Source organism: Barbus barbus (genome assembly GCF_936440315.1).
Source record: "Barbus barbus genome assembly, chromosome: 8".
NCBI lineage: Eukaryota > Metazoa > Chordata > Actinopteri > Cypriniformes > Cyprinidae > Barbus > Barbus barbus.
Genome location: NC_136736.1, coordinates 30,515,296 through 30,803,653, shown reverse-complemented (window position 1 = coordinate 30,803,653; position 288,358 = coordinate 30,515,296). Strand labels below are relative to the sequence as shown.

Genomic DNA, 288,358 nt, shown 5'->3' with positions numbered 1-288,358 from the left:
ATCACTGACTCCTGGGGGTAAGCAGTTAAACATCACATTTTCATTTCTGGGTGAACTATCGCTTTAATAACACACCGTTCATCAGTATTCCAGAGGACCAAGTTACCACTTTACTTGAGGGGTCACACACGATGAGGTAATGAGAAATTAATGCTTAGTTTATGATGACTACTCTATTTGTCAACAGAATTCACATACTCTGTGCTGTGATTGGCCAGTGTTGGGGGTCTGTCCATTTACCTGCTATGAAGAAGACATAAACGTGCTTGATAACTCACATCATAATTAATGAAAAACATTAGTTCTCACATTAATTACTGTTACTGATATACTGTTCTAACCTGTATGCATGCATGAGGTAATGTGGATTTTTTTTATATTCCTTTAATAATTCAAGTAGTCTCACTTGTACTAAATAATACTTCTTTGAATCATGTACCTTATAAGCATAGCTTTATCCATAATGGATATTAAAAATCTTGTTTTCTGTGAAAAAGAAAACGTCATAATCATGCATAATAACCTATTAATCATGTTGATGTACTCATCTTAGTGAATGTCTTAAGGTGTTTTTTTTATCTATGACGTCATGAATAAAAGACTTTGAACTCATGCTAGTTCCTGATAATTGAGATATTAATGGATTAAGTAATTCATAATTCTCCATTAATTTATGCATTCATTCAAGGTAATTTATGTACCCCTACTGTAAAGTGTTCCCCAAACTTGCATCATTTACACAATATTCTAATTTAAGCAATCAAAAGCAATCTAAACTGAATTTTAAACATTTATGGCACTCATTTTGGTTTCAAAAGTATATATACATACAGTACTGTGCAAAAGTCTTAGGCCACTAGTATTTTCACCAACATAAAAAAAGAAAGTTATTTCGGTTATTTCTATCTTTTGCGGTAGCGAAATATCAGTTTACATTTACAAATATTATTTTTGTCATTAATTGTAATAATTCAGTGAGATTATTGTCTGCACAAGGAGTCTGATAACAGCCAGTGCTCCACACAGCGATCTGATCATCATCAGTCTGTCTGGAATGACTTGAAGTAACAGAACAAACTGAGACAGACTAAATCCAGAAGAACTGTGGCAACATCTCCAAGATGAAGAAGAAAACCTACCTGCAAAGCTACAGTACTGTTCAACGTTTTAGGCACTCATGTAAAAATGCTGTAAAATGAGGATGCTTTCAAATTAATGCCATAAATAGATTTAATTTATCAATTAACTTCTATTAACTAACTCAAATAAATATTTGGTATTACAGCTTTTGGTAAAACAGCTTCTGTTCTGAGGTACACTTGCCCATAGTTGTTCAGGTAGCTTTTTTTTTTTTTCGTGAAAATACTAGTGGCCTAAGACTTTTGCACAGTACTGTATGTGGGTTTGAAGTTAAAGTTTTAGTCTTGTCATACCTTGAGATGGGCCTCCTAAGGCAGGGTCAATATCTGTGAATAGAAAAATAAAATACTATAACAAACAGCAGCAGTGCTTGCTCAATATGAATTATGCTTCTGTAACATCTCTGAACTACTGTATAATATTTTGGTGCATCATATGGTGCACTTCTTACACTGACTTTACTGATTTGATGTTTGTATGTTTATGTGCTTTTACCTGTTTCTGTTTGTGTCTGTGGATGCACCTCCTCAGCATCACTGTCTTCACTATGTTCCGAATCAGAAAAGTCTAACTTGTCTAAAAAAAAATTTGAGTATCAAGTAAGCTTAACATTGCTAACGTTAGAGTAAAAATAGAAGACAAAGTGATAACTAATATTTGGTGAACATTACATTGTTAAGATCTATGGTCTGTATGTTAGGGATTGTCTTTAGGATATGAATATACTTACAGTAAACTTCAAAATGTCATTTGTAACAACTTTAGTAGCATTACCTTCAATTTCAATTTCTTCTAGGGTTTTGCCCTGGAGATTTGAAAGAGAGTCTTTCTCCATAGCGAGGAGTAACTTTGATATCTTGGCCAGCTGGGTTGTAGCCTCTGGAAGTCGATAGTATTCTCTGTGCACACGAATATCGTGGCCCAAGAAGTCCGCAACTTGGTCCAACTCGTGGTTTTTCAGGTTAAGCACCTGCGACAAAGTTGCCACATGTTTGCGCAGTTGGGTCGACCGGAGGAGTTCCGGGTTTTGTGCACCACACTCGCGTGCATAGATCCTCAGACAGTCTTGTCCTCTATAAAAACTCAAACAGCTTGGTCGAGCAAACAGGAATTGGTTATCTTCAGGGACTCCACACTCCCTTCTTCTGCTTATGAGGAGCTTTAAGGCATCAACCATGTCTGGCGACAGCAAAACTGCCACTTTTCGCCCTCTTTTACCCCTAATTTCGACCCGACTGAAATGTGTACAAAGTTTTTGTTCAAACTTTGTTAGCCCAACAGCAACATCTTTGTGTAGGGGAGCTGTGTCCCTCTCTATAAAACCTTTGAGTTGCATTTTTGCAACCTCTCCTCCACGTCGCCGGTTGAACAGTATTATTTTTGCAAGAGTTGCTTTGCATAGGTCGCCATAGACTTGTGCTGATGGCATCTGTTTCACGTTCTCAGAGGCTAAATCAACAACCTTTTCAAGATGCTGGTGAAGACGTTGTACATCCTCTGTGAAAGGGAGGGTAGATGGCTTGTTAAAGCGCCCCTCATTCAAGGTGGTCAAAGCTGTGTGGGAAACGAGTTCAGACCACTTTGCATTATACAGTTTTTTGAATGCTTGGGTTGAGTTTATCCCTTCATCATCTTCTGCCATTAGAGCTCTGCAATGTACAATGTCACATATCTTATTCAGTGAATGGCCCAACTTAAGGGCAAGGCTTGGAGTCTGGAATGAGTGTTTTCCATCATCAAACCCAGATACCCACTTGACAGCCTGGATAACCACATTGAAATTTGCAGGTCTTACAGCATCTTCAAGAGTCTGTACAGAAAATTCCTTTCTCAGAATCAGCAGAAGTCTTCCAACTTCCCGGAGCTTCTGTCGAATATAGTCATATTTGGTGGGATCCTGCCCATGTTTATTGTAAAATGACTGGGCCAGCTGAAGGATACAGAAGTCACTCCGCACAGCAGCAGAGATCTCATCATCTTTCATCACAGTCAACAGCTTCCAAACACCTTGTGATATTTGTTGGCAGAGGGCTACATTAGACATTGTTGCTAGAGACAAGACCCTAGTTCTTCCTGGCACTGCCTGATCTTCCACTGGTTTGGAAAGACAATTTCGAACGTGTCTCCAGAGATCTCTTCGGAGAAACATTGCATGGCAATACATACAATGCACATAATCTTTTGAATCATATCTTTTCTTTGGCTTACGTCTGAGTTTTAACAATCCAGTCCCATTCGCTAAAACATCTGCATTGTGTTCATAGTTTCCTTTGTTCCGCAGTTTGTTCAGAAGTTTTTGACGTTCTTTGGAATGTTTTGGTAGAGCCAAAGCCCGAGCAACATCGACATTTGAATTCTCATGGACTTTTAAGTGCCGTGTAAATTTTGACTGTGGTTTTCCACAAATGTAGCAGTAATTCTTCTTGTTTATTGAAGAGGATATACTTGAAGATTGTAAAGATGGATCTTCCCCTGTGCCTGTGATATCCTCAACAGTGTTTTCAGTATTTGCAACGCTTGCATCGCTGTGAACTTCCGATATTTGTACTTGTTTGACTTTCCTACAAGGCATTTCAAGCTGTGCTGTGCAGACTGGAACTTTTGGGAGTGAATCTTTACCTATGACGCTTTCTTGGCATGGTCTGCCATTTTGAATTTCTGCAGAAGATTTGATGCAGAACACTTCAGTATTTTTATTCTTTAAGAGTATTTCTGGAGACGCTATGCTTACGTCTGAACTTTCTGAGACAGAATTAGGTACATAGTCCTGATCGGACATGTTCTCACTGGAAAATTCTGCTTCGGAATCCTGAAATAGTAAACATATATTTTTGTACATACTCAGAAAGTTTCATTGTAAGGAAGAAAATTGCTGAAAATTAAAACATATCTGACTATTCAATAAATCATACTTACGGATGTTGAGGGGTCAGGTTTGGGCTTCACATTTTTCTCATAGCAAGTTTTATGCCAGAAGCGGGAACAAACTAGATTGAGCATATAATAAAAAAGGTTGGTTTCATTTGATTAAAATGTGATTCAAGAAAAGATGCTTTAAAAAGTGATAGGTAAAACAGTGAGAGATGATCAGTGTGGTTGAAAGTGTGGCTATAAGATGGAAGAGAACAGAGATAGGAGAAGACTAATACAAATATGAATAGATTACACAATTACACAGATAGACTGAGAAAGAAAGAAAGAAAGAAAGAAAGAAAGGTCAGCTTTTTCAAGCTAATTTAAAGATACATTTAGAATGTCAAGATTACACAGTTTTAGGGTTTCAATGGTAAAACATTTTTAAAAATATTAAAATTTTCAGAACAAAATACTTACCCTTACATCTCACACCAGCCCACTTAAAAGCGGAATAAGGACCACTACAGCAATCACATTTATTCAAGCTTGATACTACTGAGGAAATTATGTCATGTTTACAGTTCTGTTGGAAAAAAGTTATAATTGATTAGCAGAGATTAGAGAGTATTACTATGGTTAGGTATTAAAGGCACCATAGAATGCATTGATACAATATTTTAAATTGGTCTCTGATATCTACATAAAAGGTATGTGGCTTAGGTAAGGGCAAAAATGATCCAGAAACAGTTTTACCTGTCCATATTATTCAACTATGCCAAGGTAAATTTCAAGGTTTTTCATTCTATGGCACCTTTAAGACATAGGGCTAAGGTTTAAATAAGTTATTTTAATTTCACTAATAACAAAATGTATATCACAAATGTATTGCACTGTACTGAATAGTATGACAAAAGCAGTAAGTATGGGGACATACGACACACAAACCATGATGCAGTTTGACAAAACACACACTGAACTTCTACCCATCCCCCACAACATGACAAAAGCAGTAAGTATGGGGACATATGACATATGATACACATGCTAGCTCAGAATGAACCATCATCCATACAATTGTAACTTAAACAATTCCTATGACTGATGATACATGGGGCAACTTTTTGAGCAATGTTGCAGGGCAACTTAGGTTAATGTTGGCATCAATGGGCAACCAGATGAGAAACAGGGCCCATGACTGATTTAAAGTATCCAGATAAAAATTTGTTACCCATTCTCAGTGGGGAAAGTGCCCAAGCAACATTGCTCAAAACAATTGCCTGACAAAATTACTCAAAATGTTGTCCTGTGTATCATCAGCCTATCACTATCCTTCAATTCTTTACGTTTGATTGTAATTAAAAATCAATGTTGTTGCCAACTAAAGAACATTTAGGAAATAAATGCCTATTAAATGCTCATCTTTAATGGAAAGTACATTACCTGTTGAGCGTTGTCATGACATGTCAGCTGAGAATCAGACATTGTTGAGATCTGAAAAGGTTTGATTACTGAACATTAATTTTGGATAACACGGCAGTACATGGTGATGCTTTGAGTATCCAAAACAACTGATGTGAAAATGACATAATACAAGTGAATTCATAGATCAAACAATCAGGGTATGAGAGAAATCATTGCAGCACACAGTCCTAATTGTCTGTAATGTTAAGGTAATGATTCTACATCATCTTACCAAAGTTAAAGGATTAGTTCACTTTTAAAAAAACTTTTGCTGATAATTTACTCACCCCCATGTCATCCAAGATCTCCATGTCTTTCTTTCTTCAGTCGAAAAGCGAAACGATCGTTCATTTAAAAAATAAATAAAAAAGTTTAAGTTTTATAAGCACAAATGCTCGCCTTGCTCTGTTCTGTGATGCACGTTCGTGACGTCACGTAATACGCAATGACGTTGAAAAGTTCACGGTTGACTTAGGCGGAAGTACCGAAATGTATGTTTGTGCGTATCCTGGGTGTTTTAATATTAAAAAGCCTACTGACTCGGTACTTCCGCCTAAGTCAACCGTGACCTTTTCAACGTAATTGCGTATTACGTGACGTCACGAACGCGCATCACAGAACAGAGCAAGGCGAGCATTTGTGCTTTTAAAACTTAAACTTTTTTAGTTATTTTTTAAATGACCGATCGTTTCGCTAGATAAGACTCTTATTCATCGTCTGGTATCGTTTAAAGCCCTTTGAAGCTGCACTGAAACTGTCATTTGGACCTTGAACCGTTTGGGTCCCAATGAAGTCCATTTTATGGAGAAATGTTTTCATCAAAAACCTTAATTTCTTTTCGACTGAAGAAAGAAAGACATGGACATCTTGGATGACATGGGGGTGAGTAAATTATCAGCAAAAGTTTTTTTAAAAGTGAACTAATCCTTTAATGGAGATTTAACTACCTGTTGAGCATTACAAACACACACTTACCTCCTCTGACCCATCTCCTGTTGCACTGCTGACCAAAGCATGCACCTGTTGTTCGGCCTCAGAACAAACCTGTAAAATATGAAAGATTTTTGTAAGCAGATTGACAAGAGGTCAGCTATACTATAGTATAAGACACTTTTATGGAAATTTTAAAGAAATCAATACAGTTTATAAGGATTTTGCTAGGGATGCACCGATACCACTTTTTCCAGTACTCGCCCGATACCTTAATTTTTGGTACTTGCCGATACAGAGTACCGATACCGATATTTTTATTGTATTTGTAAAATTTTTTAATATTGGGTAAAGAAAACAAAGGAGTATTAAAATGTTAGTTGGTTAACTTCATTTATCAAATAGATACAGTCAAACCAAAATTTATTCAGACACCTTCAACATTTCTCACATTTTATTCGCTAGTTTAGAAAATGCTAATAAAATATTACAAGAACTCCAAGTTAAACTGTGTCAGAACAAATTTAGCTTGATAATATCTTTCTATCAATCAATCAAAATTATTCAGACAGCTGTTGGTATAACAATATTTACACAACTTTATACTTTGTCGGGCCACCCTTAGCCTTAATGGCAGCCTGTAGTCTCCGGGGCATGCTGTCAACCAGCTTCATGAAAGCCTGAATTTACATTTTTTCCATTATTTGGTCTGAATAATTTTTGGTCTCACTTTTGTATCAATTTTACTGGTAGTCCACTGTATGAAGATTTTTTGGGTATAATTTGTCACGGTTTACTTTATTTTGCTATCCTCAGTTACTTAAATTAACTATAGTGTCCTGCACCCACTAGTAAAAACAAAACAAAAAAAAAATATATATATATCTGGTCTCTGAATAATTATTGGTTTGACTGTATATCCTTCGGTTATTTTTCACACTTAATTATGCCCATTATAATGTAATTTACAATTTGTTGTTACTTTCACTGTTAATTTTTTATTTATTTGCTCTATGGTACATCATCTTAAATAGCATTAGAGCTGCTCCATTGCAGCGGCTCAGTGCTGTAACCACGCGTTTTGCTGTAATTATGCAGGGAACCACTCGTTATAAATCATGTAATATTTTCAGATATAGAAGAATTTTTTTTTTCATCTGAAACATGCTGCGATTTAGATTTCAAAGCCACTCATATAATGCAGAAACCTGCATGAAGCAAGGAAAACACGCACAGCGCGCGCACTTATGTGTACCGGAGCAGATGACAGGGACAAGTACAGAACAGCCTAGCGCATTGAACACAGGCTGATAGTTTCACTTGTGTTTCACTCGTGTTCAGTGCTTAAGTTTAAAAATAAATGATGTTTAAAGTGAATGAATGCCCCTATATGTTTTCATATATTTACGATTTAGTTTTAATTTAAATGATGTGCGCTGAGCGAACATCAATAAAGATCACACCACGGAAGTGCGCTCTCTCTCTATCTCTCTCTCCCTACTGTTGAGTAACTTGTGCATTGTTTTACTTACTCGTTTTTGACATTTCAGACCGAAGTACAAACTTTCCAGTGATATCTGTGAGAAAGGGATATTCACTCGACAAGCTCGCGCATCTGCGCCGCCGAGCGCTGGATCCACTCCGCGTGTTTTGCTTATCAGCTTGCTCACATCAGCTATACAGGCATTAATGCTGAATGTTTAACATTATATTCATTGCATATACATGTTTAGACATCCTTAATCTCTAATAACTACATTCTGCTGTCTGTTTTTCTGTTGTTGGTGTTTCTTTGTCTGAATATGGCACTCGTGCGTGGTATCGGCGTTTCGTATCGGGGTATTTTAACGAGTACATGAGCTCAGTATCGGCCCGATACCCAATACCAGTATCGGTATCGGTGCATCCCTAGATTTTGCATCATCTTACCAAAGTTAATGGAGATTTAACTACCTGTTGAGCATTACAAACACACACTTACCTCCTCTGACCCATCTCCTGTTGCACTGCTGACCAAAGCATGCACCTGTTGTTCGGCCTCAGAACAAACCTGTAAAATATGAAAGATTTTTGTAAGCAGATTGACAAGAGATCTTACCAAAGTTAATGGAGATTTAACTACCTGTTGAGCATTACAAACACACACTTACCTCCTCTGACCTATCTCCTGTTGCACTGCTGACCAAAGCATGCACCTGTTGTTCGGCCTCAGAACAAACCTGTAAAATATGAAAGATTTTTGTAAGCAGATTGACAAGAGATCTTACCAAAGTTAATGGAGATTTAACTACCTGTTGAGCATTACAAACACACACTTACCTCCTCTGACCCATCTCCTGTTGCACTGCTGACCAAAGCATGCACCTGTTGTTCGGCCTCAGAACAAACCTGTAAAATATGAAAGATTTTTGTAAGCAGATTGACAAGAGATCTTACCAAAGTTAATGGAGATTTAACTACCTGTTGAGCATTACAAACACACACTTACCTCCTCTGACCCATCTCCTGTTGCACTGCTGACCAAAGCATGCACCTGTTGTTCGGCCTCAGAACAAACCTGTAAAATATGAAAGATTTTTGTAAGCAGATTGACAAGAGATCTTACCAAAGTTAATGGAGATTTAACTACCTGTTGAGCATTACAAACACACACTTACCTCCTCTGACCTATCTCCTGTTGCACTGCTGACCAAAGCATGCACCTGTTGTTCGGCCTCAGAACAAACCTGTAAAATATGAAAGATTTTTGTAAGCAGATTGACAAGAGATCTTACCAAAGTTAATGGAGATTTAACTACCTGTTGAGCATTACAAACACACACTTACCTCCTCTGACCTATCTCCTGTTGCACTGCTGACCAAAGCATGCACCTGTTGTTCGGCCTCAGAACAAACCTGTAAAATATGAAAGATTTTTGTAAGCAGATTGACAAGAGATCTTACCAAAGTTAATGGAGATTTAACTACCTGTTGAGCATTACAAACACACACTTACCTCCTCTGACCCATCTCCTGTTGCACTGCTGACCAAAGCATGCACCTGTTGTTCGGCCTCAGAACAAACCTGTAAAATATGAAAGATTTTTGTAAGCAGATTGACAAGAGATCTTACCAAAGTTAATGGAGATTTAACTACCTGTTGAGCATTACAAACACACACTTACCTCCTCTGACCCATCTCCTGCTGCACTGCTGACCAAAGCATGCACCTGTTGTTCGGCCTCAGAACACTGTGTGGATTCAAAATCAAGTACTAACACTTCTCCACATGGTTGAAAAATTGTTTTAACTGTAAACTGTGTCTTTAAATTAGAATAAAAGGATTATTTCAATCTGTTAATACCTTGCTTCTCCATGGCCAGTCAGAATCTCCATAGTTATACGTAATCTCTTCCCCAGGACTTATGTCCTTTACTGCAAATAAGCACAGATGGGGCTTTCCGTCCACTCTGATTGTTTTCATTTTGCTGTTGGGGTTCACATGATCATCATTGACGATTCTCCCTAAAGAACCGTCTTCTCTGGCAGCATCAACCCTGAAGCAGCAAGAACACAGTGCTAACTCCAAGGTGTAATATTGACTGAATCATTCAATTGGAAAGTTTCACAGAATAATAATAATAATAAAAAAGTTAATTCTAGTTTACCACTACTGCATCAGGAAATGCAAAGTTTGTATATCTGGGTGACCCACAACTTTGTACATTTGAAAGACATTGTAAATTAAGTACAGCAGTATACATACCACAACTGTTTTCCATCACAACGAAATTCAAATAAAAAAACTTCAAGTGCAGCGTGGTATACTCTGTGCCTTCTTGCATATTCTTGTTTAGTTATGACTTCCCCTCGATATTCGATAAGAAAATCTCCTTTTTGAAAGTGGCGACAGCTGAACACTCCTCGACCTAGCCAAGAGCAGATCAGTCAGGGTTAAAAAGTTTAAACAATACTTAAAACATAGACACTTGTGTTACTCACCTTTAAATGAATTTATGTATTTTATTTCAAATCCATCCTTATCTTTGAGCATGGATGCAAAACATGCAGCTTCATCCTTTGGTTTTAGTTTGGCCCTCTGGGACCTTGTTGCTGCCATTTCCTGCAAAATCCAGATGATATCCAGTCACTTTACGAAATGATATTATAAAATTATTAGATTATGTAATTGTTTTTTTAGACATCACTGACCTAATCAACTATGAGTTTATACTTTTATTTGCTGTAGAGGGCTTAAATATAAGCAATAGGGATCATTCTGGGCTACTTGCAGGTCAGTAGATAGCACCAGTGAAACAGGAAAAACATCTAAAACCTTCCCATTTGGTTTAGTATTTTTAACAATCTGAAACATGCTGCTTTTCTCCTTCTCATTGTTACTGTCACTAAAGAGAAACATTATGATTATGGCTATAAGACTTTATATACAGTATATGAAACCTCTATAGTAAACTAGAGTAATAATCCTAGATACAATAGTGTTTTTTTATTTATTTACCATAGTAAAAATTAAAGAATACTATGGTTTATTAGTTCACTAATATTACAGGATACTGAAGTGCATTAACAAAGTGTAGTAATCATTATAACATACTGCAGTAAACTTCAATTTACTACATCAAATACTACAATATTATTCCATGTGGCCTTTCATACATTAACATTAACCCCATTAGCACAACACTGAACTGCCCAGAGAGCTAAATATGATCTCAATCTGGCATCATGAGTTATTTAACCCTTGGCTATTAACTTACATAACACAAGCGGTTTAGTTATTGCTTATCTTTATTTGTCAGACTAGTAACTTAAGTTAATTGTTAATTGCTTAACGCTAGTTATAATTTGTGAGGAAACGCTAGATAAAAGCTTACAAACGTGACCAAAGCTAGCCTGATTAACTGCTTTATAACGTTAACTAATATAATATAATGTTTTATGGTTTATTGAGTTGTATCATCAGTCTTACCTTAAGTGTCTTCAGAGTGGCCTGCTCATTATCTCAGCCGGAAATGACTCGGTCGGAGGTGGGGGAGGGTAGAAAAATGATTCCAGTGATTTTGCTTCTCTGTGTTTTTATTTTTATAGTTGTGGTGTGGACTTTGTTATTCCTTTATATTTAGAACGATTTTACAAACATATCTTTATCGTCCTTTGTGTGAATAGGCTAAAACACAGTGGTTAGACAAAACCCGAATTTACGAGGACTCACCTTTCAGCCAATCAAAACCCGCGATTCCATACACACTTATGAATATTAATAAGGAGGTGCAGTACCAAGACCCATCTGCAGGGGCGCAGTCCCGATACACACGCTTAACACAAAGTCCGATGATTGTGAACTAGAAGGACTTTTGGAGAAAATTTGAATTTGAACTCCTCCTACATGTAGAAACACTTCTACGTTGTCTGAATTATGAGGACACTGGCTCTGTCCTCATAATCCAAAATGTCCACCTAGTGTTGCGTGTATTCATATGAAATGTCCTCGTAAATCACAAAAACCAACACACACACACACACACACACACACACACACACACACACAAGTTTTCTTAAATGTTGTTTTAGTTGACTATAATCCTGTCTTGGTAACTAGCCGAAATAAAGTGAGTTTAAATAAGTGTTTTATTTTTTTCAGTTAAAGTGTATTTTACTTTATTTTTATGGTTTTAGTTTATAAGTTTAATTTTAGTTTTAGTTAACTAGAATTTATAAGTATATACGGCAAATTTTTGTTTCATACATTTAAAAAAACTGTTGTGAGATCATACTACTCATCGTTGTTGTACAGCTAAAAAAGTTGGCAGAGAACTGTCACAAACTTCTGTAGCGCAAGGATTTGTAGGCAATATTAACCCAAAATCATGCATGGATGCACACTTTTCAAACCCATTGGAAATGATATACCATCGAGGCACCTTTGGCACTCTTTTCATCATACTATGATTTGAGACACACTAATCCTAATCTCACATGCTATTTAGGATGAATAATATGCAAATTGAGATGTTGCCAAGGCTAGAGGCTCTGCATACTGACAAACTTTCTATCACTCAGCTCTTCTCAGGCAGCCCAATCACGGCGTGTGTTTACTTAATTGGAAGGCGCTGAAGGATGAAAAGACACTTCTGGTGGTGAACCAGGCACAGCATGTCAGAGAGACATGCAAGCTGCAATATGACACTAAAGGTAAGCCAATGCTGAATAAACTTTCTTTGACCAGAAATAAGACTTTATAAGGCAGTTAATTGTATCATATTAAACATCACTGGACGGTGCTGGCTGATGTTAAAGGAATAGTTCACACAAAAATGAAAATTGTGTGATTATTTACTCATGCTCATGCTGTTCTAAACATGTATGACTTTCTTACTTCCACAGACTACAAAAGGAAAGGTGTTTTTTAATGTTTATTAACATGCAGTTACAGTAAATGGAGCTTTATAAAACGATTCAAAAGCAACATAAAATAAATGCCCCATGTAGTATATTCCAAGCCTTTTAAAGCTGTGCAATAACTGTGAGAAACAGACTAAAATTAAAATTATTCACCTAAAAACTTGATTATCTGATCCTAAGCGGAGTAGCAATGACCAGTTTTTGAACTAAGAGTTCTCAAAACAATTTGTTCACAAAATGAGTGGATTCAATTCTCAGTTTCAAATGATTCTTTTGAGTTGAATCTTTTCAATGAATTTGTTGATTTGATTGACACAATGATTTGTTTACTAACTGGATGGATTCAGTACTTTTTGTGAACTTACTGATTCTTTTGAATCAGATCTTTTTAATGAATTAGTTGATTCAGTTCACAAAATGATTTTCACAAATTGGATTGAGCACTCAGGTTTAACTCACTGATTCTTAAGAGCTTGATCTTTTCAGTTAATCGGTTGATTCTGTACACATAATTAAAAAAAAAATACATATACACAAATTGGACTGATTCAGTGTTTAGGTTTACCTCACTGATTCGTTTAAATTGGATCTTTTCAAGGAATCGATTCATTTGATTTTTTTTTTTCACAAATGGGATAAATCAAAGACTCTGGTTCAACTCACTGATTCTTTACAGTTGGATATTTTCAGTGAATCAGATGATTGTATTCAGAAAATGATTTGCTTACACATTGGACTGGTCCAGTTCAGGTTCAACTTACTTGTTTAAATATTCTGCTCATAACTAAAGGGAAATTATTATCAGTGAGTGATGAATGACTTATCTTAAGGTGCTGTTATATATACAGATGCTCTGCAAAATTATGTGGGCAAATTTAATTGGTTTTACTAGGAATCCTTGCGATTGAGAGTCTTGCACGGGTGAAAAGTTCGCTATGCAGATTTTGCTCATGTTCAAGTTGGTCACATGAATTCATCGTGCTGGCCAATAGCAAGCTGCATGGTTTGAAAGTGACTTCTTCATACATTGCTGCACTATTGACAATAGATAATTGATCATATTTGCCTGCAAAAGTTAACCTAAATTGCACAAATGTGACCACACCTTTAGTCTGTTCATCAGAAAAACCTATAATATTAGAAGAGTGGAAATATAGCACATGGACTACATTTATGATGCTCTTATTGTTTTTATTTTTTTTGAGCTTATAAGGTTTGCTTCATAAAAGTTGTAAATGTATGGCAGAGAGTAATTTGTGCAGTAAGAATTTCTCCTTTTGTGTCCCACAGAAGATAGAAAGTCATATAGGTTTGGAATGACACGAGGGTTAGTAAATGATGACATAATCTAGATTTTTGGATGAACTATCCCTTTAAATGCTTTCTAAATGCCACTAACGTCATGCTTATTTTTGCTCTTTTTTAATATCCTCCCTCTTTTTTAATCAAACCCTGATTTGAGATTATAGACTCATCACTTGTCACTATTAAAATGTTGATTTGGCTTTTGCTCGGCATGATGCAGATATGACTGTGTGATGATGTTTTTCCAGCAAAACAATAACATCAATATGACCAGCCAGGCTAACTGCGCTGATCTAATCAGTCTCACGATCTGTTTTCTTCCGGTAGTGTCATTCAGAAGCAGACTCGGTTTACTCAAATAAGCTCCAAAACACCTCAGCTCAGATATTAATCCCTCCACATGTTCAAACAGAAGGAGGCAGAGAAGGAGGGAGGAAGACAGAAAATGAGAGAGATAAAGGTAAACAGAGGAGACGCAGATGAAGAAGAAAGAAAATGAGAGAATGATACACATCAGATGAGTCAGAGAGGGTTTTTATAGGCTAAATGTTTAAAAGTTCTACAAAACAACCTTAAAAACAATAAATTAATGGTTCTACATTTGGCAGAGTTTATTTTTAAAAATCATTGCACCACACATTTCTATGGTGTTGCTGTGACAGGTGGTGACACCAAATGCAAGTATTTACTATTTTTCATGAAAATAATTCAGAACCTCTTTCTCATTATTTTTTACGCCATGATATATTGCTTTTTTATATTATCTGTATTTTATTTATAATTATATGATCAAAAATGTCTATTAATTATAATAAATATTACAAAATTGATCAATTACAAAATAATAAATTATTACAATTTAAAGTAGCTATTTTCTATTTAAATATATTTTAACAAATTATTTCTAGTAATGATTTCTAAAGCATCATTACTCCAGTTTTCAGTGTCACATGATCAGTCAGAAATATGCGGATTTGCTGCTCAATTTATTATCAATGTTGAAAATAGTTGTTGCATAAAATTTAGCATTATATTTTTGTGATATATACACACACACACACAGTGGGAAAAAAAATATTTGATCTCTTTTGTACGTTTGCCCACCGACAAAGAAATGATCAGTCTATAATTTTAATGTTAGGTTTATTTGAACAGTGAGAGACTGAATAACAAAAAAAAAAAATCTAGAAAAACGCATTTCAAAAAAGTTATAAATTGATTTGCATTTAAAGTATTTGACTCCTTTGCAAAACATGGCTTAATACTTGGTGGCAAAACCCTTGTTGGCAATCACAGAGGTCAGACGTTTCTTGTAGTTGGCCACCAGGTTTGCACACATCTCAGGAGGGATTTTGTCCCACTCCTCTTTGCAGATCCTCTCCAAGTCATTAAGGTTTCAAGGCTGACGTTTGGCAACTCAAACCTTCTGCTCCCGAAGGTTTTCTATGGGATTAAGGTCTGGAGACTGGCTAGACCACTCCAGGACCTTAATGTGCTTCTTCTTGAGCCACTCCTTTGTTGCCTTGGCCGTGTGTTTTGGGTCATTGTCATGCTGGAATACCCATCCACGAACCATTTTCTATGTCCTGGCTGGCTTCAATGCCCTGGCCCTGACGGTACATGGCCCCGTCCATCGTCCCTTTGATGTGGTGCAGTTGTCCTGTCCCCTTAGCAGAAAAACACCCCCAAAGCATAATGTTTCCACCTCCATGTTTGACAGTGGGGATGGTGTTCTTGGGGTCATAGGCAGCATTCCTCCTCCTCCAAACACGGCGAGTTGAGTTGATGCCAAAGAGCTTGATTTTGGCCTCATCTGACCACAACACTTTCATCCAGTTCTCCTCTGAATCATTGGCAAACTTCAGATGGGCCTGTACATGTGCTTTCTTGAGCAGGGGACCTTGCTGGTGCTGCAGGATTTCAGTCCTTCACGGTGCAGTGTGTTACCAATTGTTTTCTTGGTGACTATGCTCCCCGCTGCCTTGAGATCATTGACAAGATCCTCCCGTGTAGTTCTGGGCTGATTCCTCACCGTTCTCATGTTCATTGAAACTCCACGAGGTGAGATCTTGCATGGAGCCCCAGGCCGAGGGAGATTGACAGTTATTTTGTGTTTCTTCCATTTGCGAATAATCGCACCAGCTGTTGTCTCCTTCTCACCAAGCTGCTTGGCGATGGTCTTGTAGCCCATTCCTGCCTTGTGTAGGTCTACAATCTTGTCCCTGACATCCTTGGGCAGCTCTTTGGTCAGTATATATATATATATATACTATATATACAGGTCCTTTTCAAAAAATTAGCATATTGTGATAAAGTTCATTATTTTCTGTAATGTACTGATAAACATTAGACTTTCATATATTTTAGATTCATTACAACACAACTGAAGTAGTTCAAGCCTTTTATTGTTTTAATATTGATGATTTTGGCATACAGCTCATGAAAACCCAAAATTCCTATCTCAAAAAATTAGCATATCATGAAAAGGTTCTCTAAACGAGCTATTAACCTAATCATCTGAATCAACTAATTAACTCTAAACACCTGCAAAAGATTCCTGAGGCTTTTAAAAACTCCCAGCCTGGTTCATTACTCAAAACCGCAATCATGGGTAAGACTGCCGACCTGACTGCTGTCCAGAAGGCCATCATTGACACCCTCAAGCAAGAGGGTAAGACACAGAAAGAAATTTCTGAACGAATAGGCTGTTCCCAGAGTGCTGTATCAAGGCACCTCAGTGGGAAGTCTGTGGGAAGGAAAAAGTGTGGCAGAAAACGCAGCACAACGAGAAGAGGTGACCGGACCCTGAGGAAGATTGTGGAGAAGGACCGATTCCAGACCTTGGGGGATCTGCGGAAGCAGTGGACTGAGTCTGGAGTAGAAACATCCAGAGCCACTGTGTACAGGCGTGTGCAGGAAATGGGCTACAGGTGCCGCATTCCCCAGGTCAAGCCACTTTTGAACCAGAAACAGCGGCAGAAGCGCCTGACCTGGGCTACAGAGAAGCAGCACTGGACTGTTGCTCAGTGGTCCAAAGTACTTTTTTCGGATGAAAGCAAATTTTGCATGTCATTCGGAAATCAAGGTGCCAGAGTCTGGAGGAAGACTGGGGAGAGGGAAATGCCAAAATGCCTGAAGTCCAGTGTCAAGTACCCACAGTCAGTGATGCTGGTGTTGGTCCACTGTGTTTTATCAAGGGCAGGGTCAATGCAGCTAGCTATCAGGAGATTTTGGAGCACTTCATGCTTCCATCTGCTGAAAAGCTTTATGGATATGATGATTTCATTTTTCAGCACGACCTGGCACCTGCTCACAGTGCCAAAACCACTGGTAAATGGTTTACTGACCATGGTATTACTGTGCTCAATTGGCCTGCCAACTCTCCTGACCTGAACCCCATAGAGAATCTGTGGGATATTGTGAAGAGAAAGTTGAGAGACGCAAGACCCAACACTCTGGATGAGCTTAAGGCCGCTATCGAAGCATCCTGGGCCTCCATAACACCTCAGCAGTGCCACAGGCTGATTGCCTCCATGCCACGCCGCATTGAAGCAGTCATTTCTGCAAAAGGATTCCCGACCAAGTATTGAGTGCATAACTGAACATAATTATTTGAAGGTTGACTTTTGTTGTATTAAAAACACTTTTCTTTTATTGGTTGGATGAAATATGCTAATTTTTTGAGATAGGAATTTTGGGTTTTCATGAGCTGTATGCCAAAATCATCAATATTAAAACAATAAAAGGCTTGAACTACTTCAGTTGTGTTGTAATGAATCTAAAATATATGAAAGTCTAATGTTTATCAGTACATTACAGAAAATAATGAACTTTATCACAATATGCTAATTTTTTGAAAAGGACCTGTATATATATATATATATATATATATATATATATATATATATATATATATATATATATATATATATATATATATATATATATTCAGAATAATTTGATGAATAGAAAGATTTTTGCATAATATACTAAAACAATCTAATATAGTTTATGGAAGGCTTCATTATACGTCATTTTGTATCACTTCCACCAGAATGTGCTGCACTGTGAACAGTTGTTTTGCATCATAGCTGTTACTACATTGTGTGTTTTCGTAAGCACTTAGAATGACTTAGAAAACAAGACGATGAGGGTATGTGAGAGATGAGCTGAGAGCGAGCAGTGTGTGCTTGAGCAGCTGGACTCACGAGTGCTTGTCACCTGAGCTGTATGTGTCGTCCTCTCAGCCCCAGCAGCTCTAATTGATGATGCGGCGTCTCAGTCATGCTCTCCGGCCAATCTGCCACCTCACAGATGGCTCTGTTTGGGCCACATGTGAGAGCCGCTCACTCAATATTTGCTTCTAAAGAAGGTGCTGGCTTATTTTAATAACGCTCCGTGTTTGGTCGGCATGAATTAGATACACATGAGATGTACATACAGGTGGCTTGCTTTGCCTGAGCCCCTTTTCAGCACCCTGTCAGATCGGTTTTAGACAACTGTCATGAATCTGATGTTATACAGACATGTGGCATTGGTTGGACTCGTAAATACTATCATATACCGTATGTAATCATGCTTATGCTACACCTATATGTCCTACGTCATATGCTGGAACGCCACTCTTGTGAACGTATGACAGTTATCAGAAGCTATAGATTACAGTTTATAATGGTTTAAATATGGACATTTTTCTTACACAAACGCATTGCTCTGCTTCAGAAGGCCTTTATTAACCCCCAGAGCTGTGTGGAGTAATTTTTATGATGAATGGATTAATTTTCTTGGGCTTCTAAATGTTGACCCCCCATTCAAAGCTTGGAAGATCCAGGAATTTTATTGCATTCTTCTGAAAGAAGAATGTCATATACACCTAGGATGGCTTGAGGGTGAGTAAATCATGGGACAATTTACATTTTTGGGTGAACTAGGCTATCCCTTTTTTTTTTTTTTTTTTATAAAATTTGCATTCGCACTATAGCTGTTGAAATTTAATTTTAATTCATGCTACATACATATGTACACACACACACACACACACACACACATGTTGGTTTTTGTGGTTTATGGGGACTCTCCATAGGCGTAATGGTTTTTATACTGAACAAACTGTGTGTGCTATTGCCCTACACCAACCCTACACCTAAACTTAGCCCTCACAGGAGACTTTGTGCATTTTTAGACTTTCAAAAAAACACCATTTAGTATGTTTTTTAAGCCTTTTGAATTACGGGGACATAGGCAGTGTCCTCATAAACCACCTTCATATTGTAATACCTCTGTCATACCCATGTCATTATACAAATTTGTGTCCTCATAAACCACATAAAAATGCAAACATATATAAGAGTTTGGTTCCAAAATATATGTTTTTGTTATATAGCCTATAGTGTATAGCACTAGTCAACTAAATGAATATAACATGGCAAAGACTGATTGAATGTATTTTAGTCCAGTGCTTGTATATAAGATTAGAGGCTGTTATATGTGGATCAACTTACTTTGTTGTGCATTTTCAATATTTTCAATATGAAAAAATAACTTTTTTATATTGATTTAGTGCATTTTGAAGAACAAAAAACATGTCATGGATTTATTTCATTTTGGGAAAAAAAGATGAGTTTTTATAATAAATCTGAAAATCAAAATCTGGATTTGAATTTTTAATGTTATTATAACCGAAATAGGCTATGTGAAAGTTTGAAACAGAAAATAGTGGTTTTCATCTTGCCACTATCCAAGGTAAAGAAAACACATTTTTACTCAAATTAATTAAAATGGATTTATAGCTGTCATATCGTCCCTTTCTCTTCTTATACTCGCTGTAATGCTCAGCTTCTTGTTGCTTTAATAATTGCATATTGGTTTGAATACACCAATCAATTCTAGCAATTAGTATATTCCCATTCATATTTACATTTGTTAGCACACCAGGGTGACTAGGATCATGAAATTGTCCAGCCATGACTTCCTGTTCCACAGGATTATAAATATGAGGGACACAAAGGCCAAATTTCCTTAATCATCCATCACAAGGAGTAAAACCTAAGAATATAATTCTGATGTGCAGAACAAGATTGTTGAGCTTCACAAAGTAGAAAGTGGCTGTAAGAAAAGAGTTCAAGTTTATTTGTATAGCGCTTTTTACGATACAAATCGTTGCAAAGCAACTCTACATGAAATTAAGTTTCCACAATATATTTATATAATATATAATATTAATAATAATAGATGTTAATCCAGTGACAGAAACAGAGAAACAAATAGAGACATAATTGGCGTAGCTGCGGTTCCATCTAAGCAAAAATGATTTGTTCAACCCAAGCTAAAGAATAATAATAATGTACATTTGATCAGATATAACTGCAGTACAAGATTATAAGATGCATTATGTGAATGCTTGGCTGAAGATATGTGTCTTTAATCTAGATTTAAACAGAGAGAGTGTGTCTGAACCCTGAACGTTATCAGGAAGGCTATTCCAGAGTTTGGGAGCCAAATGTGATAAAGCTCTACCTCCTTTAGTGGACTTTGCTATCCTAGGTACTACCAAAAGTCCAGAGTTTTGTGACCTTAGGGAGCGGGTTGGATTGTAGCGTGGTAGAAGACAAGTTAGGTACGCAGGAGCTAAAACATTTAGGGCCTTATAGGCAAGTAATGATATTTTGTAAATGATACGGAACTGAATAGGTAGCCAGTGCAGAGACTGTAAAATTGGGGTAATATGATCATATTTTCTTGACCTGGTAAGAACTCTAGCCGCTGCATTTTGGACTATCTGTAGCTTGTTTATTGAAGATGCAGGACAACCACCTAGCAGTGCATTACAATAGTCCAGTCTAGAGGTCATGAAAGCATGAACTAGCTTTTCTGCATCAGAAACAGGTAGCATGTTTCGTAGCTTGTCAAAAAATGCTGAAAGAATTGAAAGAATTGAAAGATTGAAAGAATGCTGTTTTTGTAACATGGGAAATATGATTTTCAAAGGACAAGTTGCTGTCTAATATAACACCTAACAGTACATCCGTCTAGTTGCAAATTGTAATCCAAGAGATTCTGTGTACTGTTTTTTGGTCCAATAAGTAATTTCTCTGTCTCATCTGAATTTAATAGGAGGACATCAAAATATACAAAAATAGGTCACTGGGCACAAAATGAATCTTTTACCATGGCTGTCCCTGTCCTCTGACCTGAACCCTACAGAAAGTGAGTGAGCTGAACTGAAGAGAAGAAGTACTAACATGGAGCTGTGAATCTGAAGGATCTGGAGAGATTCTGGATGAAGAAAATGGTCTCTGATCTCTTATCAGATGTTCTCCAAACTCTTCAGGCATTATAGGAGAAAACTCAAAGCTGTTACCCTGGGAAAAGGACGTTGCAATAATTGGGTGCCAATAATTGTGGCCAACATGAACTAGAGAATGCATTTATTTCACAATGAGATTTTCCCCCCACTTTCAATTGTTTTATTTCAATTATGTTGATTATGGTTGGAATTTTGTGAATTTTGTGAAAGAAAGATAAAAAGGATAAACAATGCAGATTTATTTTCACAGCCGCCTTTGCTCATATTTACCAAGGATGCCAATATTAGTGGAGGGCACTGTATATATATATATATAAAGAAAAACTTTACTTCCTTTGTACTGCATTTTTTAATACTTGTATTTTGACATGATTTTTTTTTTCCATTTAAGTGCTAACCTATAAAGTTTGTTAGATTTATGCTTAGAAGAAGAAAAACCGAGTAAGAAACATACACTTTGTTTAAAATGATAGTTCACCCAGAAATAAAAATTCTGTCATAATTTACTCATTTTATTCTAAATTTTGAAGAATGTTGGTAACCAAACAGATATGGACTCCTTTTGGCTTCCATAGTATGGAAAAAACACTATGGAAATCAATGGGGACCATCAATCGACCTGGTTACACACATTCAAAACATCATCTTTTAAGTTGAATAGGATGGATAGATGGATAATGCTTTTGTTGGTTTCGGTCATGGGTCATTTCATAACAAACAGGTGTCTGGATCAGAGCATGTTTGCTGTTGTGATGTTCTCATAAAAACCTGATTAACAGCTAGTAATCAAGTTAACACCTGCCTCCTACCTGCACACAATCCAGCCCATGGCGCAGGGCTCAAAGCAAGCAATATGACTAATTAATTTGAAGAAGTCAATTGTATTTATGAAATGAACACTACAGTCGCCACATTCAATCAAACACTGGTAGATCTCAATAAAACTGACCTGATATCACTAACAGTTTCAGATTCATATTACTCTTCTTCCCTCTGAATGCTCTCTCTCTCATTCAGCATGCACTGCAAGAGCTGGATCACATCTGATGTGCCTTTAATAGAGAATGATCTTACCACAGTTAGACAGCAGTCTCTGCTTAAGTAAACAGCATGTGAAAGGTATTACGTTAAAGGTATCACATTGAGTTCTCTGGCTTGTCTGAATAAGGAAAAGGTTTTTGCATTTTGTTTACCCTTCTAAACACTGAAATAATTTTACGAGATGTTGTAGACCAACCTCGACGGAGCCATAGACCTGTAACCTTTCAGATGGCAGCAAAATACTTTAAGCCTTATTCTAAAAGGTTTTCTGTGTGTGTGGTGTAGGGTTTAGCAGTGCCCTTAATTTTCTTAGGGGGCGTTGTTTGGGGCAGTAGCATTCTTGTACAGTAGTAAGGTTTCCTAAAAAAACACGAGGGAGATTGTTGAGCTGGTAGAGCCCACAGGATCTGGAGGGAAGGGAAAGAGAGATTTTTATATTTGCCTGTGCTAAACTCCTGGCCATAAATCCAAGGCCTGAAACAATCTAAATACTTCAAAACTGTATTCTTAAATAAATTTTAATTAGATTTTAATTTTAATTACGTTTTCCAGGTAAAAAATATCAGAAATTCCATAATATATATATATAAAAGATACATTTACTTGAGATAAAAAGCTAAATATATGATATGAGGACTTGTTTTCTTAGATTGAAACTAGTTGTGTATTACGCAATTGTTAACAACCATTGTGCTATTTTAGTATTAAATGCTATTATTATATATATTTTTTACATTTTACTTTTTAAAAAATTTGTGCTTTTGTCATTTTTATTGTATTTTTTTCTTTATATACTTCAATATTGCTTTAATTTATATTTATTTCAGTTTTAGTCATTTCAATGCTTCCACTTATCTCAGTAGTTGCCAAGTGTTGTAAGTTATTTTTATTTTTTAAAATGTATAATTTCTTTTAATTCATCATTGTTTCAGTTACCTGAAAACAACTTTTTATAGTTTTAGTTAACAATAACAACACTGGTAGGTGGTTGCCAGGGCCTTGCTATATGGTTGCTAAGGTATTCTGGCTAGTTGCTCAGTGGTTAAGTCTGTTTTTTTTTTTTTTTTTTTTTCTGTTTTGTCATATAAAAATGACAGCACAGCTCTTCTCAACAAGCTGCAGAGTTTTGAAATTTCGATTTGCATTGCTTGCCAAATTTTAATACTTAAGGTTATAGATTTGAACAAACCCCTTACCCCAAGCACAAACAACAGCAAGCCAGCAACACTAAATATATTAAACTATAATGATAAAGCATTGGACAATTAAGCTCTTTATATTCAGGCAGTACATGTTGGCTTGGCATACTTCCTGTTAGCTGCAGGATATGTAAAAACAGTCCTTCTAATCTGGGTCTGTGAGCGTCTACAGTGTTTTTTTTTCTTACTTATCCTGGATTTCCCAGAATATTTAATGAGAACGGTGAGGCAATCTGGCGAGACTTGAGTCTACTGTCCATGTTAAAGACAAGTCTGCTGATTTGTGCCTAAGGGGACATTTTACACCAAAACAGCTCAGCCCCTCTGCTGGGTGAAGGCCACTTGAGACAGACAGCGAGGGGGGACGGCGGGAAAAGAGAGAAAGAGAGACAAAAATATGACTGAATTAAAACTATAACCATAAAGAATTGATGTTCTAAAGCCTGGTTAGAGACAGTCTGATGTGAGATTGTTACATTTTCTGATGAAAATGTGTGTGGTGCTCGCCCATGCAGAAGTCGCCACTATGATGCTAAGATGTGTGGGTGGTTGTCAGGGCATTGTTATGCAGTTGCTAAGTTGCTATCCAGTTGTTGTGCTGATTATTTAGACGTTGATATGTGCCTTGGAAAGGTGCTCTGGATGGTTACATAATAAGAAACTCGAGTAAGGTTGCACCATTCATAAGTTCTTGCACTAGATGCTAAGTGACTATTAGTTAGTTTGGAAATAACACTGTACTTAAATTGGTTAAAACTGTTCATTCTTACGGCAGGATTTAAAAAGCGTTTTTTTAAGCTCTCAGTAATATGTACAGTATATGCTGCAAAAATATCTCAATAAAAATATTACCTCTGCCAGCTGACACATTCCAAACATTATTGCATTACTAATTATTTTGACTTTTTTTTTTTACTTTCTTAATATGACATCTCACTGTTATTGATTTGATAAGCTGCTATAAAATTGTAAACAGATGTATTAAGAAAATGAATAATAAATTATATTTTAATAATAAATATTCAAGAACTGTATACTGCAAGAGCAAGAAAGTAATACTAACTGGAAAATATGACTTTATTGATTGATTGATTTTGTTGGCATGAACAAATATCGTACCTGTAAATAAGTATAAATTTCAACATCTTTGTATGTCTAAAAGTCTGCTATTAAATATGAGCTGCTAATGTAATCCAGCTGTTGGTTAGATGCTTCCTTAATGCTTTCCTTTATACGTAGGGTTATATTTCAGCTAATGATGCAAGGTTTAAATTTTAGTAGTGGCTAACCCAAGCACTAAGTAACTTATGCATTGCTGATGCAACTGCTCTCTTGATATAGCTACTTAATATCAAATGAAGATCCACCACTATGATTTTTCCTTTTAGTCAAGAGTCTTTTAAAAAATATTTTTGTAGTTGTACTGTTTTAAATTCTCTTAGGAAATGATTATATTACTAAACAAACGCTGTCAAAAATGTTTTTAACAGAGTGAAACCTGAATCCATTTTAGACATCTAAAGTAAATTTTCAATTGATCTTTTATAGTATTTCAACTTGTTGCTCCCCATTAAAATAGTCAGAGAAGTTGGCCTGGCTTCTCTTGATGTGGCTTAAATATATACAGTCATGGCCAAAAATATCGGCACCCTTGGTAAATATGATCAAAGAAGGCTGTGAAAATTAATCTGCATTGTTAATCCTTTTGATCTTTATTTAAAAAATTCACAAAAATCTAACCTTTGTTTGGATAATAAGAATATAAAATGGGGGAAATATCATTATAAACGCAACACTTTTGTTTTTGCCCCCATTTTTTCCATGAGCTGAACTCAAAGATCTAAGACTTTTTCTAAGGCCCATTTCTCTCAAATATTGTTCACAAATCAGTCTAAATATGTGTTAGTGAGCACTTCTCCTTTGCCAAAATAATCCATCCACCTCACAGGTGTGGCATATCAAGGTGCTGATTAGATAGCATGATTATTGCACAGGTAATAATCCAACAGCCACAATAAAAGGCCACAATAAAATGTGCAGTTTTACTTTATTGGGGGGTTGGGGTCCGAAAACCAGTCAGTTTCTGGTGTGACCACCATTTGCCTCACGCAGTGCAACACATCTGAGCAGGTTGTTGATTGTGGACTGTAGAATGTTGGTCCACTCCTCTTCAATTTGGACCTCTTCAAGTCGTGGATGAATGGCACAACAATGGGCCTCAGGATCTCGTCACGGTATCTGTGCATTCAAAATGCCATCAATAAAATGCAGCTGTGTTCGTTGTCCATAACATACGCCTGCCCATACCATAATGCCACTGCCACCATGGATCCACAACGTTGACATCAGCAAACCGCTCACCCACACGACGCCATACACGCTGTCTGCCACCTGCCCTGTACAGTGAAAACCAGGATTCATCCGTGAAGAGAACACCTCTCCAAAGTGCCAGATGCCATCGAATGTGAGCATTTGCCCACTCAAGTCGGTTATGATGACGAACTGCAGTCAGGTCGAGACCCCGATGAGGACGACGAGCATGCCTGAGACGGTTTCTGACAGTTTGTGCAGAAATTCTTTGGTTATGCAAACCGATTGTTGCAGCAGCAGTCCGGGTGGCTGGTCTCAGACGATCTTGGAGGTGAAGATGCTGGATGTGGAGGTCCTGGGCTGGTGTGGTTACACGTGGTCTGCGGTTGTGAAGCCGGTTGGATGTACTGCCAATGTCTCTGAAAAGCCTTTGGAGAAGGCTTATGGTAGAGAAATGAACATTCATTTCACAGGCAACAGCTCTGGTGGACATTCCTGCAGTCAGCATGCCAATTGCACGCTCCCTCAAAACTGGCGACATCTGTGTCATTGTGCTGTGTGATAAAACTGCACATTTTTAGAGTGGCCTTTTATTGTGGCCAGCCTAAGGCACACCTGTGCAATAATCATGCTGTCTAATCAGCATCTTGATATGCCACACCTGTGAGGTGGATGGATTATTTTGGCAAAGGAGAAGTGCTCACTAACACAGATTATAAGAATATAAAATGGGGGAAATTTGTCAGCATTGTTCACAGATTTGTGAACAATATTTCAGAGAAATAGGCCTTTCGTGTACATAGAAAAAGTCTTAGATCTTTGAGTTCAGCTCATGGAAAGTGGGGGCAAAAACAAAAGTGTTGCGTTTATAATTTTGTTCAGTGTAAATGTTTTTCTCTAATACACATTGAACACAATTAACGGCACCCTTTTAGTCAATACTTTTTGAAACCTCCATTTGAAAGTTTAACAGCTCTTAATTTTCTCCTATAATGCCTGATGAGGTTAGAGAACACCTGACAAGAGATCAGAGACCATTCCTTCATCCAGAATCACTCCAGATCCTTTAGATTCCCAGCTCCATGTTGGTGCTTCTTCTCTTCAGTTCACCTCACTCATTTTCTACAGGGTTCAGGTCAGAGGACTGGAATGGCCATATCAGAAGCTTGGTTTTGTGCTCAGTGACCCATTTTGTGTTGTTTTTGAGGTTTGTGTTTGGATTATTGTACGGTTGGAAGATCCAAACATGGCCCAATATAAGATTTCTAACAGAGTCAGTCGCTTGTTGATTTTTTTTTTATCTGTTGGTATTTGATAGAATCCATGATGCCATGTGTCTAAACAAGATGTCCAGGACCTCCAGCAGAAATATAGGCCCACAACATCAAAAATTCAGCAGTATATTTCATTGTACACATGGGGTACTTTTTATCCCTGTGTTCACCAAACCCATGAGTGTTTGCTGCTTGTTGTGTCTGATAACTGAATATGCTAGAGATTGTTTTTGGATGGGCTAGGACAATTTTTCTTGAAACCCTCCCAAACAACATGTGGTGATTTAGGTGCTGTTTGACAATTTTTTTAAAGGTTTTCTGACCCCGAGGCTCAACTATTTTCTGCAATTCTCCAGCTGTGGTCCTTGGAGAGTCTTTAGCCACTCAAACTCTCCTTCTCACCGTGCATAAGGATGATATAGACACATGTCCTCTTCCAGGCAGTTTCATAACATTTCTGTTGATTGGAAATTCTTAATGATTGCCCTGATGGTAGAAATGAGAATTTTCACTGCTCTAGCTATTTTCTTAAAGCCACTTCACTAATTTGTGAAGCTCAATTATCTTTTGCTGCACATCAGAAATATATTATTAGTTTTTTCTCATTGTGATGGATGATTAAGGGAATTTGGGCTTTGTTTTCCCTCCTATTTATATTTCTGTGAAACAGGAAGCCATGGCTGGATAATTTAATGTTCATAATCACCCTGGAGTGCTCAAAATTGTGAATATGAATGGAAATATACTTCAGAGATATTTTACTCATTAGAATTTCTAGGGGTGCCAATAATTGTGTCGAACGTGTATTTGAGAAAAACATTTATTTCATAATGATATTTCCCCCCATTTTAAATTCTTATTATCCGATGAAAAGTTAGATTTTTTTGAATTTTTAAAATAAAAGATCAAAAGGATTAACAATGCAGATTAATTTTCACAGCCGCCTTTGTTCATATTTACCAAGGGTGCCGATATTTTTGGCCATGACTGTAGGTATTATCTGTCTGTTTATCATTAAAAGGATGAAAAAGTTTGATTGCTTCAAAAAGAAGTAGTGAGCAATCCACATTATTTAAGGCAACATGCTGAATGATTTACAAGCAAAATTGAATTCTTGTGGTCAGAGGTTTGTTTAGATCACTAATCCCAAGTATGAGAATTAGAAATAGTGATCCTGCCTGAGCACACAAAATATAATCGCACAAAGAGACCAAAGCTGCTTGGTCCCTCGCTCACAGGAAATGCTGTAGACATGGGGGCTGGGGTGGCAAGGGATCCTGGGATAGCTTGAGGACTGGAGACATCTTGTGTCTGGCTTCCAGCTCCAATACACACACCAGAGAGAGGGCTTAACCTCCTGCTGAGCTCCGCTGCCTCACATCCCACTCCAACACACACATGCAACTTCCACCCACATATGCTGGCAAACATCCTCAGCACATGCACAAACCCCCCTCCCACACAAACGTTCCTTCCTAAACAGCACATGCTAACACACAAACACGCTCACCGTCCCACCAGGAAGAGAGGAGACATGTGAATTATTTATCTCTGCTTCCCTAGTTTTCCAGAGTGGAACCTGCCAGAAGGTGCCCTGAACTACCGAGACCTTTAAACCCACTCCACAGAGACGAGTGGATTAGCCAGCTGTGAGTCATAACTGACAGCTGTCAGTCATTGAGTGCTCATTTAAATATGCAACAGTTCAGAACTCATCCTTATGTCTGGGCTTTATGTTTAGCTTTTTGAAATGGACAGTATTGGCCAAAGATCTCAGCAGGATCCAGATACTGATTTTGTTTGTGACTGTGTTTTAACATTTCTGCTATTATTTACTCACTCCTTGTGTGATTCTAAACCTGTGCCTTTCTTCCTTTTAATGCAAATAGGGAATTTGGAAACATGTAGGTTATTTTGTGTTGTAAGATGCCCCCATTGATTGAGCACATTGATTGGCCACGCTCAGTCACATCTCAATGCATTTATTGAGTGGTAATGCCATTATTCATCTTGTCTTTTCATCTGAACATCAACATTTGTGAGATTTATTCTGTCTGAACAGCTTATAAGTTAAAGGAATGGTTCACCCCAAAATGTTGTCATCATTTACTCACCCTCATGTCCTTCCAAATCTGTATGAGTTTCTTTCTTATGTTGAACGCAAAAAAAGATATTTTGAATAATTTTGAAGTACCATACAATGGTCCCCATTGACTTCCATAGCAGAGAAAGAAATACTATGGAAGGCAATGGGGACCAACAACTGTTTGATTACCAGCATTCTTCAAAATATCTTATTTTATGTGCAACATAAGAAAGAAACTCAGGTTGCATGTTTGGAACAACACAAAGGTGAGTACATTTTTGTTTTGGGGTGAAGTGTTCCTTTAATTGTAAATTATTTAAATAATTAAATGGTGTAATTCACATACATCTGTTGTTATGTAATTTGTTGTTTGAATAAATTGCCAAAATATATACATTTTGCTTGATAATGCAACATATATACAATTGTTTTATTTCTAATTTTATATTTTTAATATGATTTAAATATAAGAAAATAATGAAATATTATATATATAATATATATATATATATATATATATATATATATAGCAGAGTATGTAATATATAGTATGTAATATATATATATATATATATATATATTACTCTGCTATTCAAAAGCTGAGTGATTTTAAAGAAGTTAATATTATTATCTCATATAATGTATTTATATTTAATTGAGCAAAAGTCACAAAGACCTTCACATTGTTACAAAAAATTCTATTTCAAATAAATACTGTTCTTTTCAACTTTATCAGTTAATCTTTAAAAAAACAACAACCAAAAAAAAAATGGGTTTCGACAAACATATTAAGCAGCACAACTGTTTTCAATTTTGATACAACTGAAAAAAGCACCAAAAGAATCATGTGATACTGACGCTGAAGTGTTTATAATAATAATTTCACAATACTATTTTACTGTATTTTTGATCAAATTAATGCAGCCTTGGTGAGCATAAGGAACTTTAATAAATCCCAAACCGATTTTGTCATAGAGCAAATAAAGTAGCAAATAGTTCTATTTATTACCCCTAATATACTGGATGATGCATTCCACTCAGCTACTAACTGTAGAACTTGCATAAGTTGTACAGATGGAGCTTTTGTATTTTGAAGCTTGAAAATTCTCAATACAGTTCTTATTCATTGTAACTGCCTAGACAAGAGCGACCAGTTGAATTCAGACTTTCTCTTTTTGTGTTCCACAGAAGAAAGTCAAACAAGCTTGAAAAGACATAAGAGCGAGTAGATAAGCACAGAATGGTGGACTATTCCTTTAATAATAAAATATGAAGTGTTAGTGATGGATCTGTGTAGTCTGTGTTCTGATGGCTGGTATCACAGCTTTGCAGGAGCGGGAAAAACCGCAAGTTTGATGCGTAGGAGTGAACTGGCCTTCTCTCACTTTCTTCCACTGATTACCCCTGCACTCCAACTCCCTGATACATCCATCTTAAGTCTTCTGCGCTGTCACAAGGCACGCACACACACACACACACACACACAGCATAAAGCACAGAACAAATGCACACACCAGCTCTGCAGCAAAACCTGTGAGCTTTCTTTCAACATTGGCAGCTGCCTTGTAAGGAAATGTTCCTCATAAGTGATCAGCATGAACCCTGTGAACTTGAATTGATTTCAGTAGAGTTTGAGGTTATCGTGTTGCTAAGCTAATGACACAATACTCCATTAAGGATAAAAACACATGCACATCGTTCAAACGTTTGGAGTTGGTAAGATTTTATAAAATTATATTTATACATTTTATAAAAACGCTGTAACAATTGTAATATTATTTATAATATTTTTTATTACAATTTATGAATGACTGTTTTCTATTTGAATATATTTTCAAATTTAATTTATTGCTGTGACGCACAGCTGAATTTTCAGCATCATTACTCCAGTCTTCAGTGTCACATCCTTCAGAAATCATTCTAATATACTGATTTGCTGCTCAAGAAACATGTTATATTACTTGCTGTGGATATTTCTCTCAACTTATCTGCCATCTTATCTCTGAACTTGAAGGTATAATTCAATTATAATAATAATTATGCAGATTTTTGAAAAAGCCTTTGCATTTGAAGTGCACCTATGTTTCCATCCACATATTTTTATGCAAATTTCACTGCACAGCATCTGTTGGTTTAGTCATTCTGAAATGTCAAAAAGCCAAAGTTTGTCATCACAGTGGTTTGGTATACCGTATTGACCCGAATATAAGACAATGTTTTCTTCTTGGAAATGCATCTGAAAAAACACGGTCGTCTTATATTCAGGGTCTAGACTTTGACAAGTCAATAATAAAACAATAGGTGGCACCAAACACGCATAAAACGAGTGTGCCATGAAACATGTAGGGTGCTTCTCAAATGGAAGGTTGCATCCTACCGAGGCTTCAGTCCTTCAGAGTCTTGTAGACTAGAGTCCTCCTCAGCATAAACGCTAGAATAAGACGGTCTAGTAAGTGCGCATGGCTACGTCACATAATTCCCACCCTCACCGTCACGACACAAAAATATTAATAAAACTTAGTTTTGGGAAAATACTTTGTATTACAAATCTTTATATTAGTTGGCTTTCCATTAATGCAATACAGTGAATCACAGCTGTCTACAGTCTCCCCGTGGCTTTGGCAGTTGTAGCGTTTGAGTACTTACACCAAAACAAAAAATAACATCTATGCTTTCATGTCCGAAAACATTCTTTTTGTCTAACATTTCATAATAAATTCAGACAAGCTCATTAATGACTCGTTTTTCGTGAAATGGAATGGGTAGAAAGGATTGTGGGTGATTGAAGGTCGGGGAGGATACATCCCACGCATCCTTCAAATTCAGCTGAATGAAGGACGCGAAACGAAAGCTGCTTTCCAAGGATCCTTCCGATTGAGATGGCCTTCAGCGACGTGGCAGCCGAGAAATGCAGCCTTCGTAGGATGCAGCCTTCCGTTTGAGAAACACCTACCATGTGTGTTGTAAAGATTGCGAGTGAAAACAAAAGAAAAAGAAAAGCTTGCAGCGACGTGAGTCGTGACTGTCATGTTAGCCTGATGGGACCAAACTTCCTCTGTAAGTGATTTTAAAACATAAGACAGTACCTAGGCTAAGATGAGTAGGCTAATATGAGATGGATAGCCTAAATGTTATATAATTCAGATGGGCTACCTGTTATTTTTATGGTATATCAAAAAGTGTATATTTTTAAATGTCATTAATGTCAGGTACATTTTACCAGTATTTACCATACTTTCAAAACAAAAATTAAAATAGGAAAATATGCCATATGAAAATAATTTAAGATAAAACGTGTTTTACAGAGAAAAAAAACAAAAACGAAAAAACAAGATTTGGTTTTCAAAAAGCCTTTTTCCAAAAGGTACATCTGGAAAAGGGGGTCGTCTTATATTCGGGTCAATATGGTAATTACCTCCCAGAGCCTTCTCACATGACTGTGTTCCCAAAGATCAGGAATATGCCTGTGAACACAAGATAACGTGACAGCATTTATTGCATTCATTATATACATAAAAAAAGCGCTACAGTGACTTCCAGTTTTCTGACTGATATTTGGTGCCAGTCTACCAGGAATTTTTTATTTTTTTTTCTTTTGAACTGATGGAAACAGTGCTGTATTCACAAATATTTTATGCAGTTATTCCATTCATTACTTTGGATGGAAACATAGCTCATGATGGCTTAAAATGCTGCCCAGGTAGGCATCTCGCAAGGTTTTGGAACAGAGCTGCAGTCAAAAACACAGGCTATAACAGCACTACACCAACTGCATCACAAACACAGCCCTGTTATAGCTAAAGAATGAAAAGTTTACGCACATAGACTCTCAGACTCACAGATGGTTAGTACAGTATGCCACATTGCACCCTGTGTGTATTGTCACACTAGAGCTCTGTTTCTCAGCCTCGGCTGCTTCTGAAGCAAGAAGAGTAAGAAGTGTTTCCTGTGGAGAAGGGTAGTGAGGTTGAGAGCGGGCGTCTGTGCAGGGCCGTAGGATCAAGCAGATACTGGACTGGACCTTGAGACATACAGCAGCCCTCTAAAACACGGTTTACATACCTTACACACCCTGTGCTGAACTCACAGCCACAACAGAATGTCTGCAGAATCAGCTTTGACCACCTACAGAGGGATCAGCACTAAAGGTGTGTTAGGAATTTCATGCTACAATATTTCTTATACTATTTCTGCATTGTGTGCACGATTATATAATTTTGTTCTGTGATGCCCCAATAAATTTGGCAAAATGTGCAGTACACTGTAAAAAAAAAAAAAAAAAAAAAAAAAAAAAAAAGTTGAGCCAACTTAAAATTTTAAGGCAACCAGCTTCAGCAGATTTTTGAGTTTTCTCAACTTATTTTTAGGAAATTTCTCAACTTTTTGTTGTTTAAACTTAAAACAAGAAGTTGAGAAAACTCAATTTTTTTTTACAGTGTATGCAACCACAAAACTGTGCATTAAATATTCTATCCCACAATGCAGTGCACTGGAAATACACCTGCAAAAAAAATTAAATATGAAAAATTCCTTCGTACTAAAACATTACAGTGTACCCTGTTTTATGTGTGTGTGCTTTATGTGTGTAGGGAACTGCTGTTTCGTAGAATAATGTCTTCTGTTTCAATTACTGTCCTGCACTAATTAGGATCAATGCATGTAAATTGGGCCACTTTTTCTGAAAAAAAGGTCCAATACAATACATGAAATGACCTAGACATTTTTATTCAGATTAAAATGCAAAACAACCATATACTGTGTATACTAAACAATATAACTAGATAGCGTCGCTGAATTAAACATGTAGAGGTCACGTTACAATAATAGGATACTACAGTTTAAACTGTTTATCATTACATACTGCATATTCTTTCACTATGGAAGCACTTTGTTGGCCAAATTCAATTTTAAATGTAATATGTAGAATGCCAGTGTAGTATGTAAACAGGCGAAGCAGAATAGGAAATGGCAAATGCAAATGAGATTATGGAATTGAATTGTCATGTTACATTGGAAGTTGCTCATATGAATGTAGGAAATAAATATCTATTAAAATACAGGAATACATTGCCGTTATTGTATATTACAATTTCATTTGTTAGTGTTAATTTGAGTGTTGGAGTGTTAATTTCTCTAAAACATCTTGCTGGCCCTAATAGTAAATAAATAGTAGAATAGTAAGACAATTGTATCAGTGTACAGTATAATTTGTTTATGTTCCGTTTTATTACAGATAATCTCAAAATGGCCAAATATTGTCTCTATCAGTCTGGACAATATGTCATCCTATCACTACATACACATGTAGTTGGTGCAAAATTCTGTAAATGTTTTGGTAAAAATTTGAAAATCATTTACTCAAGTCATGTTGTTCCAAACACACTTCTGCAGAACGCTAAAGAATTCGGAAGAATTTTGGAGTCCAAACAACACTGGCACCAACTGACTGTCATTTTATGGATTAAAAAAACAGACATGGAGTATCTTCCATGTTCCACAGAAGAAATAAGGCTTGGAACAACATGACGGTGGGTAAATTATGATGACAGAATTGATATGTTTGTGTGAACTATTCCTTTAAGTGTCCACAGATAGAAGCAACATCAGAATTGCACATTTACGGCCAGCCTTAAAAACCAACCAAACTCCTCCATCAGTTTTTCAAAGCTCTTATACTTATACACAGCCCTATTTAACCTGCAATGTGTAGAAAGTCTGAAATGCTTCCCATTTGAGTATCGATTGTGCCTTGAGCCTGCCCACATTAGATCCGTGAATCGGTCCTGCAGGAAACAGCGCTGTCCACGGGGGTTATCGCTTTGACTAAAGCAGGCAGCAGAGGTCAGCACCCATTGACAGCACTGTCACAGTGTAGCTTGCTTTCTGCTGTTGGGGATCAGAAGCAAGCGGTCAATAAATCCGAAAGGACTGCGGTCTGCAAGCTTTAGAACGCTGCATTCACCAGACAACAGATCTGAAAGACAACAGCAATTATTCCTATCAAACCTTGGAAGGTTATTTGACGCAGCGTCAAAGCATGTGGCGCTCAGATGGGAAGTGAGCTGAGAGCGGCTTTGTCTTTATGGCTGTTTGTCAAAACCATAATCAAAATGGCATGACATCCATGATCTATTTTGGGACGGCCATGTGTCTGGTCGACCTAAAAGGAAATTCCCACTGGAAAATATTTATTGAGAGGTTGCTCTTTCATCGCTCAGGAGATGTACTGCAAGTAAGACTATAGAGGTAAAAATTTTATGTTAACAGCATAGCTCAAATTATTTGATTTAGGAAGAATTCAGTAAATTTAATGAGACATACTTGAGTACATCTTGAAACGTTTGCCCACATCTCATCTTCTAAATAGAAATGGATAGGAAATGGAGACTTTTTTGGAGATTTATACTAAAGTTCAAAAGTTTGGGATTAGTAAGATACTTTTTAAATAAATTCATATTTTCAGCAAGGACACATTAAATCAAAAGTGACAGTAAAGATATTTATGATGATAAAAAGATATTTTTTATTTCAAATAAATGCTGTTCTTTTGAACTTTCAAAGAATCCTGATAAAAAATGTATTATATTTCCATAAAATATTAAGCATTATGATATAATATTTTAACATTGAGAATAATAAAAAATGTTTCTTAATCAGCAACGTGACACTGCAACTGGAGTAATGATGCTGAAAATTCAGCTTTGCATCACAGGAAGAAATGACATTTTACAACATATTTAATGAAAAACACTTATTTTTAAATTATAATAATATTTCACAATATTACTGACCATTTTTGACCAAATAAATTCAGCCTTGATGAGCATAAGAGACTTCTTTCTAATTTTGCTGTTCATTTTAATCGCATGTCAACAATTCTTTGCTTATTTTTATTTCAAGAGAAACCCGAGACAACGTAAATCCTTAAATGAAAACCCAATTAAACCTCCTGAGCTATGAAATAGCATCTGCTGAGCTTTTGGGTTAATCTTTACACATCTGAGCACAGTTTGAGGCCTCAGATCTCTTCTGAATTATTAGGAGATAGACGCAATATTTCTAGGAATCTTTTTCTCAGGAGAACATCTGAGAAACCTGTGATTAGTCAAAAGTCTACTTTTGCTCTCTATTTAATCTTTTACATCTAAGAGAAGCAATTGAGATATTTAAAAGAGCTGCTTCAATCATTATATTCATGACTGAACTATGAACTCTGATGAAACAGCCTTTGTTTTTCATACTGAAACTAATATCCGCGTAGTCTCGTGTCTTTGTTCGACTCTATGATGTCTGCACCAGCATCACCCTGGGAACAATAGTCAGTAAAGCCATCAAAGAGTTTGTGGGGTTAAGCGCCCGGCTGGCATTATCCACACTAAGGATGCTAATGCCATTGAAATAGCCAGATCCATGAATGTAAGTCTGGATTACTGGCTAAAAGGATCAAATCCCTGTCAGCCCTAATCGAGGATGATTTCTACTGATGAGCATGGAGGAACTTAGAGCTCAGCGGAAGAAAATGCATTGAAATTGACACTTAACCTGCGGATGCCACTTAGCAGGCTTAGTGATGGAGATAACAATCTCTCTCTCTCTCTGTGTGTGTGTGTGTGTGTGTGTGTTTACACTAATGGAATAAAACACTTCTGTACTTCCCGTCATGATCTGCTTGTTTACCAAAACATTGAAGATTATGGTTCAATTACCTTAAACTTACATAATATCATCATGGTACAGTGATGCGTCAGATGTTCCTTTGAAATATGCCACTGAAAAGGTATTTAGGTGTACCCTTACAAAAGCCATGGTATTAACATTTTTTACATTTATTTTAGTACTTATACTATTATAGAATTTTCTTTCAATGTTTTAATTATCTTTTATTTTTATATATTCAGTTTTTTATTTTAGTGCAAGTTTTAATAATTTTAGTACTTCAGCTTATTTCTTTTAGGGTTATTTTAGTATTATTTATATAGGCTATTGTTGTAGTTTTTTTCATTTTCTATATTTACATTTTATTATAAGTTTTAGTAATTTTTTTATTTTATTTTTATTATTTAAATATTTGTATTTCTTTTTAAATAATTTTAATTTAATTTATTTTATTATTTTGAATTAGCTTTTCAGTTTTATTGGTTATTTGTATTATTATTTTTTTAATATTCTATTTATCTTTAATTTACTTCAGTTTTTGTTGTAGTCATTTTAGCACTTCATGTTATATTATTTTATATTATATTTGTTTATTTCATTTAGTTGCCCAGGCAGCATTTCTAATTTTACATTGCATTTTTTTTTTCACTTTGTTTTAGTTAACCAAAACCAACACTGCATGGTAATAGTATGGTACTTCCTTGAGCTGACAACACTTTGCTGTCTACAGTAAATAGCAATATATGATGCTTATAATTCTATAAAGCCGCATATTTCTCCAGCAGAGACATCATGTGTCCAGTGCAAACTGCACTGTCTTCTATCATTTGAAAATGGCTTCTGTGATGAATTGTGTAGAAACATGAATTTAAATTTATAGCATTTTTCTTTCAGCAGGCTTTGACGGGCTACCATAACCACCCTAGATACCAATATTCAGAATACTGGACGAGTTTCAATGGCTGATTCATAAATCCACCCTCCCCAGTCCTTAATATGCGGTTACATCCATGCTTTGACATGACAGTATTGCCTACACGCGGCAGCTCACTTTGCTGTACTGTGCAGCACTTCTTTTTTCAAAGATAAGTGAAAATGCTTGAGACTAGGAGCAATGCAATATGACAGATGTCTGTCAAAGAAATAACTTGTGACATGTGGTAGAGCTGAGTCATTTACAACGCCGCCTCACTCACTCACCTTTCAGTTCTCAAAGTCAGGCGTCTGTAGGTTGCTTGAAGAGAAAGATGAAAATGAGAAGACACCCCCTCCTATGCCAGTATTACCATATATAAAGCGTTCTTGGTCTTTGCGGGTGGCATATGCAAATGGATGCCGTATGCACATGGTCAAATGGGTTGGCGGTTATCAAGCTCACTAATACAAGTGGTTCATTTAGAAATGCAATTACATAGGTGCATGAAAGCATATCTTGTACATAGGTCTGGAATAGAGTTCTTATTCCCTGTGCTTTGAAGCAGGTAATTTCCTGACTGGCGGTGGGGTTATGGTTTTCTTCAAGGGTTTGTGGCACTGTCCAAAGTCATTGAGTGTCGAAATAGAGTATTCTCAGCTCTGAAAAAGACATTCTCTCTGTTTGGTTATCTATCCCAACAGACCTTCACCTCACTGACCGGGCTGGAGGGTATCTGAACTATTGATGTCTTTTCTAGGATGTTCCTACTTTAAAGGAATAGTTCACCCAAAAATGAAAATTTGCTGAAAATGTACTTACCCTCATGCCATCGAAGATGTAGATGCTTTTCTTCATTGGAACAGATTTGGAAAAAATTTGCATTACATCACTTGCTCACCAATGGATCCTCTGCAGTGAATGGGTGCCGTCAGAATGAGAGTCCAAACAGCTGTAAGAATAATCCACAAGTAACAGTCCATCAATTAAGATCTTCTATCCATAATATTGCTTTCTTCAGTGAAAAAGTCGTCTCGTCTGAATCAGGAGAGAAATATGCACAGATCAAGCACTGTTTACAAGTGAAAACAAAACAGAACTAAACAAATGTGTCGGTGGATTTTGATGTGAGAGAACAAAAGGCAGTGGCCTCTTTATTACTAAAGGAAGCGTTATTATGGATAACAGACTTGTATTTTGGCCAGAAGTCACATTTTAGTGTTAATACACCTTAATGAAGGATTTGTTTATTACAAATAAATGAAGCTTTTCACTTCACAAGATGTTAATTGATGAATTGGAGTAGTGTGTATTATGTGTGGATTATTGTGATGTTTTTTTCAACTGTCTGGACTCTCATTCTGATGGCACCCATTCACTGCAGAGGTTCCAGTGGTGAGTGGGTGATGTAATGCTACATTTCTCCAATTTTTTTTTTTTTTTTTTTTTGATGAAGAAACAAACTAATCTACATCTTGGATGGCCTGAGGGGTGAGTACATTGTTTTCAGTAAATTTAAAATTTTCAATAATATGTCTGAAATTCTTATATTCACAAACTGTGACAGGGTTAACACAGTGTAATGTTTCAGGGTTAGCAATGATAAATTACTTTTGGTAAACGTAACAACATATTTTGTATCAGGTGTAATAGTTTGAGAAACAGCTACTGAAAAGCTCATTTGCTGATCGTAAATCTAAATATAAGGGGAACGATATTGTCTGTTTCAGTTATCGCCCTTGACCTGAGGTAACCTCTTTCTTTTAGGTGCAAAAGCATCATTTCCTTTGAATGACCCTGACTTGTTTGATTTTCTTACATTTTAGAAAAGAAAAAAGAAAAGAAAAAACATCTGACACAACGTTGCTTAAATAAAACATAATTGAGAACCCCATTAAGTCTCCAAAGATATAAAAGAGCAACATCTGAGCAATAAAATGTTCCTCTGGCAAAATTTATCTCTGTTGTCATAAAGTAATAAGCTAAAATGTGCAAGTTTTGACTGAATATCTGGCGCTGCAGATAGCGAACTGCCTTTATCTGCTCCTGAATCTGTCAAATAGAGATTCCAGTTGTTTCTGAGAGCAGAGAGGAGCGTAGTGAGTCTTGCTCCCTTTCTGCCCACTCACAGTCCAAGGTGACAAGCCAATATCCTCCTCCTCAGACGGCCCTCTTCCCTGACCTAGATTTCTCACAAAGCTCTAGGAAAGCCCACATACATGTTCACATGCTATCCCTTGTTCTCCTTTCGTATGTTCCGCTCTATATTCTTGTGACATCCACGCACTCGTGCATACTCACAATGATTTCCTTACATTGTCAGAAAAATACTCTTACATAAGCGAGAATGCAAGCGAACGCATCTGCGCACACACATATACCTTTAAATTCCTTCTCAGTACTGGCAGGGAAAGTCTCCTTGAATTATAATATTCCCATTTGAGAGGAGACCGTCTACCGGTGGAGGAGGAGGGTGACATATATGGAGTGCGTGTAGACGACAGTCTGTTAAATATTCATGATTGTGCACTTGCGGCTTGACATGTGTACGGCAGATGCTCGCCGTGAGTATGTGTGTGTGGGTATTCACGTATGGGCGGGGTGTGTGTGTGTGTGTTTCTTGTAGGTAAGGAAAGGCTATGGTTGCATTGGGTTGGTATGTGTGTGTGTGTGTGTGTTTGTTGTGCATCTGTGCGGAAGCCGAATAGATTTTGGCTGGTACACCTGTTTGTCTTGATGGTACACATTAGGGGAAAATGAAGGGGTTGGAAGGTACAAAATGGATCTGGGTAATGCATGCGCTCTTTACTCGAGCAACATAATGGAAAAGTGTATTTATCACACTGTGACTCCAGCCAAAAGTTTGGAAACAAGACTAAATTTGGCCGATAGGAAAAGTGCCTGTTGTTTTCATGTTTGTGATTTGGGTTATGGTGAATTATTTTTAAAAGGTTTAAAGCAACGGTGCATGTTTATGTATTTATTTTTATTTTATTTATTCTATCTATTAGGGACAAAAGCATCGTGGAAGCTGTTCAGAGCGCTGTATCTCAGTAACTGAGATTTTGAGAAAAATGTCCAACTGCATAAATGCTTGTTTTTTTTTAAAGAATTGTTATGTTGTGTGTGGGTTTTAATTCTGTCCTCCTCTCCTAATATTGCAACACAAAACCTTTCTGGCATACATTTAGAGAGTTGTCAACTGCATAATTAAGGTCCATTTTGCCTGACTGGGTTTAACTCTTAAAAAAAATTCAAGACAATTTTTCATAGATGTAAGGCTGGGGCATTTTGTCACATTTTGTATGTCTTTCAGTTGTTTTACTCTTTAAATTGATTGAAAATGCCAGTAAATAACCTATACTTAATTATTATAATAACCTATAATAATTTTAAATAAATACATGCATGTAGATATGTGTATATTATATTCGCATAAAATAAAACATATTTTAGAGCTTGACAAAACTAGAAAATTGTACTTATTAATATATAAAATGACCATGGAGTTGTAAGATTTGATTTAATTTATATGACTTTCAGGTCTAGAAATCCCAGTTTTATAATTCTTTAAAGAAAAGAAAGAAAGAGAGAAAGAAAGAAAGAAAGAAACAAAAAAATTTGAGGGGATAGATTACATTCTTAAAATTGTTTTGGATATTTTAATGCTTGTTTTATCTTATTTTAAATCAGAGGTTTATTTTAAATCCTTAGAGGTTTGCTGAAGCCCTTTAATGGGCCCCGGCCCCCTGGGTGAGAACCACTGCTTTAGATTTCATATTTTAAAATGTATATTATTTTTAAATCGGTGTCAATATACACAGTAGGTTTGACAGTATGCCCCACTATAGTATTATGTGTGTTAAGTGAAGTGCATGCTTTTTGTATCAATAGCTTTTTTATTGTGTGAATTGGCCTTTAAAAATTAATCTGTCCTGAGAAATATCCACTATAGTAAAAGTGGGACAACAATCCTGTGTCTCTCTTATAGGTAATATAGCCATTGCAGTTTAATTTGATGCTTATTTCCAAACTTCTGACTTTAGTAGGCTGTGGTGCCACAGTAATCCATCATCAAGACTGTAAATCAAACCCTGAAGAGTGTTATTGATTCACATCAAACATAACTCTGCAAATACTTCACGGTACATTTGCACAGAGCCACACCATTCTTTTATGCCGGGGGGGGGGGGGGCCCTGCCCCTTTGAGGTCCTACGGTAAAGTGCCCTTGCGTTCCGGTGCCCCCGTCTGTGATTTCTGCAGAGCCTGATTATGTTTTGTGCTAATACTGTCAAAACACGCAAGGTTTATGTATAGACTCAGTTGGTTATGTCTAAAATGAAAGTAAACAGCTGAGAGAAACGGATGCGTGCCTGTATATTTGATGGGAGCAGGTATTAAAGGGACAGTACTAAACATGCTGCCGACTGTAATTAAAGGGATAGTTCACCCTAACATTTTATTTCTGTCATTATTTACTCGCTCACATGTTGTCCCAAACCTGTTTTAATTTCATTCTTGTGCTGAACACAAAAGAAGATATTTTGGAGAATCTGGGTAACCAAACAGTTGCTGGTCCACATTGACTTTGATAGTAGGAAAAAATACTATGGAAGTAACTGTGGACCAGCAACTGTTTGGTTTTACACGTTCTTCAATAGAAAATTATGTTTAGCAGAAGAATGAAACTCATTGAGGTTTAAAACAACTTTTGAATGAGCAAATGATGGTATAAAAATAACACAATTTTTTATTTTTGGGTGAATTATTCCTTTAATGTTAATAAAACACCAAACACAAAGAGAAAAATCACTCACTCTTGACTGAAAAACTTTAATACAGTAGCTTTAATAAGAATCGGTCTATATAGTGTTTTATTTTTATATTTGTTCATTCAATTTCTTGAATGCTCCTGCTAAATATACCTATTGTAGCCTACCTGAAAATAAAACACTTTATTTTATTTGTATATTGTGTGTATTTGTAATGTATCTTTGTTCTCAAAGATAAAATAATGACAAAAGATTTTTATCTTCACCCACTTTGGCCTAAATATCGACCATCCTGTTTTATATTTTGTTACCTTAAAAGGCTGTCTTTATAATAGGGAAATTAGTTTGGCTGTAATGCTCAAACAAGTTGCAAAATAGAAAAACCAACATGATAAAGAATCGTGATAAAACCGTGAATCGTGATATTTATGAAAAAAAATTGTGACATGATATTTTTGCCATATGGCCACCCCTATAGCCGAGGGGGACCAAACCCATCACTCAGCCCAATCCATCCACAACCAACCCCCCACCCCCCGGGTCTGCGATTTTGCCTTTGTAACACCATTTCGCCCCTGCCCCTCCGGAGGCCTGTGCATGCCACTGTTTACTGTCATTCCAGAGAATCACAAATTACTAATCAACTCCTGTTCCACTACTGATGAGTTTATATTTGTCTGCTTTATTCAACTGTAGATTGCTTATAATTGTAGAAGTCCTTGCAGAGGCACATTTCAGTCTGGAGGAGGTCGAGGAACAGTGTGTGAACTCCTTAAAAATTGCCAAGCGCTGCTCCATGCAGAGTCTCTTGCTTCAGTATGTCCTTGAGAACAATTCTTAACAGTTCTCAATCTTATTTGAGTAAGTGATGGAAGGCTGTTTGGAGTAGGTACTGCACCTACTGTACCTGTCTCAGAAAAAAGATACAAAACTATCACTGAGGTGGCACCCTAAAGCATAAAGGTACATCTTTGTACCTTATTTACCACTAAAGGGTACATATTATTCCTATAAAATAACATATTAATACTTCCCAGAATGCATTGCAGGCACAGTGAAGAAATGATTCCAAATAGAGAAAATGTTTTGAAAAATTCTATAAATATTTCCAGTAAATGAACTACACTACCATTCAAAATGTTGTATTATATATATTGCCATGATGGCTAAATTCACTTTAAAAGTGAAGAGAAAAAATTAACAAACATATAGCTAGATGTGCATTCCTCAAAATAAATGCCAGTGCTTATACAGCAGAAAAGTGAGTATATTTGGGTTAAAAAGTCACAAACTCAAATATAGATTGCTATTTCAACAAAAACATATCGTTCTGCATTAGTCACACATTTCCTGTATGCAAGCAGAATTGTACAAATGCATATTAAGGGGTTAATATGTAGCATATACTTAAATGGTGTAAATAAGGTACAAAAGAGCATGCTTACCGGTTTATATTTATCTGAATATCAAAATGATGTACTAAAATGTGCGACATACATGCAAACTGTGTGGAATACTGTCTCCCATAATGCAATGCACTTGACTTGACCTGCCGTTTCCAATATGCCAAATTATCTAAAGGCAACATCATCGACAACTTTTCATCTTTTTCACTAATTATTTGTTTAGAGAGCCAAAAGACATTTGTATGCAAAGTTAGATGCTACTTTCACAGATTTTTATGCAATCTAATGAGGTCACAATGTCACAAGCTTATGTTTGAAATGCTCATTATTGCATCATACATGCCATTTCGCATGCAATAAGAAAATAAAAAAACAAATTAGTATATATATTGCAAACTATACCATAAATAGGATGTTAATATTCCATAACAATCACTTAATTCATAAATGACGTAACTCGCAAGTTTAATAAAGGCCTATCTTGATTCAATATGCAAATATTACAGAGATATAATTTCTGGCAGTCAGATTTTAAATGGTAAACATTTTGACAGTGTAGATTTTTTTATTTCATCTTAAATGTCAGCATAATAGAGTGTACCAAATTTGAACACACAAATAATATAATGAATAAAAATATTTAACTTAAATACCAGTTATATATACATATACAGTATATGGCCTATATAAAAATAAATATATAAAAATATAATACAGTATATGGCCTATATAAAAATAAATATATAAAAATATAAAAATAAATTCCCTATGAGATAATAATCTTGAAAAAAACAGACTGAATCCATGCCCTCCAGCTGGTGGTTTATAACTGGTTAACCATCGAAACCATCTAATGACCATAAACGACCAGCCTGAACTAACTAGAAACCAGCTAACTACCACATGAAGCTGGTTTAGTCAAAGAAGCATCACAAAGGTTATTCTCACACCTCAACTAACAGCCTGATGGCCCAGACTTCACCTCAAACACTTGGACACAACAATGACTCCTTGTTTCCCTATTGTGTCACCTCAGGGCTGTTATTCTTCATGTTCTGATAAGACTCGGTCATATTGACCCCCAGCGACTGCACGTGTGTGATATTGCTCTCTGCTGGTGGTGAAGTGCCCCGCTGATACAGGCTCATCACATCCCTTTCAAAGCCCTGAGCATAAGACATGTTCTAATGAGACTGTAATTGCTTGTGTGCATTTGCGGGCCAAAATATAAAAATAAGCCTCATTCATATTTACACAAGGGTACAAAGAGACAATACCACCACTGCTTTACAAAACCTGATGAGCCGCTGTGCTGCATTCTGAGGAAGCATCCTAACTAGCAATAAACCGATATGAAAATTATGGTTGGTATGATAAACCAATAAATATTGTCATGTTATCTCTGATAACCCAAAAAAATATAACCACTATTACCATGAAAATGTCCAACAATAAAACTGCTAAAAAAAAGTGCAGTGAGGTGTTGCGTCCGCCGCTACATTCACACTGTTTTGGAAGCCTTAAAAACTCCACAGCTATAAATATAGAGTGTATAGTTCAGGTTCCTTCAGACAGCGGGACCATTATTAGCATTATATGAACACCGGTAGCTCTGCAAGCGAGCGCCGCAAAAAACTCAATGGAGGAGAATGAATGTGCTGCTTTGTCTGTGTAATGATGTCCCTGTGCTCGCCTCCACCTGTTCGGCTTCACCTTATATCGCCGTGCGATTGTGTGCAAGAGAGAAAGACAGGTGTAAGAAGAGAGATCGCGGTAGACTAAAAGCTAATGATACCGTCAGCAGCCCTCGACTCTTTGAAGAATCTCCCAGCACTATGTGCTAGTGAAGTCGACAAACACTCCTTCACTGTCAGCTCTCAAATTCACAAGGAAAGCTTGTTTCCTCCAGTCAACACAAATCTCAAAAAGCCCTTTTGTGTCTGTCAGTCTCCAACACTTTCATTTTGACAGGTAAACACAAGAAAAGGTAATCGACTCATGCTTGGGGGATACAAAAAGGAAATACCAGATCAGGTTTGCGTGGACGCTAGTGTGTACATTTGGGATATTTTCCCTATCCCATTATTGCATTTTGTTTAATCTGGTGTATTTAAACCGCCATCTTATTGTGCCTTTGAGGAAAACTCAATTTAGGAAAATAACAGCAGCATAACGGAGGGGAGTATTCAAAATCCTAAATTGCCAATATGAATTTTTAAATTGCTGGAAAATATTGCACTGCAAAAATACACTTCTTAAAACCTGTTCTTAATTTTTATCTAATTTTCCAATTTGTTTCTCAAAATCATTAAAACAAAATAAGTGGTATTCCATAACTACTTATTATCCATAATTAAGATTTGTTTTCAAGTGTTTTTTGTTTGCTCAGGCAGATTTTTTTCCCCACTTAAGTATAAACAAGTAAAACTAATAAGAAAAGCTATGCTGGTTGTCATGGCAGTAGGACCGGAGATATCTCCCAATCTCCTGAATCTTCCGCTCAGTCTGGCCGTTAGTCTGGGGGTGATACCCTGAGGAGAGACTGACGGTGACATCGAGGAGTTTGAAGAAAGTCTTCCAGACACGGGAGACAAACTGTGGCCCATGGTCGGAGACGACATCTTCGGGGAAGCTGAAGGTGCGGAAGACATTGTGGAAGAGGGCCTCTGCCGTTTCGAGAGCTGTGGGTAAACCCCGGAGGGGAATTAATTTTGCAGGCTTTGGAGAATCTGCCAACTGCAACGAGTATGCAGGTATAACCTTCTGACTTGGGGAGATCTGTGACGAAGTCGATTCTGACGTGGGACCAGGGGCGACGTGGAATGGGTAATGGGACTAATTTTCCGGCGGGTAAGTGATGTGGGGTCTTGGAGATGGCGCAGACTGAGCATCCACGAACGTACTGGGAGACATCCCGGGCCATACTGGGCCACCAGTACCGAGCTTGGAGGAGCGAGAGAGTACGCTGGCTGCATGGGTGTTCAGAGCCTGGGGAAGCATGCAGGGAGCCCAGAAGGGAAGTCCTCAAGGAAGCGGGCATGTAAATTTTGCCTTCTGGGCCTCTAAGCGGAGCGGGTTTTGTTGACAGAGACGATGTGGATCTGTTCCACAGGGCCAGGGCCCACCGGATGGGACTCACAAGGACGGCTGGAGGGAATATGGGTTCAGGTATGGAGGGTTTATCGGGGGCATGGATACGTGAGAGGGAATCTGCCTTGACATTCTTATCTCCGGGTCGATACGTGATGGAAAACTGGAATCGGGTGAAGAAGAGGGCCCAGCTAGCCTGCCGGGGGTTTAACCTCTTAGCACTTTGGAGATAATCCAGGTTTTTGTGGTCAGTGATGACCGTAAAGGGGTGTTGAGCTCCCTCCAGCCAGTGTCTCCATTCCTTCAGCACCAGTTTAATGGCGAGCAGCTCCCGATTTCCAATATCGTAGTTCCGCTCCGCTGGGGAAAGCTTCCTGGAGAAGTAAGCGCAAGTGTGGAGTCGGGGAGGCTCTCCGTGCTATTGAGACAGCACCGCTCCCACGCCGGTGGTGGAGGCATCCACTTCCACTATGAATAGGAGTTGGGGTTCGGGATGTGAGAGAATGGGAGCAGTGCAGCCATTGTGAAGCCTCCTGGAGCTTCTTGTAGGCGGCTCGAGCTTTGGAGTTCCAGGAAAGAGACTTGGGTTTCTGACGGAGCATAGAAGTAAGGAAGGCTGAGAGGAGACTGAAGTTCAGAATGAACCTCCGGTAGAAATTTGCGAAGCCGAGGGATTGTTGGAGTTCCTTTATTGACTGAGGCTGGGGCCAGTCCCGGATGGCTTGGACCTTCCCCTGGTCCATCTGGATCTCATCCGCACTGAGGATGTGGCCGAGGAACTGGACCGTGGGGCGGTGGAAATCACACTTCTCGAGCTTCAGGTAGAGGTGGTGTTTCTTGAGTTGGCCTAGGACCTGCGTCACGTGATGGCAATGTTCGGCCAGGTTCCGGGAGTAGATCACGATATCGTCTATGTACACTATGACAAACCGGTGGAGGAACTCCTGGAACACCTCGTTCATAAACCCCTGGAAGACGGATGGGGAGTTGGAAAGGCCATACGGCATTACCCGATATTCATAGTGGCCTGAGGGGGTAATGAACGCCGTCTTCCACTCGTCATCCCCGGATACGAATGAGGTTATAGGCACGCCGCAGGTCCAGCTTCGAGAAGATGCGGGCCCCACAGAGTTCCTCTAGGGCAGCTGGGACCAGGGGAAGAGGATAAGAGAGCTTGACAGTGTGATCTTTGAGGGTCCGGTAGTCGATGCAGCGCCACAAGCCTCCGTCCTTCTTGCCCACGAAGAAGAAGCTCGAGGCCGCCGGAGAGGTGGAAGGATGAATGAACTGTTGTTGGAGAGCCTCCTTGATGTAATCCTCCATCGCCTTGCGCTCCGGGATGGACAGGGGGTATACTCGACCCTTGGGGAGTATAGGTCCAAGTAGCAGGTCAATGGCACAATCCCATGGCTGGTGCGGTGGTAACTTCGTGGCTGCCTGTTTGCTGAACACATCCTGAAACGCCATGTAGTCAGATGGGATCGTCGGAACCTCACGAGGTTCGGGGCTCTCCACTAGGGTGAAATGAACTTGAAGCTTCGGGTTACTAACCAGGGGTGCAGAGACGTTGGAGAGATCTCGCTGGTATCCCATCTGATTTCGGGGGAATGTTGAGATAGCCAGGGGCATCCCAGGATGATATCGACGGTGGGTCCCTCCAGTTCCAGAAAGGAAATTCTCTCCTGATGAAGACAGCCTACTTGCAGAGTGATCGGCAGAGACTGGAACTTGATGTGCCCACGTCCGAGCGGTTTTCCCTGTATGGTCTCGATCTTCAGCTCGGCCTGTCTCTGGCGGGGTAAATCAAGCTGTTTTAGGAGGGCTTGTGAGATGAAATTGCCTGAGGATCCCGAGTCCACAAGGGCAGGTACTGAAATTAAATGACGTGGGGTGAGCAGTTGTACCGTTAGCAGTGGTAGGGTAGAGATAGCAGGCTCCAGTTGGAGGGTACTCACCGCTGGGCCTGGGGGACGAGAGGTGCACACCCGATTGAAGTGCCCCGGAACTCCGCAGTAGAGGCACAGCCCCGTGGCAAGACGTCGAGCACGCTCAGTGTGTGGGAGGCGATTAGTATCCATTTGCATAGGTTCTGGTACCGGAGGACAGGCAGCTGGTGAGGACGGAGAATGAGCGGTTATGTCCGGCTGACAAGCCGTGAGACGTTGGGAGATCTTAACGGCCTTCTGCATAAAGCTCTCCAGATCGACAGTGTCATCATAGATTACCATCTGGGTTCTGATCTGTGGATCCAAGCCCTCACAGTAAGCAGTGAGTAGCGCTGTCTCGTTCCATCCACACGAGGCCGCCAGAGTCCAGAAGTGACGGAGGCGGATGAGTTGGTCAGCAAGGGAGAGCAAGCCGGTGGATAAGCCAAAGACCTCCTTGAAGTGGGAAGAAAAAGCATCGAAAGAGTTAATTATAGTGGGCTATGAGTTCCAGATGGCTCGTGCCCAGAGCAATGGCCGTCCGGTTAGCAAGGAGATCAAGAAAGCAACTTTAGCCCATTCGCTGGAAAACTTATGGGATTGCATCTCTATGTAGAGTGAAACTTGGAGTAAAAAAACGCTACATTCAACCGTCTGTTCTGGTCTGGTCTTTTTGTAAGCAGATAGACACAGGACTCAGAGGTCAGTGCAATACAATCAACAGGTTTATTGAGTAGTAGCAGAGGGAAATGAGATGAGCAGAATGTCCAGGTAAGCAGGGGGGAATGGGAATGTCTCTAGGGGCTTATGTGAGTGTGAATGTTCTTTTTCCAGGGGATCCGGAGGTAACAGCGGAGCGTGGAGACGGTGGAGAACTGGGATGGGAACACTGGAGCAACTGGTAAGTAGACAAAAGGTAAGTTGGTCAGGTTAGTCAACATAGAATGTTTGAGACCAGACAGTGAGTGAACAGGAGGAGTGCAGGGATATAGTGCTGCTGATTAGTGCTGACAGGTGGCGGTGATCAGAAATCAGGGGATTGGGATCTGGTGAGTGTCGTTGGTGGAGACTGCAGTGACTGTGGTGACTCTTTCACACAAACAGTTTTGGTTCCCATTGACTTCCATTGTATATTTTGATACAATGGAAGTCAATCAGAGCTGAACATTTTGGTTACTAGAATTCTTCAAAATATCTTATTTTGTATTCCATTGAAGAAAAAAAGTCATACAGGTTTGGAACAATTTGAGGGTGGGAAAATTATGACTGTATTTTCATTTTTTGGCAAACAATTCTTTTCTGCATGGCTATTACAAAGAGCAAAACAGAAGTGAATGTTATGTGAACTTAATTTGCAAAATCTCAAAGCAAATTTTAGTTCTTTATTTTCACATTATTTCATGTTTGGTTGTTTGTGTAAATAGCGTCAATCACTCATGCATGTCTAGTGATAATTGCTCAGATGTTCATGCTACAGTACAATGTAACACATTTGACAAATTTTCTATGATTGCATGCTATATATTCAATCATCATACCACCCAGGACTATGCCAGCGTAAATGATGAACAGTATTGTCATTCTCATCAAACCTCACCTGGGTCATGCAGGTCACATTATATTGAAAGCTCGTTTTATTGCACAGTATCCCGCCATTATATTAGATGTTCCGCAGTGTGTTGAGACTCTCAAACCTGTAATTGCATTTTGACTAGTCCCACTGGCTGAAACCCAGCATCCGAGCTTTAGAATAATTGACTGGTTGTAATGGAGACGAATAAAACATCAGGAGTACGAAGGCAGCCGGTGCATGTGAAGAAGAAAAAAAAAGCTGTTGGGTGTTTTGCTGTCAAAAAATCAAGTTGGTTTGCTCGCACCTCAAATGTATCTTCGTCTTGAGGGAGACTTGTAGACTAAAATCTGATTAGTTGTGTTTGTGTTTATGTGAAATGATTGCCTTGAATGTTTGCTTTATCGCAGAATTATTTTCTCAATGCAACACATCTCGCAATATAAAGATCCCAGAGGACAATTTTATTGTTCAATTGCTGATTGTTTAAAGCTCTGGAGAGTTAATGGAGATTTCAGTTTTTTCATTTTTATGTATAAACTTTGTCTCAGGTGTTTCTCCTAAAATTCATTAGGAGAAATAAAAATAGTCACAAATAGTCCCTGTTGTCCTCTGACATCAAAATCCACTGAAATATTAGTATAAAACTGTCGTGGACTATGCATATTTCTCTCCTGATTCAGACAAGATTACTTTTTTCACTAAAGGAAGCAATATTATGCATAGGACATTTTAGCCAGACGCAAAGGTAAAAATTTTTAAATATCTTAAAGATAAATTTATTACAAAAAGACAGTTTTTCACTTCACAGGATATTAATAGACGGACTGTGATCATGTGCATTACTTGTGGATTATTGAAATGTTTTTATCAGCTGTTTGGCACCCATTCACTGCAGAGGATCTATTGATGAGTGACGTAATGCTACCTTTCTCCAACTCTGTTCCAATGAGGAACAAGCTCATCTACATCTGGGATGGCCTGAGGGTAAGTAAATTTCAGCACATTTTCATTCTTGGGTGAACTGTTCCTTTAAGAAGATGAATTTTTTTTTTTAATAGGTTATATTTTGAAATATGCTGTAATGCAAAACAGAACAAGTCAGTGTTGCGCCAGCTGAAGTCATTGTTTATTTTCTGAAAACAGCAAGGGTCAGCTCTAGAGCAAAGGCTTGTTTTACTCAAAATCTCAAAGCAAACTGTAATTCAAAAAGCAGTGACATTAGAGCAAAGACAGAAGGATGGCAATAAAAGAATTTTCAAGATCAAAGACACTTGAACAATGGACGCAGAATAATGACAATAGTTTTCGAAACATAAAGCATGCTGAATTCTACAAATCGGAAAAAATATGCATTGCAATTAACAGTGCTTGCATTTTAATGCCTTGAATTTCCAGGGCTTGCATTTTTAGGTCCTGAAATTTAACATAGTTGTTTATTTAAACTGTGAATATTTCAGTTCAAAAGAGCTCATTCAGAGCTTTCATTTGATATATATATATATATATATATATATATATATATATATATATATATATATATATATATATCAATACAGGGTCACATATCTCTATATCACTCTATATCCCATATCTCTATATCACTCTATATCACATATCTCTATATCACTCTATCACATATCACTATACAGGGTCACATATCTCAATTTCACCAAAAATGTCACTTACGCCTTCTGGTTTTCACCCCTCGATATGTGGATCAAGTCATTCATTTACAAAAACTGATTTGCAGAAATGGATCAAGCGTTAAGTAGACGTTTTGATTATCGGGACCAGTATATGCATCTCGTGTTGATCATCGGTTATCGGTTCTGCACAGATTTTGCTAATCTCAAACAAGCCTATTAAAAGACCAAACTCAGATCTTATTGATGATGCAAACAGATGAGGATATGAACGCAAGTTACGGAACATGCAAAACTGCACGTTAAACACTTAACATGGTTTGTTGCCTCAGTGATAATGAATGATTAAATTCAGAATCTAATTAATAAAATATATTACTGTATATTATTTACATTTAAGCAGATGAGCCCAGAATATGAGCCCACAACCAACAAGTTTCACCAAACCATTTTTTCTCCAATAGAAAACCAAGCGCGGTAGTTTTAGGTTTGATATTCGCTGCATATTCGCCTAGGCTGCTTTAGGGACCATCTGCAAATTTACCTCACAGTACAAAACAAAGTAATAATTTATCAAATTATTTCCATTTAATTATTAAAATTCCAATATTTTTTTTTAAATAAATTAAAAAAAAAAACTATTGTCATTATTCTGCTTCCATATTGAACCCAGAACATTCTCCTCAATTAACTTATAGGGAATTATGCACAAATATTATGTGAAGCATAGCCTATGCAGGGAAATACTGACATAAGATTTCCTTTCCAGTTGCTTGAATATAAAACGCTGGGTTAAAATTCAAAGTTAAATAGCCATCTGGTGGGAGATTTGTGGTGAAGAGCAAACGCTCACTATGTCAGGAGAAGCAAAGTTAACAGAAGCCAGAGGCAATGTCCAAGTTTCCACACTGCAGCTGTTTTCTTGGCATTACAGATATTTCTTAAGACTGTGGGGGATGCTGATGTATGTGAGATCAAGGACATGTTTTTGCAAGATGTTTCTTGAATATTATTGTATTCCTACGTTTAAGGAACAGTGCTTGTTTGCACTGAAAAAAGAAAATCATCTGCGTTTAGCACAACACGAGGATGAGCAAATAATGACAGCATCGTCACGTCATCATAAACTGATAAATATCAAATATTTATGTTTTTCTCTTCATAATGACTGCAACACTTCTATTCAGCTGCAGCTCATTTTCACCTTTTTACCTCATTTCATTCTTTCTCTGCCTCGTTTCGCTCTCCGGTTTTCTCTTTCTTGTCTATTTCTGAGCTTAAGGGCCTGTAGCTCTGCTCGTCTCTGCTTTTGTTAATCAGCATAACCTTTCTGTGTGCTTTGTCGGTGACACACAGGCTGGCATAAAAAGGATGGTTCTCAGCATCTGCGCCGGCTTCGCGCTTTCTCTCTCAGCGCCTTTCGATTTCCATCGCAGGAAAAAGGCAGCTCTGTAGATAGCGGACGCTTCTGTTTGAAGTCTGTCATCGGCGAAGAAGAGGAAAAGGGATTTGTGGATGAGGAACCCCATCTTTCATCCCACGATGCCTTGCCCTGAGGGGGGTTATCCTAATTAAAGCACAGGCATGCTGGTATAGGATGGCACAGAGGCGCGTCTAACTGTGGGTATTCGGCCCTGGTTGAAACTGGCACCGGCGGAGGAAAGACTCTCTGGCTGGTGGACTTCAAGATTGCTTTCTCTTTGCTCTTGTTTGAGGTTTTGATCTATATGGATTGTAAGGTATCATGGCCTCATGGTCGGCTATATGCTGCAGGGTTGATATCCTGAATCTGTGGTTTAATTGCCCAACTTCTGCCAAGAAACTAGGAGGGGAGCATTCACACCGCATCCTAAAGCGATCGCTGTTCACTGCCATCTTGAAGCGTGTCTCTAATTGCATGTGAGGCTCCCTTGTGTAAACCCTACAGAGAGAACTAGGAGAAACTCCAAAAGTCAAAGTGTAGGAGGCTTTGAATGGGATCTCTTGGAAACTTTGTTCCTCAAAAAAGACTGCTTTTTAGATAACCCTCAAAAAGGTTACATTATATGTAGATGAAAAGCCAAGCAGCATTACTGTAATTTGAAGACCAAATGGGCAGTCGTGGCCCAATGGAGTCGGACTTGTAACCCAAAGGTCACGGGTTCGAGTCTCAGGTCCGGCAGGGATTGAAGGTGGGGGGAGTAACACGACTGAGGTGAGACTCTTGAGCAAGGCACCGAACCCCTAACTGCTCCCTGGCCGCCGCAGCATTGGCTGCCCACTGCTCCGTGTGTGTGTGTGTGTGTGTGTGTGTTTGTTTGTTCACTTCTCACTGCTGTGTGTGTGCACTTAGGATGGGTTAAATGCAGAGCACAAATTCCGAGTATGGGTCACCATACTTGGCCACACGTCACGTCCTTTCCTTCCTTTTAATTCAGTAGGTTAAATTGATCAGTATTTCTTATAAATAGGTTGCTCAAAACCCCTAACCCTGAAGGTCATTGCACACTGAGTCCGAAATTTTTTGCGTGTGTTTTTCCGTTTTTTTTTCGTATTTCTCATCCTTTCCGATCAAAATGCATGCTACGGTGCGAAAACACAGAAAATCGAACCTGATCCGAATTATTTTATAACGGATGAAAGTTTTGGAGGCAGTGTGTAAACGTGATTGACACAACGTGAGGTCGTATTTATTTTTTAACATGCAAAAATTTCAGATGAAAATTTCAGACTCAGTGTGCAATGACCTTAAGAATGAAACTTTTAGCTTGTAACTAAATAAATAAAATGATTCCAGAGTTGCTGTTTTGTAGTTGTTTATATAACTACATTATTGTTTAAAACATTTTTTATGTTTATGACTTTAATGTCTCTTATGCTCACTGACGCTGCATTTATTTAATCAAAAACAGAAAAAAAATGGAATATTGTGAAATGGTATTGCAATTTAAAATAATGATTTTCTATTTGAATACATTTTAAAATGTAATTTATTCCTGTGATGCAAAGCTGAATTTTTAGCTTCATTACTCCAGTCTTCAGTGTCACATGATCCTTCAGAAATCATTCTGATATGGTGATTTGCTACTCGATAAACATTTATTATTATTAGCAATGTTGAAAACATTGATGATTACTAATTTTGAAAGCCTGATACTTTTTTCATGATTAATTGATGAATAGGAGGTTCAAAAGAAAATCATTTATTTGAAATAGAAATCTTTTGTAAAATTAATAAAGTTTTTACTGCCACATTTGATAAATTTGATAAGTCTTTAGTGCATAAAATGATTAATTTAATAAAAAATCTTACTGAGCCCAAACTTTTGAATAGTAATGTATATTATAAGATGATTACTTATTGTGTATTTGTGCAGTTGCTGCCCATGTGGAGTGTTCCAGATCAATCACTTGGTTTCTTGACAGTTACGATGCTGTCTATGTGGGCAGCTAAAATGTTCATGAGCAAGATGAAATTCTGATATGATTTTAACAATCTCTCAAATTTCACACAAAACGCCTTTAAAACGGCCACCACATTCCACAAAACCAGCCAGGAGAAGGAAATCGAACCTAAAGCGTCTTAAAAGGACAACATCCCAGAGGTGCTGATGCCATTTGCACTACAATTGTCAACTATATATTTCCTTTCCTGCCGTTTTTCATTCTGTTTTTATGTCTGCTTCTGTGATAAACATGTCCAGTTTCGATCTGGTGTGACAGTGTAATTGAGCGAGTCGCAATTCTCTCGGCGGGTTGACCGTCAGAAGGCATCTTGGTCATTCTCTTGCTCTGTTGTAAATCCCAGCGCGGCCTTGATTCGCTAAACCTGTCTTCCAGCCTATTTTTGCCTCACCTTGTGTTTATTTTCCTCATAGCGCTTGGCAGATTTATCCGCATTCTTCTCTGTGTTTTAAATGCAGCGAGCGGCTTATGTCATAACCTGCACGACTGGCTGTACCTTGCGTGAATTGTAACGCTTTTCGGTTTATGTCTCTCTTTCCATTCTCTTTATTTCCTGCCTCCATCTTTATAGCTGAGATGCGCAACCTTGGCTTTAGGATGGATGGTCATGAAAATGAGGCCAGAGAGAGACAAACAGAAATGACACTGTAAAATCATTTTTAGATCAAACAAATAATACTGTGAACTTTATTTTTGGAATTAAAAAATATCAATTACAGCACCTTTAACAACACCTTCATTACATGTTTAGGAGAGAAAATGTATGGAAGCTTATTTCTGCCAATGAAGAAAAATACAGAAAATGCAATCAGGACTTTATATCACAATTTGGACTTTTTCCCCTCAGAATTCTGAGTTTACATCTCACAATTAATAACTTGTAATTGTGAGATGTAAACTCATAATTTAGAGAAAAAAGCCTGGATTGTGAGTTTTTATTTTGCAATCACACGTTTACATATCGTAATCCTGAATTTTGACTTTACATATCACAATTAATAACTCAAAAGACAAGTCAGAGTTTTACATTCATAATTTGGACTTTTTTCTCCGAAATTTGAGTTTGCAACTCATAATTAATAACTTGCAATTTAAAAAGTCTAAAAAAGTCTATAAACTCACAATTGCGATTAAAAGGTCAGACTCAGAATTGTGGGGTTTTAACTGAGAATTGTGAGTTAACATCTTACAATTATCCACCCCCACCTCAAATTGAGATCAGATTTTTTTTTTTTCCATAATTTCCAGAGTTTACATCTTGCATTTCTGATTATTTTTTCAGAGTGCTGAGTTTACATCTTATCATTTTATATGATTTTTTTTCTCCATAATTCTGAGTTTACATCTTGCAATTCTGATTTTTTTTCTCAGAATTTTGAATTTACATCTCGCAATTCAGACCTTTTTTTTTTTTTTTACAGAATTCTGAGTTTACATCTTATCATTTTATATAATTTTTTCTCCATAATTCTGAGTTTACATCTTGCAATTCTGATATTTTATTTTTTACAGAATTCTGAGTTTACATCTCACAATTACCTTTATTTTAGCAATATTTTATTCCATGGTGGAAATAAGCTTCCATCATGTGATCTTTTAAAAATGTGATCTTTAAAGCCATAAAAGTGAAAAGTTCGACCAGGGTGAGGACATTGTGGTCGCACTGAGGCTGGAATATTTAAGCGAGATGTGCAGAGAGAGAGACAGATAATGGGGAGAGAGACAGACACATTGAATACAAGTTTCATCGGCTGCTTAAGAGCTAAAACATGTCAAAAAATAAAGCGTCAGACTTAAAAGATCTGCGTAATTAATAAGACTATGTAATGAAAACCAATAAAGTTCACCACGGGATGTCACAACTTTGCATGCATTCAGACAAACTCATTCAAATGTGAATTTGCTTTTGATTTAGCGATTGTTTTGATGCTGTTATTCTCTTTGTCTTTTTTGATAACAGACAGATCTGTCTCTCTTTATGCGAGCCGCCCACTCATGCAGCAAGTGTCATCTGTATGTGTGGCATATTAAAGGCCTGTGGGAACTCATTAGGGTGACAGACGCAGGGCTTACTCTCCCTCCCTTGGATTGCCATGTTTGTGCCATGACGGGTTCAGAAAGTGCAGCGAGGGCAGAAGTGGTGTGCGGTGGGTATCCGTGTTTTAAATTCATGTTCCAGTTGCATTTGATGTTGATGTTGAAAGGTGTTTTGTTTCTTCAACTATGGGCACTTTTGACCCTGAAAATAAACTCTCTTAAAACAGTCTTTTTACACTTTCATGAGTTCATAGTGCAATTTCCAAATCTCAAATGACTGTTTGATATCTTTCTGTGGTGGAAATCACATTTTTTAGGATAAAATTGCTATTTTTTGGCTTAGTTTATGTATTCTAAACACATAAATATAAATAATGTTTTCAGTATCTTTACATTTTACATTTACAAGTGGTATTTGCCTTGGTTTTTGACTTTGAGCATGCTGTGTTATATTTCTCTAACTTTTCACTGAAAGTATTGAATGCTTGTTAAACAAGTTCACTAACTGCTGAGAAAACATTATTAGGGGAACAGTTGCTGCTTGTCATGAAAATGGCATAAACACTCTCAACATTTTTGGAAATTCAAACCATTTCCATAAGATCAGTATTAAAATGGTTTATGTTCATTTCATTCTTTTAAAAGTAGTATTTTATTTTAATTAATTAATTTGATTAATCTAATTTGATATAATACATTTATATAAAATTAATATAAAGTAATATTTGAAACATTTTAATAATGATTCTTTTTTTCTTATGTTAAGATTAAAGGTCTGGATCTGGGACAAGGGACAATAAAATTGGCAAAAGACAGAAAAGAAAGAAAGGAAAGAAAGAAAGAAAGAAAGAAAGAAAGAAAGAAAGAAAGAAAGAAAGAAAGAAAGAAGTCCCAGGGGCATAGAAGTTGAAAGCCAAAAAATACCTTAATTTGAAATAATTTTTATTTGCAGAACCTTATTGTAAAGTGTTACCGATTCATTTCTTTCTTTAAATGTTTATTTTTGTCTCTATTTATTAGTTAATAGTTACATTAATAGACCTTTTCACACCATTAATCAACAAATCCTCTGTAAATTAAATGCCTAAATTACTGTAATTGTGACGGACATGGAAATGCACCTTTAATTTGAATTTGAATACGTGAATTTGATTTTGTATATTGTGAAATTTGAATATTGAATTGGAATATTGTGTTCTTTTTCAGGAGCTGATTCTTCTGAGCTGAATCATAACTTAAAACCGTTTTGAGTTATTTCAAGTTGTAATTCAAGTTGTAATTATCCAAAAATAATTTGAAAGTGGCCAAAAATGAAGACATCCATGTAGGTGAGTTGCTTATGAAATAGTTTTTTTTTACTTCCACCATCATTTACTGTAGGTCAGTTTTCGGACCATTTGCGAACATAGATGGACATTATTGGATTGACAGGTTTATATCTCCAATCATAAGGTCACAGAAGCACTGTTTCTCTCACCATGATTTAAGAGACGAGTGTCTCCCTCTGAAACCCTTTCCACTGATGTTGCTGTTTGGCAGTGTTACTTATATCTCATATTTCATTATATATTTTTTCTGCTCTATGCATTATTTCGAGGAGACACTGCCTCCCTTGCCTCCTTGGAGAAAACGTCTCTGGAGTGCATGGGTTTTTTTTTTTTTTTTGTGAGCGTTTGTGAGTGTGTGCTGTGTATAAGGGATTTTCCTTTGTCCTTGGGGAGCAGGTGACTCATAAGTTTAACAGATGTCATAATCGCACACCCAAACACACCGAAGCAGAGGTGTGAGAGAGTATCACATGACTGAATACAGATCGAGCCCGTCATGTGTGGTCGGGTCAAATATGTGGTTGCTAAGCAGCTAACCCAGTTGCTTGGGTGATGTGTACACATGATAATAAAGCCCCCTGAGTTAATGTGCTTGTATTGTTTGTTTGGGATGAACATGTGAGTAATGAAGACATTGTACTGATAGTATCATCATCATTTTGGTTTCTGTCAACAAGCACGGGTCCTGCCAGAGCAAGACTTTTAATCATCCATGACATGCAATCTGTAGAGCTGCTTTTTTCAGGCCTTGTTGTCAACAGAGTGGTTGTTATGTCAGTCTTGAGGTCAATAGGTTTTAAGCATGATGAGGGATTTCTTTAAGGCAGTACAGTTTCGTTTGAAGGAGAAGTGTTGCTTTAGTGGACAAATAGTTTTTAAAAAATGGTTTTCTAAACACATCTACCATTGGTCAGACAGATAGACGGTCACACCCCAAACTCACGCCATTGGTCAATGTTTTTGCTTCATTCTAAAATAAACATAGAAATGTTTTGATAGCACAGCAGAGCAAATCAGCCTAAGAATTATGAATGTGCAACCTAAGAATTATGAATCTATCCGTCCACCCATCCTTCCTTAAAAAATAAAGGTGCTTAAAGGGTTAGTTCACCCAAAAATGCAAAAATCCTGTCATTAATTACTCACCCTCATACATATCTCATACATAAACAACGTATCCATGTACATACATTGCATGCGTTGTTGTGTATGTGATATTCTCCAAAATGGCACTATAGGGTGATGTGGAGGAGAGGAAATGTTGAATAGTCGTTATTTTTGTTTTCTTTGCACTCAAAAAGTATTCTCATTGGTTTGTAAAATTATGGTTGAACCACTGATGTCACATAGATTATTTTTATGAATTTCTGAGCCTTGATCGTACAAGGATCCTTGCTGTCTATGGGGGGTCAGAGAGCTCTTGGATTTCATAAAAAATATCTTAATTTGTATTCCGAAGATGAACAAAGTTCTTACAGATTTGGAATGACATGAGGGTGAGTAATTAATGACACAATTTTAATTTTTGGGTGAATTATCCTTTTAAAAGGTTCTTCACAGCGATGCCATAGAAGAACCATTTTTGGTTCCACAAAGAACCATTTGAATTATACATTTAATTATACATTTTCACATATTCTACATCCATAATCCTACCCGATACCTTAATTGATCAATTACTTACTATTAATAAGCAGCAAATTAGGAGTTTATTGAGGCAAAAGTCTTACTTAATGGTTTGTTACTGACGAGAATTTGACCTTAAAATAAAGTGTGAACAGTTTAATAAGTTTTATATCTGACATTTATATGAGCTCAACTTTATTCATTGTTTTCTTATCCTCTTTGTAATTTTATTTTTTAGGTCCATTAATATAGCGTCAGAGTAACTGTTTCTTGGTAAGAATAACTTTGTTCTTGGTAGTGTATTTAATTTTAGTTAGTCTGTTATATACAGTATGGTGCTTCCAGATCTGAGTGTGTGTGTTATGAATTCATAAAGGTCATATTTATTGCTCTGCTTTTAAAGCAGTTAGATGCTTCTGTACTGGTTAAGAGTTTATTGGCATGGAAACAGTAAAACAGGAGAATTTTCAGATTTTTTCCCCCTTGGAGACAACTTTTCAAACTCATTCATAACCAATTTAAAATTCATTATAATTCCAACATGTATGCAAATTAGAGGACTTAAACTTGGTGATAATACCTTTGCAGAAAATAATGCATAGCTATTATACAAACCAGCATGTCTGCAGGATTTAATTAGCTGACAAGTAAACAACAAGCATGTTTAAGAATATGAATTAAACATTGCCAGTGTTTACCGTACGCTAAACTACATTTTCTCAAGATTGATTCAAGTGAATCATAATTTGCTTGATTGTTTTTGCTGGATGTGCAAATGTTTTCTCCTTTACACTTCGACAATGCAGATTCCTTTAGAATTTGGAATTAATAAATATCACCATTTAATTTGTTTCCCTCTTCCAATTTTCCCTAGACAAATTGTCGATTCAACCCTGCGCAGTAATCAGCCACAACACAGAGATGGCTTCCCAGCGAATCAAGGCACTTGACATTCACATCTGCAGAGGTCTCATTATCCAGACGGCATCGTCTTGCCCGTATCCGTCTCTTCTGAATGCATTTTGGCTTTTACAGCCTTCTCACTTCCTGCTCCATTATCTGCGTTATCTTCCTCTCCCTCTCCCTGTCGCTGTGAGGTAAATGCGGAATGTCACACTCCATATTCCGGATGTGCCGTGATTAATTCCCCAGAGTTTCTCTCGGCCAGTTTACTAGCGGCCAGCCTGTGGTTGTCGGACGCTCCTTTGTCTCCTCCAATTCCCATTACGCTTTGCTGGCACTGACCTAATTTCCTCGCCACCCGCTCGGCTTCCAACTCGGAGCCCACCGCTGTCACCGGCTGAACTGCCCCACAGGGACCCATTCACAAACTGATGGGCAGTTTTATAGCCCAGCGTTTTATAGCAATTTTTTCTATTCCGAATTGTTTCAGTCAGCTAGCTCGGCTCATATTTCGCTTTTAACCCCCAGGGTGCAGCAGTGCAGGGAGTTCGAGAATCAAACGAATCTTGCCGTATTTACCGCCTCCATAAAAAATACGCTGCAGCAGTTTGTCAACTTTGCACCCGCAGAGGCATTTGTGGCGCACCGACCGAGGCCATAATCTCCTAAAGATGTGAAGTGATTAGTTTGGAAATAACACTGCTGCTTCAGGGACTCTAGTTTTATGGGCCGAAGCTCCAACAGACGTATGGAAATACAACTTCTGAGACGATTTTCTTGAGGTGGTCTCTCCGCTCCCATTTTCAATCTGATAAATGTCTGTTCATGCCAAGCATATTCTAGTCGCGAGTCACTTGTGTGTTGTTGCGCTGCTAGCATTACCATCCTCGTCCAAGCATAACTTTCCTGGCAGTGCTACCGAATAGGGCTTTGAAAAGCTTCTATTCAGCACGCGGAAGGTTCTTTCAGCCCTTGTTTCAATAGATCGGTTACCCACGCAAGCCGCGACCTCCATTCAGGTTCTACTTATTCACGGATTATCTGCTCTGCTCTCTGTTTCTTTTCACTCCATCACCTATCTTCGGACTTAATAGAAAATCTGTCCGTTCTGGCGGCCTCTATTAGCATGAAACATGCCCATTCAGCTTTTGCTTTTGACCGGGCCCTGATGCTAATAGGTCCACGGGAGTTCCCGGGGAAACTCGTGGCAGGGGGATCCCGAGGGTGCGGCCTCTATCGCCTCGACGTATCTTAATGCACGTCTTCCAGAACAAATTGGCCTGTTTACTTAAGAATTGGCAGTTGCCCATGAATATTTGATAGCGAGTGACTGTTGACGGCCGCGTACAATGAGTCCCTTATCTTATTTAGCCAGCCTGGCATGCTCACGCCTCCCAACACATCCCCTGAGAGACGGACGCCGCTGAAAGGGTTTGCAATCCAATACGGCAGCTGCACACCAAAGCCAGCGGTTATCATTGAGAACGCAGGGCCGTCTAAGCCTTCCCCCCTTTCCCCAACCGTCGGGTATACAGGATATTAGCTAGAACCTCTCATATCACCTTTGCCGCAACTGCTAATAATACAGCAGGCTGGAAATCAATGAAGCTGCCCTAGATTTCGGTTCGCTGCTCTCCATAAAGGGATCTAGAGGGCAGCGAGGTTTTCGTTTTCTCTCTTTTCTCTTATAGGGGAAGAAAAATGGGTGACCCGGACTCGGAGATCATTTCTCCCACTCTGAAAGTGCTAGCCGCTCTCTCCAGGGAGGTGAGTGTTTCGCTGGGGTTTATACTGCGCTATGACAGTGGCTGTCTCTCTTCATTAGATCACAGGCCTTCGCTCCCTCAGATGGTAATTCAGCAGCTGAATTGTGCTGAGTGCACAGAGGAGGGTTCTGGGTGGGCTGATAAAGATGAGAACAGAGCGAGAGAGATGCGATGAGATCGGGTTACGCTCTCTAGGCCAATGGTGGGCAACATCATCCGTGAAGGACTCCTGAGGCTCTGTGTTTTCACTCTAAATGCACCTGCCTCAACAATTGGGAAGCTCAGTTTAATGACAGCAGATGAGCTAAATATGAGCTAAAAATACAATACGACTGGAAGTTAATTAAGTGGCACACAGAAGTAGTTTATAGGAAAATGCAGTTACTATGCTAACAATGAAGCTGAGAAAAAATATTCAAAGTGTTTTTATTGTGTTTTGATTGGTTGCTTTTTATTTTTTTCAGTAGTGTTTCCTAAGAGCCAAAGCGTAGTTGAGTCAAACTCATTTGTCATAGAATTATGTGATAACTATGACAATAACTAACATTTATTAAAAAAATAGGATGTTTTCATTTTCATGCCGACTTATCTGCTCATTGTTATTTATTGATCAGATCTTTCATCAGCTTATCAACATGCTTCTATTCAGAGCTGAATAGAGAGTTACAAGTAAGTAGAAAGTCATTTAGCCATGGTTTTGTCCAAAGCTGCTTAAAGTGCTCATGTTACCTGGACAATCCCATCGGAAAAAAACCTGGGGTTAAGTGACTGACTTAAGGCCTCAATGGTGATGGGTCATGGGTTACTCCTTATACAGGGCTTGAACCGGCAACAACAACAACAAAATGTTTTACATTGGGAGATTAAATGCTGAAATTAAGGTTTCTTATGCATTTGTATACAGTACACACACATATATGTGTGTGTCTAGTCATATTACTTGCAATATGACAGTATAACAATCTGTGTCATAACATTTCATTACTGTTTGGTTATTCAGACTAATATAATCAGCAGCGTGTCTACTATAGATGGTTTAATAAAATAAAAAAAGACCAGACCAATCACAATTCAGTATGAAAATATTACAGTGACATCATTCCAGCATTTTGAATGCTAAGCACACCCGAGTTGATGTATATTTCTCTCATTGAGGTAATAGCAAACTTTAGCTCTTTATTTCCACCCTGTTCATTTTCTTGCCATTGTGCCAATAATCCAGTTAATAATTAATAAAGTTTTAGTGCCTGAGCTTGGCCAGCCTTTCTTTAAAAATACATCCTTAAATGAAAACACAAGTAAGTTACAGAGTTCACAAAGGTACTTTTGATTCTACACTGTTTTAAAATGCAGACTCCTACTAAAATGTAAATGGATGTAGTTAGTAAAAAGAATAGGATACTTGCTTTCTTTCACTTCTGCAAATCTCCTTGTGCTGAATACTAAAGAGCTGTGTTTTGTGAGTGAACATTAGGTCATCAGGTTAAAGTGACACCGGTGCCATCTCTTTCAACAGCTCATTGTCTTAAATCTCTGTTATTGGCTTACGACATAGAGCGGCCAAGGCCAAAACTGAATATGAGGGCTGATTAAAGTGGAGTCAACTATTTTCCATCCCTTTTTATAACACTTTTCCGAGTACTTCAGATAGACTTCATGACGACTGCTGAAATATTTAGACACATGCTCTTCAGATCTCACTGTTCTACTCATTGAATAGAAGCTCATCTGATGCCAGTATCGATCCACATGCTTTCTTTACACAGTCATCTGCTTTTCATCTCAATGCTTATGTGCTTAGAGAAACCTTCCTTTTTAAACTCTCAGTTATACAAGGTTATTTAATCAGATAATGGCAGTTTGTTGTACAAAGCCTTCTACTATTTTTTTTTTATAGACCCCTTATGCGTGTTTTATTTGCTGTGATGTCAGATTTGACATTTGCTGATATAAATTAGACCACTGTTTCCTCACTGTTTTTGAAGGGACACACAGAATCATTAGTATAAGGCTCAAAATTAAACCAGAGATCAGGTTCATACTGGATTTAGCATCATGTTCCACTTGTCATCTACACAAATGAACTTTTTTCTCTCCCTAAAAAGTAACTGAATGTGTTAAGCTGGAGAAAAAATGGTAAAAGTAAAAAAATTAGGTTTAGGTAAAACCCCAATGGATCCCAATGGTCCCAAGTTTCCTGTAAGGGGTAGGTTTAGGTGTAGGGTGATATAAAAAACCCTTTATACAGTCGAAAAACCATTACACTTATGGAATGTCTCCATAAAACATGGAAACCCAACGTGTTTGTGTGTTTGTAAGACAGAATTCGGAGATGAAAGGTCTGAGTTACCCATTTTTATTTTTTTATCCTGTGACAGAAACAAACTTCTACACTTTTGCTCACCAAGGCTGTGTACTGTAAAAATACAGTAACGACAGTAATATTGTGAAAACATTAAAACATTTAAATGTTCTATTTCAAACAAAAATGCTGTTTTCTGAAATTTATTTGTCGAAGAATCCATCAAAATATTAAGCAGCAAAAACATTGATTGTAATAAAAAACATTCTTAATAACCATTATTAAGCGCCACTAATAATTGTCAATAATTGAGCAGGAAATCAGCATATTAGAATGATTTCTGAAGGATCATGTGACACTAAAGACTGTAATCACGGGAATAAATGATATGAAAATTCAAAGCTGCAGTAATACATTATTATTATTATTTATTTCGATTAGACTGTATTTTTGATCATCATTGGTGAGCATAAGAGACTAAAAAACTCAAAGTCTTCCAAACTTAAAAATATTCCAAACTTTTGACTGGTATTATAAGACCAAGAACATATATTGAGAAAATAGTTTGTGCCACTTTTGATTTCAGGTTTACTTTAAATGAAAAATTTCTTAGTGCACCTTTAAACTGTCAGCAGCTCAACTGAACAGGATGAATAATGAGTGGATTTCATCCTGACATTGGCTAATGATCTGAAGATGATCTGCATTCAATAGGTCAGACAGGTGGATCTTTCTCCACACTGACAGTTCTTCATGATGCATTAGTCCTTAAGCACACATAATACTGAAGGTCTACAGATTTCCAATGGCTGATTTCACTCTACAGGCCAGGAAAGATTCTAGATTCTCAAACCTCTGCAAACCTTGGTTGTTTTAAAAAACATTAGTCTTACAATGACAGACTAGAAGGGGCACTTTGACTGACTTGCAAAACAAAATAAAAGTATATATTTTATATAAAAAAATATATATATATATATATATATATATATATATACTGTATACTGTATATATAGACACACACACACAAACCTAGGGCAGGTAAATCAGAAATTGATTATACCACAAAACTAATAAAAATATAAAAATTGCAACATTTCTGTAAAGAATAGTTGACCACAAAAGAAAAACAGTTTACCTTCATCTCATTTTAAACATTTACTTTCTTTTGTGGGAAAATAAAGTAGAATTTTTCAAAAGTGTAGTGCTCATTCTCTTTAATGCGTTTAGATATATTATGCTTCAAAAGCTTAAAATGTATATGTATGTGTGTGTGTGTGTGTGTGTGTGTGTGCATGTTTATGAGGACACAAATTTGTATAATGACATGGGTATGACAGAGGTATTACAATATGAAGGTGGTTTATGAGGACACTGCCTATGTCCCCGTAATTCAAAAGGCTTAAAAAACATACTAAATGGTGTTTTTTTGAAAATCTAAAAATGCACAAAGTCTCCTGTGAGGGCTAAGTTTAGGTGTAGGGTTGGTGTAGGGCAATAGCACACACAGTTTGTTCAGTATAAAAACCATTACGCCTATGGAGAGTCCCCATAAACCACAAAAACCAACATGTGTGTGTGTGTGTGTGTGTGTGTGTGTGTGTGCGTGTGTGTGTGAAGATACATGATACACCACTGTGAACAGAGTTAGTGAGAAATCCGGAGCAGGCTGATTTCTGAACGAATCATTCAGAGTTGTTTTGAGTTCTAAATCATTAGATTCATTGAAAAGATCCAATTCACGAGAATGATTTAGCAAAAATCATGAATCAGACATCAATACTTCTTTCACGAACTCCCATTAGCATGCCAAAGAAAGCAGCCTGATATGATTGCAATATTCAATGCAAACTGAAACATACAAATCATTTAAGGGAAACAGCAATACTTCACTTGTTGAAATCTGCTTCTGTCCCTCTCCTCGTTTCAGGATTCTAATGCAGTTATTGCTCACGTCATCTATGTCCAGTGTCAACAACATCCCTCTATCTCTCTCTTTTCCACTGCTTCAGAGAACCCTTCCCTGACCCTGCCTGTAATTGAATTAAAACCACATTAAACAGAATGAATAGGCCGGGATTTAATTAGCCGCTGACGAAGGACACAGGGTTCCTGAGACACGTGTTCTCTGTTTAACTCCTGCGCTGCAGGCTTCAGAGGAGCCACATGGACAGACCATGAGAAGTTCTCTCTGCTCCAGTTTAATCAATGCTTTTGTAATCAAGGCCAAGTGTGACTTCTGCTATTGCATGCGAATATTGCCTTGAAAACCACTGATAGCTGAGGAATACTCTTAGTTATAGTATTACATTACAGCTATGTATAAAATGATTATGTATATCATCTGTCTACTTGGGTATAATGCTAAAAATAATGTGACATAAATGGCAGTTTTTATTCATTCAGTTAGTCTAAGCTGGTCGACTAGCGATCATGTTCCAAAAACCAGCTTGAAAACCTTTTTGTTGCTGGTCCAGGTTGGTCTATCAGCTAATAACCAGCTTAGACCAGCTTCCGGCATGAACTGAATTTTCTTAGTGGGTTTTGTATATTTAGTACCTATAAAATCATGCATAATCATAATGCTCTGTTGTTATTCGGTCATGTTTTCTTATGTGGCAAATAAATTTGCTGCTGTCACTCTCAGAGTTTATATGCTAGTGTTGACATTTTATATCAGTACTGAATGTTGATATTGCTATCTGTGCGTCCCGTGTGAACATGTTTGATAGAGATCATAAACTCTATTTAGAGAGAGTCAGTTTGGCTTTGTTGTTGTTTGCTTTTAAGTGTGATGTGTCGGGAAAAAACTCCCACAAATCCCGGCGAGAGCTAAATGCAAAACAAACAATGAAAAGAGAAGCAACAGACCATTAACTTTTTTTGCCTTGTTGTGACATAGTGCACAGAAATATTGGGCTATAAGAAAGCAAACAAGGATATAAAGCTATTACTGGACGAGATTAATTGATCTCAAATCCTATAATGGTTTAATTGACTGGAAAATAGCAGATGGTTTGATAGCTGCATCGTAAAAGAAGCTTGTCAGCAGAGCCTTAATAGCCTCTCTGTCCAATTTCAAATATTTCGCCACACATTTTATTTCCGCCGTCCAGCTCTACCGTTCTCTGCCTTTTAAAGAGAAAAGAAAACAATGTTATAATTTCACTACACACAACTTGTGAGTGGTTGCTAGGGCATTTCTGGGTGGTTTCTAGGGTGGTTATTAAGTATTATGATGTTTAATGTTGCTGTACAATATATAGTGTTCTGAGTGGTTACTGAAGTGTAGTCCCTATCAGAATACTGTTATTACATCATCAGTTATTATTAGTACTGTAAAATCATAATTGATGTATATCTTGTACATCAAACAGTGTAAGAAGCTTTCAGAAGAGTTAAGTCATTTGTTTAAATATTTTAGTGAAAAGCCTTGGCATTTATTTGTAAAGTTGCTGGTTATTGTAGTCATCTTAGTATCAATTTTCCAGTCGTATGCAAATCTAATCAATATATAATAAATCCTAGAGTGTTTAACCATATTGGAAATGCTGAAATGGGGGTCTATACAACATGAGAAGTTTAAACAAAGGAAAAACGTCTTAGTCCTAACTACACTCCACAAAGGCAAATGTGCCCTAGCAAATGAACAAACACCCACGCATCAACATGTGCTAAGCACCTGCAGCATCCTGGCCTCTGTTGCACTGAAAAAAAAAAAAATGGGCTGAGCCATCGTTTTTTGTTTTTAAGTGCTGGTGGGTGTGTGTGCAAAGGAGGAAGTAGGGTGGATGCAATGTGGCAGCCATTAAAAATTAATTCAGGCCCCTGAGGTCCCTGACCACCCATCAATCTCTCAATGACCATGGCTGCATCTTACTCTGTGACAGATGCCCTGGAAATGGACAGGTTGCATGTGACTTGAATAATCGCCGGGAAAACTGGAGCACGATCAGAATGTGGAAGAGAGGAGAGGAGTCTGTCTCGGTTAATCCTGAAGAATGGCCGGTAAAGCAGTGGAGGAACATGTCTCGAGTGAGTCTAGACTGGATGTAGCAAACGCTGAGCGGATAGAGCTATAGTTGATGAGTGTGCATCTGTCACAGTTTTCTGAAAGGCTTTTGTATTGCTAATGCGAAAAAAGAGAGTGTTCGTAAGCAGATCTCATGGCAACAGTTGCTTGAACAGAATGCCTTTGCCAAAGTGCAAAAGCATGTGTGGATGTCTCACAAGACAAGCTTAAAGAGATACTTCACCCAAAACTACAAATGTCTAGTAGATGTCTAGTAGAATGTTCAGGCTGTTCCTTTCCATTCATTTAAAGTGGTTGATGACTGGAAATCATATTTATCATCATCAACTTGTATCAAGTTGTGTAAATGTTCTCAGAGAAAAAATGTGGGATGTGGGAGATAAGGCTCTTAAAGGGTTAAATCTACCTATTATTAGGGTTAAATCTGTCATTATTTACTATTATTCCTTAAAGTTAGTGCTTTATCTAAATCCTAAAATGAAGATTTTAAATCTCTGCCCCTCTCAGCCAATCAGTGCATTATTAAAATCGTTAGCCCTTTAAGAGCACTATCACTTTTTTTTTTCTCAGAGAGTGTGTGCCATAAACTGTACATAAAATTTATTTGTTTGTTTGTTTATTTATTCATTATTTATTCATTTAAGCTTTGTTATTACTGACTGGATTTGTATGTGGCAAAGTATGATCAAAGAGACACATTTGAATATTTAAAATAATAATAATAATAGTTTTTATTATTATTATTATTATTGCATGTAAATATTATCAATAATGCACTATTGTAAAAAATATTTAATATATAATTTTTATATAATATATATATATTTTAAATATTTAATAAATAATATTTTTTATTTTGTAATACTAATGTAATAATACAAATGTTTTTGCATAGTTTTCCATATTTAGTCTTATTTGAGTGGCATTTGGGGTGCTTCTTCAAAGAAAATAGTCATAAATGAAATCATTAATGCCATGGAATATTTTTATTGCATTAGAAACAGAAATTATTAATTCCCATCCCTAGAAAAGGCAGAAATCTTCAATCATTATTCACTCAAATATTTGTCTTCCTCCCTACCTAATTATCATTCATTTTTAAGTGAACTATCCCTTCCAATTCAATCTTTCAAGTGTGTGTTTTAGTTATGCTTAGTCAAATTGGTTTTGAGTAAGCTAACTTTATAATGCCACAGCTGCTTTTGGACTTGACTCTATTTATCCTGTCACGTTCAGTGTCTTTTGTACATAGGAGTCCTCACACCTCTCACCGCACAGCAATAACTCCCTCAGGCAAACTCTGTGCACACTGTAAGTCTGAAACCTCCATTCACTCTGGGTCTCCATTTTCCTCCAGTTGCAGGTTATGTAATGGAGGAGCGGTCGTCATGGCAACCCCTCCACTCCGGTGCCCGGCGGATGGTTTGATGAGCTGCCAGCAGTAGGGTCACAACTAATGGCATTCCAGCTGTCTGCCATCAGCTATCTGCACCTCGCGTGTTCCATCAGCACTGATCCAGGACCAGACTGCAAATTCCAAACCCCTTAACAAGATCATACTCCTAGATGGAACAGAATTCTGCTCTCAGATCAACATGCTCTCCTGATTTGACCAAAATAAGAGGCTGTTAAAGATTCGACTGGAGGAAGCCCCCACCTCCACCGGGGATTTACCCAGATGCTTATTAAAGAGTTTGAAGAAAGCAAAGGCAGGAAATACCCATAGGAAATCAAAAAGGAGGTATTTTGTAATGTTCTACACCAGTGGTTCTCAACTCAGCGCTGCACATCTCTCCCTTATCTGACAGGACAAGTTCAATTCATGCATTTATTTGGTAATGAGTTTATGATTAAAATCAGGTGTCTAAATATGGAAACCATACAAAATGTGCAGTTTAGATACTTTTTAGACACTTTTACTGATATAGTCTGCTTTTCAGATGTTTTATCCTATGAAAAAGAAATGTATAATCTCACATGTCTCCTTAATGAGATTTCCTGTTTTTTAGATGTTTCTCCTAGTGTCATGTTTCTCCTCCTTACTGACATTTTCGCATAAACATTTGCTTCTCAAAAGTTTCTCCTATGCAAAAGACCCTCATAATCGCATGTGTGACACCTTACTGAGATCTTCTGCTTCTAAAATGTTTCAAAAGAACCTCATAATCTCACATGTGTCTCCTTACTGAGATCTTCTGCTTCTCAGTTGTTTCTTGTATGTAAAAGAGCTTAATAATCTCACATGTTTCTATTCTAGAGTTTAAAAGGATAACTCAACAGCCTCATGAATTGTGCTCAGTTTTCCCAACCCACAAGAAATGTTTTATTTCATTTTAGTATACATAACTTTGTCTCAGATGTTTTTCTCTAAAATCCTACGAGAACCATAGCTTTCATCTAGTTTCTGACTTATGATCTTGGAAAATATCTTTACAATGAGAAGATTCCAAACTTTACAATTAAAATCTCAATATAAACTCAACCATTTCTTACCAAGTTCATCTCCATGATCAGATGATCTCAGCTTTAACTGCAGACATTAAATGTCTTTATTATCCATTTTTTAACACATTAACACATAGAAACGTTATGCTTCTCAAATATTTCTCCTGACCCAAGATTTATTTTCTGGAGTTTCACAAGAGTCTCAACAATGTCTTAAACTATGCTAACATTTTCCAATCAAAAGTCAAAAATCTCAATATGAACTCTATGGTACTTGTAAGGAATTGAGCCAATGCTCATATTAAAATTAAATTATCTTCTGGGTTGGGAAACCTGAGCATAATTAATGACAATCTTTTTAAAGGAGACAAATGTAAGATTACGGGTGTATTTTTCTTTGGTTAGGAAATATTGATGATCAATAGGGCTGATGTATGTTGGAAGAGTGGAAAAAAATCAATGAAATTAGTAATGCTATTTTGATTAAATTCCAAAAGCAGGAATTCGACCATGTCACTTAAAGAGGCATGTCAAGGACATCATGTCTGCATCTACAGTCATTCATAATGCAGAGCATGGAGGTGGAAAGCTTTCAAGGAGGTATGAGTGTTTTTCTAGGTTGCAAAACTAACTCAAAATGTATCCCTTGCTCAATAAATCCATTTGCCTTTCTCTTTGTAGCACGAGTGATCAAAGGTTTTCATTAAGGAAGTGATGACAAAGGAGCACAGGCACAGGTCAGTGCTTTTGAAAAATATATGTTTAACCTCGTTACCATCACCATGGTTGTGAATGCATTAAACATTAGGCCTGATTTATTAGGCACCTGCTTCTGCTGAAGGGAAAGATCCGCCCCCTCCACACACGACCAGAATGAACTGAAAAGAATGAGCTCAAATCAATGCAAAATCAATTTATCTTATTTCACACAAGGCTACCTCTTAGGGATTAGATGCAAGAAATTAAATTGATCAACATTAGCAAAAGGAAACTAGTTTTTATGACACAATGCTTTCAAATAATGAGACCTTAAAAAGATGACACTGAAAATGTATTCATAATACAGCTGGTGCATGTTTAAGAATGCCATTGTAAGATTATGATGTTACAGATGAGCAAAATTCACAATTGAAGAATAGGCTCCCTTGAAGTTCGTCAGTGCGAATTTGAATAGAATTGGCCACACTTCACAGAATGTGAAGAATTTGAACGGAATCTGAAATGACAGGAGTAGGAAATTATTCGAAGATATTTTGATTTAAAGAAATTCACCATAATCACAGAATTTAGGTGATCTGTTTAAGTTTTCCTCTTTATAAACTCTTTCTCATGTTGTTAGACTGAAGATGGTGAGGTTAAATATATATTTTATTCAAGTTATAGAAGAAATTTCACTCTTAACGCCATACTGTTTTGTAAAAAGTATGACATATCATATAATTTATGGTAAAAAATACATATATTATAGCAGGACACATCACATGTGCTTTTACAGTAAACTGTAAAATTACAGTGAATAATAAATAAGAGTAAATTGCAAAAATATATATAAATATTAAGTATAAATATATTAAATATAAGTAAGGTACATTACGACGGGTTGGATGGTTTGTAGACCGTTGCTAGGGTGTTGCTTGGTGATTGTTTTTAATAAAAAATATATTTATAAATGTTTATAATAAATAAAAATACAGCTGGTGAAAAGCAGTAAAATTATATTCTCATTATGATTATATTTAATTTATTTATTTCTGTGATTACTTATGCACATTAGGGTGTCGTATGTTACATTCTATGTTCATAAAATGTTTATTGCATGATTTTGTCGTCGATTTTTCCTGATAAAGTGATGTGTTTGTATGTATTCATTATTGTTCATGGTCATATATTCACTGTTGATTCATCATGTGGAATTCTAGTTTACCACCTGCATTATAATGGTTCTTGTCAGTATATTTTAATGTTACAAAGCAGATTTTAGTTAAGTTAGTTGCCATATTAACATTATATTATTAACATTAAATTAATGGCATTTTTCTTTAGGCCTACACCAGCTTTGCATATAATTGCTCTGTAATGCCATTGTCCAAGCTAGTGGTCATCCGTTTAAAAGTGTCCAAAATTTGTTTAGATTCTGTCAATCAAAGTCTCAGTATGATTGAATAAAAATTCAGGCTTCTCAATCAAGGAATGACGAACAAAGATCTCTCTTTCCCCCATTCCTCAGTGACTTTGATATATGCCTTTGCCACTGAATCTCATCTAATTGTCATTATGGGGTGTTGGGCAGTAATTAAAAGGGGGCTTAAATGTAGCAGCACACTATTTTCCTTAGCCAAACACGCACACACATACGTCTCTAGAGTCAGTCATACTAACAAGGTCAGATTTAGGGGTCGGTCAGATGCTGGGCTTTGAGGTGACGGTAAATGAGAATCAGGAGGAATTTGCAGCATTGCTTAAATCAGAACATAATGGTTTGGATGACATCAGAGAGACGGGCATTGACAAAACCACATTAATCAAAGCAACCACATCTGCACTCTAATCGTTATCCTCATTTACCTGCAAATGGCTGATTCAGGATTTAAACAAATTTTAATCGCATTTCGCTTGAATCAATTGCGTTTAAAGAGATGATGAGTAATTTGTTTAATAATCTAGCTGTAGTTGGTTATTACGAAGTTAAACTACCCAACACAAACATGCAACAGAATCCCCTTCTCTCTCTTTTTATCCTCTCATGGGTTTTGCGGATGGATGCTTGAATAAAAAAAGCAATGTTAGCATCTTCTGAGTGTGTGTTGTTCTCATGTTATACAGTGCATTTGGATTTTTAATAATGGTACAGTACTTTTTCCTGGTATTTAGGCTTGATGTTCAGAGTAGACCAAAATAATCAGCACTTTAATTCTCTTAAACTCAAAGACGTAGATTACTATTCTTTATAATATCATTTTTTGTGTTCAACAGTAGAAAGAAATTCATACATATTTGGAACAACATGAGGGTGAGTAAATTATGACATAATTTTCATTTTTAGGTAAACTATATTCCATACTGTATGTCATAAGAAATATTCTTCTAACCGATTGTTCTGTTTTTAATGTATTGCTTTGTGAGCCTTCTAGATGGTTTCTAGCAGGATAGTTGTTAAAATGAGTACAGTAGAGACACTTTCTGCTTTTTTCATCACTACACAAAAACTAGATGCTGAAATGAAGTGATTTTTCGCATGATATTTCTTTTACTTGTGTACTAAAATATCATAAATTGATAATAGCCATAATAGTTTCGATTTTCTACAATTAGTTCATACAGTGGCATGCGAAAGTTTGGGAACCCCTTGCAGAATCTGTGAAAATGTGGATAATTTTACCAAAATAAGAGAGATCATACAAAATGCATGTTATTTTTTATTTAGCGCTGTCCTGAATAAGATATTTTCCATAAAAGATGTTTACATATAGTCCACAAGACAAAAAAAAATAGCTGAAATTATTAAAATAACGACATTCAAAAGTTTGGGAACCCTTGGGGGGGGGGGGGGGGGGAACTTTTGAACAGGATGAAGATGTCCAAATTTTTCTTATTTTGTTGAAATATCATATTTTTCCATTTAGTACTGCCCTTCTGACGCGACAGAAGATACTTGCATGTTTCCTGGAAGACAAATGAAGTACAATTTACCTTGATCTTCAAATTCAAAAGTTTTCACCCCCGGCTCTTATTGCATCGTGTTTCCTTCAGGAGCATCAGTGAATGTTTGAACCTTTTTTAATTGTTGTGTTTGAGTCCCTCAATCATCCTCAGCGTGAAAAGGTGGATCTCAAAATCATACAGTTACTGCTGGAAAGGGTTCAAATATGCAAAAGATGCTGGAAAACTGAAGATTATGATCTCTCTTATTTTGGTAAAATTATCCACATTTTCACAGATTCTGCAAGGGGTTCCCAAACTTTCGATCCCCACTGTAAACATCGGGTGCATTTTTGTCTCAACTGTACCCATATGGTGAACAGTTGAAACAGTATCATGGTACAGTTGCTCAGAAGCTGGCTAACCATTTATTGCAAATGTAATAAATTACAAAATTACAGTTTTAAATAATTACAGTTTAAAAATACATTTATTTATTTGCTTTATTTAATTCAGATTCAGTTAAACAAAATATTAACAATATTTAACACTACAAAATATGGCAAACTGTACAAATGTTAACATAACAGTAAAAATAACAGTATACATGCCTGTATATTCTATAACCCTAGCCCTAAACCTACACATCACTCGGATCTTTCTGCATTTTTACATTTTTAATCATTCTGTATGATTTATAAGCTTGTTTCATCATGGAGACCTAAACAATATTCCCATAAGGTTAGAATTTACTGGTAATACTGTACTTGTGGACATTTGGTCCCCATAATGTATGTAATACCAGTACACAAACACACACAGCCTCTGTATGCATTTTATTTTCTATGATTGAACCATTACTATATACAGTACATAGCAATATATAAAGGGTGTCTCAACTGTACCCACTTTACCACTGTGATCTGTGATCTGTGAGGGGTTTCACAACAACAGAAAAATTCTTACAGAAACTCCGGTAGTAACCGGTCATCCACTTCCAGTTCTTTCAACCGGACAGCCAGTAAGGGGTCTTTTACCGGAGAAGGATTAACAGGATCCATGCGAGCCGCATCTTTGGAGTTGAATTCTGCCTCCGCAGTTTCCAAATCGTCAGATAGCGAAGTTATTGCAACACCTGTAACCACACTCTCACCAGGCAAAATGTTGTGTTTTGTCATGCTACTATCACTTATTTAGGCAAAGAAGTTGGTCATGGTGCTGTTCGCCCTGTGGAAGCCAAAGTGCAGGCCATTGTTGACTTTCCTGTGCCTAAAAGCAAAAGAGATCTTAGACGATTTCTTGGGATGACCGGTTACTACCGGAGTTTCTGTAAGAATTTTTCTGTTGTTGTGAAACCCCTCACAGATCTCCTTCGCAAAGATATCAATTTCAAGTGGAATGATAACTGTCAGTGTGCATTTAATTCTTTGAAGAGTCTGTTATGCAGTTCTCCTGTTCTAGCTGCTCCTGACTTCAGTCGGCCTTTCAAGCTTGAAGTGGATGCCAGTGGAAATGGGGCGGGTGCTGTCCTATTACAAGAAGATGACCAAGGAATCGACCATCCCGTATGTTACTACTCAAAAAAATTTAATCGTCATCAAGTAAACTATAGTACTATTGAAAAGGAAGCCCTGGCTCTTTTATTGGCTCTACAGCATTTTGAAGTCTATATTGGTTCTAGTCCACAACCCATTGATGTATACACTGACCATAATCCCCTCGTTTTTCTCCAAAGAATGTGTAACAAAAACCAGAGACTCATGCGTTGGGCCCTCGTCTGTCAGAGCTTTAATTTGCAAATCCATTACAAGAAGGGTGCTGACAACGTGATAGCAGATTCTCTGTCTAGGTGTTAATTGTAAACTATGTAAAACATGTTTACTCTTATGTGTGGGGGTGTTACGACCCTATGGTTTTGCTGTGTTTTGGTCTGTTGGTTTGTGTGTGTCTGCCCAGGTTGCTGCTGATTGGTTCCTGCAGACTCATTGATGTCGTCCTCTGATTGGTCTTCTCTCCCTTTTAAACAGGATGACAGCATTTCCTTTGGAAGGGGGGGGAGGCCATTTTGTAAACTATGCTGTCGCTGGTTGACTCTGTTTGTATGCCTAGAGATATTGTTTGTGAGCGAGATTGTTTGGATATTAGTTGGTTGTATAACACTACTCCTGACCCTTGCCTGTTGTGTTATTCTGATCTTGAATTATCCCTTTGAACTTGATGTCTCTCTGTAAATATTTATTGTAAATACTGTAAATAGCTAATGATTGGGAAAGTAAGGAGTCAGACGCCATCTTTTGTTTTTGTAACGTTTGGATTTTTGTTTTGGATTAGGCAGTTAGGTTAGAGAATTGTATTTTTGTTTCTTTATTTTGGTAGGGAATTTAGGGGGTCTAATATTTAGAATGTTTTGTTAATTATTTTGGCACTGTCGGCTCCTGAAAGTGAACTCCCAAATAAAAACTCAAAAGAAGTTGACTGTTCACACTCGTTTTCTTTCCATGTTGTGCTCTACCCCTAGACGGGGCGTAACATGGAAAAGACCTTGCATGGCACAATGTCATAAAATGTATATTTTTAGAGCACAAAGTAATGTTTGCAATTATATATGTTAAGCTTAACAACCATAAAAGATTAATAAGCTATTCATTGTGGAAGGGACATGGTGAAATGAAAATCTCACCTTGGAAAAAAAACTTTTGCCGACATCTTCAGAGTGGAAAGACGCACACATTTCAAATTTCCCACGATCAAAGAGAACACTATTACACATGTGTGGAGCAAAAATCACGGCTCGGGGTTCTTGCGTATGCAAGTTATTTAAGGTGTTTTAACTGTACACACGTCTCAAATGTACTCAGTCTACCCTACTGAGTATTTTTTTTTTACATGCTTGGTGATTGCTTGAGCATTTAGGGTGGATGATGTACATCTATAGTTCAGTATTCTACCTGTTTTAATATCTGCCAGATGAATATCATAATTCTGATTTCTTAGATAAGTAATAGCACACCTCTTCTCAACGAGTTTCATGATTTGGCAAATCATTTATGTCTGTAGTGGGTTGCGTTGCGGACCAAACATTTTGTTCAAATCACTAACCCCAAGCATCTAGTGAGAGCATGTTCATTAGAAAAACGTTTTCCTCTTCTCGCTCTATTGACTTTTTAGAGCGTGTATGTACAGATATGAATGTTCTTGTAGCAATAACCAGAGGAACATCAGGATATTGGCCATTAGTTTTGATGTTAATGTATTCATAAAACTGGCCTTTGAGAAAGTTATTTGGAAGATAGATCTTTATGCTCACAAAACTGAAGTCTTTTGTTATAAAAGTTATCGTTCTGTTTCAATGTTCACAATAATGACGTTGATCTTTCTGAAGAGTAGCATCGTTCAGGAATGCATAAAAAGCAATGAACAAAAACAGGCAAAGTTTTCTTTTTACAGGCAAGGTTTATAAGTAAAATTGTTTTGTGTGGTGATGCTAAAGTTGTTGTCTAACCGCTTTTGGATTTCAGCTTGAAAGAATCTGGTATCTTTACACAAGATCCGATGACTCACGCATTTCTAAAACTTACAAAGGAGAAGAATGCTTTGTCATTTGAAGGCCTGTGAGCCTACGTTTATGAGTAAAAGGGTTTAATAAAAGTATATACAGTAATAAAGTGTGTTAATGTGTTTGTAACGTCATACTGCTCAAGCTGGAATGAAACATAACCTACGCATCCGACACGAAAGCCTTACAGTTACCAATGCACCCCATTCTTCTATGTTTTTTCTTTCAAACAACCTTAATGGATAAGGTAGTTATTTTTGTGTAATTATTCCAAATATTATGATCCACAAATAAATGTAAAGAGATTAACCCAAAATAAACATATTCACCAAAAAAAAATCTGATTAGTAACTTACAACGTTTTATTAAATTCATGTTAAATACAAAGGCAGTCATAAAATATTTTAAGGCATGTGGTTCTTAAGTAAAAAGTCTAATTTTATGCGTAGTTAATGGGTCATTCTACAGAAATGTCCACTTTTGGTATGGCAAAATGTCTTAAAATATATTTATTTTTCTAATATTTAAACTTAGACCACATTATTATTACCTTTTGACTTTAAGAATATAGATAAATGACAGATTATTTGAATCATTTTTAATTTTTTTAATTTTTTGTGCATTTATTTACCCATAAGGAAGGTGACACATGTGATGGTAATTAAAAAAAAACAAATTCTTCATAGATCTTCGGGAAAGAGGAAGAAGGAAATCAAGTGATGTCATAACTGTGATTTTTATTTCAAAATAAACTATTTTTGTTAAAAAGGTAACACCAGTGGCACAACTCCAGGGGATCACTACTTTCATTATTTTATAATATTTATTCACCATTTAGTTTTTTTATGTCATTTACATCATATATTTGATAGTTATAAATACATTATTGTATTTTAAATGGTAGAAAACCCTGTTTTGGACCTCAAAATAAAGCACTTTTTCTCTGTACATGGCTGTGGGGACGAGCAGTTTTGTGGTGCTTGGAATTCTATATAATTCATTAAAAGCAAACATTGCAATATTGATGGCTCAAGAAGGTGTAACTGTTCAAAGAACATATTGTTCCATTTTAAATCGTAAACCTATATAGTGTTTTTCAAGTGAAATATTTCTGTAAAGGCTAGGGACAGAAAAATTGACATTTCCATAGAATGACCCTAATAGAAAATTAGGCTAATTTGCCCATCGCCTGTTATAGATTAACTTACATGATATATAAAGGTGCAAAATGCATTTACTTACAGTTTAATTACTGGGAATATTTTGAATAGCTTAAAAAAGGAAAAAAATAAGTAAAACATAAGCCTACTGCTGTGTCAACCCCCATCCCCCCGACTGTGCCCCCTTAAGAATAATAAGTGCATGACGTCCTTGGTTGAAGGACAAACATTTTCCCATGATTCCTCACACAAATTTGTCAAGTTGACCTACAGAATGTGTCTTGGTTTGAAAGTTACTGCTGTGTTTTGGCCACAGAATAAAATATTAAAACGGTATAATTGCGACAATTACTTTTTCTCGCAATTGAGAGTTTATTCCACACTTTTTTCTACAGAATTGTATCTCAAAATTCTTAGAAACTCTTAGAAATTCTCAAAATTGTGATGAAAAAAGTCTGAATCGTGAGATGAAAACTCTGACTGTGTGATATAAACTCAGAATAGCGAACAAAAAAGTGAGATGAAGAGTCAATGGACCTTAGTCAGGGTAGCGCCATATTTAATTTTTGACATGAATGAAAACAAGGCTGTGACCGAGAGAAGTAGGCCTACAGTGTGTTTAATGGAATGAACTTTTAAGAATATACCGATTCTTCAGCTGATGAAACATCTTTCAGAATAACTTTATGTAGACAAAAACGCTATAAGTATAGATTTGAAAGTTGTGAGTTGTGAAAATGACATGATCCAGGACCTTTATAATGCATGCCACTGACTGTAAGTCTATCCATCACAGTTTCATTCTTCATCATTAAATTCAATATGTTGTCTAGACAGAAATAATTTTATTCCATGGTGGAAATAAGCTTCCATATCTCTGTGTGAGTCACTGAAACGGACCGTCTTTTCCAACATTAGTTTAGAATTTCTGTCCAAAAATAGATAAAGTGCATCTTCTTTTTGGGTATGCTGTCTGTGTGTGTTTCTGTCTGACAGGTGAAGCGGTGGACGCAAAGACTGATGTGATCAGCAGTGATTGATTTTATCTGCAGGGCTGTGCAGTGCTGAGGTCCACGGGTCCAGGCCTCTCTGCCCTGACACCTATAAACCCATCCAAACACAGGCTGGTCTGATTGATTCGTGTATGGACCAGACGTGTGACCAATGAATAATTAAAACCCTTAAACCCGTGCGGCTTAGGGAATTGGCTGCCCGATGACCAGCTTTCTGACTTATTGATGGTCTAGCAGCTGTCACATCAAGAGCGCAGGTGATTTGACAGCCAAACACAAGTCAGCAGAGGCTTAGTAAGTAGGCGGAGCTGATAATATTATTCAGCCAATCAGCGTGCGTGAAATGTAATATAGTACAACCATTGTTGCCCTGGACAGATTGTTTGTGACACTCACGATTTGTTGAGGGATTCTCTCTCTCTCTCTCTCTCTCTCTCTCTCTCTTTCTCTTTAGAAGGACAGTTATATTAAATCTGAAGAGTCAAAATACATTTATTGCAACAAATAATCATGATAAATATTATATTAAATTAAGGTTGCTGTATTGTGCTTTCATATTTGATGAGGGTTCAAATAAAACACCAAACAGAGAAGCATTTGTTTGGTTTTGGTTAATATCATTAAAACTGAAAACAACATAATCTGAAATGGCAGTCTGTGTATGTGTTAAAAAGCACAAAGCATGAAAATGTATTAATTAGTGCTCCATTGCCAGTAGATGAACATGTTCTGCTGTCTTTTAGCGCCCCCTGCTGCTCATTGTGTATTCTTGATGAGAAGCACAGGCTTGCTGTCTCACTTTTTACTGCAATAAATATTTCCCATCTTAGATTTGTTTTTCTTTGCAAAACAGAGTCTTGAGCATTCCTGCATTCATTGCAGGAAAAACGTTAGGCCTACTATGTTTTAAGAAGAAGCTTTCGTAAAATACACAAATAAACCAATAGTGTTGAACATGAGCAGGTTCATCTCGGCTTTTACTAAGTTATAAACAATATGACAATTAGAAACGTTCAGAGACACATGTGAGCACATTTGATATTCACTCACAGGTATGTGATGTAAACAGGATTTAGGCTTAGTTATAATGTTATAAAGTTTGGACTGAACTGATACTGAATGATATTATATTGAATGCAATTTGTTAACTACAATTTATTTGATTGTAAAGCAAATATATCTACAGCTGTGAAATCCTGTATGACTCGCAGAAATTAGGCTATATGAGAAAGTGGAACTAATGCAGGCCTAACTGTGAAATACATAAAAATACATTTACATTAAAGGGATCATTCACCCAAAAATGAAAAGTCTGTCATCATTTACTCACCCTCAAGTAGTTCCAAACCTGTATGAATGTCTTTGTTCTGCTGAACACAAAGGAAGATATTTTGAAGAAAGTTTGTAACGAGGCTGTTTTGGGGCACCATTGATTTCCATAGAAGGAATATATATATATATATATATATATATATATATATATATATATATATATATATATATATACTATGGAAGTCAATGGTGCCCCAGAACTGCTCTGTTTCCCTGCTCTGTTATTCTTCAGAATATCTTCCTTTGTGTTCAGCAGAACAAAGACATTCATACAGGTTTGGAACTACTTGAGGGTGAGTAAATGATGACAGACTTTTCATTTTTGGGTGAATGATCCCTTTAACAAGTAAACATTAGGTTTTCATATTTTATGAATTATTATGGTAACACTTTACAAAGTTTCATTAGTCAACATTGGTTAATGCATTAGCAATGAGCAATACTTTGCTACAGTATTTATTAATCATTGTTGCCATTAGCGAATAAAAATACAACTGTTCATTATTATATGTTCATAAATAATTTTAACAGATACAATTTTGTATTTTAATAATGTATTAGTAAATGTTGTAATGAACAGATGTCAGTACGTTAACTAAGGTAACTAACTAAGAATGTTAACAAATGGAACCTTATTGTAAAATGTAATATTATTATTATTAATAATAATAATAATAAATCAAATAATTTGGCATGCATGTAAACATTGGATAGCTTTATTGTTTTTTTTTTTAGATTAAAAAAAATACTTATTTAGTTTCACATTTTTTTTTTTTTTTTATATGTAATGTAATGTGATGTAATGTAAAAGAGGAAGAGTCATGGCAGAATCTTCTAAACCAGCATCACCAAAACCACACAGGACCAAGTATGGAGGGACCTGCAGGTCAGTAAACCAAAGACTGAATTAATGAGTGAAATAATGACAAAATATAATATTAATAATAATGGTCATTATTATTATTATTGTAGGGTTATTGATGTTGTTGTTGCGTTGATGTGTGGTCTTGTCATGTAGCCTACAGTAAAATGAACAATCCAGAACTGAAGGTGATGCATTTTCATAATTGTTCTACTTTCTAGACTTTGCATCCTCTAGTGGTCCTCTGGCTGAGCTTCCCTGATCTCATCCGCTCCATTGAGAGAAGTAGGACTGAACCACTGAAAAGGCATCTCTGTGCAGCCCTCCACACACCAAGAACTGCTCTGAGATCAGTATGAACACTGATGTGAGTGGAGATTCTGAGGAGAGCGTTGACTCAGCTGCAGGAAACTCTAGATGGCAAACTCAATCAAATTAAGTAAGTGATAATATACCATCTCATCTCCTATTTCTGGCTTGCTGGTCATTAACTGGTCTAGAATTATTGCCGAATACTGGAATCAGTGCAAAAAAAAAAAAAAAATATATATTTCAGTTGTTCTATGACAACATACAGTAAATGTACACAGTATAAAAAATGATCATAATTTTAATGGTAAAATAAATAAAAACGCTATGGTAAAAGCCTGTTAATTAATTCAGTAAGTTCTCTTACTACAACTGTAATAAAACTATTTAATTTAATTTTACTGCAAAGTGAAAAAGAATGTCATCTCATTATTTACAGTGAAAAATGTAATTTGTCATTTCCAGAATTCCCTGTGGGATACTTCACATTTGATGCTTTTTCACTGAAATAACGGCTTCTTCATATTCATCCTTTTCAGTTATGTGTATTAGAGTTTTATGATACATCATGTCAGTCAGTCAGTCAGTAAGATATACCTATATGATGTAGATGTAGTGTTTATCTAGACAGGGGCAGTTCTTTGTTTCTTTTGATGAGATTCCACAATTTACATTTATTAAAATATTGCTGAAATGATGGTTATCTACAATCGAGTGCACTATTGTGGATGAAGAGGATTCAATCATTTTAAGGATTAAAGTGGCTTGATAATTTATACATAAGTTGTTTTATTTTTTTATTATAATATTTTAAAGAAAGTATTTTCTTCATAAGCTTAGTTTGTTTTTTTATCGATTACATTAGTAGACATTAAATATAATTGTCACATACTTCAATTACAATTGTACAGTCTGGGTGTTATTTTATTTAAATATAATTCTTTGTGAATTTCCAGTTATCCAGTAATTTTATGTGAATGTATTATATGTTTAAGGCTAAATAGTTTTTGAATATTGGCATTGTATTGTAACATAAAAGGTTGTGATTGTTAATTAAATATTTATTTTAAAAAATCAATTAATATGACTAAGGATAAGATTTAAAAAATGAGTAATTTATTTCGTTGAAGCCACTGAAACAAACAAATGAACAAATAAAAGTATATAAGATTGTCCTGGAAGTACAGAGGTAAAAGTCAAACACAGTAAAGGTGATTGTGTTAATGAATAACTCCAGGGGCAGGCTAGTCTCATGTTGGTCGGTTACTTTTGACTAAAAGCAGCTCTAGAAGAGGTAAATGGCTCAGAGGCATTTTGAGGGAAAAAGACATGCTGAATCTTACCAGCGGTACCGGGTGTCTCCTCCTCAAGAGCTCATAGATGAAGTGCTGAAATTCCTTCGAAAAAGAGTATGTGAGATGTGTGCTTGGAAAAACTTTTGTCAGAATGACTCAGCAGTTTATGTATATACAGCAGTGTTTCATTTGTCTTTACTGAAGCTAAACTTGAAAAAAGGAAAACAAGGTGTATCATTGTTCAGCTTGTGAAACACCGACCCTGTTATATAGATCTGATTTAGATTCATATCTCATTTGTCAGTATATGCAAAAGAACAGCAGATAGTCGGTATGAATAAGTGACTTATTGCTTTAGAACTTTTGTGAACTAATAAAACCTTAAATCTTCCACATTCAAGGATTTAATGAAACATAAAATAAATAATAAATAAAACTTCAGTCGCCTTCAGGTCTGAAACCTGCATTATTATTATTATTTTCAGAACACACAATGACAGATTTTTTCCCATTGTATGACAACAAATGTTGACAGACAATACATATTGATATTACAAAACAAAATTATTTTGGTATTTTTGGAGCATAACACTAATGTATTGCATGGAAAAGAGCAGCCTGGGCTTCTTTTGTTTTATGTTAAAAAGACAGAAAATAATATGAATTAGAACAACATGAGGGTGAATAAATGATGACAGAATTCAGTTCCCTTCTAAGTTTTCAAATTCTGTGCTGAAGTCATCTTTTTAAAACAAACCAGCTTAACTCTGTTTTGCCTGTCTGAACAGATCCAGGGCTATCTTGATCTGGCAGTGGATGTGGGCTGTGGATCAGGACAGGGCACTGAGCTACTCGCCCCTCACTGTCTCACGGTGGTTGGGATAGATGTCAGTCCTGCTCAACTGGAGATAGCTAGTGCCAAAGAGCATGCACCAAATGTGTGTTACAGGTAACGACATAAACACAGATAACAATATATAAACCTGAAGAATAAATCTTTATTTTATTATCCTTTAAAAAAGTGCTTTGGCAGTAGGCTACCATTCAACCCAACATAAAAAAAAAATATATATATATATCTATAGTATTTATTATTATGTGATGCTATGTATATTAATATATTTTATGTATGAGTATTCATTTATTTTTGTATTATTTTTAAATCTTATATTTTTTATACAATTGTTTTTATACACTTTAAAAATATATATTTTTCTTAATTTTTTTTGTTCTTTTTTTTACACTTATACTGCCACTATTTATAACTCTGTTTATCCCGCTCCATTAGACAGAGCCCTGCAGAGGAGTTGCCCTTTGAGGACGATGTGGTTGACTTGGTTACATCCATGACAGCCGCTCACTGGTTTGACCATCCGCGCTTCCTGCGGGAGGTAGACAGGATTCTGAGGCCCGGAGGCTGCCTTGCTCTGCTCAGCTACACCATGGATTTTGAGCTGGAGTATGGAGAAAGCACCTCCAAACTCAATGAAATCTGTCAAGAGGTTAAATAAACCAACACAATGTTTTATGGGTTGTTGTCCAGGAAACCTGTATTATAAATTTTTGATATGAGACAACCCGTGTGTGACCTGCTGCTTTATTATAATCGAATATCCTTACACTAGGGATCTTCAGTGTAAATTGTAGCTTTTGATTCACAGTTCTATGCAGCCCTGCACCCTTTTCGGAAAGCTTATATAGGATCCAGTTCCCTAGAGGTCTACAAGAAGATCTATGACTGTGTGTCATACGATGATAAAGAATGGTAAGTGTGAGTGTTATTACATGCTTTTATTGCATAGTACCTTTGCAATAATCCTGTAAAATAGTGTTTTTTTTTGCCTAAGGTAAAAAAAAAAAATTAAATATTAAGAATACAGCATAATATTAATATTATAAATACTTAAAGACTCAATTTTCGTCATGCAAAAATAATATTTTATAGATTGACACTTGAATTCCTGTATTTGTTTTCAGGCATGAATGTCTGAGGTGTCTGATGATGTTACGCCACTGTCAGGGTTTATTGGCTTGGTTGAAACCTTCGCTACCTATCAAAGTTTCATGGAGAAAGATCCTGTTGAGGCTAAGAGACTGTCTCAGACCATCACAGACCGGTAAAACAGACAGTCTCCGCTCATAAATCAAAAATCATGCTCTAAAACAAGCAGTAGCTAGTGGATTTGCTCCAGTGTAATGCATTAAATTAAATCAAATCAACATACTAAAATAGATTATCAAGAGTGGTGTAATAATCTAAATAATCAAGTCAACACATTATCATTTTTTAATTCACATATTTAAGAAATTTTAATATATAATATTTATAAAACAGCATACTGTAATTAATATTTTTTATTAAATTATATTTTATTATTTTATTTGTATTATTCTACATTATTATAATTTTTTTCAAGTTGTTGGAAGCGATGTGAGCCTCATCGACTGACACAGAAGTAACAGTGATAGTGAAATATTTCTATTTATTAGCCTCCAAACCACAGAAATCCTAAAATATTTCAAATTGTTCAAACCCTCTCTGTTTAAAACGTGTCTCAATATTTATAAAAACAATAAAGCATTTGTGCACGATTAAATAAAATAAAATAAAAATAGATATAGTGCTATTATTTCATGTTGCTTTGCAAAAAAAGGGCGGAAGTCATCTTTGTGGCGTTTGATTCCATACGGACTTCTTATTGGATGAACGGAGCAACTTCCGGCTTCTAAACCGCTCAAACTGCGGAAATTATTAAACTCAGCGGAACTAATCCACTCAATTTTATTTCTTTTAGCGACATTTAGCGTCTTTTATTTAGAAGTTATTTGGGGGGGAAATTCAGTTTGAGTAAGTTCTCCTGATTATGGTGTAAAAGGGGCAGTTTGACAGCGGCAGGTAAGTTAAGTGTAATATCCATCGCAGCCGAGTTATTTGATATTTTTAGAGTTGTATTAAAACTTACATGTTTAACTCTTATGTTTCACCATATAACAAGATATTAATCTCAGTTTCGATATGAATAATGCACTGTGCAGTGGGACTCAAGGTGTAACTTAGCTGCTAATGAACATGCTAGCACAATAACGGCTCAAACCAAACCGCTAACTGATGTTTACGAAAGTTTGTATTATTTTATTTCATAACATCTGTGTCTGATGCGCTCATTATAGTCTCTACAATATAGAAATGGGTTAAGAGTTTTAATATTCCCGGACAGAAAGTGCTGTAGAGGTACCAGGCTATAGTAACAGATGGTAATACCATGGTACTTTGATTTATGTAGTTGTACGGACAGATTACCCTATTCCTGTACCATGGTATTTACATGGCTTTCCAAGGCACTTAAAAGAATACCATTGACACAGTACATGCCCTTGTACACGTCCACAAAATATTGGTGTTTGTATTTCATGTTAGTGACATGCTATTACCGTGAAACCCAAAACATGGTAATACCATGGTACTTGATTCTCCCACATTAGAGCTGTTGGTCCTTTGTGTGCAGTTTCAGTTTTATACATAATGGGAATGTAGTAAAATTGTCATTTTGTTGTTGTTTAAGTAATGTAGTTCTATGTAATGGTCAGTCCATACAAAATAACAGTCTTATGCTTTATTTGAACTCCAATGTGGTTTGCAATTTGTATATAAGCAGCCTGTTCTATATCAATTGCAGTAATTGCTATTGATGACATACAGTTTACATGATCTTTGCAAACTCAGTTACTTATAATAATGCATTACAGTAACTGCTTGTTTCAGAAAACAAAAACATGTGAAACTGAATAAATTATAATTGATGTACACACCTTAGCTGTTCACTCCTATTATTGTTCATACATAGCTTGTTAAATTGTGAGTTTCTACAAAGTATTCTTGCTGTATTCCAAACAGATAATACAAAATATTATTCTGAAAAGTTGATGCCTACTTTATGATACGACAACAGGGAATTAAAGCTTCAATAAACAGAAATGAAGTCAGATGATGTGGATTAAATTAATATACAAAGTTATTTGAATGAATGCGTTAACCAGTGTTATTTTAGCATTAATGAGATATTATACTTTTTGTTAAAAGGTTGAATTAGTTTTTATTTATATATTTTACATTATTTTAAAGTTTTATTATTTTTTGTTTATGTTTATAGTTTTTATTCATTTCTTATTTCAGTTTTAGCTATTTCAGTACATCAGTTTAAACTAAATTAAAATAAGTAATGTCTTATTGGCAGCTAGTTGAAATAAAATAGGTTCAGTTTAATTTTTAATTTTTATTGAGTTAGCATTTACTTTATTTCAAGTACAATGACCCTGGTGTTCCCCATCTTTGGGTGTTTGTGTTTCTTACAGGTGTGTGAGAGTGTGTATGTTGGTCTGCTGGCATGCTGACGTTAGCCACTAAGCTGAAGAGGGAGGAGGGTGTGAGGGCCGGCCGGAACCCTGCAGGCTCCAACGATGCCTCTCATAGAGTGTCCATCAGAGATCGACTGCTCATCAAAGGTACCAGTCATTGATCAAACACTCCTCCTGTCTGCTGGGATCATGACACTGGAGCAGTGGTTCATGACCAGTTATTCAGTCTGTTCTGATAGGGGCATGGATGGTTTATGTGACATGATTTTATCCACAAAAAAAAAGTTTGACGTGGTCGCATTTGTACGAGTGCCTGGTCTGCGCTGCTCCAAAGCGTCTGCTTCATACAGCGCGCGTTGCAGAGCCACGGCACATTATAGCAGGAGTCAGATTTCACTGATCACGTGAAGAGAGGTGCTTTCAGCGCGAGCGCTTCGTGGGTAGAGCCTGGTTTATACTCGCCACGTCAGCACGAGCGTGAAGGTGCGCATCGTGGACGGAGCGCAGCGGAGGATTTTGTTTTCAAACTAAAGTAAAAGACCGCTTCTTAAACCAGATAATGTGAACATGCTGGTGTTCTTGTAGAAAATACATGCAAGTCCTGTCAGCAACAGCCAGTTTAGTTTTACTTTTCTTTTTGTTTTCGTTTTGAGAAGCTTGTTATCTTTGCTGTTTACCTCACGTTACGCTATGGAGGCTTTCCTTAATTAAAAAAAAATATATATTTATATTTATTTGCTTCTTCAGAGTTTGCTAAACATTCTGTAATATACTCGGTATATAAGACAGCATGTGATGTGTCCTATGCCATGCCTTGTCTTATTCGTTTTTGTTAATAAATGTTATGTAAGCTAGTTTGTCATTGTCAACGTACTGTTTTATTGTTGTTGTGCTTTTTAATTAAGAATAACAATGAATCCATCTTTTGTTTTAGTCTTAAAAAGTGAAAGGTGTATAGATATAAGCAAAACAGACAATTATCTTTTCTTGTAAAATGTGACGCCAAGATCGCGAATTTGAAAGTGAAAGCGCACAAAAAAAGGAATTCCTGTTCACAAAATTGAAATCACAAATAATACCGACCGATGGAAAAAGAATGGGTTGAATGTTGAACACTTTCGTTACCATATAACTATAAACTATGATAAACGTTCATCAGCATGCATCGATTAATCAAATGTTGTAGCAAAAACAAAAAACAAATTGCAACCAAATTATGTGCTCGTGCGACCAACTGAGAAAGTTAATCGCAAAAGTGAGATCAGTGGGAAGAATGAGTCTAGAGCCCTGCATGAAAGACTGCTAATTCTCAAAATATTTTTTGTTATGATGACTGAAAGGAGGAAAAAACCAAAGTGAAGTATGGACTTACTTCACGCAGTCATTTATTTACTTTATAACAGTAAATAAATATCGGTTCTGCATATCGGTTATCGGGCACACAAACATGCAAATAATTGGTATCGTATCGGTTATAAAAAAATCCATATCGGTCGATCACTATTCATGACTAGTACAGTTAAGTTCGCTTGTGCATTTGCAGTCTTTTGTGCAATTGTAGGTTGTAATATTGTGTTTATTTTATGCATATATATCTGATTTATCTCATAGGCCTATATAATTTGTTTGGTTAAGCTAATAGAGCGTTAATAGATCGCGTCTGTGATCATCTTTAGTTCAGTGCATGCAGCTCAAACAGCAACGCACAACATTAATAACTATATGACTGGGACTGTCATATATACAATATTATAATGAGAACACTATTATTAAAAAACGTGAATTCTTTGGTTTAATTTGTCGTGTTTCAGTGCGTTGTTGCAGGAAGAGCACATCCACAACAGAAGTTACACATTCTGGTTAGCACAACTTCAGTTGACTTGTGCGTTTGCGTCGTTTTGTACACACAAGTTGTAATATTGTTTATGTTGTATAAATAGCTGATTAATTTCATATATGTTGCGTTTCCTTGAGTTAAATAAGCTGCCAGCAAAGCGCTTCAGTTTAAACTCGGTGTTCATTCAGCTCTTAAGTTTCAGCGCACGCAGCTCGAACAGCAATGCACAACATTAATAACAATGATTGGGACTATCATATATAGAATATAAAAAAAAAAAAAAAAATATATATTTATATCATAATGAGAACACTATTATAATAAAACGTTGTGAATTCTTTGGTTTAATTTGGCGTGTTTCAGCGCGTTGTTGCACAAAGAGCCAAGAGCGCCGTGTCACATCTTATTAGGGCGTAACTTTTTTTTTTTTCATTTGTGTCTTTTTGTGCATATATAAGTTATAATATTATGTTTGTTGTATAAATAATAAGCGCTTAAGTTTACCGGTGTTCATTCAGCTCTTCAGCAGCACTAAAACTGCATGCTGTTGTTTGAAACAGTGGTATTAATTTAACATACTACTTTTTCAAAATCATTGATATATGAATAATAATAACCACCACTTTTATTTTTATCTTATTATTTTCATCAATAATATGGTTTAAGTAAAATCATTTAATTGTCGGTGCAGAGGCTATTCCATTTAATTTGTCCATGGCACATTATTATTATTATTATTATTTTTTTTTTACATGTAACGTTAAGTAATGTTGTCAGTGACTTATTTAAGCATTGTTTTATTTATTTGTAAGGCTGCTTTATGTTTGATTTATGTTGAAGTGTTTAATGGCTTTTAATGGTGAGACTTTTTTTTGTAATCAGGCTCTCCAAAATTATATCACAAATTGGATTTAGATTTATCGGCTTTCATGTATAAAGAATTAGCGGTTATCGTATCGGCCCAAAATGTTCATATCGGCGCATCCCTACTATCGTTTTATCAGTCTATTTTATCTGTCTGTCTATTGATCGATCGTACATTCGTTTGTACTATCTGTCGTTCTATCGGTCGTTCTATCCTTCGTTCTATCTATCTATCGTTCGTTCTATCATTCTATCTATCGTTCTATCTGTCTGTCTGTCTATTGATCGATCGTTTGTACTATCTATCTGTCTGTCTATTGATTGGTCGTTCGTTCTATCCATCTATCCGTCTATCTTATCTATCTATCTATCTATTGTTCGTTCGTTCGTTCGTTCTGTCATCTATCCGTCTAATCTATCTATCTATCTATCTATTGTTCGTTCGTTCGTTCGTTCGTTCTGTCATCTATCTGTCGTTCTATCGTTCGGTCTATCATTCTCTGTCAGTCTATCTATCTGTTTATCATTCTATCGTTCTGTCATTCTATCGTTCATTCTATTGTTCGTTCTATCTATCTATCTGTCTGTCTATCTATCTATCGTTCGTTCTATCTATCATTCATTCGTTCTATCTCTCATTCAGTCTATCTATCTGTCTATCACTCTATCTATCTATCTATCGTTCTATCATTCTATCTGTCTGTCTGTCTATCGTTCTATCATTCTTTCTATCGTTCGTTCTGTTATTCTATTTATCTATCTATTGCTCTATCTATCGTTCTGTGTGTCTATCATGACTCAATACATTGTAACTGGATCATTAATTACACTGTGCCAGACTCTTTTGAATGAGTAGGGTCAGTCTGAATCTGGAGAGCGTGATGAGTTGAGTTGAGTTGTGTTTTGAGGTGACTGTCTGAAAGGAGTTGTGGTGCCAGTAAACTGGTGTAAGGCGATGTGATGCAGGCCAGATCAGGAGAGCAGTAGACTCTATTTATAACAGACCGAGAGGAGGAGTCTGTATGCCATTACCAGCAGATTAAAAAGCACTTCCCATCCACAGTCAAACACTCAGGCTATTTTCTGAACCAGTGAGGCCATTGGATCCGCCCCAACTCAACATTTAGAGATGGTATTGTGAGAATGCAGGTGGCCATATATAGCTAGATAGAGCTGTGTCTTGTATCTGCGTTTCATAGACCATAATTCCAATAATAACAAATTCAGAGAAGAATAAATGAGTATATCATTCTAAAAAAAAGCTGTTCATGTGCTGCTTAGTAAAAGCTGGTTCTATAAGTGTCTTTGTTGCCCATCAGTACTAAACAACACTCATGCTTTGATCTGTTCACAGAGGTTCCAGAACTTGAGGTTAACCTTCCAAGTGAGTAAATTCAGGCTTTTTTTTTATGCACAATATATTGATATTTTAAATTTACTTTAATGAATTTATATTAAATCTATGAATTATTATTGATTAAAGGACAGTAAAAATCTAAATGAGTAAAGACTGTATACGTATCTATACATTTATTGTTTTAACCTTTAACATTTGCTGTCATTTGTCTTTAAAAAGCAATAATATAATAAATTTAAACAATAATAAAAAAAGTGTACATTTTCACACTGTACATTAGTGTTGTGATTATCTAAATTCACTTAAAATTATTGGTTTTAATTTTTAGTGATTAATTTTTATGTTCTTTTGTCAACATGAAAATAATTATTGGCTTATCAGTATTGATGTTATACAGATGTTAATTTCTTTTTTTTCCCCTTTATTCTAAACGTTTCTGCAGATACCTGTAAAATAACGTTTCCTGATGAAAACAAACTCTGTCACTTCCAGTTGGCCATTTCACCAGGTAATTCTGGCCTCTTTTCTGAAAGATTAAATTGTAAGCATCCATTAAATGTAGATGCTGAACAGTGTAAAAGAGTTTACCTGACCTATTCATACCCAATATAAGGCCTATACGTACAGATCACAAGTATTTAAAATAAAGCATTGTATGTCCTTCACATTCACATAAACCAATAAGATATTATCTTTTGGGTTATGTTTCCTGAACCAGCAGAGGGAACAAACAAAAATAATTTGGAATTTTCATATCATATTGTTTTTTTACATTGTTATTTGTGCAAATAGTCTTTTTTTTTTCATTGCAAGTATGTCAAATGTTATCTATTTTGCAAGTGAAAATATAACCTTACATTTCTGCAAAACACCTCATCAGATGAAGGCTATTACCTTGGTGGAAAGTTTCAGTTTGAGATTGAAGTTCCCGAAGCCTATAATATGGTGGTAAGTGTCTGTGACATATCATGAAGTAATGTGGTTATGCCACACTTATTCACTCGCAGTGCTGCGATGATTTTATTAGTCCATTTGTAAGCGGGCCAGTTAAATAGATGTTTGCGGGCATTACTGATGCTCTGCAGTGTCTGAATTCAATAAAACAGCTGCCTGAATGTGCCCACACAAATGCACACATGTATAACACAACCCATCCTTGACCTCAGAGCACCTGTAATAACCCAGTGAAGGCTGTGCAGAGATCCAGACATGGGCCCTCAACCCTGGCATCCAAGTTTAGAGCAAAATCATGAAATAGGCAAAGGGCAATAAGCATAGCATTTATACAGTGATTATATAGCTTAAATAAGTGAGTAGAAGTAATTTAAATGAAACCTACAATTCATCTTACAGACTATTTCTATTGTAATTTGATGGCGCTTTTAGTCTTGCTCATTTTTGTTTTACGTGTACAAGAGCTTGGACAGTCTGCAAAATATCTTTTTTTTGTTCCATTGAAGTGATTAAAATCATAAAATTTTAGAATGACATTAACTTTACAGCTATAAACTACACACAAATTCAAACGGACTGTAAGACAACTACTTTCCTTTCTGCTTTCCACAGCCTCCCAAAGTCAAGTGCTTGACTCGGATATGGCATCCAAACATTGCAGAAACTGGGGAGATCTGTCTGAGGTATGTATCTGTATTTGTCGTTCATTCACATTTTAATGCATTAGACTCCAGATTGTTTTGATTATTTTGATTATAGTATTTGTGTTCTTTAAATGATATTGTATTCATGTTAAAACCTCTCCTATTTCTTGCAAGTTTATTGCGAGAGCATTCAATTGATGGTACTGGATGGGCACCCACTCGTACTCTAAAGGTAATTTGTGTTTTTGTAATACATCTTGGAAAAATTCATTACAGTGTTTACTAGGCAGAACTGTATTGAAATGCCTCATTTTCTTTTCTTTTCCTTTTTCTTTTATATGCCCTTAAATAACTATACCTTTTTAAATATTTGGGTTAACAGCTTTTTAAACCATCATTTTAATTTTTGATGTTTTTTCCAGCATTGTTTCATATTTTCTTTAGAAAATGCAAAATATAACCAGTATTTATAAATATTTAATTTCGATTGATTTATTACAAAAAAAAGTTATGTTTTTTTGTATGTGTGTTTGGGGCCATTCACGCAGAGCTCATTTTTGCATTACACTACCCTGATTTTTCATAGTTTTTCTATGTAAATGTGCTAGACCAATATCTTGAGGACTATGCTTATGTCTCTCATCTTTTGCAGAGTCTTGTGCATGACACAGCATTCAAAAAACTGCGGTGCTCAAGTTAAATGTAATGGCTAATCTGTATTTTTCCACCCATTTTTTTGTCTCTAGGATGTAGTATGGGGATTGAATTCACTCTTCACTGTAAGAACACATGGAACATTTTTTTTAATGTTAAAATCGTCTTCCTTGAGTGGGAAGACCAACATATGTGTTGTTTCTTTCACAGGATCTTCTTAACTTTGATGACCCTCTGAATATAGATGCAGCAGAACATCATTTACGGGACAAGGTAAAGCACCAGCACACATCTAAACATGTTGACAAGCAACCCGTTTTTTTGGGAATGTATTGGTTAAAGAAAAACCTAAATATGATCATCCTGATATTACTATTTTGTTGCCAATATACATATTTAATAAATGCTCAATATATCGCCCAGCCCTATGTGCAGAGCATTTGCAGGTATGTGTTTCATCCAAACCCATCAATTTCCTTAATGCTTCCTGTTTTAGGAGGATTTCAGGAACAAAGTTCAGGACTTCATCAAAAACTATGCAAGATGATGTCTCTGTTGAGCCACACTCACATGCATGTGACTCTGCAGATGTACGTCGATCCAGACTGCAACAGAGACAAAATCTCAAACTATTAAAACATACTTGGGAAATAAGAAAGTTAAAATGTGCAATGAATGACGCCGCGTGTCCCGCATCAAGATTTGGGAGGGGGAGGGGGGGGCTTACTGTTTATTTCCGATGGCCTTTTTTTGTTTTTTGAAGCAGACACTCAAACCCCCCCCCCACCCCCACCCACACACACACACACACACACACACACAAAAAAAGAAAAAGTACAAAGATGGTGATTGTGAAAAATGAGGATGTATAACCTCTCTGATGTCACCACCTATGCTAGTGCCTCTGTGTTTTTTGCCACAAATAATTGGACACATGTTGTAAGCCAACTTCTGCAGCCTGCTTCTTTTCAAGACTTGACAACCTAAAAACACTGAGATTCATTTGTTCATAAGTGATGTCATAGAAATCCCAAAGTTCCATTGGTTCATTTGCTCTGGGGGAGGAATCCACCAATGAGGAATCGCAAAAACATACCACTGATGTTCCGCAGAATACGTCTGTGGGTTTCTGAGTGGATTTTGTAAAGCCATTTCTTGTTACTCAGCACCTGCCTTCATGTAAAATCACTGCAGTTATCAGACTACTCCGTATCACATGTGCACACGCGCTAATATCAAAATATCTGTGGGTGCCTCTGAATGAGTTATGAAACTGTTTCAGTTCAAATATGTGAGGTGTTTGCGGGTGAATCTCACGATGGTCTGGGTCACATTTTTATGGAAGCCAGTTTACACCATGAAATAAAAGTAAAAAATATAATTGTGGTCTTTTATATAACAATTCTGACTTGATTTGCAAAAAAATAAACTCAGGATTGCGAGAAAGTCAGAATTCTGAGCGAGAAAAGTCAGAGTTCTGTATTACTTTGTCGTAATTCCAAGTTTATATCTTGCAATTTTGACTTTTTTTCCCCCGAATTCTGTTTACATTTCACAGTTCTATTTATTTATTCATTTTTTGCCACAGAATAAAAAAAAAAAAAAAAAAGGTAATCACAAGTGAGTTTTATATCTCATAATTTGGACACTTGTTCTCAAAATTGAGTTTATCTCGCAATTCTAAGAAAAAAAGTCAGAATTACGAGGTTAAAAACATAAGAACGTAATATTTGTTAGATAAAATTGTGAGGAAAAAAAGTAAGAAAGTCACAATGTCCTTATTATTCTTATTATTTTAATCCCGTGGCGGAAATGAGCTTTCTTATATTTTACCCAAACATCAAAGGGTAAAAACAAGAAACTATTCTGCATATAACGAAGATGTGCTGATAAAGATTTTGGGTTGAGACATTATTTTTATGATAAATTAAGCATGTTTTCCCCACATTTAAACAATATATATTTTTTCCTGCATTGGGGCAGTGAGTATTGTGTCAAAACTATGCTTAATTATCATCAAATAATACAAAAAAGCAAAATATTATTTTGTTACTTTTAATGTTTGGGTGAAATATGATCCGAACATGTTCAGGACTCGTTTTGTGAGATTCACTCTTGCTCTCGTATGCATTTTTGTCAGTGTATACACGTTCAGCTTTACCGATGTGTGCATGTACACAAGAATGCTTGTATGCTTGTACTGTGTTTGTGTGAAAGTGTGTGTGTGTGTGTGTGTGTTTGAGCGGGAGAGATTGGGATTTTAATACATGTCTGATTTGGTAGCATGCACTGGGCTACTGAACTGCTCAGCCATAAAGCCTGTTCAATTAGTGAGGATTTACTTTATTTAAATTGATTTATTTTTCTCCTTAGAGGTGTATATCCATTTGTAAAGTATATTAAAGAAGAATTCTACCACTAAGTAAAGATTTTGAATAATTTGTGCTTAAAATTTTACAGTTTGCTTTTATATATATATATATTTTTTAAAGAGCTTATCATTGACTTTGTCTTAGTCTATTGAGTTGCCTACCTAGATAGCATTTTTAGGCATTGTAAAATGTGAATTTGCACTAAAGTGCTGTCTAGGTTGGTCTGGAAAGAGCAGAGTGAGTGGAAAAGCAACCCGGTCTCATCCCAAGTCGTCACATATTGACGCTTTGGTTTTGGCGTCGCTTTTTGACGCTCAAGGTACCCCTTTAGCGTCACTTTTCGGAAAAGAGTATGAAATGTGAAGCTTTGACTCTGTATGTGTCTGTTACTGTTGGCTGGGTCTGAACTCGGTGAGCTTCCTATGGAAACACATTTTTGGGAATTATATAACTTGAATTTGTCTGTTATCTTGGTAGGGAGCTCACTGTGGCTCTGTTTGGAAAGAAATACTCACATACTGGCTAATTAGAGATATTTGGGAGTCTTTTATCATTGGCTGGTTCTCAAAACATAATGAGCTTCCTATAAAGATGTCATTTGTGGACATAATTCAATGCAAATTCACCTATGATGCTCAAACTGCTGTCTAGGCTTGCAGCTCACTAAAGACTGGAATACACTGCATGACTTTTGTCCAGATTTGCAGTTTGGAGAAGTTGACGCTGGTTGCCAGATGTCAGAAACTGTCTGCAGATCAGAGTTGACAGATTCCACAGAAAATCATAATGGGCACAGACTCTTAACTTTGATTTTATCCAATTTTAGGACACATTGTTTTCATTTGTCATGCATTTCCTAGCAACAAGGCACATTTTTGTGTGAGTTTGTGTTTGGAGGAAAATCTGAAAGTTTTTCCTCTTTAACCATTTACAAAGTCAGCAAGTTTATGATGCCCAGTGTTCAAAATCTATTCAGATTTTAAAAGTTGTATGGATCCAGTTTTAAGGCTGTTTGAATACCAATGCACTGCATGCTGTGCAGTATACACTGAATGACTCATTTTACAAAATAGTTTTCTTTTTAATCTACAAATTATGCATATAAATTTTTGTAATCAGTAGTGTTACTGATTACATCCATAGTATGCTACATTACAGTGCATATTCATTTAATCTTAGTATCTATTAATAATTGCAGAAACAACAATACTTTTAAAGTCTAATTTTGTGTAAAATGTTGTAACATTGTAGTCTAATAATATTCTAATGATGATAATATAATCTTATTGTGTATGGTACACTAACACTGGAAATGTTATGTCAATCACATTACATTACTGTAGTAGCTGCCTTGGTTGTTTTCTGTACATTTCGGTATGCAGTGCATACAAAACAAATAGCATACTATGCACAGTAGGTATACAATATAAGGTGATTACAGGTATATTGCAATCCAGAGTTCTCCCTTCTGCAGATTTAGTAGGAATAGTATGCTATTCCAAACGATTACGGTTTTGGGCACAGCCATTGTTTTTATATTTGCACCAGATGGCGCTATTGTTTCAAAAATGGTTTTGCATATTTTTGTCTGGCTTGTACATATGTAGAACATACTGAAGGAAAACTTACAAATGTTAAAATATACATCACACATCTCTATTTTAAAGCTCAAATGGATACGATACACCTCAAGCCTTTTGGGAATGTGGAAATAGCACGGCACTTAATGATTAGTGTATTCTTATACCATGATATTTATATGATTCTTCATGAAATAGCAGGTTGTTATTGTGCTTGTTCAAGAAACATTGTGTTACCGTGCCGGGTACCAAGTTTAAAAAGCATTAAGACTTACAAAGTTGGTGCAATTGCAGTTATGCAATTCTGTAGTATAAATGTTAAATTCCTACATAATAACAGTTCTGTGTTTGGGGGCGTGTTTTACCTTAATTAAGGCACTCTTCTATCCAATCAGTGCTTAGATGGGCGGTGTTCAAGCGCTCAAGGCGCGCGCCCGGCCGCGGAGACGGTAACTCGGTCCGGAATTCAGCACAGAGTGATGACAGTCCCAACGCAGTCACATTTAGACAAGGAATAACTCACTTGCAGCTCTGTCATTTAACCAACTGATCCAGTTTTACTTGCAAACATAAATCCAGGCGCAAGTTCAGACCATGCGCTCTATGTGAACAGCTGCGCAAATACGCACAGGCTGAAAGACATTTGACAGCTCACCAACGGGACACTGGAGTGGACATGTGAAGAAATGGATATGCAGCCTCTTCATATGATCAAAATGCGATCTGACATCATCATCGTCCTCATCCTCACTGCTGTGATTGTTCCCCTGTGCACCTCGCAGTCAGGTGAGCGTCCAACTCCCGTGCGTAAAAGTGCTTATCCGTCCTTCATATCAGTTTTGTTGGATAGCTTTGTGTTCTGGTATAGCATTTAATGTGTGAAAACATATCATGCATTCAACATTTTCTTACCTGTGAAGTCGCAGTGATCGTGTATTCTCCCTCAGGCAGCGCAAATACTTCTGTGCCAAACTCCAAGTGGCCAAATGACATCCATGCGCAATTTGTAATGTAATTCAGTTTTATGTGTGTGTTTAATGACCATTAGATGTCAATAAGATGCCAAAACATTCGTCAGAGATCTATCATTAGGGGAAACTGACATCAGAAATCCATTAGTGATTATAAATCGCTGTTTGCACCGCCATTGCGCGTTTGCGCATGCTGTTACGTGCGGATATGTACGGATATGTCTCAGTCCGTCTCTTTTGAAACGATCTTGTTTCTTGATTGATTCTTGTTTTTTGAAGTGTGAATGAGCAGCTTAAGTTATTTCGTTTCATCTCCACACGATGGTGGCAGTCAACCGAGAAACATCAGGGCAGCTGAAGCGCAGAGCCGTGCGTTTTTACGCGTCTTCATGATTTGTAATGACTGCGGAAGCGCTCTGAACCTTTCAGAATTAACTCATTATGTATTCATAGAACATTTCACGCTCTGTTTTTTAAGAACATCCCACATTATTATTATTGATACTAATGTAAATATGTTCTTACTATTCTGGCTATTTAATAAGTTTAATATATATTTAAAACAATTGTATATATTTTCATAAGTCAATTCTAGCTATCTAATGATTTATTATGAAATCTAATTATTTTTCATGCAAGCTTGAGCTGATTTGTCTGATTTGTTATTCAGATATGTTGCTTTTTTAGTTTCAGCTCTTTTGGAGTAAATCTGCTTTACTGCTGGATTAATAATGGAATAATGATCTAATGGAAATGATATTAGACAGTCTATTGGCTGCCTCTGCTCAAGGTTACTGCACCTGCAAAATATCAGGACATTGAATATTTATAAGCTAATTTAAGTGTTGTTCTGAACAATTTGAGCTATGCTTACTGTAGTGCATACTCTTTTTATTAACACTCTGCTGTGGTTTGAGCTCATTTCCAAAAGTTGTGCATGTAAATTTGTTCTACATTAATTTTTCATTGTTTTATAGGCCTGGTTTTGTGGAAAACCAAATTTGAAAGCGTGTCCTTTAAATGCTTCTCATTTATGCATCAGCTCACACCTCTGTCGAGAACCATATGGCACCGCATTTGACCCAGGCTTCCATCTGACATTTAAATTTGATAGAAAATTACTGCTGGTCGACCTGAGAATATGATCAAATTATTAATCATCTTCAACCCAAATTAAGTTTGGTTGGAGAGTTCATGCGAGCTGAGGGAGTGAGAATATTTCCTGTTAATTAAAGTCGTCATTGCTCTGATGTCTAGATGTGAACTTTCTGCAGAACAGAAGTTTCTTTCTTAGTAGAATATCCCAATATTAAGACAATTGTTATTTATAACAGCCGATAACATGGATCACTGCCATTGACCTAATCATTATCTTTACTAATGCAGTCGTTTTTCACTTATCTGGTGTTTTGATTACAGGTATCAGGATGTTTATACACTGCTACTCTTAATGTATGAACATTTGTATTGGAAGGCACAGTTTACTCACCCCTATGTTGCTCAAAACCTGTGTGACTTTGTTTCTGTCTTTGGTGGAACACTCAAGAAGATGTTTGGGACTGACGGCCTCAGTCACTTTTGCATCTGTAAATTTGATCGAATGGACCGAATGCAGTATTCAATACAAGCTAAGCTCTGTTACTGCAACCAATATATTCGACATGTTACTAAATTTATTAAAACAAGCAAAAACTGTCTGTGTGGCAAGATGTTCTGGAGAGTTTAAAAGCAAAAATGTGAAGCGCAAGCGTTTTTATCATTTTTTCCATTGAAAGGGTGTAGATGTGTAGTATTGGAGTTGTAAATCAAATTTCTAGTTGGATAAACAATTTGTGTGGACTTTTCCTGATGTAAGAAGTTCTGTTGGGTTTGTAAGTGATTTTTTTTTCACACTAGTTTTGTTACATACTGCATACTGCCATTCAAAATTTTGTGGTCGGAAAGATTTTTAATGTTTTTCAAGTCTCTTATGCTCACCAATGCAGCATTTATTTGACCAAAATACAGTCAAATTGTGAAATATCAATACAATTTTAAATAGCTTTTGTCTTCTATTTGAGTATATTTGAAAATGTAGTATATTTCTGTGATCACAAAGTTGAATTTTCAGCATCCATTACTCAAGTCTTCAGCGTCTCATTTATCATCAGTGTTATGTGCTGCTTAATATTTCTGTGAAAACCAAGATGCATTTTTTTCAGTACTCTTTAATGAATGGAAAATTCCAAAGTACAGCATTTATTTGAAATTGTAATCTTTTGAAACATCATAAGTGGCTTTACTGTTGTTTTTGTTCAGTTTAATGCATCCTGGCTGAATAAGATCAAACTTATAGTGTAGAATGTCAAGTCTTGTGGCTGTGCCTTCAAAACAAAGTGTTTTTAATGTTTCTCTGTGCACTGCATTGCCTTCGACATTTAAAGTGCATTACTGAAGATGACTTTTTTTTTTCTTTCCTCATTTTCTTGCATGAGCAACAAAGATGATTCACTGTTTTCTGTATCTACTGTTAGAGTATTTGTATCTTTTTTCATCAGTATTTGACTGTGGTGCCGTTTTGGCCCTTGACCCATGTGTGCAAAACAGCAAAAAACTTCTTTCTCTATTCAATTGAGCTCATGCTGAGCTCAGTCTCTCCGCCAAAGCAAACGGTTGACTTCTTTTTTCAGCATCCTCTTATTGTCCCTGGTGCTTAAGAGGGAATGACATCTTCAATTTCCCGATTCTCGGTACGAAGTAAACCAATAAAGCCTGTTGTAATCCACAGACTCCCGCTTTTTTAAGAATGGCAGAAAGGCAAAAAAGTGGAGAGGATTTTCTTTTCAGTGGCTGTAGGGTTTGTTTCTCTTCCACTTGTAATTCCTCTCAGAAAACAAATGCCTGCGGGCCTCTTTCTGTAGGGCAGGGCTGCCAATACCCCCCTCTTCACTCTACGAGTCTTTCAGGCTCGCTTTCACCCTCCCTATTCGTTTCTCTTTCAGCATCTTCTGGCTCTGTGCCCTCACAGTCAGCTGTAATGCTAGTCTTCTCCTCATCCTGTGTGTGATGCAGCCCTGCATTTCTTATTGAGCTTTCGCTGCGAGCACGCGATTGGTGGTTTATGCAGGTGTTTAAGCCCAATAAGCGGGTTCATCATTGTCTTTCCGGCCATCAAGCATTAGAAAGACACTTAGGAATTTTTAAACAGAGATAAAGTGTGTCCCGTAATGCCTCTGCAATAACTGACATCTTTTGCTAAAGAATTACTGAGAAGTGTGATACTGTAGTTTGCTTATACAGTGTTAACATGCAACTGTGACAGGCGACTGTGACCGTAAAACTGTAACTTTTATGTTTTCAGAGCAAAATGTGAGCTTTTGTGCAGTTTTGTGTTGTGGGTGGTTGCCAAATCATTGCTGTGAGGTTGCTGGGGTGCTGTAAGTGGTTGTAAGCATATTATAGATGGTTGCTAAGGTGTTGTGAGAGGCTTCTAGGGTGTTTCTTCTTCTTCTTTTGCCTAAACTTAAAAGAGCTTTTAACATTGCAAATTTTAGGGTTGGTACAGTTTTTATTGTTTTTGAAAGAAGTCTCTTATGCTCACCAAGGCTGTCTTTATTTAACCAAAACTGCAATAAAAATAGCAATATTCAGAAATATTATTTGAATTCAAAATAAATGTTTTCTGTAATGTTTCTATATATATGTATAATAAATATACACAGAAAAAGGAAAGGATGTGATGTGTGGCCAAGTATGGTGAACCATACTCGGAATTTGTGCTCTGCATTTAAAGGGATAGTTCACCCAAAAATGAAAATTTGATGTTTATATGTTTAACCCCAGGGCATCCAAGATGTAGGTGAATTTGTTTCTTCAGTAGAACACAAACAAAGATTTTTAACTCAAACCATTGCGGTCTGTCGGTTATTTAATGGCAGTCAATGGGACCCACGGCTTTGAGAGTCAAAAAAACATACACAGACAAAACCAAATTAAACCCTGCGGCTCGTGATGATACATTGAGGTCACGAAACGATCGATCTGTGCAAGAAACTGAACAGTATTTATATAAATTTTTTACCACCACAACGTCCAACTGTCCTGAGCGCGTTCACAACAGCCGGTGCACACACATACAGCATATATACATACACACACACATATATATATATATATATATATAACAAAACTCCCTGTTGAAGAATTGCAATAAACATGTATTTTCATTTGCATATTTGTGCAGCTACAGCTGAATGTGTTTTATAATCAATAGAGAACGCAACAGATTTTATGTTGATATTTATTTTTAATAAATGCATTACTAGAAAAAAATGCAGTGCTTCATTTTGCAGTAAAGGCGAACTGTTTGGTTAAGATAATTTTGTGTTTGGATGGCTGTGCTAATTGTTTTGAGAATAAGTACATATCAAATTGACTAAGGAAAAATGTTATATATTTTCAAATATAATTTATACGTGTGATGCAATGCTGAATTTTCACTCCAGTCTTCAGTGTGACATGATCCTTCAGAAATCATTCTAAAATGCTGATTTGCTGTAAAAGAAACATTTCTTATTATTATCAGTGTTGAAAACAGTTGTGCTGCTTAATTTTTTGTGGAAACCATGATATATTTAACCCTGGCTTGTCCTGGTTTAAGCTGGTCTCCAAACCAGACCAACAAACAGATCTGTCTGACCAGGCTTTAAGATCAGCAAAATTAATGTATAATGGTTAGGTCGTAGGTTTTATTTAGATTCAAAACACTAATGAGTAAAGCTAAGGAAATCATCACTAATTCATGAGCATGTTTGAATCATGAGAGACAGCAGTGGTGTGTAAATAATGAAAGAAACATATGGTGAGGTGAGCGTAAACCATATTGCTATCCCAGTTAGCCAAGTTGGTTAATTTTATTCAGAGTTTGTGTGTGTGTGTGTGTGTGTGTTTGTGTTTCAATGTTTATGGACTTGGTTTGGTCTGTCATGTAGGTAAGGTTGTTGCTACCTTGACCTTGACTCCTTGTTTCTTCAAAACCATGAGACATTACGTCTGGGCTTTATGTTCTCAGCGGAGGGCTGGCATACATCTCCACTGATCCATCACTCGTTCCAGCAGTAAACATCGCACTCTAATTCAAGATGAGCGTGACTGTAATTTAAAGCGACAGCGTCTTAGCTGAGAACAATAAAGCAAGACAAAAGCAGACGTCTGTAATTTTAATTTGATAAGCAGGCGATCGCGGTGAGAGATGATCTGTTCTGGTTATGTTCCACAGATAATTATTAGGCTCAAGTCATCAATTAAAAGTTTTCTAAGAGCCTGTCATGCTATGTCTGACTTTGTGGAATTATTTTAAAATGACTAATAATGATAATCCATTCAGAAGTTTGGGTTGGTGAGATTTTTAAAAATGTTCTTACAAGTCTCTTAAGCTCACCAAGGCTGCATTTATTTGATTAAAATACAGTTAAAACATTAATATTGTTAAATATTATTACAATTTAAAATGATTTCTATTTTAATATTTTTTTTGACGAAAAGCTGAATTTTCAGCATCATTAATCCAGTCTTTAGTGTCACATGATCCTTCAGAAATCTTTCTAATATACTGATTTGCTGCTTAAGAAACATTTTTAAATGTTATCAATGTTGAAAACAGTTGTGCTGCTTAATATTTTTTCAGGATTTTTTAAATAGAAAATTCAAAAGAACAGCATTTTACTTAAATAACTTTTTTTATTCTTTGTCACCTTTTGATTCATTTAATGCATCCTTGCCGAATAAAAGTTTCAGTTTACTTCCAAAAAACTCTGCTATGTTCAGTCAGCCATAGCAGCCCTCATGATTTTAAACATATTTTTCAAAAGTAAAAATGTCTGCCTAAAAATTGGAGTGCACTATAAAACTTTTGTTGTGTTGTATCATACATGTTAGCATGCTTGCAAATGATGTGCTGCATTACAGTATGTATATTAGCAGTTAGCATATTAAACTCATGTTTGAAAGGCATTGTAATGTTTGACTACCGTCGTGAGACGTTTCAGTCATGCAACGAGAAAGCAGCGCTAGAGCGACGTTTCCATTGTGAGAATGGCTGGGTAATGCATATTCCCACACACTGAACTCTCTCTCTCACACACAGCTGAAGGAATCAAAGGTTTGTCGCAGCTGTGTTGTGGCTTTGCAGGTTGTCTGAGCTCATGGATTCCCCAGGCAAAGATCCTCAATAAAGACATCCTGCCTCAAACTTTTGGCAGAGTCGCAATAGAAAGCCTTTTATTATAGCATCTGTCCATAGGTGCATTCAGTGTGTTGGCTGAAACCCATCATCAAGTCTCAGCTGGGTGACAGTGCTCTCTGCATCTCATTCAGTGACACTGAGAATTGGTCCTCTTCTTCTGTTCACTGTCAGTCTCAACATATTTTAAGGGCTGGAAACATGATACAGTCTTTTTCTTATGCTGGAAATGACTAAATCAGACAGAAAAGACATTCGCTAGATTATTGCTAAAACCTTGCATACACTGTAAAAAAAAATCTGCTGCAGCTGGTTGCCTTAAAATTTTAAGTTGGCTCAACTTTTTTTTTTTTTTACAGTGTGTGTATAGCGCACCAGTGACCACCCACATCAGCTTTGTTTCAACTGGTATTTTTCTCCATAAGGATTTAAAAATAGTTTGGTAAAGATTTCTAAGCATTTAACTTAAATAACCAGGTAGGAATAAACTATTCTTTCTATAAAGCATTGCAATTGACATAATTGACTGACAAATGTTGGTACAATATAAAACGACTGACTGGGATTTATCATTCATTTACATGTGAGCAGCTCATGATCCAGGTTTTCAGCACCTCACTGCTCAACAGAAATTACATCACTGCAAGTCCTGTAACTTTCAGTCATTTCAAATGTGCAAAAAGAAAGAAAAATGCCAGTGGTTTTCTGCCAATATAAAGTTCTACAGTTGAAGCAGAGAAATTTAGACAGCTATAAATATATTTTAATTTTGTTGTTCTAAAATTAATTGTTGTTATTATTATTATTTTAATTAATAGTTATTAATTTAATAGGAAAATTAATTTTCTTTACAGCACAGTACACTCTCAGAAATAAAGGTACAAAAGCTGTCACTGGGGTGGTACCTTTTCAAAAGGTACGATTTTGTACCTAGTAAGTTCAAATATGTACTAATATGCAACTTTAAGGTACCAAAATGGACCTTTTAGGTACAAACATGTACCTTTTGAAAAGGTACCGCCCCAGTGACAGCTTTCTGAGAGTGTAGTAGTATTGCTACAGTAATATACACTCACCTAAAGGATTATTAGGAACACCATACTAATACTGTGTTTGACCCCCTTTCGCCTTCAGAACTGCCTTAATTCTACGTGGCATTGATTCAACAAGGTGCTGAAAGCATTCTTTAGAAATGTTGGCCCATATTGATAGGATAGCATCTTGCAGTTGATGGAGATTTGTGGGATGCACATCCAGGGCACGAAGCTCTCGTTCCACCACATCCCAAAGATGCTCTATTGGGTTGAGATCTGGTGACTGTGGGGGGCATTTTAGTACAGTGAACTCATTGTCATGTTCAAGAAACCAATTTGAAATGATTCGAGCTTCGTGACATGGTGCATTATCCTGCTGGAAGTAGCCATCAGAGGATGGGTACATGGTGGTCATAAAGGGATGGACATGGTCAGAAACAATGCTCAGGTAAGCCGTGGCATTTAAACGATGCCCAATTGGCACTAAGGGGCCTAAAGTGTGCCAAGAAAACATCCCCCACACCATTACACCACCACCACCAGCCTGCACAGTGGTAACAAGGCATGATGGAGCCATGTTCTCATTCTGTTTACACCAAATTCTGACTCTACCATCTGAATGTCTCAACAGAAATCGAGACTCATCAGACCAGGCAACAGTTTTCCAGTCTTCAACCATCCAATTTTGGTGAGCTCGTGCAAATTGTAGCCTCTTCTTCCTATTTGTAGTGGAGATGAGTGGTACCCGGTGGGGTCTTCTGCTGTTGTAGCCCATCCGCCTCAAGGTTGTGCGTGTTGTGGCTTCACAAATGCTTTGCTGCATACCTCGGTTGTAACAAGTGGTTATTTCAGTCAAAGTTGCTCTTCTATCAGCTTGAATCAGTCGGCCCATTCTCCTCTGACCTCTAGCATCAACAAGGCATTTTCGCCCACAGGACTGCCGCATACTGGATGTTTTTCCCTTTTCACACCATTCTTTGTAAACCCTAGAAATGGTTGTGTGTGAAAATCCCAGTAACTGAGCAGATTGTGAAATACTCAGACCGGCCCGTCTGGCACCAACAACCATGCCACGCTCAAAATTGCTTAAATCATCTTTCTTTCCCATTCTGACATTCAGTTTGGAGTTCAGGAGATTGTCTTGACCAGGACCACACCCCTAAATGCATTGAAGCAACTGCCATGTGATTGGTTGATTAGATAATTGCATTAATGAGAAATTGAACAGGTGTTCCTAATAATCCTTTAGGTGAGTGTGTGTCTTCACATAATAATAATAATCTTCTTCTTCTTTCTTCTTCTTCCTTCTTCTTCTTCTAATTATAATAATATAGTCATATTGAACAGGGAACGGGGAGTATTTGTTATTGATTAATAGAATATAATATAATTTTATTTGAAAAATATAATAATATACGTATATTTTAATGAATTGCAAAATTTTTAGATATTTGTAAAAAAATATATGTAGCTTAAGCAGAAAATACAGGGAATTTGATAAATGAGAGATTAGTCATTACGTCATTTACAATTTTTTAAATGGGTTTGAGACATCACTTATGAACAGTTTCACAACATTTTCCTTTTCCATGATAGTGATTTCACTGATTGGTGGATTTGTGGTTCAAGTGGATCTATCATCATCATTGAATCACTATTTTATTGTCTAAAAATGTAAAGCTGCTTTGAAACCATTGTATAAAGTATTGGAGAAAGCACTAGAAATAAATCACATTCCCAATCTACACTATTCAACTTTAACACATTTAAAAACAAAACTGAAAACCACACTACAGAAGGATATTCCATTGATTAATTCTGGAGTTCATGGCAGGTCTATGTTGAGAGGTTTATCCTTCATTGCTAAAAAGCTATTACCCTGTGAAGAAAATAAACAGATTTTCACTTACAAAAATGTAGTGCGGTTGCAGCTCTGCTTGTATTATTTTTGACATCTGATCAGTTGCTTATGCTTGTATTCTTACTTTAAGCCAAATGCATATGCTAAATGGTTACATCGAGATGTCAAATCTGCTATGTTTTGTCCAGTTAGCTACAGTAAAGTACTCTGCATTGCATTTGTCTTTGATGATCTCCAAATTCTGAAGAAATTCAGATCGTAATCCTGCACTATAGACTCTATAGAAGTGAAAGCTCTGGTTAGACGTGTGGAAGCGTAATACTAATATTATATCTAATGGAGTATTCCTGCAGTCCAGATGCCACATATAATTCCTGTCATTCCTCTTCTGAGAAATTGTGTGGATAAAAACAGCCGTGCTGTTGCATGTAGTATTAATAGGCTGCAGAATGGTTTACTCTTATGTACGTCCCCATGGCTGCACACCAGCCCAAGATAAAACTGAAATAAACCGCTAAGGTTAAAATGAAGTCAAAGGTTTAGAGAATTGGATTCGTCCAAAAACTTCATGTGAATATCTTAATGATTCAGTGACTGGTTCATCATTGATCGAATCATTTATTTTCACAATCATGCAAGCAATATTGATGTGCAGGCCTTTTCTTCAAAGGTGAATCCTACGCACAGGAAAGTCACTTGCCCTCCAGCTGCACAAGTGTCAAGTTGAAAGGAAGTCAAATAAGGCTGGCCTTATTATTTGTAAGACCTGATCAAAATCCAGCTTCTATTTGAGGTGCTACGTCTGAGATCTCAGTTCTCAGAATAAAATGGTCATGGTTTTTGCATATACATCCACCGCTTAGAAATGAGGCTGTTCATTCTGCTCATACTTTAGGGTTTCTTCAAAGCTGGCACTGTTTTTTCTACCATTTAAAAGTTTGGGGTTATTAAGATTTTTTTTAAATGTCTCTCGCCAAGGCTGCATTTATTTGGTTAAAAATTACAGCAAAAACAGAAAAATTGTGAAATAATATTACAATTTAAAATAACTGTTTTTGTATTTGAATATATTTTTAAATGTAATTTATTTCTGTGATGCAAAACTGATTTTTCAGCATCATTACTCCAGTCTTTAATGTCACATGATCCTTCAGAAGACATTCTAATATACAAATTTGCTGCTCAAGAAACATTTAAAAACAGATTAATGACTTTGTTTTTCATTCTTTAATGAATATAAAGTTCAAAAGAACAGCATTTATTTTAAATTAGAGCTCTTTTGTAACAATGTAAAATTCTTTACTCTCATTTTTGATCAACGAAGGAAACCGTTCAACCACCTAGTGCACTCTACCAGAATAACACCAACTTTTGCTCAGAAAAATATCACTTTTCTTCAGAAAAATTAAAAAATCTAGTAAAGAGTCATTCAAAAATAGGGTTTCTAATCTATTCTTGCTCTCTTTCTTTTTTAGCACTTATTCACTGATGCGCGCACACACACACACGCATGTTGGTTTTTGTGGTTTATGGGGACTCTCCATAGGCGTAATGGTTTTTATACTGAACAAACTGTGTGTGCTATTGCCCTACACCAACCCTACACCTAAACTTAGCCCTCACAGGAGATTTTGTGCATTTTTAGATTTTCAAAAAAACACAATTTAGTATGTTTTTTAAGCCTTTTGAATTACGGGGACATAGGCAGTGTCCTCATAAACCACCTTCATATTGTAATACCTCTGTCATACCCATGTCATTATACACATTTGTGTCCTCATAAACCACATAAACATGCGCACACACACACACACACACACACATACACAGAGCATGTCCTCGGAGACAAGGTGATTAATTGGCCTGACTGGGGCTTGTGAAATTTGCGATGGTGGCGCTGTACTCGAGGGGAGCCAACCATTGCCCTGTCAGCTCAAGCACTCAGACACCATATTCCTCGTCTCCTGAACCTGACAACTAAAATTAGTCTTTGAGCTCTCTCTCCCTCTGTTTCTCCTTTGTAACCGATCCGCCATTGTTTCACCTCACCCCGAGGGATAATTTTTCATCCCTGCATGAGTTATTAAAGTAAGAAGAGAGGGATTTGATTTAATGTGCATGATCATGAGCGCATTTTGACTGTTTCCTCTTGAAAAGGTTGTGATTTTTCATTCAAATGCAGCTAAATGTAGTGCCTGAAGATCTAAAGATAAGCAATGAATCCTCCAAAAAGGCCATGTTTTGCAAGATAAAATTTTGCGAGAGTTACTTTCGATGCTTGAGTTGCATATCTTACAGAATAGGGCCTAAAACGGTTTCGTGTTTAAAAAAGGGTCAGTTAAAGAAGGTGCATAACCTCCTAACTAACCATAATCAGAGATTTCTATGAATTTTCTATTCATGTTTTCTATTTTTTTTTTTTGTTAATATGAGGTTTTCAAGCAAACCTGTAATATTTCTTTGGATCAGATTTTATTTGATTTAGTTTTGTTATAAACAGACAAATCACTCAGAAAAAAAGCTACAAAGGCTGTCACTGGATCGGTATATCTTTGAAAAAGGTACACCTTTTGAACATTTTTACTCATAAAGAGGGCATATTAGTACCTTAAAAGTACACATTATTACCTAAATGGTACGTTAGTACCTCTTGAAAACGTACCATCCCAGTGACTTTAATATCTTTTTCTTCTGAGAGTGATGAATGGTGTGCAAGTAGCATTTGTCCAACACTAAAAAAAGGCTTAAAAAAAGAAAAAATCTAGTCAGTTTGAAAAGATAATTGCATTACATTTACACTTGCATTACAATTACATTTTAAAGGGGTTATGTGATGTTGCTAAAAATGACATTATTTTGTTTACATAGTTCGAGGTTCAAAAACATTATTTTCCACATACTGTACATTATTGTTGCTCCTCTATGCTCCGCCTTTCTGAAATGCACCGATTTTTACAAAGCTCATCGTTCTGAGAAGCGAGTTGTGCTCTGATTGGCCAGCTATCCAGTGTGTTGTGATTGGCCAAATACCTCAAACGTGTGACAGAAATGTTACGCCCCTTACCATGTTGTGATCATAGACATATATCTATGGTTGTGATGCTGTGTCCCGGCGCGACGAGACTAAAACAATAAAACGTACTATAAACGAGGCATATGTTGAATTCAGTGAGGACATGATTACTGATTATAATGAATCATACGGCCTTTTTACGCGTTGCGCCGCATTTGTGATCATAGAAACGCAAAACGAGTACTACTCTACATTGCTCAAAACTCGCGTTTGAATAGTAAGTAGCAAATTCTTTAAATATCGAAACGTACATACAGGCTGTGAGTCAGAAGTACCAGACTGTCCTTGTGACGTTGGAATTGCCCTCACTTTATAGTGTTCACATTGCAGGCTACTCTCTCCCAGGATCAGGAAACAGTTCTCCGTGAAATGCGCTGCACACACTCTAATATTCGCGTTGTACTGTTCTGGAGCAGTGTTGTAAATATAACTTAACCACTGATTTCTAGTTGTGTACTCATTTGGAAGGCCAAACAAATGCTTTCACAACATGGCGGCGGCAACAACAATACTACATTGAGAATAAAAGTTACGCCACCTTTCATTGCATTTACATTTGGGCGATGTTATGCAAATCTTCCCACACCGTGACGTAGACATGTGGGGGCGTGTTTGAATGAGCCGTTTTAGGAAGGCATGGCAGAGTCTTAACTTTTATAAAGAATATCTCTTTGGGTTTGAGACTTTAATCTTTGCAACTTTACAGGTCTTATGTATGCATGAAGAGCTTGTAACACTCCAAAGAGAAAGGAAAAAATGAAATCGCATCATATGACCCCTTTAACCATTTAGTTAAAATATAAGTGCAAATGGGAACTCTAGGTAGCGCTAGACGTTTAAGAGGTTGAACCAAAATTTGGTCAGATTAACTTTTTTTATGTAACATGATCCTTCAGAAATCATTCTAATATCATAGTTCTAATCATTCTATTATTCTAATATCACATTTTTTTTTATCATAGTTTTCTGGGCTGCCACCAAAATCAACAGCAGAAGACTACTATATAATAATTAACAGATACAGTGCAATGGGTGTCGTGCACTTTTTTTGCTTCTTGGCCCATAAATATATTCCATTTCCCTTTTTAATTGGTGTGATGTACTTTCATAGATTCAAGCTTTTCTTCTACTTTCTTTAGTTCATCCACATAGCCTGCTTGGCTTCATTTAAAGAGGCCTAAGATTTAAACCGTAACTGGGGATGCTGGGATATTCACAGTAATGGTTCTGCTTAAGAGCTTCTCCAGGTCATTTATCAGGTCTAGCTGGGCAGGATCAAATGAATCACAAGCACTCCCGGCACTTTCATGGAGGTGGTCTTCTGCGAGACACTAGAATGAACTGAGCAGCTGAGCTTGACGGAGTAAGGTCGTGAAATAGTTTAATGCCTCATCACACCAGACAACCTCTAACGCTTAAGGTCATTAATCACATTAATATTAATTGTTTAATTAGACTGAAATTACACAAGCCATTCTCATTGCATTTGAGCCTAAATCTCATGAACATCTTACCCAGGTCACAGAAATGAAACAAATCAACCCTTTTTTTGTGACCAGTTATTGTTTTTGCACTGTGACATTATTTTTATGATAGTTAAGCACATTTGATTCTTAAATTCACAATCAGTGATGTGTCTGGACGTTTTGTTTTGTTTCTTATTACTATAGTTTAATACTGTTGAATACAATACATAATAGCAATGAGAATTATTTTTTTAATTGTTATGTCACATAATTGTTAAGTAATGCCACAATCCTTTTTGAAGCAAAAACATAACTTCTGTGACATTTAAAAAAAGAGAATAATTGACAGCTAAAAAAAGATGGATGGATGGATAGACAGATAGATAAAAAAAAATGTGCTCAAGAAGCAAAAAAGATAATGCATAAATTATTGTACAGCATTTATTTATTTTCTTTCTTTCCCCTCCAACCCTTGTCATAAATCTGTGTTTGTGTGCAGGTTTATATAATTTGAGATCTATTCAACTAAATCTGATAGAAACATCCTCTGCTTTGGCTTTAATTATTTTAATATTCATTTAATATTGTAGCATTGGGGTTTGTGCAATTGCAGTTCACTTTAAAAACAGTAGAAGCCAATATTATTTCCCTATTTAGCTAAGTATGCATGTACAGTTGAAGTCAAAACTTTACATACACCTTTCAGAATCTGCTAAATGTGAATTATTTTACCAAAATAAGAGGGTTCATACAAAATGCATGTTATTGTTTATTTAGTACTGACCTGAATAAGATAATTCACATAAAAGATGTTTACATATAGTCCACAAGAGAAAATAATAGTTGAATTTATAAAAATGACCCCGTTCAAAAGTTTACATACACTTGATTCTTAATACGGTGTTGTTACCTGAACGATCCATGTTATGTAAACATCTTTTATGTGAAATATCTTATTCAAGTCAGTACTAAATAAACAATAACATGCATTTTGTATGATCCCTCTTATTTTGGTAAAATAATTAATATTTTGCAGATTCTGAACGGTGTATGTAAAGTTTTGAGTGTTTGTGAGTGTGTGTGAAGGAAACTGGGCAAATCAGGTCTGACACATCAGCAACTACAATCTAACAGAGAATTTAATTACATTCTTAATTCAGCTGTAATTCAAAGGCATCCAGTGTGTGTTTGTGTAAGAAACACAACACCTGTTTGATGTGCCTGCAAACTATTTGTGCCTCCTTATCAGTGCAGGTTTCATATGCATGGCCTGAACCGCCAGCGATAGAGACGTGGGGTACAGCGGGGTGAACGCAGCTGGGCTTCACGGCTTTCATAAGGCAGCATAAAACAGGCCAGTCAACATGAGCAATCTGTCAGATAAGCCCTCATATTGTTAATACTACCTATAATGAATCAGCACGCTGCCACCGGCGAGAACCGTCACGCCACATAAGACCGTCTACTTATTGTTCTCTGCTGTTCTCGGGTAATTCACCTAACTAATTCTTTCAGAGCCACTCTTTTCCCCCTTCGGTTTTTGTATTTCCCCTTAAGAAATCCACATTCAGTTATGCACTACACACACAAATAGTGCACATTAAGGACACAAATTATTTGTACATTAGAGGAAAGACAAATACCTTGAAGAATATTTCTCTAAATTATATTAGCACAGTCTTATGGGGAAACATTGTTGTAGTGATCTGTATCACTGCAACAGCAATATATTGTTTAGTGTTTTTTTTTTTTTCTGAAAGAAATTGATTAAATTGATCAAAAGTGAGATTAAACACTTTTACATTATCAAAAAAATCAAAACAAAAAAACTATCCATCAAAGAACCCTGAAAAAATGAATGGTATCACAATTTCAACAAAACAAAATATTACCCATTTTCAACCTTGATAATAACAAGAAATGTTTCTGGAGCAGCAAATCAGCATATTAGTCTGATTTCTGAAGGATCATGTGACACTGAAGATTGAAATTCAGCTTTTCCATCACAGAAATAAATTACATTTTAAATATATTTTAATTTAAAAAGTAGAAAACAGTTATTTTAAATTGTAACAGTTTTTACTGTATTTTTTCATCAAATGCATCCTTGGTGAGTGTATCTACTAGTGCTCATAAAAAGAAAACATGGAATTTGTGCCTCTTATCATTAAAAAAAGAAGAACATTCGGTGACACAAAAGCATTCTGTATGTTTGGAAAGTGACTACTGCTTGTAGGTTATATCATTTCATCATGTTTTCAGTATAGGGAATGTTCGTTTTGCTGTATTGAAACCCTTAAACACGTACACTTGCCGCATATTTTAAATATTTATGCTTGCATTTTGAATGTTCATGCAAATCAGTTCTATCAGAGTCTAGTTCCTGTGCAAACATCTTAAACTGAGGCTGCATTGATCTTTACTTTTAATCTGCAGCCCAGCGTGAAACACCAAGTTCTTCAAAAGTGCTCTGATTTTTGCACAGCATGAGACAGTTCTTTTTAACACATTTATATTTGTGTATTTTTCTTGATTGTCCTATCAAAAACACTTAGTATTTCTCATGCTTACTGGTGCTGAAATGGTTTTATACTATCGCCACTTAGTGACTGGTGTTAAAGTACCGCTCACACGATTTAAACAAATCCAATGAGCAACTGAAGGTGTTCGGAAGAATGAGGAACACAAAAAGAGAAAGATGACCTATATGCCTTATCATTCTCACATCGTCAGTCAGAAATACTTTTTTGGTGACCTTTGCTTTCATGCACTTTTATGCAATGAGCATAATTCAGGCTTATGAATCACTTGAGTGTAAGGAAGTACGTTGGACTATAACTCTAGGGAGATGCTGGAATTATAAACAAAAATAGAACACAATATGTTGTTCAGGGTCTTCTAGGAATACTTATGAGTCATGATTCACATGAATCTGAATCCGTCATTAAATTAATTGATGCAAACCATCTAAGCAAACTAATCTGCTAAAACGAATGAGACTTTGCAAAGCTACAGAGCGAACATGCAGCTTGCTTTGTGCTTTAAATTGAGTTTTTCTTTAAATTTTGACCCTGGAGGTTTTCTCTTACTGTGTGTTAGTTCTATGCTACCTGGTTGGAGGTCTAAAATCAGCTAGTAAGAATTGAGCCCCAGCAGACATTACCTCCATTCTGCTTAATTGGAAGTTTGTGAGTCCGGAGTTGAGTTATTGATTGTATACCGACCTGCAGGGAGAAGATTAGAGGCTTTTGAGATTTTTCCCTCATTACTACTAAACCAGAGGAAGTTTCTATGCTAACTAGATTGCTTAAAGCAGCCAGCCTTGCCTTAAACAATTATATAGCATTATAAATGTCCTAATTACATATGTGAGTGTAATGTTATATAATGATCACTGGTTCATGGGTATTCAGAGCTCATTTTCCTGTTACTTAAGTTCTTTGAATAGTACTGATCTCTGGCATTAAATACTGTAAATGCCCATATTGCATCTTTTAGATTTCCTTAAGGGAAAATTAGATTAATGTATTTAATTCCTGAACATTTCTTTGTTTCTAATTCTTTACTTGTTAGCTGGATTAGAAATGATTATACTCATTGTTTGCACATTTATTATATTATAACACCATACGTGTTATCATATAATATTTAACTCTTAAAGGAATGAACTACACATGTCATTGCAAACCCATATGTCTTCATTTCTTGTGTTGAACATTTGTATTTTTCCATGCAATTAGTCCCTGTAGGGCTTTCAAAAATATTTCAAAAGGACACATGAGTAATGTTATAGTGGTTCATACAACTCCCCTATTTTACAAGTCAAATTCACAGTCATATTGTTACATGTCGGGTTTTCTGTTTTCCCCTGTGTCCTAGTTCAGTTTGATTAGTCATTGTGTACACCTGTCCCTCCCAATGATCTGCCCCTTTATAAGTTCCTGTGTTTATTAGTCTCACTGTCGGTTATTGTTTCTATTATTGATGTGTGTGCGCGCACTCCCTTGTTTGTATCTGCTCCTGGAATCCTGATTAAAAGAAGGATTATTGTATATCCTCGTCGTGCGCTCATTGATCCGCACAGCATCCGTAACACATGCTAATTTTGTGTGAAAACAGACTAAAATGTGCTTAAACTGCCCAGTGCAACTTGAGTAATATAACTATTGATATATCAAAGCTACACTGTATTTTTTTTTTTTGTAAATTTTGCAAAAATAAATAAAACCTGTAAAAATACTACAGTAAAAATCTGTTAATTAGTTTAAAGTTACCTTGCCATATACAGTAGAAAATAAATAAATAAAATAAAACAATTGTAAATGTTGGCAGTATTATACAATAATAATAATAATTAAAAAAATACTGTCATGGTTTTTGCAAGTTGAAAATTATGAATTATCATATAATGAATCGTGAAAAAATAGTAAAATGACATTCCGAGAAGTCTCTGAGTGGCAAATCACACATGATTACATACATATATATATATATATATATATATATATATATATATATATATATATATATATATATATATATATATATATATATATATATATAATTTTTTTTTTTTTATGTACATTAGTGTTTTGTGCCACATTCATGATATAACTTTGTATCTTACCATCTGTATTATTATGCACATTTTATGTTTGTTAAAAACATATTTTTGTGCTTCAAGTACATTGGTATATTTATATTATATCACTTAATAAAATATGCATTTATAAGCTGTAAAATATACAGTGGCTTATGGCTTCAAAATACTTGAAAAAATAGTGCATGCGTTACACAGACTACTTTTACTATACTTTTATGGTGCTTTACATCCTTTTTGACACATGAAAGTTGTTAATTATTGTAACTGAAATTTGTCCTTTTGTGTTCCATGCAAAATAAAATCTTACAGTTCTAGAATGACATGAGGATAAGCAATTCCTTTAAGCTTTGATTACAATCGTTTGCAATTGCTAGACATTAACAGGTTTTTGATACATTTCAAAACCCTCAAAATCATCAGCATTGTTTTTTGAGATGCATCAAAACGGCATTAGCAGAAAGCAAAGATATTTATCTAATAATGCATACATTTTGGAAAACTAAACTATCATGTTATGCCTCTTTGAGTATCATTACATGTTGATGTATGCACATCACAGAGGAGTTTAGAGAAGAATGCATCATCTGGAAAGCATTGTGCTCTATTTTTATGTGCTGCTTCTGGCTGTGAACTTATTAAGGCCATATTGCAGAGGTGTGCTATCGAGGATTTGACTTGCAATATGCCTTAAAATACACATGCTGAAAACATGCACAATGTTTCTATTTCATACAAATTCACTGATGCTAATTTTAGCACTAGCACATACCCAAACTCCAGCACACTATGAGCATACTCTCTTTCTAGTGTCTTTTTATTCTCTAGTGTCTCACTGGGACGCTTGTTTTTAGAGCCAGCATATCAGAGAAGCTCAATGCTGTTAGCCTTAAACAGGTTCCTAATTGGACCTGTGTCGTCTAATTGTGTCCGTGACGTACGGTCCCCTGGGCGGCAGGACTGCTAATTTCAATAGGGGTAAACAAGCACTAGGTCTTTACTGACGGCTACATTTTAATTAGAGGCAGGACCAACAAATGTGCTGACATAGTGCTGCAGAGAGGGACAGGAAATCAACATTGTTAGCATGCTATCTGTTTCTGCCAAGCAGTCACAAGAGTTGTCCTATCCCCCTTCATCATGTCATTTCACAGCAGTGCCGTCTATTGAGCGAAACGGTGCCGTTTCAATTTCGCCTGCGCTGTTTGTCTAGCATCCTCATGGGGCTGCATTGCACTTTAAAAAGGGCAGCTAAACAGAACATGCTTTCTATCATTGTGATACATTGCTAACGGGAGCAGAATGAAGTAGCCTATAACAGGATCTACGTTTGGGTGAATCTCATGGAAACACGTATGGGGTGCATTTAACCTCAAATCAAATGAGGGGAAACAAGAAATTGGTTTGCCTAAAGAGAATTTAGCTTGTTTTCAGCATCATCAGATTTCTTCACTCGTGCCCTTTAAAACCTAATTCACGACCTGCACGTTTCTTCATGAGATTCACCCAACATTTGTACTAAAGATTGATGTGATTGTGGGTTCAAATAATGCTCTGATGACGTAGAGGTTGATGGTGCAATCTAATCTCAGCTGGTTTAGCATTAGATCTCATTATTAGGATGTTTTCACAGTGTGGCAGTTTAAATCTCAGGTTTATAATCTAGCACCCGCTGTCATTTAATCAACCCAGGCTTATTGGAGAAACATGCCTGTGGCGACATAATAATATGTTGGTTCTCGTATATTTAGTGACATTTTCAAAGTGAAATGTCCAGTGAGTGGTGCTTAAAGAATGTTCAGTTTAATATGAAACTGATGTATGTGAATCTGGTAATGTTTTATTGCTGTGTGCATATCGTGGCTCTTTGGAAATGAAATGTCCGGTGAGTGGCACTAAAAGCATAATGCTTGAAAATAACATACCGCCTACACTAAACCCTACTCTAAACCTAAACGATAGTGTTAACAAAACATGTGAAATAAAAACAAAAGCAACCATGCTATTTTAGCTTGCTTCTACAAGTCTTTGAGCTATTTTGTGGAATGACTTGTGACTCATGTTTCGTGGGACTCAAAGTGCATGCTGTACCGGGTGAGCTAACAAGCAAGTTTACCACATCAGAAAAGCCATACATGTGGAGCCGGTTATGCAAAATCAGATGTGTTATTTTTCAAATTATGCACTATGGAAAAAGGGTTTTGAGGTCATAACATATTGTTGTGTAAGGAAACGCACAAAATATGTCTTTATTAATTAACAATCTGTCCTGTACTTGTAATTTGTGAGATAAAGGTTGTTGGTGTTTTACTGCCACTAGTCTTCATTTCAGCTGGAAACTACAGTGAATTATATGTACAGTACAGGTACATTGTTTTGAGTTTTGCAGACATGTAGGCAGAGGCACATTTTCCAATAAGGCTTGGCTGCATTTAATTAAAATTAGAGAGCAGCTATGTTCAGTTCACCAGACGCCGAATTGGCCATTAACCATGGTGTTGACCGCTCAGAGACTCATAAATCTCTTCAGCATTTCCCAAGGAGGTGCTTTTATCCCATTTAAGATGAATGGAGTTACAGGGCGCCAACGCAGAAGTGGCCTTTGCGCCACGAATGCCGTCCCAAAATTGCGATGTGAAGTTTAGGGAGCCAAATGTTGAATGTGGGCACAAATGGTTACTGTAGCACTCAACAAAATAACAGACGGTCTGATATGTTCAGAGTATTTTACAGTCTTTTCCCGATATTTTGAGGCTATATTAAACACCTGAGCTCCACACGAAAAGAAAGCGGCACAATAAAAGCAAGCGCACCAATGTCCTCGCCACAGTGTGTTTGCGGATCCGGCTCAAGATTTATGGGCGTAATAATGGAGGCTCAGTGGGTTCATTGCAACACATCGACACACTCTCTCTGTCATCTGACATACTTTATGTGTCAAAGCTGGAGAGGGAAGAGAAAGAGGCTGTATGTGTGTGTTTACACCTACTGTGTCCTGCCACTTCATCCATCCATCAATATAACATTCTGTTTTGCTTCTGCTACACCATGGTTAACGCTGCCTTGGCATTGTCGCAACATTTGAGACACTTGTGAGTAACTTCAAACGACCGTGAGGCTCTGGTCAAACAGCTGATGTTTTTGTTCTGCTTGGCCTCAACTTGCCTTATTTGTGCGTTTAATGTCTTATTCTTTGTGAGTCTCTTGAAGTCTTTCTTGAAATTATATTTTCATTACAAGGTACACTAAGTAATTTTAATAGTAATTTTAAAACTAAGTAATTAGTTTTTAGTGTATTTGTGGTGAGCATAAGGGACCTTAAATATATAAAAAAGTAAAAAAATGTAATGTAGCAGGTTGCTTTATGGTTGCCCAACCTCCTAAATACCATTCACTTTAATCTTAGTAATACTTTTCTTGGAATAATTGTTTTAGGAGGTTGCGTGTTTAAATAATTAAATGCTTGGATTTATTTAACTATAAAATATGTCAAAAATACAAATTAAATACTCATTAATACCTGGTATACATACGTCACTCCAGGTTTGACATAATTTATCCTGAAGCCTTTTTACAGTCACTTTGCAGAAAGTTTGCCTGTGTGGAAGTGCAAATGAGATTTGAGAGCTTAATTGAACAGCATATAAGGGTGAGTAAATGCATCCACAGCAGTTGTTGAACTGTTATCCAGACTTCCAACGACTCTTCTCCGATCGCTGACCCTGAGGAAAGTAGAAAGAGTAGAGCTTGAGTGAATTATGCAGGGTTTTCTCAGCTAATCAGGTCTCTTAGGGAGCCATGAAAGTCTCTTACTTCCTTCAGAATGATGCCAAATTCAATATTGTCAAGAGAAAGAACTGTGACTGACAGTATGGAGGTTTTTGTCTGCTGTGGTTAAACAACAGGCTAATGCCTCACATATCGCATTTCCGCCAATGTTTTCATTAGCCTTTTAGGACGTTTTACCATCTTTGAAAATTGTGTTTGCTTGTTCAGCTCAGACTCATTTATGTAACACAATATCACAAATCAGCCTGCAATAATCCAAGCACTTGTTTTCATTTTTCTTTAATCATGTTGTGTTCGGTGACTCAACAATTTCATAACACCCTGGAAATTTGTTATGATACAGATGCTTCCCCTCTAACATCGATATCTGTCCTACATCTTTGACTTACATTAAGCTACGTTTGAAATGATGGATTTGCTGTCAGTTGCAAAACGCAAGACTGCTTAATGCAGAAGGTCTCGAACTTGAATTAGCTGTGTGCCGCAAGCCAGGTGGTGTTCTCCTTCGGGGACAGTTGAGTTGAACAATGTTTTCATAATCATGAATTTAAACTAAGCTATATAACGTTACTGGGACAGTTATACAGCTATTGGTGCTTGTACAGGCCTTTTCAGAGTTGAGTAACCTTACCTCAGAGCATCTTGCATTCTGAGTGTCTAATGACGCCTGACATTGTTTGTCATGGCAACAATTTGTGTTTTAGGCTTATATTAAGCCATTTGGGAAAATACTAACAAATTTATTATGTACATACAGTACAGATAAAAAGATAAAAAATTTGGTGTCAGTAATTAATACTAGTAAATGCATTATCAAAAGTAACATTAAGGATGCATGTACAATGTTACAAAATATTATGTTCTTTTGAACTTTCTATTCATAAAGGAATCCTGAAAATAGTGCATCGCAGTTTCCACAAAAATATCTAAATTGAAATTATACGAAATATATATATATATATATATACAGTGCCCTCCAAAAGTATTGGAACAGTAAAGACAAAATTGCTCTGTTGGCTGTGGAGTCAAGACATTTACAAATATGATTAAAAGATGAATATGAGACAAAACTACAGAATGTCACATTTTATTATTGGGTGATTCAACACATTATATTTGACCAGCTAACTTTTAGAGTTTCATCCCTCTATCTGATGTGAGCATAAGTATTGGAACAGTTGCCTCACAGGTCTTTCTAAGTGATCATCTGTGTCCTGTTGCATTAATTCTTCAGATATTAAAAGCAGGGAATGTGTTGTATCAGTTATATCCATTACTTCTGCATTCTGAATCTTGCATTCAATGATGACACACACAAACCAGGATGAAGACGAGGGAGCTGACTTTGAGAGAAAAGCAAGCAATTTGGATGCTAAAAGAAAAGAGGAAGTCAGTTAGAGCTCTAGCAAAAACAAAGGGCATGGAGAAATCAAGAGTTTGGAAACCACCAGTGACACCAGCAACCAACAATGACCTGATCGGCTGAGAAAACAACAGTAGTTGATGACAAACAAATCATAAAAGCTGTGAAAATGAATCCTAAAAGATGTGTCTGTAAAATCACCAACAACTTCCAGAAAGCTGGAGTGCTGCTCTGAGAAGCTGCTGTCCTCAGGAGACTTTGACACAGAATTACAGATGCTACACAGCAAGATGCAAACCTCTGACCAGCACCAAAAATAGAAAGGCAAGATTAGAGTTTGCAAAAAAGCACAAAGGTGAGCCAGAAGAGTTGTGGAACTGTGTTTATGGACCGATGAGACAAAGATGAACCTTTATCTAAGTGATGGGAAAGCAAAAATGTGGAGAAAAAAAGTGAACTGCAATGATCCCAATACAGCCTCATCTGTAAAGCATGGTGGAGGTGGTGTCATGGCATGGGCATGCATGGCTGTCTCTGGAACAGGCCCTCTCAACTTTACTGATGACTTAATGTATGATGACAATAGCAGAATTAATTTGGAAGGGTACAAAACCATCTTGCCTACCAATATTCAAGAAAATGCCACCAGATTCATTGGGAAGTGCTTCATATTGCATCAGGACAATGACCCAAAACACCCTGCCAGTTCAGTCAAGGTATTTATAAGGGCAAAGAAATGGAAAGTCTGACATCTGGTGATGTCTATGGGTCACAGACTCACTGCTGTGATTGTGTGCAAGGGATCTGCAACTAAATAATAGCTTTTAATCTTTTATATCTGCCTTATGTTCAACTGTTCCAATACATATGCTCATATAAATGAGTGGGATGAACTCTAAAAGTGCTGTTCTTTTTATTTGGTAAAACATCTATGTGTTGAATCACCCAATAATAAAATGTGACATTCTGTAGTTTTGTCTCATATTCATCTTTTAATCATATTTGAAAATGTCTTGATTCCACAGCCAACAGAGCAATTTTGTCTTTACTGTTCTTATGGAGTCATACTTATGGAGGGCACTGTATATGTATGTGTATATATATATATATATATATATATATATATATATATATATATATATATATATATATATATATATATATATATATATATATATATATATATATATATATATATATATATACATACACACATATATATACATACATGAAACATATTTCTGTTTTTATTGTATATGCAATTCTAATATTTTTAATCTTTTTTTTTAGCTTTAGTATAAAGAAAAGTATATAATCTTGATGCACGAGTTCACCCAAAAATGAAAATAAATAAATAAATAAATAAACCTACTCACCCTTATGTCATTACAACTTTATTTATTTTGTGAAATTCAGATTGTTTAAAAAATGTGCATACAATGAATGTCAAGAGGGTCCAGTGTGGTTTTGAATCTTCTTTTAATGTTTAACAGAAGAAAGTAAGTCATATTTCCATTTCTCCATACTCGAGTATTAAAAGATTGCTGTATCTGGGTGACTGTTCATTCACTTGAGCATTCTGACCTCCTGATGACTTGGAAAATACAGAATGCTGTTTGATTATGTCATCAAAGTCTTTTAGCTATGCAATATTAGAGGACCGGCATTGTTTGCTCTCATTTCCTTGGAGTGTTGAGAGAATTTTGGAAGCTTTGCCTTTTTAATAAAGGCGGATTAATTTAATTAGGTAGAGCTGCAGTCCACCAAGTGAGGTTTGTTCCGTTCACATGGGGAATTAGCATTAATACTAGCAATTTATTGAGGAAACTTGGTAAACATCCATGTTTCCTTATTAAATTCAGCTCCTTTGGGATTCATTTCTGTGGTGATCTAGTTAGTAACTATAAGTTAATTATTTCAGCGAGACTGCTATTTAGCAGTACTGTATTAACACCATTAGCCTCTTTACTAAACTTAGCAAGATAGCAAATTATACTATCTCGACACACACACACACACACACACACGGGAAGGATTTCATGAATGCAATTCTTCCTTTGGTCAAAAGAAGGCATATGCGTAATTAGCTGTCTGGCTTTTGGTACAGGCCTCATGTCAAAAGGGTTAAAAGCATGGTAATACTGTGGTATGTTGTTATAAGAGGAGGTTTATGCACAGTTTACTGTGGTCAGTTCACACCAGTGTGAACTGACATTATCCACACGGGTGCATTAAAACTTTATCTCCAGTGTCTTAAGCCTGTACATATAGAAAAATGGTACAAAAACTGCAGTAGCTGTGTTTTCTCATAGGTGCTTAAGTGTAAAATGTAAGCGAATAGTATTGATCGGTCAGTGACCTTTGAGCCTTTCCTCTGAGTAACAGAATTACCTCCCATGTGCAGTTGGGTCAGGACTCTGGAAATGTCCATCACATGCCGTGTATCGCCTTAGAATCGATCCCCAGATCCCCCTCTCCTTACCTACAGAGGTAGAAAAGAGTATAAAAGCTTTCAAATATTACACAGCTTTGAAAATGGTGCACACAATAGGTGTGTGATTCTCTCACCTTTATAGATTATGTTGATATATAGTGGGCGATGGTCAAAGTAACCTAATAATGTAATCTATTAATAAAAACCTGTCTGTTTATGGGTATGACATAACATATTTTTAATACGACTAGCATTGTATTTAATGTGAATTTAACACTGAAAGTTAAATGTGAATAAAAACAAGTTAGGCTACTAATCATAACACGTTCATTGAGAGAGCAAATAACATTTACATTATCAAAGAAACATTTCTCTGACAGTCTAGTTCAAGCACTCTCAAAAACTTCCATTAAAATCACTGAAGCTGTTTACACTATTAAATTAATATCTTACAGATTCGTACACACATTTGCACATTTAAACTGTTTCTGATGAGAATTCGCCAGAAAGAGGTATTCAATCAGCGAGGAAGTAAATAAAACACTGGCATTTTAGTGATGACTCATCTGAACACCTCTGATTGGTCATTGCATTCATAAGCTCAACAGCATCGTGTGTGATTGGTTATAATGCACAGCGCTGTAAACACGCTTCTGTCTCTGGCTCAGCGCCAGCCAGCGAACACATATGATGCACTGAACATTCTAATTACGCCGGTGTGATTCTGTTAAATATAGAAAATATCGGCTATATTTTGTCTTTTGGAAGCTGTATTCAAAATCCACTTGGTTGAAAAATCTGAGGGGGCACGTGCCCCCCTCACTTTGAATGGGCATGACGCCTCTGAATACAGCCCAGCGCTGGGTAAAATATGGAGAAACCCAGCAGTTGGGTTACTAGCCAGAAGGTTGGGTTAAACATTTAACCCAACTGTTGGTTGAAAACAACCCAATCGCTGGGTTTGTCCATATTTAACCCAGCATTTTTTAGAGTGTATTATTTAAAATGTTTGTGCTTACTCTATGAATGTTTCCTGGTGATATTCCCTCGCTGTCACAATAGCTGTGACTAATATTTGTGTCCTTTCGCAGAATGTATCTGATTATTTGATGCGGCTGTTACATATTCAGTGTGCCTTTTGTAGCCGTTCCCATTTCCCCAGAGTGACTCATATTCATAATCTGATATTAGTCATGCAGCACGCTAAAATAGGTTATCCCTGAATAAACAGATGTGCTCCATCATTGAGTAAATACCTTATAGGATAAAGAATAAACCTTTAATAAGTTGATAAAGATTGGCTTGCTTTTTGTGTTTTGTATGTTTATGCATTAGGTGCATTTTGCAGTCTAAAGACTTGAATACACACATATACAAACATATAATACAACACCGAACTTCAATAAAGTGCTTTATAGTTGTATTTGTAAAGATTAGACTTTTACTATTTGAACAACCTCTCTAAATAGCACCAAGTCTCTTTTGACTCCTCCAGAGAGATTGAGTAAGTGCTAACATTAGCTAAATCTATAATGAGTCATTGGAGAGAGTTACGACTAGGCGAACTTCCTGAAGTCTGACATTCCCCCCCTGGGCTTTGCCTTTCACTGTTCATAGCTTTGTAGAATCAAGAGAGTTTAGAGAAGCTTCAGATCAGTGTTCTCAACTAGCTAACAAATACAATGAATTTTAACCACCCTTAACAATAAAAGTTCCAAAAGGGGGTTTTAAGCCATAGAGGAACTTTTTTTTTTTTGCTTCCCCAAAGAACCATTTTTTTCTTAGAGCATCTTAAAAAAAACAAAAACGGAATGTTGGAACCTTGTTGTCAGGATTGTGGACTGTTTTGTGTGTTTTGCTCCTCATGTGTTCCCTGTGACCCAGTTTTTCCCTCATGTTGAGTGTTAATTTGATTCCAGGTGTGTCTCGTCTTCCTCCCTGATTACCCTGTGTTTATAAGCCCCAGTCCTTTCAGTTAGTGTTTGTCGGTTCTTGAATGTCTTCCTTGTGCTCTATGTTCCCCGTTGGACTAGATTTGCTAAATTCCTCGTCTCCTTGCTCCGGGTAAAGTGTGACACTTGTAAAATGGCAAGGTTCTATTGATGTTAAAGGTTTTTTTTGAAGAACCTATGGATGCCAATAAATAAATTATTTTTTTTTAGATTGAGACGTTTATTTATTTACTTGTTCTTCACACAATCAGTAAATATTTCAATAATCTGAAGAACGTTTTTCCACCAACAATGTAAAAGGTGTCTTGGGTGTTAAAGGTTCTTCATGGAACTACAGATGCCATTAAAGTGTTTATTTTTAAGATTGCCATACTAATACAGTTATTGATACTTGGTTAGGCCTTTTCATAACTTTAGCAGAGTGCAAAAAATAATTTGTGGGTGGAATAAACACTTCAGGGGCTGTTATGAAACTATTCAGTAGTATGAGACCCACTACTATAGATCTTCAGCTCATCTGGACTCAAAAAGTAGAGATGTAAGGTGTGATGAAGATAGATCAGTTAGAAATATGTGTCGATGTGTAGTAAGATCTGTGTCTTTCACAGATTATTTGATTATTTTCGAAGGATGGGGACAATAAAGTGGCTTGGAGTCACCGTATAGTGCAGACCGTTTTGTTGATCGTAATGCTGAAGCAATCTAGTTTTATCATTCAGAAAAGCTGAAATGCTGTTTTGAAATGTTTACATAGTGGAGATTTTATTCTGGACCTTATCCATCTTTGAACCCCATATTTCTTTAATGGATTTGTAACAAAGACAAAAGAGAGAAAGAAGCACTTGAGTTGCCTGTATGGTTGTTTGGAGAGAATAAAGTTCTTCGGATCAGAGATTTATTTGTTTTAAAGCACCAGTACATAGATCATTTATAAAGAATTAGAGAATAAATCTGCATTAATAAATAAATAATAATAAAAAAAAAAATCTTGATGGCACTTCACATATTAGGCAATAAAACCATTTTTGATTCTCATTGGTAACTGCATTTGTAACATAAAAGAGAGCAAAGCTGTTTTCAACCACTTTAAAAATACCAAATCAAAATTGATAATTCCTATAATTTAATGCATTTGGTCTGACAGTCTAGTCATGCTTTAAAGTCTTTGAGATTTTGTTTGGTGAGTAAAACATATTTCCATTTTTATTTTTACTCCTATATTGCTTTTGTGTATATATATATATATATATATATATATATATATATATATATATATATGTGTGTGTACTGTATATGTGCTGCTGGCAGATGCTTTCTCACCAAGGCATCTTATACATTTTCAAATTCAGCATGAATGTACACCAGAAGGGAAATAAAAATTTATGTTGTCTTTGTAGTGTCAAGAAAAGCTCAGTGGTTTGCTGGGAGGCACGTGCCGCCTTTTGCAGATGACAAAGATGCCTTTATGAAGATGTTTATGTGTCCTGGGCCTGATGAATTATCAAACTACTCTTTTTGAAAACTAAGCAGGCATGGCAAGTACTTTCAGCACGTCATACGCCAGTCGAAATACTGCCATTGAGATGATTGGGAATGGTAACAGGAAGATTTCACCACTTGTACTACTAGATATTGGTGTGGTGTTAGTGGCACAGAAATCACATACAGTACATTGCTTTAAGGTTTACTTTATCTACAGTATATTGACTACATAAACATTGATCCTGACAGATTCACTGTCATTCTTTTCCGAGCTGTGTATCTTTCTCTGCAGTGAACATTGCAAGTGAGACAGAGGTCGTGACCACGACAAAACCTCTTGATATTGTGGTGTTGCCTCTGTGTTACACCTGGACCTTCACATACTGCTAAAAATAATGTTGACTTTGTCCCAGGGGTTTAAGAACACACCGATCCATTGCTATGTGTCCGTCTGAACAAGATGCTATACAGCAATGCTATGATCTGACTTGACTTTGTAAATAGTAAATAATATATCTATACAGTCTATGTAAAGCCTAATACAAATCTAATGTTTTAGTAAGCAGACAATGTTACGGCGATTCCATGATTCCAAGTTAATGACACAAAAACACAGCACATTGAAAAAAAAAAAAAAGACATAAAAGCTATTACTCCAGTCTTCAGTGTCACATGATCATTCAAAAATCAGAAATCATTCAAGAAAAATTGCTCATTATTATCATTTTTGAAAACAGCCGTGTTGCTTATTTTCAGGATTCTTTGAAATAACAGTTTAAAAACAGTGCTGCGTTTATTGTCATTTTTCAACTGAATAATCCTTATCCCAGGAGAGATAGATAGATAGATAGATAGATAGATTTATTTATTTATTTTACAAATATGTAATCAGTGAGACTGTGCATAAAATACCATAATGTATTGTAACTGGAATAAAAAAATTTAACTCTTTTAAAAATACAAAATTTTCACCCCCCCCCCCCCCCACTTTTTTTTGTATTCCATAGCTGAAATGGGCTTCCATCGTAATGAGCATAAAACAAAACACAGCAGAACAGCAATAATTATACAGCTTTTATTAATTTACATACATATACTATTACTGTATGAACTATATTTTATATGTTTTTGCTTTGTTCACCATATTGGATGTATTATTATTTTTTTTTCATGGGCCTTCATCGGAATACATTCCGGGACTATGCTGCTTACTGTTTGGAATGGCTTTATCTTTGGCTCACTATTAAAACAGAGTCTTTTATTACTTGCCCAGTAAATGCTGGTTGATAAATGGAGTTTTAAAAGAAAATAGCGAGCAAAATCTTTTTATTATTATTTTTAATAACTGTGTTTCAAAGCTTCTCCCATTATTCTTGGCTAATTAATGAGCAAAGATTCCTCCTTTTCATGCTTGAAGTTTCTAAATTGCCCCTAACTACTCAGCAGAGAGTGTTTGCTGAGGATATTGACTAACTTAACCTCCTGCTGCGTGCTAATGAACCACAAACCAGCACAATGGAAGTAAGTCGATACCGGCAAGTATATGATTTTAAGAAACAAGGCTTTTTTCATGTTATTCATATTTGAGTAATGAAGGTAAATCCTACAGTACGTGCAACATGAGTACGAGTCTCGTGATGCCTTAAGCGGATTTGTATGCTTTTATCAAATGGTGTTGCTATGCGCTGGGGTTTTCATGGACGAAAACAGCATTCATTGCTAAAGCAGTCCGGCTTTCCTATGTACCCCTAGTGCACAAGAGCAACTTATTGTCCCATGACAACCACAACAACACCTCAACACAAACAAGATATTTGATATGCCATTGAGAGAGGATATTTACATCTAGCACAATTGCGCTCAATAAATAGCCTGTCCTGAAGATGAGGTATGATTGTCAAAGCAATAACATGGAGAAGCCAGGAATGTTTGATGTGCTTCACAGCGGGCCATGAATATACATCATACCCTGATAAATTATCCTCTAACATACCAGTAATACTAGCAGCAAATTGCTCTCAACGTGATATTATGGCATGAAACGAGTAAATCACTAGGACTTCTCGTTGAGGGAGAAAGTGTTTATGTGACTCTTTGGAGGAAGCAAAAACATTTATTTTTCTAGTTTGTCTCGGTATGCAGCAGTTACTTTGCTCATATTCAACCTCTTATTATGGACTTGGTTATAAATAGAAGCAAGTTAATTGAATATTGTTTCAGATTGCCTGCAACTCAACTAGTGTCTTTTTAAAGTATGAGAGAAGATGTTCTCTAATGCACCATTTTAGGATATGAAATTAGTAACAACATTTTGTCCCTGTTCTCCAAATGTCAGCTGCCTTGTCAGGCGCTCTTTGGGATGAGGTAAATATATTAAGCTTGGTTAACTATAGTGCACTCACGATGACTTGCCATTTTTATCTCACTGTGACAATACCTTTGGCCAGCCATCATGTGACAGGCTTACAACTCCTGGCAACCATGTTTGTGTTTATACCCAGCTCTACGCACCTTTAAAAAAGGCCACATTACTATGGGGAACCATCTTAGGTTACTTGTGAACTCTTAAATGTTGAGCTCAGAGATTTTTGTGGCCAAAGCATAGGATTAGTTGTGGAAATACTGAAACATTGAAAAAGCTTGGAATTTGGAGACTTTGTGTGTTAGAGAGCTTGGCTTTTTCATTCAAAATACTGGGTTAAAACACTTTTAATGTTCTATGAGCACCATGTGAACATAAAAAAACAACAACAAAAAAAACGGTTTACATAGTTGTCTGCAGCCCACATTGTATTGTGGAATTGCATTGCATCTGAAAAGTAATAACTTTTCTGTGATATATTTTTATGCATTGTGTTTGTTTAGCAACATGCTAGCACCATCAATTGTCATAACTTGAAAATCAAATATATGTTAACTGTTTTGAATGATGATTTTATGTAGTCCAGAACTGAAAATATATTGTTTTTATGATTCTTGGGACCATGTCTGGACAAAATAGTAGCCTAGTCACAAAGAAGGTTAATGAAACCTTTAGTGGTAAAAATGTAACCTAGGCTCATTGGAAAACGTGCCTACTAGCTACATTTTTACAAAACTCCAAAAACATACCTATACATACAATTCATTGCGGTTTCCAGCTGTAATGAACTGTAGTTGCAATAAAACACCAACATCTTTTGTTCATTTTCACACAAATTATGATTACGGTTTCAGGCTATTAATTAATAATGACACATTTTCACACAGTTCCTTGCACAATACATTGTTTTTGACACACCGAGACACTGCATAATTTTCGGCTGTCCCTGATGAAAGATTATCATTGTGAAACAATCGTGGCAATTTCTGTGATTGTGGCTCCTAATTGGTGGTCCTATGTCGTACAGTGAGAGAGGATCAAAGATGGCCATTGTCACAGTCTTGCGACCAAAGATAGCCTATGATCATTTTCTGACAGTGTCAGAAATTCGGCATGATCATCGCAGAGTGTGTTTGCTGCTATGGCCCACGTTTACTTACCAGCTAATAAAAATGCGACGAAATCATTGCGAAATGGCGCTAAAACATAAAACTGCTTACCTCGACCTCTTATCCCTTCCTCTTTCGCCGTACACATAAAAACTACAACTGCCAAAGTGTGATGTATCATGCTCTTTCTGTTTACCACTAGAGCATGCTGATGACGTTTTATTCTTTTATATAAACGTGCATCGTAGCATACGAGTCAATAGGTGTCATTATCGTACAGTCTACATGTATGTCGTACCCAAGTTTATTAGATTCATGTCGCACAGTGTGATTTGCAATAATCTTGATTGCTAAAATCGTGCAGGCTGTAGAAGGTTTAAGACCTCAAAACACTTTTACCTAAGTGCATGATTTATAAACTAATACATGTTTACATTTGTGTCACCTAACCAGCTCCATATGTATGGCTTTTCTGATATAATAAAACTGCTCGGTAGCTCACCCGGTATAGCATTACACTTGTGACACAAAGTACTCGATGAAACAGCTCAAAGCTAGCTAAAATGGCATGGTTACTTCAGAAAGTGTTTTTAAATCAAATTTGCTTTTTAACACAATCGGTTAGGTTTTATATGGGCGGTATGCTATTTTCAAACATGACACGCACCAGATATTTCATTTCCAAACTTCTCTGATATGTAACCAACAAAATAAAGCTTTACAAGATACATGCTCATCTTTTTCGAATAAAACTGAACATGCTTTTAGTGCCAATTCACTGGCCATTTCACTTTGAAAGTGTTGCAAAATGTACTAGAAGAAGCCCAAAATAATTTGCAGAAATGTCGCCACAGGAATGCAAGTGGGCAAAAATGAATGTATAATTTTTGGTTAAACATTTCGAAATTTGCTTAAACTGCTCATGCAATAGTCCTTATTTCCACCCCCTCTGTGTAAATAGATTAATTATCTCTTAGTTCAGGCTCAGGAGGTGAAGCTGTAATAGGGGTTAAGTGTCCTCACCGCTAGCAGCTATCCAATAATGAAGTCAAATGGCTGCAGACACGCAGAACCAGCCATCACAAGGTTTGAATTGCTTTGCTAATGAGGGACCTGAAAGGGACGATTTTGACAAGGAAATGGACTTCATAATGTTCCTGCTGTTGTGGGCAGGTTGGTTTGGGTGTTTAGTCTGTGGGGAAAGAGAAAGAAGGGATGATTTGGAGAGAAAACTTGCATTTTGTTCGGCTTGTGCTACACTTGTTGCATGAATAAATTCCCATTAGTTTTGTTTGATCAACTTTTGAAATGCAGATTTTGGTCTTAGAAAGAATTAATGAAATATTTTGTTTAATTATACCTAATCCTTTTAAACAAGCTCTGTTAGCCTTAAGTAATTTGGCAAGCATTGCTAAGCTACTGTATGGTAGCTCGTTTTCATGCTTTGTTGTGTTCTGAAATGTGTCAGAACGTGACTCATAATGTAATTTTAGTCTTTCAGTGTTGCCACAATGGACTTGAAAGCAGCATTAGCATTGCATTATAACTGTAGTTCTCTCTTTTAGGTTAAATCATGTTCGGGGAAAGTCTAAATTAATGTGTGCTATAACAACATCTTTCATGTCAGAATGTGCAATATAGATCTTAGGACTAGGGCAAATAATGACATCCATTGCGCTAGTGTTGACAAATTTAGCGGCATTTCATTTGGGAATTAATCTGTTTTTTGACAAATGTTTTATCATTCTGATTTATCTGCTTTGTCGTCATTTGTGGGGAGAACAATTATTATACATTTTAGCATTTTAGCCAAGAATAATAACTTTTTTTTTTTTGTCTTAAGGAATCGTTTTGAGTAAATGATTCAATGATTCACTCATAACACTCACTTTTTTGTAACAAAGAGTCACAAATCAGTGAGAGAATCAGAATAATTCAAATTTATTAGTTGAATCAAACTCCTGACCAATATCCAAGTAAATTGAATAATATTGTCATGACATGATGGCAACGCTAATTAATAGGCATTAAACTGATCCATGTAAGGTAAGAAATTACAGTTAATTTCATAACGAGCCTAAAGGCTTTTTGTAGTTTTCTTTGTGAATATAAATATTATAACCTAGTTCCAAATATTTTACTTTTGAGATGTTAAAGAAACAAGCTCGGCGCTCTATGTAACCCTCCTCCGCATCTGTGTATCAGAGTTTTACATTACCGTTCAGACTTGGCCTGGGATCAAAACTGCAGCATCTTGTATTTAATTTCATGCCTCTGAGCTCTTATGCCATGCTGGAGAGCTGAGCAATGCGTGGGTGAGACCGAGGGGCTGCTGGTCACTGACGCACCGTGTGTTCATACGCTAGTGCATTGTGGATGGTGACCAGTAGCGTGCGACATCCCATGAGCGCCTGCACCATTGGCGTGAAGGCCTGGACATTGGTATTCTGCTGGGACGGAGCTGTAACTAATGGGTTTCTAGACTCAGTAGAACATAAAACTGAACCGAGGTGTAGGAAAATGTCATCATGGCTTTTTTTAGTGCAGTACTATCTGTTTAAAGGTGAAGTGTACCTTTTTTTTTATCATGTGCAACAATCCTGCAAAGTGAAATAACATCTAATGTGCTTCATGTAGCATGTATGTTTTTTTAAGTATCACACATAGTGTGTAAATTCAATTTCATGTATTTTTTTATTTTTTATTTTGCCTCCATGTTTGAAGTATTTTTAAACTGCTATGTAAACAAGATTATAACCACAAATGTTATAACTTACCAACTTTGAATTTTCTTTATGTTATAAGAGCCATGCAGTTATTATTTAAATGATGCACATTATTATAATTGTATTTAATTGCATTACATAGCAATTCAGTGTAGTAACTCTCATGCATTGTGCTGATGCATCACTTAGGATGATATTATTAGCATTATTTTGAGGGGATGAGGAGGCCACAAGTTAGTCTTAGTAAATCTTTATAGTTCATAAGTGTATGTTGATGACTAAACGCAATAAAAAAACTGTGTTTAACATGCTAAAAATATACAAAACTGATGTTGTATTGATAGTTGTTAACCATACCTGTCAAGTTTTGGATTTGAAAATAAGGGAAATTTTCCGGCGCCCGCCGCGAGCAGTCCCACCACCCCAACCAAGCTCCAGTATCCCTTACATTTTAAGACAGGTGACAAGAAAGCTAAAATCACCACTTGTCAACCACTTATAAACTACAATTGGCTTTATGCACAGCTGCACTACTTCCTGAACTTCAGGCAGCTCCTTTGTTTCCTGTCTGCCATTATTGGACAAACTGATTAATCCAGGTGATCAGTTTGTCCAATAATGGCAGACAGGAAACAAAGGAGCTGCCTGAAGTTCAGGAAGTAGTGCAGCTGTGCATAAAGCCAATGATAGGCCTACCTTTGTTGACATTGACATGCTGTGAACATTCATAGCCTAAATGAAAACACAAAAGGGTATATATGAAGAGCATTTATTTAAAGGTTTATTTGCATATTTTCTGTTCATTTAACATTGCTTGTATTTACATTTCATTTTCATTCCACATTCTTTTCACATTCACACACTCATTCATTTCATATTGCTTTTTTGTGCAGTTTTTATTTTCATTTCACATAACTTTTCTTTACTCTTTTAGTGACTTATTGTACTCATTTGTTGCAGACTTTGCATTCTTTAAGACTGTTTTGGCAGGAGTGCCTTCCTTCTCTGTCCTGGCATCCATCATCTGTCTGTTTTTTCTTCTTTTTTTCCCGCGTCGTCACTCATCAACTCATCATCTGACCTCACACACTAACCTGTAGTAGGCTACTGCAGGTGGCAGTTATCGCGAGGCTAGTGACAGAGCTCAGATTTTTTTGGGGGAGACGTTTTTTTTTTTTTTTTTTAATAACGCAGGTTAAAATACGGGAGATTTACGGGAAAATACTAATACGGGAGGACGGCGGGAAAGAAGGGTAAATTACGGGAATTTCCCGGCCAAAACGGGATACTTGACAGGTATGTTGTTAACTTGTACATTGTACAAATTATTTTTTAGCAGGTGTAAATTAAACAAAGATTATTGCAGTATGTCTTACAAGAAAGTACATTCAGTCTTTCTATTTCAAAATTCCAAGCTTTATCTCAGTGAAAATTGCACCAATTTTTTATTTATTTTTTCTAATGTGCAATGCATTTTTGTCAAGCCTTGCAATGAATGAAAATAAGATATTTGCATGCAATGTAAAAACATTTAAGCATGTAATGCAATGAATTACACTGTGCAATGATTAAGATGTACAGTCAGGTTGTACATGCAATATATAAGAATAGTAATAACTGACCATGTTTAAATGAAGTAACTTAGAGATGATTTGCAATGCAATGAGTCAAACCATGCAAAACAGAATGCTGTTTATTTCAGAATGCAATTACTTCATAAATATCAAAGGAATCATTACATTTTTTTAGGTGCATGTATAAAATTAGTAGTTTTGACTTCAAAAACTGTAACACTAAGGCCATTTTTACTTTAGTCCTTTTAGAATATGTTAAAAACAATTCATAGTACCTTAGCAACTGCATTAGACACCCTGGCAACCACCTACAGCACTTTTGTATTTTGGCGACAAGTTTTGCATGGATAAACCCAACTCAAAATGTGAAAATCTAAGGCTAGATATTTTTGTGATTTCATTCCATGCCGGTAGTGGCACAGAAATGACATCCTTCACCTTTAAGCCTGCAGCTTCTTTTGTTGGGTTTTGTACGATTTGCTCTGTCTGTTTCTAAAACGATGCCTTTTTAGCAATCTCCGGCCATGATGAGATGGGTTTTCTACATTGTGTGCATCATGTCATCTGTCCACCACACAAACTGCTCCCCTGCTCTGCGTAACCCATCAAGACAGTAATTTAGTGCTGTCTGTCATACAGTGGCTATTTCACCCCTCCTCTCACTTCAGCTGTCGTCGGTTATATGCCCCATCCTCCTGCTTCCCCTCCATGCCCCGTACTATACTCACTGGGATTTTCAGATGTACTCTTACACAATCTAGTGGACAGGTTAACTGACGTGCCCTTTAATATGGCCTCTCAGTACCAGGGGAACGAGGCTTTACTCTGTCGTTCTGTGAAAGCAGGTGATGAGCTGAGCTGAGCTGTAAGTTACAGCTCAGCGTTCGCTGTCATCAGTGGCATGACCGCCGGTCATGGTGAAATAGAGATGTTTTGATTAGTAGGTCTTATGGCGTGCGTTCTTTACACTTCAGATAATTTACTGATTTAATTAGCTTTTCTCAGGTTATGCTGCCATGATATTTAAGGGTAGAAGCAGCATTTTGGAGAGCTGTCGAAGAGTTGTTACTTTAAGACATAGATGGCAAAAGTAATACTTTAGACAATTCTTTGGCTACACTGTAAGAACAATGTAAGTTTACTTAAACTTAAAAAATGAAATAAAATAAAGGAACATTACAAATGTTGATATGGCAATTGAAAATTTTACATTCATTGTAAATTTTATTTTATGTACTGTACTGTATGTATGCATTTATTTATACTTGTAAATGTTATGATATATTCTATATTGTTGCAAATTCTATTGATTTGTCACCAAAACAATGCATAAATTAAGTTTTGTTTAAACAATTATAATTTCTAAAGCATTTATTAATCATAGTTAATAGTAAATCAAAAGTTGTATATATTAATGTTATTTAATGGACCTGATCTAACATTGACTAACAATGAACAGCTGTATTTTTCTTAACTAACATTAACAAAGATTAATAAATACTGTAACAAATGTATTGCTCATTGTTAGTTAATGCATTAAATATAATTAAGAAAAGGAACATTATTGTGAATTGCTACAAAAATAAAACTAGTAGGCCATCTTTATTGTTGAGCCCTGATTTAGTTGTTTGAGATTTTGTAAAACTGTGCTATCCACTTCATTAAATTACAATTTGCTGCTGATTGATGTTGACAAGTAATCATTTCTTTTTTGTTGTTATTATTCATATACAGTTTTTTTTTCAATGTAAAACATGTAAATAATCAGCATGTTCAGTACTATATTCATGAATATAGCTGCAGTGCATTAGCTGAAAGACATGAAACTGTTAGAGTGTTGTTTCAATGAAACAAAAGGCTTTTAATGACTTGAAAGGAATCTGTTGGGTTTTGTCTGAAAAGTTTGTTTTAATGTGCAATGTCACCACAGAGATGTAGTTGTAGGCACTTATATTTTTAAGGTCTATAACACAAGCATTGAACATAAGAGTTTTGAGACAGCTGTGAGATGGGAAGATGTTCTTTTTTCCCCGAAAATCTCATTGCAAACTGCCTGCAGCATTGACACAGATGCACTTACCAGTTGGTTTTCACCCCACGACAGCTGCCTTCCATCTTATGTGGCCCAGTATGAACCCGTTTCTTGTATTCCAGCACTATGGTCCATTAAAAGTCTTGCTCTGCTTGAATCTTGACAAATTATCAAATGATTGGTTCACTTTTCCATTACCTGCTGATGGCACAGAGTATACACAATGGAGCTCATGCCAGGGCTGCGGTGTCTGGGCCGGTTACCATAGTTTTAGAAAGGTCAGGACAATACAGTCGCATGGTGAGCCCTGAGTCTGTCAGAGGGATAAAGAGATAATGCTGCGGGACTCTCTTGCTCTTTTTCTTTGCCACCTTTGACTCTCTCTGTGGCTTTATGGGCAGGGAAAGGTAAGCTACGCTGACCAGGGCCCAAAATCCCAATTACAGTAAAGCAGTAGAGCTGTTCAACCATGGGTTTTTGGAGCCGTGGGTTTCCTCAAGGGTTTCCAGTGAAGCAGTCTTTGAAATACACCTGCTTTCAAAATGACTAGTTTAAACACTTAACAAATCGAGAAACCATTGTAATGGACTGTAACTTGTATGCAACTTACAATATATAAAAGAACTTCAAGATTCATGTTTGGGGTATGACTGTGTATAATTTATGCTGTAAAGAAAAAACTACGGTGGCCGAGAGAGCTCAACGCGCTGCAACTTCAGAAAACACATGCAAATAGAAAAAGCACCAGCAAATCAAGAGAACATTTTCATCAGTTTGACAGCAGGTGGTGCAAATGCTCGCAACACAAACAAATAAAGAAACACACTGCAAATGCTCACAATACAACCAAATAAATGTTATTTGCAATGCGTTTCTTTTTTGTTTGTGTTGTGAGCATTTGCAGCGTGTGTGTTGTAAAATTGAGGAAGTTGTTTTCTTAATTTGCAGGTGTTTTTTCTATTTGCAGCGCATTGAGCTCTCTCGGCCACCGTTAAAAACAGATTATTTTCTAAGAATGTTAAACACATGCCTTTTTTTTACTCCTGAAGTTGAAAACTGCTATTATAAATGTGTCATGTTTTTTGATTTTCAAATAATATTTTGCTTCAAATTAAAGTCTCTGTATATATATAGCTGAGAGGTGAATTATGATTATAACGCACAAATATATGACTGATGGCTGAGACGTGAATTATGATACAACACAAATATGTGACTGACTGGCAGGTAATCATAAAAACAAAACAACAAACGCATACAATACAGTAATTACACATCCTATCAGAGTAAAAAAAGAACAGTAAAAATATTTGAATCAAAGATATTTAGTCAAAAATGCTGTAAAAACAGTAATATTATTACAATTTAAAATAACTATGTACTCCAAAATGTTGGTGGAGAAATTTAATGGGAACAATACTTCCAGAATCAAAGTGAAACAACTGTACACTAAAAAGTGATCACTGTTTACCTGTTACTTTTAAATTTAAATTGAATGCATTCCTATTTGGATCTCTTCATGTTGTCTTAGAAAAATCATCTGGCACACCAGTTTTTATTTATTTATTTTTAATGGCATTACAAAAAATACTGACCTTTTAGATAAGCTTCTGGGTCACATGTCCCGAAGTGGCATTTTAGATTGACATGGTTCTGCTGATGTCTCTGGCCTATTTACATAATAGCACAAACTCTGAGAAGAGTATTTAATAACAGAAAAAAAGGATGATGGACACAAATAAAAAGAAAGGATAGAGGAAGGAAAGCAGTTTTCAAAGACTGTGTAAATAAAAACTCTAACTGACTCACTGAAATTCCCCAAATACAGTGTGCTCTAGGATTCAGAAGAAGTCTTGCTTTTAATGATGCCTTGAGAGTTGTGTAAGTGTGTGTGTTTGTGTGTGTTTGTGACTTGAAGCGGGTGAAGTGCACCTTTCAGGCTGGTCAAACGGTAACAGCCTCCTCCATTTGTTCAGCGCGATCACGTTTGATCCTGTTCTCCCAGACTTCTATTCTGATGGTTCTTTTGATTCGGCTCTTTCAGCGCTCCTTTGAGACGCAGCAAAGATTTGAGAGTATCTGTATCTGATCTCAACCTGTATCATGGGCCAAGCCAACTGATGTACTCATTGGTTTGAAAAACGGAGTGGCTAAACCCGAGGCTTTACCTTAAAGTGCATCTGGACTCCAAATAGATATGGATGTATAGCTTGATATCGAACAGAAGCCGAGTCTTTTGTGGTCTCTTGTTCTATCTCTGTACTCCTCTTTTTCTTTTCTCTATTGAATTCCCATCTGTTTCTCTTGTCTTTCTTGGCTTCTTGTACTTTCATCCTCCCTCAGTGCTTACTCTTGTATACAGACTCTTTTCCTAAACTTGTCTATATGTCGGTACATCATGCCCAGTGGTGTGGGCGCCAATCATTGTAAGTTTGTATCATAGACTTTCATTGTAAGTGTATAACTGTCAACATTCTTTTACAAAGTTCGCTTAAGGATATGACCACAGAGTTTTGTTTGACTAAATTTATGTCATAATTATTGCTATGAATATACTACTATACTACTGGAAGTCTCTTATGAGCACTAAGGCTGCATTTAATTGATCAAAAGTACAGAGAAAACAGCAATACTGTGAATCACAATTTTAAATGAATATTTTCTATTTTATTTCTGCATCATTACTCCAGTCTTCAGTTTCACATGATCCTTCAGAAATAAAGCCTAACTTAACTCATTTACACACCAAAGAACTAGTTAAGTTACATTGTCAGTAATAGGTTTTGTCAGTCTGCATATCTTTTATGATTATACTGGGATGCTATTGCTGCTATGCTGACAGTGGAATCAATCCATGATTACTTTAAGTTGGGCTATAATTTGGAATAAGAGAAAGGAGACACAGTTACATATTTCTTTAATTCTGTAACATATACATCGGTTTAGTGGTGTGACTGCAGTACAGTATTGTTGCCATTAGGTATTAGGCACAGTGTGTGATTGATCCTCCTTTGCAGTACAGGGATGAAGTCTGCAAAGCAGAGTTTTATATATTTACTCTGAGAACTACAGAACACCAGCAGAGTTCACTATTCACTATAATGGACAGGGTAAAAAATTCTAAAATTAAATGAAAACATTAAAATGCAAACAAAACAAGAATATTTTGTACTCTGACTTAATAAAAAAAAAAGAAAATGCAAATTAGACATTTTTTTGTATAATTTTGTTTTAAATAAATTAGCATATTATAAAATAAATGTTATCATTATCTCAGTGGTTTGTAATTGTTAGAGCAATTTGTGAAAAGGTTATTTAATTAAAAAAATAAATGGCTTTATATTTTTTATAAAGCCAAAATTAAGATAAAATGCCAAAGATCTCTCTGATAATTACCAGCATTTTTGATTATATAATTATTTTGGATGGTTTTTGAAAGTTTGATGCTATTAGAATATTTTGGAAAGTCAAAAACCATCACTTATCTGTAGTTTGTTAGCAGACTTTGTTCTCATCACACAACACTACAAGAACCTCTGGAGTATCTGTTCCTCCCTCGAGTAAAAGTGCGGACCAATGGTTTCGTAACTGCAGCTCTGCAAAAGGCACAACGACAACCACCATTAAAACCATTCGGTTGAAGGTGTGTGACTGTCGACTCCATTGAGGAGAAAGGCTAATCCTTCTTAATGATCAGCTACAAATGCTTGACCGGAGGGAACTGCACAAGGCATTGAGATGGTGAATGTGAACACTACCGACACATTGTGTGGGCTTGTAATCTATACGATGAGTGACAGAGAGGGATTGCACTGATTAACAAAAGTCATAGTGATGGTCTCCTTCAGTCACAAAGGCCAGATGGCGAAAGAAACAAGTCAGTCACAAGATATTGTGTACAAAAGGGTTGTGCGCCATTCAGATTTGAACTGTGAATTTCTTTTAAATTCCAAATCAATTCTCAGTTTTGAATTAGCAAACAAACAGTTGTAGCAAACTGGGGTGGATGGGTGGATGGATGGATGGATGGTTGGATGGATGGATGGATGCATAGATAGATAGATAGATAGATAGATAGATGCATAGATGGACAGAACAATACATTTGTATACAGAATGATGAATGGATAGGTGAAACAATAGACAGATACAGCAGACAGCTATTGCACACACAAGAAAAATGTAATAAATATATATAGTCACTGCCATTAATATTGATTCCTATTGCATATTCCCGTCATGTGAAGTAGTTCAGCTTTGTAGGCAGGTCTTCAGTATGTAAAGGTTGATCTTCTAACTGCTTTGCTATTCAACAGCTTTCAAACCCGACCGTAAGGAGTTCTAACAGCCGAGTGTAACATTGCAGTATAGCCATAGATCTCTTCGCCTGTAGCTTAATGAAGCGCAGCGGGGAAACTCGGGAGTCATACGCAAGCACACATATGGCTTCCAGCCACACACACACACAACCGCAAACAAACTGACCTTTTGAGCCTGAAACAGAAGCACTTGATATAAGAGCAGGCCATCAAATATAACACATCTGCCAACATCTGTACTGCCTCAGTGTGCAGTTGTTCCTCTCGGGCTGGTGAACCGAGGCCTGATGCTGATGTAGTTTACAGCTGAGTGTGTTTTTAGAGGACATCTCTCTTGTTAGTGTGCGTGTATCACTTGTGAAGATGCTATCTTTAAATTGCTATTGTCTTCTGCATCGGGACCTCTGCCGGTGAGAATGGATGATGGAGGTTTCACCCACATGGTTAGTCATCTATGCGGAGACGGGGAACCTCCGCAGAACTCGCGAGCCTTTGTTTATCTGCTGACAGGTTTAGGCTGAGCAACAAAAAGAGTCAGAAAGAGTCAAAAAGAGTCAAAAAGAGCTTCCTTCTTGCAGTGCATGTGAAAGAACATTGATAGCGATCTAAATGGTCTTCTGGCATCACAGGAAGGCCTTTTTTGTGTAGACAATTGTCTGTTAATCAGTGTCGTATTTACATTTGTTAACTACTGTATATCATTACTCAATAAGGTTAACAGTAACTCAGAGTTAGTGATTTAAATAAACCTCTAACCCGAAGTATAATATTTTGGTGCATAACTCATCCATGCCATATCGAGACCGGAATATCATATGCTGCATTTACATTACAAGGTTCAAGAGACCTAATTCCCATTTTTATGTGGCATGTTTCATGTGGCACAGTTTGGAAAAGACCCATAAACATGTATTAGGCAAAAGCACATGAATTCCGATATTTTCAAATCAGTTTCCCACCTCATTCATATATCTGGTATGAATTGGACATGTGCATTTTCCTCTTCCGTATAAGCTGATAGATTGGATATTCCCATGTCAATATGAGTCGTACAGCACTGAAAAAGCAAGGGTGGTGAATGGTCATCTCAGGTGAATGCATTTCCAGGACAGTACAAAGTGTGGCCACGTCTGTGGTTTTCGTGTTGCACTTTTGCCACAGGTTGTTATTTCATCTTTGGGTTAAAGTGATCTGTCACTATTTCAATGGAGGGGGACAACCAGAGGAATACTTTAGCAACCACATAGAAATGCATTGGCAACTACACTCTTAAAAATAAAGGTGCTTAAAAGGTTCTTCACAGAGATGCCATAGAAGAACCATTTTTGGTTCCATAAGGAACGATTCAGTTAAAGGTTCTTTAAAGAACCATCTCTTTCTTACCTTTTTATAATCTGAAGAACCTTCATTCGCTACAAAGAACCTTTTGCTAAACAGAAAGGTTCTTCAGATGTTAAAGGTTCTGGAACCATTTAGAACCATAAATGGTTATGGAACCATTTAGAAAAAAAGGTTCTTCTATGGCATCGTGAAGCACCTTTATTTTTAAGAGTGTAGGGATGTTCTGCTAAATTGGATATTGATTGGAATCGGTCAAAAATAACTACGATTTGAACTTGGTAAGCTTTGATCGTAATTTGAAGAGTTTTTTTTTTTTTTAGGCAACATCACTTTATTGTCATCACTGATGCACCATGGAAGATTTTGTCGGATTTAATTTTCTTATAAAATAAATAAATTAAATTAAATTCTTAAAAAATCCTTAGTCAAAATGTTCACAGTAAAATAATTATGCAGGTTACAAGATGTATTTGCACATCTTAAAAAAAAAAATAATAATAATTAAACAACTCCTGGAAAATTTCATTTTTAAATCAAATATGCATTTTTATTTTATTTTAGTTTATTTTAGTTTAGTTTAGTTTAGTTTATTTTGGAGGGTTCACATTGGTGATGTTTCAGTCTGTCAGCTGAGAGAAAAATAATAATGCTAGGTACAATATATATTTTTAATTAATTCCTAAATAATTTATATATAAATAACCTTTATTAGGGAGAAAAAAAACTTATTAAATAACAAACTTCTTGTAAAATAACAAAGGGCATAAATAATATTGAATTATTTGATTTATTTTCCAGATTTGTTTTCGTACTTGCTTTTTGATAATAAAATTTAAAAATCTAGATATTTTTGTTGATGTTGTTGGAAATAGTTTTTTTCATATCAACTATTTTCTAGAAATATCAAACCTTGACAGCAACAAGCTAAAATGCAATCTTCTTGTGCACTGACACTGTGCTGTTATGAAAGGAAACCTAGCATGCACCTAGACACAGGATATGTTTTTCATTTTCACACTTGTTCAAAATACAGGTTATCTCTGCCGAGATGCTAATATTTCTTTTGTCACTGTCACACGGGTAGTATATTGTCACGAGCGCAGCTTTCAGTCTTTATAGTTCAGAAAACAAGCTTTTGCTCAGTCAATTTCATTTTGCACCTCTGCTTATCTGTTTAATAAAACACAGCACCATTTTTTTTTTTGGCTCGCATGGTGGCTTTTGTATGACTGCATAGTTTTTCCCCATGGTTCTTAACACAAGGAGGGTTTGAAGAGCCATTGACATTGATTTCTGGCAATAATTATGCGTCTCCCACTGTCAAGGCCAAGAAAGTAATAATAAATGAATGCGCTGGTTCTTTACGATTGAAATTCAGATCCATTCAAAGGACAGACTGTTAGCAGTATTGCGAGCTTCATTGACTTGACTCATTGACTGACTCGGATATTATTGACCGATCAGTGTTCTGTAATGAATTGTTTTAAGCAGCTTAAGTATTGAAGAGGGCCGAACCCTCCGAGTGATTTGCCCTCCAGGGCTTTAGTAGGGCTAAAAAACGATGGCCATTCCCAGAGATTTATTTACACACTGGGTAGCTGCCAGGCGCTGGCGCCCTGCAGTAAATTCTTTTATAGGTGGGCGTTCAACTAAAGCCTCTGGTAATTCAGCCTCAGTCCATCACATCGATGGGAAGCATGTTGAAATGTGATTTAGTCCACTAATTAGAGATGCTAATTGTTTTCGTCCCTCAGGCTTTGCTGATGGGTGTCTGTGGAGTTCTCAGAGGATACTACATCGGCTCCAGGAGAAAGAGATCTCCTTCAAATGTTAGCTGGAGATTTTGTGTGCTACTTTGGTGTACCTTTTATGCAGAAGTGTCAGAACAGTTTTTTTGTTTTTTGCCAATTTTTTAAAAATTGCAATTATTCTTTACTTTGATTAAACAATTATTGTACAGAAACACACTACAGTAAGACTATTCAGCATGGACACCTTGAATTCAGATCAGAAGTAAAGTAACAGTTACACACTTTTTAAATTTTCAAAGAATCTTTCAAACACAAATGTATCAGTTTCCACGAAAGCATTAAGCAGCACACCTGTTTTCATCATTGATAATAATAAATGTTTCTTGAGCAGCATATTAGAGGATCATGTGACATCGAAAACTGAATGATACTGAAAATTCAGCTATCATCACATAAATTAATTAAATTTTAAAATATATTAAAATAAGAAACAGTTAATTTAAATTGTAAAAAAAAATATTTTACAATACCGCTGTTTTTACTGTATTTTTGATCACATAAATGCAGCCTTGGTGAGCACATTTGAACGGTAGTGAGTATATAGGCTATTCTTGAAAAATGGTGCTTGACATCCCTGCCTGTATATGACTGACCTGTTGGCCTTTATCGCAGCAAGCAATAGTGAATGAAATGGAACCAGCACTCAGAGTTCATGTTGGAATTGAACTCTTTATCGTTTAATAACACTGAGAAAGGCCAGTAAGGGTCCATTTCATGGTTTGGTGCCTTGAATGAGAGTGACATTGAACCCAAGTGATGACAAAGTCCTATTAATCTATAGTCTGTGTAAGGAATCTCACAGCATGTCCTAACATTTCCAAAGCCATTTTTTTTCTGTCAACACTGACAATGTAATTCAAGTATAATGATCATACAGTTTTTTTGCTTCTGAAGGGAATTTATCTTGCATGAAAGATATTTAGATGTTCTTTTAGTTATTTTAGAGAGCTCTAAAACATTTACTAAAGACAAATTTGTCGTTTTATAAAGAGGTCATCATGTGTGTTTTCATATTCCTTTTTTGATTGATTATCATGTCTTGATATTTTCATATTCCTTACTTACATACCGCAAGGTAGACTTTGAAAGCTTGAAACCAAATGATAAACCTCTCCAGACCATTTAACTTAGTCCTATATGTCTTAGCTAACTTCCAGTAAAGGCCATTCCTGAAATAGCTTGCGTTCAGCCTTGAATAAATTATTCAATTTCATTTTTCTTAATACATAAAGATTTTAGCTCTGCAAATGATTGATGAGGGCTGAATTAATAATTCAGAAATTTGGGAGTCATGTGGAGATTCATGCCAACTGGACTAGAAATTAAAAGAGACAAAAGAGGGACGGACAGAAGGAAGAAAGAATATGCTGAAAGCTCTCATGACATTTAAAAAGTTTTACTGGCAAATTGACAGAATAATTTTTCTTTTCTGTTTGTCATAGAATGACTCTGGTAATGCATATATAAAAAGTATGTATATTTATTTTAATTCTGTATTTTAGCATCTTTAGCTTTGGGAGGTAAATATGTCAGAGGCCAGTTTAAAGCTGAACTCAATACGACCCAATGAGATCTCAGAAGCTTTATTGTAATTAAAACATTTAAGTCTTGAAAGGAAATCTATGGCACACTCTATATAATTACCTAGTTAATGGCTAATGAGTCTCCATGGCTCGTTAATTTTCTTTTCCCTTATAACAATTATCCCGATGACATAAGACGCATGCCGCTTGTTTCTGTCTATGCTAACTGCTCAAAATTCAAGCAAATAGAGAGCAAGCCAACTGTAAATGAGTCTCTGCATATAGCCCAAATGATTTTTCACGTGGTTTACCACATCTACCATCTGTATTCCATCTTAAGCACTGTAGATTCAATGCATGGGTAAAACAGATCTCACGCACTTTCCCCACCGTCATGGTGTCAGAGCCGAGGAGCAATCTGGTCCCATTCCACACGTTTCCACCAAAAAAAAAAAGTGGTTGTGTTGTTCGAAATTTCTGTTTGCAGCTGTTCTGGTTTGGTTAATGTCCTGACAGCATTCTTCCAGTAACATTAATAGAATGTTTGTTCTAACTTATCTGGTTTTTAATACAGTTCTCAAAATGTTAGCACAAAAATGACATTTTCATAACTTGGGAATGTTAGCAAAAATGCTCTTAGAACATATTTCTGTTGGCCTGGTTTACACCAGCTTATAAAACCTATACTGGTTTTGAATCAGGATGAATTTGGTTCATTATTTCATAGGATTGTCGTTTGAATTTCAGTTTCATTAATTGCATAATATGCTAATCGGTTACTCAATATTGACTGCATACATCAGTCAATAGACATTATGTCAGATTATTCAATAGACATGAAAAAGGCATTAGTCTGCTTGTGTTGGTTATGTGTGCATAGTGTGCTGTTGTCAGTTTAAATGTGAACCGTTCTGTGAGATCCATTACCAATTTCATTGGAAAACGATCTGCAAACCACTGTTTTATATCATGTTTAGAGGAGTAAAATCTTGAATTGTGATATCAGTGTCACAGTTAAAGTTCGTTTAGAGGGGAATACTGAGTTAATAACTATCATTAGTCTAGGTAAGCAGCAATAGATCTAGGAGAGTTGGTGTGTAACAGCAGTGTGTGCAAACATGGTTTATAGATCCATGAACACCTGTATTTTCTCATAGATTTTTGCGTGGGTTTGTGTTTGAAGTATAATCGCTGCACTTTTCAGATACGGAAACCCTGACTGTGTTAATCACAGCGGCTCAGAGCTGACATCAAACATTTTCATCAGTTCACCTGCCGAGCCCCTGCAGACCGAAGCCCATTGTGAGGGCCTGAGGACACACACGCACACACACACACACACATCCCAAGGGCACTTTCCCCAGCACACTCGCTCAAAACTCCCACTCTTGCAGTGCCGTGTATATACTACTGAGCACACTAAGGTGCCTTACAGTAGACTGTAAGTTCCTTTCAATACAGTCGTTCCAGGAAGAAAACAGCATTTATGTCAACAACTTTGATGAAGTACACTAAACAATTGTTTTCTTTTTATACACACATTTATACTGAATACAGTATATACAGTATATATACAGTGTGTGTGTATACTGTATACATATATATATATTTAAAATTAATTTTAAATATGAAAAATGTCCTAAAATAAACTGTAAATATGGTTGCATATTAACTATGATTAACTCATAGATTATTTTTTTATGAAATGTATATAATTTATCTGTTGTGATTTTGATTCCCCACTGTTTTACTACTTATTTACCTCAAAATAATAGTGAATTGTCACTTTACATAATGAAATAATCAAACAAATAAACAAACTATTTGTTTTTCTCTCAATGTGTTATCATTGTTGATGATAACACATTGAAAATTTCGAACAACTAAGTTAAGTAAATAAATAAATGTAATTCTGTTTTATTGCAATTCTGAAGGGAAAAAAGTCAAAATTGCACGATATAAACTTTATAAAAGATTATAAAAGATAAAAAATAAAAGATATAAAATATTTTTTTCCTGCCATGAAATCAAAAATAGAAAATGTAATTATGACTTCTTATTCCGAGTTTATATTTTGCCAATTAGACTTTATATATCGTAATTCACACATTTCTTTTCAGAATTTTGAGGAAAAAAAATTGAGAGAGAAAATGTTGCAATGACCTTTTTTTTTTTTTTTTTTTTTTTGTGGTGGAAACAAGCTTTCATAGCAGCTTGAGAATCAGTGTTTACTGAAAGTAATTACATCAAAGATACATTCAAGGTAAAAAAAAAAGTAATAATAAAAAAAAAAAAATCTGATGAAATTCTGTTGAATAAATGTGTTTAAGAAAGAATCTAATTAAAGTTTCTCAAGCCATGTATTACAGTGTGCTTGACTTTTTTTCTGTTCAGCTATTTTTTAATACAAAAACCATAGGCTTCTTGTTGACTCTTGAATGGTAATGACATCCATGATAACAAGCTTAGTGCAATTTCATAAGACTTTTTTTTTCTTCCCCAAGGGTGTATTTTAAATGATAGAAAGTTTCTTTATTTTGTTAAGGTGTTTTTAGAGTGCACTCATTTCATAGTGACAAACATATAACGTTCCCTACTGCTTCCTTTATGACTCTTAGTAAAAAACGAGACCGTATCGAGTGCTCTTCTACCATTTTCCATCTGAATGGCGTCACCCCATAATGCAGATATCCAGCAGTGAACTCTTAAAATACCCAGCTTGCACTTCGTTCTCAACTGAACATGTCCATTATGCTAATAACAGCCCTTAGCTATGCACACGGAGAACTCGGCTCACATTTCCTTTATTCGTCTTCCCCACAGTTCTGGCTTATCACAGTTCTCACAATTACGACTAATTCAGCGATAAGGCTCGCCACTGAGATCCACAGTAATTATGCTTGGAGGGCATTTCTCCTACTCTTCTTAGTAATTGCGCTAGTCCGCGCTCCGCTGGGAGGAGTGAAGAGGCTCTCGGATACCGGCTGACGCCCCTAAGGGAGCGGTTTGGAGGACAGAAACGCGTCCTCGCTGGTGGAGCTGAACTGGATGATGAGGTCACAAGGGTGTTCATAGGGCTAGCAAGGTTAAACCGAGGTGTTATCTTAGCCAAAATGCCGTCGATTTTGCACCACACAGCGCTAATCCTATAACCCTAGCATTATTCTGTGCAGACAGCCTGTAATGCATTTCTCTGGAGGGGCATTTGAACCGTTTTCATCTTCGTACAGGTTGTTATTTTGTGCGCGGCCATTGTGTAGCAGCGCTAACAAAGTATCGCAACCAAGATCAAAGTCTAGATCTGTGTTGTTCCGTATGCTTTCGCCACAGTGTCTCTGTTAATTCATTACGAGCTGACATTTTCTCTGTTTTTGAAAAAAACCTAATCTCTCAAAGTGCACAAGCTCATCTCCATCTGCTCAGCTCAATTATGCATGCACCGTCACTATTGTGTTTTAAGATGCAAATGCGTCTGGCTTCTCGGTGAGACGACACTCTCTGGTTTCGCTCTCATATCCTCGCTCTTAATGCACAAGCACACTGAGCTGAAAATGGCTGAAGGTCGCGGCTCAATCAGGGCCTAATCTACTCAAGTCACTTTTTTATGATGGCAGGCCTTTGGCTAACCTGCTAGAACACTTGATTCAAGTCGCAATTTCGATGTGCGTTTTCATACATTTTACTTATTTTTGGAATCTCAGTGTGAAGCTAAAATTAGCTACTAAAAGGTTCCATTATGAATATTATAATGAAAATTTGCAGATAATTAGTGCAAAATTAACAATATTGAAAATATTTTAGCATATTGAATTTTAGGATTTATTTGATTTATCAGTTTGATTTATTGCACACAGTTTTATTTTAGTATTATTTCTGTTATTTTCCTTATTAAAGATGTTTTTTAAAAGTTATTTAATCTTTAATTCAATTACCAAAAATAATTTTTAATAGTTAGTTTTAATTAAAAGTAACAACACTGGTGGGCAGTTAATTGTTTATTCCAAATAAATGTTTTTTCAGTCTAATTTTATCTAAATAAATAAATAATAACAACAGTATTATTATTATATAAAATAATAATCATTTTTATTAGGTTTTAATATTTCTTAATGTAGTTTTATCTATTTTTATTTCAATTTTAATTTGAGTAATTTTATTACTACAACTCAAACTTTCAAAATTTCCAATTGCCAAGTTTAAGATTTTAAAAAAGAAGATATTTTCAGTATATATCAATTACCAAAAAATAAAAAAATAAAAAAATAACCATACTGATGGAGTTAATTGGTTATTTCAAATAAATGTTTTTTATAATAATAATAAAACAAAATAATAATAAAAAAAATAACTTTAAGTTTTTTGTGTTTTTGCCATTTTTGTTATTTAAAAAAAAAACATTTCTATACAGCTTTTTTTTTTTTCAGTTTTAGTAATTTTAGTATGTCAACTCAGTTGCCACATCAACATTTCTTATTTTCATTTAAGTTTTTTAAGGTATTTTCACTTTATTTTAATTGCTGAAATTATTTTAATTGCTGAAATTACTGATATTATTTTTAATTGTTTTACTTTTAGTTAAAAAATAAGACAAAATTGATTGGTTATTCCAAATAAATGTAAAAAAAACAAAAAAACAAAAAACAAAATTGGTCTGAAATAAATTCTTTTTATTTTTTCAATACCTTTTCTCTAACCACCTGGCTGGAATAGTATGTCAATGTGTAAACGATAAAATCAGTTTCCACTGTGCCTTTCTATTGTATTTTGATCTGAAATACAATACAGAATTGGGTCACAGGTGATCTTTCATCTTAACTTTAGCATGAATGTAATTCTTTCCACTTTGGGAAGCTACAATGCCAAACATTACATGCCAGAAAATGAGCATGATCTCCGATCATTGGCTAAAGGCGCTTTCTGTGAATGCGGGCCGGCTCTTGGCTTGAGCGCAGTCGGTTTGGCTCATGAACACCACATCTATTTCTGTAGGTGCGTCTTGGCAGCTGTGCATCAGTCCCATTTGCATCCATAATTCCCTGGCAGTCTGTCGCATCACTCTTCGCTGTGGTTGTCCCCTTTATGCTTTCAAGCCAGATCCCAGATGTAGCAATTCCTAAGCAGTAATTTGTTTGGGAAAGGGAGTTAATTAGTCTTGGTCTGCAAGTCATGTTGCCCTTGTGTGTCATTTGTTTATCTGTGTGCGTCTGTGTTTGTGAGATGTTGCAAACAACCATCGGGGGAAAAAAAGTAAGTCAAGTCTTGCATTATTCAAGAAACTCCCAAACCAAATGATAGAATTTTTGAGAGCTGCTCCAAGTTTGGCCCCTTGGGATGTTTTTAATGATCATATGTTTAGATTTCAGTTGGAAATTGGTTGCAAATCAATGGAGAAGTCTTTAATTATGTTCCAAAGAGATTGGCTTGTAAAACTTTTCATACTATATTTTTACTATATGAGTGCCTTGGAGAATTTCATATACATTCATTCATTCATTATTGTTAAAAATGAATAAGTATAGATGGATAGACAGAAAAATTAAAGATTAAAATACAAATAAAAATAAAACATAGTGATATCTGTGGTATAGTTGTGTTGTCTTAAGCCTAAATGAGACTGCTTATGTAACCAGCAATTGTATTTCAGTCAAAACAAAGTTCATCCACTTTTCCATCATTTAGGTTGTCTAGGTTAAGCACCAGCTATCACAGCGGCCAGATTGCTGCCCTTAGTCACAATATTTATGCTGTGACTTACCGCGGGAGAACTATTCATCTCAAACACGTCTGGCTTCTCCACTGGAGAGGTGTTTAAAACTGACCTCTGTTTCCCCAGAGTCTGATCTGAATTAATTACAGAAGGAAACACTGTAACCTCATCTCTCTCTCACTGGATTAATCGACTAATTATGAAATCATCTGAACTGCATGGAAATGGAGGAGTTCTTACTGGGTGACAATGTTAATGGAAGAGGTTGCTTTAAATTAAAAGCCTATTTGCTGACATTGGAGACAGTGTCCTTCTCCTTCCCACTCTGAACTGTTCAAGATATTGAGGGAATGTGGCAAACCGAAGGCAAAATTACAGACAACTGTTAGATTAAGACGACCCAGGTCAATACAGGTCAAAGCAAAAGCTTGTACAATAATACAAAACACAGAAAGCTAAAGAAAGGAAAAGCTGGACCTCTAACTTTCAAACCAAAACATCACTGTGCTCTTCATCAGTGTGCAATAACATAAAGCTCCTCATCTTCACATATCTGTTTGAAATACCTGCAGTGATATTACATGTAAATGTCAACAGGACATCAAGTGAGCTTTCTTCAGCCCCCGAGGGGGAGAGATGCATTAGGCTCCATAATTGCCTGCTTTTCCTCTTGTGATGTGGATTTATGCTGGTGCTGTTGAATGGTGGTGTATTGAATAGCGCATATTATCCTCTACATCATTGTCTTGACTTTTACACCGGAATACCAGGATGCGATGGCTGTGGAAATCAGCTCTCAACTACAGCCACACACAATGGCTCTGATCCAAAACCTAGTGAGCTGCCTACATAGACAGCGAGGCATCACAGGCACACTCCTGACTGTTCAAAATGGCAAGATCTCTTGTTTTGGCCAAATTGCAAGTCAGTATCAAACATATCCTTGGTGCTTAAGACAATTCCAGCATGCATTGCGGCCAAGCTCTGTAAAAAAATGATTTGGCATATTTTTTCAATAGGAGTTCAGTCAGAAGTTCAACCCATGATGCATCTGAATGCTGCAGTAGCTATAGATTACCACCATATAGAAGAGTTTCTAATTGCAATTATATAGTCTTATATTTTCATAAATTGCTATGAAGTAATGCATTTTCAATCTTTAATCCTCTTTCTGCATCCTGTCTACCACAAGTATGTTTCACCACAAACTCTAGTCATTCATGTAGCAAGAAGAGCTCAGGGTTTTGCTTGTCAGGTTTGAAAATTATCCCCTGCTGGTGAAAGCTGTAACTTACGGAAGTTCTAAGCGGCCATGCATTATTATAATTTTTCTGTCTTGTTTTCTCGTGATCACGACATAACGAGTTGTTTTGTCGTTATCACGACTTAATTTTCTCGTGATCTCGACATAACGAAAGATGTTGATCTCAACGTAAAAACCGTTTTCTCACGACGTAATTGTAGCTATCGTGAGAAAATCAGGGTCGCTATATTGTCTTCGACGATAAAGTTGCAGACCCGACAGCCTCCTTCTCAAGTGTCGAACACTTACGTGTAAGTCGTCAATCACTGACAGACAGAGCTATTTCAGTTTGAGTGAGTCCCTGATCAAAGTAATAGCATTTTCTTATGCCAAATACACAGAGAAAATTAAGTCGTGATAATGACAAAACAACTTTCGTTATGTCGAGATCACGAGAAAATTAAGTCGTGATCACAAGAAAACAATACAGAAAAATTATAATAATGCATGGCTGCTTAGAACTTCCGTAGTAACTATATATAAATACAACACCAAATATTTCATTAGATTATAGTAAATGCTTTACCAGTGTTTTAATTTAATTTAATTAGATTATTTTTTACTTTACTTTCGCAGCTCATTCAACCAGAGAGGGTGAAGATTTTGGAAATTTACTTTGTACCTCATAAATTTAATTTAATTTTATTTTTAGGGAAATGTTAGGCACTAGAAGTTCTTGTGGTGTCATCAGCTAATTCGTGTTGTCATGGCATCATTCTTTCTGAGGCTGTGGAGAAATGAGTGGCATGACATTTATAGCAGGTGATTTTTCTTGAGGTTTGTTTGAAGAAACCTGATAAATCTTGGAGATCATAAAGGCATCATAAAGGTTTGTTGATTCTGTGAAAAAATGTGAAATATTTAAAACCTCTGTTTATTCCTGAGCTTAAACGTTCAAATTACCCTTCAATGAGTAGTTCAAATGATATATTTTGTTTAATCATTCGGTTTTATAAATTAGGTGAACAAAGTTAGTAATCTCATAAGGCTTTCCTCTCAAATAATTTTACAGTTTTAGCTACCAATGCATCTGTAACATCACACCATGAACAATTAAAAACAATCTGCTGCAAATCTCAAGAAACCTTCAGAAAGAAGCGTTCAGTGTTGAAGTACTGGAAGGTATTTTATGTTATGCGTGCCAGTGTTACTGAGTTGGATATGATTGGAGTGGGTGTTTATATATTTATTTCCCTCTGTGTTTGTGCCTGTGGGGAGGCCAGTAAGATACTGAAAAAAAAGAACCCACACTTTTTGTAACCCACAGGCACAAGTGTATCAGGGCCACCTCGTCTTCAGCCCAGCTGCTGATGTCTTAAAAGCTAATGCTCTGGAGACTCAGTCTTCCTTTAGTCAGCAATCTATAATAATATGACTTCATTTAACAGCACTAGAGAAACGTCTCTGTGTATTCAACTAAGCTATTCATATGTAAATCAAACTCGTGTCAGGACAGGTTAAAAACAAGGTCTTGTGTTGTTTGATGTAGTCTAATACACTGAATTTATGGTTTTGAACTTTTAGTGACCAAAGAATATTAAGAATTTGACCATGTAATATATACAATATATTTCTTAAAATTAGCATACATTTTTAACAACATGTAAATAATGGAGGACCAAATATTTCAAATATTAAAAATAAATCAATAAATGTAATAATCTATCTATCTTTTTAATACACAATTTAGTTTTATACTTAATGTAATTCAATATGTTCAATTGGCAACCTTGATATTATACATTTGAATACTGGTAATGTAAATACTTAATATTGTACATGTTATATCCTTAATATATCATAATCAGGACTTTTTATTTTCTCCTTGTTTTCCATCTCCCATTATTCAGTTTTTATTTTGATGACTTATTTTGAAATCTTTTATCGTTTTATGAAATCTTTTTACTTTTATTGAAATATATTACTTTGAGTGTGTGGGAACTATAACCGAAATGCTTTGCAGACAAATTCTATATTTATTATATTTTTTCATCATATTTATTTCTAATTATTCATGTTTTATGATTTCATGTTTCGTATAAAAATGATTTTAATATTAATTATAATAATACTATAATAATTCTTATTTTTTTATAATATCTGGATTTATTTTGATCTTTGATTGTAGCTTAAATGTAAAAAAAAAATGCTTAATTTTTTATAAATTTTTTGTTGAAGAGGCCAGCTGTTTTGAGATTGTGTTTGGTTTTCCATGTCATTACTCCCCATTGAGTTAGTGACTAATTAACACAATTTCAGTTGCAAATTCATTTATTCACAGCTCTACCCGTGTACGCCTGTGCTGTTATTTCCCTACTACTTTTGGCATCATGTTGTCAGAGCGTGCCCTCACAGATTTGACTTACACCCGCTTCAATATGCCAGTCTACTGTAGGTTGTGAAAGAGTTGCCGCTGTGAAAGGCCTCTTTCCTCGCACACAACAGATGCATGTATCATTAACTGCTGCTGCAGAAACTCTGAGATAAACACAGAGGTCTCACCTTCGTAGTTCTCCGTTATAAAGCATGTCCTCTAAGCGCTTTATGGATTTCACACTATAGAGTTTACTCACAGTTTGGGCTCATCCGTCTCATGTCACCAGGCTTGTGTGCCGCTCTGCCATCATTTGTACTGCATGGCAGCCCCGTAAGCAGCGTAAGCTCTCTTTTTCTTGCTCTTCTTTTGTGTGCGCGTGTATGCGTGGCGAATGATGATAAAAATGAAGTGGATTTGTAAATGTGGGCGGGGCTTTGTGGGCTATTGTCTCTAATTGGTCAGGTAAATATGGACATATAAAGTTGAGTATGTGATATTCATGTTGATATTTCCAACTTGCAAGTATAAATGTTTTGTATTGCTCAACATTTGAACGATAATGCATAAAGAAACAAAATGTCAATGACACCATTGTTATTTTGACTGTTAACAAAGTAGTATCCTTGCAACCAAATGGTGGCTGATAAATTGTAATATGCAAAACTAGCATTTGCAGATTTATTTAAGTTTTATTAAGTGTCTTTGTCATACAGTGTAGGGATTTTGACTCATTGATGCATTTGCTTAACAGATAATTGAAAGTTTATGTTTGTCATAAGCTGTTTATGGTAGGCTATGTCTGACTGAAGATAATTAAGAGACATACTACTACTAAGACTTGGTTCTAAATACATACCAGAATTGTGACCTTGTTTATAATAATTGTCACTTCATTTCTCATCATTTTGACTTTATATCTCACAATGAAACTTTGTATTTTACAGTGTCACTTTATATGTCACATTTGAGACTAAATGTCTTATAAGCGTCTGCTAAATGCGTAAATAAGCTTTTTCTCACAATTACCTTTTTTCTTTTTTTTTTTTAAATCTTCTTTTTTTTTTTCTTCATTTTATTTTCAGGCAGCAAAATGCTTCTATAATTAACAAATACCAGATGACAGCCTGTTCATGTCAGGGTTATTGTAGGAAACTAAAACTTAAACCATAAAAAAAATATATATATATATATATATATATATATATATATATCATTAAAATTAAATATGTAATAATTATAATTATTAAAAACTAATTACAAATATTAATAAAAACTGTAATAGTATCTCAATGATAATACTGGTTTGTGTAACAGTTTTCACTATAGATATATATTTTTTTTACATTTTTCTGTGTGTACAAATATATCATATTCAGTATTTATTTCTGGAGATTTGAATGCTGCTCAAAGAATGGCCACCTAATGGAGCGTATGCCAACAAAGAACTGAAGTTAACTTTTAGCTCTGTAGGAGCGTATCATGAGAGACACTAATAATGTGCAATGGTCAAGAAGCTTTCATTTGACTGACAGTAACATTTTAAAACACCCTTATGGAGCAGAGCTGAATCTCAGAGCAGCCATGCGTCTCTTGACCAGAAGAGATGGCAATGATTGACAGCTTGTAGTGTGACACAGTAAGAGCTCAAGCACGTGTCACTTCCTTCATTAGCGGGCTCCTCTGAGAGAAACCACCAGCACACACACTCCCTAATTAGCACAAAGCTATTGCTACCCTGACAGACAGAATGATGTGTGGTCGTTCTTGAGGTCCCTCTTTAAAAGCCTAATTTTTCTCAGGTACTTTGAATCATTTAACTTCTCAAGCATTTAACTCCTTATTGATCCACGGAGACTAAGGCTCTGCTCCAAACTCTAGTGAGCTGCTCAACTGTTTACTGCCTGTGTGGGAGACTACTTTCTAATATAGCACAACAGAAATTAAACTTGACAACTGGCTCAGAATGGCCTTCATGAGAAACAACAATGTTAACTGGATCAATTTGAAATGTGTGTGTGTTTATTTTTTTAATTTTGCTAAATAAGCTATTTTTGTCAGACTTTATTGGTGACTTGAAACTTAAGTTTTTTTAATATTCTAGCAGATTGGACATTTTTTCTAGCTATATTTAGCAGGCATCCAAGTGCATCACTTGTTGTGTGGCTAAGATTGTGGCTGCACTGATAGACTTTGATTCTGCAAAGTTATCAGCTCAATACTCTAATAAACCCAAAATGCACTGGGGAAATTGGTGTATTTTATTTAGATGAAAATAGATTATTGTAAGAATTTTTGGTGCTGCATATTATTTTAAAAATATTGAAAATTTGGGGGTCAGTTATTTGATCAAAAATACAATAAAATAATAATATTGTAATATATTATTACAAGTGTTACAAGTAAAGAGTAACTGTTTTCTGTTGTAATACTGTATGTTGTAAAATATATATTAAATATATGATTAAACATATATATTATAAAAGGACATATGATCCTCCAGAAATCATTTTAACACACTGATTTGGTGCTCAATAAACATTTCTTCTTCTTATTATTATTATTATAAGTATGCAGTAAAATACAGTAAAACAGTAGTTTTGTAGTATATTATGACATTATGAAAATGAGTATTTTTTAAATACAAGTAAAAAAACATTCTGAATGAAAAAATAATAGTTTCATAATTTATAATTTTATCCTTCAGAAATTATTCTAATATGCTGATTTGCCTCAAAAAAAAAATCTTATTATCAGTGTTAAAAACGGTTGTGTAGCTTAACAGTTCAAAAGAACATAATTTATTTGAAATACATTTTTTACATTATAAATGTCTTTACTGGCACTATCAATAACTTTAATGTATCCTTGCTGAATAAAAGTTGTTGAGAGAACAAATGGCAGATAATTGCCAAATGTTGATGAGCAAAGTTTGTCGCATCAAACAAAAAAGACTTGAGGCTCTAAAGGTGCTTCAGCTAAATATTTAGTTAAGGGTATGAATACTTATGCACTGTACTTATTTCAGTTTTTTTATTTGTAATTAATTTTCCAAAGTTGTGACAATTCTGTTTTTGCTTTGTCAATATGGTGTATGGAGTGTAGACTGATGTAAAAAAAAAAAAAAAAACAATAATAATAATTTAAAGCAGTTAACATAAGGCAGCAACATAACAAAATGAGAAAAAAGAAGGGGTATGAATACATTCGCAAGGCACTGTAGATACTAGACTTTCTGAAGCTGAAGCTTGATGGCACTACCAACACCAAGGTTGCAAGTTCACTTTCCAGGGACCACACATGGTAAATGCATAATTAAAATACCTGCCAATGAACAAATCTAATGGTGATAGCTTATGTTTTTTAAATTAAGTAGCATCCCTCATGCATGCCATAATGACAGCATTGCTGATGAGCAATTTAGCTGTGTGCTATTTTCTAACACACATGTGATTAATCGGGTTGCATCAGTGATTCAGTCACACATTGGGCAGGGATTTCCTAGACTCTGCCCACATTCATAGTGAGAAGACAGCATGGTGCTGGGTAACAGGGTCTGGCAGGGCTGGATACAATTTGGGCATGTAGTGCGCCCACAGATGGTTGGACAGCACAAGCCCCACAGAGTTGGCACGCATAAGATCTCCATGTTTTGAGGCTTGTCAGAAGACAATAACAACCCAGTCTCCTCTCGTTTTAAGAAACAAAATCTTAAATTATTTTCCGATGAAAACAGCTGTATTTCATCCTCTGCGGGACTCAACATTAAGCGTTGACAGGTAGAGCGTGATTGTTTATTTGTCCGAAAACTAAAGTCAGTTTTCCCGAACAATGCAGCATCACTACATTAGTTATTAGCAATACGGGACAAAGTTTCAGAAATATGATGTCAAGCATACTGTATAGTGATCCATAAATTGAGCACAACTCGGACAACATGACTTTGACTGCCATATGGGAAAGAGGGTCGTTTCCAGCACAGATTAATGTTCCTCTGCGCTTATTCTTTATTACAAGGTAAGGGTTAGTAATGATTATACTTATAGGGGTTTTCAGATTTTTCAAGCTAAAGACCCTTTGGTGTATAGAGAGACAGAGCAGTGACCCCCTTTAAATATGTAAAATGAAGTGCATTTTCAGCTTGGCCTAATGCAGTGTGCTGTATATTACCATATTATTGTATTTTGAATATTTTATTACGACCATTAGATTGCAAAGGCATTAAAATAATTAGCACTGATGAGGGAAGTCAAATGCTTGTACGTTGCATTTTCAAGTTGAGGAAAAACAAAATATATATTTCTTCATATTTAAAATTATACATTCAAAATTGTTATTTTTCAAGCTAGTCCTTTCAACAAGTAGTTGTGTCCTGTCAACTGTTACGTTCCCCTCTATAGTCTAGGGGTTTCAGAGCGGAAGTAACAAAGTCAAAAGATGTGCTTAAATAAGTGAATGTTGAGAAATCTCCTTTTCCTCTATCCCAGCTCTTATCACTTTCACCATTAACACTTCCAATATAGGTTCACACAAAACCCTCTATTAAACATCATGATACAAAAGAATATCAAATATACTTAAATGTTTTATTAAGAGCTTAAACCAAAAAGAATACCTATTGAAAATATACAATATCAGAGTAGTTAATCAACTTAAATAACCAAGTCGTTAGGAGAGGGCAAATGCCAAAATAACAAACAAAAGTCTTTCTAAAGGTTATAACAAAATAACTTCCCTAGTAAAAGAAAACTAAATAAAAGACAACAATCTTACCTCTCTCCCTGACTAAAGAAAAACAGGAGAAAAGTTTAGAAGAGGATAAACCCAAATAAATCGGCACCCAACTCCCTACACGGTATCACAAAATTAGACTCACAGAGTCTCAACAGTAACGTTGTTGTAACCACACTTTAAGTTTACAGATCACAGATTGCTCAAGAGCAACTAAACAAACAACGTCTCTGGGATAGCGGATAAGGGACTCCTCCCGAGCTGTGTGTCTCTGCTCCTTTATATCCGTTGCACACTGTGTAACAGGGAAACCACGTTACCGTTAATTGCAATCAGCTGCGGATGATTTGGAGCGCTGCTTAGCAGAGAGATAGAGAGAAAGAGGGAGGAGAGAAAAATATGTTACCATCTCCCAACATTATACAACATTTACGTCATGGGACGTAACACAACTTTACAGCCGAGTGAGCTGAGTAAATAACCAAGCATGTTAAATGTCCATGTCTGTAATATGTAGTATTTGAGCACTACTAGTGAGTTTGCATATCATCCCTGTGGTTGGCATAACTGTTGTGCTCACTAATGCATCACCATCAGTTGTATTTTGGCTGTGTGGCAAGTTATCTGGTAGGTTCTAGCTTAGCTTTGTCGGCCCACACAAGCTGTGTGTAGCTGAGACTCTGTGTGCCAGTCATGCTCAGAGAAGGGAGAAATGAATGGCAGGTGGACACGTTTACTCCCAGCATGCCTGTTGCTGGCAAAGGATTGACGCAGTCTCCCTACTGTTGCCCAAGCTGCTCTTGTTCCTCAAACATGGTTTATCTGAACGTTTTTTTACCTTAAGTAAATGAATCAAGTATTAAATAAATCTTTAACAAAAACATGTTTTCTTAGGAATTTAATTTAATTATTTTTTTAGTTGACAAATGCAAAAGAGAGTTCCTCAAACCCACTTAATCATTGTAAAATAACAATCATCAGTCTTCATTAAGTAGTTACATTTAACTGAAGTGTGGCCAAGTATGCTGACCCATACTCAGAATTTGTGCTCTGCATTTAACCCATCGAAGTGCACAGACACAGCAGTGAACACACACCTGGAGCAGTGGGCAGCCAATGCTGCGGCACCCAGGGAGCAGTTGGGGGTTCGGTGCATTGCTCAATTGTCCCCCCACCGACAATTCCTACCGGACCTGAGACTCAAACCCGTGACCTTCGGGTTAAAAGTCTGACTCTCTATTCATTAGGCCACGACTGCTTAAATGTGTCTCTTCCTACATTTTTGCAAACTCCAAAAACTTACCTATACATACAATTCACTACAGTTTCCCAGTGAGGTAAACACTAGAGGCACTAAAACACCAAAAGTGTTTATTCCATTTCAAACAAAGTATAATTACAGGGCAGATAATTGAATAACAAAGGCTTATTTTGCGTGGTTCTTTGCGCAATACTATTTTATGACCATTTTGAGAAGACTTTTACCATAGTGCATGATTTGTAAACTAATACATAGTGGCCATGTACACACTACAAGTTTCAGGAGTAACAACCGCATTTAAATGCGGGAGTGAGTCCCGTAAATGATCGTTTCGTGTGTATGGAACAGCACTCACTCCCGCATTTGTAACCATAGCAAAATTCTGTCGTCTTGCGTGAGTGAGTAAAGCCTCGTTCAGACTGTCAGCCCAAATATGATTTTTGTGCAAATCTGATTGAAATCCCATCATATTTAGATGGTCTGAACGGCAACGAACTACATGAAATCCAATTTGTGCAAATCCGTTTCGAGCTACATTCGTATGTGGTTTGGAATCCTATTTAAATCGCATTTCTAGAAATCCGTTTTAGGCTGACCAGTTAGATCGGATTTAGCATAGCTAAACACGTCAGACATTTTTACAGAAAACATGCTGAACATCTTTGCAGAAACAAGCTTGTGTCGTTGCGAAGTGCAAGTCAAGTGGAAAAAACAATATACTGCTAGTATACCTCTTTGTGTTTTGAAAGTATCGGAGACAACAACAACAAAAAAGCAAAGTAGCGGAGGTCGACAGCACGGAATAAAGCCACACATTCCTGCACGCTTCCTGCGTTTCTGCTGCTGCCTCACAAGACGAAATATAATACTACAGCGCAAGCGCGATGGTAAGACAACATCTGTATTGCAAACTGTATTGCTGTTACTGCTGTTTTTAGCGTAGGCATAACAACGCAACGGCATTACCATAGAAACCAATGCACATTCAATAAAATGAAAGAGTGCTTATGGACACACAAGTCAGATATGAACAGTTGCGATATGCTGTGTGGACAGTCAGTTATTCAAATCAGATTCCATCCGGATATGCACAACATGGGATTTGGCTGAAAGTCTGAATGAGGCTTTTAGTTTAGCCATTTGTTATGTGCCATTTTTTGACTAAAGACTTTTTGTCCGTCAATTTTTACTAAACTACCGCTGATAGACGTGCAGCGTTGTGTTTATGCATTTGTGTTTTTTTTGTGCTTGTCCTTGTTTGTTGTTTTTTTTCTATGAAGATCTGGCAACACTGACACTTTACGCAGGGCTCATGAACGCAGCTAGCCCCATGCTAAGTTAAGACGTCTTTCACTGTTATTTTCTTGCATCTCACATACAGACGAAGACACCGATGCACATTCAAATACATCATTAATGACTAGTTGTCCAGTTCAGTTCCGTACACACTGCATAGAATTTCTGTAAATGCTGTTGTCACTACCTGTATTTTTCGGGAGTTAATGCGGTTGTCGAATGCGGTTGTCACTCCCGTATTTTAGCGAATTGTGTGTACAGAACGCAATTAAGCAGTAAAAGGTAAATTGACAATGAAATTTAGCTGTAGTGTGTACGTGGCCTTTGATGTTTTCATTACATAACCAGCTCCATATATACAGTATGGCATTTCTAGCTATTGTAAACTTGCTCTGTAGCTCACCCGGTGCAGCACTATGAGTCCTATGAGACACGAGTTACGATAAAAGTGCTCAAAGACTAACAAACTAAAATGACATGGTTGCTTCAGCAAATGCATTTTTATCTCACATTTGCTTTTATGGTTATTCTTTGGGTAGGGTTCTTTTTTACTGAAAGTGGTATCTTTTCAAATGCCACACTCATCAGACATTTTATTTCCCAAAAAAGAGTGTACTACAGTGTATAATACATATAAACTCAACAGTCTTTTAATGTTGGGCATTTCACTTTGAAAGTGCCACAAAATGCACAAGAAATAGCGTAATATAACTTTGCAGAAATGTCACTTTGTTCTTTGGTTGTTATTTCTTATTCACTTACTGAAGAAAATGTGAGTGCTGTTTGCTTGTACAAAAACTAGATTGTTGTTGGTTTTTGAAAAAGTTACTAAGGTTATTGGTGGTTCAAAAGAGTGATATTCTTCTCCCCATTTTTTATGGTTTATGGTTCCCCATTTTACTGTTTGCTGCTTAATAAATTGCCAACTTACAGTACCTTATCAAGTAAGATTTGAAAGTAATCCATTTCAGAATACATTTTACTGAAGGGCTTTGATGGAGGTAAAACATTTTATTCAACATCTTGAGCTCTTTCTGGAGATATTTTTTTTTGTTCTGAGGTCAGTGTTTGGCTGTTTGAAAGATGAAGAGCTGGATCTTATAAGACTTAGACCCTCCTAATTTTCAGAACAAGCAGATGGATCTCATTACAAACGCCATCCACTGAAGGTGTCAGCACTTGATTGATGTTCAAGTTCAAGTTCAAGTTCAAGTTTATTTGTATAGCGCTTTTTAGCGATACAAATTGTAGCTACAAATAAAACAGCTCTACAGGAAATTAAGTTTCCACAATATATTTATATATTATATATTATATATTGCTTGGCAACGTTTCTAAGATGGAAGAATGCTGTTTTTGTTACATGGGAAATATGATTTTCAAAGGACAAGTTGCTGTCTAATGTAACACCCAGATTTTTGACCTTAGAGGATGTAACAGTACATCCGTCTAGTTGCAAATTGTAATCCAAGAGATTCTGTGTACTGTTTTTGGTCCAATAAGTAATATCTCTGTCTTATCTATGTATGATGACTAAAGACCCATCTCCTCAGGGATACAGATGGGAAATCTTGGTTTCCTGCTGCTGGCTCTGCTGATGCTGGAAGTTAGGTCAGATAAGTATTTTTCAAGGGCTGTTGGGTGACTCTATATCATCCACCAGGTGACTGAATATTTGCTCCTGTTTATCCCTTGGAAAAATCAAGGGAGGTCTTGGCTTAGCTATGGTTTAATGAGATTATGAGAAGCTTACGCCTTCTTGCTGCGTTATCTTGCTTGATTGGTCAACAAATCGCTGTGTTTTGGGATGATATGCTGGAATATGATGATTCCCTGGTGTGAAAGTCTTCATGCACAATCATGGTGTGGGGCAAGCTTCCAAGCAGGGGCTTTGCATTAATTTTGGCTTGAAGTTCACACTGACAGTCCTGCACGGAAATGCTTAGACTATATAGTTCTCAGGCAGTACGCAATATGAGTTAAGCTCAATGAACAGCATTTGTGGCATATTGTTGATTTATTATTATTATTATTATTTATTTTTTGAATGAATGAATGAATTAATTAATTAATGGATGGAATTAGAGATTTGCGGATTTTTTCATGTCTGTTAGCTTTTGGCTATATGACAGTGTTGTTATTGTAAAATAAAATTACAAAATGCAAATACATGCACAAATCAAGAATATTTGCAATTCAGTATGAAAATATTACAATCCATCATGGCAATGATGGGTCCATGGGTTATTTTCAAACTTTAAACAAGGTTTAGTTAAGTTAGTTCAGTATATAACATTTATGTTAAATATATATATAAAAAAATAATAATAATAATAAAAACTCAGTTTTGTTGTTGTTAATTGAAATTAAATATAAATATTAAAGCAAATCTTAATGCAAATTTAAAAATACAATTCTTTTTGCATCAGTGAATCATTACTTTCTTGTTTACCACTTTAAAGCTGCTTTGAAACAATCTATATTGTATAAAGTGCTATAAAATAAAGGTGACTTGGCATGACTTGTTAATAAAAACAAAGGGACAACCCTTTCAAGCTGCTGACTGTTTAAATAGGAAATATAAACATACTTGCCAGTATTTCAAGTAGCATTTAATGATGATAAAAAACTCTTATTTAATAATGTGAAGTGGTTTATAATTGTCAACTGGTGAGATTGTGCCAGCAAATTACAGAAATGGCAAGATCAGTCCATACAATCGAAGTTAAAGCTTTGCAAATTATGGGTTGATGATGTTGGCCAGCACAGGCTTGTCCTGCTGTGTTGCTGCCGCTACAAGCTATCACTGTGTATGGTTGTAAGACTCATTATGCTGCTGAGAGGCCTTTGGCTGCACTTTATTCTCTGTTCGGAGCTCATCTCTTCTTCTAATGCTGAGCTTTGACAGATGAAGGACTCAAAAGATCTCATGAATTAAAATAAGACTTTTGCGGATTTGTCTGTTAGCTTTGAGGCTGTGTAAATGCAAGTGTACTCCTAATAGCAATAGCTATGACAACTACAGTAGCAAATCTGGTATCATGGCTGTAATGTAAACTAATGGTAAGTTACATTTGTATTTGGATGTTGGAAATTCTGTGTTTTAAGAAGGAACTTGTAACTGGAAATCCCCCTCAAGTCAGAGTTCAGACTCGGAAAGTCAGAGTCTCAACGTATTTACATTGGAGAAACATTATACAGTATTTTGGTTATTAGCACTTCTCTTTGTGTCTCAGTGTTGATCACAGTACTATCCAACCTCTATCTGTGGACATATTTCAGCATTATGTGTAAAATCTTTATTTCGGAATGTTCTCTGAACATTCAAAACATGCTTTTAAAAAAAAAATATTTTCTTGATTATGTGAACATTCCATGTCAACACTTAATGGTGACATCACTTTAGAATATATTAGAATAAAATATTGTGAAGAATGCTGATAACCAAACGGTTTTTGGTAGTCATAGTAGTTGATTGGCATGAGCGGATGGATCGGGGTCGGATAGCTGCATCAGGTAGAGATGTGATGGTTGGTTGTATTATCTTTCTGACACTACAGATGGCATACATGCTCTGCCTGTACACACTTTTCCTCAGCTGTTAATTAGCTGTTTAATTACGAGAGATGTGAAATGCAGAATAAATAAAAACAATGTATTCAGTGTTATAATATATTCATTGAGCTAATAAAAAATAAACACAAACAGGAGGCTATTCATGCTAATAGGCTAAATTACCATCTCTATAAAGTATACCCACACATAAACATCTTTACATACCTAGCAAATGACACATTTACATTTACATGCACAGGCAAATTATATTTCCCTCAAGCCTTTCAATGTAAATTGCTGTTTAAATTGCTGTAAATAAAGCTGTTTCCACCTCAGAATAACAATTATAAATAAGTCCGTCTGACTTTATATCACACAGTTGTAACTTTATAGCTTAGATTTGTTGTTTCATTTATCACAATTGTGATTTTATGTCTCGCAATGTGACTTTTCATATTTCACTCAGCTTGAGTTTAGAGATTACATCTTGAGCATGACAGCTCCTCTTGTGGGTTTTGTTTGACATTGGGCATTAGCTTCATCAGACTTCAAAGTCATTGTTTTAGTCTTGGCTGTGGCCCGAGAGCCAAAACTGCCATTAGTTCACCTAATAATGGAATCAGGAGAGGGAAGTAAAATGGTGTGATATGGGATGACACAATGCATGATTTGTGTCCTAATTTAAATCATTAATGCATGGATGCATCTAGAGCCAGAAGGGAGAAGGACACAAGAAAATCTTTTGACAGTTTCTGGCAACAAAACACATGGCTCACCTTCTCAGAGTCATCTGGGCATTTTTGTTCACATCCTATATAGTAGATAGGACTTCTATAGGACTTCATAGGATGAAGACCTGTGCTCCATGATAAAACGCAAGAATTTAGATTTTGAGATCATGATGCAATAAATTACGTTTTTTTTTTACAGGTCCAACATCTGACTCACACTGCCAGGTTCATTCTCCATTCATTCATACTGGCTGGTCAGCAGCCTGGTGGGGTGATTCCAAGATGAATCTGTCTGTTAATCCTAATCTGTGTTGACAGGTGTGTTCAGTCGCTTGGGCTGGTGTTGGTGCCAGTCTTGCTTTGCCAGCCTCTCAACCGTGGCTGCCACATGCGGCATATGGGACTTCAACTGCCCAAGTTTGTCACTGAACCCAACACGAATCCAAAACAAAAACCTGATTAAAGTTCATAAAGGTCAACATTACACAGCAACTGGTCTTAGAAAACTAGTTAAAAAACTAGAGGCTATTTATGTAAGACAGTTACAGTCTTAAATAGTACTTTGTACTTTTTCTTACATGTCAGTCCAATCCCAGATTTAATAATAATAATAATAATAATATCAACAACAACAGTAATAATAAGATGCAGGATTATTGTTAGTATACTAGTCTACAATATATTGTTAAGCTATTGTTAAAATATAATTGTTGCCACATTTTATAATAATACTAATATTATACCTCCACCACAGATGGAGGTAGATAGAGGTGTTAGTAAAATATGAATCTCATGCCATTTTACTACTACTACTACTACTAATAATAATAATAATACTAATAATAATTAATATTAGTAATGTTGTACCTCTCCGGGTTTTTATTATTATTATTAATTATTTAAGATGCAGGATTATTGTTAGTATACTAGTAAACAATATATTGTTAGGTATTGTTAAAATATAGTTGTTGCCACCTTTTATAATAATAATAATAATAATAATAATAATAATAATAAAATACTAAATAATAATAATAATAATAATAATAATAATTGCATTTTAGCAACTTTTATATTTATTTGTTTGTTTATTTTTTTTTAAATAATAATAATAATAAAAAAAACTTTTGGTCAATAGTAATGCAACATTGCTAATACAATTGGGTTGTTGTGATGCAGTAAATGAAAAGGAAAGATCACAACAACAACAACAACACTATTTCACATATTTTCGACTTTTTTCTGAACTTTTTTGACTTCTGCTAATTATTTGCCTTCCCTCTCCACAGAACAACCCTCAGGTGGGAAATTACTACCTTCGAGTAGTCAATTAGCCATTTTTATTCCATTAAACAGATTATTTAAGGATGCTGTCTTTTGAAGACACTTTCAAGGTAATGTTTCACATTTGCAGACCTCACAGCTCCTCTTTGATGTTTGCTCCTCCTCGCTGGAAAAAAGGGGACACATCAAATAGTTCCTGGGTATCGGGACCCAGCCTTGATCTTGTTTGTGGAGTATTCTGTCAGGGATCTCTCTACAGATAAGGGGAGGGTTGCTGTGTCAACATCCACTAGCTGCTTCTTAGCCACTATACAAAGCTTCACATTTTAAGCCTCATTTTTCAAACGATAGTCTTTGTAGCAGCTATCAAAACAAGTGTTTCTTCCTTCTTGACAGTCAGAACATTTGAAGATTTAAATCAAACACAATCTGATTAATTAAATGGGAAATTAAGTCTGTACGCCGGTGCCACACACTCGATGTGCGTTGATTTGGAAGAAGCTTTTTTCTGCCTCTGTGAAAGAGACATTTCAGTTTTGTCTGTGGTTTTTGATTGCATGTGGTGATATTTTCACATCTCTAGTGTGCTATCTTATTTATTATCAATGTTATTTAAGCATTATTTATATTTTGATTAACTTAAATTAAATTTATTACATTACAACAGCACAGACTTTTTTATAATTTTCACTGGTATTTAAATATATTTTTATATTAAATTTTACAAATTTCATAAATTATAGATAAATACCAAAGAAATTTAGAAAAAATACTGAAGTTGCTACTGAAGGCATTTTCACATTATTTGCATACTGAATTGTGAGTGGTCTTGATTCTTTTATTACATTTACATTTATGCATTTGGCTGATGCTTTTATCTAAAGCAACTTACATTGCATTCGAGGTACACATTTATATTTTTGATCAGTTCTTGCTTTCCCAAAAAAACTTTTTTTGCGTTTCACTACAAAGGTAGTATATCATCTATTTTATGTGTTGATTTTCATTCCCAAGCGACAGGAAGACGACTGAGCACGGTGACATTGACAGTGCTGAATCAGCATCTCACAACCAAACACTTGCTCCTAAACTTGCCTTAAACTTTTGCACAATTCTTGTTCTGCCATGCAAGCACTGCTGTTTCCAAATCTGGTTTTTAGTGATCCGCTTAAGGCCTGCAAACCCTGATAAGTATACATTTCACTTATGAGCATCGAATGGTACAGTAACAACAGCCTTGTCTTGACATAGCTATTCTCTCAGCCCCAACCCTGTTTAATGATTTACTCTGCCGAATCATTAATATTAACACTATTTGGATGTGTTGATCATCAGCCGAGGTTCAGTAGTCTTTCACTCTCGTTTCTCCGAACGAGCCAAACAACAACAACAACAACAACTTTATTTCTGTTTTCGAAGATTTCCCTTTTCCGCCAAGCCCACACACAATAGGTAGGTAGTCCCCGAGGGAGTGGCGTAACGCTCTGGCAGAAGATGTGTATCCAAGGTCAGAGGCAGAGCCGTGTTCTCTGGGGAGTCATTACCGTAGCCTGTCTGCTGTGGGGGCAAGATGAATGGAACTGCGCTCAGTGTACTCCGCTTCACCTTCATCACCGCCACATCAAGGCCTTCTCTATCAGCGCTCATCTGTGTCTATCAACGCATATCTCCCTTACGGCTCCCTTTTGTTTATACTGCCTTTTTAGGAAATGCACATGGGATAGTGGCAGGTTTTCCATACTATGTCTACACCACTTCTTCTCAGGTGAAAATATAGTCGTAATTGACGCTCCAGGCACTGTGTTGCTTGCGAGATGAGTTCCTGGCTGCAAGAACCTTGCTTGACTAGAACTTGTAGTTGACAAAACTTGAGACTTTTACCTCAGAAAGAACTATAGACAAACCAGCTTGTTAAGCAGAAGGGCAATTTCTACAGATTGGTGGATTTTGGACTGATTGGGTTTGCAAAATTCCATTATTTTTTTAGTCTTGTCTGAGGGAGAACATGTCTGTCTTTCAGAAAAGCTCAGGGTAGTATGACCTAAGAATTCTGATCAAATATTTTAAATTCACATTTTAACAAATTTGGCTACCCAGTAACAGTTACAGTATAGCGGAAGAATTTGAATACACATGGTAATATGGGGAAGATGAACAATGTACATTTACTTTTGTACATTTGTAATGCTTTTAAATATAAATTTAGCATTTGCAGGATGATGATGAATCAGTGGGCGTTTCTCAATACCAAGCACGCAAAGTTCGGACTTGCGTCCTCGGTAGTTCGGACTTCGCAAGTTCAACTCGGGAGTGCAAAGTCCTTGGTAAAAGGGGCAGAGCAAGAACACATCCGGGGATTTGAACTGTATTTGGCTAGATGTGAACTTTGAATTGGAACAGTACTCGGGCGACTACTGATGAAGTCCACAAGAACACAAGTACAGACAAGAACGCATATTGAGAAATGGTCAGTGTGTTATAAATCAAAATAGAAACTAGTGCTGTCAAAATTAGTGCGTTAAAGCAGGCGATTCATTTTTTTCAGTTTAACGCGATACAAATGATGTATCTTCAATACATGCTCTAAGGTGCCGGCGCACATAGTCTGTATCATTTCATATCAAATCGCGAAAGAAACTACGAGCATGCAATGAGGTGATTATTTAAGTCATGAAGTTACCAAAAAGCATGCATGTAATGTGTTATATATGAGTTACATTAAGAACATGTCTCTGAAATGGTTTTCAAAACTGTCCTGGAGCATCCTAGTCTCCCTCATCTAACACACTCGATTCAACTCGTCAGCTCATTAGAAGAAACTGAAATGGGTCCGACCTTAAGTGGGTCAGAAAAGGTAGAGTTGAGAGAAAATACGATGCGTGTCAGATCTGCGTCATGTTCGGCAGCTCTTAAAGAAATAGCAGCCAAAAACAACCTAATAACTACCTGCTGTGATGTCTGTTCATCAAGAATGAAGGAAAAAAAAGAGGATATCAATAACTTTTATAGTTTTAAGGATTCATCTTCATTTAAGGACTACCAGCTAATATATGAGAGAGAGAGAGAGAGAGCGAGAGAGTGTGTGAAATAGCCTACCTCTCAGAGTCTGTCTCTCAAAAGTGTTCGGCAGCAGCGTCCCAACTCCCTACCAGTGAAACTTTGTTCATTTTCCTCACGAACAGTGCCGTGGTTATCTCACTCCACTTGTGAGAAATGTCATGTACTTTTAAGTTGCTAATCTATTTACTGACAAAGTCGTCAGTGTTGCACTAACAACATTAGCATGTATGTTTCCATGTGTGTAAACTGTGTGTGTCTGTAAGGGAGAGAGAGCGGGAGAAATAGAGTATGTGCTTTAGGTACATAAATAAAATGGAATTTTGTGGCAAAGCATGGAAATGATCTGTTGTTTTTATCCCATTGCTTACTATATTTATGTGTTTGGCCAGTATCGCTGTGGGTTTAGGTTATTTTGCTGTTGTAAGACCTTTTGAAATAACGGAAATCATTTGGTGAAGTGGAACTAATGCGGTCAAGAGCTGCCTGGAACTACATTCACCGTGCGTTTCCCTGAAAATAATTGCACACCTTAGAACGTTCATCAGCCAATCAGATTCAAGCATTTAACGGCCCCGTAGTATAAATATATATATATATACACAGGGCCCCTGCTGGCCAAATGGGTGCCCTAAGCAGGATTTTATTGTTGTGCCCTCTCCCTCAAATATTATGGAAGTAAAAAAAAACCCCACCTACCATAGGGTCAAAATAGAACTTTGCTAAAATATAAAAGTAAATAAATAAATAGTAATTGTATTATTTACAAATTACAATTGTAGCTCTAGACAGTTAGCTATGGCAGTAATACAGTTTTCTGATTGATTTTATGGTCTCGAGCATTCAGAAACCACGCAAAATAAAAGCAAGCAGTTTTGCTACGAAAACCATGGTTCATTTTTGTAAGGGTTGTGATGTTTACATTTTTTTTGTTGAAGAAATTATAGAGGTTGTGTCATCTATAGCTAAAAATTAAATGGATATTTTGATTAAATGTTTGGTCAATAGCCTATTAAACAAGGATATGATCGTCCTGTCACCAAGGCAGTATTTCCACCCAGTTTTAACTACATTACAGTTTTTTAAAGTTTTATTACACCCAAATACTACTTTCTTTATTGCAATTAAACCTGGTTCCTAGGAATGTTGAGTAATTTATTGGGTCTAAGTAGCATAATGTAATTACCATGATTCCTTGTTTATTTTACTTGAGTTTAGTCTTTTCAGTCACTAGATCAACCACATTTTCAAGTACAGAGGGAAGGCACAAGGATGACCCTGGGGGTAGATTTAAGGTTGTGTATATTTTATAAAACAATATATTACAACAGTTGAACTTGAACACACACACAAACAAATTTGTTCATGACGTGAACCACATAGACAACATCTTCATGGACAACATCTTCACTGACTCCTAAGAGAGAGAAAGAGAGAGAAGTGAATGAAATAAGGAACATTTAGTTGAACATGTTCTACTCTCTAATTTTAAATTTCATATTTAAAAGATCTTAGTTACCACAGAGCGCACACACACATATATACGATACAAAAATAATTATATCAATCTTCATACCGATTAATGTTCATAATAATATTATTGCATAAGATTTGGAAAAAATATATTTTGATGTTGTGGGAACAAAGGTTCTTGAAACATTCATCACAATAAAGCCCATCTGAACTGAGAAAAAAAAAATACAGAGAGATGCAAGAAATCTGAATATAAATAACATATTTGACATGACATTTCCTGACCTTTAAATATTAAAGCACATGTTGTGATGTATGCAGCAGCACTACCTACCACCTGGATGATCTCCTCCCTTTTTCAGTTGTTTCTCTATCACCCTATTATATTCTTCCAATTCACTGAAATAGTAAATGGAGAACATAATCACTGCTAGGTTAACAGAAATACTGTTAACGCTTAAAAAAAGGATACATTGGACATTGTGTAAAAACAACTCCATTTTCTACTCTTACCTGTGATGATAATCAGGACCAGAGAGGAAGGCCTGCTCAGCATCCTGCAGAGACAAATTCTGAAGTCCAGCCAGGCCATATATAATGGCCTTTCAAAAGAAAATTGTTAATTGAAATATAGCATAAGGTATAATATACAGTAAGGTTCGAAAGTGCAGAAACATGCACAATACATTATATTGTTATGCACTTCCTATAGAGTACAGTACACAGTAAATGACACAATCTAACACAGTCAATTATTATGATGGCCTCTCTGACTATTAAAATGTCATATGTCTCAACCAACATAATAAAACCGTGTCAAAATGAAGAGACATACTCATAACATGTATTGTGGGGTAACGTTAAACAGGCTGACTGTGAGCACGTGACAGTTAAAACATTACTATTATTTTATCTTAATTAAAATGGAAAAACAATGAGTAATTAACAAGGTTTCACAACGAACGTGCTACAGTTTGTGCTGTCAATAAGTCAACACAGGCTTATCATGCAACAGTTTCTTTAAATGACTGTGCTAACAATTCATTTTACAGCATTAGAGGCTAATATATGATGGCTATGCATACAAGACTATTTAGCAAATCACGATCACTTTGGCTATGTTAACTTTCCAATGAAATGCATCACAATTGTTTTAATGTTAAACAAATAAAAATTGATTCACATTTGATACTCACACTCTGATTGTCATCCAACTTCGCTGGTCCTCTAATTCAGTATGTGGCATTGTCACTAAAAACCTAGGGTCCTAGAAATGCGGTCCTAGGACTGCGTTCCTGAAAATGCAGCCTATGGTTTTGCAGGCAGATGCTACACCAGTCATGTCCGAATGTCGTGTGCAGTGGAAAGGCAGCTTTAGTCTGATACACCGTGTATGGGCTCTTGACGCACAGATCATATGTTGTATTCATGCACAGACACATTTCAGTACATTCACATTGTTTCCACACATATTCAGGATAATGTTTGGATTTGTCTTGTGTATGTTGCTGTGTTTAGTCAGTGTGCACAAATTATATGAACTTCTTTGGTGTCCTTTTGGAGTCTACCGAGTGTCCTTTTTTTATTAAATATATCTAAATTTATCTTGAAATAAGCTTGCAGAAAATACAGTTTTGTGAGAATTGCCCTTCAATCGTATGGTTTACTTTGCTGGATACAGTAAATAATGACAACATTTACATATTAAGCAAGATAAATGGCATATGCTTAATTTCATGATAAGTATGCTATTAATTGCGATTAAAATTTGTAATGTATTGACAGCCCTAATATATATATATATATATATATATATATATATATATATATATATATATATATATACACATACTTTGTTCTTGAAGTTGCTTTCCCTCAAAGGAAATGATATCACTTCTACCAAGTCATGTGATTTAGGTCATGCACCAAAGATTTTAGTAGCACCAATGTAACAGAGTGGACTGGAGTTTGTAAGACTAACTTAATGGTTTTACACATGCATTACAAAAATATGTATAACAACTGATGGTATTTTACATCAAAATATATAAGTAGATGTATACAAATACATACACGTGCTAATTTAGAAATACATATGTGACATTTATTTCAAAGAGAAGTTGAGAAAACATGATTAGGGGCATGGGGATTTGTCTTTGAAGTACTGCAAATGCTTTATAATAATGCATTTGTGTTAATGGGGCACATCTATGCATGAAAAACTATGTAGCATGACATTTATGTAATTTTATGTATGCAGTATTGTTTCACGGGGACACAAAATCCACCAAACTGTAGGAATGACCCAGAAGTGCATAAGTGTTTCTTCATTCTGTTGGCCCTTCATTACTGTGAACAGGAGGATTATAGCTGTAGAAGACAAGAAGAGTGATGAGCTGCCATGCAGTCAGACTGTGGGTGGCAGAGACTGGTCACTACGCTTCTGTTATCTCATATAAATGAATACCCTTCTATTTTCATCACTGCTGCCATTTATCTGAGAGATGAGAGATGTTTTTGCTGAGCGTATCTTTCTAGGGAAGCACAGAATGATACGCAAATTTAGATTGACAAAGTGTAAAACACAACAGGATTCAACTCTGCAGTTTAAACGGTCGCTTAGACATGCATAGTGTGTCAGATTACCGGATGCTGTGCTTTACTCAATTTATCATGTTAGATTAATAAATTCACCTGAGAAAAAAACAAAAACAAAAAAACAGAAATGTGCAATCCAAAATGCCTGCTTTGTGTTTTGCTGCTAGAAGTAGAATAACATAAATTAACTGGCATATTCTGCATAATAGTTTGTTTCAGCATGGAAATGTGCCTGATTTAGCATCTTGGAAAGTTCCGTAAAGGGAACGTTTTAGGCCTGTTTAAATTGGTCTTTGAGATTTCATCAACACCCTCAGGCAAACCGTTTTAGCAAATCACTAATTAAATATGACAGCAATTGGAATGCAAATTTTTCCCAAATGCAGCAAAATTAGGTGCTTTTTGTCCCTCAAAATTGAACTGGCACAGGAATAACTCAGAATAAGTTGCATGGAGGGTAAGGCAGGTTTAACATTTATTTTATATTTTGAGTTTTCATTTTAAGTTTAAGATTTAATTTCAGTTTAAATGTTAGTGTTTTTATGTGTGTTTGTTTTTACACCGTTTTTAGTACTTTATTTTAATGTATACATATTAGTTCAAAAATTGACAAATTTTGGGCCTCTTTAAAACTGCAGTCTTTGAGATTTCATCTTTGTAACACCCCCAGGCAGACATTTTTTAGATATTAAAGTACAGCACCTATCTATTTGGGCACTGACTGAATTCCCCAAGAGTATTCATTTTGGCAAATCGCTAATTAAATATGACAGCAATTGCATCACAAATTTTGCCCCTTTATCTCAAAATTTGGCTAAACAGAAATACATATTTCTTGGCAAATGTGATCGGACAAATATTAGATGGGGAAAGGAAAAAAGGCATGCATAAAGCAAAACAATGCTCTTCGTCCCTCAAAATTGAAGTGGCATAAGAATAACTCATCAGCGCTCACACTTCAGGCGTCACCTCCATTCCCCACCCAACATAATGCATGATGGCTCTCAGAATATCCATTATGTGATATCCGTCCAGTTCCCTGACACCTCAAGCATAGAGAGGCAGAGAAAGTTTGATCAGAACTGAATGGTAATGTGCTTTGTGACATGATGTGTAATTGATTCTGACTGTGGAAAGTTTTCGATGGGATGTTGGCTTTTCTGTATGACTCTTTGAGATACAATGCATGATCCCTGTATACTGAATGTGATTGTGTTTGTGAGGAGATCTAGGATTCTACTCATATGAAGCCATCGTACCTTGACATATGCTATTATGAAAGAAGATTACAGATGTGCAGTGAAATTACTCACAATGGCACGAAGGGCAACACACAAACACATGACGACAAAAAGCATAGAGAGAGCATGCAGAAATAATTCTAATGACAGTTTACTGCATGCAAACATCTGTCAGTGCCACATATGGAACAGGTGGTGTTTTTCACTCTTATAAACACTGTAGCTGTTCTTTTTTGTGTTGTTGCTGTAGATAACATATGCAGTATCTCTCCAGACATCTTTTCTAGCCAGACATTCTCAAACCAAAACTACACAGTGCTTTAGACGTCTTTTATTCATGACCTTTAAAGCCTCCATGGAATCAGAATGAGAATTTTGTAGGGCTTTTAGTCCATGTCTGTGAGCTTTAAGGATGTTTATGCTGGCGAACAGTTCACAAAAACAACCTTTAGCAGTTTTGCAGTTTAAAAAATATATATTTTTAATCTATCTATCTATCCATCTATCCATCTATCCATCTATCTATCATTCTTTCTGTCTGCAAGTCCTATAAGCGTTCAAACTTGAGGGTTTTTAAAACTTTCAAAGCTTTTAAACAGGGCTTTATTGAATCAACATCCAAAGTTTATCTTGACAAACTTTGCTTTTCTAGTTAAATATAAAAAATTTATTTGAATTCAGTTGAAAAAATTCAGCACAGGAAATGATTTTGCTTTAAACCATTTTATGAGGTCTTTACGTTTTGGTTTGATGAAATATGCTGTAAGGAGTAGGAGACCATCTGTGTTGCCCAAACGCCTTTATACATGAGTGCCATTTAAATGATACTGTTTTTCTAACCCAATGAAAGCTGTGATAAGCATGATCTGGACAGGTGCCACATAATTTGCCTTCCTATTGCAATTATTGTGCTCAGAACTAGGCGTGTGAGCACATACTGACAGGTGTCATAGACCCTAGATTCAGTTTTATGGTCACACAAAATTTGTGGACAGCTGTCAAGTCTTTAATCAGCGCAAACCAACACTGCTACCACCACTTCACCACACATAAACAAGCACACGCTCACCCAGAGACACCCGCTTTCCTCCAAATCCCCTACGGAGCATCTGACAGCTCTGCATTGAGCTTGTAATCCATCTCTGGGAGCCACAACACCCAGTGCAATTATTCTTTCTTGCTGACTTTACCTGGAAAACATAATTGAAAGAAGCTAGTTTTATTCGTACCACTTAAGGTAAATCTTTAAAGAGGAAAAATGGAGACTCGAACAAGCAAGTTTCTTGATGTTATAAAGACACGAGAAATTAATAACCTGTCAAGGGAAAAAAAAAACTTCTGTAAGGAACTGGGCAACTATGTTGCTTACTCTTTACAAACATACTAGAATAAACTTATGCGATGAAATGCTAATAGGCCAATTAACTTGGCTGCAGAAAGACGGGATTGTGTGTTTTGGTAACTATAAATTGGTGGGTGATATACTGTATGAATGGCCCCAATGTGACCTTAAGGCACTTAACCTTAAAGGTTGTTACAGTGTGCATATACACCTTAAGAAGTCATTTACTAATGATAATGCTAGTCAAATGGATCCATATCATTACAGTTAAGGCTTGGAAATTTCACATATTTTTTTATTTATTTATTTAATTATATTTTAAATTGAATTGAATTGGAATTGCCATCATATATATGTTGTACATTATATGTTGTCCTTTCAAGGTCCCTAACTTGAGAAAACCTCTGCCGAACCTTTTTGGATAAGTCTATTTCTTTTCATTTTCATCAGTTTTTCACGTTTCCTTCATTCTTGTCCTTATATCTGTCACAACCTTTCTTTGTGCTGCCTTTTTTCGTCCACAGAGGTTTGAAGCCCTTTAAAGGGTCAGTCAGATTTGGAGGGGGCAGCCATTAAACAGTTTCCCTCTCTCTTTTCTCTGTGTGACAGTACTAGTGTGTGATGTTGTCCCAGGATGCCTCCATTGTGTCTTATTGACAAAGTTCCTGTCAGTCATTGGTAAGCCTAGATGAACAGAGGAACCCAAGAGTGAATGAATGAGTACCAGAACCAGTAATGAGGACACGCTCTGCAGTTACATACTTAATCATGTGTGTAAACAACTAACGGGGTATTTGATGACTGTAATATTTCACTATATTGTACAAACCTTTTTTCTCAGGTAACCTAAAAATGGGTCAAAGGGCAACATCTAAAAGATCTGGTTTAATATAAAATCTAAGTCATTAATGTTGTTAGACTTATTATTGCTCATATTTGGAATAATGGGTAACTTTATTTTATTTTATTTTAATATTACTGAACAAACCTGACTTCGTGGGGTTACAGAAATGTGCGATTTTTAAGAGTCAGACCAGATAGAGAGAGAGAGAGAGAGAGAGAGAGAGAGAGAGAGAAACAACAACTCTTGAGCATTTACAGCGTAACGTCTCGTTATGTAACCGTAAATTTTATGACAGTAATCCAAAGCATTTTTGCAAATGTCAAAGTAATTTGTGGGGTGTAAAGATGGAGCATTATGCACGAGACAAGTGAGGATGTGGTATATATATATATATATATATATATATATATATATATATATATATATATATATATATATATAAAGAAGAAAGCAGCTGTAAATTGCTGGAACACTCAGACGTATCAAGTGATTCCAACCCAAGTGATTGTTTAGGATTAATGGTGCAGTCTCCAGTGCATGCTTTCTATGGAAACTCAAGTAGTCAGAGACAGGCCCTTGTGTGCGGCTGTTAGTAGAGTAGACAGGAACACCAGAGCAGGGTGATAAATGGCCCAGCGCTGGCTCCCAATCTGTTCTGACAGCAACTCACGTTAGCTGTGTTTGTCAGCAAGGATGCATGTGTATGTGGTTTCAATGTTTCAAGCATACCTGTCTTCAGCTCTTGGTTAATGACTGGCCATGTGTGGTACAGATCAAACTTTGCCATACAGAAAATAGATAAAGATACAGTGCACCCAAAAGAAAAATTATGTCATCATTTACTCACCCCTCTACAGAAGCCATGAGATTAAAAAAATAAATAAATCTCAAAATTCACAATTTATCTCACAATTCAGATTTTTCTCGCAAATCTATTCATATGTCCCATGATCCAGATTTTTTTTCTAACAATTCTTTTCTCACAAAGTCAGAATTTATAAAATTGTAGTTCTCACAGTTCTGAGAGAGAAGTCAGAATCGTGAGATAAAGTCGAAAATACCTTCTTTTTTTTTCACGGTGGAAGAATTAAACATACACTCAAAAAAATGCACAAAAAATGGTATATAGCACTAAAAGTGGTTCTTGGCTTGTAATCATAGGGCAACCCCTTTTGGTGCTGTATAGCACCAAATCTTGGTGCTTCAGTAGTTCTTCAGTGGTTCTTCACTGATTCTTTGGCATATGAACTCACAATTGCAAGAAAAAAATTCTGAATTGTGAAATAAAAATTTGTAATTAACATTTTTAGTGGTGAAAAAAAAAAAACAATTTAGAGAAAAAAAAAAATCTTAATTTAAATATTAACTCAGAAAGTCAGAATTATGAGATAGAAATATACAATTTATACAGGGAAAAATATTCAGAATTTTGAGATAAAAAGTCGTAATTATCTTTTATATATAAGATAATATATACATATATATAATTATTATTATAATTAAATTTTTTTGTCCTATAGTTGAAACTTACTTCCATACCTTTGTGTCAAGATATGGGACTTTCTTTTTCATTGGACACAAAATACAAAATAGTTTCAAGTCTTTTGAAGTCAAAAGACCCAAAATTTTCACTTCACAAAATCTCACAAAAACATCCATCATAGTTCTCTTTGGTGTGTGAATGAATTGTTCATTTGAGTCAAGTATGCCAACGAATCATTGTTCCAGTTCACAACACCTGTCTGAATGATTCATTTGTGAATCTAACAAATCCAACTCATGATTCATTCTCAGTTGGTAACATCTCATTTGAAGTGATGACTATAGAAAGCATGATTCGTATGACCAGCTTTATGTATCTTTTTTGAAGCTTAAGTTAGATTTTCCTCCTTTTTTTTTTATAAGTTCGTTGAACTTTGGAAAAACATGAGGTTGAGTAAATTGATGGCAATAAATGCATTTTTGTTGAACAGCTCCTCTAACTTTGTCAATAGCAATGTGCTATTAACGTATTCCCTCTTAAGAAGGGCTCGGACACGCTTGCTCAGTGACTCATCTGTCACACTCTTCTTCAGGTTGCTGGGTAAAGAATCCCACCCACTATTACAGCTGTCTGCTCTGCATGTCACACACAGGGCTGAATACAGCTGACAGAGAGACAAACAATTCATGCTGATATGCAGTCCGAATGACAACGGAGTTAGTGTCACTATCATTTATCAGTGACTCCTGCATTTACATCTAAACCCCAATAGGTGGCAACAAGTGACTGTCTGATGAAAGAATGAGCGATTGAATCACTCAACTCATTTGCTTAAAAACACTGATTCGTCAAAGAACAAAACAAGTGACTGTTTTATAAATGAATAATTTACTCATCCTATTCATTCACAAACATTGATTAATTAAGGAACAAAAAAATTGACCATTTTTATGAGTGAGTGAATGTGTGACTGAATAATTCATTCATTCGCCCTGATTCTATCGGGAAAGGAATAAAAAAAAAGTGATTTGCTGAGTACAGAACCACTTACTTGCATACTACTCTTACTGTTTATATAATATCTGTGAAAGAGTAGTATGCTATAATGCTGTTACAAATCCAGCAATTGGCTTTATGAGTGAATCACTGAATCATTGATGCAATCGATTTGTTCAAAACACTAATTCATTCATTCTCTGAGACTCGCAACATTTTATGTTCTGCTATGACTTTGTTTGAAACTAGTTTCATTGGCGGATCAAAAATATATAAAATAAATAGCAATATTATGTCTGAAATGCAAGTTATTCAAAATAGAGGTATTGTTACGAATCCGGTCTGTGGCCTTCCGCCCGATAGCCACCAGAGGTCGCCTCTCCATCATATTGACTCTCACACCACACACACACACACACACACACAGCTGACTACACTAATCACGCTCACAGCTGAGAACTATCTCACAATCACTATCACCCAATCACACACTCTTTATAAGCCTTGGACTTTCTCTCTATGATCGCTGAGTATTGTCCTGCGTTTAACACTCTCCTAGTGTTAGCTGCTCTACCGAACCATTCTGTGTTTATGTCTAGCTCTGAGTCTGGTTCTGCGTTTAACACTCTCCAAGTGTTGGCTGCCTTACCGAGCCCTTCTGTGTTTTCGAAGTTTATTTTTGTTTTGTTTATAGTCTCGTTTCCTGTTTCCCACCCTTGTCATGCTTTTACCCTTGTCTCACCATTTCGGACTCTATGGTTACCTCGTTTGAATTATTGCTTGTGTACCTGGATTATCTTTCTGCCTTGCCCTATTGGATATTGTTCGCCAATCGTCGACCCACGCTTGCCCTAGGATCACTCTTGTGTCTTGCCGTGCCATATCTGTTTGCCGTTGTTTGACCCTGCCCGTGTATTGACTATGTTTATAAATAAAAGCTTGCATATATATCCGCACGCCTCACGTCTTGTTCGCCCTGTTACAGGTCTTGTCAAGTCAAGAGGTATTGTTTATTGAACTATTCTGTAAAAACAATATCGCTTAAATTTAGCTCAGAAGTTGGTGCATTTATGTTACTTTTAGTGCTGTCAAACGATTAATCCCGATTAATCGAATCCAAAAAAAAAAAGCTTTTGTTTACATAATGTGTGTATTTAACTTGGAGTCTGAGTCAAGTCTGAAGTCTTTAACTTGGAGTCTGAGTCAAGTCTGAAGTCTTTAACCTGGAGTCTGAGTTAAGTCTGAAGTCTTTAACTTGGAGTCTGAGTCAAGTCTGAAGTCTTTAACCTGGAGTCTGAGTCAAGTCTGAAGTCTTTAACCTGGAGTCTGAGTTAAGTCTGAAGTCTTTAACTTGGAGTCTGAGTCAAGTCTGAAGTCTTTAACCTGGAGTCCGAGTCAAGTCTGAAGTCTTTGTCACTGGAGTTATGGAGTCATTTAATGGCTCGCTAAAAAAATCCCATTCAGAAGCCTCATTTATTAAAATCTTCATATTTACGAAGCTGTTTTATAGGCTATAGACAAAATATATGATCTATGATCTGCTTTGTAAAAAAAAAAAAAAGGTGTTAAGATGTAAGGTTAATGTACATCCAGCCTGTTACTTATGTTTTAATCCATTACCATGTTCAAAAAAGTTTTTCTGTAATCAAATTCTATAATAAGAGTCCGATCTACCGTGCCACAAGGAAATATTTTATACAGATATTACAAAACCATACAAATAAATTATTTCTTTATGATATAAGTCAGGGGTATTCAATTAAAGTTCCAAGAGGCGTGGCCTCAATATTTTCTTCCAAGCAAAGTTCTGGACAAAATAAATAAAGAAATAATCTTTTACATGTATTGTATATTTACATTTATATACATGAGAGGCCATGTGACAAAAAAAACTTAAAAGCAGTATCTAGCCTACTGAAAACAGTGTAGCTATAACCAAAACGTTCTCATCTTGAGCAGAACGATAACTATCAGTTATCAAGTCAAGTCAAGTTGAGCTTTATTGTCATTCCGCTACATGTGGGGACATACAGTGGAACGAAATGTCGTGTCTCGCAGGACCATAAATACAGACATACAACAATGAAGTAAAAAACACTATAAACCTATACACAACTAACCTACTGACAGATTTAACTATAAGTATACTATATATAAGTATTTATCAAACTAAAAGAATAAAGGATATAAAATACAAACTATACAAATGCTTCACATAAATATTACCCTATACAAACTAAAAAATAGAAGATAAAAAATACAAACTATATGAATGTTTAGTTTGTATTTTTTTCAAAGTTTAAGTTCTATTGTATTTTTTCAAAGTTTAAGTACTATCCTAGCCATCTAACAACAATTTCCCCAATTATAATTAGGCTTACATTTTTTTTTTTTTTAATGTTCTTCAGAACATTTAAAAGGTCAGAAACGTCTTGTCACATCTGGTTTGAACAGTCAGAGTCATAGGTTATAGATAGATAGATAAATAGTAAGAAAAATAACTATATTATGAGCAGCATTGTTTTTTTCTGCTATGGTTTAGTGAAAGTAATCTAATCTATAATTTTGCTGCTCACCATGTTTTTGTTGTTAAAATAACCACATCATTGCAGCTCTTGAACTTGGCGCCAGCGCGCGTCCTGAGAGAGAGAGAAAACGCATGGAGCTAAAAGGGCTTGAATAAAGCGTGTTTGGCTTCAGATAAAAATACTAGACGATGAATTTATATATACATAATAAATATACACAGTCCACATACATATATAATGTAAACAAAAACTTTTATTTTGCATGCAATTAATCACGATTAATCGTTTGACAGCATTAGTTGCTTATAGAGGATTTTACATTTGGGCAAATGCAGTCACTAAGAATTGTTGTTGTATGGAAAAGATCTGTGTGATTCTTTGACATTAAAGAAAATAAATGATGACAGTACTTTCATTTCATTCTATTTCTAAAATGTACACATTTATTTCCCTATTGTTTCCATACTTGCTGAAGGTAATGACTGAAAACGTAGTTTGACCAATAGCATGCAGGCATTGTGCATAATCGACCGATCGTGGCATGTGGGAAGGTGTGATCTACTGAGAAAGTCAAAGCAATGCAAATGCATGTTCTTACAATGTACGGTTACTGTGGAGAGCATCTCAAGAAGAAAACAAATCCAAAACCTGGACATATAAGGAAATCCTGGCCAGGACATGTCAGGAAATAACAGGACGTATGGTCACCCTATCTTACTGTTATCTGTGATTCATATTTCAGTATGTTTAGCAATCTGTAGTCCCTTGCCCTGTGCTAAAAACAGCAGGGTGTGAAGAGTGTTGACGATTAATGAGTTCGCTGATGTGTAAGTTATGTGTCAAAGAGTTAAGTATAAACCGATGTACACAACATGTAGTGTGTAATGGATTCTGAACCACTGACATATTGATGATTATTCAGCTGTTAAACAGAATGACTGACAACACTCGTCACTAATTTTGTTGCCAAATGTCATCATCTACTATTTCCAACCATAATTTTTGTAAATGAAATATAATGAGCATAGGAATCCCATAGACTTACATTAAAGGAGGGTCCAAAGTTATATGTGTTACTGGACAGAGACACAGAGAAATAGATATGTGGGCTCTTTTGACTTGGCTTATAGTAAAGAATGACTTAGCAACAGCCTGAACACTTGTTGTGCATGTTTTATGATCTTGTTGTATGCAAAACAAAGAGTGATGTAATTGCTGGCCTCCATAGCAATTACATAATCTTTCACCCGCCCCTATATCATAGATGGGTTGGCTGGCTTTTGCAAGCAGATACAGAGAAAAACAACAGTAGGGCTCCTGTGGCATGCTGTGTGTGAAGAAGAACAGTGTGACATGTCTGTGTTGTTGCATGTACAATTATCGCTACTGTGCATCATCATATTGTGCGTCGGATCTTGGAGAAGGGTGTTTGTTTACATCTCGATACAATTTTTTATCCAGTGTTTGTTCAACTCACATCTTGCACAGCATCATATGCATATACTGGAGGAACATATTTGCATTAATTTAAAAGACTGCATTATTGCAATTGCAATAATGAAAGCAAGGAATATTACACATCTAAACCGATATATTTGTGCCACACCATTGCTTTAAATGTAATTACTGTTCTTATTGCAAAACTCAGTGCAACAATTTCCTATTTAACTTCAGGTTTTGCAATAGCCTGAATCCACTATCAAATATTAGATTATCAGAGATCAGAATCCAAAAACAATAGATAAAATAAGATATATTGCGAGATAAAAGATATATTGGTAAAATACAACATTACACACAAGAGCCATAGCCGAAGGAAGTAACTCAGTCAGCATGCTGACACAAAATCTGCTCATGTCCAGATGGTTTCGTCCGCAGAAACCAGACCGCTTGGTTAAAGTGGAGTGATTTTAATGTACATTACTGCAGGCAAATGTGCCAGCTATGATGTAACCTTGACCCTTGAATGGAACTGCTACAGGTCTGGCTCTGGAAAATGAGCTCATATGTGAACAACAGGAATTGAGCTCATTACATATGTACATTTAATATTCTAAGTAAGGTTTTAACCTCCGTAGATGGTTAACTTTCACCTTTGATACTAAATAATTCACACTTTTGGATCATGCATTATCTACTCAATAAAGGAGCATGCTAATAAATGCATTAAGGTTTTAGACATTCTAGACACGGCTTGCATTCCTGAATATGTGGTAGAGTTAAATTTGTCCTACAGGATAATTTAAAAGAACAGTTCATCCTATCACCTTCTCACCAATGGATCCTCTGCAGTGAATGGGTACTGTCAGAATGAGAGTCCAAAAAGATTCCATTTAAGTCCATTAATTAACATCTAGTGAACCGAAAAGATGTTTGTTTGTTTGTATGAAACAAATCCATCTTTGAGACACCATAAAATCCAAACACTTTCTTCCTGCTAAATAAGTCGTCTATCCATAATACTGCTTTCTCCAGTGAAACAATCAGTAGAGAACTATGCCCAGATCAAGAACCGTGTGCAAGCGAATACAGTCCGAAACAGTTCTAAACAAATATGTCATGGATTTTGATGTGAGAGGACAGCAGGAGATGGACTTTAGTGAGACAGATAAACTTTTTAATTTGTTGTACTGCATGTCACGGCTTGCATCTTAAAGGAGTAGTTCATTTCTTTTAGTTACACAGCAATTGTCATCTCTGCATATATTATTATTATTATTATTATTATTTTTATTTTTTTTGTCATTTTGTCAAAATGTCTTTTTCATTATCAAATAATAGTTTAACTCCAGGCAATATGGTCAGGGCTTGCCAGTGCATATTTGAACTTTCACACTATGGGAAGTATCTGAAAGCTGCCTGATTACACTTGACCACAATCAAAATTCATATTTCAAAATTGCACTTGGTGTGCAGCTCAGCTATGCACCCGGGGCGTGGACAAGTCTTAACTTTTATAAAGAATATCTCTTTGGGTTTGAGACTTTAGTCTTTCCAACTTTAGGGATCTCTTCTATGCACAAATAGCTTGTAACACTCCAAAGAGAAAGGTAAACTTGAAATCGCATCATATGACACCTTTAAAGATTTAAATACCTGCCGCCAAGATCCTCCCTTGTCGGTCACGGATTAAGTGAAATTTAAATCTATAGGGGTGGTTGTATATTTTCATGCACTTTAAAATATTTATTTAAAGCTTCTTTCTTTTTAGATTATTTACAGCATTATCTCAATAGGCTGTATATTAAAATGTTAGGAGAAAACCAGTAGTTCTATGTGAAATCAGACATTTGAGCACCCCCATAGCCAAAATGGCATGATCATAAAACCTCTGCGAATATTCAACAGTGAGATTGGTAGTCAAATCATGCTTCTCCTATCGAAACATCAAATCTTTGACTATTCGGGGTCACCCCTAGTATTTCGTACAGTATAGTTATATTTAAAGGATAGTTTACCCAAAATTAAAAATTCTGATATTAATTGCTCATTCTCATGTCTTTCCATGTCATTCATGTCAGTCTTTCTTCTGCTAAATGCAAAAGTGTTTTTGTCTGTACAATGAAAAGTTTTGTTTTTTTTATTCCTCATGTTTTTTTTTTATTTATTTGATTTTCTTCTTTTTGGGCCCCACTGAGTTTCATGCACAAAAAAAAAAAAAAAAAAATGTGAAAGGAAAGTAGAAAGCAGAGCATTGCATCATTGTTGATTTTTGCCCATTATCCCGATTTTGTCTTGTGATCATGTCTACTTATGCTTGGATATCAAAAGCCTACAATTTCAAAAACATGTCATGAGTTTGATAATGATCTGAATTTTAATGGTATCAAAGTTTTGTTGTACATGTAAACACATATAAAAGCCCATTGAAATGAATCATTGGCAACATCTAAAATATCTAGTTTTAAGACATTATTTATTATGACTCTCCAACTATTAATAATGTAATAAATTGATACACTATAGCTAAATCAGCCTGACTATATTAGGCTAGACCAACGAGTGAAAGTTATTATTTAATGTCTAAATCAGCCTCTATTACTTTTGATTAAATTAATACCTTATTTTAATTTTTTTTATTAGATCAGTAGAAATCACACCTTCCATTTCACAATTCCAGAGTACTTGTCCCTGGGATGTGATTAGTATTAACCAACTTGTAATCTTGTTTTGTAGAAATGTAATACATCAGTATATAAACATAGGACATTATGAAAATAACTTGTTTGGTTATGTCCTGATTCAAGCAAATATTCAAATTATAATCATATGCAAATTGTAGAAATAGAATAAAACACTTAGTGACTAGTATCTAGACTTTATGAATGTTAAGCATTTTTGAAAAACATTTGAATGAAGAATATTTTTGCACTATAATGTCTAATGAATGTTTAGATGAGATATTTTAAACTTGTACTTGAAGCATTGTTCTAAAAACTCATGGCTGCAATTTTATCTACGATTCCCAGATATGAGAGCCGGGGACGTGTCTTCTTTCTGTGCTTCACACGCTGATTCATGTTATTGCACTTGACAGAGTTCATTTCCAAGAGGAAACCATCAAACTGCCTGCTCATCACTGGGGATATTACGGTCAATTTTGATATGAACAGCCTAACTGCAATGGGAACACATTACACTCGGAAGCCTGGAATGCAGATGCATGATTATATCTATTACAAACATCCATTTCCATCACATTACTCAACCGAATGTTCCCTGTCATGTGCACAGCACTGCCATACCTCCCTACGCTTCTTTGTAGATTTGTTGCTTCATACACTTCATCCCAGAAGCAAAATGCCATCGGTGGATCCCACGTTTGATGGATTGGGAACATAATTCCACTCCCAACATGGTTTCTATGTTTCAGTGACCTCCTACAATAGCCGTCCACCTGAGATATGACTTTTACTGCATTACATTCGGCAACTGTGACTCTTAATAAGAATATGGATTACTGCATAAATCTGATTTATAGTCACCTGATTATATATTGGCCGACAGCATCATGTAATGTCCACTTCATGTCAGATTTCTGCTATTTACACTCATCTTTTTGCAGTTTAAGCAAATTATTATTGATTCAGAATGTGGGAACTGAGGCTTATCTCATTAAAAAGGGAGCAAACACCATTCTGGTTTTCAGCATGGATATTTTTTAATGTATCTCAGCAGTAGATCTTGTGATCTGCGTTTTAGCCTGTTTAAGACACAACACATTGCATAGATCTCCTTTAAGTAAAATCTTATGAGTTATATTACATGGTGTTCTCACCAGGAGGAGAAAACTGTGTCCGAGATCATTGCAGATGTCCTTATAACCAAATGGGGTTGGTGTCACTTGCTGATATTGGTTTAATCAATGGCATATATTAAGGTTTGTGATAGAGAATGATGACTCAGGGCAGATTGGAGTTTTTAGCATGAGGAGAGGGCGTCTCACTTTGACCCCGTCAGCTAATGATGGATGAGGGACTGCTGCGATTTCATTGGCCGAGCTCTGAGCCGTTAAGCGATCACCAACCTTCCCGAAAAAAAAAAACCAGCCTGTTCTCTCATACTACTTGGATTGAGGGAGATATTTTGTTGCAGAGATGACACAATTACTCAAACAGTTTGAACATGATTGTGTTGGAATCTTTATAATGTTCTTAACTCAAGTGTGCTGAATCTCATTAATTGGTTCAATTATTTGAACACTTACTGTAGCATTTAGATTAATATTTACATTAACATATTACATTAATAATAGATCTGTTAACAGGTTTGATCATAGAGTCTGAGTTGTGAGATATACTGTAGACTGATGTAAACTGCTATATACTGTAGATATTTAGAATGCAGAGGAAGTAAAAACTTAAAATTCTGCGAAAAAAAAGTCTGAATTGTGACACGTTAATTCCTAATTGCAAGATATTAACTCGCAATTCTCATAAAAATAGTTAGAATGGTGAGAGAGTTTTTAGTTATTTATTTTTTATTTCATGGCAGACCTGGTCATTCTTCATAGTGTTAGGCAAAAAAATATTTTTCAGTATGTTTTATTACAGTTTGAGAAACATATTGTATACATTAAATTCAATGAAATTCTGACTTTTTTGTAATGAATCTTATCTGTTATAATTAAATCATTGTTCATATTGTGAATTTACCCCGTTCAAGACAGCAATATCCTTTTTCCTGAATGTTGCTGTAAATAATAATACATAAAACATTTTCTTCAAATATTTATTTATTTATTTGTTTACAGTATATAGGACTATAAGTGGTTCAGATTTACAATAAAACATGCTAAGAACCTGGATGAAAACATGAAAGCTGTCTAAACTTTTGGGAGACCTGAAAAGTGCGGCTATCTCAAGCAAATGTAATGAACATGTTGTACATCAGCGCCCCAGGAGCTTGGGTTTACCGAGTCAAAAATGATGAGTGTGTGAAATAGCGGAATGGGTGTTAATGTGGTGATCTGTCACTCCATTGATCCTGCCTGGATCCCATATCCTGAAGTTCTGATGTGGGCTTTTCAAGTATTTAAAACTAAGGGCTCAGTTTCTGTCGACAAACGCCATTGAAGTATGGAAAGAAATCCCTTAGCGTCAGAAACAATCATGGATTATTGGGTCAGGGTGCAAAAGGACATATTCTAATTTTTCGTTCTTCGATTCTGAGCACGTCAGTCACCCTTATATTGAATGTTTAATTTGAAACACTTTTGCCTCTAAACCATAGTAAAGCAAAAGCTCAGAGCACTAAAAGTTGAAGGACAAGATTGTTGAGGCGAATTCTGTAATGCTTCATAACATAACCAGTCTCGCCAGTTGTCAAATGTGTGAAAAATGGAGTAAATAAAGCACACTAGTTATCACACCAGCTATCTGGTAAATTTGCAGCAATTTTACAATTAAAATTTTGGTTTAAGGTTTAGTAATTTTACTGTATGTCACGGTATGCTTTTGTAATTTTTATTGTTTTTCAATATTTTCAATAGTTCTATTTCATTTATTTGACTTCAGTTTTCGTAATTTTAGAACGTTTTAGTTATTCCAGAGGGTTAAAGACAAGCAAACCATCAACTAGGGCTGGGCGTTAAAACGATAACGATATGTATCGCGATAGACACGTGAACGATATCAATAAAAAATGTGTTCGATAAAACGTTCGATATTTTTTATTCTTCGTCGGAAGAAAACAAAGGTTGCGAAGCAAGTTTGGTTGCATTAACAAAGGCACTCGCTCTCTGGTAACCTAGCAACGTAGGGAGTGACACGCTAACAGCCAATCATGTAACAGTATCTCTTTGGTTGCGCCATATCGTTGTCTCGTGTAGTGCGCACGCGCGGCTGAGAGTGCACGTCTGCAGCCAGACCCTGCTGGATTCCTCTTCATAAGTAGAAAATGAGTGCCGCAGCGAGCGAGGAAATTGTAAATAAAAGAGAAAGTCAGCTCGTCAGTATGGCAGTTTTTTGGATATTATAAGTCTGACCGTAGTCAGACCAAATGTCGTCTGCAAATTATGCAAGACCATCGTCCCCGCCAAGACTGGTAATACCACGAACTTGATGTACCACCTTAAAAAAAAATCAATAATTATCGATATCGACCGATATGAAACACTGATATCGTGATACAGTTTTCAGCCATATCGCCCAGCCCTACCTTCAACTCACACTTTTAACTTTGGAAGCCGGTTTCATCTCAGAGAAAAAAATCAAATAATTGTGATGTTATTTCTCATGATGTAACTACGTATCTCACAACTTTATATTGCTTCTAAATTTGACTTTCTGTCTCTCAACTGAAACTTTAGTAGTGCATATTTATAGTGAATTGTTTCATAATTGCAATTTTATATAAAACCTGGTCTCATGGCGTAAACGTACCTGCGTGCACTTTTTAGCGAGACCGTTTTTACGTACTTTACTGCATGTTTCGCCTCAGTTTCAAAGAGAAATGTCCACTGAGTGGCGCTAAAACAAGGTTTCAATACGTAAACCCTGGCACGTTTTTATTACGTTGATATAGGTACGTATCGCAGCGGTTCAGAATTCAAATATCCAGGGACCGTCGTAAAAAATGAATGCTCTATCGTGTTGGAAATATGCCCTACACCAAACCCAACCCTAAACCTACCCGATAGTGCAGACAAATGCAAAACTGATATAAAAACACATTTGTTGATACAACCATGCTATTTGAACTTCCTTATACGCAGATTTGAACTGTTTTGTCGAACCGTAGTTACACAGGATTCAAACCGGAGCTCCTCACCTCTCATGTACATCTCGGTACTCCGTGAGCTACTGAACAAACCTACCGCCTATGAAAACCCATACATATGAAGCTGGATATGTGTGATGCTAACGTTCAACAGCATCAATTTTCAAATCTCCCAGCATATTAATATTGTTTTGAAGTCATAACATGATATTTTTCAAGTAATTGTGGGAAAATGATGCTTTATTAATCAAAACTCTGTAAAGTTGTGTGAAAAGGAATAAAAGGCGTCAGAGTTTTACTGCCTCTAGTTTTCATTTCTTTTGGAAGCTGCAGTGATATGTACTTATTGGTATGCATTTCACGTCTCGCTACAAAGTGCGCCCAGGTACATTTATGCCATGAGACCAGGTAGTTTATATATTATTGTATCTGTATATTAAAAAAAAATTATGTTTATTTTGCTCTAATTTTCTCATATTTACTTCATTTTTTTTATTTTATTTTTTTATCCTGAGGCAAAAACAAGCTTCCATATCTAACAGCTTTTAGCTAAGTGGAAATTTACCATCATACATTTTTCTAGGATGCCTTTTTTGAAGCAGACGAAAGAGGTTGAGTGTCAGTACTTTATCCGCAACATTAATCTTAATACATGCCACATGTGTTCTGTGTATTAAGCCCTGGTGAAAAGTGGAAGTGGGACACTCTTTGAGAATTATAGGTACTTTGTAGCCTCAGTCTTCACATTTAAGCAATGTAGCTGAGAGAGAAAAAAAGACAAGTAGAAGGAAAGGGTGGAAAAAAAGATAGACGTCTTACATTTGCCTCTCTAGTGCACTTTCTCAGAAACAAATTAACCTCAGCACAGAGGAGACCTCTATTTTAGAGAAACATGATACCGGACAGCGCATTGTTCTCATCACCAGCTGCTTTTCCTACCCGTAGATATGTGGTATATTCAATAAGGATTCTATTCTCCATTTGTCCAGCAGAGGTCTAAATATTCGCTCTGAATACTCCATGGCATCGCCATGTCCTCCAGGACTACCTAACTGTGACAGTGAATGAATTTAGCTGGGAAGGGTGTAATTTGTCCACAGCAATAATATGGAGTGGTCCGCTCTGCAGGCGGCGGGCCGTAATATAGCTTGCTATAATGTAGAGAAACAGTCGCCCTCCGGGGTTCAATAACTGCTTATTACTCCTGCCTCCACTTCAGAAGCATCACCATCACCATCAGCCCAGTGGCCTCCCACATTATAACTCCGACACAAATGCCTCTACTGCGCTATCGACTGGAGTTTCTGTTATTCGCTAAGCCTGTTGAGCAAATACTCTGTTTGTGGTCATGGTTCCACAGGTCCGTGATCTAATAGATGATGTTAGGGAATTGTCCTCGCCAGCTCTCATTTGTCTTCATATAGAGGCAAGAGCCGAGCTGGTCAGCTTTCAGCAACAGGTTAAAATGACATCTTGATGAAACCAGCTTCAGAACTTCTTTATGTGTGTGTATATATACACGTATATGTACAGAGTTCTGGCATGAAACTCTAGATGGAGCATTCTGATAGGTCTAAGTCAATCTGACCTAATGACATCACCATCACATGGCACAGCTGATTGGTTCTCTCCAGTATCGGTAGCCAATGAGCTCTCTACTCAACATTCAAATATATGACTAGTGCTTGTTGTAACAGTTTCACAGCGTGATTCAGAAATCCTCCGCCTTCCCCAGCTCCACCTGTATAGATCTGCTACGAGGTGATTCATGTATGCTATTGGGGGTTATTTCATGTATGTTATATTTGCAGCAGCAGTTTTTCTTACATACTCACAGCAGCATGTTGTGGATGTATTGGCAGTAGAAAGTCTCGGTACTCGCTCTGCCACAGCAGCAGTGTAGCAAATCTATTCCACCAAGACCAAATACATTAACATTGTAATGTACATTACCATGCCAATCCCTCTGAGAGTTGTCATGACAGAAATATATGTATATGTATATATTTATATTTACTTGAAATATAAATATATATTGTGATTTTATATTTACTTGAAATTTCCCCAAGCTGATTACTCACTAAAAACTCCCACAGATCATGTTTTCAGGCCATTTCAAGTCTTATTTTGATGTAACAAAGTGGTTATATCTAAATGTGTGAGTTGTTTACTTACTTTTTTAAATTATTCTTCCCATTAACATAATTATACTGTTCATTCAGACTGATTCGTGAGGATTTATTGCATGAACCAATCGCAGCCGAACATAACCTGTCATATCGCGATGGCAGCATTGCCTCCTCTCACGTGACTTTCCCCATTCATTCTCAATTACACTACACACACCAAACTCACCGCACACTTTATGGGGTCTGTTAATACTCGATGGGCTCAGGGGAGGCAAGACAGACGCTGACTCCCGATTTAACTTTACCCGCTGGTGTCGTCATTGGAAAGTGTTTCTTTAAAAAAACAAGTGATTTATTACATTTTGTAATGTCTGTATATAGTCTTGTTGATTTATTTCCACTCAATGAACTGCTGGTACAATGAACTGCTGCCTGATCACAGTCTGATCAATCTCTCTGTCTCTTTTTCTCCTCTATAGTGTGTCCTGGCACTGATAACAAGCTCAGCACGCTGTCGGATTTGGACCAGCAGTACAAAACTCTTCGCAAGTTCTACGAGAACTGTGAGGTGGTCATGGGTAATCTGGAGATCACCAGTATTGAAAGAAACCGCAATCTGTCTTTCCTCAAGGTGGGTACACATATAGACAGACAGACTGATTGATTGATTGATTGATTGATTGATTGATTGATTGATAGATAGATATGTTAATTGTTTGCTTGATTTTACTTTTGGACAGATGTTAGCAATTCAGCTTTGCACCTTTCCTTAAAATAATACAAATGAGCAAACTATTATTATGCTTGACTAACAAAATACTATATTAATATATAAATAGCAGAAGACTATTTACTCCCAATATGAACACTCCAGTGACGTGACATTAGAGAGCAAGTCATTGTGTATTTCTGGATTTCAAAGGCAGTTGGGGCTTTTAGCAGTCTTTTGTAAGGGTACTGCAATTACTGGTAACACTGATGGTTAAATAGCTCTTTTACATTTGCATTAATGGATGTTACTATGGTTCCAAACCTGGTATAACTGTAGAAATAAAGCAAAAAGGCTATACGAGGCTGCCTTGTTTTGAAACCAGGTGTATTACTTATTCACAGAGAAATCACATGGGTTCTGAGTCTTAATAATTTAATGGTTTTTAGAAGTCACCTCATGGTGGTTCTAATGTATCAGGATGAAAATATGGGAACAGGTCACATGGCATAGCGCAAATGAAAACAAAATGTGCAGTTTGAGGGAGGTCCCATGGTGAGCATCCATGAGTGTCTTCCCTGAGGAGGTACTGGAGGTGAAATTATTAACACATTTAAGTTTTATTTATCTTTCTATTATCTATAATAGAAAGTATAGGTTATAAACTCGGATATTCCATAAAAATAGTCTCTTCGTTAAATTTACTTGCAAAATAAGTCTCTTTTGCTCATCAAGGCTGCATGTATTTAACATGCATTTAATATATATATGTATGCGTGTGTGTGTGTGTGTGTGTGTGTGTGTGTGTATATATTTATATATATACAGTATATATATATATATATATATATATATACACATCTCAAGCATTAATAATAGACACTAGACATACATATATATATATATATATATATATATATATATATATATATATATATATATATATATATATATATATATATATATATATATATATATATATATATATATATATATATATATATATGGCTTTATTTGGCTTAGCAATAGTTTAATAGTCCAATAAAATAAAAATTGTTCAATAAATATAGATTGAGGGCTAACAAGTGTCTTTGTCATCAGACTTTGATTTGTAAAGGTGGATTAGGCTATGGTTCACAGAATACAGAAGTAAACCAATATTTTTAATCTAGTTATTTATATTCGTCTCCTGTGCATTTTGTTGAGACACTTCCCTCTTTTTTTGTCACACATTGCGCACAAAAACAACTGAACAAATTAATCTGTGTTTTAAAGGTCTCTTGTTTACCTGTAGCCCTGATGTTTTCCCATCAATCTACCAGCATCCAGGATCCGGGTGTGTATCGGCAGGTGGTGTCACTTTGGCCTGTCAAATAGACCTACGGTCCGCTGTCAGATTGTATCCTGGTCAAAGCCTGAGCATTCCAGCAGCAGCTAATGTTGTTACAGGGTTTGACTGACTCTTCATTAAGGTCTGATCAATCAGGCTGCTGGCTCCCTCCATGCCTGCTTAGTGGGAATACCAGAGTGGCTCAATGTCTGAGCTGCCAGCTCGTGTTAACATCAGGAACTGTCTCAGACAATCACCTCTTTGCATTTATTGCTCTGCCACCGCAGTCTATATATATATGCATTACATGTGGAGAGACAGATCTATATAGCGGTACATCTCGCAGAACATCTCGCAGCTAATTTTTTCTCCTTCCCTGTTAAAATCCTTCTCACATTTCAATCTCTAAGTTGAAAAACACACTCTCTAGGGGTCTCTATACCCTTTTCTCTGACCAGCAGAGACCCATCGGCAAGAAAACACAAGTTTTAGGGTGACCCGTTGTGTATTAAAGAGTCTCTGTGCTTTTCTTTTCATACATTTTTCTTCTATATTATTGAATCACTATTTTATGGAAGCCTATTTAATATATACAGTATATTAGTCCACACACACACACACACACACACACACAAACACATATATATATATAGCAACTTTTTAATTCACAATCCCAACTTTTATAAAATAAGTAAACTTTCTACTCATACATACCTCTACATATATACATACATGAATAAAAACTAGAACATTTCGATATAAAATAGATTTAGACGTGTTGCATAAACCACTTATTTCCAATAAATCAGTTTTAAGTAACACAACAAATAATTCATGTTATATTTTATTTATGCATTTGATATTATTTATGTATTTCAGGTACTGCACATTTGTTGCATATGCTTATTGAAAGTAAATCTGAGTCTGTGGCCTTGAATGCAATGAATTTTGGGTGACAAGGCATGCACAGGAGAGCAGTTACTCACAGTGACAGCATAACCAGCAACTAACTGACTCGACACAGAGAAAAAGTGACAGACTGTACTAGTGGGCAATTTGGACCATGTAAACAGACATTGTACACAAATGAACCCATCTGTTACAAAGCTTTCTCTATTTCTAACTAGTTTCCCTTTCAGCAAGAGTACAGAAGTCAAGAAAACTTGTCAAAAATTCACCATTCTAGGAAAAACTGTCATAAATTTGACCTGGAAGCACAACATTCAAGGTTTTAGCCACAAAAGTCCAGAAATGATGGTGCTCTTAAAAGTGGATTTATAACTGTTTTATGCTGACACAACTAGTCCAATGACATTTAGACACTTTATGTGTCCAAAAGTGTCCTGACAGAATGTGTTTGTACCCAGTTCGTATAAATTGGTGAGACATCTCCTCCTCATGACCTCCTTCAGTCTTTTGTGAATACTGAGTGTTTTGATGTTCTTATTTCTAGTATTATTTCAAAGCAGCTCTCATCTTGGAAAATTCTCTAGTGCTCAGTGCACCCTTAGTGGTTTTAGGCTTATTTAAAAGCTGTGGAAGAGTTGGCATTATTTTTAATTTAGTTGCAAGAGGATAGATCCAAAGTTTTGTATTTTGCAAGTATTCTGAATGTTAATACTATACTTATATATGTAATTATTGTCATTCTAATTAGCTGTAAACATTGAATAATCTATTTTACAGGCAAATATGTCACAGTGTATGTATACAGCCTGATATACAAAATAATAGTCCATAAAAAAATGGAACAGTTTAGTGAAAATTTAGACATTAAAGAAGTTTGTTTTATGATTTATATATTTGATACATCAGACTTGTATGGCTCATAAAGTATGATATAGGAGAATATGGATATCATACCGAAGTATTTATTATTTTAACTATTTTATTCAGAGACCCAAACTGAGTGTGTGTATATTATATATATATATATATGTGTATATATATATATATGTGTGTATATATATATATATATATATATATATATATATATATATATATATATATATATATATATATATAAACCAGCAGCTGTGGTTGCCGGAACGGTAACAACATTTTAGTTTTTAATTTAAATTTACAGTTAAATACCGTAATTTCATTAACTGATATAATGTTAATATACCAACCTATTAAATTACGGAAATCTGTTTTGTACCTTTGAAATACACGGATAACTACCAAATGCAGGTGGTGATGAAAAAGTCACATGATGAACCAAAGCCCATCACAAACAGATTTGAAATAGTAACATATATAGAAGGTGCACAGTGTCATTCACACAAGCACTAAACACCATCATGGTGAGACTCATTAAACTGAAATATGCAATAAACATTAATTTAACAACATTAGATGTAACATACAACCCTAATAAACATAACTGATAAGAAAAAAACAAAGAAGAAACATAGTTATTTCAATAAAAAAAACATCAAATTCAAACAAAATTTGAAATGCAACACTAGGAATTCTGGGAATGTCAGTTTACATTTTTTCCCTGTATATTTTACAGGAACTTACCGTTAACCATTTAATAGGTTTTTACTATTGCATTTTTCACAGTTTTTTACCGTTAAAATCATGGTCATTTTTTACAGTGTGGGGCAGTGATGCTAAAAATTTTGCTTTGTCATCACAGGAATAAATTGCATTTTAAAATATATTACAATAGAAAACATCATTATTAGATTGTATTAATATTTCACATTACTACTGTAACTTTACTGTAATTATGATCAAATAAATGCAACCTTATTGGTAATATTCTTTCAAAATCATAAAAAAAAAACTACTTTTGAATGGTAGTATGAACTGCACTGACAATTTTCATCTGGTTATTCGCTGCATTGGCAAAAACACTTCCTGTTCACAATTTGAAAGTGAAAGTGACGTGACATGTGGCCAAGTATGGTTACCCATACTCGGAATTTGTGCTCTGCATTTAACCCATCCAAAGTGCACACACACACACTGTGAATACACACACACACACACACACACACTGTGAACACACACCCGGAGCAGTGGATACAGTATGAATATGGTATGGAAGTATGCGCTTTCAAATATACCCAATATGTCTGTGTATCTCTATCGAAGTTGAATGTAGTGTATTGTTAGTGAATGTGAGATGTCCATTTCCTCCCCTGTTATTTCACCCACTAAATGTGTGCTGCTGTTTGGGCATGTCCTTTTCCAAGCGATAAATGAACCAGGATGTAATTTTACTAGAGATGATGCTACTTGACTTCTGCACCTCTCATTTACAGATGTAGAATTTCACTACCTCCTCGCTAACACTAAACCCTCTAAAATCACTTCAGCCTGGCATAATGTGCCCAGTGAGAAAGAGTAAGGGTTCAAGAGGGCTTATGGGAGAAAATGGTAATTGTGTCTGTGGGCTAATAGCACTGTCTTATTATCCCACTGCACTATCACTGTAACGTTGTCGGAGGAGAGAGTTTCAGCGCGGCCGCAAGCTCACTAACATTAGAGTAATTATAGTTTTTTTTTTTTCATGGGAAATTAACACATTGTTAGATTAAGTGTCTCTTCACCTTCTCAAAATTGCTATCACAAGCTCATAGCATATCAGTGTTTACTAATTACACATTTTCACTTTATGCTTGAAATGCCATGAAATAAAGGCCATTTTCATGGCTCTGTGGACATATGTTCAACTAACTTTCTTGTTGTAAGTTTTTTAGTGAGGAGTCTGAGCACTGACATTAGTTTGCTAAATTAACAATTCAATTGTCATTTGAACCAAGTGTTTTAATTATAGATTTCTTAACGATACAGCTAAAGAAGCCTGTTTGGGAGAAAAACACTCATGAAAAATGTAATAAATTTTTGGTTGTAAGTTTTTAAAGAATACCTGACTCACATAAGGGAACATAAGAAAAATATTTTGAAGCTATGATTTAAAATGAAGTTTTTTCTTATATACCAGTGTTATGTTAGCATTATTTTTATTTTATTGTACTGTATTGATAATTTGAAATAGCTTTTATTTTTATATTTGTATTATAAAGTTGAGTTTTAGAAAGTTTATGTGATTTGGTTATTTTTATTTTATTTATTTATTTATATTTAACTTTCATTTACTTTTCTTTGTAAGTACACTAAAAAAAAAATGGCATAAAAAATTTCACTCAAAAATTGCTAGTACATTTCAAAAACAATTACAAAGAAAGAAACAGCAAGTAACACATTGAATTAAACGGGACATTTGTAGAAGTAGAAAATCGAAGTTAAAATCTTTTGTGTTTTACACACACATACACACACACACACACACAAACATACACATTATTGGAGTACGATTTACTAGAAAAAACTTTTTTTCTGAACACATTTTTCATGAGTTTATAGTTTTAGAAACAATACTCATACAAAGTGTGTCCATTCAGTTTATTCATGGCTTTCTAAGTCTCATTACCTTCACCGGTGTTATGAAATGATCTCTGAGGTTAAATGAATTCGTCACAGCAATTATAGACACCCAAAAATTATTACAGCTACACGAAAAGAGCTGACAATAAAAATTACCATAATTGAAGACATTGCATTCATATGAATGATGATTGAGCTGTGTATTTTAATCGGTCATATTAGACAATATTGACCCTGGCATAGACAATTCTGAAGTGTAATTAATTCTAAATCAATTACACAGAATCTTTTTATGAAAGCTTCTTGCCTGCAGATTGATTTTAGCACAGAGCCAATGTAGTAAAGCCATTTCTTGGTTAAAAAAACAATGATGAGTTCTTCTATGAATCACATTCAGTGTAATGCATTTAGATTCATAGCTATTTTCCAAAATGTAGTTATGGTTTATCATTCACAATTTGCCAGCTCTCTTCTCCAGTGGTTGAGTGATTGCTGTTGTTTCTAAAGATACTCGTAAAGGTCATGATTGCTATTCAAATGAAGCTAATGATCGTCTGAGACGCCGAGCGCTAAAGGAAGTCCCATTATTTGAGTTATGGAAGACCAAACTTTGCTTACAACATGCATTGTTATTAAAATGAGTCTTCAATGTTGCTTAATTTAGCCCTCCAAATTGTTTTTCCTTTATGGATTTTTAATATTTGCCAGTGAGAGTTAGTTTCAGGCAAATATGTGCAGTGTCATGTAGCTTGCCACATGGAGTGGAACAAACAGATTGCATTTAACAATAGCAATGACATTTATATTGTGTTTTTCTTCAGTTTGAATACAGAACAGACCGTGCCTGCTCGTAAAGACGCCTTCGCCACATTCTGTCATCTAAAAATGGATGATTGTGACCCTGAAACTCTTCCCACTTCTCACTGTGGGGTTCTGTCAACCTCCTCATTCGCCGTCTCACATCTCCTGCCACTTTCTCGCTTGTAACTGAAGTTGTTTTGTTTGTTCGGAAAATTCTCCCGTTACTTCTGTTGCAGTCTCGCTCGAAAAAAAAAATGCTCTCAATAAAGATGTCAGTAAACTTTCATCATGCTTTCACCAAAGACAGTCAAGTATTTGAAACAAGACAGTGAAATGCAGATTATAAAGTCATTAGAACTCCAAATATTTATTGTTTGTTGAAGATGCTTTTCTGACAATTTCAGTAAAAGTTTGCTCTTTTGTAGCTTGGAAGACTGTGGTTCTTTTACTTTTAAATATCAGTCTTGTCAAGTATAGAGGTATAAAGTGAATGTGAATAGCAGATAGTCATATTGTAATTTCGGAGTTTTGCAGAATATCTTGACAAATCTGTGTACAGTTTCAGACATCGTTGAGAATTTTATGCGATATTACTGGGTAGCTAGAGACTTATTTGACATCATTAATTAAATCTCATAGGAGAAAAAAGTGATTAAAGAGCTTAAAAAGTTATTACAATAAGATTTTTAAAATAGTTTATTATAGTAATTTTGATATAATACAAAATAAACAAATAAAGATGAATAAATTCTTAAAATATGAATAAACTCTATATGGACTTATTATAAAACAACAAAAACAAATGAAAAATACACTAAGACTAAAGGATTTATATACTAAAATTAACATGAAAGCAGAAAAAAAATCTAAATAAATTTAAAATATTAACAAAAACTATAATAGTACCTTACTGATACTAAAATAAACACATTTGTATGCAATTAATATGCAATATCTAATTACTTATATAATATACATTATAATTTGTTTAAAAAAAAACAGTTTAAAATAAATAGTTTTGTGCCCATTCGTAGACATAATAATGCTGACCATATTTTAAAAAAAGTGTTATTGTTCTTTTATGCAATTAGGTTTGTGATGCATGATATTGGAGAGCCTTGCGTGATATCAGTATTCATATGTGAGTGTGTGTGTCCTTTATAGATCACTGCATTAACATTTACTGTGCTTTGCATGCATTCCTGTGACTTTTCTCCTAGGGAGTGCATAGACAGAATAAATTCATCTTAGTGTGAGAAGGAGCAATTAGAATAGTGAATACCTTTAACCTGATCTCAGAGCATGTCCAGATCTCTCAAAAATATAGCTTAAACATTTAAAGTGACTGTTTTAGGATCCAGGATGCCTTAATCCAGGCAGAATCTGTATGTTGTACAGCATGTTTTATTGAAAGGTATAACACCAAAACCTCTTATATCAATATATTTATATATATATTTCTTTTCATTAGTGTTGTTGTTGTTTTGTTTTTTCCTGTGTTGTTGTGGTTCCCTGTAGAAAATGAACCACAGTTCATATTGCAAATTTTAGTCTCACTGTGGTGCTTGTAAATTTTCAGAAGAGTTTTTGTTATCCTTGAAAATAATACTATGCAAGGTAGACCTACTAAAATTAATGTTCCGTATTAAAACTACTCACAGCTGCTGTGTTTATGCTTAACATTTAGCTAAAGAGGTGTTAGTTAACATGCAGTTCACTGTGATCCGACATTATTCAGAATTACGCAAAAAGCTCCTGTTTAAAAGAGCAAAACCTTCACAGGCATATTAAACAGCTCAAACCTCATTTAGCAATAAATTGTTTATTGTTTAATGCTTGCTAAATTAGCCCAAATCAATTATGAATTGTGTTGCAGAACTGTAATTGCAATTGAATTAGCCTGTGTTTATAATAAAGTCTATAACAAAAAAAAAACTAGATTTTATTTTTCTTATTATTATTTATTGGCCGCTAAAGCACTGGTCCAGTGAATTTTTAATACCAAAAGGGCAAGAAAACAAATCAGTGTCTAAGTAAACAGTGTTTTTTTGAGAAGGTTGTGAAAAGCAAAGTAATCCTTTAATTAAATAATGTGAATTTGAACCAAATTAGAAATTCTGCCCATGTCCTGAATGCCTGTGTAAGGTTTTGGAGGAGTTATTTGGTTTGTTGCTAGGAAACAAAAACTGCTGATGACAATAACGAAGGTTGCAGATTTAGTAGTGATATTTGCTAATGCCAGAATCACTATTAATAATGCGTATACTTAGGGTTGGTAATTTGGACAAGCCATTAATTCTAAATGTATAAGTTACCAAATCACAATATAGTGGCATTATCGCTTACAATTTAAAAATCTACTCCATAAAGTGTCATTCACCCAAAAAAATAAATTTACTAATAATTTACTTATCGTCAGGCCATCCAAGATGAGTTTTTTTCTTCTTTTGAACAGATTTGGAGAAATGTACCATCACTTGCTCACCAATGGATCTTCTGCAGTGAATGGGCGCCGTCAGCATGAGAGTACAAACAGCTGATAAACCGTTGCAATAATCCAAATGTAATCCACACCACTCCAGTCCATCAATTAATGTCTAGTGAAGTAAAAAGCTGTGTGTTTTTAAGAAACACATTCATCAGTAAGACATTTTAATGGCAAACCATTGTTTCAAGCTAAAATACAAGATAAAGTCCTTGGTGAAAAAGTTCTTGTATTAAACAGGAGACAAATATGCACCATTTATAAGTGAAAACAGTCCAAAACAGTTTTAAATAAATATGTTTGTGGTTTTGATGTAAGAGGACAACAGAGGACAGAATTTATTTTATTTTTCTTTTTTTTTCTTTATCTTGGTGGAAGTGTTATTATGGATTATGGGCGCACACTTTGGCCAGAAGCTGCAGTTTAAAGTTAAAATGTCTCAATGAATTTCTTTCTTACAAACTTGCAGCTGTTTTCGCTTCACAATACATTAATTGATGGACTGTAGTTGCGTGGATTACTTGTGGATTATTACAATGTTTTTATCAGCTGTTTGGACTCTCATTCTCACGGCACCCATTCACTGCAGAGGATCCAATGGTGAGCAAGTGATCTAATGCTAAATTTCTCCAAATCTGTTCCGATGAAAACTCATCTACATCTTGGATGGCACGAGTGTGAGAAAACTATTAGCAATTTTATTTTTGTTCTTAGTGGACTGTTTTCATTGAATAAATATGTGATTGGTTGTGTGAGTGTTCTGTGGTTTCTCTGAGCTAAACCCTTAGTTGAATCCTCAAAAACATATATGCAAACATATTAAAATTCATATCACAATTTTTACACCCAGCTGTGGCCCTTGAAGTTCTGTCTGAATTTTGACATCATAATGATCTTTAGCAGTGTGTCTCTGCACTTCCAGAGATCCTGACTGGCAGGTGACAGCTTTCGGCGTGTGCTTGGTCAGCTCTTCAGATAGATTTCCATGACTATAGTGCCAGTGTGTGTGTCCCCGATCAGTACAGTTATATCACATTAACTTCTTCTGCATGAAATAGACCTGTCCTCTGTGCCTGCTAATGATACAGTATGAAACCGTGATTGGATGTCAACATGATTGATGTGGGTGGAGAGGGAGGGTCCAGTGCTCTCTTGAGCCATTATCTCTTCAAATTATATCAAGGCTGTCTGATGAATTGACTAATAGACTTGATGATGAAGTTTTGGTAAAGCCTTGACTAAAGGACAAACTACATCCTTGAACTACCTAAAGGAAATGACTCATGGGAATCACCTGAGAATGTAGTATGCATTTGTTTAGTGAATTTCTTTGTATCTCCGCAGTCCATCCGTGAGGTGACGGGTTACGTGTTGGTGGCTCTGAATCAGTTCGACTATCTTCCTCTGGAGAACCTGCGGATCATCCGAGGCACTAAACTGTATGAAGGACGTTACGCCCTGGCCATCTTTCTCAACTACAGACGAGATGGCTACTTCGGCCTTAGACAACTTGGCCTCAAGAACCTGACAGGTATATTCTGTTATTTAAACCTATTTCTTCAAAAGTTCTATAAGATTCTATCTTTACAACATTTACCCAAAACAATTATCCATCCGAAATGTGCATTTAGGATGGTTTAGCAGTTAAAAAGTGTTTATTTATTTATTTTAATTTTAACATTTGGCAGTTTATTTGCTAGAATGCTGCAGAATGGCAAAGAATGCAGGAAGTTTTTAAAGTTAAACTTTTTTCACTTGAAATTTCATCTTAAAATGCATGCTTTTTTATTTAACGGTCAACGCTACCATTTAAAGGTTGGTGTCAGTAAGACAATATTTTTTTTCCCCATTAAAAAAATACAGTATTCATACTTTTATTCAGCAGGGATACATTTAATTGATCAGAAGGGACTGTAAATACATTTATAATGTTACAAAGGATTTATATTTCAAATAAATGCTTTCTTAAAACTTTTATTCATCAAAGAATCCTAAAAAAAATTGTATCACAGTTTACACAAAAATATTTAGAAGCGCAACCGTTTCAACACTGGTAATGATAAGAAATGTTGTTTTAAAATAGATTAAATCAATATATTACATAAAAGCTTTGAACAGTAGTGTATATGCAATTAGATATAAGTTAATTGAGACCTGTTAATTCATTTTCCATATTATAATTAGCCTAATGTAGAATGTTTGGCTAAATGGCTAGCTAAAGACTATTTTTGTACTATTTTAATGTCTGACTGAGGTCTGTGCATGTTGTGCTCTTAGTCTAAGTTAGCATAGCAGGGACTTGTGTATTTGAACATATGTCTGATAAGATTGGCGCTAATTATGTTTTTCATGCTGTACTATGATAATCATGTACATCACAAGATGTTTCTCATACAAATTAGCCACTCTTCATTATGTGACTGTGTTTTATCTTATCAGTGTATTGTTTCTTGTGAGCATGTTTTACAGATGATATCTAGCTTTTATTTTTTCTCCAGCCTTGCTTGGTTGCCTCATAGGGCGACTTTCTTTTACATCTTATACCATGCAATATAGAAACTCATCTTAGAACAATACTTGCAGATCCCTGTTGGGATGCAAAAATATATGGAGGAAACAGAAACAGATCAAGGAGTCAAACAACCTAGAAGTCGGTGGCACCTCACAGCAAAACAGCCAGAGGCGTGATAATGCTTGTCTGACTTCTGATGACTCATGGACGGCCAATAGAAGCCCAGAGGAGTCCAGCAGGTGGTACAGGGTCACAGTAGGTGAGGGAAAGAAAGTTAAGACAACCACCAACATGCCCAGTAGGCATCTTGCGTAATCATATATTATTAATCTCAAATACGGCTTTAGCACTTTAATGGCTAATTAAACAATATCTTGGTGTAGAGATAAATAGAGCACTGCCAGTCTAGGTACGCCGCCGCTGCCTTCTTGTCTTCTTTTCTTAGCATCTTCAAAGATATTTCTTTCCTTTTATTACTACTCTCTTGATTGTGATGAGGTGTCAGTGGCGTCTTTGAATGACTGGGGTATGAGGCTACAAAGCTTGTCTTTGAGTACTTAAACATTCAAGAATCCACACAGTTTAAATGTAAATGTAAATGCATAAATGTAACTGCCACAAAACATTTTTTTCAGTCTTAAAGGGATAGTTCACTCAATAATAAACATTCTGTTAATGTATGTCAGTGTCTAGTTTATGTTTTCTCCTCACATTTCTGATTTAAAGGAGTAGCTCACCCAGCAAATGAACATTATGTAATCATATTAAGTGATAATGTCTTTTCAGAGAGAATCCAAGACTTGGATTAAACCACTTGATTTACATAAATTAGTTTTAGGACAAATTGATGACCTTTTTTGATCATCAAACTTTTGGTTGCATGGATTTTCAGTAGAGGGCCAGAAACCTCTCAGGTTTCATAAAAAAAAAACAAAAAAAAAAAAACTTAATTTCGATGATAAACTAAAGTTTTATGGCTTTGGAATAACACAGGGGTATGTAAATGATGACATGCTTTTCATTTTTGGGTGAACTAACACTTTTAATGAGCAATAAGAGTATAAAACATGAACTGGATGCTGACATACATGCATTGATGGATTTTAGGATTTTTGCATAATTTAATGGTTTAGAATGTCCCTGTTGAAAACAAATTAATAAATAAATAAAGCTGGTCTTCCACCCTGGCCTGGTCTTCTCCTGTTCACCTGGCTAAGCTGGTGTTTTGTTGGCTTAGCTGGGCAACCAGCAGAAAAGTTATCAAAGCCCCTCTAAAACCAGCCAACAAACCAACCTAATTTGAGCAGATATAACCAGGGCCCGTATTCTTAAAGATTCTAAGAATCCTTTTAGAGAGCTCCTAATTTAGCTTAAAAATTTCTAACAAGGAGTCTTAGTTTAAAAGTGATTCAGGACGAATCTGAGAGCAACTCTGAGCAAGGAAAAGACAAAAACTTTTATCTTAGTGAGGAGGCGGGGTTGACCCCGTTGCTAGCTATGACACAGTCTTTTGAAGACTGTGACTGGTTGGTTGTCAAGAAGGAAATAAAAGAGTGCTTTTAAGAGTAGTGTTTATTATAAGCCTTCACTTTGAAATAATTTTTCTGTATTCTCTCTCTCTCTCTCTCTCTCTCTCTCTCACACACACACACACACACACACACACACACACACACACACACACACACACACATTATATATGTATATATATTCTGTATTTCTTATTTACCATGCTGTCATACTTAACGTATTTAATAGGAAATGAACAGCGACAGTGCTGTAACAGACCCAAATCATCACTGCTGCATAGTTGCATTTTTCCAGTTGCCAAATATGTTAATGTAGTGATTTCAGCACGGTGTCGGAGATGTTAGCGCGTCTCTAATTAGATCGGTCACAAACATGATCCCTGCACGATCTAATGTGTAACGTCTTATTAACTCACTTGTGTTGTGTGCAACACATTTATTCTCCCTTATGTTTCGTCCATTTTCTCCACTGTTAAAGAAACTCTTAAGCCCCTTAAAAGTCTTTGTCCGTACTCCTAACAATTTTGGACCTTAACACCTCTCTTAAGGGTTAAGATGCTTTCTGAATTACTTTTTTCTTTACTAGGATCTTTTCTTTAATTTCAAGAGGAAACACCCACATTTCTAAGAATTTTCTTAGAATTTTGTTACTAGGAGCAACTCTTAGAACTAAGATTTTTCATGAATACGGGCCCAGAAACTCATAACCTCGATGCCAAGACATCTTCAAACTGTTTTTGAAAAGAAGATGCTACACCATCGTAATATGCCCCCTTCCCAACTATTTTGAGACCTTTAGCAGGCATCAAATTTGAAATGAGCTCATTTTGTGCATAACATTTTTATATCTCTCAGTTTAAACATTTTTTATGTTATCTATGTTCTATTGTGAATAAAATATTGTCTCATGTGATTTGAAAGTCTTTTAGTTTTTGCATTAAAAGGACTTTTGCATGTCTTCATATGGCAATGTTTCATGATAAAAAATAAAAAAAAAATGTCTATTCGAAAAGCATGCATTGTACATACTGGAACAGTGTTGTAATCTCTACTGCACTGACAGTACTTTATTGTAATAGTGGCCTCTAATGCAGCTAAATGAGACAACAAACATAATAAATCAGATATATAAGGAAATGTTTTCAATCTTAGATGAACGAATCATTTGAGTAATGCTTTTTAATTTGTATGCATACTGCATAATGCACACTGAGACTTCTTGACTTGTTGCTGGAGTGTAATTCAAAATCGGATTTAATAGAGAATCCACTGTCTGAACAACAGACTTCTTTCATGAGTTTGTGTAATGTAAGCCTTGATTTTCAAGCAACTGAACAAGTACTTAAAGTATTGCACATGATCTTTGAATTTTTCTTATTCAATAACCTTTGGCCACATGCGGTGAAAGATGAAGAAATATTTACATAGAGGGATCTGCCTACTCAATTATTGAACTTTTCCTGACAACACGCTGCATGAAATTCTATCATCTGAGATTCGAAAAGGTTGATGAAACCGCTCTTCGTGTAGCTGCTGGTTATAGAGGTCATCTATGAGGACATTTGAAAAAAGAAGAAGGACCACAGAAAATAAAGTTACAGCCATTATTGTATCATAAGTTGCTTATGAAAGCTATTGATCATACTGCAGAGCCGTGTAGAGGAACCATGAGGGGGGAGCACATGGCTGTAATCAAAGAAGCCATTCATCATCAATGTGCTGAATATCTCAAGGGGCTGAAAAACAACGTTCATCTCTTAAAACTCATATTAAAAATTGCAGAAACATGGCTACCGTTGCCTCGAGAATCAGATTTTACCAGCAGTGCTGCAGGAATAGATAAATTCAATCCTAAAAAAAATTATTCAAAGACTTTATTGAGGAATTCAAAAGACGACTATTACCTCAAATGTGCAGCTCTTGCTATCACTCAACCCAACCAACCTTTGCTGCATTTTCTTGCTTACATTAGGGGTTATGATATAGAGCACTGTCTTTTATGAAGGGCTCTGCTGCGGTATCATAAATAGTGTGCAACTTTGCTACACTGGGCTGGAACATTGTGTTTGCAAGCGTTTAGGTGCAGAACAAAAGTTATTCTGATTCTAGTGCACATTTGTACTGTAGTTGTAAACAGTCACCAAGTAATTTAACCCTCTGGGGTCTGAGGTGATTTTGAGGCCCTTGAGATGTTTTGACATGCCCTGATATTTGTGCTTATTTCAGCTACTTATAACATACTATTGACCGACATGTATTTTTTTGTATTCAGCACAAAATGTGCTACAATAATATGTGACCAAGATGGATGTACATGTTTGCATTTTTTAGAAAAAAAACATTATGCGTGGTTAGTAAGTTTTGGGGAAAGAAATGCAGCTGAAACAAGGCCATAAAACCCACACTACATAGTCCTGAATAAGACTTTTGAGTAATCAGTCTTGTAGGCTAGAATATTTACTTCACAATTATGTGAAAATCATTCTGCTTAATCATTCACAGAAAACAATATATTAATTTAAATTTTTAAAGACATGTTTTGTGATGGAAAGCCAATATGCGAGGGAGTGGTAATGGCCTTGAATATTAAGTGATTTTCCAAATGAATTCTCCACTTATTCATTAGGATCTATCAACAGCATCATTGGCAAATAAATAATATAGACTTGTCCTTCAGATTGTAAAAATAAGCAAAAATAGCGATTAAAGTAATGCACTTAAAGTCTGCAATAAGACATTTTGGAGGTTTTCGAAGCAGAAATGTGTGGCTAAAATAGAATGGGGAAAAAAATTATTTGATCCCCTGCTGATTTTGTACGTTTGCCCATAAAGAAATAATCAGTCTATAATTTTAATGGTAGGTTTATTTGAACAGTGAGAGACAGAATAACAACAGAAAAATGCATTTCAAAAAAGTTACAAATTGATTTGCATTTTAATGTGTCAAATAAGTATTTGACCCCTTCGCAAAACATGACTTAGTACTTGGTCGCAAAACCCTTGTTAGCAATCACAGAGGTCAGACGTTTCTTGTAGTTGGCCACCAGGTTTACACACATCTCAGGAGGGATTTTGTCCCACTCCTCTTTGCAGATCCTCTCCAAGACATTAAGGTCTCGAGGCTGACGATTGGCAACTCGAACCTTCAGCTACCTCCACAGATTTTCTATGGGATTACGGTCTGGAGACTGGCTAGACCACTCCAGGACCTTAATGTGCTTCTTCTTGAGCCACTCCTTTGTTGCCTTGGCTGTGTGTTTTTTGGTCATTGTCATACTGGGATACCCATCCACGACCCATTTTCAATGCCCTGGCCCTGACGTGGCCCCGTCCATCGTCCCTTTGATGCGGTGCAGTTGTCCTGTCCCCTTAGCAGAAAAACATAATGTTTCCACCTCCATGTTTGACAGTGGGGATGGTGTTCTTGGGGTCATAGGCAGCATTCCTCTTCCTCCAAACACGGCGAGTTGAGTTGATGCCAAAGAGCTGGATGTTGGTCTCATCTGACCACAACACTTTCACCCAGTTCTCCTCTGAATCATTGGCAAACTTCAGATGGGTCTGTACATGTGCTTTCTTGAGCAGGGGACCTTGCTGGTGCTGCAGGATTTCAGTCCTTCACGGTGCAGTGTGTTACAATTGTTTTCTTGGTGACTATGGTCCCAGCTGCCTTGAGATCATTGACAAGATCCTCTCGTGCAGTTCTGGGCTGATTCCTCACCGTTCTCATGTTCATTGAAACTCCACGAGGTGAGATCTTTCATGAAGCCCCGGACCGAGGGAAATTGACAATTATTTTGTGTTTCTGTTGTATTTACTGTTGTCACCTTCTCACCAAGCTGCTTGGCGATGGTCTTGTAGTCCATTCCAGCCTTGTGTTGGTCTACAATCTTGTCCCTGACATCCTTGGACAGTTCTTTGGTCTTGACAAGGTGGAGAGTTTGTAATCTGATTGATTGATTGTTTCTGTGGATAGGTGTCTTTTATACAGGCAACAAACTGAGATTAGGAGCACAGTGCGCTTAATCTCAGTCCGTTACCTGTTTAGAAACAAGAAATCTTGCTGATTGATAGGGGATCAAATACTTATTTGACTCATTAAAATGCAAATCAATTTATAACTTTTTTGTTGTTATTCTGTCTCTCACTGTTCAAATAAACCTACCATTAAAAATATAAACTGATCATTTCTTTGTCAGTAGGCAAACGTACAAAATCAGCAGGGGATCAAATATATATATATTAATTTATTTATTTTTTTATTAAAATGCTTGGTTTACTTCTAAAAAATGTTTTCTTTTTAGAAAAAAGTTGTTTTTTTTTGTAAATCTAAACATTTTTCTTCTTATCATTTGAAGGTTATCAGGTTTGTTGTCTTTTCATGGACAAGACAGGTTTTATGAAATAAAACTTTGATAATCTCCTTTGCATGTTTATCTTAGTGCTGTGTCTATGCTCTTTAGACTTCCACTGTAAGTACATTACTGTTTTTTGTTTTTTCTGGAAAATCGAAGTCAAAGTAACTCCTGCCTTCTTTTCCATTCTACAGCTCTCCAACTTTTCTTGAATCAAAGAACATGTGCGAAAGAAAACTATGCCCATTTTTAACTGACTAAACTTCTGGGCCCGTATCCCTAAAGATTCTGAGAATCCTCTCAGAGAGCTCCTAACTTAACCTAAAATTTCCTTGCCAGGAGTTTTAGCTTAGAAGTGATTCCAGAACATTTTCAGTGAACTCTGAGCAAGGAATGGATGGAAAATCTTATCTTAGTGAGGAGGTGTGGTTGATCCCGTTGCTAGGTATGAGTCATCATTTCAAAAGCCGTGATTGGTTGATCCTACAAGTTTGATGAAAATGAACTTTTGGTGATAATGAGCAAAGGATGTACCCTCAAATCAATAAACAGAATTATACACTCTAATCTTATGCAGACTGTAATTGTAAATAATATTTCACATTCAAGAAAATATCTGGAAAATGAATAGTAAGCTGTAGGGGTTATAGCCTAACATTAGAATCTAAAATATGTGAAAACTTAAGCTCATTACACCCTGTTCAAATAATGATTTGTGTCTTATTTGCTCATATTAATATCCTAGCTGGCATATTTTGTACTTTCACTCCCATATGGACCCCATTGAAAACAAGATGGCCTATCTCAAGGGGCTGTCCTTAATGTAGTAGTAATTGCATCTCTAAGGAGATCCACCACAAACGATCCAATCTGTAGCGTCTCAATAATTCCCTGTCATCCAGTGTTTGAAGGACATCTCTCCTGCCTCCTCTGTTGGCCATTTTGTGCAGCTGCTTAGGGGAACTCCTAAGCCACTAAAAGTCCTCTTCCCTGCTCTTAGTAGATCTCGCCTTAGGAGCCCTTTTAAGCGCTAGGAATCTTGAAGAATAGCTTTTATATTAACTGGGATTTTCGTGTCACTTTTAGGGGAAATTCTAAGAAAACGTCATGACTCTGAGAATTTTCTTAGAATTTGGCCGCTAGGAGCCACTTTTTGCACAAAAATTCTTTAGGGATACGGGCCCTGGAAGGTATCCCTCCTCTCTTTAGCCCGGATGACATGGCGTCCGTGATTTTCAACAAGAATGTCAAATTTGGACTCGTCTGACCATAGAACACTTTCCACTTTGAAACAGTCAATTTTAAATGAGCCTTGGCCCACAGGACACAACAGCGCTTCTGGACCATGTTCACATATGGATTCCTTTTTGCATGATAGAGCTTTAGTTGGCATCTGCAGATGGCATGGCGGATTGTGTTTACTGACAGTGGTTTCTGGAAGTGTTCCTGGGCCCATTTAGTAATGTCAATGACAGAATCGTGCCTATGAGTGATGCAGTGTTGTCTGAGGGCCCGAAGACCACGGGCATGGGGCATCCAAAAAAAAGGTCTTCGGGCCTGTCCCTTCCTTTATGAACCGTCATTTTTCCTTTAAGAAAAAAAATATATATCTTCCAATGAAAAGTTCCACTTTATTGCATTTTTTGAATTGATTTGATGTTTTTTAAATATATATATATATATATATATATATATATATATATATTTACAGCATGTTAAATCCTGTTGAGTTATTCCCCAAAGCTTTTCCATTGATTCTAAGCCATGTTTGCTGACTCCACAATTCCACCTTGTCTATTTTATTCATTATGTTAGACAAATCTCCATGCAACCTAACACTTTGTGCCCTCATATGTATGCTTATGCACATCCCTGGCAGTGTATTAATGCAATAGCCTTGATGTGAAGCATGCTCGCCGCCCACCCCCACAGAGCCTCTTGGGCTAGCATGTCCAGTCCTCTGCTCTCCTCCACACAACCTTAGCTGCTCAGTTAGCAAACTCTTTCTTGCTTTTGAGCTTCTGTCCATGAACCCAAGGCTGGTTCTTCATTGTGTGGATGTTTTTGATCCAGCTGGGCCCCTGTATTGTTCAGCTTCTTTGCAGACTCTCTAGACAACAATCTTGCAGATGAGTTTCAATGCTTTTGTGAATATGTTTTGCTCTGATGAGCTACTGCTCAGATTTTTTGAAGTTGTTCTTTTGTTTTCAAGGTCACTTATGAAGTGTAGTTAACTGTAACTTTATGCTGTGCAAAGTGTGTTGTGAGCGTCATTTCATGCTGACTTCCAAAAGAGGAACCTTATTAGGGAAATAGCTTGGTTAAAGTTGCAATGAAACATAACTAGCAACTGGTCTTTTCTTATGTATTTTGATGTACATCCAAGTGTAATGTGTTATATAAAACAAAGAAAATTAGGGTGGACACTTGGTTCCATGCATTGGTCGTTGATCAGATTTTGAGCTGCGGGTGTTGCACTCAAAAACGGAGGCGGAAAAATGTGAACTTGAAGAGATGAGGACTAAATGACCGAAGAAGCCTGCAAACATCACCAGGAAAAAAATCTGTTTCACTGGAAGATCCAGTTATGGCATTTTGATAATTTATTTATTAATCAAAGCAATCTGAAATCTACTGTACATGCAAATGTTGCAGTTTATTTTTGAGTGAACTGTCTAACTAGTTGGGTAGAATTATAACAGTGATTGATCTGGGTAGGTAAATGAATCAAAACAGAAGGAGAAAGGAAAATGCATGAGTGTGGCATTAACATTTTTGTTCCCTATTTAATCAAACATTGTACCATGAACAGCCACTGTTTTGGTCTTTAGCGGTTATCTTAGCATAGCTGTACTGTGCCTAGCTGAAATAAGATGCCAACATACAGTAGATTAGCTTTCTAAAGCTGTCACCCCTCACCCTTAAGAATGATAGTTATAAGTACTTTGATTTTATTTCCAAAGATATTGTAATAGCATTACTTCTTGAATATGAAATTATGTCAGCAAATTCAGTTTTTCCAACCATCAGTCAAGAACAAAGTGGGGACAAGAAGAGCGCTTTGTGGGTAATAATTGGTTTGCCTCTGAATCTCTCAAAAAACAAAGGCTGTTCATTGCAGCTGAATGTGATTAAAACGGCTCTCCGAGGACTTCCTACGGTGGGGATATAAAGAGATCTCCTGACTGAATTCTGGAGGCAAATTGTGTTCTGGGTGTTCCTTCTCTCAGCGGCCTTCCTTGTTCTTTTTATGCCCAATGCAAAGCTCCACCATTAACTATTTAACTCATCGTCCCTGTGGACTGCAGTCAGAGCATTTAATGTCAAACGTAATTGCAAGAAAGTTCATGAAATAGTCTGATGTCTGTTAATATTAGGCATTTTGGCATCAGCAATTTGTGTTTGTCAAGAGAAGAGGTAATTGCAATAGACTGCCGTTATTTTGGGTGCTTAAGATTTGTTGTCTCAAGGACATTTTTAACACCAGCCTTAACGAGCCTGTCCATGCTTGAGAGATGGGAATGCTGGGGATACTGTCCTTCTGGCAGTTTGTGGGGTATGTCTACCACTGTGGAGAATAGGGTTGCCTTCTTCCTCTTAGCCGACCTCCCATTCCCCTCACAAACTACCTAGTCCGCAGTCCTCCAATGACCCGCCAACGGAGAAAGAGGAAGAACAGGTCCGCCTCATCTGCCTCTATTACTAAAGAGGTTGAACCTGCCGCAGCACCCCCAGAGGAGGCCAGAGACGCTGTAGCGCCCCCAGAAGCACCTAATGAGGCTGCCGTGCCCCCAGTGGTGGCTGAAGATGCTCCAGAATCCCCAGAGGTGGCTGAAAAGGCTGCAGTTCCTCCAGTGGAGGCCGATGCTGCAGCACTCCAAGAGGCGGCCGAAGAAGCCGCTGCGCCCCCAGTGGCGGCTGATGAAGTTGCAGTACTTCTAGAGGCAGCCGACGATGCTGATACCGGCTCCGCCCTGGATGAGCACTCTGCCGACTCTGACCAGCTCCCCTCCCTCCCTCCCTCCCCTCTTTGTCTTTTGATTTCTTGTCTTGTCTGTTGTGTCTGTCTTGTGTAGACATGTTTGTCATGTTTTTGTGCTGCCATGTTCCTGTCTTGTTTTTGGTGTTCCTCGTTCAGGACGCCAGGTGGTTTGAGGGAGAGGGGGGGTAGTGTCAGGTTTCTGTCACTTCGGTCTAGTGTTATTCATGGTTTTGTGACAGAGCCCTGACACTCCCATCATGTCCTGTTTTCATGTGAGTGTGCTCGAGCCGTGCGCTCTCTTGTCTGTGTGTTCGGATCCCGGTACTCCTGTCTTGAGTTTCAGTTTCGTGTCAGGGTCTGGATGCTCACGCTCCATGTTCTTTCTCGTTGTGTGTGAGCGTGCGGACGAGTTTGTGCTCTTCTGTCCACGTGTGTTGTGTTTTGGTTTGTTGCACGCAGTTCGTGTTTTTCAATGTTTTTTTTTATGAGTGTTCTCATTAGCTGCGTGTTCGTGTTCTGTTTTGCACATGGCTGGTGATCTGTTTTGCTGGCCATGTGCTTGTTTTTTTTTGTGTGAGTCATGTCATTGTCATGTCAATTGTCTTGACCCCACCCATCTTTTTTCCTGATTATTGGTTGATTTGCCCCACCTGTGTTTACCTCATTACCCTCCTCATTTGCTCCCTTTATAATCCCCTTGTGTTTGCAGTCCTGTGCCAGTTCGTCGTTAAATGTTTCCTGTTCTTGCCTTGCCTTGTCTTGTCTTGTCTTGCCAAGCCTTGCCAGCTGTCCTGTTTGTCCCCTACGGGGTAGTTTTGGTTTGTTTTGTTTATTTTTATTATCAATAAAAAGCCCATTCTCAGCAGTACTGAGTCCTCGTCCCCAACCCTGACAATATCATGGTCAGCAAACCACTTGGATGTGGTTTTGCCACTGTGGGCAGGTGCTAAAGTCCTGCTGGAAAAGGAAATCAGCATCTCCATAAAGTTTGTCAGCAGATGGAAACATAAGGTGCTCGAAAAATCTCCTGGCAGATGGCTGCATTGACTTTGGACTTGATAAAACACAATGGACCAACACCAGCAGACGTCATGGTGCCCCAAATCATCTCTGACTTTGGAAACTTCACACTGGACTTCAAGCAGCTTGGATTCTGTGCCTCTCCAGTCTTCCTCCAGGCTCCAGACCCCGATTTCCAAATGAAATGCAAAATTTACTTTTATCTGAAAAGAGGTCTTTGGACCACTGAGCAACAGTCCAGTTCTTTTTCTCCTTAGCCCGGGTAAGATGCTTCTGACATTGTTTCTGTTTCAGAAGTGGCTTGGTAACCCTTTTCCTGAAGACGTCTGAGCGTGATGACTCTTGATGCACTGACTCCAGCTTCAGTCCACTCGTTGTGAAGCTCTCCCAAGTGTTTGAATCGGCTTTCCTTTACAGTATTCTCAAGCTTGCGGTCATCCCTGTTGCTTGTGCACCTTTTCATACCCAATTTTCTCCTCCCAGTCAACTTTGCATTTAATATGCTTTGATACAGCACTCTGTGAACAGCCACCCGTTTCAATAATGACCTTCTGTGACTTACCCTCTTTGTGGAGGGTGTCAATGATTGTTTTCTGGACCCTTGCCAAGTCAGCAGTCTTCCCCATTGTTGTGGTTTCAAAGAACAATAGATACCCAGAATTTGTACTGTGGGGATGGTAACTTAATGAAACTCAAATGTAAATATTCTAATACTTTTAGATACTGGATTTTTGACTTTCATGAGCTGTAAACCCTAATCATCAAAATTAAAGTTTTACTTATGTAATGAATCTAGAATATATGAAAGTTTAACTTTTTGAAATAATTTACAAAAAATAATGAACTTTTTGTTACGATATTCAAATTTTTGCTCCTCTATGTACACACAGACACACACACACACACACACACGCACACAAAATATTTCCCTTTAAAACCTTATATGAACTAATATTATATGCAATAATGCTGCAAACTAGTGTGGAAAAATGGCTGCATACTGCAGTGCTTCCTAATGTACCGTACTCTACTGTGACAACAACTAATTGCGTATTCCATGAGGTTACCAGTTTGTTTTACCAAAGGGGTTTGTGTGTTAGTGGTTTGACATTGAGAAAAGTCTTATTGGATACTGTGATACTAAATGTCTGCATTGTTAAGTGTAAGTCAGTTTGCTTTGAACTCTTCAGGGGTTCTGTAATCGAGATGGCATTCATTGTCTCAAACTGTATGTAGCGTAATGGATAAAGCAAGCCACACCATGTCCCGCATTCATTATCAGCACAATGCAATTCGCTGGAGAGCTGCAGTGTCAATATCCCAGTTGATCTTTGTCTTCTCTTTGTGAAGGGACCTGGTTTCAAAGGTACCTGCTCGTGAGATCAAATCCATCTTTCACCAAACATGAAAAGGATGAGGGTGAGAAATGTAAGGTGCACCTGCGAGCTCGGTCTTGCAGAATGGTCTGTGGTGACGGAGGGCTGTGGATCATGATGCTAGTCTGAAGAGGATATTAGTGGAAGTGGCACTAAGTGACGCCAAGATGGAACTGGAAATTTAATTAGCATTTATTTTATATAAATAGTGTGACTCAGCACATCTCTCATTTTAATAGGGCCGTGTTTTCTTCAGCAACCATTTCAGGCTCTATGGATGTTAGGGAAATATAATAAGGAGTTGCAAAGTGACTTGATGATATTGGCAAGTCAGTCAAGCACTCTAAAGTAGTGCTTAATGTTTTTGTCTCACAGGCCCCCAGTTGTCCAAAACAAAATTCAAAGGCTCTCCAATATAGGCTATTTCTGGTGGGTATTTTGACAAAGTTGATTGTTTTCTATCTCTTTTAAAAATATAAACTGAAGGTATAGCTATATCAAATTAATTAACCACAATTCATTGTGTGATTTCAGAAGTTTTAAGAATGGTTATTGATTGGGAAAACACAATATATAAAATAAGAAATATTATTTTTATTAGTATGTTTTTTTTATAAATTATGTAATTTAATATTCAATAATTTATTTGTATTGCATTATGTGGAATAATTTGTTTGTTTTATTTATTTATTTATTTAAAGAGGTTTTTTTATATTTCAAATAATTATATTTCAGTGGAAGTTTTTCTGAGGCCCCATTTTGGAATATTAGAATGATTTCTGAAAGATCATGTGACACCGAAGACTGGAATAATGATGCTGACAATTCAGGTTTACATAACAAGAATAAATTACATTTTAAATATGTTAAAAGAGAACTTAAATTCCAACAAATTGTAGTGATATTTCACAATATTACTTCTTTTACTTGATTTGTTTTATCAAAGAAATGTGGATTTAGTGAGAATACATTACTTTTTTCAAAAATATTTCAAAATACCAACCCAAACTTTTGAACTGTAATGTATTTCATAGTACTATAGTATTGTCATCAGATACCATTATTGGACCATGGTATTCCATGCGTACCTGTTTGCAAAGGATAGACAGTATAGTTATATGCCATTTATCATCTGTTTGGTCCAAAACAAGTGTAAATTAAAACTTTTAATGTGTGTGCAATTCCAGCATGCTGCTCATCTTATTGAATTACCACCATTTGCAAAACTTGGATTTACAGTAGATGCATTTTCCATAATGAGCTCCACCTGTTGTATCTTTTGATTTATGGCCTATGATTTATTTGACCATTTGCTCCCAGTTTTCATGCCAGCAAAAACTGTGGGAGATACTGAGCTGCCAGTCAAAAAGACAGCAAAAACAAAGCAAAGCAATCTTTTAGAAAGTTTTAACAGCTGTTATTTATTTATTTATTTTTGCCTTGCATATTATATCAGTTATCAGGACAATGCATCACATTTGTCACACTGATTCACTGTGAAGCAATAATATTTAAGATGGCTGAAATTTAATCAGGAGGCTTCAACACAATTACGGATATCCACGAGGAGGCCCTCCTCCACACAGTATGCGCTCTCAGATACGCTCACATTTGTCATGCAAAACAATCTCTCCACTGCTGTCAAAGAAACTAATGGAAAACACTGGCATTTCTTTTAGAGTTTATGTAGTGACAAATTTCTGCTCTGTTAGCCAAAGAAGGATATTTTCTGTTAAAGTGAAGGTAAACTGGATTTATTGTTTATATTCCTGCATAATCTATCAAACAATGCTTAGGTTTTCACACTCTGTGCATACATTATGAACAAACAGTGGGTCAGTAAATCAAAAGTATACTTTTTTTTTTTTTTTTTCATCCAGAAGGGAAAAAAAAATTGTCCATTTGCTTAGAAAGATAATAGCAAAGCTCTTTCAGATCAGAGTTACAATTCATTTATGTGAAGGGTGAGTTGTGTACCACAGTTTAAAGGCACAGTTTATTTTTTTTTAGTTTATTTATTTATGTATTTACTATTAAATGGTTAATTCAGCTTGAAATTAAAATCCTGTCGTCATTTACTCACCCTTAAATTGTTCCAAAATGTCAATGATGTTATGTCAAAAAAAGTATTTCTTTCCCTCAACACTTGATGAGTCCTTTTAATTTACTGGAGCTCTCATTGTCAAACAGGAGATTTGTCTCTGTACTTTAACAGAGATCGTTTTTAGTTGAGCATTTGTGTGTGATTTCCCAGAATTCAGCTGTCTATTAATAGACATGATACCGCTTCAGTTTGTACTAAAAGATGTTTGTCTGGTTTCAAGGAAGCCAGTATGATTGCTAATAGTGAATTTCTGGAAGTTTAACACACAAGGTCTCTGTGCTGAATGTGAAGGTAACTGAATCTAAAATATTAATAAGTAGTTCTGAGTATTGTGATTTAGTTTTTTCACCTGACAGACAATGAGCAAAAAAAATAAAATGTAGAATGAAAAAAGGAGCCTGCATCAAAAAGAGATTGTGAATAGCGTAGAAAATTGCTAGTGTGTGTTGGTTTGGATGAGCACCAGGTCTGATTTCCTTCCAGACTCATTCATTGTGTTTGGAAAGCACAGTACAATATGATCAGCCAACCATGCATGGTGTCTGATACACCTTTTCACACTCTCAGAAGGGAGCCTGGCACCCGAGAGACAGATATGGACCACAGACTGATCTTGATAAAGACTGAAAGCGTTTATGGTCATTTACAGATAGTGGATGTCAAAATGAGATGCCAAAAACAGATCTTTATTCTTAATCATTGTAATTACACGCTGAGAATGAGACGGATAAATTGAACTGTCTGGCCACTTATCTCTGCTCGTGAAACTCGCACATGCTCACCACAACCAGCATGACACTTTCCACCCATCTAAATGCTTCATGGAACCCTGAGAGACACTTTTCAGGATAACAGAAACTTTTGAGATTAGAAATGTATGCTGCTTATTGAGAAAAGCTGGAATCAATGAATGATACACACAGACAGTATCAGTATGGATGGCTTCCATCGTAATAGCTTTGCCAGCTTATGAATGGAGGACACATACACAATATGGTTATGTTTATTTTAGTATTATTTTATAATGCTACAGTATTTCTTAATATTTTGAGTTGGATTTTATTTATTTATTATTTTTCATTTTATTTTTAGTTTAAGTTTTAGTAATTTTTTGTTTTAAATGTCTGATACAAATATTATCGTGTTCATGTCAGTGTTATTTTAGAATTATTTACTGTATATAAAATTATAGTATTTGTTAATATTTTGAGTTAGCTTTTATTTTTGTATTTTTAGTTTTCATTAAAATTTTAATGTACGTTTTAGTCATTTTGTAATGTGCTTTTTTATTTAGTTTTACTAATTATATTACTTAAGTAATTTTAGTTTAGTAATATTAAACTAGTACTTAAGTACTTTAGTAGCTTGATAATAACAAAGCTACATTTAACCTTTTTTGTTCAGTTAACAAAATAGTAATTCAGACAGCACTGTACTTTTTTCAGTTCAAGTTTTTCATATTTAGTGCTGTCAAAGGATAAAGGGGAAAAATAGCACAAGCACATGAATAATACTTATGTCCAAATACATTTAGGAGCCACTGTATTTGAGTGTTGATCCTTCAGCTATTTTAACAAGCTAGTATTTTGATGTTTTGAACCAGAAATCCTGAATGGAGGCGTGTATGTGGATCAGAACAAGTTCTTGTGTCATGCTGACACCATCCACTGGAATGACATCATCAAGAACCCACGTTCTGAACTTCTGGTCGTGCCTTCAAACAACAGTGGCAACACATGTGAGTACTTCATTGAGCAGATTGGACCAATTATCCTCTTTGTATTTATTCATTTTAATTATGTCATCAGACACATACAAATTCATATCTAGTGTCTGAACTATTTCTAAGCGATCTTTGTTGATACATTCGAATGGATCATTTCTGTTCTGTTGTTATTATATTGAGCACAAAATGTCATGGTTGATTATTCTGGCTTCTTTCTGCAGGCAGACGGTGTCACAGATCTTGTAATGGACGTTGCTGGGGTCACCAGGAAGACCAGTGCCAAAGCTGTGAGTTTTAATTCATCCCACCACTTTATTTACTTTATTATTATTATAAAAGTTTTTTTTTTTTTTTTTTTTTGGATGAACTATCTAGAACAGCGGTGTCAAACTCAGTTTCTGGAGGGCCACAGCCCTGCAGCGTTAAGCTTCAACCCTAATTAAACACACCTGATCCAGCTAATCAGGTCCTTCAGTCTTTTTTGAAATCTACATTGTTTGTGTGTTGGAGCAGGGTTGGAACTAAACTCTGCAGGGCTGCGGCTCTCCAGGAACTGAGGTTGACACCCCTGATCTAGAACAAACAACTGAGATCACACTTCATTTTTAATCAAAGTATCATTAAAATAATATTTTGAACATTAAGAAGCACTTACTTGTGTAGTATGCTTATTTGATAGTTGTTCCAGAGAGATTTTCATATTTGATTGTCTGCAGCAACAGTATGTGCTTTCTGTCGCATGTGTAATCAGAGTTTCATCAGAAATAAATAAACATTTATAATTTTGTCGTTCTTTTTGTTTCTCAATGGTGTTCTGAAGTTAGGGATTTTCATTTCTGACACCATTTCTAATAATTTCTAAGGCAAAAGTCTGCTGTCTGGTATTGTCAGTTTGTGCCTCTAGGCCGGTAGCTGTTATAATTAACTGGTAGGAAGGTTATCAGAGTATCTCTACTGTCTGTAACCTGCTGGTGATACAGCCCATAGTGTGGGTGGTAATTAGAGCAAAATAAAAGAGTGAAAGAAAAGAGGACAGAGATAGACCGTGATTATAATCTCTTCTTGAGCTCTGGCTGTCAGAGCGATGCACTTTAACTCCATGAGACATTTGAGACCGCTGGAGACGGCAGGAAATATTTCAAGTTATGGAGTGTACTGTCTAGTGAGACAGAGTGACAAACTTGTTATTTGACACTGTCTGTTTTGGTTTTGCACACTGCTTCACTTAGAATACTGAATAGCCTTATTACAACCAAACATCTAACTCAAGTATGGCATTATATTCTAGAAATTCTTAATTGCAGATATTTAGCTATTTTGAGATGATCAAAATGTCCAAAAACATGTCCCTCGTGCCAAATTGTGTCAGTTCCAACATCTAGAAGATTATTAGATAATTTATTTATTTATCAGGAATGTATTTGTCAAATATATTGAATTTTCATTTGTGTGTGTGTGTTTGAATTTTGAATTAAAATGAATCATTATTTTGTATGTTGAATCAGGAGTTGCCATTATTTAAATGAATGAAGACAAATAAAGTTTTCGCCCACCATTTTTATTTTTTTTCCTGTGAATAAACAATTTTTTTTCTCTCTTTCTCTCTCCATCTATATTCATAATCATACAGTGACAAAGACGGTGTGTGCAGAGCAGTGTGATGGACGCTGTTTTGGTCCGTACGTCAGTAACTGCTGTCACCGTGAATGTGCAGGAGGCTGTTTCGGACCCAAAGACACAGACTGCTTCGTATGTCAACTTCTTTCTGTATTATACCTCATTCTGCATGATTTTAAAGTGTACTAGAGGTATTGACAAATGCCTGCTCACTTCGTTTTTAAAGTAATTTCATGAAGATGTTGTACTGTAATATGTTTTGAAAACACTGAAAGCTCTGCAGAGGCGTCTCTTCATTATAATCATGTTTTGTTGATCGACCACATACTTGCATGACTGTTTTTTGTTCTCAGGCTTGTACCAACTTTAATGACAGCGGGGCCTGTGTGACACAATGTCCTCAGCCATTTGTCTACAATCCAACAACCTTCCAGCTCGAGCACAATCCCAATGCCAAATACACCTATGGAGCTTTCTGTGTCAAGAAATGCCCACGTAAGTAAGGTTTCTTGGAGAATAAGATTACTAATTTAACCAACAGTCACTTTCTCATGGTCACTACTCTTTATTTGTGAAAAAAAAAAAAAAAGATTGTTAGCCTCAAATTCCAATTTGAGAAATGTTCTTTCTTCACCTCAGACTATCATTGCACAGCTGTCTCATTAATACTCAAATATTCTGCTGTCTGGATCTCAGATAACTTTGTGGTGGATCACAGCTCTTGTGTCAGAGCCTGTCCGAGCAACAAGATGGAGGTGGAGGAAAATCACATCAAGATGTGCATCCCATGCACTGACATCTGTCCGAAAGGTCAGTGATATTCACAAAGGTTTAGTTCTCATATTGACTTTAGTGTGATGATGATACATAAATCCAGAAAGTCCCTTTAAGTTCACTTGGCAGCCATGCAGGTAATGGTTACTTCTGATCAACTTGATGCAAGGATTGATTTCTTTTTTTTTTTAAAGAGATATATATATATATATATATATATATATAAGATGTGTATTTTTAGATATATATATAATGTGTATTTTTCAGGCTGGCCCAGCATAATCACATTTGAGAGTAAACAAACATTATCAAAAAAGCAGTTGACTATTTAACTGAAAGGCAGGACTTTTATTCACCAAATTAAGCCTTATGCTTTCTCCCATTCATTTTCCTTTCATTGGTTCCATCTGCCCTTCTTAGACTGTCTTTGAAATGAAAAGAGCAGCATTTTTGTGTTTTGGATGCTGGTCATTTACATGGGCTGCTGGTGTTCTGGTGTCTCAAACAGACTTCTTATCCATGTTAACCAACAAAAGACTACCTTGATCAACCAGAAAAAAACAAAACACAACAAAAACATTCTAGTCTATCCATAAAGCAGCCTAACCAGCATGAAAAAAGAAATTCTTGCTAGTTTCAGATGATGTAAAAAGCTGAGGAATCGTATACCTGCAGTACATGTAAAACTGTGAAGTATGTAGAGTAAACACATTATTGGTCTCTCCTGTCATGATTCCAAAAAAAGTCTATTGTTTTTCAATAGAGAAAAGATTAATGAGAGATGACCATAACATAAGCAGAAGTGATAATGGGCCCACAGGCACCAAACTGGGTCATATTAGTCAATCTCAATATGATTTGCATTTGATCATAATTAGGCTCACAACGAGGGGGAAATTGACTCGCTTGAATAACTCTTTTTCTTCAGTGAAATATGATGAAGCCAGTGTTTCAGCTCATTTTACTATGCATGTCAACATGTCTTTGAGAATACGTTAAAGGGAACATTGGAAGAAATTATCACTTTTTTTTTTAGCTTTAAAAAAAAAAAAACATTTTTTAGTTTCTGACGTGTCTGCAAGTAGATAGCTAGCTATTTGAATAAGACTACTTACAAGCCATACATGGAGTTTACTTCAACTTCAACTAAGGCAACATTTTTTTTTTCTAATATTTCTGTTTGATTTTATTCTGGTTTTATTTCAATTTAATGAAAATGAGTTTTTAGTTTTAATCAGCATTAACAACACCTGAGAATAACCTTTCATAATTATTAAACCAAGTTTTTTGACTTCAGTTTTGTTGTATACATGGTAATTGTTGATAAATTGATTTTTGAGCAATTTGTTTGGTGTTCAGTGTGTGATGGTATAGGTACCGGGAGTCTTCAGATGGCTCAAACTGTAGATTCCAGCAACATTGAGAAGTTTGTCAACTGCACCAAAATCAACGGCAACCTCATCTTCCTCATCACTGGCATTAAAGGGTGAGTCTATGTATCTGTTTGTGGCCTATATATCCTTAAAGCTTTGTCTAACATACATATGTCATACATGGTCTAACTTATGTAACCCTTTTTCTGGCTTGTTTTGTGTTTTATTTATAACAGGGACATGTTTCATGGCATAAAAGCTCTGGACCCTGATCGGTTAAATGTATTCCGCACCGTCAAAGAGATCACAGGTGAGCTACAGTCACCATCCATCACATGACAACACATTAACCTGTGTAGCCTTGCGTAAAACTTTCTTTATTTCTTCATACATTAACTTTTATCCTTTGAGTTGGGAAATATTATATGTCACAAATCCTTATCTTTATGCGGTACGCACTATTTATTTGTTTATAAAGCCTCAAAGGAATGAACTATGACTCATGCTAAAAGCCTTTTGTCACTTTAAACTTGTTTTATGATTGTGCCAAATAGCTAATGGAGTGAAGCAGCAAAGCAACGTTTTCAAAATGAAACTCGGAAACTGTTCTCTCGTGCGCCGTTGGTGTACCCTCAGTTTAGACACATTTCACCCAATACAAGACAACAAACTGGTAATTAAAACAATGTGCATCTGAAGAAATGATGCTCAGTGATAATGGAACTCGTTCTTTTAATTAGTGCAATCATTTCCCTTAATATAGTTTCATTTCAATGTAATGGGGTCGTTTTATACTTTCAGACAGGCTGTAAATAATATTGCACTTACTGGATCTGTGGCAATATCCTGAGCCGATGTCTGCTGTCATAGTAACACACTTGTTTATCTGTTTTATTCTGAAGGTATTTAAAAGCATGGATATTTTTGACTTGTTTTCTTAGGTTTCTTGAACATTCAGTCTTGGCCGGAAAACATGACGGATCTTGGCGTTTTCTCGAACCTTGCCACTATTGGAGGACGCTCTCTTTATAGGTAAATTATCACAAAACTGTAGTTGAAAGTCATCATCATCATCATTATCATCACCACCACCAGATTATCAACAGTTGTGTACATTCAATAATTTGTTCATACTTTTGGTTGTAATGTTGATAAATCCTAATAAGGAGTTAAAAATGAGCATGATGCTTATGATTGTACACAACTGATAGCTATTGAAAATAGTCAATTAAAATATTGCCCCACTTTATATTAAGTGGCCTTAACTACTATGTACTAACATTTAAATTAATCATTTAATACATTGCACTTATTGTGTACATATATGTTTTTAGATTGAACATATTTTAAAAATGCCTGCATGTATTACATATGTAAATAATTGATCTAATTACATTTATAATTACACCCATACACCTTAACCCACCCTTAAACCTATCCATACTACAAACCTGTCCCAAACCTTACCTGCATCCCACTTCAATAGCAGCAAAAGTGTTTTACAATACAGTCCATGCACTTATTTTTTGATGTAAACACAGTAGTTAATACCACTTAATATAAAATGGGATCAATTAAATTATGTAATAAATGTTAAAAACATTTTATATTTCACTGTGGTTGTTTATAAAAAATATTATTATTAATTTATTTTTAATTTCAGTTAATTAAATTTTATATTATTATTATTGCTATAATTGTATTTGTGTGATATTGTTATTATTATTATTATCATCATCATTTTAATGAATAAAATGTGATTTTATTATTAATTCAATTGTCTACTATTAGTACTACTACAATGTTTTAATAATTCCAATTAAATTTGCTAATATTAACAACAACAACAATAATAATAATACAATTATTTAATATATTTAATGAAATGTTAGAAAATTCTTTCAGAACATTGTCAAACAAAACCCTTTGCTAAATGACTAAAGGGATAAAATGACTGTGTCACAGTTATGTAGCTGAAATATAGGTGGATTGATAATACCCATGAGTAAAGCCTGTTTTCCTCACTCCCAAAACTGTCCAAAATTCACTACTGGACTAGTTTAGTGAAATCGAATAGGCCTTTGTGCTTTCAGAGGATTGGCAAATGTGTGTTGTCCCAAGTGTACTTTTCCTGTCCAATTTTGGGTTGAATCTTTTCACAGATTTGCTCATACTTTAAATGATTTAAATATGCGTTTAGTAATATATTCAGAAATGTCCTCATTAACTACTTCTAAGAATTCCCTTGTTTCATATTAGATCCAAGTGAAAAATGTTCACTCCCTGCGGATGTGGCACTTAAAATAGTTCCTGTAGCATTGTTGTCATTAATCGGAGACATCTTCAATTATATCCTGCATTAATGTGAAGAAAAGTGAAGCTGAATTAGCTGTCTGCGTCTTTCTTTTCTCAGTGGTATTTCTCTGCTGATCCTGAAGCAGCGCTGGATCTCTTCGCTGAAGTTCCAGTCTCTGAAAGAGATCAGCGCCGGTAACGTCTACATGACCAACAACAGCCAGCTCTGCTTCTACAACACAGTGAACTGGACCAGTCTGTTCCGCACCAGCACCCAGAGATCTCTGATCAAGAACAACAGGGACCCCAGAGAGTGTAGTGAGTGTCATTCAGTCTCAGCTCTCATCTACACCTCCATCTGTTCAGTAACTGTGATTTCCTCTAAATAAGATGTCATGTTTGAACCAAGAATAACAAACCTGGCATCCTATAGTGATACATTTGTCTGAAAAGCTTCCATATCAAAATATGGAAATAGACTTTAATTAGACTGGAAATTGAGGATCAGATTCTGTAATTTAGTTACTACTAGAAATACAACAAATTGAATTGCAAGTTATAATGTCCTATTGAATTCTTTATTGATAAAAGGGAACAGAGAATCATACACTTGCAGTTCTACTTAAGCCAAGAGGAAACAATGTTACTGAACATTGTTATTCATTATTGCCATATTGTTTTATATTATCCCCTCTGCGTACTTGCTTTAGTCGTGTTTTTGCTACAGAAAAAGCAGTTTACTTTTACATGACCATTAGAATACAGGTAGATTTAATATAGTAACTTATTAGTTATTATCATATAGAACATCTAGAAATGTTTCTTGAACAGCAAATCAGAAGGATCATGTGACATGGAAGACTGGAGTAATGTTGCTGAAAATTCAGCTTTGCCATCACAAGAATAAATTATATTTTAAATATATTAAATAGAAAACAGTTATTTTAAATTGTAATACTTTTTCACAATATTACTGTATTTTTCATCAAATAAATGCAAAAAAATAAATAAAATACACACACACACACACACATATATATATATATATATATATATATATATATATATATTCACTACCCCAAATTTTTTATCATATACAGACCCATAAACTTTGAATATTTTGCACAACTGTCTATGCCACAATCTACGTCTTGCCTAAAACTGGAATTAGGCCATTGAAGTAAGATGTAACTTGTGAAAGTTAAACTTGAGGGGCTAATGAAGATTTTAACAGACAGAGAGCCATTTCCAGTGCACACCGCCAAGCTGGATGTAATTAGTGTAATAATAAGTCTGTAACGTGACGGATCGATGGCTCTGTTAGCCGACTCATTCATTAGCCTCTTTTCCACATCATCGATCAAAGCAGACTGATTTACACAACTGACCAACAGCCCAGACAGATGCCCACAGTGTGTTTATCCATGAAGAACAATGTTTTTTGCAAACCCTATTTAGGAGCAAGGGTCTATGTCTTATGTGGCTTGGGAATTTGAAATGCAGACTGTATATAAGGTACAGTGACACTGTCACACAAGATCCATCCATCCATCCATCCATCCATCCATCCATCCATCCATCCATCCATCCATCCATCCATCCATCCATCCATCCATCCATCTCAGCTTAACAAATGCACATTTCATTCTACTTTAATTCAAGTTTTCTTTCTTTCTGTTCATGTGCGTCTCTGTCTGTGTATTTTTTCCAGCCAAAGAGCAGATGGTTTGTGATCTGTTGTGTTCGGAGGAAGGATGCTGGGGTCCCGGTCCAGATCAGTGTCTCTCGTGCAAATACTTCAGCCGAGGAAAGACATGTGTCAAGTCCTGTAACTTATATTATGGGTGAGTACTGTATGTATGCAAACAAATAATTTGTGGTGTCACTATGCTGATGTATTGAACTTGTTTTTCTTCAAAGTTCTTATTTTTATTAACAATAAATAAATAAATACAGTTTTAAACCACTTTAGCTTGCAGTTGCCTTAATATGAATATGTTTTTCAAATGCAGATTTGTTCAGACGGGCCGCTGGCTCCCAATATATATCTGCAGTATGACTATCATGATCAGACTATCAAGATCAAGGGATCAAAATGCTTTTAATGCTATTTATAACTCAAAGGAATAGACCGACTCCCTTGCTTTTCTGGCAGGCTGCAAAATTAATAACATGGAGACATGGAAACAGGCTTTGAAAAGAACAGGCAAAATGTCCAATGCTAGGCTTTTGTTTGCAAATATGATTGTGGCATTCAAGATTGAGTTAAGAATTTAAGAAATACTTGTGTGATGAAAATATAGCTTGTATTCATTGCACGTTTTAATCATACATAACCTCTAATGTCAGCTCTAACATTTTTAATGAAGGAAAAATGTTCTCTAAATAAATACACAAATTAAATGGTAATCATTTTAATTCAGGATTACAAAGAGCAAAACATTAGAGCAATAATATTTCTGATCTTATAGGCAACCATGCATTTTTTTTCTTTTTGAGTCCTCATACCGTTGGCACTCATTCACTGGAGGTTTAATTTCTTTTACATCTTAGATACTGCTTTCAGGACTTCATTGACAAGCTTTCGTCCTTTGCTCATTGGAAACTCTTTTCAAACGCTCTCAATAAAACTATCGACAGCAGAAACAAATGAGAGTAGTATTGACTGCTCCTGAAGCTGATTCCACTTGTATTGCTTTTCTTGTATGTCTGTTTAGTTACCTGACCTAGATTTGGATCTAATCACAGTAGCCCCTGGTCACTGAATATAAAGGCCTTCAATGCCAAGCAAACTGTGCATATTTGTCAAACAGTGCATTTTGCTATATACTTGTTTTTGTATAATGTACTAGCATGCGATGAATGGCTCATAACTCATTGTTCTCTATCTATTCTAGGGATGTTCGGGAGTATGCCAATGGCTCGGTTTGTGTTGAGTGTGACAGGCAGTGTGAAAAGGTCGGAGAGAAAATTTTGACCTGCCATGGTCCGGTATGAGCCTAAATCAGAGACTATATTCGTTACTGGATTTTGTTTTTGCTTTAATTAAAACTTGACAACCTTGACATCAAACAACAGAAAAAGCTTAGATTTCTGACAAAGTCGATTGCATTCTCATCTCATCAAAGCTCCAGACTGCATATAGCGTGAAACAGAAGGATATTGATTAGAAACAAATTAAGCTATCCACTTACAGTCTCAAAATTAAATTCTGTCTGTAGCCTCATTCAAAATGTATCGTCAGACCTTATTAGATGATGCAAGGCTTGGCATACCATGCTGTATCACGCAGTTGCATATTATTGTTGCAAAGAGGTTGTTTAATAGTGGTGCTATAGCCTTTAATATATATGTTATACTTAAATTGGGACAAACCCCTTTACACAAAGTATTAAACTGTGGTGCATAACATGTTGCAAATGTCCTGCGTCTGTGTTATTAATATGAATGATACTTAAAATGATGAGTATTTTGAAAAAAAGACTGCTTTTACTTGCTTACCAACTGGACTTATGATTTTTGTTTGTTGGACAGTAAAGCAGGTGATAAAATGCTATAGATTTTCACTGCTATTCAACAGTTTAGGATCAGATTTTTTATTTTATTAATTTTTTAATGTTAAGATATTATTTATTTTATATTCTGCAATTATGCATAAAAAAAAAAACATTTACATGGTGACACTGAAGACTGGAGTAATGATGCTGAAAATTCAGCTGTGCATCACAGAATAAATTACATTTTAAAATATATTCAAGTATAAAACAGTTATCGAAATTGTAATATTTCAAAATAATATAGTTTTTTACTGCATTTTTGATCAAATAAATGCAGACTTGTTGAGCATAAGAGACAAAAACATTTTAAAAATCATAGCGACCCCAAACTTGTGAATGGCAATGTACAGTGAAGAAAGGATCTAAGACCAGAAAGTCCTATAGAACTTCATAAGATGTAGTTTTTGTGGTTGAATGTGTTAGGAAAAGTATAAAGACACAAAATAATTGATGCGTCCTTTAAAATGATATTACATGGCTGTGCTTGTTTCATTAAATTTTTCCTTTCCACTTTTAAAACTAATGCTTCAGTCTCTTGAGACACTTTTCATTTCCTAAACTTCCATCTTTCTCTCTTGTCCTATTACAGGGTCCAGATCACTGTGTGAAGTGCTTGCATCTCAAAGATGGGCCCAACTGTGTAGAGAAATGCCCTGATGGTCTGCAGGGAGCAAACAGCTTTATCTTCAAATATGCTGAGACCAACAACGAGTGCCATCCTTGCCACCCCAACTGCACCCAGGGGTAAGACTGTTTGCTTGTGTTTGCACTTAAATCTATTTGTAAGCTTCTTTCCTTCCTTTAACTGCAAGAAGCACAATATACCCAGAGCATTAACCTAATTGCCCATGTGGGTAAAGCCGTCGTGGTTATCGCATTCAGGCTTAGACACATGGGCCTGGGGGATTTGAAAGCAGAAAAAAAACAGGTTCTTGACTTCCTAGATCAGTGGTTCACAACTGGATTTGCTGCAGGACCCAGATTTTATGCTGGACATCAAGTGACGATCCAACACAGTGATAAAATTGTTTATTGGACAACAACATCTTTAACATTAAACACTGAAATTTATAGGAATTACATGAATGGCCTAAACCTAAATAATATGCAAAATTATTAACATGTATTGAGTTTTTAATTTGTAATAGTCATGTTAAGGGTTTCATGCCCTTATTGGCTGATAATTCTCTGCTCAAAACTCTCTCTTTTTTTTTTTTTTTTTTTTTTACCTGGATTGGTTAATCTCACAAAAACATGTCCAGGTCACATGTCAAATCAAAGGAAAATAGAAAATAAATATATTTAGCATGAAGAAAATTAAGGCTATTTTTTTTTTTTTTTTTTTTGCTTTTTAAATTGTAACATTTTCATGATAGTTAAGCACATTTTTATCTGGCATTAACCTAACTGTAATGTATCTGGCCATTATAAATTAGTTATTGTTTAGATAATAGATCATTTATTAATTAGATAATTAGATTATTTTTAGGCTACTCATTTTGTTCTTTTTTATCTTGATAAATTTAGGACAGTATAATAAATGGCACCATGGTGAATAATACTGGTAAATAGAACTCAAGTATATTGATTATAAAGTGTTGTATAATTTTCTGTGTTGCAGTTGTACTGGACCCAGAGTACAAGATTGCATTGGCATGTTGGACAGGTACGATTTTTCAAAAGTGCAGCTTTGACCAAGGACAAATTACAATAAAAAAGCAAATAAAAAAATATGTGATATTCAGAAAGAATATTTAGAAAAAAAAATAAAAAAAAATAAATAAAATTATATATTTTTTAATACATTCAAATAATGCACTAATAAAATAAAAACCGTAGGGAGAGGTTTGTTCTTCACTAGTTTGTGGAAAAAGCAACTTGTTTATTGTCCTATGATCTTCCAGGACTCCTCTGATTGCAGCTGGGTTAATTGGGGGTCTCTTTGTGATGGTCATCATAGCTCTGGGTGTGGCCGTTTACATCCGTCGAAAGAGCATTAAGAAAAAGAGAGCTTTACGTCGTTTCCTGGAGACTGAGGTGAGAGTGGCCTGTTCTCATATAAGTTTGCTTAAATCAGTAAGCACTGACTAGAAGTGAAACTTTCCATACATTATGCATCATATCTTGTGTCTCTTCTCGTCTGTCACGTTGCATCAAAATCCTTCCCTGTCCACAGCTTTTTCATTCATTTCGTTTCGTTTCTTGGTGAGCTGCATGCTTAAAAATCCCCCAGCACACAGCCCATAAAGTATTCAGCGGAGGGCCTTTCTTAAATGCGTGGCAGGTTTGTTGGGTTAATGCATAGCCCTGTTGCCCTGAATGACTGTGCAGCCTATTAAAAAACATGGCCTGTCTATGCTGGTTTGGATAATTTGCAGCTGAAGCATCAGTGTTATAGACAGCTGTCAGCCTGAGAAGATGCCCGGTATCCAAAAGCTGACAGAAACACTCATGCACTAGAATCCTGAAATCCGTTTTAGCAAACCTGAGGCCTCTGTTCAAGTAGAAAGTTGTGCATTTGTGCCAAGAAGAAGATAAGGCAAGGTCTAGATCACCTAGTGTTTAAAAAAAAAAAAACATGCATCCGTCGAATGCTTTCTGATTACATCTATTGTTTTAAAAATTGTAGCTACAGATCAGTTTTCTACTTAAGAATTAATAAAAGGTGCATAACAAAATAAAATCTGCACATTTATGCTTTAACCTCTTGAATTAAGGTATGTTGAACCTGAGACATTACTTTACTTCAGCTAAGCTTTTTTTAGCTATGTTAATGTGCTCATGCACTGTCCTTTTACAGTGAAAAAAAAAATCTTATTTGTTTGACAGATGTTTCTCTTTCAGCGTCACATATCTGGACAGCTCCCTCTAACGCTCAGTCTGAATGCTGGGTTTCAGCACCACATAGATGGACAGCTCCACACTGTGTGTGTTCAGTCTGTACCATCATAAAAAAAGTGGCAGCCCTTTGGTCTGTGCTGTGATTGGTCACATAAAGTAACAGTTAGCCCCTGAATATTGGATAACCAAAATTTACACATTTATAGATTGTTAAAATGTCACTATAAAAATATATTTTCCATTACCTAGGATTGAAAGTGCTGAGTGTACTGTTTGTATAGGGTGTGCTGGGAGATTCCTCCTCATTTTACATACATAAGAACAGTGCATCCAGGGATTAAATATCATTATTTTAGCTACTTTCAAGGGTTTAATTTCTCAATTCGGAAAAACCATAACCAAGATGTCATTTAGAAAATACTTTTTCAAAGTGATTTATTTGATGCACTTAACAACAGGGACAATTCCCCTGGATAAACCTGGTGTTAAAGGAATCGTTCACACTAAATATCATTCATTCAACTCCTTAATTGTTCCAAATCCATACAACTTTCTTTGTTTGTGGAACACAGAAGTTTAGCAGAATGTTCACATTGTATGTCTTTTATGTTTTTTTTTTTTTTAATTGTTTTCACTTTTTTGTTGTTTTTCCTTTTTTTTTTTATTACTATTTTACTTTATTTCTTGTTCAATGGTGGTGTATCTTATGGATTAAACTTTAAGTGCTTCGCAGAATTTTGCTTCCCAGTCAGATCCTACGCCACTATATTAATAATAATTACATTTTAATTTCCTAGTGCTCATATAAGCTGAAAAACACTGGCTTTTTCTTATACAGGCCTGAAGTATGTTTATTATGAAAACATGCTACTAAACAAGTCTGCCACACACACACACACAGAGTATTTATTTTCCAGCTCCAGCCCTAATGAAACTACAAATGCCACTTTATATTTAGCAATTATGTCTCTGTACATCATTTTCAACCTTACTTTTTCTCTACCCCTCTCATCTTCACTTGTTTCCCTTCACAAGTGTTTACTCTGTAAATATCTAGTAACATCTTTCTTTCTCCTCCTGGGGTCTAATGACTACTGCATAAACAAACTTAATATCAAAAATCTGGTTAAGTGTAACTTCTAAGAGCTTGTTTTGGAGCTCTCTGTATTTGTGCATTCTAAAGTTCTGACTGATCTAAGACTTGGTTGTTTAAGCAGTTGGTGGAGCCGCTGACACCCAGTGGTACAGCACCAAACCAAGCTCAGCTGCGGATATTGAAGGAAACTGAGCTCAAGAGAGTCAAGATTCTCGGAACTGGAGCCTTTGGCATGGTCTATAAGGTAGCACTTCTACTTTAATGTGTACCTGTCAGCATTTGTTGATTTATATGATTTGAAGGGTTGTTGACTGATTCTGATGTCTTCTTTGTAAGGGAATCTGGGTTCCAGAAGGCGAAACTGTGAAGATTCCTGTGGCTATAAAGATACTCAATGAAAGTAGAGGACCTAAAGCCAATGTGGAGTTTATGGATGTGAGTTAACTACTTGGATCTTAATAATACCACTAGAAAGTGTTGTTTGAATGTCAATTCAGCTATAAAGGTAGACATAAAATCAAACGCGATCCCATTTACTTTCTTTCCTGGTCTTAATATTACATAATATTATGCACATTATTCTAATAAAATGTTTATCCTAGTTAAATAAGAAATGTAGCTTCCTTACATTACCATTCAAAGTACATTTTTTTGGAAAGCATATAATTATTTTATTCAGCAAGGAGGCATTCAATTAATATTAACATTACAGGATTTGTTTCAAATAAATTATGTTCTTCTGAACTTTGGATTCATCAAAGAATCCTGAAAATAAGTATCACAGCTTCCACAAAAATTGATAATAAATGTTGTACACCAAATCAGCATATTAGAATGATTTATGAAGGGTCATGTGACTCTGAAGACAGAAAATTCAGCTCTACAATAATTAATTGTATAAAAAAAGCGTTATTTTTAAATGTAATACATCACAATATTACTTATTGGATTATTGATTTAATAAATGCAGCTTTTGTGAGCATTAGTTTTTTTTATATATATATACATATATATATATATATATATATATATATACACACACACACACACACACACACACACATACATACATATATATGTATACATATAATGTATATAGCAATTACATTAAAATTATTATTTAATTTTAATTAAGTAATTACAGCCCAATTACAGACATAAAATGTGCTCAAACGTCATTTATTGTCAAGGTAAATGTAGAAAATAAATGCTATAACAGGAAGGCGTGATCTGTGGAGAGAAGAGTCCAATAACAGCAATAAGTCACATACTATATCACATCTCCTTTTTTCTTGTTGTCAGTCTTTTTTTCTCTTTCTTGCTCTCCCGAGATTCAGGGAGAGGTCAGACTCCTTTAAAAAGCCATCAAAACGCGGCCTCATGTGCTGCGGCTGGCTGCGATTGCCAGGGAATTCCTTTGTGCGTGCTTGTGCGTTCTGTTATCTGTGCAGATACATAAGCAGGCAAGATGATGCAGACCTACTCATGAAAGATCTGTATTCATCCTTGTCTTCGTTGCAACACATAAATATTTATATACTATATGTGTTTTTTTAAAGGCCCTTTTTCCTTTTGAAACATACGGCCAATTGAGTGAGACAGGCCAGCCTTGGCTGGCAAGGTCAGGCTCACTAATGGAGGTTATCTTCGCTGTAGGAGGCAAGAGTATAATAGCATTTGCAGAGACTTGTTATGCTTTGTATATGATTTATGCTCATAGTGCTGTTATTTGCTTCAAATAAAGCTAAAAAATGTAAAGGGGTCATATCGTTTTTTTTTTTTTTTCTTGTAATAAGTAAAGTTTTTAGGCATCACGAGTTGTTCTTGACCTTTTCTCTAACCCTTTGAATGAAATGAGCTGTTTATTTGCAATTTGTACATGAAGACTTCTATTTAAACTGCCTCTTCACATGTGGCATGAGATACAGCACTATGAACTCAAGTTTGAACAATCCCGTCCTTAAATAACAGCCTTCTTATTACATAGAGAGGTTCACAAAACACATTATACGTTCAAGAACTGTGTTTACATGGGTACGGTGCAGTGAGCAAATTCAACACCATAAGGAGCATTGAATAGAAAAATAAACTATGCACTGCCAATTGATATGAATTATGATTTATTTTAATGCTTTGTGTATTTTTAGAAATTTTGTTTAATTTAATAATTGTCCAGAATGTTGATTTCTGTTGAACTAATTTATTTTATTATAAACTATTTTAAATATTTCATAAAAAATGTAATCATAAAAAGTGCTGTAAAAATTAAAAGTACAGTTTAAAGTCCTTAACTAATAATAAATTAAAACAGTAGTGTGCAGTCAAGTGTTTTTTGTTTTGTTTTGTTTTTTTAATAAATAGCTTCAGAAAATACAAATAATGAAGAACAAAGAAAGGAATTAATAATAAAATCATAGAAAGCAGCAATAATTTTATTTTGATGTATTAGTCTGTTCTGTCTTGGGATAGGGGATTGTAAACAGTAGCGTCAAAACATCTGTTTACATGCATTTCACATTATCCAAGCAATTACATTTTTTTCCCCCGAAAAGTTGGATACTTAGATGTGTCTTAAAATGCATGTTTTAAAAGTTAAAACTTTTAATTAAAGCAGCATATTAAATATGCACGTACATGTTCGTTAAATATGTCCTTAAGCATGTTTACATATTTTCATATTTAATATTTACAAAAAAAAAAAAATATATATATATATATAGATAGATGTGTGTGTGTGTTGTGAAGTACGATTCTGACATTCTTTAAGAGACATTTTGGTTGTTGATGGGAAAATATCTCCAGAGACACATTTTCATCGTGTGACTTCAACAACCTATTTTTTTCCTGTTTTTGTCTTCTAGGAGGCGCTGATCATGGCCAGCATGGAGCATCCTCATCTAGTGCGTCTTTTGGGGGTCTGCTTGAGTCCCGCTATTCAGCTGGTAACTCAGCTCATGCCCCACGGCTGCCTGCTGGACTACGTACATGAACACCAGGAGAACATCGGCTCCCAGCTGCTGCTCAACTGGTGTGTGCAGATCGCAAAGGTAAGAAGCATTTCACGTGTTTGTGCAAGCAGTCAGACAGCATCCCTGTAAATACTGAAGAATTTTGACTTCAGTAAGTGTTTTAGTTTATACAATCAGAAAATAATAGTTTACCCATAAATTAAACTTGTATTACTATCTTTTCTTTTCATCTTTGTGTGGGGCACAAAATGAGTTATTTGGTAGAATAATAAGGCTTATGATTTCTAGATTATAAATGGATAGTGACCAATGACTGTCAAGCTGCAAAAAAGACAAAAAGTTATCTCTGTGTCAGATTTAAAGCAGGCAGAACTGAAAGTAACCATAATTTTTTACCTTTATGGACAAATATTGCAGTGCAAGTACAGCTTTAAGTCTGCATCGGCGGTTCTTTGCCTCCATGCATTAAAATCATTTAATGCACACCTATCTGTGAATTATCTATTTCATATGTGATAGTTTTTTTAGATTTTTTTTGTGAGGAAAGGGCCAAAATTTAAGTTGTTATTCACTGAAAATCTTCCCCTTCACTGTAAAGCTCAAATCTTAAGAGTTATTGACTTCAGACATCAATGGTTCTTGTCACATAACTTTCAAATTTTTGGAATTAAACTCAAAAACCTTAATAAAATGAGATTTGCATAAAACCTCCTATGGCAAAGCTCTTTTGGAAGAAGTTTTCCTGTATTCCAGTAACTGGACGAACAGATACTTTGGCCATACTCAGGCCAACAAACAAACAGAGCATTGTTTTAATAGCACCGCAGTATTTTTAAGGTAATATCAGCCTTTGAAGAGTTTACTTATTTGTACTGCACATTATGCAGCAGTAGGATAACATTATTTGAACATAAACACACACACACTTCTGCATGTATTTTCCTTTATTCACTAAGATCATGTTGATGATAAATTACAAAATTTTGTTGGTCTGCTGCGTAATATTACATTAAAGGGCATGCTGGGTAAATGAAGGCAACGTGTATTTTAAAGGCTTTCATCAGTCTTAATTTCAGCTTGGAATTGAAAAACTGACCATCTGTGACTTTTTAACTGAGCTATTGAACACTTTATAGCTGTAGTTATTTTACATTCTTTCCTTTTACAAATACTGAAGCAACACTGCCTTATAATTCAAATTTAAATATTTAAATATAAGGACATATATGGACTGCAATATTCGTTCTTACTATAGCAACTAAAGAATTCATGAAGTCATGGAAAAGTCATTGGGGATTCTCTGTGTTGTATTTCACAGCATTCCTGTTTAAGTTACATCTGTTCCACTGCCGTACAGCTGGTCATTTAATCTGTCTGTTGTAAATGGATTGGTTGAGTTCAAGAGATGGGTGCTGGTTTGTTGTAACGCAGAGCTTTGGGCTTTGGCTTAATGGCACCTATTAATCAGGTTGTAGGTTGAGCAAACCACTTGACAACCTTGCCTATTCCTGCCCTGGAATTCTGTTGGTGACTCAGACCCTCTGCTAGAGGTTTTCCCGGTCACGCTGTGAAAAGTTAAAATGCTGTTGCCGGCCAAATTCTCATTGAACTGCCAAACTGCTCCTGCACACAGTGAAATAATGACCTCGGCATGAGGATGAGATTACACTCATTATGAGATGATGTATTTAAAGCAGGTTACGTGCCTCAGTTCTTAACTGAAATGTTAACCGCTGTGAATCCACATAGCATCGGCAGGTTCAATCTTCTGAGCAAGTGTAACAAACTAGCTCTCTTTGACCATGAGACATTTCAGTTGACCAATCAGAAGTGGCGTTAACCCCCTGTGCACTACAGTTATGACAATGGGTAGACCTCCAACACACAAGCATCTCTCCCAGCATGCTTTGATCACCATCAGCAGCTCAGTAATGCACCTATAGTTGTTTTTATCATGCAAGAGGGAGTTGCAATGATGCAAATGTTATAATTTATATTTTCCACCCGCAGTATTACGGAGCTATTTATAATTTTCCAAAAACATATTTTTCTTATGCACAATAAGGCATTTTCTGTCATTTTATTTCTTTTTGTCTGGCATTATGAGTGTTGTCTTTGTAAACCTGCCACTGTGAAACATGTTTCACCCGTTAGGAACCCCTCAGAAATTTCCCATTGTGCCGAAGGGATCTTCTTCCAAGATTCCCTCGTTTGCATACTCTGTGTGTTCTCCTGAGATGCAGGATTGGAAAACCGGTGTATATTGTGAATACCTTGGTGTTATTTCCCTGCACAAATGGCTTTCTCTTGCCGCAGGCGTATCTCCTTTGGCCTCATTAAAGTGTGTCAGGTCCCAGAAACCTCTTATTCATTCCATCTTTCATTCATCTACTGCTTTTCTGTGGAGAATTCAAATGAGAAGCTTATCTTGGTTTCTATGACATATTTGCATACAGGTAAACCTACTGTTGTTGATTTTTTTTTTTTTTTTTTTTTTTAGTGCAGAGCAGCAACAACACTGAAAAAAATAAATAAATAAAATGATTCATTGAATTAACTAAATATTTTAAAGGTAAGTGGTTGCAATCAATTTATTTTAGCTACATTTAAATAAACAAATTTAGTTGACTAACTTTCAGCATTTTTTTTTATTATTATTATTAAATGTAGCTAAAATAAATTGTTTTCAACCTTTTTTTTCAGTGTACTTATGGCCTTCCAGACTGATTCCTATATAAAAGCTCTGTTAGATGTGCTATCGACATATACTTTCCATATTTAACCACTAAAGGGACTTTTCTGGGTCTTTCCACGTACAGTAGCAAGATGATTAACAGTATTAATTGTATTCCAGTATGCTCATGTTTCTAATGGTTTTACATATGTTTCCTTTACATTTCTGCATCAATCTATGTTTAATTTCAAAGTATCAACTTCAGTTCAGATTGTTGTGTATTGGAAGAATTTGGTGAAAATTGTTTGAGTTCAAACTGAAATCTCTGACTTTTGATTGCAGAGATATCTCGGCAAATCTGATAACAGTGTAAGAATGTTATATCTCCTCTGAAATTGTAAGACACTGTCCATTTGTTGTCCATTTAATCTTTCAGCATCTAGGAGGAACAATTGATTATGCATCCATGCATGTAAATGATGAAAAGCGGAATAGTTCTTTTTGAGTTATAGGCTCATAAATAATTTAGTAATGTTAATTTGTGGACAAACAAGTTAGAAACGATCAACATTTTGTTTATTTATTTATTTATGCTTACATGCACATTGATTTATTGCAATTTCCTCATTTGCAGTTTTGGAACAGTGACATAGTGCTAAACTTACGTAAGGAAAGGTATCTGTACACTTTATATAAACAGTGGTGTGAAAAAGTGTGGGTCCCCCTTCCTGATTTTTTACACTTTAATATTTCAGATTATCAAACAAATTTAAATATTAATCAAAGATAACACAAGTAAACACAACATGCAGTTTTTAAATGAAGGGATTTTTTTATGAAGGGAAAACAAAATCCAAACCCACATGGCCCTGTGTGAAAAAGTCTTTGCAGAAGTGTTGAAGACTTTGGGGTGGCTTAGTCAAAGTCCTGACCTGAATCCTATTGAGATGCTGTGGCATTACCTTAAAAAGGCGGTTCATGCTCGAAAACCCTCCAATGTGGCTGAATTACAACAATTCTGCCAAGATGAGTAGGTCAAAATTCATCCACAGCGCTGTAACAGACTCATTGCAAGTTATCGCAAACACTTGATTGCAGTTGTTGCTGCTAAGGGTGGCCCAGCCAGTTATTAGGTTTAGGGGGCAAGCACTTTTTCACACAGGGCCATGTGAGTTTGGATTTTGTTTTCCCTTCATAATAAAAAACTTCATTCAAAAACTGCATGTTGTGTTTACTTGTGTTATCTTTGATTAATATTTAAATTAGTTTGATGATCTGAAACATTAAAGTGTGACAAACATGCAAAAAAATACAAAATCAGGAAGTGGGCCAGCACTTTTTCACATCACTGTACATACCTACTAATACTAATGACATTAGGTTGGTTAAAGGGATACAGGAGCAAATATACCAACGGAATCTGCTCAGCTGAAGTATCATACAGGTAATGTGGTTTTCTAACAGATTAGAGGAACTGCTAAATGAGATTTCTCATGAGCCTCTTTGAAGGACTCCCCACATACATTAATGAGCGTGTAATTGTGTGTTTGTCTGGTACACCGTAGGATTTTATCTGTAGAGTTTGGGGATGTAAGCTGTTGACACCACTAGTGACACTGGGCTTAATTAGTAGATAATTGCAGTTTGTAATGGGAACGAAAAGCCAAGGCCATGTCAGCTAGAGTGTCACTGAAATTGTAGCCATTACCAGAAACGAAACATGGAAATTAATGGCATTCTGGTTTAATTTGCACCTTCATCTTTTCATGGCATTTAATCTTAGCCTCTCCTTCTCTTGGGACTCCAAGAAATGTGAGAGAGGTTCTCGAACCTTTCATTGCAGCCCACAATTACTCTCGCTAACATTTCTCAAAACCAAATGGTAATAATTTCTAACATCTCCTTTTGTGTACCTTTTGGTAATGCACTCAGAGATTATACAAACCAATTTAAAACAGTAGTTATTAGATAAATATATGATGACTTGTCAGTCAAATTTTTTTTTTCATATTTTATTTCAAGTAATGGCAATGTTTTTTTTTCCCCCAAGGTTTTAGTTTGTTAACTCGAATAACCCTGAGCTGAAGTTTTGGTATTGTAATATAAATAGCCACAATTTATCTTTCCTTTTTCTTCTTTCTTAAAAAAAATCAGGGTTCCTTTGTGATATTTACTCTCCTAAATATCAAAAAGATTTATTATTTTATTACCTGAGTGGTGATATTTCAGCAGATGCCATAAGAGGGGGCAGTGGGATGCTCTGGGAATAGAACAGCTAACCTCTGCTCTTCAGATCTGGGCAATCTTCACTCTTTGGTCAAAATCTGGCCAGACATAATCCTGAAAACCTTGTATAAATGGATACTGACTTAAATGAGTCTGTCTTTCTATGCTGTAACATTCTTTTCACTCATTCAGTTTTGTGTTTTACATTGGAGAACTGTTTTTTTTTTCCTTTACAGTATGGTGAACAGTCTCACTGCTGAGCTCTTGTCAGTCCAAAGCTTTATTGTTTGACAAAACTCACATGTCTCTGGAAAACAGTGTTATGCTTCAGGAGACTCCACAGGGAGATTTTCATATGTATATTACCATTGCATAGTTTCAGTATGTCGAATCTATTAGTGCAGTGTCTGTATTATTCATGCATGTTTAGGGGATACACTTGCTCTTAGTGTCGTCTTTTTGCTTTTGAGATTTTGAGAAACACAACAAGTGCTCAATCTTGCACACAGAATTATTTCAGGTTTGTTTATTTCCTGTAGTTGACCACTGTATCTACCATATGGTAACATATACTGTAACTTGTGTTTCTACATGTTTTTGTTTATTGTGTATTTTATATTGTCAATAGGGTAGCAATGTATGAAAAACAGCTCAAACAGAAGACACTTTCAAACCAAGCCACTGCTCTCTGTTGGCCAGTGTGGTGAGTCTGCAGGACCAATTTGAAACTGTTGCAAAATCTGGATGGGGAAATTTTTTGCCTTAATGTGAAATTCCAGATTGCATGAATTCCCTTTGAAATGACTAGATTTCAGCCATGAAAATTTGTCAAACAATGGTTAATGTCACTGCAGCTTAAAAAGCATGTCATTTGTATTTTTTGCATATTTGGTAAGTTTTAAATGTAAGCTAAGAGTAGACAGATTTTCCTTTGCAGTAAACAAAACGTGGTTCTCGTGAGACTAGCATATTCTCACTGGAGCCTATGCTATGCCTATGTCCTGTGTCATCTGCTGGAGCGCCACTCTCTCATGAATGCATGTACAACAGTTAATGGAAGCTAGGGATTATGGTTTATAAAGTTTTAAATATGGATATTTTTCTTACACAAACTTATCACTTCGTATCCTATGTATCGTATCGTTCCCCCCGGGAGCCGTGTGGAGTACTTATTATGATGGATGGATGCACTTTTTTGGGCTTCAAAATCTCAGCCATCATTCGCTGCCATTATAAAGCTTGGAAGAGGAAGGACATTTTTTTATATAACTCCAATTGTATTTGTCTGAAAGAAGAAAGGCATTTACACCTATGCAGGATGGCTTGAGTGTGAGTAAATCATGGGGTTAATTTTCATTTTTGGGTGAACTATCCCTTTAAGAGTAAAAAAATACAAATAAATCAATGTGCATATTTACTGACTCACTTTGAGTTTTTCAGAGTTCTCAGTCTGTAAATATTTTAGTTCATAAAATAAACATCTAATTAATTGGAGCAGTATTTGTTTTAATAATTTTTCCATTTTGGAGTTTCATTATTTTCCCCAAATAGAGAGATGCTGCCTTTAAGATGTCAGAATGTCAGAAATATGATTGATGCCAGTTCCCTTTGATCAGTTCATTTTGTATATGTATGTCTTTGTACTGTTCTTGGAGAACAGTAATATACTTAGAAAATAAAATTTATTTAACCACTTCATGCACCAGCAGTCCATATTACCCCTAATTTTTGCGTATATATCATAGGTTTCTATGTGTCCTTGTGGTATGTTTTATACCAGTCACCTCTGTTACTTTCTGTTCCCATTGTGATGCTGAGTATGGATTCTCTCTCGTTCCAGCCCACTTCTTCTATTCACCCTTGTCAGCGTTATTGTCTGCAGAATTAAGCATGCTTTCACCATAGAGCCTTTTTTTTCCTTTTTCTTTTCATTCTCTAATTAGTTCCAAATAATCAAGCGAGCCTAATTTTTGTTATTTGTCTATTCGGAGGCGAGAATATGTTGTAATAGGGCACCGAGGGACCCTCTTCCCTTCCGTTCCACGGAAACTTTAACCTTTATTAATGCACACATAAAAGCCGGTGCATAAAAGAGTGAGATGAGGAGGCGCTCTATGAATGCCCCCAAATGCACCTCACGCCGGCATTAAGTCTCGCTCCCTGGATCGGCATGCAGATGGCTTGTTATGCTAAATGCAGGCGCTGTTTTGATTAGGTTTACTCATACTTTCATCTGGGTGCTCTCAAACAGTGGACACAAAGGACTGCTCTTTGCTAGCTGTTTTATCTATGTGGTCTCTTTTTTTTTTTTTCAAGTTTTTTCAAGTGAAGTTAAAGCGCTGAATATACAGAAAGCTCAAGCCTCCTAAAAGCAATGGATGCTTCTAGAAATGCACAGCAACATCCAAGGAAGCATATTATAACTGGAGAAACCTATTCATTAGCATTCCCATTCAAATAACCATCTAAACCTTGGCACCGCAACAACCACAGCAGTAATTAATATAATATCAAAAAATAATACACAACAGCAAATGATTTATTGCATCTGTACTCTTATCTGATTGTGTTTACTTAAAATCAACGTTCACTCCTCTCAGTTCAACATTACTTTATTTACAGTATTAATACATGGTCTCAAATGCAAAATTGGAGAAATTGTTCATTACCTCTGCAGTGAATGGGTGCCGTCAGAATGAGAGTCCAAACAGCTGAAAAAAACATCACAATAATCCCCAACATCACTCCAGTACATCAGTTACCGTGTTGTAAAGTGAAAACCTACGTGTTTGTAAGAAACAAATCCATCATCAAGACGTTTAGCCATCATTACGTATTAACAAATGTCAGTAATAAATAATAAACGTTTCAGACCAATCAGCCAAAACAGTACAAGTAAACAGCATTTTTATTGCATGTATTTATTTGGCTACTTTAGGAGAGCCAGCATGGAGCTACGCCAATGCAATTACAGTGCAGTGAAATGAAAGTGTATTTAAAACAGATTACTTCTGGGACTGGACAGTCAATCAATGGAAATGTTGATTACTACAAACCTCAGCATACCTGAGCCAAGTAGTATTCATTCTGTCCTGTATCTGTTTAAAGAATTAGAAATCCATGGAGCGTGTAAGCCATTAAACACTTGATCCTTCAGTACTAAAGCAATGGTCACGGCGAAGGGGAAGAGCGAAACGAGCCTGAGAGAATGAATTTCTGTTTAATGGTTAATAAAAAATAAATGGATGGTTTGTAAGACTATGGAAAGATGTAGTTCATTTAGAATAGTGCTGTGTAATTTATCCTATGTGAGATGCTGGGCTTGCACTGCTGTTGACACAGTTATGATTTGGACTGGGTATGTTTTATTGCATTAAGTGACTGGAGAATGTGCATATTATTCATGCCAAATTAGAGAATAAACTGTAAGAAATGGGGATAGGGACATTTAAAGCCAAGTTCTCCATTTACAGTAAATATTGTTCCATCTGTAAAAGAGTTACAAAAAGAACCATATTCATAATGAATGAATCAATAAATCTAGAGATCTTTCATAATAAAACTTAGCTTCTATTTTTTTGTTGCATAGTTGTTAACATATATTAAAACAGAAGATAGCTGTTTTATACTGTAATAATATTTCACAATATTAGTGTTTCAAAGATTAGAGTACACTTAACGCATATTTCTTTGCAAGTTTGAAAATGTATCAAGATATGCATCAAGATATCCTGATATTTTATGTTTACTTGTTAGTTTGAATACAGATAGTAATAAAAATTGTCTAATACAGTATGGTACACTTTTTATTAATACAGTAATTAAAAAGTGTCACTTGGAAAAAGTTTTGCACTACATTTCAAAGGGAGGGAAAAAGGGCAAAGGGAAGTGGTGTGTGGCCAAGTATGGTAACCCATACTCGGTATTTGTGCTCTGCATTTAACCCATCCAAGTGTACACACAGTAGTGAACACACACCCGGAGCAGTGGGCAGCCAATGCTGCGGCGCCCAGGGAGCAGTTGGGGGTTCGGTGCCTTGCTCAAGGGTCTCACCTCAGTCGTGGTATTAAGGTGGAGAGAGTGTTTGTTATTCACTCCCCCCACCTACAATCCCTGATGGACCTGAGACTCAAACCTGCAACCTTCAGGTTACAAGTCCAACTCTCTCTATCCATTAGGCCACGACTGCCCATACTGTGGCCTTGGTGTGTGTGTGTGTGTTTGTTTGAGTGGCTGAGAAAGTGAATCATGGACGGATCAATCACCAGTGTCAGGTGTCTGCTCCTATGTTTATTTCTCACATTTGTCTGTAATGTTGAAAAGTTTCAGGACAAAATGCATTTTAGTACAATGTGCTTGACTCATGTTCTTTTGCTGCTGTCTAGCTAATTTTGAGCAGCACTTAGTCAAGAAAAAAACACATTGCGTATGAAATGATGGACAGTGTGGCAAATGGAACAGTGTATTACAGAGAAATATGTTTATCATTTTTCAGAAATTTACAGTTTTGAACACAGCCTGATGGTCACTGATGTATTCTATTGAATTTTGTATTCATAATAAAAACATTGGAAATATTCAGACCAGTTCTACCATCATAATTCTCATCATATATTTTTTTTTCTTCTGCAATACAAGTGAAACCTTGAAATGTTTTTGTTGTCCCTTGTCCCTTTTGCACTTTTCTTTGTGAAATATTACTGACTGAAATTAAAGCAATTTTATATCACTGTCCCATTCAATCTTTTTCACAGTAAAGATGAGCAGCAAAATAAACCCAACTTGCAGGGACAATTACTGTGTTCAGAGTTTTGCAAACATGTCAATTTGCTCTCATAACTGCACAGTGTTGTCTGTTTCTTTACACGTTTTAATGTTTCTGGTTCTGGTAAAAAGAACTCAGTGGTTTTAAGTGCAATCTTTCTGAAACATCACTGTCACAATTTGGGTACAGACAAGGAAGGATGTTTGTAAAGATCTGAAAAATGTCGCTGTACAAGGAGAAAAAAACGACAAACAAAAAAACACACATTGCCAGACATTGAATCCTAGAGAAACCTTTTTTTTTTTTCTCGTTGGATGATTTATGAGCAACTACAGGAACACTATAAAAACTTTTTTTTTTCTTTATTGGTATAACTTTTCACAATCAATCCAGCTCATTTTCTTTTGAGTTCCTAACTTGTGCAGTGTAATAACCTAAACGTATCACTGAAAGTAACTTTAGTTTTTACTTAAAATGCAGCTAATTTAGCTTTCGGTTTTAGTGGGATGAATATTCTTAACAGACCTCCACTATTCTGAATGTAATGATTCATAGTAATGATAGTGTTTTTGGATAGAAGCACTCAGATCTCCTCTTTGGCAGGGTATGATGTACCTGGAGGAGAGGCGGCTGGTGCACAGAGACCTCGCGGCCCGTAACGTCCTGGTGAAATCTCCAAACCACATTAAGATCACTGATTTTGGACTTGCTCGACTGCTGGATGCTGATGAAAAGGAGTATAATTCAGATGGAGGGAAGGTAAGTGTTTAAAACCTGATACCCACTGGTTCTTACAAATTCAAAAAACTTTCTATGTGAATGGTTTGGAATCATTTTTAAGTTATTGTGTAATCCATATGGTGAGTTGGATACCAAACCATTAATCAATGTTAATATATGAGAACGGTAGTTGCTTGATTGTATTTCTAATCATACGGCAGTTTTTTTCTTTTTTCTTTTGGTTAATGCATGATTGCATTACTATATAGATTATCACATCCTGATGATAATTCTCTCTTATGCAGATGCCAATCAAGTGGATGGCTCTGGAGTGCATTCATTACAGAAAGTTCACACATCAGAGTGATGTATGGAGTTATGGTGAGTAAAACACTTTTAGAGTGTTTGTTTTATTTAGTTTTGTTCATTTGTTTGAAAGAGCTTAATATTTTTATTCAGCAAAGATGCATCAATTGTGACAAAGACATGTATAATCTTTCTGTTTGCAGAAAGAAATGTGCTGCGGTTTCCACAAAAATGTTAAGCTGCGCAACTGTTAAGCAGCAAATAAGCATATTAAAATTATTTCTGAGAGATCATGTGACACTGAAGACTGGAGTAATGATGCAGAAAATTCTACTTTTAATCACCTGAATAAAATACTAATTTGAAGTACATTAAAATACAAATAAGTTATTTTAAATTCTAAAATATTTCATAATATTACTGTTAAACTGTCTTTTTGATCAAATAAATGCAAGCTTTGGTGAGCATAAAATACTTTTTTCAAAACTAACCCCAAACTTTAACACTCAATCGGTACAGTCTGAATATGACATAGTATATGAATAGTACATATAATATAAATACACTTAAAATTTTGAATTCTTATACAGATTTGCAGTTTTAAAATTGCAGATTTGCCGTACATTGTGTAATATGTGATATAATGCAATATATTTAAATTCAATGAATTGTTATGCATTATTATATATTTTTCAATATTTTTATTTAATAAAACTATTTTGATAGTATAGTATTGATAATTGATAGATAACAACATGCAATAAAATCCAATGCAAAAAAGATACAATTACAAAATAAAAATAATATTTTTAATGCAATAATATAAAAGTACAATGCCTTTGTTTTTGTTTTGTTTTTTAATACAGAACATGATTTGTTGACTTTATATATTGTCATTCAGGAGTGACTATCTGGGAACTGACGACGTTTGGAGGAAAGCCCTACGATGGGATTCCCACACGTGAGATTCCAGACATCTTGGAGAAGGGCGAGCGTTTGCCCCAGCCGCCCATCTGCACCATAGATGTCTACATGGTGATGGTCAAATGTGAGTGTTATGTAGAACCCTGAATGTGATCAGTAGCTCAAATGCTTGCGAAAGGCATTAGCACACATACGTCTTATATGTGGTTTTCAGCCCAGCCCGCTCGCCATGTTTGGCCAGCCATGTTTGAGCGTTGGGGTTTTTCAGCCGGTTCAATCAAATGAACACAGAGAGATGAAATGAGACGGGGATTGAACCCATTAATTCTAATTACATTTTGACTGTAAGCTGTTGTTTGTGATTCTACTCGCTGTGACATCTGTAACCCCACGGACAATGAAATGAGAAATATTGATGGAGAATATTGATGGTGTGATTGCGTGAGTAATTGCTGCTCATTTGGATAATGTGTTTGAGTATGGGAACTGAAAGGAAATTAATTGGGAGGAAATAAGGAGCAAGCTGCTGCAAGGTGAGGGCATGCTACTTCCTGTCAGACACATAATAGAACTGTAAGGAGTTCAGTAATGTGGGGTAAATTCTAATGCTGATGTGAAGAAAAAAAACAATGAGATGCAAATGAGCTTATCCATCCATCTATCTACCTCCCTACATTTGAAACTTTCTTCTTTTATAAGAAAAAAATAAGTTTTTTGCTCTGGCTGTTTGTTTATCTATCAATGTATCTTTCTGTCTGTCTGTTTTTGTCTGTCTGTCTCTTTGTAAAAAAATAAAATAAAACTGAAATTGTGAAACTGCATTGCACTGCCCATAAAAAACTGTGCATATGACAAATGCAGTTACTACTTGGCATTTCTTACTGTCTTCACCTCCAGGCTGGATGATTGATGCTGATAGTCGGCCTCGGTTTAAAGAACTCGCTGCAGAGTTCAGCCGCATGGCACGAGACCCTCAGAGATACCTCGTCATACAGGTGAGAATACGACTATTTTTGTATTACATTTCACCTTGAAAATCAATACTTTTGTCCCACACCACCCATTTAACTCAAGGTGATCGCAGAGAGTGATGGTGTCATTTCTGCTCTCAGGGGGACGATCGCATGAAGCTGCCCAGCCCCAACCACAGTAAGTTCTTCCAGAGTCTTCTAGATGAGGAGGAGCTGGATGACCTGATGGATGCTGAGGAGTACTTGGTTCCTCAGAACTTCAGTATCGCTACATCTTCTTACACATCAAGACCACCAATGGATATCAGTAGGGTAAGAATAGCTTTTTGCTTCCTTTATTCCTCTATTAATAAAATAGTTCCTGACAACAAGAGTAAATGTCAAGAGAATGTTCCGGTGTAACATGCCTTATCTTATGGAGTTCAAATAAAGACAGAGAATTGGTACAGTTCTCATCTGCTGTGTTTTTTTATTTTTTTATTTTACACCATATATGATATTTTCTCGCACACATACATCTATTTATCTCTCAGCATGAGAAAATATCTGTTTTCTGTCTTTTAGTTTAAAACAGACCAATTTGCAGCACAGTGTGAGTTTGCAACACTTTCACACTTGTGACAAAAAACTGTTTTATTTTGCTGAAATACTTAATACATGGAATATTTTTGACGCTATATTGATTGTTTATGTTGCTAAGGATGTGATACACAGAACCGTTGGGTGAAGTAGTCATAGCTGTGCTTTATCATAATTGAAACGCAGCTGTCGACCAATCAGAATCAAGGACTGGAACTAACCATTCTATGAATTAAAGTAAAATATATAAACATTTTATTAAATGTATGTTAACTTCTCAGATGAGTGTGCACACTGAGGGTTTGTGGAAATTTAGCTTGGTTATCTCTGGTTGTTGACTAGTGCTGTGAGTTTAGGGTCAGGACTATCTGTTTAACAGCAGTTAATAAGGAATTAACTAGTTTGTCCAATTAAAGGCAGATGGGAAAGACAAAAGGGGTGGTAGCAAAAAAGATCTATACTTAACTATCCAGAAGCATTCCCATTCATGTCAATGGAAGTTGTTTAGTCAGTCATCTTTGCTTATGGGAACACAATTGGGCAGACAGAAAATTAAAATTTGCTGAAAATGTACTCAGGCCATCCAAGATGAGAAAGAGTTTGTTTCTTCATTGAAACTGAGTTAGAGAAATTTTGCATCACATCAAAATGGATCCTCTGCAGTGAATGGGTGCCGTCAGAATGAGAGTACAAACAGCTGATAAATCACTACAATAATCCACAGGTAATCCAGTTGTCTGAAAAAAAATGTCTGAATTATATGTGAAATATGCACAGATCAAGCAATTTATTGGTGAAAATATTCCAAAACACTTTTAAACACTTGGTGGAGAGGACAACATGGGATTGACTTTTTTCAATGGATGAAGCGTTATTATGCATTATGTATATTTTGGCCAGAAGCAACAGTTTAAATTTAAACGTCTTGATGGATTTGTTTCTTACAAACACGCAGCTTTTCACTTCACAAGATGTTAATTGCTAGACTGGAGTGGTGTGGATTAATTGTAGACTATTATTGTGATGTTTTTATCATCTGTTTGGACTCTCATTCTGACGGCACCCATTCACTACATTGATCCATTGGTGAGTAAGTGATGTAATGCATAATTTCTCCAAATATATTACGATGAAGAAACAAACTCATCTACATCTTGGATGACCTGAGGGTGAGTAAACTTTCAGCAAATTTTGGCTAAACTATTCCTTGAAGAAAAATGGTTACAGAATCCTTAAGGGAAAATAGTTCTGGCTTTCATTTCACTTATTTACTCTAATGCTAACCAGCCAAACCTTGACCCCTTATTTTGGAAATAATCACTGTTTTTGCAATTTTGTTTGTCCCTGTAATGAAACATAGTCTTTTTTTAAAAAGACTTGTTGGATCAACACCGCTTGCATTTGGACGACATGAGAGAGACAAAAACAGTACAAAATTAAATTTTCTAGCAGTGACACCCCCTACAATTTTCAACCACCTTTTTGTTTTTAATTGAGCATTATCATTATAAAACTGAATATTTAGACACCTAAATGATTGCTGAATCATTGAGGAAGGTGGATGATCCATCTGTTTTATTTTTGTTCCCCCGTATAGATGCCGCTGAAGTGTCGTGAAAGAGTTTTTAGCCCAGAAGACGGGATGGGAGCTTGTTCCCATGATGCTTCTGGTTCAGCGAGTGGTGTCTTCATTCCTATAAGCACACAAGGTGTGGGTCTCGAAGCCCTTGAGGAACAACACTGTAATGGAAGCTTGAAAAAACAGCCCATGTCCACTGGAGACGACTGCGACGGCCAGCGCTACAGCGCAGACCCAACTGTCTTTTTCGGAGAAAGGAATCAGAAGACCACTGGTGAAGATGGTTACATGAGCCCTATGAACAAATCAGCCTCAGGTAATATAAAAAAAAGACAGCTATTTGAAATATTCAGTGTCCTTTTTGAGGAGTTGCATTCAAAATCCACTTGGCGCAAAAATATGAGGGGGCATGTGAATGTTGCTTCTGGGTATACATGGATTAGTTTGGTGTAAATCACCTCAGAAAGTCTTTTATTACACATTCTATGGTCGATAATATCGCAGTCATTCCATTTCAACCTCACATAGTTTAAAACAAAAGGGTGTCTGGAGTAAAACATTAGGGGGTTGAGTAGGATGATAAATCAATAGATTCTGAGTTCCTCCATTACAAATTTTGGCAGCAGTTAATGGTCTCATCCTTCACCTCAAGAGGCATCCAACTAAAGAGTGCCAATGAATTGTGGGTGGTTAACTACAAGTAGGCTACTCACTGTTTTTATGCTACAATCAGAAGTTAAACTACAGCCAGAAGGCTATATGTTATTAGCACAAAGTAGCTAACTATAGATATAGTCAGTAAAATGTGTTTAATGTTTTTGGGAAGAAAAAAAAAAGTATTTTACGCTCGCCAATGCTGCATTTGATTAAAATACAGTCAAAACTGTAATATTGTAAAATATTTTTACAATTTAAAATAACTTAATTATTTTCATAAATTTCAAAAATTTAATTTATTCATGCGATGGTAAAGCTGATTTTATTTTTTTCATTTATTTATTTGTAGCCTTTATTCCAGTCACATGACATGACGTTTACTAACAGATTTACTAATCCTAACCAGGACATGATTGCCTTAGACTGCATATTTAAAATACTTAATGTGCAATATAATGTGACAAAAACATCAATTTAGCTTGCTGTCGTGCTATACCACTATTTGAATAAACAAACTTCTTACTTATAAAGCTACATTATTTTGAAAACGGCTACTATCATACTGAAAAATGTAGCTAAACAAACTAGTGTTGCTACTTTTGTTGACCATATTTACATAATTAAGCCTTTATTCTGAAGATGTTCACACACTCCACAGCTGAATTAATATTTCTGTGCAAATGATCAGAATTCGGAATAAACTAACACTGATGTTCTCTTCTGGAAATACTAGAGACATTGCTCATTTATTATGCTGCATATTTATTATGCGAACAGTAATTTAATCAGCTCATTAATTCTCATTCATTTTCTGAACAATAGCACACAAGACTGCGATGAATTGTAAAATGTAGGTCATGAGATTTGTACAAATGTAGGCCACAGTGTTTCTTTTAATGTGTGTAAAATGTCTAATTCTCCTCTTTGCTCCAAAACATGATTCTTCAGTAGTTCTGTCTGTATCTAATCACTCAGAATTTTAATTTTTTTGTATATTCACTGATTCACGAGTGCTCAATTTATAAGGTGATTTATGCTTAATAGGGTGTTTACATGAGCCAAAATTCTGATTAATACAAGCATATATCTTGTTTAGATTTATGGAAGTTAGACAATTGTGGTTAATTTGTTTACATGACTTCTTGAATAGGATTAAAATTAATCTTACATATTTACGATTAATACCAGCTGTAAATAAGTTATTAAAATTACTAAAACTATAAATGAATGAATGAAAGAAAAAATAAATATAAAAAATCTAGTGTATACTGCTTCAATAAATAATAATGGTGAATGGCAATGATTCTATATACAGTATTGAGCTTTTGTCATTCAATTTTCATTGTCTTTTGTGTCTACAGTCCATCTTAGTCCTGTCGAGGAGAATCCTTTTGTAAACCAGCGGAAAAATGGAAATATTACTGCATTGGACAACCCAGGTTACCACAGCACCCCTGATAGGAAACCCAAGGGTGAGGATGAGTACATCAACGAACCCCTTTACCTCAACTCATACAACAACAGTAGTGGGACGAACCAGGAGATTATGAGGAAAAATGGAGCTTCCATCCCGCTACAGATGACAACAGCAGCCAACACCGCAAGTAGCCACGTTATCCTCTTGACACAAACTGGGAAAGCCCACAACCATGGCCAGGGAACACATGTTCATTTCGCTGTTCCACCTGTTCAGCCCCCCCAGACAAGATCGATGAGCCAAAATGGCCAGCATTCCCAGTCGCCACAAGGTGCCGAATCCAATTCCTCCAGCATGTCTGGCAATCCCTCCTTATTAACCCAAATCTCCCTTGTCAGCCAACAGATCCAACCTTGTCTGGCCAGTCAGTCTGGCTCTTCAACCCATCCGGCTCAAGTGGCGAAATCTGCAGTCACCAGTAAAAGTATATCGGGCCTTCCCGGCCACCTTGTCTATCCAGGTAACATGCTTCAAACGGGTCATTCTGGGACCGTAATGGTCGACAGGAAGTCAAAGAAGAATTTTGATAATCCTGACTACTGGCAGCATAGTTTACCGCCCAAGGTGACCCAACCAAACCCTCAAGATCCAACTCAAGTGTGCAAAAGCAAACATCTCTACAGGCACAGCATCCGAAGTCGCATCGCCGTGGCTGACAATCCTGAGTATCTTTCTGAGTTTAACAAGAGACCGGGAACGGTTCTGCCACCTCCACCCTACCGGCACAGGAATACGGTGGTGTAAAGATACAGTTCTAGCGAGCCACATTCTTCTACCAGCATCATATGCTAATTTGGAATTACTGAAGAACAGGAAAACTCCTAGATTCAGGAATTACTGAAGGAGACTTGTCAGACTTTAAAGGGAAAACTGATCAACCAAAGTGCCTCTAAACTATTCCAAAAGCTATTCCATCTTTTCTTTTCCAACAAATCAGAATGTAATCAGATGTGCATCCTTTACAGGTAAAGTGTAAACCAAAAATGGAAATTCTGTCATCATTTACCCTCCCTCATGTCACTCCAAACTTAAAAATAACACAAACACAAATGTTCAAACACAAATGAAGGTATTTTTTAATGAAGCCTGAGCGATTTATGTCCCTCCACTGAAAGTCCATTGTACTGAGACAAAAAAAAAAAACACTCTAATTTGTTACAGATAAATTTATGTTTTCCTCAAACCATAAATTTGTGGTTCGGTAAAACCTTAAATTTGTATTCAATATTAATGAAAAATGTTTTTAAGTGTGAAGTGAAGTGACATACGGCCAAGTATGGTGACCCATACTCACAATTTGTGCTCTGCATTTAACCCATCCAAAGTGCACACACACAGCAGTGAACACACACACACCCTGAACACACACCCGGAGCAGTGGGCAGCCATTTATGCTGCGGGGCGCCCGGGGAGCAGTTGGGGGTTTCGTTAAAATAAATCCACATGAATTGTTTGTTCTCATGTCTCAAGCAAGTACGGTTGAGCTTCCATTTACCATATTTGATGTGCTCTATGTTAATCAGTGTTTATATGTGAATAAATGCCTAAATTAAATCATCACAATAAGCAATCGTGTCTCTGCAGAAGATCTCTTTAAACCTCTTTATATGGTTTTCTTTTACGATCTCTTTACGTTTGGTGATGGGACAGAAATCTTGGAGGTTTCATTTAAAATATCTTACTTTGTATTTCAAAGATGAAGTCTTATGTGCTTTTATGGGTTAAATGATAAAAGAATATTCATTTTTGTGCAAACTAATCCTTTAATTCTCACCTCTTGACTGATTCTCCTACAGTTATGTGCATCATGACATTGTGGAAACTGGGTAAGGAAGATAAGGAAAAACAAGAAATCACACATCCTCTTGTGTTTTTTCGAAAGGAAATGGACTTTAATATCGTTTCTTTGTGGTTTAGACCAGCTGTCTTTTTGACCACTTTCCATCCATCTTGTATTGTTGCTGTTGATGCCGTAAGCTATATTCCCTTCCATTTTCTTGACTGAAGGACACGGATGCGTTACGAATCTAGGATCGCCCTCAAGAAAACTGAGGTACAGTAACTCTTATGTGAATGAGACAATGACGTGGATTGTAAATTGGTGCATCTTTTTGTACTGTAGTGGATTTATTAATGGACTACACTACTATTTATTTTCAGTCATTCAGTTCTTCATGGTTTTTAAAGATCTGACCAATTTCCCCCAGTTTTGTACTCATATATTGGAATTATTAACAAATCTGATACACAGGCAGAGAAAGAGCACATGGGCAGCCATACCAGCTTCTTGAGCTAACGGGAAATAAGTGCCTTCCTCAGTGGCACAAAAGCATTGGTGGATGTGCCAATGGAGTGATTTGAACTGAAATCTTTAACCGCTGTAAATATATGTGAAACCAATTTGAATATTTACTACTACTGAGCCACCCATGTGCAAATAGACTCACCCAGTGCTGGAACCATGTATTGAAAATATGTTGTTGTATTTAATTAATCTAGTAATGAATTTAATGGCAAGATCGATATATTCTGGAAGGCAATATTACATGTGATATGGAGGGTACAATACAAACTCAAATAAACTACTGATCTCCAATGGAGAATGTTTTCAGTGTGCTGTGACAGAAAATACTTTTGTCTGAAATGTATCCTGCTCTCAGTGAGAGTGTGACCATATTGTGGCCAGGGAAAAAACTGTTGATATGTTTTTTAAACCGTAATGGGCGTTTGTCATTAATTATGTCAGAGTGTCTTAGCAGATAAGAAGTCGTGACTGTGCAAATTTGGTCCTAAACATACCATGCTGAAATGATGAGACTTTGATTTGCTTTCGTCTGAACCGCCATGGGAGATGTAGCTAGATTTGTTTGGCCTTTCTGTTTTATTCTCTTCAGTATCTTGTACTTTTGTTTGTTTTGGGGCTTTTTGAAAATATGCATCTCATCCCTGTTGTAATTCTATTTGATGGAATGACACAATAAAGGTCTTGTTTGAGATTTTGGACTTGTTCTTAAGTTCCTAGAGTCTGAGATGTGAGGGTCTTTTGTTGTTGCATGGTATGAGCACCAGCTTGTTCACTACACTTTTCAGCTGTAATCCGTTCACGGCAGAGGATCCATTGGTGAGAAAGTGATGTAATGATACATTTCTCCAAATCTGTTTCGATAAAGCCCGGTTCAGACTACACAATTTTAGCCCGATTTTGACACGATCTGCTTGACGTAGGATGTCTTGGGGATTCGTAAACGACAATGGTGTGTCATAGTGGATGACAACCAATGCCATGAATGGACATACTTCTTGCTCACGAAAATATTTTAGGAGTCAAAATAGCATAATCTGTAGCCGACAAAAAAAATAATGTAGTCTGAACTCATTTACATCTTGGATGGCCTGAGGAGGGTGAATAAGCTTTTAACAAATTTCCATTTTGTGGTAAACAACTTTTTTATTTTTTTAACACCCAAAAATGAAATTTTGTCATTAACATCAAGTCTTGTCCTAGTCCGAGTTTTCGGCTCAAGGTCTGCATTTAAAGTCACACCAGAGGAGTTCAGCTGAGATTAGGACTTTGCTTTATGCAGACCAGTCAAGTTCTTCCACACTGACTGAATCAATCATTTCTTTTTGAACCGTGCCTTATACACAGATGCACTGTCATGTTAGACTAGAAATGGGTTCTGTCCAAACTGTTGCAATAAAATTAAAAGCACACAGTTACCTGGAATGTCATTATATGCTTAAACATTAAGATTTGTACTCATGGAAATGACTAAAGTAGTCAAACCTGTTCATTAGAAGGGAGTGACCCAATACGTTTGGCAATGAAACTTTTCCATGAAGGCAACATTATAGATAACACATTCCGTTTCAATTTCCCTCAATCTTGCTTATATTTTTCAAAACATTATGGTCTGTCTCCCAGTCTGCAGTAGCATAGTGTTTCATTCCTGTCTTTTTTGTTCATAAGACAAATAACTAGTGTGAAGGAGGTAGAGTATTTTAGCTCACTGATCTCTGTGCATGGAGACTTTATTCCAGCTAGGCAAAGGCAGTAAATGAATCAAACTGTCAGCACATGGAGGTTTACCTCAACCCATGTTGTTCCTCTAAGTATAAATGCCTGTGGATGTGTCTCTTTGTCCTCTCTATTCCAGTATTACAATGTTGCACCATTCTATCCATAGTTCCAACCAAATTTTATAGCTACAGTGATTTCCAGTGAAGACAAATGGCACTATTATTATTGCCCATACGTAAGGTTCAAGGTCTGAGCGCTCCATACTTGTCCTGTGCTCCAGTGATGTATGTTTATTTGACAGGATCAGTTAGTGAGACATTCCTGTCAGGGCCGCTGCTGGCCAAATAGGTGCTCTAAGCAGGATTGTATCGTTTTACCCCCTCCTGCAAATATGGAAGTAAAAAAAAAAAAAAACACTATAGGGGTCAAAATAGAACTTTAATGAAATATAAAAGTAAATAAATTGTAATTAACTTGTATTTACAAATGACAATTGTAGCTCTAGACAGTTATATGGCTATTATTTAATTAATACAGTTGTCTGATAGATTTTATAGTCTCAAGCATTCAGAAATCGCACAAAAGAAAATTAAGCAGTTTTAATATGATAAAGCAAGCCATGGCTAATTTTTGTAAGGGTTGTGAGGTCCAAATGTTTTTAGTTTTTTTTGTTTGTTGTTGTTGTTGAATATAGAGGCTGTGTCATCTAAAGCAAAAAGCTGGCCAAAGATGAAAGATTAAGTGATATTTGAATCAAATGTTTGATCAATAGCCTATTAAACAAGGATTTGATCGTCCTGTAAGTGTAACAGCAGGAATTACCAGGCCTTTGGCTCCCTTTGGAGGCATTTGTAATAACATGTAATGTAGCCTACACAAATTGTATATTTTGTATTACATTATGTATTTTAACAGTGTTATTCAATGAAACCATATAATTATTAATTAATTATTGCCTAATTGTTTTTATATAATGCATTTCTATATAAGTCATTTTTATATAAATCATTTGGCTAAGGTCTGTTTTTATAACCACAAAAAAAATATATCATCATAATACTTTGTAAATTATTATTTTAAGTAACAAAACCATGGTTAATATTAGATGCGCTTGCGGTGGTGAGTCCGACATTAAAACACATTATTAATGTCAACAGCCAAAAAAAGTTCCACAGGATTATAATGAATGTACCTGAGTAATGCACGGGCTTCGTTTTAATATTTTTTTGTTTTGTTTTGTTGTTTTTCACGTTATTATTTTTTTTGAGCAACAGGGATGGTGCCCCCCCCTGGGAGTTGATGCCCTAAGCAAACTGCGTACCCTGCGTGTAGGGAGCGGCGGTACTGATTCCTGTCTCGCTCGGTACATTGTGCATGATGATCTGCATGCGCAGAGCCAGCATTTGTCCTTTTAAATGTCTCCTTTTGTGTTGGTGACCTGAAATAAATGAGCATGTGGCAGCTGTGTGAAGTGATTAGGGAGAGAGGGAATTCTAGAGGAATGAGAAACACCAAAACTGTGGAGCTTTTCCAAAACCTAGGACATGGCCTATCTAGCATGTTTAGGCATCCCATGCATGCTCCTGATGCATCAAAACAATGGCAACTTATAAACTAACCTCTTTTTGACCAATTTGTTTTGAAGAATGGCATGGTATTGAGACTAAGGCAATTCTAAAATGTTATTTTCATATTTTAGTATGTACTGTAATATTATAGTGTTTATTAATATTTAGATTTTTTCGTATTTTATGTACTTATTTTTTTTTTTTGCTTTAGTATTTTAACGTTTAATTTTGTTTTAAATATTTCAGATTTAATTTTTGTTTTATTGTCATGTGCTTTCGTCATTTTAAATATTACTTTTTAACTTTCATTTCAGCACAATTATACTATTTATTCATATTTTTAAATTATTTATTTGTATATTTTATTTGATTTACTTTATTTTGAGTTTTAATATTTTCATTTTAAGTTTAGTTTTAATATTTCAGTTTTCATTTTTATTTTTATTTTACTAATTTTATCATGTGCTTTTGTCATTTTAAACATTTCTGTTTAGGTTTCTTTTATTTCAGCATAATTATAATTATACTATTTATTCATATTTGAATTATTTATTATATATACTTTTATTTTATTTGCTTTATTTTTAGTTTTAACGTTTTAATTTTAAGTTTAGTTTTAATATTTCCGTTTTCATTTTTATTTTTTGTTTTAGTAATTTTGTCATTTTCTTTCTTTCTTTCTTTCTTTCTTTCTTTCTTTCTTTCTTTCTTTCTTTCTTTCTTTCTTTCTTTCTGTTTATTCAAGAAACCTACCTGCAAAGCATCTTGAAGAAGTTGCCACTGGATTCAGTCTACAGCAAAAGATAGAAATTATGTGGAAAGCGTTTTCATGTAGTTTTCTTGTTTGAATATTCGAATGGAAAATGTGTCAAGTCTCCACACACTTGGGCTTTGGAGCAGAGCTTGTGTGTGTGTTTGTCTGTAAAAGCGTGCGCTCCATGTATGTGACAGTAAGAACACAGCAGTCACTTTACAGCAGAAATATTGCTGCTGTTTCCCCGAGTTTAAAGGCACATAAAGCTCTGTGTGAGGAGGTGGGGGTGATGATGTGTGACCTTGGATTACTGGCACTTCAAAAGGAGGTTCTGAGAAACCATCATGACTGTGCTTTATGCCCTCAGTAGGGAGTTTGATGTGCTATTCGCTGACAATAGTAAGAAACTGGATTAGAGGGGAGAGCAAACGGGAATGTGTTTTAGTGAAGGAGGAGTTTAAGCAACTAAGACATTGTAAAGAATTAGACAAGCGTGCCGTTCAGCGTAAAAGCCCTGCGCAAGCCCAAAAATAGACATTTTTGGTCTAGTTTTATGTTAACTTTATTTCTCTTCAAAATCCATTCACACCAAAATTGTGGATCTGTTTTAGGCCCTGTTTACACCATATTAAAATGAGCTAAATATGTACAATGCTAAATACAAGTGTAAATGGTATTTTTTTTTTTTTTATGCACATCCGAAGATGGTTGGAATTGCATGAGACTACACTGCATGCATACAGCAAATGATTATGCAGTTGAATGTACAGCATCAAATGACTGTCTGTTCACCTGTCAATCAAGCACTGGGATAAAACAATGGTTTAAATCATTATGTCCAGCTTTAAATAACCATCTAATTAAACAATTGGAGAAGTTCATACATATAGACACAGGCGAAACATTATTATTAAAATTATTTTAGTATTTCAGGTTTAAGCAACATCAAACAAACAAAATACATATTGATTAATTGACTGATTGATTGATTTAGAGTAGTATTTAATATTAAGTTTTCATATTTTAAAATTAAAATTATTGAAGTGGACCAGATTTACGAAACATCAAATAAATAAACTACCAATTCAACTTTATTCTAAGTATCTTATTTTGTGTTCCACAGAAAAAAAAAAAAAGAGGAAAGTTTGTTAGAAGGCGGCATGAGTGATTTTTGACAGAATATTTGTTTTTGGTGAACCGTGGTCCATTATTGCTAATTGTTAATCATAGAATGCTGGCTGAAATGTCCATGTAAAATATATGACATGAAAATACTACAAGAGAACTAAACCTTATCTAATGAAGTGACATTCAAGTTGTTGGCTGGTGCTTTGGAGAACTTGTCTGTGTCCTCACACTGAAATGCAAACACAGTTCTGCTCCCCTGTGTCTTCCTTTAGCACCACCCACCGTGATGAAACACTTTCCTCCTGGCAAGGTGAAACTGTGTTGAAGCTGTATTATTAATGAGAGACAGTGAGAGACTCTCACAGTGGAGTCCAGGAAGTGTTTGAAGCGAGCTGTTTTCTTGTGTGGATGTGTGTGTGAGTCAGTCGTGCGGTCAGTGCTGCTTCTCCCTGGTGTATCGCGGCCACAACAACATTTCCAAACCCAGTCAGACCAATTAATCAGATTCACTCTCTGTGGATCTCTCTCTGTGTGTGTGTGTGTGTGTGTGTGTGTGTGTGTGTGTGTGTGTAAAAAACTAGAAAAAGATACTACCACACATCTCTTCCTCTGAGACTCTTACCAGCAAATATAAAAACACATTCAATGTCTTGTGCATGACAACGCTCATTAAAAATACAAGTTCTACAATCAAATTCAGGTCCAAAAGTGAGCTCATATAAATAATAATAATAATAATAAGAAGAAGAAAAAGAAATATTAATATTAGGTAATGATTCTATGTAATTTGATTAACTATTATTATTTACAAATGTATCATTTAAAATTACTGTATTGGCCCATATTTGAATAATAACAATAAAAATAATAATAATAATAATTATTATTATTATTTATGTTGGTGTTGTTGAATACAAAATGAAGACACATACTACTACTACTACTACTACTACTACTACTACTAATAGTGAAATCATGTATAATTATTCATCCTAATAATCCAAATAAATAGTGTGTGTGTTTGAGTGCATGCGTGGCACCCTTGGTAAATATGAGCAAAGGCGGCTATGAAAATAAATCTGCATCATTTGCATCATCTTTTTGATCTTTCATTAAAAATATTCACAAACATTCTAACATTTCACTGAAGTAAAACAACTGAAAGTGGGGAGAAAATGTCATGATGAAATAATTGTTTTTCTCCAATGCATTTTGGCCACAATTATTGGCACCCCTATAAATTCTTATGAGTAAAATATCTCTGAAGTATATTCCCAATATTTTTTTTTTCTTTAGCACACCAGGGTGACTAGGAGCATGGACTTGTCCAGCCACTTCCTGTTCCACAGGATTATAAATATGAGGGACACAAAGGCCAAATTCCCTTAAAACCTAAGAATATAGTTCTGATGTGCAGAACAAGATTGTTGAGCTTCACAAAATAGAAAGTGGATGCACTGTAAAAATATTTTTTTTACAAAAAAGAAAAAAGAAAGAAAGTTGAAAGGAAGTTAAAAAAGAAAGTTGAGAAAACTTAAACGTTTAAGGCAACCAGCTTGAGAAAAAATCAACAGCTGAGAAAACTCAAAAATCTGCTGAAGCTGGTTGCCTTAAACTTTTAAGTTTTCTCAACATTTTATTTATTTTTTTAAAGTGTAAGAAAAGAGCTAACTCCCCAATTCCACCATCAGGGCAATAATTAAGAGGTGCCAATCAACTAAAGATGTTACAAATCTGCCTGAAAGAGGACGTGTGTCTATATCGTCCTAATGCACGGTGAGGAGGAGAGTTTGAGTGGCCAAAGACTCTCCAAGGATCACAGCTGGAGAATTGCAGAAATTAGTTGAGTCTTGGGACTTTCAGCATCAGCCCCAACATAACCAAATGTTGTTCGGAAGAGTTTCAAGAAAAATTCTCCTCGCTCATCCAAAAACAAACTCCAGCATATTCAGTTATCAGACACGACTGGAACGTCAAATGACACTGGCTTCTACGGTCAGATGAAACGAACAAAAAAATAAAAACTTTTTGAATTTCTAGCTAACCTATAAACATTTTATTCGCTAATTTGACATTATAATGCTTAAATTTTGTCCTACACAATGACAAGTTAATGATGGGGATATATAGTGAATGCAAACAGTGCTACTTTTATTAACTGGCCTTGATAAGTCCTGAGGAACAGGGACTTGCGAAGGGCTATAGATGAATAGGTGCATGGAACTTCTGTATGGCTCTTGTCACATAATTAATTCTGTGACCTGAAGTGACACGACAAATCATCGCCATCTGCAGAGAAATGGAGTCTTGTTTAGAAATAGAATGTTACCAGTATTCAACTGCTGTTTTAAGAATTAATTTCTTGTAAAAATAAAAGATACATGCATATGTATTGAAACAATATACATGTAAATGACAGATAAAGAAAAAAAAAAGTATAACATACAGGTTAATCTTAAAATTCAAATACCACAACACTGCCTTGTTAAAGAAGCTGAGGATAAAGGTTCAAGCATGTCTCCAGACCTAAACGCTATTGAGCATCTGTGGGGCATCCTCAAACAGAAGGTGGAGGAGCGCAAGGTCGCTAACATCCACCAGCTCTGTGATGTCGTCATAGAGGAGTGAAAGAGGACTCCAGTGGCAACCTGTGAAGCTCTGGTGAACTCCATGTCCAAGAGGGTTAAGGCATTATGCTGGCCACACATTATATTGACATTTTGGGCCCGATTTGGACATTTTCACTTAGGGGTGTACTCACTTTTGTGGCCAGAGGTTTAGACATTAATGGCTGTGTGTTGAGTTATTTTGAGGGGACAGCAAATTTACACTGTTATACAAGCTGTACACTCACTACTTTACATTGTAGAAAAGTGTCATTTCTTCAGTGTTGTCACATGAAAAGATATAATACAATATTTACAAAAATGTGAGGGGTTTACTCACTTCTGTGAGATACTATATATATATATATATATATGTATATAAAACACTTTATTTTAGGGTCTCTTAACTAGTTGCTTATTAGCATGCATATTGATAGAATATTAACCATTTATTAGTAGTAATTAAGCACATATTAATGCCTTATTCTACATGACGTTAATCTACATCCCTAATTCTACCCAATACCTAAACTTAACAACTACCCTACTAACTATTAATAAGCAGCAAATTAGGAATTTATTGAGGGAAAAGTCGTAGTTAATAGTTAATTTCCCTATTCTAAAGTGTTACCATATATATATATATATATATATATATATATATAGAGAGAGAGAGAGAACACGAAGGTTTTAATGTTTTTAAATGTACTGTAAGCAATGTTTTAACACCTTCACAGCTTGATCTATTTCAAAATGAATATGTATATTCCTACTTAAAAGGTTTGCACAAATTAACACGCTGGATTTGTTCCCAAATCCAGCCATGCATACAGGCCTTGCTACTTTCATTTTATTGTTTTCTTTTCTCACACAGACGTTGCTCCTCCTTTCTGTTCTTCCAGTACACCCATTCACACAGCTTTTGAATTTCAGCTTAATTAAGAACATAATGAAATTCTCTGTTGTGCAGCAGCCGCCGCTGTGACAGCTCTGATTTACCCAGATTCTGCGGATTCCAAACCCCAGTCAATTAACACAAATCCAGTTGAACAATGAATATTAAAGCGATTAATGGTTTTGAAAGGCAGGCTGGTGTCTCACATGCTGGTTTATGTCACATGTGGCATCTGATCTGTCTCCTGTGATCTCAGTCTGAAGTGAAGTCTGGCAGCTGACCCTCTAGTACTTGATGTGATGTTCAGTGCATCTGTTGCCACCAATCCAGTTAATCGAATGCTAATTGGCAGAACTTGCTGAGGCAAAATGTTGCTTATACTTAGGGTTAGGGATTTGAACAAACCTCCAATCAATAATAAAAGTGTGCATGATTCCTTCCATGGGCTGCTATACATTAGCCATTAAGCATGGGGAAGTCGTGGCCTAATGGTTAGAGAGTCGGATTCGTAATCGAAAGGTTGCGGGTTCGAGTCTCGGGCCGGCAGGGATTGTAGGTGGGGGGAGTGAATGTACAGCGCTCTCTCCACCCTCAATACCACGACTGAGGTGCCCTTGAGCAAGGCACCGAACCTCCAACTGCTCCCCGGGCGCTGCAGCATGGCTGCCCACTGCTCCGGGTGTGTGTTCACGGTGTGTGTGTGTGTGTGTGTGTGTGTGTGTGTGTGTGCATTTGTTCACTACTCACTGCTGTGTGTGTGCACTTGGATGGGTTAAACGCAGAGCACCAATTTCGAGTATGGGTCACCATACTTGACAATACGTCACGACGACGACGAAGCATATTGGAATGGTACAAAGCTCGTCCATGAACACTCAAAAGCTAGTTGAATGTGTGTCTGTAAATGTAGTTATACACATGCATGAATAATTAAATCTGTAATAAACTTTGGCAGATGATTTAATGAACTAAAACAAAAAGATGAAGGCGTTAGCTAACACAACATCAAAAGGTTACCATAATTCAGAAAATATATCAATCTAGTTTCATACCTACTTTATGAAACAACATTTGGTCTGAGACAAATCTTGAGGTTCTTGGTCAAAATGCATTTTGTGAAATCTCTTGGGGTGTAGAAGATCCAGGCTTACGTTTTATTTACGACTGCTTTTCTACTGCAATATTCTCTACTGTTAAAGTTTGTGGTAAGTACATGGACATTTATAAAGATTTATATGCATAGAAATTAATATTTTTATTAAGTAAAGACATTAAATTGATCAAAAGAAATTTACGATGTTCCAAAACTTTCCTGAGCAGCAAAACAGCATATTAGAATGATTCCTGAAGGAGGAATGACTGGAGTAATGATGCTGAAAATTCAGCTTTGCATCACAGGAATAAATTACATTTTACAATGACAAATTCAAATAGAAAGCAGCTATTTAAAACTGTAATAGTATTTCACAATGTTACCGTTTTTTTCTGTATTTTTAAATCAAATAAATGTAGCATGGTTGAGCATAAGAGACTTCTTTCAAATACATTAAAAATCATTCCAATCCAAACTTTTAAAAATTTTTACGAAATCAAAATGTATACATTGTTTTTTATTATTATTATTATTAATATTATTTATATATTTTTTTTTTTTCATTTATTAGGGTTTACTCACATTTTAATAGGTTTATTGAACTATAGTTGATTTAATTCTAACTAACTGTGTTTGTTTTGAAAGTGTCAAAGTGTTTATGAAGTTCAGAATGGCATGATGAAAACCGAACAGAAGAAATAAAGGTAGATTATACCACATTTTTCTAAGTTACCTTGAAATTTCATAGGGTTGGCTTTTAAACACTGTGAGACCGAGGGGCTTTTCACTTTGACAGGACTTTTGAGGTACTTTTAAAAAGCAGGGATGGAACAGGCTGATCAGAATGCAAAGCAGCAACTTTTGTTTGGGACGACTTGATTGGGGTGCTCGCTGTGCCAATGTAACTTGATAGCTTTGGAATTATGTTTTCCAAAATGAAATGTACTTGTGTTGGATAATTATGCTTCTGACAGGAAGTCCCATGGAAGGCTGGGGCAGCTAATTTCAATAAGGGTAAACAATCGCTGGCACCTCTTTGACGGCCATGTTTTAATTAGAGGCAAATCCAACACATGCGCTGACATTACTTTGGAGAAGGATGAGAAAATGAAAGCCTGCCTGAGGTTATTTATGACTGCCAGTTGGCACAAACAAATGCACACAAACTGGCCCGTCTAGAAATGGGTTTTGATGCATTATTTGTGCATATACAGTGTCATTAGCTCTGTCTAGCTTGGATTAAGAACACCTTAGTAGATTTGTTCTTGTTTAACTGATATAATGATGTCTAGATTAGTTGGCATTTACAATGAGATAAAGGAATAAATTCACTCTAAAATGTCTTGTTTGGATGTTAACTTGCATGATTCTTAATTCTTTCTTAAGAAGATGACAAAAAGAGATGTTTAGCAGATTGTTCACACTACTCCTTTTTTTCTATAAAGAAAAATTATAAAAGTAGTTTATATGACTTGTGTGTTATATTCCAAATCTTCTAATCATATGGTAGCTTTGTGTGATGAATGGACCACAACTTAAATTTTTATTCAGAAAAAAAAAATATATATATATATATATATATATATATACATACACTGAAAAAAATTATAAACGCATCACTTTTGTTTTTGCCCCCATTTTTCATGAGCTGAACTCAAAGATCTAAGACTTTTTCTATGTACACACAAGGCCTATTTCTCTCAAATATTGTTCACAAATCTGTCTAAATCTGTGTTAGTGAGCACTTCTCCTTTGCCGAGATAATCCAGCCACCTCACAGGTGTGGCATATCAAGATGCTGATTAGACAGCATGACTATTGCACAGGTGTGCCTTAGCCTGGCCACAATAAAAGGCCACTCTAAGGCTACGTCTACACGAAGACGAATTTCTCCGTATCCGATCTTTTTTTTTTTTGCCTCAAATTCCGTAAACATGGAGTCGTCTCAGGAAATATCTGCGTCCACACGGAATCACTGAAAACGACTGAAAACGATGTAGTACACATGCCAGACCAATATGTGGCGCTGTAATTCTGCCACTGAGATACACAAAAAAACAGAGAAGAAGACTTGGACCATGTGCGTAAACCTTGCGCGCTGAATATAAACTAACACACAAAGCAGAAGATTTTGCTTTAATAAAACTAATGAGCTCAGTAGGTTCTGCAGCACGAACACAGGCACGTAGTCTGACATTGTTGTTGTTGTTGTCGCTGTTATGTGACGTAGCGGTGTCTGATTAGGGGCGAGACGTGGGCTGATGACGTCATCGTTTCAAAAATATATGGATTCGCCGTCCACACGAAAAAATGAAACCACCGTTTTCAAATTTATCCACCCTGGGACCTGTTTTCAAAAATTATCGGTTTCACTCTTCGAAAACGCCGGTTTCGTGTGGAAGAAACGCCTATACGGTAAAAAAATTATGCGTATACAGAGAAACCCGTCTTCGTGTGGACGGGGCCTAAAATGTGCAGTTTTACTGTATTGGGGGGGTCCGAAAACCAGTCAGTATCTGGTGTGACCACCATTTGCCTCACGCAGTGCAACACATCTCCTTCGCATAGAGTTGATCAGTTTGTTGATTGTGGCCTGTGGAATGTTGGTCCACTCCTCTTCAATGGCTGTGTGAAGTTTCTGGATATTGGCAAGAACTGGAAAACGCTGTCATATACGCCGATCCAGAGCATCCCAAACATGCTCAATGGGTGACATGTCCGGTGAGTATGCTGGCCATGCAATAACTGGGATGTTTTCAGCTTCCAGGAATTGTGTACAGATCCTTGCAACATGGGGCCGTGCATTATCATGCTGCAACATGAGGTGATGGTCGTGGATGAATGGCACAACAATGGGCCTCAGGATCTTGTTACGGTATCTCTGTGCATTCAAAATGCCATCAATAAAATGCACCTGTGTTCGTTGTCTATAACATACGCCATAACCCCACCGGCACCATGGGCCACTCGATCCATAACGTTGACATCAGCAAACCGCTCACCCACACGATGCCATACACGCTGTCTGCCACCTGCCCTGTACAGTGAAAACCAGGATTCATTCGTGAAGAGAACACCTCTCCAAAGTACCAGACGCCATTGAATGTGAGCATTTGCCCACTCAAGTCGGTTACGACGACGAACTGCAGTCAGGTCGAAACCCCGATGAGGACGACGAGCATGCAGATGACCTTCCCTGAGACGGTTTCGGACAGTTTGTGCAGAAATTCTTTGGTTATGCAAACCGATTGTTGCAGCAGCTGTCCGGGTGGCTGGTCTCAGTCGATCTTGGAGGTGAAGATGCTGGATGTGGAGGTCCTGGGCTTGGTGTGGTTACACGTGGTCTGCGGTTGTGAGGCCGGTTGGATGTACTGCCAAATTCTCTGAAACGCCTTTGGAGACGGCTTGGTAGAGAAATGAAATTTCATTTTCAGTCAATTTGCTCTGTATCTTTTCCTGTCTGCTGTCACTAAATATGGAAATAGATCTCTCCATCTCTCTTTTTAATGTAAAGACAGGTTAATTCTCAGTGTCATTGACTAACGCCTCTTTCAGACAGTAGGTGAGAGAAAAAGAGCGGGGTAAGGGAGGATGAGAGCTCTTCTCATCTTCTGCTATGCAGCTTCTGAATTAATCATTAAATAGCATATGTTTTTACATATTTAGATATGCTTTGCTCTCCTCTTTTCCCATTGCTCTGCTCTTTTTGCCTCCTGTTTACACAAGCATGACAACTATAAAGTGCCACTCATACAGCCTTGTAAGCACTTATGTCAGATATTGTGCTCTTTGGGGCTTCAAATTCTAGGTGTTTTTTTTTCTTTTGTTCTTTTATGACTTAGAAATATTAACATTTCAAACTGTACTACAATAGTGTCTGAATAACTTGGAGGTCTGTGACCTGTCCATGGTGTAGTGGTTATTTGTGGTAGAGTTAAATCATTATTCATAATACACTACTGTTTAAAAGTTTGGAGTTGGTAAGATTGCATTTATTATTATTATTGTATTTTTTAATTTTTTATATTTTGTTTTTTAAAAAAAAGGTCTGCATTTTTTTCTGTATTTTTGAACTTTATTTTGTTGTGTTCCAACAAAAACTTGGTGGCTGAATCCTAATACAAGGAACTGGAGGTTCTTGGTTCGAATCCGACCTTGTAAATGTTTTATTTTTTATTTTTTTATCATCATATAAACCAACGATGTTAATCCATGATTGTATATCAAGAATACGAACACGTTTGTGTGCATTTTATTTTGCGATTTCACCACAACAAATTCAGGGTCTCTTCAATAGATTGATTAATAATACTTGATAATAGACTGATTGAAGCACTCCTCTGCATGAAGACTGCACGATCACAAGGGAACACTGACTGTTGCCTTCAGCCACTGATAACGGCGGCAACGAGCACTCAGTATATTTTCAGAAACAACAGATTCCAGCGCCCGATCGCCTCTTTAACAAATTATATGAATGCTCTGCTCTGCTACCTAAAATCTTTATTGGTACAAGATGTTTCAAAAAGTAGTGGGGACAAAATCGCTCCTTGGCAAAACGCGGTGGGACGTCTCACCCATGCCACCGCAAATTACGCGTTTTCCAGTAACACATAGGCCTATTATAATCAGTTAAATAGCTGACAAAATGTAGGCTACATTTGGTGTCAATGTATGCGTTGTTATGGAAATTCACAGTTCTGATCAAAATGTGATATGACTGTAAAATTCTACTGTTTTTTTCTCTGTAAAAATACATTTTTCCCAACTCTAAAAAAACATTATATATGAACGTTTTTTTAAGGACATGTAAGGTTAATAATACATAACAATTACTTTTAATTAAAGGAAAATACTTTTTTTTTTTCAGTAACACATATAATTAGTTGAACAACAGGTAAAATGTACATTTGGTGTCAATGTATGCATTTTTGTGGAATTTCCCAGTACCTATCAAAATGTGATATTACTGTTAAATTCTACTGTTTTTTCTCTGTAAAAATACTTTTATTTTTTTACAGAGTATGACACATTTTTCAGGATTGTTTGATTAATAGAAAGTTCATAAAAACAGCATGTACTTGAAATAGATGTAACAATGTAAAAGCCTTTACTGTTACTTTTGGTCATTTTAATGTGTCCTAATGCTGAATGAAAATATTAATTTCTTCACATAAATAAATGAATCAATCAATCAATCTTACTGACCCCAAATTTTAGAACCACATTGTACATAGTTGAGACATATGATATGATATTTGTTGTGATGATTGTTTTATATTGTCTTGTGCTTCATCTGTTCTGTCCTATTCTTTGTGTCCTCCTTCAACACATTTACATTTACATTTATTCATTTAGCTGACGCTTTTATCCAAAGCGACTTACAATTGCTATATATGTCAGAGGTCGCACGCCTCTGGAGCAACTAGGGGTTAAGTGTCTTGCTCAGGGACACATTGGTGTCTCACAGTGGATTCGAACCCGGGTCTCTCACACCAAAGGCATGTGTCTTATCCACTGCGCCATCACCACCTGATTAAAAGCTCCTTTCAAACAGATCCCTCCTGCATTATGAAGCATCTCTCAGACCATCTCTCTCACTCTCTTTCCTCTGTTTCCTCTGTCTCAGCTGTCTTTTATTTGACACAGGGACTCTTGGATGAGATCTGCCAACTACTGACCATTCTCAGATAATCTATATGCCTACAACCATATATAATGACCAGCAATCTTCCATTCGGATTTGGCGACAGTGGTAATTGATGATAATTGATCTATTTGTTAGTTTATAAATGCACTAATTTGTAAAGGAATAGTCTTGTTCAATAAAAGTTTAATCCTATTGACAGTATTTGTGCATACATAGTTACTGTAATGTTGATTACCATCAAGCAAGACAAATTTGGACTTATCTGTCAGAATGAATGAATAATTAACTAACTAAATGCATGTCTTCTAATCAATTCAATCAAAATGTATATAGTGGTTTTGAGTTGGTTTTATCTTTGGAGTTACTGAAATATTTTTTTTTTGATGATGATGTTGATGTTTTTATTTTTTGGTTGTAGAACGATCAGTTAAACCTCAATAAATGTGGCAATACTACATAAAGTGTCCTTGTTACTTGTTACATGTAGTAATAATTACAATATGTACATGTAGTGCTTAATTACAAACAACTAACACTATAAAAAAGTATATTTTGTTAATTAATATTACTGCGTAATTACATAATTACACTGTAACAAGGACAATAATTTAAAGGGATAGTTCACCCAAAAAATGAAAAATTAGGGTTAGAAGAACCCTAAAATTAGGGACATTTTTTCTCTGAATGTATTCATCTGAAAGTCATATACACCTAGGATGGCTTGAAAGTGAGTAAATTATGGGGTAATTTTTATTTTTGGGTTTAAGAAACATTACATTATTATGCTACTGTAGTAACTTTAGAACTATTATTTTAATTTAGCTTTTAGGGAATCTATTCTTAAGATTCGATATTGATATGATATCAATCAAAACGTATAATTCCAAAGGTTTTAACGACTCGTCCAGCGAATCGTTAAATTCAGTATATCTTTAACAATTTTGTTTATCTTATTCGTGGCAGGGAGGACGAAAGGGGGAGCTGTCCGGGGGTCATGAGTGTCCCGTTGGGCATGCATCTGTGAGACTTCAACGCCCAGTCTCATCATAAAAACGTCTCTCCTGGTTGATACAATCATTGACTTACATGTTAAGCAGTCAGGAGGTCGTGTCCTGTTTCTGGTTGAATTATGTTTAAGTGATAAGAAAGCCACAATAAAGTCCTGTTCTGGAATACGTCCAGATGCTCCCTCAAATTTATCCTGGTTTTTAGAGGTGTAATGATGGCGCTGAGGCAGAGTTAGAATCCATTCGCAGAAGTTTATTAAAAGGGGTTTCAACAAACAGAAACGTGAAGTCAGGTAAGAGGTCTATACCAGTATCACAGTTGAGTCCGTTGATACACACAGGGGCAATCCAGAAGGCGGAAATCAGTAGGCAGGCAAAGAGTTCGTACACAAACATCAGTCCAAACGAGAAAACAAGGCAGAGGGGCAAATCCAGGAAATCAGAGTCGAGGTCAACAGGCAGAGTTATACACAGCAAGGCAATGAGAAAGACAATGGTAAACACTTGGTAAGGCAGGTAAACTGGCAATACTTCACAGTTTGACATGTGCTCAGTCTCTGGCTTATAAAGCAACAAACAGGAAGTGGCAGTAGAGGAGCAGAGGGAGTGGCAAGCAGTCAGTACTCTGGTGAGAGCTCCCTCTGCTGGTTTGGTGTTACAAGAGGTCTCCTGAGATAAGGAGATTTAGGGCAGGAAATCGGCCAGCCAGTCAAATGCAGATGCTGGGAGTGGAAGTCTTGACTCCTGCTAAGGAATGTGCTGTCTTGAAATTATTGTGTGTGTGTGTGTGTGTGTGTCCGGCTCTACAAGGCATTACACAAAAATTTGCATTATTTCTAGGCCTCTAATCAAAAAGCTAATTTGTGACATTGACCAAATTTAATTGAAATATTTGTGTGAATAAATCACGTTTATTACATTGGCTTATTTTATTAACCAAATTAGGACGAATATTTAACACAGCAGCAAATCATGGGAGTGTGAAAAAGATTAAGTGCTTCATAATGAAGAGAGGAGGTGCTGCTATTATTTAGTGTCTTTGAAGTTCATTTTCTGCATCATTCCATGTTTATGAGGATGATTATGACACTATGGAGGAGGGTTTAATTTAATTCGCATAAACTAGGCCTGCTGTGCTGCACAGTTAGCGCTGTGCTGAATTAGCATCCACATTAGCACCATGAGAACACTTAGCAGGGCGTTCATGGCCAGAATAGATGTTTCTCAGGAGAGGTCCTCTCAGATTAAAGACGGGCATTTAGCAGTTTCTCTCACTGATTCTGTGCACCATGCATCACACTCTTAGAGTTGGTTTCAGTGGTTGGTTTGCAAACTCGATTGAAGTATCACAATAAGAATCAGAAAGAGCTTTTATTGCCAAGTATGCTTGCGCATACAAGGAGTTTGTTTTAGTGCATTAAGCTTCCAGTTCACAGAAACAACAACGACACACAGACAATAAAAATGAGATGAGAATAGAAAATACACATATGTAAATATAAATAAACAAAAAATTGAAAAAAGAAACAAATAATATGTACAGTTGTGCTATAGATGATAGAATGGAATAGAATAGAAGGAGATGCAGGGACGTACTAGGATGGAGGTGGTAGCAAATAAATACAAGGTTATTGCACATTGTTATTGCATAATGTTGGGGTCCAGAGTGATGTTCTGAGCCTTTTACCTCACTCTGGATGTATACAGTTCTTGAAGGGTGGGCAGGGGGACACCGGTAATCCATTCAGCAGTCCCAACCGTTCTCTGTAGACTTCTGATCCCTGATTTTGTAGCTGAGCCTATAACCAAACAGTTATTGCAATTATAAACAACAACTCAATTTTGAACCCTGTCTGGCGCTCTACGGGTGGCAGCCTGCTACAGCAGCTCCGTGTTTTGTATTGTTAGTCTTAGTTTTTTCTGTTTAGGGTTGTTTATGTTGCTAAACTAAGCAACATAGCACAGGAATAAGGATGGTGGGGAAGCAGTTTGATCACTTTTTTCTGCTTTTTTTGGCACTTTGTTTACTCACTGTATTGTGTGTTCATGGCGAACGCAGCGAGGGGATTGTTTACTCTCTCTGACCAGCTGATAGCATTTGGGAATACCATTCTACCCCCCGGAGATATACCTGTCTTTCCGAAGCAGCTGAGGAGGAAACGCCGGGGATTCCGAGCTGGAGCTTTACGGAGGGCAAAGAGAAGGAGATTTAAGCCCTACCTTCCAGCAGTCATTATGGGAAATTTAAGATCTTTGGTTAACAAGATGGAGGAACTGGCGGCGCTGGTGAGAAACCAGAGGGAATATAGGGAGTGCAGCATTATGTGCTTTACGGAGACATGGCTGCATGAGTATATTTCGGATGTCAACGCTACAGTGGCTGGCTTTCAAACAGTGAAGGCGGATAGAGATTGCACAGCAAGCAGTAAGAAGAAAGGAGGAGGGCTCGCTGTGTTGATTAATAACAGATGGTGCAATTCAAAGAACATTTATGTTAAAGAGTGCATCTGTAATCCTGATATTGAACTGATTGCCATTAGTCTGAGGCCGTTTTATTTGCCTCGGGAGTTTACTTCCACTATTGTTTATGTTCCAGCGCAGAGATAGCGAGTGACGTTACACATATGGTTATAGCGAAGCAACAAACACAGCAACCAAATACCTTTGTTGTCATATCGGGAAATTTTAATCATGTAACTCTTGCCTCAACTTTACCTACTTTTTATCAGTTTGTGAAATGTCCAACAAGAGAGAATAAAACACTGGATCTACTGTATGCCAATGTCAAGGAAGCTTACAAGTAAGTCTATGGCTCTCCCCCCACTTCAGACGATCAAATTACAACCTTGTTTTACTCACTCCACTCTACAAGCCTGCTGTTCAGCGTCAACCTTTTACAACTAGGATGGTAAGGAAATGGATCCAGAAGGGGGTTGATGATCTGCGCAGTGCACTGGAAATTACTGACTGGGATGTACTGTGTGAACAGGGGGACGATATTGACAGTATGGTGGACTGTGTTACTGAATACATTAACTTTTGTGTTGATACAACCATTCCCACTATTGAGGTACGATCCTTCCCTAATAATAAACCCTGGATTACCAGAGACTTGAAGGCTCTGTTAAATAGAAAGAAGGAGCTTTCAAAAGAAGGGATAAGGAAGAGGTGAAGCGTGTACAAAGGGAATTAAAGAGGAAGCTGCGGGAGGGCAAAGACTCCTGTAGGCAGAAACTTGAGGATAAACTGATGAGGAATAAGGCGAAATAGGTCTGGAGGGGTATGAGGGACATTACTGGCCTTCAACAACCAGGCAAAGTAATAGAAAGTGATCCAGGGATGGCAGATGAACTAAACCAGTATTTTAACAGGTTCAATGTGAAATCTGCTACAACACACTATCATCCATAATCCCACAGGAATCCTCTGGAGTTGGAAGCAACAGCTTTCAGCACATATCCTCACCAAAACCCCCCCACCCCCACCCCCACATCAGGTTTCCACATATACATCCACAGACACTAGCTTCACCTGCACTGGACTAATTATAACAGAGGAGCTGAAGAGACTACATCATGGCAAAGCCGCAGGTCCAGATGCTATTTGTCCTAAAACTCTGAAAGTCTGTGCAGACCAACTGTGTGGAATATTTCAGCGCCTTTTTTAATCTGAGCCTCAGTTTGGAGAGAATACCTCTGCTTTGAAAAAAATCATGTTTGATTCTGGTGCCAAAGAAGGGTTGTTCCACTAAGATAAATGACTATAGACCGGTTGCACTCACATCACACATAATGAAGACTATGGAGAGGATAGTCTTATCACACCTGAGGTCACTGGTCTGTTCATCATTGGACCCTTTGCAGATTGCTTACAGCCCCCGGTTGGGGTGGAGGATGCTATTATATACATGCTACAGAGGATCTATACACTTATACAAGGCTGGTAGCATGGTGAGAATCATGTTCTTTGACTTTTCCAGTGCTTTCAACACTATTCAACCAACATTACTTGCAGAAAAAATGGAGGGTTGCAAGTGGATGCTGCAATGATCTCCTGGGTCACTGATTACCTCATAGGCAGACCACAGCTCGTGAGGCTAGGGAACTGTGTGTCACAGGAGGTGGTTAGCAACACAGATGCTCCCCAAGGAACTGTCCTGTCTCCCTTTCTTTTCACCCTTTACACATCTGACTTCCAGTACAACACAAGGCATTGTCACCTGCAAAAGTTTTCTGATGACTCTGCTGTGGTTGCGTGTGTTAGGGATGGGCAGGATTTGGAGTACAGGACACTCATCAACAGCCTTGTGGAGTGGTGTGGAACTAATCACCTACAGCTAAATGTTACAAAAAACAAAATAACTGGTAATTGACTTAAGGAGGAAAAAGAAACAACTTACCCCTCTCTGTATAAGTGGTGGTAATGTGGAGACTGTGGACTCCTACAACTACCTGGGGGTCTACATTGACAATAAGCTTAACTGGACTAAAAACATGGAGGCAATATACAGGAAAGGACAAAGTCAACTTTATTTTCTGCGGCGACTTAAGTCCTTCAATGTATGCAGTAAAATGCTTAATATGTTTTATCAGTCTGTGGTTGCTAGTTCTTTGTTTTATGCTGTGGTGTGCTGGGGTACTGGTATGAAAGGGGGTGATGCTAAACGGCTGAATAAACTGATCAAAAAAGCTAGTTCTGTCATTGGACAGGATCTGGTTCCTCTGGAGGTGGTTGCGGAGAAGAGAATCATGCATAAATTGCTAGCCATCATGGAAAACACCACCCACCCTCTAAATGACTTGCTTCTGGCATTGCGTAGTAATTTTAGTTGGAGACTGATTTTGCCTCGGTGCAATACTGAACGGTATAGAAGGTTTTGTGTATCTACTGCGGTTAGACTATATAATACATCTCACAGGACAAAGGCACCTTTCACCTTCTAGTGACTTAGATAGTTAAACTTATCCCAGTACAAATCTGAGGGGAATTACCTGATTGCATATTGTGTATATTTTGTATAGTGTTTTTTATTATTTTATTGCTTATTTTTATCTATTGTATTTATTGTGAGTTGTATGGTGTACGTTCTGGCTGTTTATGCAAATCAATTTCCCTGTGGGGATTAATAAAGTACCTATCTATCTATCTATCTATCTATTGAAGTGCACAGGAGAGACTGAGTAGAATTGTTTCAGCAGCTCCTGTGGCAGGTTAAACTTCCTCAGCTGGCAAAGGAAGTACAATGTTTGTTGGGCTTTTTTTACGATGGAGTCGATGTGAGTGTCCTAATTCAGCTCCTGAGAGATGATGGATCCCAGGAACTTGAACGTCTCCACTGCAGTGACAGTGCTGTTCATGATGTTGAGTAGGGAGATTGCAGGGGGATTTATCTTGAAGTACACGATCATCTCCAGAGTTTTGTGTGGATTAAGCTCCAGCTAGTTTAGATTGCACCAGACAGCCAGCTCTTTAACCTCTTGTCTGTAGGCAGACTCGCCACCGTCCTGGATGAGGCCGATGAGTGTGGTGTCGTCTGCAAACTTCAGGAGCTTGACAGCGGGGTCCTTAGAGGTGCAGTCGTTGATGTACAGGGAGAAGAGCAATGGGGAGAGAACACATCCCTGAGGGGCGCCAGTGTTGGTGGAGCGGCTGTTTGACATTAATTTCCCCAGTCTGCTGCCTATCTGTCAGAAAGCTGGTGATCCACTGACAGATAGATCTAGGAACAGAGAGCTGGGTTAGTTTGGTCTGGAGGAGTGTTGGGATGATGGTGTTGAAGGCCGAACTAAAGTCCACAAACAGGATCCTCACATAAGTCCAGGTGGTGCAGGATTTAATGCAGTCCCATGTTGACTGCATCATCCATGGACCTGTATGCTCGGTAAGCAAACTGCAGGGGGTCCAGTAAGGGTCCAGTGATGTCCTTCAGATAACCCAGAACCAGTTTTTCAAATGACTTCATGACGACAGATGTTAGAGCCACAGGTCTGTTAGTAATTAAGTCCTGTTATCTTAGGTTTCTTTAGAACAGGAATGATGGTGGAGCGTTTGAAGCAGGAAGGGATTTCACACAACTCCAGAGAGCTATTGAAGATCTGTGAAAAGATGAGGGCCAGCTGGTCAGCACAGGTTTTCAAGCAGGCTGGTGTCACACCGTCTGGTGCCTTTCTTCTTTTGTTCTTCCTGAAGACCTGGCACACACCTTCTTCACTGATCTGAAGTACAGTAGTGGGGGAGAGGGGAGTTGCTGGAGGTGTTAACGGTTGTGTAGAGAGATGGTCAGGACGGGTGTGGGGGGTTTCACATCTACAATAAAACTCATTCAGGTCTTCAGCCAGTTTTTGATTCACCTCAGTGCTGGGGCATGGTGCCCTGTACTTGGTGATGGCTTTCAGGCCTTTCCACACTGAAGCAGAGTCATTGGAAGTGAACTGACCTTCCAGCTTTTTAGCGTAGGTCCTTTTAGTCACTCTAATCTCCTTATTCAGTGTGTTCCTGGCCTGATTTTAGAAGACTCTGTCCCCATTTCTGTAGTTGTCCTCTTTGGCCTGATGAAGATGTCTGAGTTTTGCTGTAAACCATGGCTTATCATTGTTGAATGTTACATAAGTCCTGGTGGGAATGCATATATCCTCACAGTAACTGATATATGAAGTTAAAGTCTCCGTGAACTCGTCCAGATTGGTGGCAGCAGCTTCAAAAACACTCCAATCAGTAAGGTCAAGACAGGCTTGTAAAACCTGCTGTGTCTCATTTGGGCCAGCTCTTTACAGTCTTTACGACAGGTTTAGCAGATTTAAGTTTTTGCCAGTAGGTTGGTATAAGATGAAACAGGCAGCGATCAGAGCGCCCCAAAGCTGCCCGTGGAACGATGTGGTATGTATTCTTTATTGTGCTGTAACAATGGTCCAGTATATTACTTTCTCTGGTGGGACATGTAACATGCTCTCTGTATTTTGGCAGTTCACGTGAAAGATTTGCTTGATTAAAGTCCCCAAGAATGATTAAAGGGGTGGTTGACTGTTTTATTTTCTAGGATTGATTGTGTTTATGGGGTGCAGTCAAACATGTGTTCATGCTTAGTTTAAAAAAAAAACACATTATTTTACACATAATTTACCTTTATTCCACACCTCTCGCTCCCTTCTCCTCTAAACACCCAGATTATTTCCTGGTTTTACTCAACGGCATGTGCTCCGTTGTATTGTAAACAATGGCGTCATTTACATTGCTTATCAATTTGAGCCCGAATGAAACGCTGAGGATATTGTGAAGAGGATCGCGCAGAACCTGTGCAAGCATGGCTTTTAATGGTATGATTTTTTTTTTAGTTTGTTGTTGGTTCACACTTTTAGATATGCTGTTATTTGTTAGTGCTACTGTTTCTGTTAGCTTTTAATACACAGTTTTATCCTAATTAAAGCCTTAATACAGCACGGCAACCGCACGCAGGTCCATGTATAACGCTTCTAATATAGCTATGTGAAAATAAGTATATAATTGTAACAGTTTGTTGGAGCTGATCTGACGATCTGAATGAGAGAGAGAGATGCAGAGTATGAGCAGAGCAGGGCGACGCGAGTAACAGTTTTAAGAACCGCTGCTTTAAAACATAAGCTATGATTTTGAAACTTGTGAATCCATTAGAATCGTTAAAAGACAGAATCGCGATTCATATATGAATAGATTTTTACGTGCACCCCTAGTTTTCTCTTCCTTTTCTCTAAAGCAGGGCAGAATCTTTTCCCGGGGGCAGGGTTTATCTGGGTCCATGACGTATTGGACCCGTCGTAGTCGCTACCAGTCGTTTTGGTAGGCATTAAACTGCCAGAATTTTAAAAGACATATCTCCATTTGCGTTGAACTTTCAGCTTTGTAACTTAGCCGATATTGTTTATGCTCAAACAGCAACATTACACATTAACTAATGTTATAAAAGTTCAATCGCAATCAACCACCCCTTTAAAACAGAGTCTGGGTGTTGTTGTTCTGTGTCTGTGATCAGATCAGCGACTTTCTGTAAAGCTTAGCTCACGTGCGCTTGCGGAGGAACGTAAACACTAGGGGTTGAATTTATGTGATGAAAGTCGAGTCGAAGTCGACTAGTCGCTGATGACGTCATTAATGAACAAATAAGTCTGGAGCTGAGACAAACACCTTGTGCACAGCTATGGCATATGACACAGCACTGCCCACATGGCCATTGCTCCTACAAAAGCTTATTTTTATCAGTTCTTTCGTCTTTGGGTCATTTTATTTCTCACAGATTTCTGCTTGTTCTAAATCAGATACAAATAAGTAGCACAGTAAAGATTACATTCATATGAATGAATGCATTAGTGAGAGCGATTGCGTGTGTGAATTAATTCTACCTGGCAGCATCTCTCTACTAGTAGTGAAGCTGTGGGATTTAGTTATTAAGAATTATATGCTTGAACTTTTCAGTTTCTAAGCTATTTTATTGAGAAATCACAGAACAGTGTTGACAATACATTTCCGCGCTGAATGATTCTGTGCACATCTGCGCGTGATGTATTGTACGCGCTACTGTCTGTAGCCTATGTGTGTGCATTACAGTGCAGCAGCGCATTAGATTAGAACGACGATTACTTACCTGTACAATAAGCTGTTTAAAACGTGCATTCTCCCGTTCAATTTCGAGCATCCAGTAATATAATCACACATGTCTTGTGGAGCGCTTTCAGAGTATGAATTAATTTGTAATTTTAACTGTTTGGAAACGGAGCATAAATGTGGATTTTTTATCCTGTTGCGCCCTATATAGGACCAGCAACTAGGATGAATGATGCCATTACGGACAACGCGTTACATCTGCCGAGCTTGCAGCTGTTAAGAGCAGACCGCGACGCAGAATCAACGTGGAAGTTTTGCTCCTTCATTCTCGTGAGTGTTTACTAGGGGTTGCTAGAGTGTTTACTAGTCGACTTCAGCGCTCTGCCATGATGCTTTAAGCTTGACATCGAGTAGCAACCCCTAGTAAACACTCACGAGAATGAAGGAGCAAAACTCCCGCAGTGAGTAGAAAGGCTTACAGTTAATGAAAAGTGCTTCTAGATCGGAACAGCACATCTTCTTTAAGACTGTTACATCTGTACACCACCTCTCATTGATGTAAAAGCATGTCCCACCGCCACACGATCTGAGTCCCGTTTCCCCGTTGATTCTGCGTCGCGGTCCGCTCTAAACAGCTGCAAGCTCGGCAGAAGTAGCGCGTTGTCCGGCATGGCGTCATTCAACCAGGTTTTCGTGAAACACAGAGCAGCAAAGTTTGAAAAATCCTTATTTGTCCGGGAGAGCAGAAGCAGTTCATCTGTTTTGTTGGGTAGAGAGCAAGATTCCCAGATGGATGCTAGGCAACGCGTTCTAAATCCACTCTGAGTTTCAAGAGCACGCCGGCTCGTCTTGCGTTTGATACTATGTCCAGCAAAACATCCGAATAATCAAAAACTGGTAGGAGAGTTTGTGGTGTGTTCTGCTGAATGTTCAGCAGTAAATCCCTGGTAACAAAAACACTAAAAAAAAAAAAAAAAAACTGGAGAGTGAAGCACCATGGCTTCCGTGTGGCGCCATCTTGTCAGAATTATGATTGCTGTGGCCTGTAGGTCTGTCAGTGTTTAATGATGGATCAAACTAACAATATATTTACATCTAAAGACACATCTAATGTCTTTGATGTAATATCTGTTTAGAGATTCATGGCTCATCTGCCACAAAAATGTAGGCTATTTTTTTTTAATTATCATCATTTGTGGGATTTTCTCAGCTAATATTGTTACTTACAATTATTCAGTTAATTAATTATCATGTCTTGTAATTAATTTGATCACATTTTTAAATAGATTGACATCCCTGCTTATTATGCATAATTTCTCATTTTCTTTTGCAGATTTTACATCTCTGTCCAGACAATGAAAACTGTTTTTAAGTGATACAGCTAGAGAAAACAGGAGGACTTTGCTGTGAATTATGAGAATTTAACTGGACCTGTTATATATTTTTTTTTTGTGAAGAAAATCCATCCCAAGAAGCATGGAAGTATTGTACATGTTGAACAAAATCAGTAAAAAAATTTGGAAAATAGCCTTGTTAAAAAACCTATTGGCATACGTACAAGTAGTTTCTGTAAGTTTTGATCAATTTACTGCAGCCTTAATTAAAAATGAAAAAATAAATAAAATAAATTGTGAAACTTACATTTTAAAGTAAAAAGAAAAGGCTTTTTTTTTTTTTATTTAGAAATTTTGAGATTCCTTAATGCTAATAAAATAGATAAGAATAAAATAAATAAATGTAAAAAAGAAACACGCACAAACCATTTTTATGCTTCCTTTAAGTGAAAATTTAAATAATGTAGTCTAGATTGTGTTGGTTTTGTTTTCTAGGATGAGGTCATGGCCCACAGACGGTCTGTGTTGACATCTGCCTAATTTGGCTTCTAGCAGATGAATATGAGCCTGTTGAAATAGATAGACAGCTGAAAATAAGGTAAGCTCTTTCCTCCGTTTAAAACCGACTAGTGATTTATTTTTGGGTCATGACCCATAATTTGAGAATCACTGGGTGAGAATATATAATCCTCTTTAAAGCAGGGAAAATAATGTAACTTTTTTTTTCTTCCAACCGATAATTGTCATTGATTTAACAAACACTTTATATTGTCAATAAGAGGCAAATCTTTATGAAATTATTACTGTTTGCTCACACTTCAAATATTTTGCGAATGTGGCTGAGTTTGTTTGTGTAGGTGTGTGTGAAGAGGTCAAACTCGCTGTGACTCTCCCGCCTGCGCATTGT

The 288,358-nt window shown here is 36.2% G+C and overlaps 3 protein-coding genes and 1 pseudogene across 5 annotated transcripts in view; 3 read left to right on the top strand and 1 right to left on the bottom strand.

The window, feature by feature from the left end:
- LOC306873667 (uncharacterized protein) overlaps positions 1-11,798 on the bottom strand; it is a 14,571-nt gene extending 2,773 nt beyond the window's left edge. The window contains exons 1-17 of the mRNA XM_079423113.1: positions 11,357-11,798; positions 10,369-10,489; positions 10,133-10,295; positions 9,731-9,923; positions 9,552-9,617; positions 9,383-9,451; positions 8,876-8,944; positions 8,707-8,775; positions 8,538-8,606; positions 8,369-8,437; positions 6,433-6,501; positions 5,437-5,487; positions 4,474-4,579; positions 4,057-4,127; positions 1,915-3,949; positions 1,636-1,716; positions 1,434-1,466 (exon numbers count right to left, since the gene is read on the bottom strand). Coding sequence (XP_079279239.1) covers positions 1,434-1,466; positions 1,636-1,716; positions 1,915-3,949; positions 4,057-4,127; positions 4,474-4,579; positions 5,437-5,487; positions 6,433-6,501; positions 8,369-8,437; positions 8,538-8,606; positions 8,707-8,775; positions 8,876-8,944; positions 9,383-9,451; positions 9,552-9,617; positions 9,731-9,923; positions 10,133-10,295; positions 10,369-10,486 — 3,331 coding nt within the window. The 5' untranslated portion in view covers positions 10,487-10,489; positions 11,357-11,798. The remainder of the gene's footprint in view (positions 1-1,433; positions 1,467-1,635; positions 1,717-1,914; positions 3,950-4,056; positions 4,128-4,473; positions 4,580-5,436; positions 5,488-6,432; positions 6,502-8,368; positions 8,438-8,537; positions 8,607-8,706; positions 8,776-8,875; positions 8,945-9,382; positions 9,452-9,551; positions 9,618-9,730; positions 9,924-10,132; positions 10,296-10,368; positions 10,490-11,356) is intronic.
- A 73,514-nt stretch (positions 11,799-85,312) lies between these two features.
- LOC306873631 (putative methyltransferase Mb3374) lies at positions 85,313-87,852 on the top strand (annotated as a pseudogene). The gene is made up of 6 exons (XR_013785841.1): positions 85,313-85,453; positions 86,128-86,288; positions 86,628-86,841; positions 87,001-87,104; positions 87,317-87,456; positions 87,756-87,852. The product of XR_013785841.1 is annotated as a putative methyltransferase Mb3374 (transcript).
- A 157-nt stretch (positions 87,853-88,009) lies between these two features.
- On the top strand, positions 88,010-98,429 carry LOC306873632 (NEDD8-conjugating enzyme UBE2F-like). 2 transcript variants are annotated; one of them, XM_079423055.1, is made up of 10 exons: positions 88,010-88,235; positions 89,693-89,842; positions 93,751-93,780; positions 94,196-94,261; positions 94,634-94,701; positions 95,320-95,390; positions 95,526-95,583; positions 96,098-96,130; positions 96,216-96,278; positions 96,502-98,429. In XM_079423055.1, exons 2-10 carry the CDS (start codon positions 89,725-89,727, stop codon positions 96,550-96,552), a joined length of 558 nt encoding a protein of 185 aa, XP_079279181.1. In that variant the 5' UTR covers positions 88,010-88,235; positions 89,693-89,724; the 3' UTR covers positions 96,553-98,429. The 2 variants fall into 2 exon arrangements, with proteins under 2 accessions (XP_079279181.1, XP_079279182.1); XM_079423056.1 differs by lacking the exon at positions 96,098-96,130 and having other exon boundaries at positions 88,062-88,235; positions 96,502-98,423.
- A 2,214-nt stretch (positions 98,430-100,643) lies between these two features.
- On the top strand, positions 100,644-259,565 carry LOC306873950 (receptor tyrosine-protein kinase erbB-4-like; the record flags this gene model as incomplete). The annotated part of the gene is made up of 27 exons (XM_079423555.1): positions 100,644-100,743; positions 197,571-197,722; positions 208,162-208,348; positions 225,299-225,437; positions 225,647-225,708; positions 227,052-227,170; positions 227,392-227,533; positions 227,735-227,848; positions 229,172-229,298; positions 229,422-229,495; positions 230,127-230,217; positions 231,599-231,798; positions 233,192-233,324; positions 234,378-234,471; positions 235,627-235,781; positions 236,659-236,703; positions 236,942-237,074; positions 239,096-239,218; positions 239,311-239,409; positions 241,836-242,021; positions 252,212-252,367; positions 252,634-252,709; positions 253,536-253,682; positions 254,456-254,553; positions 254,671-254,838; positions 256,706-257,003; positions 258,706-259,565. 27 exons carry the CDS (start codon positions 100,644-100,646, stop codon positions 259,563-259,565), a joined length of 4,278 nt encoding a protein of 1,425 aa, XP_079279681.1.
- Positions 259,566-288,358: the final 28,793 nt, after the last annotated feature.

What these genes read in the sequence shown, in the direction of transcription:
- LOC306873632 (XM_079423055.1), top strand. Translation starts at nt 89,725, where the DNA reads ATGCTGACGTTAGCCACTAAGCTGAAGAGGGAGGAGGGTGTGAGGGCC. An exon ending in ACTTGAGGTTAACCTTCCAA is followed by an intron (nt 93,781 to 94,195) that starts GTGAGTAAATTC and finishes ACGTTTCTGCAG; the next exon opens with ATACCTGTAAAATAACGTTT. An exon ending in ACTGGGGAGATCTGTCTGAG is followed by an intron (nt 95,391 to 95,525) that starts GTATGTATCTGT and finishes ATTTCTTGCAAG; the next exon opens with TTTATTGCGAGAGCATTCAA.